Source organism: Exophiala bonariae (assembly GCF_035927105.1).
Source record: "Exophiala bonariae strain CCFEE 5792 chromosome Unknown scaffold_2, whole genome shotgun sequence".
NCBI lineage: Eukaryota > Fungi > Ascomycota > Eurotiomycetes > Chaetothyriales > Herpotrichiellaceae > Exophiala > Exophiala bonariae.
In genome coordinates, this window is record NW_027042477.1 from 1,953,769 (window position 1) to 2,175,945 (window position 222,177).

A 222,177-nucleotide genomic window follows, 5' to 3' on the forward strand; every position below is an offset into this window, starting at 1 on the left:
AATGTTGTGAGACGCTCTCTGGATATTGAACTACCTAAGAGTCGATCCACTGCCTAAAATTGAGGGCCAGGATCAAGAGACTACCAGACAACTACTATGTCCACTTGGAATGCCACCAAGGCCACTTTCATATTGCACATCAATGAGCGAGCCTTGCGAAGACTTCGTGGTACTCCGTACAAATCCATCATCAGGGGTATTTCGTTCGTCAATAATGATAAGATTTTATTTCATGCAACGACTAACAGGAACTCCATCATAAGCGAGTGTATCCATTGCTGTACAAGGTGGGCGGAACGAGAGGATTGACTCCATTCGTAAGTTTAGGTGGTGATGAAGAAGGAAACCCGTTCGTTTGAGGTGAATGGGCAGTTGGGGTGTATGATCCAATCGTCCTCAAACTTATGGCTTGTTTCTTGAGGCTCAATGAGTTCAGATGAGGATGCCGGAAGAGTTGATCGTTGAAGTCAGAAAGCTAATCACGTTAGTAAACCATAGAAAAATTCTCCTGGAAAATTATCATACCTTCACCCAGAAGAGTTCCTCCATGGCAAAAAACTTGGGTCTCTCTTCCTCCTCCTTCTGGTTCGCTTGTTTGATCGTCGTGTTCAGAGAGTTAGTATCGTAGTCGTATGAGAGCATATTCCTTGATACTCTCCATAAGCTCTGCCGTTGTGCAGGCGTCACAGGCCTCTTGTCGAGTGATGTGTAGTTACGCAAATTGAGATCTTTGGTTGCCAGCAATCCGGCAACTTGAAAGTTGGGTACCCACAGGCTATCATGTTCCACAACGGATGATTCATTATCAAGCTGGCTCAATTTCGCCGTGAAAAGGGGCAAAAACCTCGAAAGCCAGGGTACGCTCTTCGACGTTGATGGTTCATTGTCGATGAGAAAAGCGGTGCGACACAACAGGGCAGGGAGTGCTTCGCGTCGCCGTCGTTCGATTTCAAGTCGTGCTAATCGAAGCTGTTCCTCTTGACGGCGTTGCCTCTCCTCCAGCTCCCGTCTGATGCGCTCCTGCCGTTCCTCTTCCTCTTTTCTTTTTCGCTCGGCTTCTTCCTCGGCTTTTTTGATGCGTTCTTTCTCCTCTGCAATTCTCTGTTCTTCGGCGGCTTTCTCAGCAGCAAGACGATCTTCTTCTGCTCTTCTGGCTTCGGCAGCTTTACGTTCCTCCTCTTCTCTCTTCAGCTCGAGTTCAGCTTCCGTGGGACCCGTGTCCACAGGCTCCGACTTTACTGGGACTTCCACTTCCTCGGCAAGGGGCTTCGCATGTTTGTCGTTGGATTCTTTGCTAACATCATGGCCATTATCAGCTTGGGAAGTCTCTTCTGGTTTATCAACAAGCATTTCGTCTCTAGATTTGTCGCTTAGAGGAACATTCTGATCGTTTTTTGAAAGCTTCCGGCGCTTTGGTCTTTCATCTTCACTTGGGATGTGTTCGGAGTTTTGTTCAACTGAGGAGCTCAAGGATTGATTGTTCCTCTTCTTCGGACCTGGCCGTGACTCTTCAGGGCTGCTTTCCACCACAGTCCTTCGTTTCTTCGTGATACTCCGACCAGTTCCCTCTTCTTCAGCAACGTCTGCAGGTGGTGAAAAGCTCTCCCTTTGTCGTTTGAGTATGGTGCTCGATCTCGCTTCAGTTTTCACTGCAATGATAGAGTCATCTTCTCCAGAAGCTTCCTCCTCCACTATACTCTTGCGCCGACGATGTTCCTTCCCACTCACAAGACGTCTTCTCCGATGAGCGCTGTCGAGGTCCAACTGGGAAGCCTGTGGCAAGTCACTCTGACTCCTTCTCTTAACATGACTTTTTCTGGGTGCGGCGACCGTTTGATCTTGATCTGAAGAAACAGCCACTGCCGGATCACCAATTTCTCGTCGTGCGGGTAGATGCTTACGTCGATTACCACCATCGGTTGAGCCAGACTCACGGTCCCGACCTTTCTGCGAGGATTGTGGCGATTTATTGGGCAGCGATTTATGTGTCAGAGTGGGACTGGAAGAGGTGGAATTGCGCAATTTGCTGGAAATCGGAGACTGCGAACGGCGAACTGGCCGGCTTTTCTGCTTGTCAGAATCCCGAGTCATTCTTGGAGACGCTCCCTTCCTGGATCTTCCAGTGGCATGTTTATCGTACGCAGATTTCAGAATATCAACTTCCTTCTGCCACTGCTCACCCTTTCTCTCTGATGCGATCTCGTAGTAGGACTTCCCTTTAAGAATCCTTTTTGTCGGATCAAAGCCTGACTGCTCGACAAGCAATTTTACTACCTCGGGATGCCCGCGTCCGATTGCTGCCAATACCGGTGTATTGTATCCCGCCTTGAGATGGCGAAGCGGATCTGGGTCGGTCTCTGGGTCGCCCATGCCAAGCAAGTATTGAAGGACTTCTTCATGTCCAGCTTTGGCAGCAGCAATCAGCGACTCTGTTTCTGCCTTTTGCAGAATGTTGAGGATATTCGCCACACCCTGAACATCACCCTTTGCGGCCAGGCGAGTCAGATTCTCCTGTGTATTTGCTTGCCAGAGGAGATCATTACGCGTTGATTCGCTTCGTCCAGTTCTTCGTCGTTGAGTTGGATTCGGTGGGCTACGAGGGCCGTTGATCGGAGGAGAATCTCGTGGGCTGGCTGCTGAGGCCGCTCTGGAGGAGTTTCGGTCTTGCGCGATTTCAACCTGGTCACTGGATTTCCGTCGGTTGGTGTTGTTCTCCCGTGCATCAGCGAGGAGCCTTCTAAGCTCTGCGTGGTTCGGGTCGTCCAGAGGAACAAGCTCATATGGTTCATCGCCCTTAGCGTTGCCCAATCGAGGATTTGCTCCATGCTGAAGCAGGAGCCGAACCACCTCAAGGTGCCCATTTTCCACCGCGTCGATAAGTGGTGTTTCCTTGTCGATATTTCGTGTATCCACATCTGCATTGCTTTCCAATAGAAACTTAACGATATCCTCAAATCCCATCAGAGATGCGATTTGTAGGGGTGTGTTTCCCGCATTGTCAGCTAGATTCAGATCTTGCGGTCGTTCTGCAAACTTTGCTTGTGCAGAGGCAAGATCGTTGGCGTTGCAAGCCCTTGAAAGCGCAGTACGACCGTTTTTGTCCCGAATTTTGCGGGGACCTGAGGCTTTTGCGGGAGACATGGCGTCATGGTCTGCAGAAGACAATTTATTGAGGGGTGGTCTAGTTTGAGGAGAGTCGGAATCAGAGTCAGATGGAGAAGGCACGCGATCTGCAGAGCCGCTTCTTTTGGTATTGATTGCTGGTGGCCGTCCTCGCTTCTTCCGCTCGACATCGCCAAGAGTTAATTGAGTAGATACGCCACGCCTGTGTTCTCTTCGAACTGGTGGTCTGGGTGATGGCGACCGTTCGTTGGATGAATGGCGGGGATAGGTAGCAGACCTGGTTTCTCGCCGTTCAGAAGAACCAGGATCTGGGCCAGAATTATGAGTTTTGTTGCGATGTTTGCTAATGGGGGGTAATAGGTCGCTGGGGCGGCGTCTGCGGGTTTGGATCTGGACTGATTTGTCCTCGGCATCATCGGAATCAGCCGCAGGATCACTTGGACGTCTCTGCAGGCCTGATCTGGGGTGGTGTAATTCAATGCGACTGGATAAATCTGAATCACTATCTGGAGAATGGGTCGGAGCCCTGGGCGATGATAAAGGTGAGCTATGGCGGCTGGACGAGAGAGAGTTTTCGTCGTCTTTGTGGTCGATCAGACTCCGCTTGCGCTTTCTCGATCGGTTGTCCGAGTCGGTCGCGGTTGCTCTGCTTGGAGAATCATCTTCCTTGGCTCGCTCACGCTCGGTATGTTGAGACCCAGCAACGGAAGTGGTGTCGGCGTTGGTTCGCTGCTTCTCAGGGGATTGGATCAGAGTTTCAGCTTCTGAATCCCCGTCAGCTTCGGCCGCTGCAGCTGCAGCTGCAGCTGCCACCCCATTTTCATTACCAGCAGTATCGATCGTGGCGACTTTGTCCATAATTCGATCTTCAGGTGAACCTACAGCTGCAGGTTCGGACGTGGGTTCTGTTGGATTCGTGTTCGATGGTGTGTGAGAGGGGCTCTTGCTAGCGGACTGAGCAGGTTCGGAGTTTTTGTCGACAGCAACATTCTGAGGCCCTGCAGCAGCGCCGACACCGTTCATGACTGTGTCGACTTCTTCCTCATTCTTTGCCTGATCATTATCGTCGGCCGTTTTGAGGACGGTTTGTGTTGAGAAAGCGGATGGAAAGGGCAGGGAGATCAGAACTCCACCTGCAAGCAAAGCGGTGAAAGTAGTGATCTGACAGGTCGAAATCAGTGGATCGAATTGGTCAAATGGGAGAAGAGAAGAATTCTCAGATGGAAAATGATCGTTAGAGGTCGAATAGTGGGCGGCGCAAGTGGAATGTTGATTGCTGAATTGATGGCTCGAGGGGATGGAAATGGTGGACAGCCAACTTCGAACTCGACTCAGATGAACAGACGAGAGACTCCAGACACAGACACAGACTCGACTTGGACTGGCACTGGCTTGTCAGGCTTGTCGGACTTGGCCACAGCCTACTTCAGGTTAGTGCTGGTTAGTCACCCACCTTCCTAGATTCAGTTGAAGCTGTCACGTGAATCCCAGGCCTCCAAGTTCTTTGGACTCGTACTTCGTAAGCCAGCCTCCAATCTTTGCTGGGCGCCCACATCCTGGCTACCAGCCCCTAAAGTTGCCTTGTCCAGATACCTAGTGCCAGCCTAACTAGGCTGCCCAATGCTCAATAATATTTGATGCCTAACACCGAGCGCCCGTTAACGAGTCTTAGTTGGTGGGTACCCACCAATAAAGGCGGTCAAAGCGGTCATAAGGGGCGCCCCGCTCCAGGTGGCCTTTATCCGAAGGTACTTCATACTTCGTAGCTTCTGAAGTACCCGCAAGGCCCCAGCCCAAATCTCTGTGTGAGCGGTCGGTTCAGCATATTGCTCTGATCGGCATCCAATTTCGTTCTTCTCATCAAACAAGATTTCGCCTCACTCTGTTCCTTTTTTACTCATGCCCGGTACCTCCACTTTCTTGCTTCCTTCGTAAATTGACAGTGCAAGAATCTCACGAAGAACGCACACCATGGACCTCTGAGCATCCCGATTTCCCACCGCCCTCAGCATTATTAGATCTGGCCTTTCCACTACATTGGTGGTCCAAGCACGCCGTGTGACTGGACTTGCACATGTCTTCGTAACAAGCTTTATCGACTCAGGCTAAAAAGGAGATCGAAGATTCGCGGTCCTGGCTGATGGCTACTCTCAATTCGGATTCGCTGGATTCGTTCCCCAGCAATCTGGGCTCTCTCCTCGCTCACAAGCCTGTCTTCGATTTAGTCTCCTGGGGCATCAAAGCATTCTATCTTCTGAGCGCATTCGCAATTCTTCTAGTTCGCTTCACGCCAGATCTCAGGCGACGCTTCCTAGACTATGGCGCTCGTGCTCAAAATGCTTCCGAGACGTCAGAAAGTCCCAAGGGCGACCGCAGACGAACAATTGAAAGGTCTTCGGCCGCTTCGCAGCTTCTCGACTCCTTGGCCAAGCTGACTGTTCCGCACACTTGGTTTACTCACTTCTACATTCTATCTGTGCTCTGTTCAAGTTTGCAATTTCACCATCAGATCAGAATCCACATGTCTCAACGTGCCCGCGTCGCTTCATTCTGCTTGCTGCTTCAAAGTTCTAGAAGGCTGGTCGAATGCCTGACCTACAACCGAAAGAGCAAGTCTCGAATGTGGATCGGTCATTATTTCATCGGCATAGCTTTCTATCTTTTCACCAACATAACTCTCCTCCTTGATGGAGTTGGTTGGGCCGATTGGAATCACCCGGATATCGGTGAGCGATTCAATTCGATGGGAGCAACGGAGTGGGCATTTGCCGCTTTTATTTCGCAAGCATTTATCAGTCAGGCAAAATCACATTACTACCTATTTACACTCGAGAAATACACTTTGCCCGATGAGCTCGGCTTCAAACATTGGATCGCTCCTCATTACATGGCAGAATGCACATTCTATGGGTCACTTAGTGTCATTGCGGCTCCGCCCGATCGCATCCTGAATTGGAACCTATTCTGCGCATTCATCTTTGTGGTGGTAAATCTTAGTGTCACTGCTGAGGGGACCAAGCGGTGGATGCTGTCAAAGTTCCCTGATCGCAGACATGAAATACAATCAAGACGGAATGTATACATCCTGCGGTAAAGCGAACTGCCAAGCTGCACATATGTGCTCTACATTCCCATTCGACAAATCGAAGACTGCCTACGCACAGCAAGGAAGTACTCGACGTAGAAACATGATGGTATTTTGGGGGGGCTATCCTCAGCCATAGCTTGAGGAAGCCATGCCAGACCTTGAATGTCTCTCTAGTAAGTTTGCTGTCCAGCGCGATAGGTTGATCAATCAACTGGGATTTGTGATTTCCCGTAGGGGCAGCCTCGTGATGGTCACGTATCACTAACCTTGATCGTGCCATAAGCGGGTGCCTCAATATGGCTACACTCAATCAGAAATACAGCTGGCGATCGGAAGTATATATATCATCCACAGTAGCTCACTATCCTGTCATAGTGAACCAGTCCATCCTGACAGCTCTCATGGAGGAAAATGAAGAGCCACAAAACGGAGATGTAGGTGGACATTCGCCCTGCTTGCTTACGACGATTCCCAGTCACTGAATTCAACGTGATTCGTGAATTGAGTTCTCTCATGATTCAAACACAATCAATTTTTGGGCGCTTGAGAATTAAAAAGTTGATTGTGGCATGACTTTGCCGCTCCTGTGGATTCTGGCCGTCCAAATCGAGCCTTATAACGGGCCGTTTCATTCAAGAATTGGATGGCAAAATAGGAACCGGATCCCACTACGGCAACTTCCTTGGACATTGTGAACGAGGACGATTTTGGGCACTCTATTCCATCGCAAGACTGAGTGAAGCGCTGGAGTGATGTACTCATAATAATATTGCACCAGCGCATAAGGGCAACGGGTTGTGCTGGTGATCGACACGAGTAAGAAGACTCCATCACCAAAATGAAGTCTTCTAAGACGAAAGCACATCTCACAATGAATCTAACCAGGGGACTTTCCCGCATATCTCTTGAAGGCTCGAGACATTGCCAAAGTTCTGACTAGACAGAATCTGTATCATACCCTCCATGGAGGGTTCCGTGGCGGGATCTTTCCCCGTTCATTTTTATTCGTCCAGCCTCCCTAGTCAAGCTACAACGATCGTCGCAAATGATTAGTTTCTTCCTCAACTCATCCCAGCAACAATAACTTGCTGAACCCTTATAGCCAGTCAGATCATGCAGGACTGCTGCAAGACTCAAGCCCGCATCTCAGGTGCTTTGAATCTAGACCAGCCGACCTGAAGAAGAACAGCACCAGTTACCAGATCCCCGCAATTGCCTCCGATATTGGATGGCGGGGCAGTGGCTTCTGTGACTTGGCTCGTCTGCTAAGCAGCAACTTGCAAACCTTCCTCTAATCTCCTTCTGCATCTTGCCAACTTGCCGTTGCCTACAGTTGGTCTCGCCAGTCATGGTACAATTCGCTGGCGTTTTGTTCAACGGTGCGCTAAAAGTCAAATGCTCTCTTCACTTGCTCAAATGTCATTTTCAGCTGCGCCAGATAGCGCTCTCCCGATATTCAATTGCTCAATCTAGGTCATCTGCACTCTCTTTCTAGTCTTTTTCACTGGCACACAAGCGTTATCCTTCTGCAGCCTCGCCTAGAATACGAGGCCTAAGCCGCAGCAGCAGTCCGAGATGATCGCGACATTGACATACTCAGTTTTCCAGCAAGGTCCTTGTCTTCCTTCCCACCCCGATACTTTCTGTGCGGAAGTGTTACCTCAGTGCTCGGGCTTGTTCTCCATCATCGTTCCGTTGACGAAACCATCTGCTTGACTTATGTTCTCCTGATGCGTAGTCTTTGAGCTGATGAGCCTGTTTGCGACAAGTGACTTTATTAAGCAACATGACTTCGACATTTCGATTCGACCTAGCTTTTGCTCCTGGTGATTCCCTATGTTGTGACTTTTATGACCCAAGACGGCATTTGGATGCCGACTGTAACAAGCTACCTAGCGATTTGACGAGGCTTCTGAAGCACTGGGTAGCCGAGCGAAAGTTACAAAATGATCCTTCGACCACGTCCCAGGCTCTTCCAGCACCATCTGAGCTAAGTGACGAAACGTCTTCTTGGAGCGAAGAATCAGATTGGGATGGTAAAAGTCCAGCTTCAGTACCGAACGGTGTAAGCCAAGAACCTCCACTTGAAGATGCGACAGCAAACACGGGGAGGAAAAGAACCTCAGCTCAGGAAGCCGCGACATCGACGGGCTCTTCGAGTTACCCCAGAATCCATGGCCTTTCTTTCGGATCCAGGCCCAATGAGTCTGCCATCATCTTCAAAGCGGGCAAGGAATGGTCTATAGGCAAGATTGCTTTTCGTTTCTGTGTGCATATCTAAGCAAAAGCTTTCTAGGCGGCCGGGTCTTCGAAAGGCTCTCAAATTTGAGAGACTGGATAGTCCGCCCTTCCTCGACCTTCACAAGCGAGTCGAGGACAGACACGGGGACATTTACAGTAGATCCATTACGTGCACCTCATTTGAAAATATTCTTGGGACCTGAGAACACCTACTTTGCTGTCAATGGTAAATCCTCCTATTCCTGTGATCTTCTAGGCTAATTTGAGCTGCTCAGTAAGTCTTATCCGGCTGTACATCAATCGATGGAGCTGAAAACCTGAGGCAAACGCTGCTCTCATTGCTTATCTTCTTGTTTTGTTGCTGGCAATATATCATAACTTGTACATCCGTATAGCTCGGAAGGCTACTGACTCCTTTTTAGACCGAAAGAGGAGATTACATCACCAATATTGAAGGAGTTCCAGGCTTCCAAGCCTGGGTCAATCAAACTGCAAAGTCTGAAGCGACCGATGCGCCGGACAACGAAGGGAGGCGTAATGATATAATTCAACCAGAATTCATGCCACACAGTCTAGCACTAGGACCAGACGATATGTTCTGCTGGATATCTAAATCTCAATTTTGTTTTAATGATCCCTTCAAAGCAGCTTTTCCAGAATTACAGAGAACCTTAGCCAAGGAACAAGAAAGGAAGAGGTTGGGTGAAGTTGTCAGTCTCTCCGATACGGCAATGTCCTGATGCTAATCCGATTTGCAGAGGCTTGTGACCAGCACTTATCGACCGCCTGGATCATCACAGCCATACTTTGCTCTAGCCACTGCTGATGGTGTCTGCATCGCATCCGTTCCTCCAGCAACCAGCGACAAATTCTCCCGGTATGCGTTCCACATTGGTGCGGTCTTGCGAGCGAAGTGGACAAAGAGAATGGTAAGTTGGGCCTGGTCCTCGACCGAGAACCACGCTAAAGACTTCAGAGCGATTTGCAAACATCCTATGATGATCTCACGAGGGAGGCTGAAGCAGCCATTCAGGTCGTTATCTCTCCGCAGCAAACAGAAACGCGGGAACCGAATTCTTCTGCAGAGCAAGAACCAGCACCACAACGATCGAGTAAAGTGACAGGGACGGCCACAGGTGAATTGAGCTCATCAATTACTGCACTGAAGCATATGCGGCGAACGGTACAGGCACTTTTGGCAATCAAGGAACATTGTGAGTTGAACATTGTTCTTAGCATGCATAAAGACCAGATGAAAAGCAAAGACCTCGATAGCAGAGTGGACGCACTATTGGAAGAATCCAGGACATGGGCCGAAGATCTGCAAATCACGGCAAATAATCTCAAAGTCATCACCACGAACCAGAATAATTTCATCGATGGTATCTTAGGACTTATAAGAGCTTTTCAGCCTGTGAAGCCAATTGCCAAGCCCGAGGCCAATCCTTCCGCAGAAGTTACCGGCCAGCCCAATGTCGAGGCCTCGGAACCATTGAAGCCGGCGGTCATCACTGTTGAGACCAAGGAAGAGGAAGGAGCGGGACAGTCGACAACTAAGAGTGCCAAAGCGGAATCAGCAGAGCAGCCGCCGGTTGAAAACCAGGTAGTGGAGAGTCCAAAGGAGCCTACCCCCATAGTTCAGGAGGGGCAGACACAGCCAGCTACCACCGTCGACCCGAAGATACAAAAAAGCAACAAGCTGGACGGTGTTATGGAAGAACTTCGAGCTCTTCTCCAACACCTAAAAGATGCTCAATCGGCCTTTCTCAAAGAGCTAACGGAGACCATCCAAAACGCTCTTGAAAAGCCGATTTCTGCCGGTGTGGGTGAAATGAAAACTACGCAACAGGAGCTCAATTCACTTGTGAAGTTACTTGGAAGCATGCGGAGTGAAGTCATCGCTGCCAAAAAGAACTTAACAGCTTTCGACATCGTATGTGACGAGAAATTACCAATCGGAGAAGGCGTCAATATGCTTGGCCAACGGTATCAAGAGAAAGTCGTAGCACTAAATGCGGCGGCTGAAACTCTGGTAGAATACATCAAAGACTACGACAGTACGAAGACACCACTTAGTGATGGAATAAAGAAGCTCTTGGACGAGCTGAGCACTGCAAAGGAGGACCTGAAAAGTGCTGCAGGTATCCTGAGGAATACCCTGACAGAGGTGAACACAAAGTTGGAAACCAGTGCGGAAGACGCCTTTGATGTGGCCACGTCCCTGCCATCTGGGATTAGCAAGCTTGGTGAGGCACTCATCAGCAAGGACACTCAATTAAAAAGAGCAAAGACCGAAACGAGCGACTCCCAAGCGGCATTGAATAGTGCAAAGGCTACACTGACGGCCGCGGCCAGTGGGACCTACAACCCAGAGACAAGCTCGCTCGAGACAGGAATCACAGCACTTGGGGAAGCACTGCGGACCGCGACCGCCGAGAAGACGCGATTGACAGGAGAACTCGAAAAGCTGCGGAACGCCACTGGACCTGTGACCCCATCTGGGGATTCCAAGCCACCACTGCCACCAGCGGTCTCGGCCGCGATATCCGTCTGGAGAAGCAGGGTATTCGTCAACGAGACCGGAAGGGACGCGGCGTTGGCATTTCACGCCGACTTCGAAGAGGTGAAGCGATTCAACCCCAACATACCCGATGCCACGTGGACCGACAGCAAGAGGCAGTTCGATTTCTACTTCCCTAACAAAATCCAAGAAAAGGACGTCGTCACCATCAAGAGGATCCTCAAGCTTCCGAATTCCGACGGCTCTGCGGCCGCGAAGAGATCGGCTGAATCTGTCGCGGCTTACTTCCATCTCGACATGTCGCGCTTCGTCGGTGACAACGGGACCTGGGTCCGCAAGACAGATGATCTGTCCGGCCATGTCCTCGCTATCTCTGCCTTCGGGCCGTATAAGTGGCCACAACCTCCGTTGCCGTTGTGACGGGACTGCTTGCAGGTGTCTTTCGCAAAAAGGGGATGAAGGAGGTCACGATGATTAAATGCCTCTCAGTTGCCCATGAATTGATGAACCTAATAATGAGTTGACGAATTCCAACGAGCTTTGGTTTAGTAACAGCAACATGATGAACGAATATGATTATGGATTTCTTTTGAGACCAAGGGGGGTTAAAAACTCTTCCTCATCTTTCGAAATGCTACAGTAGCATCCTTGCCCTATCCAACAGTAAATGCTCATTTCTCCAAGCTTCCATGCTGCCTAGCACCTTTTGTATCTGATTGGCATAATTCCCAATTTTCATATCAACTGATCACTCAATGTCCACCGGTCAAGCCATTCTATACGCAGCTGATCCTCCCCATCAGAGAGTATATCTAAACTGTGGGTTCTTCATGTCGGTCAAATCATCTTCATAGGCATGTTCATAATCCTCGAGTACGCCCGTCTTGTCTCTCTTCTTATTCTCCCACGAGCAGATCATTCTGTAGACTATGGCGAGCACCGCAGCGACGATCGAAGTCACAATCGTCGTGATCCAGCCTGTATTGTACTTTGGAGCCTGTTCGGTCTTGAACACGAGAGGACCGAGGAAATTCCCTGAGAGGATTCTCGTGTCAGCAGGATACTATGCTTTGATTGAAGGATAGGATTCGAAGGTGAGCTGAATAGAGCTTACCAAGACAATAGCCGACGAACATGCCGGACGAGCCAACGGAACGTTTCGTGTAGCCGGCCGTGTTGGCGATCTGCATGCTCATGAGGACGGCATAGCCGCCGCCATAGGACGCGAGGATGTAGACGCCAAACAGTCTCGCGCCGGTCTGTGATTGCGGGAGCAGCCACAGCAGGAACGAGCCGACGATGGTACCGCAGACGGTGATGGTAACGAGGTATGCTCTCCAGCCTGGGAATTTATATGCGAGGTACGGGGCCGTCAGCTCGATCGTGCCGATGATAAAACCGGCGGGCATGATCAATAAGAGAGAGTTCAAGCCGCTGAACCCGAGCTGGTTGATTATAATGGGGATAAATGTTGAGACAGGCCCGTTGGCGACTAGAATGCAGAAGGCCATGATGAATACCAGCCAGAAGCGGATGTCCAGCAGGAGTTCGAAGAGCTGCTGTTTCTTGAAATGTGTGTTGCGCACCCCGGAGTTGTTCATCCGCATGCGAGCTACCGCGATGTAGCGTTCTCGATCGGTGAAGCGTCGTGCACGGATCGGGTCCGGTGGCATCAGGAACAGAATCACAAACGACCAGAGTATAGTAATGGATCCCGCGACTATGTACATGTACCGCCAGGGGGAGAGAGAGCCTTTGATGTGTCCCAGTCCATAGTTGATAAGCGGAGATACCATGGAAACGTATCCCGTGCTACTATACCATGCCCTATTGCAAAATGTCAATGAATTTCCTGAGCTGAGCAAGTCCAAGATCGTCTTCTTACCCCATGCGCAAGGCTTGCTCCTGCTTCTTGTACCATCTGCGTATAAAGATGTCAATGACACAAAACTTTCCAACGATCAAAAGTGAACTTACCCTCCGACAACCAGCATCCAAGCTGGAGATACCCCTGACTCCAGCGCACCGAGAAAAAACCTCTGTGCATAGAGGCTCTGATAGTTGTGACAAGCCGCCGTGCACGTCAGACAGATTCCCCACAGCAGCACGATGCCGAAGACCACACGCTCGATGGGATAGCGCTGTGCCAGAACAATTGCCGGGTATGCGCCGACTATGAAGCCCAAGTAGAAGATCGAGGCAGACATTGAGTACCGAATACCGACGTTGAGGTCAAGGTCGGTCCGGAGACCGAATAGGGCCTATGTCTTATGTTAGAAACGTGCAACTCCATGAGTACTGCGTTGCCTACCGCTTGTGAGAGCATGGCCTTGTCGTAATACTAGATCAAGTCACAGAGTTAGCATTTGTTCGATGGGGTGAGAGGAAGAGAATGAACTTGGGAGTGGCGTCTACCTGGAGGCCATATGTCAAGCAAAGGATAGACAACAATCTGCGATCAATCTTCCGCACCAGCTTCTTCTCTTCCTCCTCTGTCCACTCTTCGTCCCCAACATAGTTGGCAAGAACCTTCATAGCCTCGTCATTGTGGATGGTATCGATCGTGATCGTTTTCCTCAGTTGTTCGATATTCTCAGGACCCCTCGCACCCTCAGTTTGCATCTCTCGTATCTTTCCATCTTCTTCAGACATTCTTGCTCACGCAAACAGCCACGCGTTAAGATGTATTGCAAATGAAGAGGCGCCCCTATGGTTGCGTTTGGAAAGGAAACGGCTACCGAGAGAAAGAAGAACTTGAGGCGCACTGGGCAAGAGCTTATTTTATGCATCACCCACCTCGAGTCCGTCATGGCGTATCCTAAGACTTATTCTAAGCATCACTGGGCACTCGGCTCGTACACGGCTATGACCCGACTTTGCCAAGTATACGAATTGGCAATTTACCGAGGGAGAACGTTGGATTTGGTTGTGAATGGAGAAAGTTGATATGTGAGATGAGGAGAAAAGACGGGGTCGTCTTGCGGAGAGAGGAGACAAATATGGAGTCGATGAAGTCACAGCATCTGTGACATGGATGTGATCGCCGAACCACGAGGGGATATTAGTGTAAAATATGTCGCTTTTGATCGGGTACAACTCCGATATACCCTGGGTTGTTCATTTGGTTGTTTGAGTGTGGTATGATCCCCATTTTTTTCATGCAAGGCCTATCTTCCTCGGTAATCAATTCAGCTGCGGAGGAAGCCACACCTAGAGGTAGGCAGGAAGTAAATGAATGGTATTGGGTACCTAAAAGAATTATCCATCATCTCATCTTCCATAAACATCTCATTGACGTTATAGTTTTGGTTGTTGGGATTTCAGCTCTGGTCCAGGCCAAGCACCCGGGACCTCTCTCAGTATCCATTCCGCAACACCAGCATTGGTTTCTTCAGGGCGCTCCAGCAACCCCCAGTGGCCCGCTTGAATGGTGAACTCGCTGAGATTCTCAGTCGTGGCCCGCATCTCTTCGGTCAGCTTCGGATTGTACACAGTCTGGCAGACAGCGTCATATTCGGTATGTATGAACAAGACAGGCATCTTGAGTTTGCCTCCATTGACACTTTTTTCCCGGGTATACTTTTCATTCGCAGCGTGGTTTAGGTACCACGACGATGCACCAAAGAATCCAGTCTTTGTCAACGCGGAAGTCAGCTCCTGAAATAAGTTCTCGTCCAACACGGTGTAGTTTAGAGGCAGCTGGGGTATGGTAGCATTGGGTCCACCAAACCACCCGTGATCTTTCGTGACGTTGGACGTTCGTGCAATTTCCTGACCAGTTTGAGCATTGCCCTTAGAGAAAAATAATTTGATATAAGTGGACGGCTGGGTCTCGAATTGTTTGTCACCAGATCTTGTTTCAGCATCCTGTTCGTAGAACACCTGATAATCCCATTGGCCGGCTGGATAGACATCTTTGGGGTACAAATCACGATCCACGGTGGAAACCAAGGTGTTCAGCCCGAGCTCAAGAGTGCGATAGGGTACCGACATCCCAATGATAGCAGTGCACACCTCAGGGTGATGGCTCGCAATAGCCCAGAGCGGACCACATCCCCAGTCATGGCCAAACCAGATGGCCTCTTTTCTTCCCAGATGTTGCAGAAGCTCGAGACACTGCGGCACGAGCTTCTCCAGAGCAAAATCGCTAGAATTGTTCGAGGTCCACGTTTGACCATAGCCTGGCATATCTGGTGCGACGACAAAAAACCCTAGTTCTGAAAACGCTTGTATCTGACGTTGCCAGGTGAGAGCGATACCTGGCCAGCCGTGTAGCAAAACCATCAGCGGTCCATCTGATGGTCCCGCGGACAGGTAGAACATTTCCCTTCCATTGCTCGGGATGGTAAAGACATTGGAGGAGAGATTCTGTGCCATGATGAGGCTGAATAATGTTGATGCTTGAATGGCAAGTGAACGAATATACATGGCGAATGTCGAACTTGTTATACCATTAATCTATTAGTACTAGGGGGCGTGCTGCCTACTGGAAATGTCAATAACCTCGGCTTGTGGTCGATATAAACTCCAGCTGACTCGATCTTGAACCTACACGTTTTATACTGAAGGAGCGCATGGCGTATAAGATTAGTCAACAATCATTGTAAATCTGGCTGTGAACCGTTGAACAATCAATAATCTCGATCGGGATAACGTAAGTATCTTAAATTAGGATGCCAGTGTTGTGGTATCCCGAAGTCTGGGATTCCAAGTCCGTAGGGAGCAGGGCGTATGATATTTGTAAGTGTTTCAGCCCCATCCAATCAGCAATGTAGCCTTGCAGAGGAAGTTAAGATGCCGATCTCGTTAGGCTTCCAGCGCAGGAGAAACAGTGTTTTCTGTGATTACAAAAATATAGCCTGATCTGGCAGCATGGCCTTATTGGGGAAGATTTGCGGAATGTCGGAGTTCCGATGGAGAACACAGCGGACCACGACATATCAAAGTCTTTCTCTTAAGCTATTGATTCGCCGTCGCGTGATTCGTCGTCGCGTAATGAGATAATGATAATCTCAATTGAGTCATCTGCTGTCCAGTATCGAGGCTCAGGTCCTGACAGTACCGTCTGGAACGGTGCCCTGGTTCAAAGGAAAGACTTTCCAAACTCAGCGCCGATATCCGACTGAGATTGAGTGAACGATCGGCTTCCCCGCGTTTGTGTCCGAATAACCTTTCTGATCTGAAAGGCATAAAGATTGGGAGATCTGATCATTGCGCTGGGTTCCGCTTGAGAAACCCCAAAGAAACGTGCAAACGATCTGTCGCAATCAACAAGAATTCGAACTACGCCTAGGACGAAGATATATACGTATCATGATGGTAGAAGTGAAGAAGTACCATCTGCCTCCGACGGCTTTGATACCGAACTCGCCTCTTGCGCTCCTCCACTATCCGGGCATCTTATCCGCTGAGTCAGATTGTGTACCTGGCAAAATTCACGAGCTGTTCTCCAAGAACGGATGGGAAACACAATGGATCTTTCGATATGGCGAAACTCAGGATTCCCACTATCATTCAGAAGTGCATGAGTGTATGGCCGTGTTGTCAGGATCTGCGACCATACGGTTCGGCGTTGCAGATACGTCTGCTGATTTGGAGGAGAGCACACACGGGTCTGCGAAGGAGGACGGCGGCATCGAATTACAGGCGCGGGCGGGCGATGTTTTCATTCTTCCGGCGGGGACTGCACATAAGACTTTTGATACGACCCCAAGAGCTGAGTTTGTTTTGTTGACGCCTGGTGATGGACATAAGGTTGCCGCAGGGGATGTGAAGGCTGCACTGGATAGCATTGAACTTTCCGGCTTTACTATGATTGGCGCTTATCCAAAAGGTGGTGGAAAGTGGAATTTTGCGAAAGGAGGAGAGGATTCTGGAGAATATGAAAAGGTCTGGTCGGTTCCTAAGCCTGAGAATGACCCTGTGCTGGGAAAGGCCGAAGAAGGTCTTTACGGACAGTGGTAATCGCATTATCGCAAGATCTTGTCCTCAATAACAATTTCTTTGCCAATTTCATCCAAGTTGCTTGTAAGGTGTAGCCATTCAATCTTCCAGTCCTGAGACGGTCTTGGATAATCCTTGGTCTGCCGTGGAATTGCCTTTTAGGGAGAAGGGTTGGCAAACACGAGGTACAGCTGCATATTCGACAAGGTCGGACCACGGATGAACCTAGCAATTTTCCAATGATAAGTAGCAGTACCCATAAGAGCAGGTGTTCTCGTGAGCTTCATCAGCTTGCTCGGACTCTGAGCTGGTTGTGAGTAGGGATGTATCTCATACCAAGCAAGAGCTGGTCCATTATTCGTAAAATCGAAACTTGGCAGGTAGTTCTTTCAGCCCAAGTCTGATCTGAGATCTCAAGCTCCACTGCAGCATCAGATCGCATTGCCAGAAAAGCAATAGTCGCAGCATAGTAAAATGCAAAGAACGTACGGAGAGCCCTTGCGCTACGTGTGAGGGTACGTGGCGTGCGAAAGGGGCGGTGGAGAGCTTAATCCCAAAGAGGAAGTATCTCGTTCTGGTGAGAAGTGTTGGTCATTGCCTAGTGTCTTCAGCATGTACTCAGTATGTCTCGAGGCAGGGATTAATGGCATCATCCATCTTATGCTCGAGAATATCAGACCCACGCACTGGCATTTTCCGTACCTCGAGTGGTGGCGAGCGGACACGACGCCCTCACCTGTCGTTCATCGATTGTTCCACATGACCATGCCATGCTTGTCACACACTACATCGATCCATCCAAAGAGCTGCAAGACTTCTTTCATGCCTGTATAGTCCGAGATCCCGAGCTTGGCTGCAGCCAATGACAGGTGATAGAGGAACCACTGTTCAGTGTTTTCTCCATCCTTTCTCGTGTCGGCACTTGAAGCAATTGCAGCCACCATGCATGCCCATGCAATGAGCTGCATCGCGGATTCACTATGGCCTCCATCACCATTCATGATGTCCGAAATCTGTTCCATGATCTTGGGTAAGAGTATTCGTCGAACATCTGCTGTGCGAGGCCCTGGAAATATGACGTGGAGACTATATAGTTGTGTGGCTGATCGTGCGCAGTGATACAGTGTCAAAGCAAAAGTAGCTTCTTCATTATTTTGGATCATTGAAGTCTGCACCATGATGTTTTCCGTTGATGTGGGAAGGGACAGTATTCTATACACGAGGTGGCTTCGACTGTCAAGTAGTGGAGTCGTAACTTTATGATCAAGTGAGCCGGCAAACCCCCTTTCAAGTGCTTGCGAGAATTCGCTGACATCCAAGAGAGTTTGAATAATCTCTGGCCTGATGTTCATATATTGAAAGGCGTGAAACCCTCCCTGGAGCGATCTGTGGTGCCAGGGAGGATCAAAGATGAGAAGAAGTCTCATAGGGCTTTGATAGCTATACAAATCACCGTACATATCAACCGGTGGGAAGTTCGGCGCTTTCACATCTTCTGCTGCCCCCATGAGACTCGCACTATGAAGTCTCAGTATCACAGCATGGCGGTTATAAAATGAAGTTGAATCCATGTAGAACTTACAAGAAAACAAGCCAGCCGAGACTGTAAGTGCGGAGCTTAGTGATACCACCGGCAAGACGCACCAATGCCAGAACGGCATTGAAGTGTGTTGGGTCGAACTCGATGCGTCCATAAAGCAAGAGCCACTGTGACTCTAGGGGGAGCGGCTCGAAATTCGTTGGGTCAGGCAGGCGGGGAGTAGAAGTTGCAGCATTTTCAGTTGACGAAAGACATAGAATGGCATATATCATTTCATCTATTTTATCGGGCATGATCTCTCGCGTGAACTCTTCCCGAAGTGTTTTTATCGCACTGCCTTTGAGTTGCAAGTGACGTTTGATGTGCTTCGAAGTCACGACTGACCAGCCCATGTTAATTCTCAGATGGCGATGTGCCGATGCGGAAAACATGATTGCAGCCATGACAACAGCATTCTGTGCTGCAAGTGCGAACCAACATTGGGAGAATTCTGCAGCATAATTGGCATGTGGTCGGAAACCAGGCCAAAGCTCGTTTACGCCTACAGATCCATAGTAGTCAGCAGGGAAGTGCGCTTCGATCTATTAGGCGGTACCTTACAGTAGTCGAGGATGCCTTGATTGAACTGATCATGTGGTTCAAGCCCAAAGCATCGGAAGGGGTCAGACCTGGAAGAGCTAAGATGAGATATCGGAGATATTATCGGGCTAGACCTGTGAGCTACCACACCTATTGCATCATCTGGAGGCTCAAGGCAGGGAATCTCCTGCATGGCTGTCTTCTCGAGGAGAGTTTGCTGAGCATCGCTGCCGATTCCTGCCACGGACCCAGCGACAAGCCGGGTGTGACGCGATTTCTGGGAAGCCCACGACCTCTTAATGATATCGGAGCGTATCTTTCGCCTTTTGTCGCGGTCTTTGATAGTCTTGATGGAGTCGCCATCAACAAAAACGAGTTTTGGGGGCATGCTGACTCTCAAGCCCAGTCAACTCCTTTTGTCGGTAATCCTATCTCCGACGCTCCAAAAAGGAGCCGCAAGTTGGCAGACTAGCACAAACTGCGCACGCTTCTGCGCTGCAAGCGAACAACCTGCGACCTCGAGTTCACAGAGTCAATATGCAACCAGCCACTGCAGGAATTGCTTGTGGAGAAAGTATTGAAATGCTAGTCGTCACAACGGCGGAAGATCTCCCATCATACTCCAAGTCAACCACAAAATGTGTTTACCTACGAGTTCAAATTAGTGATTAGTCAGAGGTATTTGCTCTTTCTGACCACGCTAAGTACAAGTTAGAGACCAAAAGTATACGCTAGGCTGCAGCTAACTCATTTGGGCGGTATAACACACGCCCAGACAAGTGGCAACTAAGTGTTGTTCCAATATCAATGCAAGTAAGATGAAACTTGAGCTGTGTTGAGTTTCAACGAAGCAACAGCCACTAACAGGCACAAGAAGGTCAGATGGTCACTGCTCAAAATATTGCAAGGCTTCCAGTATCAATAATCGTGTTGATCCATCCAGGACTAGCGCCGAGCGGCCTCGAGCGGACGTGGATCTTACGAGTCACTCATTGCGGATCCCCCTGGCTATATTGATTTATCAGGGGTGGACGAAAAGTACGGATGAGTCGCCATCTCGCCAAATGGTCGCAACGAACATCTGATGATGCATCTGGAACCAATGGACACCATGGAGTCGCCGTGTTACAATTTGGCCCTGGGCATGGTATTGCTAATCAACGTCGAAGCTATTTCGCTATAAAACCCCCCGAGGTAGCGACAAACAACCATGATCAGACACGCGGAGTATGCAAATCCAAAGAATGTCTTCCAAATTGATTGTTGTGATTGGGGCGACAGGTACACAAGGTGGCTCGGTCGTTGAAACTTTCCGCAACGACCCATCCTGGACAGTTCGAGCAGTTACTCGAAGTACATCATCCGAGAAGGCCAGGGCTTTGCGGGCACAAGGAGTTTCAACGGTGGCTGCCGACCTAGGTGATCCATCATCATTGGATGCTGCTTTCGAGGGTGCCAGTGTCATCTTCAGTGTCACCAATTTCTGGGGTATCCATTTTGATCCAGAGCACCAAGCAAAGGCGAAGACAGGACAGAGGTTGATTGATCTGTCGTATGAAGTGGAAGTCCAACAGGGAAAGAATGTCTTCGATGCAGCAGCGAAAGTAAAGACACTTGACAGACTCATCTTCTCCGGTCTCTCGCACGCAGCTAAATGGTCCAAGGGAAAATACAAGCACGTCCTGCATTACGACTCCAAGGCTGTTGCTGCTGAGTATGGGCAAGAAACATACCCAGAGCTTTGGAACAAGACCAGTGTCATCCAGATCGGGTTTTACCTCGAGAATTTTCTCAAGAGTCCTGTCCAATTCAACCGGAGAGACAAGGACGGTGTGGTTAAGTTCCTTGGGTTCCTCGGGGGCGAGACTCTGCTCCCCTTGATAGCTACCAGCAAGGACACTGGTCCGTTGACGAAAGCACTTGTGGAAGCAGAAAGTGGGAAGAATCTGATAGCCTACCGCGGGTTGATCACTTACGATGAATTCATCGGACTTTGGAGTCGAACCCTGGATATTCCAGCTGAGAGAGATACCCAACCCGACATTTCGGATCTACCCCCGTTCCTTCCGATAGAAGAGCTGCTGGAAGGCTTCGGCTACATGGCAGATTTTGGCTATGAGGCATGGGAAGATACCACGGTGGTCCACCCCAAAAATGTAAGTCTGAGGCCCCTATTCAAAGTTTGAATCACTGATGAATCTAGCTTGGGGTACCCATTGAGCTCGGAAGCGTTGAGGATTGGATCAAGCAACAGGATTGGTCTTTCTTGAAATAGATTGCTTGATTAGGAGAGATGAGGCTTCTCAGAGATCGTGGAGCAATATCGGGCCAGAGACATTACTTCATTTCTAGCATACCTGTCTCGCTTGATCGCGAGGGGCACACCTAAGCCAGGGTGCTTTTAAAAATCGAAATGATCGAGAGACGTGCTTCGATTCTTGAATATTGTCAAATGTTATGGTCCGAGGCATAATGAGTTGATCGTATCTCGTATGTGCCCATCGCGGAACTGAGGCTGAGCAATCTTGGAAGTTGGTGATGAACCACCCTTAGCGAGACAGACCTTTACTTGTTTTGAACGATGCCCCGAGCCAATCTGCGGGGCAGACGTGTCAGTCAAGCCTCGGCAGGCGGGGCAACGGCGGGCAGTTGCTACCGGTGCCCTTGCCAGTCGGTGGGCAGCTCTTGCCGCCAGTTGTAACATGCCACCAAACACGCTGTGGTCCCGTTTCAACGCCGCTTACAGCACTGCACGCCTGCGCGTCCAACAGACTGCCACCATCCTAACTTCACATGTCTGTGGTCGCTGGCAAGTACAAATACTCTGACGAGCGACCTCCTTGAACACCGAGGCATCTGAATCTGTCACCTTTGCTTGCCCATCGTCACAAGAATGGCGGCCCCTCCAGAAGTGACGACGAAAAACCTGTCGGGGAAATGGGTCATGGTAAATGGGAGGCTCCGATATCATGAAAATGGAGGCTAACACAGCTAGAACAAAAGCCTCTCCGATGATGTGGACGCAATGTTAGCCCTACAAGGACTCAGCTGGTTTACTCGCAAAGCAATCAGTCTTGCGACCGTGGTGGTCAGTGGCATTGCAAATTCAAGCACATGTATGAGGAGATACTGATGGTGGTGCAGCTCACGATCAAAGAGTACGAGAAGGAATCCTTCTACCATGTCGACATTACCTCGGTCGCAAGTGGGCTCTCAACCACGCAGGAGGATCGTACAATTGACTGGACAGAGCGAGACCATGCAGATCGGATCTTTGGGAATGTCAAAGGGAAATCCCGCTGGTGGAAAACAGGATCATTCGAGAAGATAACCCCCGGGGGTGAGGAGTTGGCAGTCTTTCTGCGGGCAGAGAAATTAAAGGATGGGAAGACAGACTCCAAGTTTCTAGATGACGAACACATACAAAGCTGGGCTAAGAACGTGGACAGTGGTGGCGGGTGGTCTGCAGAACAGAACTGGGGGTTCGAGGAGATTGATGGAAAGAGATACTATACTCGGCGGATTGTGGTTGAGAAAGGTGGCAAGGTCCAGATGGCTAGACTGGTGTACAACTACACTGGTAAGCTCGATGACAAAAAGGAAGAAGATGATCAAGATCTGGCGTATGGTGAGGAATAAGGTACGGCAAAAAAGTGATGGCTTCAGATTGCCAATAATTGATAAAGGACGAGATACCACGGAAACAGATAAATCTCCCTTCTCCGTCTAATCGCAGGCTTCGCAGCGTGTTCGGCGTGATTCAAGTTGGCTCTGTGGGGTGGAACGACACGTGGGGTAGAAACTGTTCGCCGCACCTGCCTCCGTTTGACATCTATCGGAGACTAATGACTTAGTGTTCCACTAGAACTAGATTCTCCAGGCTTAAATCGGGCACTAACACCGCCTAACCGTTACTAACCGTGGCAACGGGCTTCTCCCCCTCACCAACCTTGAACACTCAAGTAGGTGGCGTCTACCTCGGGCGGGAATTTCTCGATCTCCGCAGGGTCAAGACCACGAATCGCGGTCAACGCTCACGCTCACGGTCAAAGCAGCTTGGGTTCAAGTTCAAGTCCAACTCCAAGTCGCCGTCTTGATTTGAAAAAAGAAATCTATCCCTGAGAAGAGAACTCGAACCTCTCTTTACTACTTGCAGTTTCATCCTTCCTTTCATTCCCTGGTGGTCCTCGCTGCACATCCGATCACATCGACACACTTCCGTCCTTCCATCCTCTCCCCTCACCTCACTTCCATATAATGGCCGCGCGCCGCTCTTTACTTAGAGCTGTCCCTGCCTTGTCAGCCAGACGATCTCCCCATATTCTCTCCTCTGCTACCTCCCTCAGAATGGCTCCCAACCACCAAATTGCAAAGCGGAGACTGCATGCTACAACCCAGCATCTTGCTGCCACAAGCGCTGCTGTAGCCGACTATCCTACATCGCACGAACAGATCAAAAATGTCGTCAACACCCACAATTTCATTGATAACAAGTTCGTCCCTTCACAAGCCACCACCTGGATTGATCTCCACGACCCAGCTACCAATAATCTCGTTACCCGGGTCCCTCAATCTACCGATGCTGAGCTCAAAGCTGCCACCGAATCTGCTCAAAAGGCCTTCCCAGCATGGAGGGCCACAAGCATCATGACCCGACAACAAATCATCTTCCGATTGACCCATCTGATCCGTGAGAACATGGATCGATTGGCAGCCTCAATTACCCTGGAGCAAGGCAAAACATTTGCTGATGCAAAGGGTGACGTCCTCCGCGGTCTTCAAGTCTGTGAGACCGCTTGCGGTATCACCACCCAACTAGTTGGCGAGGTCATTGAAGTCGCAAAAGATATGGAGACACGTTCCTACCGCGAACCTCTTGGTGTCGTTGCAGCTATTTGCCCTTTCAACTTCCCCGCTATGATTCCGCTCTGGAGTGTTCCCCTGGCTACCGTCACTGGCAACACTCTGATCCTCAAGCCCAGTGAACGCGATCCCGGTGCAGCTATGATTATCGCAGAATTGTGCCAGAAAGCAGGCTTCCCTGATGGCGTTGTCAACATTGTACACGGTGCTGCTAAAACTGTCGACTACATCATCGATGAACCTCTCATCAAAGCTATCAGTTTTGTCGGCTCCAACCGTGCCGGCGAGTATATCTACACTCGTGGGTCCGCCAACGGTAAGCGAGTCCAGGCAAACCTTGGAGCTAAAAATCATGCCGCCGTGTTGCCTGACTGCAACAAGAATCACGCCCTAAATGCCATCGCTGGTGCTGCTTTCGGTGCCGCCGGTCAGCGGTGTATGGCTCTCAGCACCCTCGTAATGGTTGGTGAGAGCAAGGAGTGGCTTCCTGAACTTGCAGAGCGTGCTAAGGGCCTCACCATTAACGGAGGTTTTGAAGAAGGTGCTGATCTTGGTCCTCTGATCAGCCCACAGAGCAAGAAGCGAGTGGAGGATTTGATCAAGAGTGCCGAAGATGAGGGTGCTACCATCCTCCTTGACGGTAGAGGTCAAAAGCCACCCAAGTACCCCAATGGAAACTGGGTAAGTGAACCGGTTGTGAAACTTTGCCATCTTTGTTTCTGCTCCTTTCTCCAAGCATATAACTAACACCGATTCAACTCCAGGTCGGCCCAACCATCATCACCAACGTCAAGCCCCACATGAAATGCTACACAGAAGAGATCTTCGGACCCGTATTGGTCTGCCTAGAAGTCGACACCACCCAAGACGCCATCGACCTGATTAATGCCAACCCCTATGGCAACGGCGCCGCAGTCTTCACGCAATCCGGCCCCACGGCATCATTATTCCAAAAGGACCTTGAAGCCGGCCAGATCGGTATCAATGTACCCATCCCCGTCCCCTTGCCCATGTTCAGCTTCACCGGCAACAAGGCCAGCGTCGCCGGAACCGGTGCCGCAAACTTCTATGGCAAGGACGGCCTGAGATTCTATACACAGTGGAAGACCGTCACCAGCCTGTGGAGAGCCGAGGACGCAATCGCCACTGAGAAACAAGTCGCCATGCCTACTCACTCATGATTCATATACCTACCTAGCTATGACCGGAGAAATTGATACGGTTATTGTATTGCCCAAAAACGTCAAGTAGGGTGTAAAATCCAAAAGGAGGAGCCATGTCAAATTGAAGCTGTTTCTTTTATAACTCAATTAGTGTGTTGGAGTTAGCGAGGAACTGGAAACAAGCGAACGTCCGAGGCGAATCAGAATGGCAAACGCTTTTTTCTCCACGGGCAAAAAAAGTTGCGTTCATTGTACACACAGATAGGCACAGATATTCTCTATCGAGTGGATTCAAACCCTACCCCCCAGAAAGAGAAACAAACAAGAAACCCTAAACCCTCTCTGTGTGTTTAATGGACCAACTACGCATCTTCTTTTCCCTCGTAACGCCTGCTGAGCAAACATCATGCATTGTATGTTGTATGTTGTATGGTGTTAGGCACGCAGGTAGCTAAGACTAGAATCACTCGCTGATCTGATTGGATACACAGTACTTCGTACATGGGACGGGAAGTTTGTGGTTCATGGTTTTTGATTGCATTTGTTTTGATCCCCTTTTAAAACCCCTTCCCTGAACTAGCGCTCCACAACTCCGGCCCATCCCCAGAGATCACCGCGTGTATCATGACATGAGACCAAGCCCGTTCATTGGACTGACTTTTTGAGTCCCTTAGGGAAAATGAGTAGCTCCTCCACAGCACATCGAGGAAGAAGAGCATTGCTAACTAGGCAAATATCATGGGCTTCCTTCGCAATCAAAGTGTCACCTTTACCCACTATTCGCTCGAGAAACGGTCCCTTCTTTCCCCGTAGGTAGATGATCACTCTGTTGAATGTGAGACGATTACTGCTTTCTCTCTTGTTTCCCTGAGGAGTGAAATATCTGACAGAGAAATCTATTCAGCGCTACCACTCGAACGGGTAGTACGCTTGTTAACTTCCGACTTGACTGCGTCGGCGCCGCTGGCGGTGGCTTCGGCGACCTTGTCCTTGGCGTCAACAGCAGCTTCCTTGGCCTTTTGTGCTGTCTTCTTGATATCTTCCTTGCTGGGAGCTGATGAGCCGCCGAGGCTGAAAAGCCCGACCAGGATAGCAATAAGAAGAGCTGCTGCACCTCCAATCCCGCCAGCAACCTCAGGCATAAGCTGGATGGCCTGAACGGGGTCCTTTTGGACAAGAGCGATGAATAGTTGAAGTTTCTCCTTGACAAAGTTGACGGGGTCTTCTGCGAAAGTTCCGCTGGGTGTGGTAGACTCGGGCAGATCGGATGGCTTGGGCTTGCTCTTGGCGTCCTCAGCCTCCTCAACAGGTCGCTTGATAAGATATGTTTCGGCGGTCAGGGCAGCAGCATCTTCGACTGAATGGCCAATGTAGATGTTGTCGAAGGTGATGTCGGACTGCATAGTCCATATCTCAAATCCGATCTAAGAAACGAATTAGTCAAGGCAACAATGGAGAGAGGTGTCAACTCACAGCGCCAATTGGTTCCAAATTGGAAGGAGTCTTGTCCTCAAAGTAATTTGGGTTAGCAATCTTGCGAGGGGCCCAAACGCCTTTGTATGCCGGATTGTCAATGTAAGGAGCGGTCCATTTGCCCTTGTAATTGGGGTTCTTCTTGTTTGGTCGTTCCCATGGGCCACATCCAGAAGCTTCTTCGCATTTGGGGTTGGGGACCTGAGGAGGAATCCAGTCTCCATCCTCTTCATCATCCCAATCCTCGGGTTTCTCAGCTTCTGGGTCTGGAACGGTGAGGGGTTCATTCTCAAGCCAGTCCTCGGGTTTCTCGGCTTCCTCATCTGGAAGCTCATATGGCTCATCCTCATCCCAATCTTCAGGCTTAGTGGCTTCAGGGTCCGCAATTCGGGCAAGCTCAACCCAATCCTCAGGCTTCTCGTCTTTGGGGTCATCAATCTCCTTGTCTGGGTTGACGGCAGGGCTGAAGTCTTCGAGCAGACTGCCGTTCTTGGACGATTTATTGTCGATAAGGATCTCGAAGGTGTTGTCTGGTTTGACAATCAGGGTGTAGAGGGTGGTGAGTTTGTTGATCTTAGCTTGAGGAGGACTCTTGAGATGCTTCTCTTCGTACTCGCCAGTCTTGGGGTTTTTGTGTTGGAAGATGAAGTGAACCTATCTACGTTAGAGACTCACAGCAGAACGGTACTTGTAGAATGAAACATACCTTGTTGGTAGCACCGCATTTGTCAGGGCCAAACATGATCACGTAAGGAGAGCTATTCGAGAATTCGTCTGCATGGAGAGCTTTGTTGTCTCGGAGCAACTTAAGGTAAGCACCACCACACTCGAGCCCATTCTGAAGCTTGACTTCGTATTGCACGACCAAAGTCTTGCCTTTGTTGTCCACCGCCTTGGGGAATTTTGCGGAGATGGCATGATGGGCGGCAGCATTCTTGACAACCAAACCCTTGTCACCAACAAGGCCGGGCAGTACGGTGGGTTCCTCAACAGACCATTCGCCGACATAGGCCCAATCCTCGTCACTCTTGGAATCCTCCTTCTTTGCATGAGAAGGTGTCCATCGTGTCTCCCAATCGTCGGTGAACTGTTCTAGGAAGGGGGCTTTGAGAGTGGTAGGCTGGGAGGTTAGTGGTGAGACATGGGATTCCACAGACCGACAAGGCTTACTGTGAAAGTCGGTCGTTCGACAGCGGCAGTGGAGGAAGGTTCTGGGTCTTCCTGTGCAAGCGCATTACCAGCGAGGAAGGCGGAGGCACACAGAGCCGGGGCGATTGCAGAATTGAACCGCATGGTGGCAACGGTGGAAGGAAAAGAAAAGAAGAGGATGAAGGGAGTCGACAAGAAGGTCGAGTCGTTATTACGGAGGAGAAAAGAGGAAAACGACAATCCACAGTGAGGATGATATATTTGAATATTCCCGTTTCAAAGCAAGGTGTCCTTTACTCCAATATTGTACTAAGGCTCATCCGCAGCAATGGCAGTGAACTGCAGGGAGGGTGGGACAGTCAAAATGCCACTCTAGCAATTCTGGAGTTTAGGGGCTAAAGGCTTCACCGCCTTCCTAACTAGTCATAGCATGGCGGGACTTTCCAATCAGGCATGTATGGCGACTGGACATTCAAAGCTATCGTTGGCAGGAGCGACCCTGTCACGTAATTGCCCCCTGCCATTCCAGCACGTGGGGCCATAGTTTTACTTTTCTGTCGCGAAATATATCTTGATCTGATCCCAGGATTTTATCTTAATTGTGCCTGCCAGCAGTGCACATCCAAAGCAATGGCTTCTCCTACAAACAATGAGCACCTCGTGCAATCGGAAGATCCTGACCACCCAGCAAATCTGATCCCCAGATTATGCAGACAGTTCTACACTCTCGGTAAGACGTGTTACGGGTAGGCGATTGTGACTGAAGAGCCAGACGAACTGACTCCAAATCCAAGGTTGGGTCACCGGAACTGGAGGCGGCACTAGTATTCGAAAGGATGAACACATATATATTGCTCCTTCGGGTGTCCAGAAAGAACTGATCAAGCCGGAGAACATGTTCGTCCTCTCTTGGCCCACACCCAAATATCCCCCGGAGGCACGGAAATACATCCACAAACCTCTGAAATTGAAGCCCTCTGCCTGCACACCGCTGTTCCTGGCAGCGTTTGAGCGCGGTGCTCTCTGCTCCATACACACTCATTCACAGTGGGCTGTGTTGGTGACGTTATTGGTCGAGAAGCTTCACGGCAAGGATGCTTGTTTTGAGATCAGCAATATCGAGCAGATTAAAGGTATTCCAAAGGGTCCAGGCAAGGGAATGCTAGGCTTCCATGACACGCTTCGAATTCCAATCATCGAGAACACCCCATTCGAAGAAGATCTCACTGAGTGGCTGGAGAAGGCCATGAATCAATATCCTGATACTTATGCAGTGCTCGTGAGGCGACATGGAATGTAAGTGTAGTGTCGATAATGCCGGTGAGGTACAAGCTAACACAATTTTGAAGTTATGTTTGGGGTGACACCCCAGCCAAAGCTAAAACGCAGTGTGAAAGCTTAGACTATCTCTTCCAGTTGGCGGTCGAGATGCATAGACTCGGACTGCCGTGGACGTAGTGGTACTATCCAGAGGGAGGAGCAAAAACAAGCAATTTCATAGACTGTCCTTGAAGAAGTCCTATCACTTATTCCGCTTCATGCGCTAATCAGAAGTCGCTGGGAATCTGGTGATTCTTCTGTACATCCCAACTCTGAAATAATATGAATACCGTAATAACCCAATTGCCATCTTTCCAATTGCCCGATATGGCTTGACCAACAACGCCTACTCCCCGGTCCACCAACAGCATACCCAATATGGAACATCTACCAAGAACTCCGAACTTCCGAACAGTGCAATAGACTTTAAGCCAAGCATGGCTGTAGTCCCCAATGCCTAGATCCGATACATCTTACTTGAAAGGGACAAACGAAGTATGCCATTAGATCATCTGACAAGCCCTCTCCCCCGTCATTGGAAAGCTCACTCTGGCCATAGTCTCCGTGGATAGAGTTCCTCAGATATTCTTGGCATGTCCAGCGTGATCGAGGGCGCCTCATCACTGAGCTTCGACCAAGTCGAGTCCCGTCTTGACGACACCCTGTTCAGGCGTGAGCTACTCCCAGCAGAAGAATGCAAGCTACGAGGGCTCGGCATCCACGAACGGCCCTTCAAGCTCTCCGTCCAGGCTCTGCGCTCCGAGAATTCCATCGCGTAGGTCGCAGATTCGAAGTCCGCAAGCCGTGTCGCTCGGCGTGGGAGGGGCGGGACTTGAGATTTGCGCGTGCTACTTGCTATGGACTGGTAGTCTATCGACGAGCGTGGTGACTGCTGTGGTGAAGACTTTGTGTTGCCAGCTGCGTTGTTCTCGTCGTCGCCGAGGGCGTGCAATACCCAGTCGAGCTTTGTTTGTGGAACGCGGCTGGCGTCGTGGTGGATCAGGAAGAAGGAACACCATGTTGAGGCTGCGAGGATGGATGTGATGACCAGGAAGAGCATGATCGTCAGCAATGCGACTGACAACTGCGGGACATCTTCGACAATGGTGAGTGACCGCATCACTGGCTGCCGGAATTGTGTGTCTTTTGATATCATGTATACTTGGTAGAAGCGGATAAGGTCGTCAGGTTGGATCTCAGTGATGGTGCGGTTTGTTCCTGCCTCCATCATAAACCGAGCTTGGAAGTTCTGGTTGAGTGCAGAGGCGATATTGCTCTGTTCCGTGGAGTCCGGGTAGGGCACAAAGCCTTCATCCTTGACGTCCCGTTGGCGCTCCAATTGACAATCTGTCCGGATCCAAGATGCTGCATCAACTGGACGTGCAGCATAGATGCAATTGTTTGGCTTTGTGAGGTTTTGGTAGATGTTGTGGAAATGTACCGTGGCCATGGAAATATTCATGCCGTACACGATGTCAGTTGTGTTGTCGATATCCGTGATGGAGCTTGCATAAGCAAACCACAGCATGTCTTGCACCGGGTTGACGTTTGATAGCCAAAACCCAGACCACTCAATACCATATGTGTCATAGCTGGTGATATTGATGACGTCCCACAGCTGGGGAAATGCTTGATAAGTAGTGGAAAAGCTGGGATCAGAGCAGTTCCCAGTTCCGGCAATTTCAATAGGGGTGCGCTCCACAGAATTGCATTGCATCGACCATGTTTTAGTCCATTCACTTGGCACAAACATCCACTCTGTGTTCGTGTCTGGTAGGAAGTCAAGTAACCGATCACGAGGGAATTCTGCTGTTTCGAGGCTGCGCGTAATATTTGTCCAGTAGTCGTTGGCATATGCGATGATGTCGAAGGTCTTCATTGTTGGGAAGATAGATGTGTTCCTCGTCGTGGTCTGAGGATGCATGCGAGTGGAAAATCGTGAGATTGGCCCAGATATCAACGTGGTTGTCACGAAGACAAGGACAAGGAGGCTTTGTACCAGTAGCAGAGCATGCCGAGGAGAGAATATTCGCAAGCCTAAGAGAGTGATGAGGTCGTATGCTTCACCGATCGTGTTGACTGTCAACAAAGACGTCAATGTCGTGCGTCCGGCGGTCTTCACCCGCTTCGTACCGGCCCACCAACAGAAACGAATACAACAGAAAGTAGTAAGAGCACTGATGGCGCAGACAATGACGTTTAGTGCAGCTTGGATATTTTGTAGTTGCCATCTTTGTGGGAGTGATACCCAAGATGGTGCCATGTTGTAGCAGCGTGAATTATCAGTGGAAGGTTCAATGAATATGGGCTTGAGGTCAATGAGCACAGATATAAATCATTGAGTCCAAACACAGTTTCCCCAACATTGTACGCAGCTGCAAAGGCCCTTTAATGAATAGCCTCCACCTATTTAGCCCTACCTTGACACCAAGTGGAGGACGACGAAAATCCTATAACGTCGATATAAGCACTTCAAAGATTGGAATATTACCTGGCGGAGTGGCGCAGAATAGCCCAGAGGTGGCTGTCAAAAGCACACCGACTAATGTCGCGATGGAAGCCATGAGCAAGGTTCGGATGGCAAAGGCAGCCATCGCCAGCTAATTGGGTCAGCATCGAAGGATTCGACTGTGAACGTGATACTATGCTCCAGATGAATGGCAGAGCTGTTCAAGTTCAGGAAGACAATGCGGGAAGAATGCACAGGGCAGGCTGGAGCGGCAGCACTGATAGGTCAAGGCTGGCGGCACAATGTTTAGGGTCATGTTGCATGAACGAGTCTTGGCCTCGGTTCCTTGGTCAGCGATCTCGGTCCTTGGATATGACCAACAGCCATGGCCTTTTAATGTGGGCCGCGTTCAAATGTACCTAACTTGCAGATATCCAGAGTGGCTCGGTAGTAGGTTGACGGGCGAGGGGACTGCCATGATCGAGACTGTATCTTTGACAGAGCGCAATACTGTCTAGGTATTCCAAGTCTGCAGACAGGGTCGAGCAAGAGTACTTGGGGCAGTCCAGTTACGTGTCTCGTGGTCAGCTTGAAGATTTATCGTCCAAGCCAACTTCGCCACGCAAGAACGAAGCATGGCCTAGATTTGAAAGGGGCCAAAAGAAAAGTGGTAAGGCTGAAGCTTCTGCCAAGGTATTTACTTCAAATTACCTTACCATACTGGACCTAAAAAACACCAATGATGCCAGCTCACCTGTTACCACCATTTCGGCCCCAGCCTTTCCATGTTCTACACCTTCATGACTTTGTAAGACGGAACTCAAGCCAATCTCGTGAAGGCTTCACATGGTGCTACAGCATTGCTAGTGCCGGGCGTGCTTCTGACTGAGGCGCTCAATAATTGGTGAGCGGCCGGTCGTGCCGATTCCAAGTCAGGCCCTGGGACTGTTTTCCAATCCGAGTCTTCACAACCTGACCACGTCAGGAAAGCAGTTTTGAGAAAATTCGCAAGTCTGATAACTCGACATGTCCAACTCTTCACAAGCAGGCGTCGCATCGTCCGCGCAACAAGATACGGCAGCATCGTCAGCTCAACGTACAAAGGAAGCAAGAGATGCTTTCACAGCCTCGTTGAAATCGGAGGGTGCTATAATCGATGCTGAATTGCAAGCACGAGCGAAGAACATCCATGCCAACTCCAAGGCACTAACGAAACAGGAAGAGGACTTACGGAAACAGACCAAGGCTTTGTCGAAAGAGAGCGATTCCCTTCAGAAATTGGTTGACAAGACGAAGAAGGAATTTGAAGGTCTCGGTGATCTGGATGCTTTGATGGCAGACCTGGATGCTGACCTTGCTATGATTGAGGAGACGATTCGAATAGCTGAAAACAGCGACGAAGAGGAGGAAGGTGAGGGTCAGCAGCCTGAAGTTCTTGCTACCTCCAACACTCCACGATCTGGAACATGATCTGTCAATCAATATGGAGGAGTATAGTATTTTTGCCAGCCTTGGGATGCTTTAAGATGCCATGGTTTCCACTTCAGTCGTGCAAGAGGTCTGCTAGCAGCACGGGTTCTCCAGTGGCTGAGGGCGAGCAGCATGGCTTGCTACTTGACTGTCCTCGGTGCGTGATTGCTCTAGCAGCGAATTGGTTTTGGGCGTTTATCCTCGTATATCTTGGTCTAAGACCTCTACATTCATCTTCGGTACTTATTCTAATAAATTCTAGCTTCTGGTCCAATATCGATTGCCTTTAGTCATTCGTCCTGAATAGCCAAGCACGTGACTTTCGACTGTGACGTACTTCGTAGTTCTGCACAAGGCTGTCGTCTTCCAATCGGTGCTCCGCACGAGGCTACCATTAACACTGCTCCCTCGACCATCACACTCGACGCTGCTCAGGACTGCGAAACACTATGTCAACATCAGAGTCAAGTGTCATGCTGTATACATGATGCTTTGCATCGAACATCGCCCCAAATGTTGTCGGCATTCACCGCACAGCCCATTGTTGAGCTGAGGCAGCGAGACAAGTCCAAGATCGAGTCCATTCTCTCCCACAGTGACCAGCTCCTCGTTGGTTTGAACACAGGCTCCCTTCGTATATATCGCGTCACCAATCCTCCCTCTCGATCCTCCGAAACCGAAGAGTCCATCGCGGACCAAGCCTCCACGAATGATGCAAGCACCAAACCTCCTCCGCCCAAGGCATCGGAACTCCTTCGTGAGTATGAGAAGTTCTCGCGGTACAAGGTTGACCAGCTTGCTGTGTTCCGTGAAGCAAATATATTGATATCTTTGAGCAATGGTCTTGTCTCAATTCATGACCTGGGAACTTACGAGCTGAATGAACAGTTGACAAAGACAAAAGGAGCCAGCAGTTTTGCTGCAACGAGTAATATTGTCAAGGATACCACTACAGGCGTGCCCACTCTTGTCAGCCGACTGGCCGTTGCTGTCAAGCGCAGGATTCTGCTTTGGTCATGGCACGATGGCGAACTTGACGGGGATGCCGCCGAGTTCGCGCTCTCTAACAGTGTTAAATCCTTGACATGGGCAACAGGAACAAAGATTGTTGCGGGATTGAACGCTAATTATGTCATGGTCGACATTGAATCCCAGGAAGTTAAGGCCATTGTGGGTCCTGGAAGTATCGGAGGTGCTGCTGGTCAGGAGACGAGTAGGTTAGGCGGCACCATGAGCTATATCGGTATGGGTGGAATGGTCCCCACGCCCCTGGCAACCGGTCTGGGAGAGAATGAAATGCTTCTGGCCAAGGATGTCAATACCTTGTTCATCGACAGAAATGGCGAGGCCATTGATCGACGTCAAATACCATGGCGTATTCCCCCTCAAGCCGTGGGCTACTCCTACCCATATCTGTTGGCGTTACAGGAGCCCACGAAAGGTGTCCTAGAAGTCCGAAACCCTCAAACATTGACATTGCTCCAATCAATTGAACTTGCTGGGGCAGTTCTTCTCCAAGTACCCAATCCAAATATAAGCCTGGCACACCAGGGTAAAGGTTTCCTGGTTGCCAGTGAACGAAGCATTTGGCGCATGCAGGGACTCAACTATGACGTCCAGATCGATGAATTGGTCCAGGGTGGTCATCTCGATGAAGCGATCAGCCTCCTGGATATGATCGAAGAAACCTTGGTCAATAACAAAATTGGACGACTTCGTGAAATCAAAATGCAGAAAGCGCAGAGGCTCTTCGACGAGAAGAAATTTCGGGAATCGCTTGATCTCTTCGGAGAGGTGTCTGCACCTCCAGAACGAGTCATCAAGCTGTATCCGGAAATCATCACGGGTGAGGTGGCTGCCGAGAAGATTGTAGAGGAGCCTGAGCCCACAGAAGCACTCAAGAGTCAAGAGTCACCCAAAAAGAAGGGACATAAAAAAAGCGACTCACTGACGAGTCCAGTATCAAAGGTCAAGAGTGGTGCATCAGATGTAGACACCAACAGCATAAAAAGCAATAAAACCGCTGAGAATGCTGGCTCGAAATCGAACGGTCTGAACGAAAAGGAGCTCAAGTTTGCCGTCCGTGAACTACAAGCATTTCTCGCTGATACACGTCGAAGGTTGCAGCGGTTCTTCGACAGCGATCAGTCTGTGTTGGCTCTTTCAGACGTACAATTGGGATCCCAGTCGGAAGATATCAGGCAAAGTACGGAGTATCTCTTGGACTTGGCTTCTCTAGACGATGTCAATTTGTCTGACAAATTGATTGCTGTGGCCCGACTTGTGGACACAACGCTGTTCCGGGCGCATATGTATGCGACACCATCGTTGGCAACTTCTCTCTTCCGAATCTCTAATTTCTGTGACCCAGAAGTTGTGATGACCAAATTGGAGGAAACAGAACGATACAACGAGCTTATAGAGTTCCTCTACGGGAAAAGACTGCATCGACAGGCACTGGAAAGACTGCAGAAATTTGGCCAGGCCGACAAGACCGAGGACATCGACTCCCAGCTGCACGGACCGGAGCGCACAATCGCATACCTCCAGAACTTAGGCCCTGAATTGATCGACATGATACTCGAGTTTGCACAGTGGCCACTGGAAACGCAGCCTAATCGGGCGATGGAAATCTTTCTGGGAGACACAGAGAATGCAGAATCGCTGCCGCGGCACAGAGTATTGGCATTCCTGGAGTCGATTAACAAAGCCTTGGCCCAGAGGTTCCTCGAGCACGTGGTGGATGAACTCGATGATCAGACTCCGGATTTACATCAACGGCTTGTAACAATCTACCTGGAAAGCTTGAAAGATGACACGCCGAGCGATGAAGACGAAGTCTTGAATAAGTTCTTGACGCTACTGCGAACTTCAGAACACTACTCTCCAGCGAAGACACTCGGACTACTTCCTCGAGATGACCCAACCTTCTACGAGGCTAGGGCAATCGTCTTTAGCAAAATGGGCAACCATAAACAGGCATTGGAGATATATGTTTTCAAGCTACATGACACAAAGAAGGCTGAAGAATACTGCAACCAGACTCATTTGGAAGAGACGATCAACGGTGATAATAAACAGAAATTCCGTCGCAAGTCCACCACGGATCCGGTGGATGAGCAAGCGACCATTTATCACATACTTCTCAACCTTTATCTGAATCCACCTAAAGGGGAGAAGGCAATGTGGGAGCCAGCTATTGAGTTGATGGCACGTCATGGATCTCGACTGCCTGCCAGCTCGACGTTGGATCTGATTCCCGAGGACTTAGTGGTCAAAGAGCTCGAATTTTACTTCCGCGGACGCATGCGCAATGCCACGAGTATCATGAACGAGTCAATGATTACGTCGGGGCTGAGAAAGGTCGAGGCTGTGCGTGTTCAAGCAGCGCTATTGCTGGGCGAGGGCACGCCATCAAGTGGTCGGAATCGGAAAGTCCGAGTGGATGAGGACCGAGTCTGTGGTGTGTGTTATAAAAGACTTGGAAGCAGCGTTATCAGTGTGTTTCCCGAGTAAGTAGCCCGAAACCTCCCCATGCGAGTGAAGCCTTGACTGACTGATGGTAACAGTAATTCGGTAGTCCATCTCGGATGTGCAGTTCGTAAACAGAACGAAATAGCTGGGAAAGCATAGAGGCATAGTGTTTGTTGGTTCCTCCAGATACCCCCATGTAGCGATTCAACCCGTATCGTCATCGTCGACCACCTCTTCACCATAATTCTCTTCTTCAAGTTCTTCTTTCGTCTTGGACTTTGTAGCACTACTATCTAGGGTGTATTTCTTGTCCTCGTCCATTTTCCGGGTCAGAAAGTCGTTGATATCATCCTGGAGGTTCTTTGTCGAGGCGCGAAGCAGCCCAAAGTAAGCCGTCTGCGACTTCTTGTCGAGTTGATTATTAGTTTCGCTTGTTGCAATTCCGGAGGTGTCAATCGCGTAGTGGAATTGTTTGGTGTCCGTGGGAGATTTGTAGGACGCGGAGAGGCCGGCCTGTTGGGTATCTGATGGAGCAGGCATTTTGCTATCGGTCGTCTGTTACTTGAATCTTGCTGATGGTGATTGAAGCAATCCCCATGAAATTTCATGGGAAGGAACGAGGGGCCCGAGGCTGAGGGGTGCGCCTTCCCAAGTTCCGTCGGGTCCACTTTGCGCGTGGGCGGCTGTGAGTCTGCGACCAACACTTCAACATCTCTCCCTCGTCCTCAAGACCACTCCATGCTCAACGATCAAATCCCAGACAACACTTCTCACCATTCTGCTCTTGAAGAGCCACCCACCTATTCCCTCAGATGCTGGCCTTGTTCATCTCCTCTTCGCCTAGATCTCTTAGTTTCCAACATTATGTTCAATCACCTCCATCAGCAGCCGGCCTGCTCTTCCCCTTCAATTCTATAAGAATAGTGTCGGTTTACTCACTGTCACAACATGGAACCTCCTGCGCAACGTCGAGGAGGTCTGCGATCTCCTGTTCCGTCCTCTTCAGCCGCATCTGTCTCACCCAATCCCTCCCGTGCCGGTTCTAAACAAAGCATGCGTCCTGGTTCTAGTGGTAGTGACACATCTGCTTCCTCCAATCTCTCCGTTGTCAAAAGATCTCCCTACAATCAACAGCTACCAACCTTCTCATCGCATACGAATCACAGCAATGCCGCCACCGCTGGTCATCAACGGCCGTCCGCGCCCTACATGCCTCGAGATGACCACGGAAAACCCTTAGGTGGTCCCCCTCCTCCCGAACTCCAGAAACACCGTCCGCGACAGCATTCCCAAGGCTATTTTGAGCCATCCATGCCCTCGGCTTCTCTTGCTAGCCAATCTAATTTACACGATCATGCCACAATGTCAGGCCTCACTCCTTCTCAGATCGCCGCCCAGGCTGCAATGCAGCATCTCAACGCTACCAACCACAACCGGAAACGTTCACAAACCGTCCCATTTCCGCAGGAACAAACTCAGCAAGAAGGCCGTCGGAGTAGTAGAGGCTCTACAGGTTCCCATGAAGGACTAACACCATCTCATCCTGCTCCTGACCAGCAATATCGAAATGGTCTCATTGGCAACAATGCCGCGGCTACAGCGGCCAGCGTAGTCTTCCCGCGTGGCGTAACTCCTTCAGCCCAAGTCGTATCCGTGGAAGAGGAGAAATCAAAGAAAGGATTGAAACGCTTCAGACCTAAGCACATGGTACTGTCACGAGACAAGGACAAGGATATCAAGGATAAGCCATTGCCTTCACCAAATAGACTGGCACCCAGTGGACTATCCAAGGTTTTGAATGCCTCTACATCCAGCCTGACCGAGTCCTTGTCTTCCAACAACTCTTCCCTTTATCAACTTCAAAACCCGTCCTCTTCCACAATAATTCCCATTCCTGAAGCAAAGGACAAGCCACATAAACATCATGGATTGCGCCAGAAACTAAAGTTGAAAGACAAAGACGAGTCTTACACTTTACCACTATCCTCTGCAAATTCCAATTCACGGCCCGTGGATATAAACAACCCGCAATCTCTCTACTCATTTGCTCCCTCTTCCCCAAATCCAACTTCCTCCTTCTCCAAGTCAGTGTCCGGTCTGGATCTGCGACACGGAGGACGGGCGTTAAGGGAGAAGAAGAAAGAGGAGAAAGAAAAAGCACAGGCTCTTGCGGGTCTGGAGCCGGTTTACAGTCGCGGTGAGACTGACACCTCAGAATGGCCTTCCCTGGGTACCAGTTTCACCAACCAGTCTTTGACCAATTTCAACCCCCATGCCGAAGTCAAAGATGCTTCCGCCAACTTCGGACTCAACAATATGTCAGCCGATGATGCGTGGGATCTTCTTCGCGCCAAGATACTTGTGGCCTTTGAGGGTGAAGAGGTTCGCATTGCCGTAGAGAACCTCAATAAACTAGTCACAATTCACGTACAGAGATGTGTTCAGAAACGAGATCCAAGTATCATCATAGGTGACCTCGAGGACCTCTTGAGAACCGGCTTCCTCAGCCTCAATCATACGTTGCGTATGATCTCGGACGATAGACTTGTCCCTCATTTGGTCAGCATGTGGATGCAGGTTTTCGGCACCGTGCTTCCTTTCATGCAGGCTGTCTTCCTTCCTCTTGATCAGGAGTTCAAAGGCAGAGGCAGCATTTTGACGAGTCCTAAAATGGCAGGCGAATTCTGGGGAGCACTTCCTAGTGCTGACAGTGGAAGTAAATTATCATCATCTCCAGCGGCTGGGGATGGTGTTGATTTCGTTGTGGCAGCAGGAGAAGAGCTTGAGGTTCGACGAATTCTATTGATTGCTTACCGTGACGTTATCATATTACCTCGTTTTGAACATCTCAAGGCAACATTTTCACGCCTTAGCTTGGAGAGCATCAATGTTGCGTTGTCTTCTTTCGAAAGTGCGAATAGACATCGTGGCAACAGCGGTGCTAGTGACAGGCCAGGTACTGCGACGGGTCTCGAACCTATGTACGCCAGCTACAATTCTCAAACCAGCACCTTGCTGGGAAGTTCAACGTCTGGAGGTGGTAGATCACGAGCTACATCCAACCTGTCGATTTCTAGCAATCCCGCCCAGGATGTGGCGTTTCAATCCTTCAGCTCGCCTCCTGCTGCGAGACCATCTGATAGCTCATCAGCACAGGTGACTGAGACTGTAGCCCGGATGCTGCAATGTTTGTCAGTTCTATGTTCGGTGCAATCAGGAGATGATGCCCAAGCCAAGATGGAAGAACTCAGCAGGCAGCTCAAGTTGAACTGGCTGGGTCGAGGTCGTACAGGCCGCAATCGAAAGGGATTTGTCGGCAGTCGAGTCAGACCTGCAGCAAGCGTAGGCTCTACTATACGGGGATTGAACCGAGATGGAAGTCCCACACCCACACCCACAAGGCAGGGTACTGTCAGTAGGCAAGGAGACGATTCGTCGAGATTTTGACAGGAATGTGGATTACGATATGATTTTGGCCTTTGCCATGTTGCCAGCAATGCTAGATACTTTATCATCTTCCAGTGAGCAGTAGGTTGTGTCTCCACGAGAAATTCTATTTCGTAATCACGATCATGGTTCCAAAGCGAAGTGTACTTTACCACCGTAGCAGCTCTGCCATCTAACGTTATGCACATCATCCATACTGAGTATTGCGGTTTGTGCCCATAACGTTTTGATTCCCGAATTACTTCGATTTCTTCCAAATCAATGGCATAAAAGAGTTGCAACAACGCCACACCACTTGAGGATTCGTAGGGACTTAAAGAGACTTCACAACCAAAACTTCCTACCTCTATACAACCTTTTAAAACATTCAACTCTTCGAGCAGCTGAGATTCCAATTTCCTCTGATTCATCACCTCATCTCTAGAATCTCGATCAAGCCAACCAGTCCCGAAACAGGAAACAAGCGAAAAATGCCCTATTTCCAATCCACGACGGACGGTGCACGCCTGCACTACGTCGAGTACAACCCGTCACCAACACCAGCACCAACCGGCGAGAAAGCTGTCGGCACAGCAGCACCAGTACCAGCACCAGCACCACGCTTTGCGATCTCCCCAACCCGCGACCTCAGCGGTCTCGCAAGCGGCGACCCCAACGGCCAAGTGACGCTCGTCTTCATCCACGGCTGGCCGATGTCGCACCGGATGTTCGAGCACATGCTGTTGCGGCTGAGCGAGACACACGGCGTGCGGTGCGTGGCAAGCGACCGGCGCGGGTTCGGGGACAGCGAGTGGACCGGATGCGTGGGCAAGGGCGAAACCATCACGTACGACACGTTCGCGCGCGACACGGTCGACTTCCTCAGTGCCGTGCAGCGCGGCAGTCGCGGGCTCGGCGCGTTCTACTTCGTCGCCGCGAGCATGGGCTGCGGCGAGACGGCGCTGGCGTACCGCTTGCTGCTCAACGCAGTGGATGATCCCGCGGCGCTGGACTTGAAGAGCCGCTGTCGTGGCTTCGTCTGGCTGGGGCCCAGTCTGCCGTTTCCGTTGCGCACGGAGCGGAACCCCTCTGCGCCGCCGCGCGAGCTGTGGGATGCCATTCTACAGGGATTTCGAGACGATCGAGTTGGGTTTGTCCGGGCAGCCATCCCGGGGGTTTTTGGCGAGGGGTTTGGTATTGGGGTTGAACTTGCGCCAACCGTCAAGGAACGGTTCGAACGGATTGTTGAGCGTGCCGATGCGTTGGCTATAGAGAGGTGTGTGCAGATTATCGCGGGGACGGATTTGACGGATGTTGTTAGGGGTTTGGATTGTCAAGATGGTGGTGGTGATGGACACGGGGTGAGGTTGTTGGTTGTCCATGGGGATAGTGATCAGAGTGAGTATTTCTGGGTGGTGTTTCCTTTCTTTGGTCTGTCGCGCCATGTTGTCCATCGCATGGCCGGACAGAGGTTCGGAGGGTCCCCTATATGCTGACTTACCTACTTCATTTTACTTTGTTTTCCTTTAGCTATCTCAGAGTGGCTAGCTGACAACCATCCATCAACAGGTATGCCAGCCGAAAGTAGCGCGAACATCATCCCGACACTTGTCACACAGGCACAGGTGAAGATCTACAAGAATGCCGCACATGGCTTATACCTCACTCATGCGGACGAGTTGCTGGACGATATCTTGACCTTCGTATTCGGGAAGTGATGAAGTTGAGGGAGGGTCATTCAGTCCAACGTGCCAAGCGGTCGTTCGTATTCAATAAATGACGATCACCTGGCTTATTTACGAACCCCCGCCCGGCCGGCCACAGCATAACGTTATGTTTTTCTTGGGGGCCGGATGGCTTTGGCTACTTGTAAATATTGTCGCTTGCTGCCTGGGAATGTCGAATGATGGTTATTATTGGATCTGATACTTGATCGGATGGAAATAGGTTCTTCCAAGTCTCATACAAAATACTTCTTTGGAAAGCTTTCGGTTTGGACACTTGATCAGTTGGAGAGTCTACCGTTCGCTGTGATTACATTTGGTCTGGGGTGCTCAGCCCTTTCCTAACCATTCTCTAAGAACGAGCTCGCCATATCAACTCATAGTAGGAATCTTACATTACACAATGTCTTCAACCAAGTCACTACCAAAACGAAAGGCAGATGACATCGATTTGCCCGTTCGTGGGCAAGACCCTGCAGAACGGAAAAGAGTTCTCAACGTACTAGCTCAGAGGAGATATCGCCAACGGAAGAAGGAACATATAGAGAAACTTGAAGCGCATGTCAAGCCTGTTGATTTCGCTGTACCAAACGACAAGCAAAGCTCGAGGAGAACCAAGGCCTTGTCATCAGATACTCAACCAGTGGCATCACGGTCAAGCCAACAGGTCCGTGGAGGGACTGCACAGGTCGATCCCACATCGATCATAACTGAACTACCCATCATTGTGAGTGAGATATGTGACGACAATCCATTGGATCCAGCATTGTGCTTCTTGTCATCATCACCCACTCAAGTGCAGAAGCCACCCATGACCCAAGCAGTCGAGGCCACTTCAGATCCGTTTCTCATGGACCCCTTTGTAGCCTATGATACAACCCGGACATCAATTCTTGATGGCCAGTCTTTTTGGGCCACACCAATAGCACTCCCATCAATTTCCAATAGCCCCGAATCCTCCACGACGGGTTCATCGTCAAGAGAGAGTGTTAGTTGGTCCTTACCGTTATTTCCGTTGGTAGACGAGGAGGAAGACCACACGACAGCCACCACAATGGGCCAGAGCAACCAAATATCTGCCAGGTCGCCAACAAACGACTTGCAATACTGTTTTCCCGACGAAGCCCACCTGGAAGTTCTCGAGCTGACACTTCTCCGTGGTTGTATGATGATTGCCACCCGACTAAATGTGAGCGATATCATCTGGTCGCTTACAGCGCAGTCACCATTCACAGAGCCTTTCATGGCGTTCGCGCAATACAGACACTTACCAGCCAATCTGCAACCTACCATGGTTCAAATGACGGTACCCCATCACCCGATCATAGATCTTCTCCCATGGCCAAGGGTGCGGGATAGGATGATCACGATTCTCTCGCAACCACCAGAAATGCGACCCCCACAGGCTGCCTCGCAGACCGCACTGCTAGATTTCGTGTACGATATTGAGGACAGTTCAGAAGGCATGCGACTTTCGGGTAGTGATCCATACTCGGCCAATAATTGGGAAGTTGGAGAGAAGGTCTTTAGTTCTTGGTGGTGGATATTCGATCGCGACATATTGAGGCGAAGTAATGAGTTGAGACAGTCAAGAGGTGCTCCGTTGCTGGGCAGTCAGCCTGGAACTGTCTTGGGTGAGGTAGCCTAAGAGGAATTCTCGGTGTGATCACGAATATTTTGGAACTCGTGAAGGTCATCTCTGCTGACGATTCTGAGCAGCTACTATACGACTGAACGTAGTGGGAGTAGTGCATATGTAAATAATACAATCTCGATAAAGTTGAGCGGCGTGGGCTGAAGTTTGCTGTCAAGAGTTTTGGCTCAAGTCATTATTACGAGGTAAACTCTTCTAGAATCCAGACGCGTTGCCCAACGTGGTCAAGTCCTTCAGCTGTGTCATCAAGTGCTATTTGTGAATCTAGACCTTAAGCATGGGGTATCATGATTTATCAATTGGACTCCGCCCTCTCAGGCTCCTTCAAAGACTGTCAAACTTCGTGCCTTACCAAACGTGGGCACCTAAGGCGGTCATTCCGGGTATTTTGCATAACCACTGGCATCTCAACATAGATGACACGAAAGAGTTGACACGGAATCAAGGTAGGTCCTGTTCTCATCACCAAGACGACAAAAGGATTCTAGACCCAGATCCTTTCGTTTTCATATTTCGAAATCATCTCCTGCAGGCTACGCACCTGGATCAAAGCTGACAACGAAGGAGCTGAAGCAAGGGAATGAGAATCCGTGTTTGTGGATGAGAGGCGTTTGCTGGCAATTTGTTCCTGCAGATATTGTAATTTCCAAGCCTCGCTAGCCCCAGCTAATGGCGTTCCATGAGCGACACCATTGGCTCATGCGGCTAATAAGCAAAACTACGGCTTAGCAGCCGTCTACTAGCGTGTCAATCTTTCGACTCGGGGCTAACCGAGACTTGCGACTTCAACTTCCACGAGTTCAAGTTTCTTTGGAGGATTGAAGCTACCGAGTGCTCTAGTTACGGAGTAGTCTTCTCGTCTTGCTTGCCTTGCTTTTGCTTCGCTGGCCCTTTCTCCCGAGGCTGACTTGAGCCTGGCAGAGACGATTTTTGCCTCATCTTGCGCCAGTCGCTGATGCTAAGACACTCTGTCTCTACGCATTCAACTGTCTTCCTTACGCGGACTTTCGTTTCTACCATTCTTGACTGTCGCTGGGGCAAACGGTCAGCAGCAAGGACAAGTCAAAATGTATGAATACCCCATTCTCACGATGCGTCCGGATGTCCATCAGCCAAGCAACGCTTGAATGTCACCGAAATCCGATCCCACCTAGCGCTGATGCCCCCTTCTCTCTTAATACTGCCAATTCGGGATTTTAAGCCCTTGTCCAACCTAAACAGTCTGGCCCGGATGATAGCCTTGCACTCCTGCCCGCTAGGGATCCCCTGGTGATGCCGTGTATCTATTTCAGCCAACACCAGCACCGCCTTCATGTGCCGTCGGGCAGTGAGTGGCCTTGCCAATGAGGCAACCTTCAAGCTAGGTCTTTTTGGTACCTCGTACTGGGTTTGATGTTTCCATCTCTTTTTGAGACCCTGTCTCCCCTCTCTTTCTTCTTCTAACTTCTGTTCCTCGTGTCGTCGTCGCTCACGGGCTTAAACCACCAGTCACTCGTTCTTTTACTAATTTTGCTTTCCTATTGTCTTTCGTTTCTATCGGGTCTCTGTTTAATCAATACACGACAACATGAGGTGGTCAGTTACTTGCCTATTGGGCATCGCTGCATTGGCGGCCAGTCAAGAGAGTACCTCGGAGGCTGCTACCACTATCACAGCATCAGCAGAGAGTGCGGCACCAAGCAGCACCGAAGCTTCAGCGACATCCAGCGCACCAATTACGCATACAATCGGTGTAGCAAAGGTGCGATCGCACACAACAGTGGTTTAACCTCACGCTAATGAAGCACAGGGTGGACATACATTCGAACCAGATGTCACACAAGCCAGGGTGGGCGATACCATCAAATTCGAATTTTATCCTACCAATCATTCGGTAGTTCGAGCAGAGTACGGCTATCCTTGTATTCCATATGAATATACAGGCGTCGACAAGATTGGATTCTACTCTGGATTCAGGCCCGTCGACGCTATACTGGACGACCCACCAGCATACTATCTCACAATCAACGACACCGACCCGATATTCTTCTACTGCGGTGCCCCAGGATCATGTATCAACTTTCAAATGGTTGGGACTATAAATCCCAACGCTACGACATCGCTCCAGACTCAAAAGCAGCTCGCTAAGGATTCTACTTTTATGTTGACGCCAGGCCAGCCATGGCCTGATGAGCAAGAAGATCCTTTCACCACAACGAGCTCTTCACCAACGACGACGCCGACTGCAAGCAGCACGACCGCACCAGCAGCTGGAGCCTCGACAAGCGACAGTACATCAACGTCGCATCACTCAAGTCTTTCGACCGGTGCAATTGCGGGAATCGCCATTGGTGCAGCTGCTGTGGCGCTTGCCGGAGCTGTTCTTCTATACCTTTGTGGTCGCCAGTCACGTCGCCATACGCCAGTCAATCAACTTGAAGAGAGACCGGGCACAGGTCATGCTACTGTGCACTCAATGGCATACAATCCCCACGGCCATATGACGGGCCAATACATGGATCCCATGAAACACATGTCGATGCATAGCAACGCCATGCCCCTCAGTCCTGCTCTGCCAGGATATGCACCAGCATATGATGCAAATATGTCTCCTGCTATGCACCAAGCCTATCCCATGAGCGACTCTCTGAAACCCGGGTTCGGTAGTGACATTTCCACCCTCCATAGCACGTCACCAAGTCCAATGTATTCCACGCCCGCCTATCCAAATGGAGTGCCGCACAACATGTAAGTTCCCAATCATAATGCGCCTTTTTTCCAGCTCTAACATTGTCGCCAGGACTCCGCTTCCATACGGCGCCCCACAATCACCATATCAACCACAAATCCACGAGATGGCAGACTCTGATGCGAATGCGGCTCAAGGACATATGCGACGGTCCAGCACCCACAAATCAAATGGGGTCGAGAGATACAGCTGAAGAAGTCTATTCAGCTGATGTTTGATTATGTCTTTTGGGAAATATTTATATCGAGCAATGGAGCAAAGGGAGAATCTTACTCAACCAACTAGTCGTCTTCTGGGTTTGGCTATAGGAGCGCACGCATACTAGGTTTTATTGCCATGATTATTCACACCGACTTCCAAAGGACGCGTATATACATATCTCAATATCAGACAGGGGAGTGCAAGCTTCCTGCATCTCACGTTACAATGTTTGTTTCCGTACATACTTATTTCGACATGAAGGGCCGCATAGCGCTCTCAAGATTGTTACAAGCCATTCTCTAACGGGTCACACTTGGATCAATTGCTCACCTGTCCCATTGTCCATGCTCATTGGGATTTGAGCGAGTCGCTTACAACAGCAAAATTGATCATTCCCCACGTCAAACCCTTCGGAAACCGAAGTGTCTACCAAAATGCCAGCATTCGCAGTGAAGCGCAAAATGCAAACGGAGTCCGGGACAGTCAAAGCCGAAGAACGAAAGAAACGGCGACAGGTTTCACCAGGGCCCGTCTCAACAGTCGTGGTTCGTATCAATTTAAGGCGACTGTCACTCCTTCCATAGTTGCCCAAGAAGAGGTCACTCACATCTAGTTCAAACCAATGAGCGTGAAGAGGCCAAAAGGTCTCTGAACCATTCTCGACATCTGCTCGCTGTTCTTTGGAGCTGTTTTGAGTTTCCTTCAATCTCCACATGCGGGACAATACCTCGGATACTCGAACATCGCCATGGTCTTACCCCACAGATTATGAAGGCGATCGAGACCCGAGAGCTTATCTTACTGCATCTCTCCAAGGCAAGCTGACGAACCAAAAGTGTCGCTCGGAGAATCGGCATTGGAGATATGTACCTCCACGTCTGAACATGACGATGAAGAACGTGTATGGGATGAGGAGGTTGTTCGTGGGCAGTTCAAATAGGGGTCTCATCATCTAACGGTTGAGTGTTCATTGCCATCTCTCTCATAGCAAAACAAGTTGAGAGATTCAGGACAAGCACGAAGATATGCCTACACTACTGCGAGACATGGGCGATTGCCACAACGATGTCAAGCTTACCAATGGGATTGGCCATACACAGAATGGTCATCATGATGGAAATGAACCCGAGGAACTACTTGACGTAGTAGTGGTAGGAGCCGGCTTTGCAGGCTGTTATCTGCTCTACAAATTACGACAACAGGGCTTCAAGACGAAGATTGTCGACGCAGCATCAGACCTCGGAGGTATTTGGCACTGGAATACTTATCCTGGAGCCCGTGTGGACAGCCAATATCCGATTTATGCCCTGTCGCTACCCGAGGTATACGAAGACTGGAACTGGAGCTCACACTATCCAGACCATGTCGAGCTTAGACAATATTTCGCGCACGTGGACAAAAAGCTGCAGATCAAGAAGGACACGGTCTTTAACTCGAAAGTCATCTCGGCCGATTTCGACGAGACTCGAAACCAATGGTTACTGACTTGCGACACGGGCAGGAAATTCCGCGCGACGCATTTCATCGCGTCGCTAGGGTTTGCGGCGAAGAGATACTTTGGGGAATGGGAAGGACTCGATTCGTTCAAGGGCGTCATTCACCACAGTTCATTCTGGCCACACGAAGGGGTTCACGTCAAGGGTAAGAGGTGTGCGGTGATCGGCACCGGGGCAACAGGGGTACAGATCACGCAAGAGTGGGCTAGGGAAATCGGCGACGAAGGCGACCTGAAGATGTTTCAGCGGACGCCCAATCTGGCATGTCCCATGAGACAGGTGTTCCTGACGGCAGAGGAGCAAGAAAAGGACAAGAAGAACTATCCGGAGTTGTTCAACCAAAGATGGGTAAATTACAATGGATTCTTATACCAGTTTCGAGCCGAGAAGATGTTCGACGCCAGCCCTGAGGAGCGGCAGGAGATGTTCAACATGTTGTGGAATATGGTAAGCCTTGTTCTGTTTGTCTTTCTCTCATGCGTCTGTGCCTCTTTCCGCAAAATGTTTTCACCTTCGGCTAACGCGACTCCCTCCAAAAACAGGGCGGCTTCCGCTTCCTCATGAACAACTACTACGACATGACACGCGAACTTAGCGCCAACCGCGAAGCGTACAACTTCTGGCGGGACAAAGTGCGGGAGCGGGTGCACGACACCAAGAAAGCGGCACTCCTGGCACCGTGGGACCCACCGCACCCATTCGGCGCGAAGCGGCTGAGTCTGGAGCAAGACTTCTACGACCACTTCAACAAGGCCAACGTGCACGTGGTGGATATGAAGAGCAACCCGATCGCACGCTTCACTAGCGAGGGGATCGTGCAGACGGACGGGACGGAGCACGCGCTCGACGTGATCGCGCTCGCGACCGGCTTCGACTCCATCACCGGCGGCATCAAGGACATTGCGATCCGTGGGCGAGACGGCGCCCTGCTTACCGAGAAATGGAAGACCGGGACCTGGGCGTACCTCGGCCTGACGACGGCCGGGTTTCCGAACTTCTGGTTCACGTATGGCCCGCACGCGCCGACGGCGTTCAGTAACGGGCCTTCTTGCGTCGAGTTGCAAGGTGACTGGCTGGTGGATTTGTTCGTCGCCATGCGTGACAAGGGTTATACGCGTGCCGATGCCGATGTCGCTGCCGAGAATGACTGGCGCGCCCTGGTCAAGGAGTTGAGTCTCAAGGGCGTCAGGGGCCATACTGATTCCTGGTATAATGGTGCCAACATCCCGGGGAAACCGAGGGAGCCGTTGAATTATGCGGGTGGGATCCCCATGTATATCAAGACGTTGGAGGAGTGTAAATCGGAGGGTTATAAGGGTTTCATCATGCAGTAATTATGCGATAATCATGCGAGCAAGATGTCCTTTTGATGTTAAATTGCGTTGTTGTGGATAAATATATTCATGTCTTGTTGCCTGACTATGGGATTTTCTCGACGAGTGTGGTCCAAGCCACTCCCAATTCCTACGTTTCATCGAGCATCTCTACGGAGAGCCTACCCGACTTCTATCCCACAAGTCTGAGTATTCCGGTATTTTCATGTTAATAAATAAGCACAGCTCGCAGAACGCAAATTATCCCAGGACATGCCATCCCCGCCAAGACTCAGCCTCGTCATGCCTCGCTGTGTGAGGGCTCGCGGCTCAGTCTTCGAAGGCTCTCCTCAACAGTGTCACTCGGATCTTTCTGTTGATCCCGAGTAATTTTGATTTGGCGGACGCCTTCTCAACGTACCAGGTCGACTTTCCGGTAAGCCGACCTGCGATGGTTGTGAGAGAGGTCTTTTGTCCGCGCTTCAACGGCGACTGGCCAAGTATCGTGCATCACATTGGTATCAAGCCTCTAATTCCTCTCCGATCAATTCACTCTTGTTCATTTCGTCGGTTCATGGATAGATGTTGCTCCCCAATCTCTGCCGTCACATGTTGGCGGGCTGCATGTGATGGTCGCGAATGCGAGTTGAATATCTTGTGGTTTTCTCGTTTCGCTGTGGTCGAACTCGCTCACAAAACTCCATGGTTTTCGTGTACAGTGACATAGCGGTTGACGTTGACGAGATGACCCTGGCTCCAGGAAGGTCACGTTGATCGTTGATCAGGAATCCGAACTCATCTGACAAATCAGTGATTCGAAAGCACATATCACATCACGCCTTCCTACCACCACCACCAGCAGGAGATAGCCCAGCAACCGCCTTCCCAACCCTCTCAAGAAAAACCCAACTCGCCCGCTCGTCCTCAAATGCCAGGTATCCGTCGAAACGCCTGAACTTGGTGCATTTGAGGACCTTAGCCGCAATCTCCTGCACCGCGAGCATTTCCAGCGGATTTTCAAAGTAAGTCGAACCGCCCTGGCTTCCCTCGTCGTCGTCATCCATGCCGCTCATCCCACCATATTCCATCGGGATTTCACACGGGACAGGGAGAATTCGCAGCCCGCTTCCCGGCGCCTTGGAAAGACGGCCCAGGTCGCACATCCGCTCGCAGACGATATGGGATTGGGGTACGAGGAGAACTAGTTGCGTCTGTGGTGTGAGGAGCAGTGTCGAGACGATTTCTCTCATTTGGGTGCAGTATACACGGTCGGCGCGTGGGATCGACAGGAGATATGTTCTCTGTGAGGCCGAGGCATCCTGGCTGTCCCGGCTGTGGTGCTTGGATTTCGAGTTGGAGTGAGCCTTGGTCTTGAATCTCGATCTCAAGCTGCTGGATTTGCCAGCATCAGGGCAAACTTGCACCGTTGCTGATGTTGTGGCCGACGCAGGGTGGAGACTATTCACGATGATGCTGGAGATGGATTTCTTAGACTCGCTTGGTTGCTGTTTGCGATGCGTGGCTGTTCTGGAGTTTAGCTCGGGCTCTTGCGTCGTGAACGTATTCCACAGAGTGGCCTTCCCAGTTGCCATCCCATAGGAGCCTGTAGAGTAGGCGAAGTCCCAGACTGCGGTTGTAGCATTGCGATCTTCTGCCATCTCAAAAAAAAAAAGGTAATCGTCTGTGGGTTGAAGGTCAACTCCAAGGGTTCGACGAAGAACCGAGGTTAAATGATTGACTACCTGAAGTCGTGAAATTTTCCTTCGTCCGTTCCGCAGAGGGGCTGAAGAATTGAAAGTGCGTTGGTCACAACAAATTCCTAGTCCTTATCTACTTACAGGCCTCTCTGCCCTGTGGGAGGTCGGCTACAGCAAGTTCGCACTATCTCGACAAACTGACGAGGCCTAGCGAGTTGAGTTCGCAATGGATATCAATCTGACATGAGTAAGGCACCCCGGGATTGTACAACCAAGATGATCGAAAATAGTTCAGCAGAACAAGACCGGTGACATCTGCATGGCTGCGTGTGGTCCGACTCAAAGTACAACAGTATTGAGTTAGTGGAGGTGGCAAGATTATGTAGGCAAGTACTTCTGTCGACTTTGGGACGGCGGAGTCAGGTCAGAGGATTATGTAAGGTCAGAGCTGAGATACGAGTATGACACGGGCTCTCACCCATCAGGAAAATGCAGGCGTGAGAAGTTGGATGGCTGGGCGATCCATATATATACAGAGCGAGAGGGCGAGAGTTATTTAACGAGCCGCATATGCGGTAAAGCTATGTAGTGTGTTGGTCTCGTGGCTCAGGGCCGCTGGCAGCCGGGAAGGAAGAAAAGAAAAGAAAGTCCCTATCAGTGCCGATGGCATTATCGTTCGCTTGTCAGGTGGCCGGTTAAGAACGAAGAAACGAACACGGGACGTCAAATTGTGAGAGAAAGCCACACCGACCGACAATATCCAAATGGAGATACTGGTTGGATTAGGTGATATGAATGCAGAAACCGAGGTGGGATTTGACGCTTATCGAAGTCCTCAAGATAGGTAGGTACTTCAGGTGTTGAAATTGAGTCCACCCTCGGCCATCTTCATCCGCAAATCAGAAAAATAACGCTCTCAATCCTACGTAGTTGACTAGTCAGAGATGATCAGCGGCCGCACTCTGCCGCCCGAGAAATCACCGGGGATGGAAATCCTGGGGTACAGGACGACCCTGTGATCGTTGAGCACGGCGGTAGGAAACTGATGATGCTAATTTTTGATTGTCTATTCTTTTCTAATTTTATCTTTTCTATTTAATACTACTATAGTTATTGCTTTGCAGGAAGCCGCCAGTGATATCGATAGCCGACCATAATAACGAGAATATAAGGATAAAGATAGCAACTTAGGGACGGCGGCCGCCACCCACCCATTAGAGAGGCGCGCAGGTGAAAGGTTTGCGATCGGCACCATGGCTGACCATGCTCTTGATGCTGGCGTACAGGCCAGCGACACAGAGGATCGCACCCATAGCGATCAGGAGCACGTTGATGAATATGAGGACCAGCTTTGTCTTGGTCCAGGTGGGCGACGCGACCTCATCGTTTGACACGTTCTCAGGGTCAACGACAGGCCTAGTGCGAAGACGAGGGATGAGAGGATGCCACCAGTTGTTGGCACGAGACCTGCCGAAGAGAGGTTTGTTCATGTGAAACCAAAACATGCCACTGAGACCGAAGGTAAACCAGCTGGCGAAGAGAGCTGATGTGATGGCTAGCATGTCGTTGAAGACGGGAACGACTTCGGCAATCAACCAAGCCAGGAACCAAGACATGCAACCCAGTCCAATCCAATACCAGCGTGATTTCCATGTGCGTTGGTGCAAAAGGTCATCCTTGCGATTGCGGAGAAGACGCACGTAGATGTATTTGACGCAGACATGACCGTTGACAACGCCGGCAATGATGATGGTGGGTATGGCGACCCCCCATGCTACCTTGGAGACGGTTTCACCGGCGCTGTTGAGGGCTGGACTGGCTACTGAGTCGCCCGCGAAGTAGTAGATGACGACCGTGGCAATGAGATACATGGAGATGTCGCTGACCTGGAGAAATGCCAGGGCCTTGGGAAAGTCGTTGGGATCCTTGAGCTCCGAGATAAAGGTGAAGAAAGCCGGATGTCCGGCGTAAGCGAAGACCATGTTTGATACAGCGAGGAATCCGGGCACGAAAGCCAAGTCGTCTTTCGGCCAGAGACGGAAGACGACTTCCTGGCCTGCCGCTGCTGCTTCTTGCAACGCTGGCTTGGAGATGCCGACTGAGATCATCGTGATCATCACGGCACCAATGATGCTGATGAATGAGGCAACCGAGTAGAACGACAGATTCTTCAGAGTGCGAGGAAGAGTGCATAGCAAGCTGAGCATCATGCCAATCACCATCCAGACAATTGTGCAGACGAATTTTCCTGTGAGCTTGTTCATGCAGATGGCGAAGGTGAGGATATGACTGCCCATCACGAAGATGTAGAACAAGTACTATCAAGTATGTTAGTTGAGATGCAGTCAAGGATGAGTTAGGGACCGGTTTACCTGGCCAGTACCGATGACTCTGGCACCCCATTTACCGAAGAGAACCTTACCAGCACACTCCATTGAGTGGATGTGAGGGTATCGAAGTTTGAATTGACCGATGACAATACCAGAGTATGATGCAAAAGCACCAAGACCAAGAAGTAGAATGAGACCTGGGATGACCCCAACCGTTGACATTGCCTGTGGCAATGACAAGATTCCCAGGGAGATGGTTTCGGCCACCATCACCATGCCGGCTTGCCACCACTTCATGCTTTGATACTCAACACCACCAGCATTTTGAACCGCCATCGGGTCGAGCTTATCGCGCTCGACGGATGGAATTGGCTTGTCGGATAGGTGATTGACACCTTGGTTTGCAGCTAGGGCGGTGTCCAGACTCAAATGAGGCACACCCATCCTTGAGGCTGGGCGTGCGCCTGGACTCCAAACTGGGGTCCGTGGAGGCTTTGGAGGTGCATGTGCTGGGATGTCAGCGCTGGTGGATGGTTCTTGGTGAGACATTGTAGCCACCAAGGTGAAAAGTATTGATATGGATGGAAGAGAGAAGGGAATCAAACATCTTATGTGGCCTGGGTGCTCTCCAGCAGGTGTGCAGAGCGTGAGAGGAAAGGGGGTGGGGTGGTCAACAGAAAAACATGAAGCAAGGCAACCGCTCCACTTTATGGTGTGCAATATCGGAAAATAAACTATCTTTGTGATGTGCAACGAATTAGGTAGTAGTCGTAGAGGATATATCATACTCTTTGGTTCGCGAATGAGAAACGCGTTTGAGGACCATTTTGCTTTCCATCCTTTCCGCAGATGCACTGGCGATCGCGCAAGAGCCACCCATCCCAAGTGCGCAATTCCAGACAATGCACCGCTATGTTCAACCGTAAACAGAGAAATGGCCGTGAAAAGTTATGTTCTATCAGCGATTTGCTGGGGAGTTCTGGCCCAATACTGGGTTTTGGCCAGGCGTCAGCTTTGAATCGCTCTCGAGTGTGTCCGCAGGACCATCTGTGTTATTGTAGTTAGCCAAAAGGGTGGGGATGAATGTAGATCGGGGACGGAAATTACCGTATCTGGAGTATAGCTTCCTCTCATATTCGTCCGTGAAGCCAGCCTTTCCGCTCTCTACGTCTTTCCTCGAAACTCCGAGTTTGCTCTTGGGCAGACCCATAGATGCCAAGAAGGTGACACTCTCTTTCCATTCAACTTCTCTCCTCTTGTTGTCCCACTTCAGCTCCTCAGCCATCAGATCGATCACCATAGGCAATGCTTCTAAAGCAGCTTGAGCGTTGAGGAAAGCTAGTCTCGTCCGTCGTGCAATAACATCCACTGCACGCTGGGCGAATTCATGACGGACGGCGTATCGGACTTCACCATCCACGAATGGGTACAGGGCAGATATTCGTATTCCTCGGACTGGAAATCTTTCATTGGTGGGGCTTGATAACGCAGCCACAGTCCAAGCCCGATCCCCATATGCATCAGCCAAGTGTTTTGCCACTTCAGTTTCTATGCCAAAATGCTGAACCAAGTTTATAAAGAGAGTTTTGGAGAAACCATGTGCACCTACTAGGCGAACCTGATGTGTTTGGCAAGATCCGTCGAGTGGTGCGGCATCGTCGATCGCCTCGGTCCCACTTACTCTTGTGGGCGAGGTGAGGGGCTTTGTTTGCAAACTGAATTGTTTAATGGCCTCGTCGACCGCGTCTTCAGACATTTGACGGTACGTCGTCCACTTACCACCTGCACATGTCAGAAGTCCTGACTCTGATACGGTGACAAGGTGGTTTCGGACGAGAGACTGTGTGTTTTTGGCTTTAGGATCCTTAACAAGAGGCCTAATGCCCGACCAGGCGGCCAACACATCTCCGCGTCGGACATTGATATCGGGTGATAGATAGCCTTTGATCTCGTTCAAGATCCAGCCTATTTCGTCTTCTCCCGCAATCGGTTGCTGGGTGATATCACAGGGAGCATCTGTAGTTCCCGCAATAGTGTTTCCTTGCCAAGGGAGGAAGAAGATAACGCGACCATCCGAGGTTGCCGGGTCGATAAGACCCATAGAGTTCTTTTGAGGACTGTAGTAGCCGGGAAGGACGACATGTACACCCGAGCTAGGTGCAACTATTTCCTGGACGGTTTGATCGTCCATCTTGCGAATAGAATCACAGAATGGCCCAGTGGCATTGATGACTCCCCGTGCTTTGATGGTGATGGGTGGAGATGATTTCCCGTTCTTTTCTGCAATTACGTCCTTCACCACCGCTCCATTAAGTCTGCCAGATGCGTCTTTGGTTAAGCCCGTGACTTCCATGTGATTTACGACAGTTGCACCGTATAGAGCGGCCGTTGCAGCGATTGAGATGTTCATTCTGCTGTCATTGTGCGCTCCGTCGTAGTACACTAGAGCACCAACCAGATTGTCTTTTTTGAGCATGGGAAATGCGTCTAGGGCCTTGCTTTTAGTCAGAAAGTAACTGGTCTCGATACCCTCGCTACCAGCCAAGAAATCGTAGAACTTTGTCCCGGCCCAGAAATAAGGCGCCTGCCACCATTTCTGTAAAGGAATCATTATCGGCAACCACATGGACAGATGGGGCGCAGTGTCGAGGAAATACTTCCTCTCGCGCAGGGCCTCCTTGACCAAAGCATATTGGTTATAGTCCAGTTCCCAGACTGCCTTTTCCAAGTATCGCACACCGCCGTGGACGAGCTTGGTACTTTTACTGCTGGTTCCAGCGGCGAAATCATCGCGTTCAACGAGCGCGACCTTCAGTCCTCGAGTAGCAGCATCGAGGGCAATGCCTGAACCTGTGGCTCCTCCGCCAATGACCAAGAGGTCATAGGGCTCTCCGGCTCTCTGGTCCGCAGGTAGATCTCGGTCTGGATTGTCACTGACTGCACCTTTTAAACGGTCCAGGCTGTTCCGCAATTGCTGTGTGATTGAGGTATCTGAAGCTGCGGCACCAACCAGGCCAGCGCTCTTCCTCAGCTCTGAGATCTGCTCCGCTCGACATTTTATCAGAGGAAACTTGGGTGGAATGATGGTTCCATCATGGGTGCGGGGGATTGGGACGATGGCCCCTTGCGAACCAGGAACATTGATCGGACGGTAGGAGACATATATGAGGGTTCCGGTCACGCCAGCCAGAGCACCAGCGGAGTAGAGGAGAGGTCTGAGGAATCGCCGGGCGGAGGAAGGACGACCAGCAGCGGCCATGGGGATGGAGATCGAGATCGAGATCGGGGTTGATGGTTACACTCAAACCAGGGGACTTGGGTCGAGGCTGGCCGTTGAAGGAGTTGAATATGGTGGCTTGAGGAGTGTTTCAGTTGCGACTTGACGAAGAAGTGACTTATTCCACTAGAATCTCCATGCTCGACGCCAGAAGGTGCAGTCGGTGGAAACGGGTAGAGAGACAGCTTTGTGTAGCGTCACAGTGTGGACCAGCAGGGTGCTTGGTGGACTCGAACTGCGTCAGGGCGACGGAATTAGGAATGGCAGGGTAGCATATGAATGATGTATGTCAGAGAAGCAGAGTCCGGGGTCCCGGGGTGGCATATAAGAATCCGACGGGCGGGAATGGGGTCGTGGGTGGGAGCTGGTATTGGTGAATGTGTGGGTGCGGAGAGGGACAGCGACTTCAACGTCGAGTAAGGATAGACAGGTATGTAGACGGATGGCACGGACACGAGACCACGAGACGTGGTTGTAGAATACAGACAGCCAGATGAAGGGACGGGGGTCGTATTGTCCATCCAGACCTGGAATTTGGGGGAGGAAGAAGCTGGTCAAAGTGAACAGCTGAAGCATCTCCCCATGGTTCAGGCATGAGGGATGCAAGAACGTCGTCATGCATCTGCACCTCGGGTTATCAGCACCGACTAGGTGGGTTTCGTCGTCGGCATACTCTAATTAATTGGTCGCCTCCGTTTCTGGGCAGACACGGTGGCTCGCTTAAATTAAAGTGATTATCCTAACCGTGCAAGTCACTCGACCTACTCCCAACGCGTCGGTGGCCCAGCCGGTCCATCTGGAGATTTCAAACACATGTCAACAATTAAAACACGATGCTATCCGAGGTTCATCCACGTCTATAGACAAGTTCCAACGGGAGTGACTTGCATGTGCTTCGAGAAAGGACCAGGAAGGAGAACCTCATGTCGCGGAGTATCAACTTTTTGCTGCATTGCATCATGAAATGTCATATCTGCTTTTCAACTGATTTTCCTGCCTCGACTCTGCCAGGCCGACCACAATGCAAATTTCCCCTGTGTCCATGCCGGAATGACAAATGTTTCAATTTATGAAGCCGTCGAGTGGCATCCTCTTCCCCTGAGTTCATCCTATTTATGGCCATTGATTTGTTCAGCCTTTTGCTCCAACAATCCAATATCAATCTTCGCCGCTGGGACACTGCTTGGATGTGAGTCCATATTTATTTGAGATGGCGTCCGAACGGCCCTCAAAGGACTGATCGGGCTTTCTGAGCCATTAAGATTCAGGCGCTCAAGAGCTTCCAGCTCGGCTTCTGAAAACTGTCGGAGATGTTTGGGTTTGAATGGGTTAGGAGTCGAGACTCGTGATGATAGGAACTACGATAAGATGGTTAGTCATGGGTCAGCTCTTCTGACGATCTCCAGATAATTCCCATACCGAACTTGCAGCGCTCAACAACGCAATCAAAGACGCTTGGACCACGTCTTCGTGAATTCCGACACCCCAGACTTTTTCATGTGAATTCGTGGCCGTACATTCTATGTACGTAGCTGCCTTGACCTCCCGGCCGCCTCCAATGGCATGCTCCTTGTAATCTGCCACATCGAGATCGATACCCAAGGAATGAAGAGCATTGGCAAGAGAAGAGATGGCACCATTGCCTACTCCCACAATTGGATGTTGCACTCCGTCAATTGCGATCACACCTGCAAATTGACGTTTGGCTGTTGACGTGTTCTGTGCGGGCGTTTTTGTCTTTTCCTGAGTGGCGGTTGCAGTTTTGGAGGGTGGAGCGGGCGAGCTCGTCCTTACCGCCGTAATGTTGTAGTCGACCAGAGTAAATCTTGGATTGCTCTTGAGATGATATGATTCCTCGAACAGAGCTTGGATCTCTCGTGGAAGCAATTCCCTGTTTTTGGCATCGGCCTCCTTCTGCACGATCTTGCTAAAGGCGATCTGCAACCCACGAGGAAGGTCGAGTTCGAGGCTTCTCAGAATGACCCAAGCAACACCACCCTTACCAGATTGTGAGTTGACACGAATAATGGCTTCGTAGGTCCGTCCAATGTCCTGAGGGTCAAGTGGGAGATACGGTACCTCCCACCGGTCCTCGGCTCCCACTCCGTTCTTCGAACGGACTTGGAATCCTTTCTTGATGGCGTCTTGATGAGATCCACTGAACGCGCAAACCACAAGCTGTCCGCCGTATGGCCATCGTTCATTGACAGGGATCTTTGTCGATTCCTCACAAACCCGAATGACTTTGTTGATATCACTGAAATCAATGCCCGGCCAAACTCCCTGTGTGTAGAGATTGAGGGCTAGAGTGACTAGATCGACATTGCCCGTTCGTTCACCATTCCCAAACAGAGTGCCCTCTACTCGGTCAGCACCAGCCATCTGTGCCAATTCTGCCGCAGCAACTGCGCAACCTCGATCATTGTGGGGATGGACGGACACACAGAACTTCTCACGTTCGGTCATGTGCGTGCAGAAGTATTCCACTTGATCAGCAAAGATATTAGGCGTCGCCATCTCGACCGTAGCTGGAAGGTTGAAGATGAGTTTGGCGTCCTCCGTTGGTTCCCATGCAGCCTTGACGGCCTCGCAGATCCGGACAGCAAATTCCGGCGAGGTGTCTGAAAACGTCTCGGGACTGAACTCGTACAGCCATTCTGTGCCTGCGTGACTTGGGTCATCCTTGGTGATGGAGCGGGCAAATTGTGTACACTTGACTGCCAGAGCGATACTCTCTTCCTGCGTCATGCCGAAAACAATCCTTTGGAAGCATTCACTGGTGGCCAGATATATGTGGAGGATGGCTTTCTTCGCGCCTCTTAAGGACTCGACCGTGCGGCGGATGAAGTCTTCCCTGCACGGAGAAAGGACCTGTAGCCATACATCATCGGGAACCACGCCAGGAGTCTCGACCAAGGATCTTGTAAAGTCATAGTCGGTCTGAGAGGCCGAGGGAAAGGATACTTCGATTTCTCTGTAGCCCAGCTCTACGAGCATTTTGAAGAAGCGCAGTTTCTGGACTCCGTCCTGCCTAAGTATCAGTATCCGACGGGAGTTCTTTCATCTCCAGCCCCACATACCATGGGATCGACTAAACTCTGGTTTCCATCTCTCAAATCCGTCGCGAGCCATCGTGGCGGTGCATCGTTTGTCTTAGAGGGCCACTGACGATTTGGTAGGTCAAGAGGTTTAAATTTCCGGTATTTTTTCCATGGCTCCCGTAGCCTGTAGTAGACTTGTAAGCAACGCTTCGCCGAGTTCTATGCGGGCCAGTCTCGACTCACATAGGCATTATTGCGGAGGATTGACTCGGTGACCAAAGGGACTCTGTGTAGGAGATGAAATGCTGGCAGCGGGGTAAAAGGGATAACTCGGTACTGCCTTCGAGTGTGTAACGTCGGTGCGAAAGTAAACGACCGGAGCGAGATGGAACAAGATTATGGGATACCTCAAAACGTATCGTGTGGTTTGCCCCTGGGTAGGAAGAACTTTTTGAATGAAAATACCACAAATGAGTCAATGGTCAATGGTGCTCTCCACCCGTACATAACCGACAAGTTTTTGTGACGTGGGGTAAAGGCCCTGCCAGCCCTGCATGCCCAGGTGCGTACCTAAACTGACGGCTTAGCTGTATTGTCATTTCATCAAATCTGGGGTCAACCCTAGCCCTGTGCGACAACTTTCGCGGTGCTAGGTAATCTTGCTGTAGAGCCACATGAGGGACTTAGACCCTTAGTAAAGCATCTGGGCAAGCAAGACCACTTGGTCCTCGATCCTATTTGGCACTCTTCGTGGAAATTGGCCGGAGAACAGACTACTCCCCGGAATAACCGAATCGTGTATCAATTATACTTGTCTAGTTTCCTGTTGCACAGAAATAACTAGGTACTCGGAATCAACAATGTAGGGATCTCCATTTCTCAACCAGGTCTTCTGTACCGCCTCATTACAACCTATTGATGCCTTTCATCTCTTCGTCCATGATCAATGTTACTGGAATGCGTTTGTAACAGAACCGGCAACCATCCCGTCCAGCCCGTGTTAAGGCCCCCCTTTCAACCTTCAGCCTTGCCTTTCCGCCCAGACAGCCGTCTTGCCTGCTGTCGTTCAAAATACTCATGCTGTCAAAAGATGCAGCTCAAGTATCCCTAGCTCCTCAGTTAGTATCGATAGCAACTCTGCCGCTCACTGTTGCTATCTCGCAAATCGCAGTTCCGTGACTGCCAGACTTTGAGGGCGAAGATCGTTCCACTTCCTCTTCCTCATTCCCTTCTTCATCCGTCTTATCAGTCACTGCTGAGTTGGAAATCCACTTGCGTTTTGTCGTGCTTGACTGCAATCTATGAACACTGCCTCCGGACACCGCCAATTGATGCTCAGTGTTTCGTGCAATCAGAACAGTTTCTGTTTGGCCATTGGCACTGGAGGTGGCACAAGTTCTCATCTCAGCCTCGTTCCCAGACTTCTTCGAATGGCAAGACAGGTCGTTGATCGGCCAAGGAGAATTGGCATTAGATCCGACCTTTTTGCCCAGACTGTCACGAATCTTATCAATTGCTAGTGTTGCCTGCTTGAGTCCGGACAGAGACCGCGGTGTGTTGGACGGAGCATGTGTTCCCTGTGCCGGTGTGTCAACTGCCTTGAGTTCCTTCATGAGTTGTGCTTGCTGGGCTGGGCTGAGCGCCTGCACAATTTCTCGGGGGTTGGCCTCTTCCATATGCTTCAGGAAGTCTGCTCTCTGATAATTGACCCCAGACATTGAAGTGTGAGTTCGACTGAATTCTCTTCTGCTGGATGTGTAGTCAGGCATTGATATATCATGGCTGGAAGATCTCAACTGTGCTCGCCACGCTCGGCTTGCAATTGACTGTGGCCCAACAAAAGGATCCTCGGCATCACCCGTGAGGTCCACAACCGCTGAACGCTTGTAAGAATCCAGTCCCCCGGTAGGAGTTTCGTTCATCTTTCCAGGAGGATCAGACTGTAGATCGGAGAAAGTCTCGGCATTCAACAATCTTTGGAAGTTGTCATACCCGTTCGATGCTTGCTTGGTGGCTCGACCACTGATAGGTATTCTGTTGGGCGAGTGGGAGTGCATGTCATGGTCAGCCACCGTGAGAGACAATCTGGATCCGATAACTCCTGGTCGTACCGCTGGTTTTGCTAGTCTTCCAAACATTCTTGGATTTGGCCAAGCAATACTGGAATATTCAAGGACATCTTGTAGCTTATGTCAGCATCTTAGCTACCATGGAGTGGTGGTGGACAAACCTTGAGATGCATGTTGAAATGCAAAGGTCACCACATCCCGGAGTCGATCAAAGGTGAGACGAGGATCAGGTTGAGGACTGTCCAGGCGGACCACCCCTTCCGCGATGACCACGCTGATACGGCCAATAACATCTCCGGGCTCCCAGTGGGTTTGATAGAGAATGTCTTTGTGGAAGACGGGGAACAAGAGCGGTTGACCATCGCCAGTACGTGTTTCTTCTTCAATCACTTCCGGCCATGCACTGTTGTCGTCGAAAGAATGTTGGCTGGGACAAGGGGTCAGTCTGCAGTGTTCTTCGTAGATGGATTGAACATACGCTTGGAGAACCCCATCAATGTAGATGCGTGCTTCAAACATGACTCTTTCATCACGGGTTTTGTAGCTTTGTAGTATACCGGAAGCGGTGGGCTTTTTCCAGCTATGAATCGAGATTCTAAATGGAGTCCGGGGTTCGAGGCTGGTGATGAAAGAGGTCACCGTGGGGATGATCGTCATGGACTCAAAATTCTCGATTTCTGAAGCCGATGGTACGTGCTGTGGTGCAAGGCGAGAGCCTGCCAAGGTCAGAGTTGTATCAAATGGCATAGATGTTACACCTACCTGGATTAAGGGCAAAGCATTTTGTGTCAAACTCTTGAAGGGGAACCCTCGAATCCGCCGGAAAGAGAAGAACATCCCAGTTCTGATACCTCATACTGAGAAATCTAAACGACCAGGAGGTCAAACAACTCTAGTGGGCCGTGGTATGGTCGAGTTTTCTCGTAGCAATGAGGGTTAACGAGAGTCAGCATGATAGTGAGCTTTCACCCCGGGCCGTCGAAAGATATCAAGAAGTTCACAAAGGGTGGCGCTTACCATAAAATCCAACTCTCCTTCCGACGTTTACGGCCAGAGGGCAGGAAGGCAGGAAGTCAAGGAGTTGACAAGTGAGGAAACTGCTGTCTAGGATATCAAGTCACCGAAAGCCCTGGAACTGTTTGCAGGTAAAGATCTGAAATTCACTAAAGGAAAGCAGTGAATCTCTTGAAGCCCCATCAGCTTTTGGTTTCGAGGGTAATAAGTAAGACTACACAAACGGTCAATAGTGAATGATGACAAAAATCAGATTGTTGCGCCTTCCCATGTCCTCCTCCGCTCCCCTTACTTGCACCACCATATCGACCTGTCGAGGTATGTCCATGTCAATAAAATCATTTTCGTCTGAGCAGCGGGTATTGTCAACAAGAAAAAGTATTCAGAATCAACATGTCCAAGAAACTATGCACGCGTCCACCAATGCGTCCCGTGCTCTCGTCAAGCGCAACGCCGAGGTTATTAAATGTTACACAGCTTTATAATCAAGAGTGCCAGTCTGTCCAGTCGAAACTGAAACGGACATCCACTATTCGCCCGTCCCATCTAGGCCAAAGTCGCCCCCAACACCGATGCCTGTATCAAAATTGAATGTGTCGTCGTTGGTCGTGTTGAGGAAGCTGTCAAAGTCGAAATTCTCCAAAACGTCGCTATTCTCTAATGTGCTGAAATCCAGGTTGAAATTTTGATCAGGGTTCCCAAAGTCCGTGAAGGAGTTTTGGGAAAGATCCGGTTGATGCATTGGTTGACTGGGAGGCATGACCTGAGATTGTGGTGGTACTTGGTTGGCATTGGCCACCCCTCCAGCCCCAGCTTTACCACCTGAGTTAAATCCGGGTCCAGGATGTACAGGAGTGATTGGCGTGGATGGAGTCGGGGTTGCAGGAGGCTCATTGTCTGCACTGGCCGCGTTGGCAGTGGACGCCTTCTTTGTGGGACGTTTCTTGCTGTCATCCTTCGCCTTCTTTGACTTGGGCGCAGGCTTGTTAGTTGTCGAGGGCGTTGGTGGCGCATTCCCACTTTGAGGAGAGCCTGGTTGATTTCGTTGCCCATTGTTGCCTGCGGGCGCTTGAGGAGGTGGCATCTCATTCCGCTGGCCAGGTGTACCCATGGGTTGTGGTTGTCCTTGAGAAGCTTGTTGGATCATGGGTTGCCCGCCTTGGAATTGGTTGGCCATACGGTTGTTTTGCTGCTGTTGACGAGCCATGTTGACATCCATAGACGTTGGCGGTCGCATGTTTACACCACCAGGTCCCACCATGGGTTGGCCGTCTTTCATGAACATCGCTGGGTTGAAGTCGGGTGTTGGCATACCATTCATGAAGTTCATGCCAGCCGGAGATCGTCCTGCCATATCGCCAGCAGATGGCGAGCCAGGCAGACCACCCATCTGAGGAGTCCGTTTCATTTGATCAACTGGGTTGGGAGAGTTGCCAGTGCGGCCACTCCCTGAAGGTGACATGCCTCCAGGCATTCCCAAGGGCTGACCATCTCGGTTGACCGCGTTATCCTGCTCTTGTCTGGCCATCATCAGGCGTTTCTTGTTCTGTTGTTCCAGAAGCATCAATTGCATTTGGTAATCTTGCAAGGCATGATTACCACTCTGACCTCCACCGGGGGCGCCTTGCATCTGTTGGCCGGCCATTCGCTGATTGTACATCTCGAGTTGCATGCCGTCGGCGAATTGTGCAGGATTCATTCCTTGCATCATAGGAGATCCGGCATTGCCCATATTCATCATGCCATTAGCCATTCCAGCCTGGAAGTGATCAGCGGGTTGTGATAAGTATGCTGTGCCACGACTTACCTGCATGGGCTTTTGTGGCATTGCGCCATTCTGTCGGAACTGGGCACTGTTCATGTTCGGGTTGAAAGCATTTTGAATCATCATTCCTTGGGGTGCCACTCCACCAGGCATTCCTGGACGACCATTCGGCATCATGGCTCCATTGAATTGTTGACCCTCTAATCGTGGTCTCTTGGATGGGGAACCTCCATTTTCTCCTTCTGCGGGTGAGGAGGCGCGGCCGTTCATGTCCATCTCGCCTTGTTCGCGATTGATTTGCGACTGTTGTTGTAGCATCTGGGCTTGCTTGTTGAATTGTTGCAATTGTTGAGGGGTCCTAAGATGTGTCAGTGAGTCTCATATAAGAGCGTCCCATACGGATCTTACATTTTGTTTGCATTGGGCATGTTGCCGTTCATCATTCCATTCCGCGCTGCCATGTTGGCACGCATCGCGAATTGATTTGGATTCATCATCCCAGGTCTAGCGAGATTCTGATTTTGTTGGTTCTCTCTCATGCGTTGCATGTTCTGCGCATCAAGTCAGTAATCGTGGGTCAGCCAAATGTAATGTCTGGCTTACTTGATGTTGCATCAAATACTGAGCGGCGGGACCCATGCTTCCAGCAGGACCTTTCCCACCTCTATGTGCAGAGAAAAGATCCGAGAAGATGCTAAACCATTCGAAAAGGAAGCCGATACCGGGTGTGCTTGTTTCTCCCAAATGACCAGGTCGAGGTAGGTCATCGGGAATGTCGTCCTTTAGGTCTGTATCCATCGCATCTCCATCGACACCGTTGACTTCGCCGTCCTTGCGACGGCCAGGACTTTGCTTGACTGGTGGTTTTGTGTGGATGGCGAGGTTTTTGTCGTTGAGAATACTTCGAGCAATGTCATAATGACCGAGCTTGAGGAAATATTCGTAGATGTAGGTGTTGAGCTGGGATTTGACGTGCTCTGGTTGCATACCATTACTGCTGCCACTATTACCAGGCATTGCTGGACTGCCACTGTTCATCATGACCATTCCACCACCGACCGGGCCTCCAGCCACTCCTGCAGCGTTCATTTGTGTCATGTTCATCATAGCCAAAAACACCTGCGAAAGTGATGCCGACAAGTGTTGCTAGTTCCGAATGGAGTAGAGGTCAGATGTGAGTAATCTAGACCTCAAGCGATGGGTGTAGGAGGTTCGTTAAATGAACTAGCCGAGAGATGGTTGATCAGGGACGTGCGGAGAGTCGGTCGCGCAAACCGACAGCGACTTCAGAGGTGGCAGGCAAGTTTCATTTCCAAGGGATTGAGAATATAGAAAGATTGAGGAGGCAGTATGAGTGAGTGAGTGCTTCAGACTGAGAGTAGTTGTAACTGTCGAAGAAGATGGAAAGATATCCAGACGAGGTTGCTCTGAAACGAAACGCGGCCGCCACAAAAGCGGACGGGCTGGTAAGTCGGCTAATTTTTGGAGGCGCCGACAGTCTGGGCACTCAAAATTCACAAATTTGGCGATACTGTAGGTAGTTGCTGTTCGGTCGGAATTACTAGAGGGAACTTCGGTATGGAAGAGATACAAAGAGTGATGCAGCTATTGAGGGAAGACAAAGTGCCGGGACTGAAGAGTGAGAATCTAATATCGCAGTGCTGGCAAAGATAAAATGGGGTGACAGATGGGTAACGGAGTGGTGCTGCGAGCCCTGAGCACAGGTGAGGGAAGTTGGCTGGTGTTTGAGTCACTCGCAGGCAGAAGGCACCACACGGGTTGCCTGTGGAATAATCGTTTGGTTGCATTCCACGGGAAAGGATGGGGACAAAATGCCTCTGTTCTGGCTGAGAAGCGCCCACGACTGTCCGGCTTTGGGGCCAGTAAAAGCCCTAGCACGCCTAGAATTGGGGTTCCCTCGTGCCTGGAAAGCACCTGAAAGACCGTTGGAGATGGTCAGAGGGCGAAAAAAAGTTCAGAGGCTGAGAGAGAAACCCAGATCTCTCAAGGTCGAGGGTGCAGCTTCCCACGACTCAGAGCACGTCCTTTCCCAGCCCAGATGCAATATGCCCCGCGTAGAGTGCAGCACGCTAGACTATATTTGGGGGGTTCTATGGCGGGGTGCTTGGCATCAAGTCCAAAACCTCTGCACCTCACGCTTTCACCACTATAGTCGAAATAATTAAAAAATCCCCTCTACGAACCAAGTTCCCTACTGGAAACGACTCTTTCGCTCTCATTTGCCACAAGTAAAGATCCGGTTGCTCCATCTGTGCCCAAACGCAGGGTAGAAAGGATCACAGCAAGATTACCCCTTCCCCTCGCAGTCTTGCTGAAACCGCGTCAGGGGCATCATCATCCTTTGTTATACTGGAAAAGGGGTTCCGGTCACGTGAAATTTCGACTTTGCCCCCCATTGCGCTGTAAAAGCACTCCGTGCCCAACTTGATAGAGGGACTCCGGCAAGCAGAAGCTGATTGGCAAAATGTTGTCATTATTCGTCATCCGGTGGCATTTCGTCTTCGATATAGCGTATCAAAGTCACCCGCATTTCAGTAACATCATTTCCACGTAGCACATCACTGACGAACCGGGCCTCGATGGACATTTGCACCTATCATGTCTGGTTAGCCAAGGACTCTCCTGGAAGAAAGACCAAGTACCATTTCCAGCGCTCCACGCAAGACACCGCAGAATATGTTGGAAAACCACAATTCATCTTGTGCCCTCCCATCGTCTGGAAGTTCGACAAAATCGGCCAAAGGATTTTCGTCAAATAGTAGAGAAAATTGTTTGTTGTCCGCGGTCCAGTTCGTTACGGTGGGAGTGATATTGAGGAATATCTTGAAGCCGACCTGATCCGTCGTTAATGTCCGTATCATTGGGCATTTTACACATCCATACCTTTGAGATCATCTCAGCTGTATCTCTGAAATTGCCACAGCGACCGGTGTTGGACTTTGCAAGAAAGTCTTCAATTAGACGCATTCCGATGTTGTAGCCCATTTTATCGAGTTGTTGATTGACTTGAGCATAATCATTGTCATAGTCTGCACACAGTTGAGATACAATTGTACCATATGTGAGCGTCACAAGTTCAGCGTTGACTTTATCAACCCTTGTCCTATTGTTTGTAAGAGAAATGAACAAACAATCGAACCCAAGCTGCTTACTTCCAGACCCTATTAGTTTTGCTTTAGTAAAGTGTTCAGAATGTTGGCTCAGTCTGCTTTGCTTACTCTTCGCCCAATCGGGCTGCTTTCTGGCTCGTTGCCATGAGAGCTGATGCAATTATTATCTCCGGACAGTCATTTCAGAGCGCTGGGAGAATATGCAATTAACTGACAAGGCTGGAAAATTGACCGGGCAGCTGATCGATGATGGTGTTGTCCAAGCGAAGAACAGATATGTGACGCCTGAGCCTGAGCCTTGCATGACGCCAAGTCCGAGCCTGCTCTTCCGGCTCTACCTCGGCAGTCGCAATGTGGGCTGTAGACTGCGTTCAAGTTTCTCAAAAGTTCTGGTGTCGAAAAAGTGACAGAAAGGCCAATATCACCTCTATTACCACGCACCACGACCTGTTCCCAATCAAAGGCCCCTCTGACACACTAGAAGTCAACTTCACACGTGATCATGATGCCGTCTATCAAAAGACAGGCGTCCGACAGCTTCTCCAAGCCGCAAGCCCTGGTCAAGCGACAGAAATCCAACTCAGACCTTCGGGATGGAAAAGCGGTCGCCCTGGCAGGCAAGGATTCAGATGGCGCTCTCATATCCTCGGTAGGTGGGCCATAGACTTCAACATACAGGAAGCGTACTAACAGCGTCTAGGCTCTGCGGACGAGTGGTCTCACGGCACCGATCATGGAGTTGACAGGTACTGTTGTTACTCAAACGGCCAATTTCGAAATCTATTGACTAATGCAAGGCAGGCCATGCAGGTGAAATCTTCGCGGCTAGGTTCGATCCAACCGGACAGCATATTGCCTCTGGCTCAATGGACAGATCCATATGTATTTAAATCACCCCTCATACCTCCACGATTTCTAACAGACTTACCAGTGCTGTGGAATACCTATGGACAAGCTGAAAACTACGGTACATTAACCGGTCACAAGGGTGCTGTTCTAGATCTTCAGTGGTCACGCGACTCGAGGACGATCTACTCGGCTTCGGCAGATATGACCGTCGCTAACTGGGATCTGGAAACGGGATTACGAGTCCGCAAACATGTTGGACACGAGGAGGTCATAAACTGTCTTGACCTCAGCAGACGTGGCCAAGACCTGCTTCTCAGTGGCAGTGATGATGGTTGTATTGGAATATGGGATCCGCGGCAGAAGGCAGCCGTGGACTATATTGAAACAGATTTTCCCATAACAGCCGTTGCGCTTGCAGAGCAGGGCCATGAAATCTACTCTGGTGGGATTGACAATGATATCAAAGTCTGGGATGCTCGAACTCTGAGAGTGACCTATACTTTGGTTGGGCACACGGATACCATTACGTCCTTGGAAATCTCTCCAGATTCTCAAACTCTGCTTTCAAATTCCCACGACTCGACAGTCCGGACGTGGGATGTTCGACCCTTTGCTCCTGTGGATCGCGCTGTACAGACCTATGATGGAGCTCCATCTGGCTTCGAGAAGAATCTGATACGTGCAAGCTGGAGTACCAAAGGAGACAAAATTGCTGCAGGTTCTGGAGATCGTACAGTGGTCGTGTGGGATACCCGTTCGGCAAGACTATTGTACAAACTACCAGGCCACAAAGGCACCGTCAATGATGTACGGTTCTCCCCCTCGGAGGATCCGATCAGTAAGTTATGCTGTTTGATGCACAGAGGGTTTTTGACTAACGTGATGTAGTTGTTTCTGGCTCAACAGATCGCAATATTCTTTTGGGAGAGCTCGGAAGGTGAAAAGAGCTCCTCCTAATCATCTCGATACACTGTTTCTACCCCTACGGTTGATCCAGTGTAGAGAAACCCAACACAGATTTACCTGGCAGCACCTGGCAGCACATCGACTGAGGAGAATCTCGAGACGTGGAGGCCCGTCCTCTGTAGCAAGAGAACGAGGTCAAGTCAAATTTGTCATCCAATGTCGCAGTCTCTGCTGTCAGCCACAAATTTAATGGCCTGGAGAATGGCAAGAAAGCTGCGACAGTATATCCGTTCACAAGACTGTCACAGTGATGCCCTCACAGAGCTAGTCATATGGGGCACGCCGGGTCCGCCAAAGCCACTTCGACCCGTTTAGCTCGAGTACAATCACCGCGCAATGGACGCGACGAACATGCCAGCCATAGTAACGTGAATAGGCATCAGCGTTGGTCAATGATGAGCTGGCCTTGATCGGACTGTGAGTCTGAGGGAAGGGGAGAGTCGACGAATTACTCGGACGAGCTTCAAGTTGCTATGCAGACAAGGGACCTAATTTAGATGATTACCTTGATCTACAAATACACCATTACTTCATAGGTCGACAAGACTCTGACACGAACATTTTGTAGACAGACGATTCAAAGCGCGAATTAGGACAGCCTGAGGCACCGGCTGCAATGATACTGATCCTTTTCCCGCTTCGATGAACAGCCTTGGAAAACTAGCCATAACAGGAGTCCCACCTTCGGATTTCGGGTATCGCACAAGACAAAGATCCCGATCGGAATAAATCGGCCCGAATGATTCACAGGATATATATTCAATCCACACAATTTTGCCCATGAAACCACCCTTATCCGTGAGTCCATCTCTAGAGCCCTTTAACTCTACGAAATTCTAACTGTAATTCAGTCGATGGTGTATCGGTAACATACCTGGTTTTCAATAGAAGACTTCAAGTGATCTATATCACCCAGGCGCGCCGGGTTCGATTCCCGGTCGGGGAACTGATCTTTTTTTTTCTTCTTTTTTCGCCTATCTTTAAAGGTAGGCACTGTCTCTTTTGGAATACATATTCAAGCACGTGGAAGTCTCTACCGACAACTGATCATATTTCAGCTCCTTTCGGCTTGCTCATCTGCCTCCTGAACATTCCGTGTCAATACACACCATAAAATCTAGATTGCTCGTGAAATGTAAATCATTGTACAATCTTCAAAGGCATGCTTGGCCTGGAAACGAATCCAGAAAACAGCTTCGCAGACCATGGGTCTCTTCTTGAACCAATTTCGCAACACGGGATACCACACTATCATGCTCATTCTGCTCATATTGCACATATCACTGCTCGCAGTTCAATTCCAGGAGCAGATATCTGATGATAGAGGTCCAGCTCTCAATTAGTGTGCGAGTAGCCCTTCTTGCGTCACTTGCATAGTGGCAACCAAATGGAACTGATGCAGAAGCCGTATGTTTGTGGTCGATGCAATGTCCCAGACGAATTGAAGAGCTCTGAGGAGAGGATGTGGTATGCAAAGGCGTATTGAAGGAATGGCCACTAAAGCAGCGAATATGCTGCTCCCAGGGTATCTCGGAAATCAAAAGTTCACTCGCCGCCCTAAACTAATGCCAAGCGAAAAAGGGGCGAGGTTGACATCCAGTCGAAATGACAAGAGCGCGCTTTTCCGATGTCCATGTTTCAGAACGCGTTCTTCAACACGAGCACCTGCTGTCGAGATGCTCGATAGCACTTTTCGAGCTAGCAGCTATCGACGTTCATATGTCGAAGGCGAGAGCGTTGCTGCCCAAACTAGATTGGCTTGACAGCCTATCAAAACGTCCATCCATCCTTCACCTGGATCCCTCGTAGTGTCTCAGTGTCATTACCGAAGTGCATTCCTATGCCTGTGATCTCTCCCCTTGCGCGCCATCTTTGGAGCAATAAACAAAGATCAAGAAGCCTACTGTCGCAGCTGCTGGTCGCAAATGTGGCCATCTCGACTTTCACAGGCCTGGCCATGTGATATCGCTGTTTCTCGATGTTTTGTTTCGATCTTCCAATAGCCATGCTTACTGTGCCAGCCTCATTGACGCGATTTCCGTGCATAACCTACAAAGCTTTCTGCTAATAAGGGCGCTGAACCCTCGTTGATGTGCAGCATTAACTTAGCAGCACTGCAAACGCACGCCCACGAAAATATTCCTCATGAACCATGGAGCTAGCATCCCGACGACCAACGGGACAATTCCTCGCTCCGCCTCGAGCTGAAGAGGCACGTAACAGTATCATAAGCAACATGTCGCGATTCTGGAGGTCCAGACCGGCACCAGTGAGCTCTGCCGCGTCACAAGGCCGCCCGACGAAGACCTTTGTGGTTCCTCTGTTCATGTCTGCATCTCGGTCATCTGGGAGAAACAATTTATTTGCAAGAGGGGCATTACCGGCAGTTACGAGGACGAGGTCGAGGTCTTCCACACGCTCGGTCAACGAGATCGAGGCTTCTAGATCGGTCATCGCCGAGCCGATTCATGTCCACAGATCACGGCAAAGAGAACGATCGGATTTATACGCCAGCAGTGTACAAGTGGACACGGCCGTGAGCTCCATCGATGCTCCAGCGTCAGTAACGGAGACTGCGAGTGGTCTAAACATGTCCTCGAGATCTGGAAGTACACGAATTACAACAAGTTCGCGGAACGGTAGTCATCGTTCCCAGAATTCGAGGAGGAGCGCGCGGAGTCGCCAGATTTTTTCGAAAAGAGCATATCGCGATCCCCAGGTCAATTCCAAGGCAAAGATATGTTTTGCATTCGGACTGACACTGATTGTCGCCGTCATTATCTGTGAGTATCGATCTACAAAGCCACCACTCGCTATGGCTCTGGCTAACAAGGGCAGATCTTGTACTTGCCTTTACTGGAGTTGCTCGCAATACCATGTTCCACGTCCTATCAATCCTATTGATCATCACGCTGACTGGAATATTTTGTCACCAACTGATTCGCATGTTCATGTTGATTAAATCTCCCAGAAGGCCACGAAGGAGGATTGCGCATGGACGACGGCATGCAACCTCTCATCGGGGGAAAAGACACGGTGGCGGAGCTGCGGATGACATGCCACCGGAGAAGCCCATTCAGATCCACATGTCGAGTGATGATGGATTCGATCCAGACGTGGAGATGATGGGCGACTCAGACGCCATGCCCGTGCCAGCTGTGCAACATCCACCACCCGTCTACGGGAATTTCCGAACCAGCACCGTGAGTTTGTTCCTGCCCATTCTTCCACGTCCAACCCCTCTAACGCTGTTTTTTTCCAACGCACAGAGAATGAACCCGGACCTGGTGCACTGGAAACACGTGCCTCCTTCACCGTTGACACCGACCTATGACGAGGCCTTGAGCGGCGTCCCCGTGACATTGACCGCGGCGGCATATCGACCACCGAGTTACCTGTCCGAGAGTGGAATGACGCAGGTGCTGGAAAGTCAAGGCCGGGAGGTGGACGCCGCCCTCGACAATATTCACCCTTTGGAGAGAGAACGGATGAGGAATTTGGCTGCTGATGCTCTGGAAGGCCGGGGGCCGAATTGACCTCGTTCAGAGCTAGAGTCAGAGCCAGAGCCGCGGCTGTCGGTGTTGTGGGAGTGACCGAGTTGTCCAAGGCACAAAAATCGGCCAGGCAAAACGCCCCACAAAATCGTGCTGGTTGCCGTGCCGCGTGTGAGTGATGCCGATCTCGATCGACACATGGGGCGGGGTTCTGAAGAATAGATAGCTCTTCACCCCTCTCCCCCTGCACAGTTTTTCTGTTATGTGAGACGCGTTGCAGACCAAGACACTGTCTACTATTACTACTATTAAGACGAAGCAAAGGGAAGAATTGAGAATTATTGGCAAGTCATTGATATTCCACTATGAACCTGCATGCAATGCATTGGTGTTATTTGGTAATACGTTCATAATTCCTGTGGGTAATTATCGGGGTATAGTGATTTCTCATCTGCTCCTCCGTGATAACTCCATCCGTTCAATCGTACATGCGTTGGGTTGTTGTCATCTCATTCCGTTGACAAAATGAGTGATGAACCGTCTAGTGCTTGGAGGCCTCCTTGTGGACATCGGCCTTGCGGTTGTGTGTCTGCTCGTCGACCTTGTCTCCGATGGCATCGCCGGCAGCTTGGGCACGGGTGCTTAGAGAGGCATTGCTGTCCTTGGCAACGTTCTTGTTGGCCTCCTTGGATGCGGTGGCTCCGGCACCCTGGACAGACTCAGCGACGTAGTTGGCGGCGTTCCTGGATGGGTTGTTAGTGAGGTGTTGCTGAGGTTCGGGGAATGATTCAGGCGACTCACTTGATGGTATCCATTGCGGTAGTTGGTGTTTGTTTTTGACTGAAGAGTCTTGAGATTGTTTGAATTGATTTTGAGGATTTGGATTGATTGATTGTGCTTTGTTGGATTGAGGAAAAGAGTTCCTGGTGAGGACAGAATCAATGTTTATATACACGAATTCAGCATCGAGGGGCAACTCTCTGCAGGTCAGCTGGTGCTTTCCAGATTGAACTCTGAAGCCTTTGATCAAACATAACAACGTCATCACGGAGAGGAAGAGTTTGGGGATGACGTATGAACCACCGAATCAGAGAGGCCGAGGTCACGTGGGCAGAGATTTTCAGGTACCGGGCAAATCTGCTTGCGGCACCCAAAGTCCAAATGACGTCGTTCGCGTTGTGCCATCTGCTCCATCAGCTCCATCAGCTCCATCTGTGGCCGTCTCACGCATTCTCACCCAATCTCTTTTCTTGTGGCTGGAATGGCAATCTGCCGATCCGCACGATTCTCGATCTTCGAATGTCGATGTTCGGGATCCTGAAGCAAATAAGATGTGGCACTGGCCACAACAGCTGAGCCACTGGCACGTCGGTTTGCATCAAACGACTGGTGGCACAACCAGGTTTTTGTGGTTCACCAGTTCCACCCCATCGATCGATTCGTCTGGTTGAGGTTCTGGCCATGCTAGCCGTTGCTTGATTGAGCCTGTTGCCAGTTGCTTCCCTTGATCGTTCTGAATAATTCACAAATGGTATAGAAGTTCCTAGTCTGCCCGTGAGGAGGTGTCGTCATCGTTCCCTGTTGGACAGAGGACACGAATTCATTCCGAATTGATTCAATTCCCTGTTTGCCATCCTACCTGGTAACATCACCCGATCTCGGTCGACTCTGTCTGGAAACTTCTAGTGACCGCGAGTATGAACATGGGAAGGAGGATCCCGAGTGCGGAATGAACAGTTTTTCATAACAACCTCGGTCTGAAGAGCAATGGTGGTTGCTCCACCCACGTGTTCATCTCCAACCACTCCTTCGTACAAATCATCTCCTTTCCGGTCTGAGAAAAGTGCTTATTTCTCCAGGCCTTAAGCCAACCCAGTGACATTTCGATTGGATGGGTATGGGGCCACTACTTCGCAGGCTGCAACAGTACGACTTGGAAAAGAAGCAATGTCTTCTGCTGCTCAGACATTGAACTTCTTGCTTTACCTTCCATCAAATGCTGCTAATTAGTCCATGTGCCATAACCTCTGGATGTTGCTACCCTCATGCTAACTTGGTAGCAAAAGCAATAGCCACTATAGTGTGAGCCAGCAGATACCCTGGAGCTTTTCGTGCATATCAAAGGCATTTCACGAATCACATCAATCTTAACATCCACGTGTTTGCATCCTCCTGTATAACCTCATCCGACCACAACTTCCGCAATCTTTTCACCCAACGTTAAAAAGGTCCAGAGGAGCTTTCCGTTCTGAACCATGGAATCCAATCGCTTCTCTCTATTCTTTGGTGCTCTGTCATTCGTTTTAGTGAGGCTGCAGAAGTTTCAGGGAGTACCAGAACTTTGAAATTTACTCCCGTGGGCCAAACTCATACTTACCATTAGCCAATCACCATGCTTGTCGGCAGTATCATTGCCACCTTGTTGGTTAGCCTTGCAGCTTCTTCACCTGCTCCACGAGCATCCACCAATGCCGTGAACACCACTGTGATTAACGGCAAATCCTTCGTGTATGAAGCTCTCGCAGGCTATGGCTTCACCCCTGGCAATGCACGAGACAAATTCGGAGATTCGGCTGGTGGCATTGGTAGTAGTGCTGCAATCGATCTCAAATCTTGGAAACTAGACCGCAAGACGGGCATCTATTCCGGCATCATCTGGGCTTTACCAGACAGAGGTTGGAACACTGAAGGGACATTGAACTTCCAGCCTCGTGTCCACAAATTCGCAATCACCTTTACCCCGAACTTTACTGCCACGGTCGCCAAACCTAGCCCACCCAACCTGGAACTACAATATCTCGACACCGTTGTCTTCACAGATCCCAAAGGCAACCCTGTCACAGGCTTGGATCCCGATGCTCATGGTCCTTATCTCACATTTCAGGGATTCCCTGATCTACCATCAGCGACTTACCAGGGAGATGGGTTTGGCGGTGCTGGCTCTGGCGGGCGCCGCGTGTCTCTTGATTCAGAAGGTCTGGTCATTGCATCCGATGGTTCTTTCTGGGTATCGGATGAATACGGAGCGTACATCTATCGTTTTGCTTCATCTGGCCGTATGCTTTCTGCCATTCGACCACCGTCTGCAATAATCCCACAGCGCAATAAGACTGATTCATTCTCGGCAAACAGCCCTCCACGATACAACCCAGATCTTAAAATCACTCCAGCATCCAACCCCACTGGACGGGCAAACAACCAAGGTCTTGAAGGACTCACAGCTTCTCCCGATGGTAACACTCTTTACGCCCTTGTACAATCTGCCCTCGACCAGGACGGTGGTCTCAACGCTTCTACACGCCGTTACGCCCGTCTCCTGGAGTATGATATCACTGAACCTTTCAAGCCGGTATATCAGGCGGAGTACGTCGTGCCTCTACCCTTGATCACCAACAATACGCGTGTCGCGGCCCAGTCAGAAATTCATTATCTCAGCGATACGCAATTCTTGGTCCTTGCGAGGGACTCTGGCCGTGGGCACGGTCAGGACAACTCAAATTCTGCATACCGCCATGTTGATGTCTTTGATATTTCCAAAGCTACAAACATCAAGGGTCCGAAGTATGACTCTACCAACAGCTCGGCTGCTCCCAATGGTGTCCTCGATACAGCCATCACACCTGCCACTTATTACACCTGGCTCGACTTCAATGTGAACTCGCAGCTCAATCGCTTCGGCGTGCATAATGGAGGTGCACAAGACGCCGGGCTCCTGAACGAGAAATGGGAGAGCTTGGCTCTTGTGCCCATCAATCCCAAGTCTAGTTGGTCCGACTGGACTACAGGATTGGACAGTGCTGATGGAGAGTACTTTCTCTTCAGTCTCAGCGACAATGACTTCATAACTCAAAATGGGTTCATGAATGGTGGAAAACTGCCTTACGCCGATGAAAGTGGCTTCAATTTGGACAATCAGGCCCTGGTGTTCAAGGTCTCTATCCCTAAATAGACAGATCTAGCACTGTTTATGATGGTCATGAGTGTCCTACAAAATCATTCGATAATATTGTAATATGATTATCTATCTCAATTCTCCAATAGCTTAAGAGTCCCCACAAGTTTGATGTAATTCCTGTACTATCAATCACAGGCTGATATGACAGCCGTACAGAAATATATTCTAGATCGTTGCGTAGAATTCGCATTTGCCTCGCAAGAATATGCACTCGGTACAAGCCACACAGGGCTCCGGCAATAGGGGCTCTGCCGCGCCCCCAAGGGATGTTATCTATGCCTTAGCCCGCAGCTCATTGAAGCAAGGACTTGGGCATGCCCATTTACCAGATTTCATCATCCGACTTGTATCATGGAAGCAAGTCAACTCTTATACCCATTTCGCTTCGAACCTTTCCTGTTAAGACTTGTGGCTCTTTGCATGGCTGTGCTCCTTCAACAATAAAGCATGCGGAGATTCGGATCGTCAGAGCTTCCACTTCCCCTGGCCCCATGACAAATTCTTGCGGACGATCACCGCGAGACACACCCGCAAATCAATATTAACCCTAACAGATACAATTGAGCTATTACGTGGATATCGATTCCACGGAGCTCTTTATTATGCAATCCACTGTTCGTACCTACCTGAAGCCCGAAAACTCGGGGTCCCGAGCGCGACCGCTTGTGACCGGACGAGTCATTCTGATATGTGAGCCGAAGACATGGCCTCTTGTACGTCAGCCTCACCTTTGACGGACAGCTGGTGTCAAGTCAAATTCGGCAGATGGCTACAATAGTGGTGGTTCTGTCTAGCACGAGGCGTTCGTTTCATGCGCTCATTCTGAATATAAGGACAGCTTCTTCCGCACTGTGAAGAACCAGTTCGACTTGTCCAGTTTTGATACCGAAATCAATAGTTCAAGCTCAAGTTTGACAGAGGCACTAGACTCCAAATCTACATAACACAAGGGACGAGAGATCTGGAAGAATGGCTACCACACTTCCCTCGTATACAAAAACATGGCATAACGACGTTTACCCTTCCATCCACTCCTCTCGGCCCGAACTGGCACAAAAAGGCAAGAGAGTGGTCATCACCGGAGGAGCTGGGGGCATCGGGGCAGCGACAGCAGAAGCTTTTGCAATCGCAGGGGCATCCGAAGTCATAATCCTAGGACGGACTCAAGCGACCCTGGAAAAGACAAAAGTCACCATCGAGAAGAAGCATCCTGATGCAAAAATCACCGCCCTAGTGACCGACGTGTCGATTCCATCGAGTATAGCAGAAGCCTTCGAAACCATCGCCAAAGGAGGTCCCATCGATGTCTTCATTAACAACGCCGCCGCATTGGCGGACATTGGGCCCATCAGTGCCGCAGACCCCCTAGACTTCTGGAGCTCGTTCGAAGTCAATGTTCGTGGGCCGTTGTACGCCGTGCAAGCCGTGTTGAAGAATATATCCAAGAATGGAGTGATCATCAACAACAGCTCAGCGATCGCCCATGTACCCCCTGTGGCTGGTCATGCGGGCTATGCAGTTGGAAAACTCGCAACAGTCAAGCTGTTCGAATATCTCCAACAGGAACATCCCGACCTCGCTTTCTTCAACCTCCAGCCCGGAATCATTGAGTCCACTGGTGTGGCGACCAAAGCAGCAACGCAGAGTGGCAATTCATGGCCGCAGCAAGATACTGGTAAGTCTGAATTCACATCCTCCCCTAGAGCAAGGCATACATGGGCTGAGCTGACCATCTTGTTCATAGTTGAGCTACCTGGACATTTCATGGTCTGGCTATCATCCCCCGAAGCGAGTTTTCTAAAGGGCCGATTTGTGTGGGCAAATTGGGATGTCGAGGAACTGAGGCAAAAGAGCAAGACCTTCCAGGAGAACCCGGCGTTGCTCACAACTGGGCTACTGGGCTGGCCTCAGTGATGTTGAGAAACACCTGGCCGTGATTCTGAAAATGAACAGATATCTCTTGTTCGTCTCTATGCTCACTCATTCATCTATCTGGATATAAACTTCGCAAGGGGAATACATAGAATTTGTGCATTCGTTTTGTTACCAATGTCCTACTCTTGTAAGCGCTGGTTAGATTCTCCAGATGAAACTCGGCAAAGAAAGCCGTGTATGTGCAGGTCGCATCAGTCTATGCTAGACATTGAGCCGAGTAAGTCTTTCTTCAGTCTTCGACGGTCCCTTCAGTACGGCTCAAGGCTGTATCAAAGCATCATCAGGACCCGTGTGAACATGCTCCTTCTTCAGCTTATGCTCCCACTTCTTATTCTCATCACCATGAACAGCATGTTCTTTCGCCCGACTAACGAGCTCCTTCCGACTAGGGTCTGCAGCTCCCGAAGCGCTGAAATGCCCGCTTAGGATCTGTCTGAGGACATCCACAACAGCGTCACCAACCTCCTTGGTCGTGGATTTCCCTCCAAGATCACCAGTCCGTATCTCCAATCCACCAATATCCTTCCCGTCAAGAACCTTCTCCACCGCTTGCTCGACAGCAAGTGCCTCCTCGCCCATGTTGAAGCTATATCTCAACATCATCGCCGCAGAGAGGATCTGAGCCGTGGGGTTGACAAGCCCTTTTCCAGAAATATCCGGCGCGGAGCCATGGGTCGGCTCATAGATACCATTACACTTACTTCCGTCAGGAACACCACACAGTGAAGCACTAGGCAACACGCCCAACGTCCCAACAACCCCACCGGCCTGATCCGACAACATATCTCCAAAGGTATTATCCGTATGAATAATCCCATTAAACATCCTTGGGTTTTTGCACATCAACATCGACAGCGAATCCGCCAACTGATGCTTCAACTCGATATGCGGAAACTCCTTGGCGAACACCTCGGACGTGACTCTCCTCCACAGCCGCCCACTCGCCAGCACATTGGCCTTGTCGCTCGACCACACGGTGGCGGGACCCTGAGGACATTTCCCCGTGCCCAGACCATCCTTACCCATCTTCTCGGCCAGCGCGGCCGCGACGCGCGACGACCGCTCGATCTCCGAGCGCTTGTACGCCCACGAGTCGCTGGCGTAGTCGTCCTGCTCGACTTTCTCGCCGAAATACGCCCCACCGCAGTTCTCGCGCAGAATGATAAAGTTCGTGCCTTCGGCGATCGAGGACTTCAACGGTGAGAGTGGGATCAACGAACGTGAGTAGAATGTGCATGGCCGGATGTTGGCGAATGCGTCGAGATGTCTTCGCAGCCGGAGAAGTCCTGATTCCGGGTTTGGATATGTTGTGCCCCTGTTCCCACAAGAGTATATGGTCAGCATCGTACATGCATCCGTCCATCCTTCCCTTCCCCAAGACTCCACCAAAGATTATTCAGTCAATGCAAAGTGCCACAACTTGAAAACACTCCGACAATTTGAACCACAATGAAGCAAAAGTCGACAAAGCAAACCAAAAGAACGGAACGGATTAGAACAGAACTCACCACTCCGGCCCACCGACACTACCAAAAAGCACGGCATCGCTCTCCTCCCGGGCGAGACGCAACACCTCGTCCGTGATGGGCGTGCCGTGTTTGTCAATACTGCACCCGCCGGCGATCTGATGGTTATACTCGAAGCGGACCTTGCCGTTGGAGCGCTCCTGGACCACGTCCAGCACGCGCAGCGCCTCGGCCATGACTTCGGGTCCGACGTGGTCGCCTGGCAGGACCAGGATGCGGAATGTCTGCGTTCCGCCATTCTCGCCGCCGCCGCCGTTCGTGCTGAGGATCGGTGCGGCCATTCTTTGGGAGGGTTTGTGTCTCTTGTTTGGTCGGATTGGATGGGATGGGATCGCCGCTGGGGGTTGGATTGGGTGTGTCTCTGATATATAACTACCTAATCATCTATGGAGGAGTGGGTTTCAAGGTCACAGTCCTTCGAGGTGAGTGACGTCAAGGCTTCGCTATTGGGGGGTTTATTTCTCTGCTCTGCGTGACGAAACTCCTTTCTCTGCCTTGAACGTTGAATATGACGCTGTTCGACAAAATTGTAGTCGTGGTGTTGAAAGTCCTTTGAAAGAAAACGTCCGTCAAATTTATCGCCCGTGTACTGGTTCAATGTTTTCGAGGTACCAATGTTTTCGGGGTACATATATTTCCATCGTCCACAGACGCCCCTCCATTTCTCCTCAGGGTCGGATATATAGCGAACTAGCGACGAAATACAGCACCAGTAAAGCAACGACCGACCGACTCCGATAACGGCGCCCGTGATGGGCCATACAACGTACGTCGTATGATTCTTGGAAAGGATAAAACTCTCTGGAATGGGCTCTCCAAACATACCTAAGTCCCGAGTGACTCAACACTCAACTTGAAGGGACCCCCGCATTTGCGGATCTCGACGCGTTGGTGCGGAGAACGCGAGTTGGAAAAGCTCCGCCGATGGGAAATATCTGTGTTTTGAGTGGTCAGTACAGAGGATTTCCGACTTCCGTGGTGAGCGATAACGGAGGTGGAAACTCCCTTTGGCCTTTGGAAGTATCGGTGATTGTCGGCGTTGTGACCGACGAGTGTATCACCTCACGTGTGGGTATGTTCAAGAGCATCATGTGTGGCCAATCTTGACGAACGATACGGGTGACGAGGAGTCTAGTACAGATGGAATGATGGTATGCAGTGATCTTAAATCCTTGGTTTATGTCATTCTCAATCGTTGGTCTCGTGAAAATAAAAAGAGAACCGCTTCCTCACCCCTGCTGCCTTATAGGGGCCTAACAAGGATGATAACCTGTTCCCTACTCCCGAGCAACACCTATCTCGTCTATTTTTGAAGAGGGTAATGCACAATCATTGCAAGTGGTCATCTCACATTACTATGCAATCGCGGTCCTGTCTATTGACAGGACGAGAGGGACCTGGCTGACCCATACCTTGGGCAACATTCATCCCATACATTCGCTGAGGTGAATTGTAATATTGACCTTGGACTTGTTCATTGTACGCACTCATTCTTCGTCCAGGTTGCCTTCTTCCCATGGCCACGTTAGGGCCTGGTGGGTGACTGTCAAGGCCTGAAGTGGCTGAGTTGTTGCTGATCGTACCGACCAACTGCGCATTCGAGTTCATTGGGCTTGGATCTGATTGTGGATGTAGTGGACTACCCATTGGGGGTATATAGGGTCGTCCTTTGGCCGCCTCTTCATAGGCTGGCGGTGCATCATCTGCATCCGCATCAGACGGTCGATTTACCGCCGGGTTCGGATTCCTAGAAGTACGTGGTGGGATTGATGGCCGTGCTTCTTGTGGTCGACTTGGCAGAGGGATTGGGATGTTTCCACCAGGTCTTCGATTATTGTTGTTGGGGTTGCTGTTGTTATTGTTGTTACCATTGCTGTTATTAGGATTGGAGTTTCCAGCTTGGTTTTGACCACTTCTTCGTCGATTCCTCTCAGCTCGTTGCCTCTGCTCTTCTTCCTCTTGGAGTTGCAAAGCCATCGCAAAATCGGCATCATGCTGTTCCTGCTGTTCTTGAGGTGACAACGGAGCGTTGGCATTCGAAGGTGTGTTGACTGATAAGAGCATCGAGGATCGACGGGCAGGATGAGTATTGGACTCATCTGCTGGTGCGTTGTGGCTGACAGGCATAAAATCTCCTGAGAAGAATTCAGTATGCTTTCCATTGATATCGACCAAGCTCTCCCATATTATCTCGTCTCTATCAGCATAACCTGCATCTGTGATAAGCGTGAAAAGTTGTCCTGACTCAGGATGCTTATATATCGTGCTGAAATGATCATTTCGGAACATTATGGCAAAGGAGCCTGACGGGATGGAATCTTGTACCGCTTCGAGACCTGTTGGAGTGAGTTGCGTGGGATAAGTCTTGAAGAAATTCTTGATTGAACTGATATCTTGCCACATATTCTGTTCGTCTGGTGTCAAAGAAGAGTTTCTCAATTTGTACTCTAATTCCTCTTCGCCAAATTGCAGAGCTTGGGCGTCCTCATATGTTTGAGCGGATCTTGAGAATGCCTTGGCAGCATCTGAACCTGGCTCTGGGAGCCAGCCATGAATTAGGGGCACTGAGAAAGCGCCGTACAATTTCATATCAGTAGTGGCTTCGAATGTGCCAGATTTATAATATGCTCGTTGTTGCTGAGGAACATTTAACATCGAGTCATCAGCATCCATAAGATTAGGTGGAGGGATATTTGGTGCCACAAAACGAGGATTGGCATTCATACCCGTGCGTAATCGCAATAAGAAGGCGTTCAATTCGTCAACGTCGGGCAATGTTTCTCCAGCATTCTCAAATCCTCTTGAGAGTAGTTCATCCATGAGGGTCTCGATAATGAGACCCAAAGTGACTTGTTCTCTTGCACGCAGGGCGTCATCCAATGTTGGTTGAGACTCGTCCCCAGCACCTAGGATCAAAGCATTCACCAGTGCGAGAAGGGGACATGGGCCATTTCTGTTCTGGGTCAACATCGAAGACGCTCGAAGCCTGCGAGAACTGTGGTCAAACCAATTGAAATGTTTCACTTGATATGTCTCATTTCTTTGTTCAAGAAGCTTTGCAATTTCCTGCTCTGAAGGGGCAGTCGTTCGTAATGTTGGTCGTGGAGGTTTTGCTGGGGGCGGTCCTTCGGGAGGTTCAAAATATTCCGTTTCTGCACGCTGTACCGGGCGGACAGGTAAAGGAGGACCCGGTTCTTCATCATCTTCTAAAAGGGAGTGTTCAGTTTGAGCTGGTTTGATTGGTTCAACAGCATTTGGGAGAGTGGAAAGCTCGTCCCTCAATGACACGATACCAGTTTGCATGCCACGGTCGAGCAAATCATTGTTGTACGTCGACTCCGACTTTTGTGAGAGCGGAAAGGGAATTGGAGAGGGCGTTGCACCGCCAGCTCGCGCAGGAGTGGCCCAAGGATTGTCTGAGGCACCCGTCCGTTGCGGCTCCATGGGTATTAGGGGGGCTTGCTTGCTGAACGGCGATAAAGGTTCTGCGGCGGGGGCCGGTGGTGGCGGTGGGGGAGCGTTTTGTGGCATGGGTGGAAGTGATTGTGGTTGGCTTCCCCATGCTTCAGAATCAGTTTGACCATGCTGGTAGCTGCTATAGGAGGGCAAACTGGGGACGGTGCTGCCCTGCACCTGCGATCCTGGAAACTCATATGGTGACGGATGGTTCGATAGCTCGGCATTGTCTCTGACGGGTGCTTTACCCTTGGCTGTTGTGTTCCCTTCATGGGCCCAGTCTGGCGCGATTGCTCCCTCTGATGGACGTCTGAAAGGATTGTTGGAGGCTAGTCCCGCTGGTGCGGTCAGATCGGGTTTGGAAGTTTGGGGCGATACCGCCACGGGTTTCCTCTTGATTCCAGGTGACTTTGTAGGCGGGTCGACCGAAACCCAAGGATCATCTTTGGAGAGGTCGATCTGCCCTGTTTTGGGCTTCTTGGGACTTTGTTTGGGGCTCTTCTTCAAAGCCTTCTTGTCCGCGTCATTAGCATCATCCGAGTCATCCCAGAAGTCCTTTGATCTCTGACTATCGAGAGAGGACCTGGGTGTATCTTCACCCGCATGACCGGCTCGAAGGATGTTAGGGATGTTTGCGAAAGAAGTGGAGGAAGCGTTGTCTGGAGTACGAGCACCAGGCTTGAGGAAATCAGGCAGTGGACGATCAGACCTTAGCTCATTCTGTGGAGCATCAGACCATGGGTTGTCCGTATTATCGAATGAAGTATTGGGTTGGAATTGAGGGGACCTTCGGGCGGGTTGCAGGACGGGAGGGACATCGGCTGAATCGGGGATGAGGTTACTCTCATGGCTGGGGTTGTGATTTGTATAAACTGGTTGATCAGGAGGACTATTGAAGTATGGGAGGGAGGTCTTGCGAGAGACCATGGCTGCGTTGTTAGGCGCCAACTTGAACTTGATACGGCTCAGAAGAAGAGGATGGAATTTCAGCAGCCTGGAGGTGTGGTTTTACATGGCACGTGGAATTGGGAAGGAAGATAGAAGACTGGGCTGGGCGGTGGTGAGGTCGAAGACTGAAAGACCACGTCAGCGGGTACAGATAGTGGATGGAGCGGGCAAGAGTAGAAGGCCTCAATAATGATAAAGAACGAGGGTTTCGACAAGTACCTGGGTATTCGTGTCGAGTTTTAACAACAATGGCCTCGACTTACGACGACTATGAGATGCGAGCGCAAGGCCTCAGCATCAGACACTGCAGCGCCCAGCGCCCGCTAACCATCAAACAGACCGAGTGACGTTGTGTGGCGCTGATGCTCCGGCTCAGCCACAGTTCCCCGCCTCACATAAATGCTTTACTATTCGTACAAGCTGACCTCCGCGGGTCTCTGGGCTAAGCTGCCTGCACGGCCGTTAAGAGTTCGTGGAACATACCTAACTAGGTAGACTCGCCACGGCTCAAGACTTCTTCTGCTCTTAGATCTTAGAACTACAGTCTGTGGTGTTCCAATGTAGATTTGAACCGCCCCTGGTAAATCAAGGAGTAGACTCGGACAAGTACTCATAATTGGTTTGAGACTTGAGTTAACACGGCTGTCAACCCTATTATTCACTCCAGTTGGAAGTAATTACACTCTATCCGCAAAAGTAGATGTTAATCTCTGTCGGCGTATTTCAATTTTCACATAACGGTGCTATACACTAGTTTGTTAAACGCTCAGCTAAGCATCGGTCAGGCTGAAAACTCCGGAGTGTAAAACCCAGCGACTCAGCTACAGCTGGGGTTGAGGTCAGACTTGAATAGGCTCCAACACCACTATGAAAAAGAATGGCGAATGAAATTCATTGTAGATGATTTCGAAGCAGGAGCAGCCGGTTACAGAAGTGTGCGCGTAATTCCACCGTCAGGGTGAAAGGCTACGATGGGGATAACCAGTGGATTAAAAGGGGTGAAGTTAATGTATCGTGAGTCTCCTTTTCTGCAAGCCTCCCCTCGCCTTGACGATCAGGTTCCGCGCTGCACGAGGGTACGGTAGCGTGCATGATCACGCGTGCTTTTACGCAAAGCGAAGCTCCTGATAATTTTCAAACGTATTGCAAAGTTCGCTCAATGATTGCCAAAGCTCTGTCTCAGCCTCACACCAGGGTTTGCGGATGTTATGAAATTGGGCGGAAACTGCCAAACACCCAAGCACCCTCCGGGGATCTGAAAAACCCAATGCGCGGTCCCGGCTCGCCATGGCTTTCCTCGAACATGTCTTCGACCTTCTCCACCGGAGAGCGCGTTCTCACTTCTTCGAATTGAGACGCAACAAGTGCAGCAATGCTCAATCGCGCCTGAATTTCACCTGTCTCGCGGCTGGAAGACAGGAATGCGACTACAGTCAATGCAATTCCCAGCAATACCAGCAAGAGGTTGGCAGCTAGCAAGCACGCCAACGGCAACTTAGGCACACGTGCGACAAGCATGTCCTCCCGTGACTGCAACTCGAGTGCTGGCCGCGGCTGGAAGGCCCCTACAGCCACAGCAAGCGCGGTTTGGCTGTAGGACAGTGCGAATTGATCCGAGATGGCTTGAGCAGAGTTTCCGAGACCGGCAACACTTGCGGCCTGAACGAGATTTGCATCGCCAGCATCCGTGAGTCTCTGGGAACCTTGGAGAATGTTTGTCGTGGAGCTGTTGCTTAGGTTTACGGCGAAACGGGTGACACTGCCGTTCACAGACGTGTACTCAAGGTCGTAGATCGTCGAATTACAAAACAACGCAATGATGGTGGAGCCTCCGTGTCCGCCCTTGATGATCTCTGGATCGCTCATTAAAGCTTGAGAGACACCATTCCGCATGTTCACGACTGCTACAGCAGCATGGTAATAGGGGTTGCCTATGTGATTCGTGTTGGTATTGTTGTTGGCCCCCGAAGAATCGGTAAAGTAGGCCATGGTGACTGAGTTCAAAGAGCCCACGCTTGTATCCGCCATCCCTTGGAAGGCAAAGGGGCAATGGTAGAATGTGCCCACGCCAGCAACATCATCAGTACTCATGCAACTGCTCGTGACAGGTTTGCATTGAGATTGCACAGCATATGACTTAGCACTATAGTCGATGGATGCCAGCCGAGAGAGCTGTGCATTTGTCAGGTAGGCGAATTGGTCGCTTCCAATGGTATGTGTTTGAATTAGCATGCTATCCGAGATATTGGAAAGGACTTCGATCGGAGTGGAGCTCATGAGAACCGCACCTGAGGCAGGATTATCCATATTGCAACCAAAGGAATAGGTCTGGGAGACATCAGTGCAGTTATCGTAGACGCCAAAACTTAGGTCGAAGGCATCTGAGGTGGGTGTAACCTGCGAGAAGTTGACCGTTTTCGTGGTGAAGTGCAGCCAAGTATCGGTGGCAAAGACAAAAGTGCTATTGACTTGGATTAGAGATCCAACAGCCAGCTAAGGAGGGAAACTATCAAGCGAGGATGGGCAAGGGATGTGCAAACCTCAAGATGATGCCAAGAGTAAGTATACTCGTCAGAGTCTTTACTGATCTGCCCTGAGGTTCTCTTCGGGCCTTCCAGCCAAAGGCGTACTGTAACCAGCTCCACAACGCTGATACAGATCCTCCTGAAAGCATCTTCAGCAACAAAGAAAACTGGTATGGAGTGGGTAACTGGGCTGCTTCCTGTTTGATGGACGCAGTGAGTATTCCGCTGGCGACAGGATACGAGACCAGAGTGACGGGAAACCCGACTAAGATTGGAGCTGTAGTACTTGACCATGAAGCAATGGTGATGAGGGTGGTCGCACTGATCTTGACGAACACGACGCTCGAGACATCTTGTCCAGCGTCAAATGCCAGGTCGTCGGACACAAAAGGATTCTGAACGACCCGATAGTGGAAGATCAGGCCAAGCAGAAGTGCAGAGAAGATGGTCATTGGTATGGTCATGACTGCAAAAGCAATCATGATTTCCTTCACTCGCCCATGAATTCGTGTTGTCGGCTGGTCATGACTGGCCATTGGTGCCACGGCCGAATATACCATGGTTGGTGCCATATTGAAGGTTAGCAGACCTCAAAGGAACAGATTGTGAAAATCATCGTTGAAATGGCCAGAGAGCGAACTGAGACCGCACAATGCGGCTGAGAACACCACATCACCAGATCTCCTTTTCCCACAAGCCTGAGTACTGAGAAGCTTTGGTGGCGTTTTGTTGTCATGGCCACTAATTGGCAACTGCAAGCAGGACTGGGTAAACGAAATGCGGAGAGTGTGCACCGAGGCTCTCGTGTCCTCACGACGCAGACTTCACGAGGTCCACGCACAAACCACCAATCAAAACTTGAGGGTCGTTGGATGAGCATCGTCAGATCACCAGTCTCTTCGCACGGTGGCTGTTGAAAGATCGATCTGGCCGTGCCCTATCCGAGAATCAGTCGCCTCCTTCCGTAACATGACCCAGGGAGATATCTACCAATGTATTAATCATCGTAACGATTAATTGGCGCCTCTCTCCGTCTTAAGTTCGGTCTGTTCGAGAGGCATGGGGAGGAAGGGAGGGGTAATCACATGCGAGCAACGAAATGACCGAAAATTGGTATACTCGCTAGTCGCACCTGCCTTCCTCTCGGTGCCTGTTCCTTCTTCCTTTACGACGAATACGACCACTTTGATGAGGCAGTCACGTACGGATAGAGGTTCCCCACCGGAGAAATTGTTCCACAGCTACGACTACGACGACCCGGAACAGCCTTCCTCGGAGAAATGCTTCCGTCATGTCAACCAGAACCTTCCCGCCTGAACAAGTGGCAGCTTTAGTATATTGCGTATCTAACCTAGTATCAACTACTAAATTCAACGGTCCAAATCTTGTTTTCTCCTTCTGTGTCCGTGCCGATCAGCTAAGAATTGGCGTCATTTCTCAGCCTTGTGATCCATCTTCTCAACGTGATGCAGCGGATGTTATTCCCGCCATCGGCGATTCTTCACCCAACAGGTCCCATGGAGCCCTGCATTCCCACCAGCTTGCCCAACTTGAAGTTCTAGCAGTTTCGCTTCATCTTCAATTGGTCGAGATGCAACCACGAGTGGACTGGTCTCTTCTTCTACGACAAACTCTCACCGGGCTGTGCATGGCCACGGCCGGTCCACAAAACCCTTGTCCAGTCCCGACTTTGGTTCATCACCGACGTCTCGTTCTGTTCAACTTACGGATATCTTCCATCAAGTTCATGGCACCCACCTGGATAGTTCCGTGTCCCCACAACGCTCGAGACTCTGACATCATCTTCAAGAAATATGTTGCACCGTTTCCCTATATCACTGTGGACGTATGCCACGTAGCAGAAAGATATAGAAAACGTCACATTGTCCCCTATCCTCAACCCCTATCCTCAACCCCTAGACACTCCATCCAACTTGTCATCTGAACATGGACACAAACTTCGAGGGCCGTGTCATTGTCGTTGCAAATCGCTTACCTATAACTATAACCCCCAAGCCAGATGGCAATTTCGATTATAGCATGTCCTCAGGCGGACTCGTATCCGGTCTGAGAAGTTTGGCCAAGGTCGTGGATTTCAAGTGGTTTGGTTGGCCTGGTATCGATGTGCATCGCAATGATAAGGACACCGTTCGCCGTGAACTTCAGGATCAATTCGGTGCTGTTCCAGTGTTTCTCAACAGTGACCTGGCCGAGAGACATTACAATGGATTTTCCAGTAAGTCATTTATGGATTCAACCATGTCCAATTCCTTGGCAGGCGATTGAAGTAATATCCAGATTCCGTTCTATGGCCTCTAATGCACCGGATGCCTGACAAGGTATTTTCGGAAAAGACATGGGCAGCCGCTTACCAGGAAGTCAACGAGGTGTTTGCCGACAATATCCTTCCCATCGTTGAAGATGGTGATATCATCTGGGTACACGACTATCACCTGCTACTTCTGCCTGGAATTCTACGACAACGAATGACAAAGAAGAAAAACCTCCGCATCGGCTTCTTCTTACACACCCCATTCCCCAGCGAGGACTTCTTCTCGATATTGCCGTTCCGCGAGGCGATATGCCAGAGCCTACTCAGTTGCGACGTGGTAGGGTTTCACACAAATGGCTACGCTAAGGATTTCGTGGAGAGTGCCTGTACCGTGTTGGAGTAAGTCTCGAACGGGGGGCCACTTCATTTTTAGCGTCGCTGACCAATAAATCCAGAGGTGTTAGTGTGTCACCAAATGATTTACATTACGAAGGAAGAAAAGTCATTGTCCATGGCTTTCCCATCGGCATCCAGCCTCAAGAATTTAAGGACAGATTAGGCGCAGAAGAGACTCAAGAAGAACTGGAAAGGCTAAGAAATGACTTCCGCGGACAAAAGGTCATTGTGGGAGTCGATCGATTGGACTACATCAAGGGCATCCCACAAAAGTTGAAGGCGTTCGATCGATTTCTGACTGAGAATCCCGACTGGCTAGGCAAGGTCGCTCTGATTCAACTGGCTATTCCTACCCGCGCAGACGTGAGTACCTACCAGAAACTGAGGGACGAAGTCGAACGCCTGATAGGATATATCAATGGAAAACACAGTCAGTTCCCCAGCTCAGGCAACTCTTGAATCAGTGGCGGTCTCCAAGATCATTGACCCAAGCATAGGTACATTCTCTCACACACCCATCCACTATCTCTACCGATCGGTGAAGCCCGAACATCTCTGCGCTTTATACGCTGTCGCCGACGTATGCATCATATCATCCCTCCAGGACGGTCTGAACATGGTCAGCTACGAATTCTCCGCCTGCCAAGCAGAGAATAAAACCAAAGGCATCCTCGTCATGTCTCAGTACGCCGGAGCCGCCAAAACCCTGCCCGCATGTGTGGTCGTGAACCCCTGGGACACCCCTCGCTTCGCCGAGCACATCCGCAACACCTTGACCATGCCGGACCACGAACGAGAAGACCGGTACCGACAGAACGAGAAAATCGTAGATGAATGGACAAGGTAAGCAAGCAAGCAAGCAACCCAACACCCTGCACCCAACAAACCCTTCCCTTTCCCCATTCCAAGACACCTGTCCGTTAGAAACCACCCAGCCAGAAACTAACCGTCCACAGCGTGAAATGGGGCATATCATTCCTCAACACCGTGATCCGGATGCAGCTGCCCAAAGCCGAAGAATCCAACTCGACCAGCGCCGACGCGTCGCTGAACCAGGACATCGAGTCCAAGAACCGGCCGCACCTGGACGGCGACCTCGAGCACATGGACGACCACGATGCCCGCTTCGCCCTGCCGGACGACTGGTCCAAGGGGTAACTTAGTATGTCGGAGTTGTATAATAGGCTAGCAAAGTAGTCAATTATTTTGAGCGGACGATGCCACGAAGCCAGCATGTGTAAGAGGTCTGCATCTGCATCTGTGTCTGTGTCTTTGTCTGTGTCGACTTGGCAGCACGGCATACCGGGGAACATTCAAAGGCCATGGAATGGATGGAACCTCGAGAGATGAAAAAAGCGGACAATACAACTAACTGCCATGTCACTATCTCCTGCTATGTGTTCCTTCTTCTGCTCTGTTCTATTCTTCAATTCTCATCCAAAGTTCTTAGTAATAGTAATTTGGGTAGGTCTGGTCGCTGGTTCTTGCTCGTTGCCCACATATGAATGCATGGATACCTGTCCTTCCCTCCCCCCGAACCATCCATACACGTACATTTCGTTGCTCCTGTTACCTTTCCCTTCCTTTATGCCACACATTTGGAGGGTTTTTTTATACACAAAACACAAAGTGGTAAAAACATTGATACAATAGAATATGAACCCGACAATGGTAAAGCTGGTTCTCCTGGTAACCACAGCTTCCACTCGAATCACCGCCGTTCCTCGCGTCTAGGCTCTCCACCTTGACTCAGACCTCTGTAATGCACAGGTGTTCCTGGATGTAGAATAGGATGTGATTGTGGCGGTGGTTGACGTTGCGGCTGTGGTGCGTGAAGGCGATGATGCATCTGATGCTGAGGTGGAGGTGGTTGGGATTGCTGGCTTGGAGGTCCCTGATTTTGAGTCAGAGGAGCGCTCTGTTGGTGCTGATGCGGGTGGTTCAGTGCATGTGCGACATTATTAGGCCCACCATAGGGATTATGATGATGCTGCTGCTGCTGTTGTTGGGGAGGCGTGAATGTTCGCGGTATGTCACGTTGTGCGAACGACATATGGCTCTGGTTTCCCACCCCGCCAAGTTGGGTCTGACGACCTATTCCACCCGAGGTGTGAGGATCAATACCAAAAATGTCTCGTCTCAAATGTTGCTGTTGCTGTTGCTGTTGCTGTTGCTGTTGCTGTTGCTGCTGCTGCGGAGGCGGCGGTTGCGATGACGGTTGCTGCTGCTGCGGTTGGTGATGTTGTTGTTGCTGGTGGTGGTGGAGTTGGTGAATATCCCGCTCACGTTCACGTTCGCGTTCGCGTTCGCGATCCCTATCTCGTTGCTGGGCTACCTCAACTTCTCGTTGGCGTTGAATCTGTCTGTCATGCTCACGTTGAAGTTCCTGTTGCTTCTGAGCCATGTGCTGTTGGATAGTCAACCGTGGTTGAAAATCATGCAATGACGGTCCACGCTGATGAAGACTGGAAACGGGAGTGGAGCCTGCAGACTGTGGGAGAGTTGTTGGTTGAAGACCAAGAGCACCAGCTTGAGCTGCACTCTGACCTTGAGCATAGCCAATCGATGACACCCGAGAGTGATGAGAGCTCCCAGACATACTTCGATAGGGCTGATTCGGTGGTGCAGTTTGTTGTGGCGGAGGAGAGGGAGCATGAGGCATTTGGCCGATGTTGCTGAGTAGTGAGCGTCGATGGTCCATAGGGCTACGTTCCAATCCTCTAGGAGTCTCCGCTCGCAAAGAATGAATTGGGGGAACACTATTCGACTGTGTTGATGGAGGGATTACCGAATAATGGCTTGGACCGGGTGAATGATGTGGATTTCGTTGCTCGCTGAGACCACTCTGAGGCCTGGGATCAAAGCGGTCCATCCATGTTTCATTGCTGGGTGGTGCTGGCTGGAGACTATTCATAGCGTTTTGATAATCTCCCAGAGAGTGGCCAGACCCGCTTCCAATGGGGTTCCCGCTAGGATTGTATGATCCTCGACCTAACCGGCCAAGACTAGAGTCCTCTGGCGGTCCCTGACGATGTTGTTGTTGCTGTTGTTGCTGTTGCAAATGACTATGGCCGACTCCTTCCGGTCCTGGCTGAGGTGAGAGTAAGCTTGGTCGTTTGGCTGCCTCGAGTGAAGGACGCTTCGGCGGCGGCTCTGGAGGGTCATCATTCAACAGGCCGAAGACGTTTGAACGTTTAGTTGGTGGCTTTGGTGGATCGACTGGCGGCGGAATAGAGGAAGCTGAAGGTGGGTTTCCGTGGACAGACATTTCATTCTTGATAGGTGGAGCGATAGGAGGCGTTGACACTTGCATCTGCGACGGGTTGGGTACCAGACTATACGTGGCATTTCTAGGCTTGCTTTCGGCCAGACGGAGTGAGGTCAGATCCTGAGCTTGTTCTAGGAGGGAATGACTCGGTGGCGCAGTGGAACTATTGGTTCGACTGTGACTATGTCGGAAAATATTGCTCGGCGGTGGTTGACCGTATTTCTCGCCTTGTGAGCGTGAAGCTTGTACATTTTGCACAGGTGGGGGTTGAGAGCGTTGCTGGACCTGTTGAATAGGGTCTCTCGGCTGATTAAGGAGTGCTTGTGAATAAGCAGAGAGTTGTGGCTGTAGTGAAATATCAGCACGAGTGATTTCAGGAAGGCGTTGTGCATGTTGGTGAGGCGAGTGATCTTGGGGTGGCATGCGCAAGGGTTGCCGATTTGGCGGAAATCCGACATGATCTTCTTGGAAAACTCCAGGTCGTGGACCATGCGAGGGTTTGGCTCCATATAGTGTGGTGCGATCCAGTTTCGCAACCTCCTCGACTTTTGGTTGGGATTGTATTGGTAAGGGTGGAATATCTCGTGGAATCGCCTGGGGTTTGGCAATCACGTTACCTAGCGCATTCCTCTCCACGATGTTTTGCGGAAATTCATCGATGACACTTTGCTTTACCATTGGTGCTAAAGAATCGGCCTGCGTAGATACTTGATCGATCTGGACGGGAACGTGGCGAGGGACAGCCATTGACGGTGTCGCTTCGTACCTACGCTTTGGTGGCGCGATTGGGCTAGGCGGTTGTCCAGGTTTCTTCCCTGCCGCGCGTGCTTGCTCCCCCATTTGAGCGAACTTCTCAAATTCCTCCTTGCCATCGTTGACTTGTCGAATATAGTAATTTTTGATCTACCACAGGTTAGCTCATGATAAATTTCGGAATAGGTGATGGCACAATGCTTACCATAGTCATGCTCTTTGTCTTCATGAATTCAGCAATGGCAGCGAAATCCCGACCAAAATAGGCCAGTAGTTGCGGGAATTTGCTTTGTTCCGGCACCGACCAGTAACTGGTTACCTGAGATGCTACAGGATGGTGAGCCGCAATGGGGTCTACGGAGCCGTCGGCTACAGGATATTGTGGTGGCACAGTATCAATTGGTTGTTGAGGAGGCTGTGGAACGGGTGGTGGCTCAGCTCGAATTGGAACATTCTCTGCGCGTAGAAGGGTTCGGCCTCGGTCCGCCTTTGTACCATTGATTGCCTTGGAAGGGAAAGACTCGGACGCATTCAAGAGTGCTTGTGCTTGCTTATCCGCTTCAATTTGAGCTTTGGTCCTTCTTGTCTTGGTCGCTATACCCGCCTTTCGACCTCTGGGTGCTTTGGGAGTTGGCTCTGCACTGCCGTCCTTTAGAGTAGTGGTCAGTTTCTTTGATTGCGGCACTGGTGTGGAAGGATCATTCTCGCTGGCGGGATCCCCAAAAGTTGGCGCGGCAGCTCTTCTGGGTCTGCCGCTGTCGGTAACGGCAACAGGGCCCGCTTCACCATCGTCACCGTAAACAAGCTCAGACATCAAGGCTGTCGAACGAGGCTTAGTGGCGGCTCTACCACGCCTCTTCTTTGGCTGCGATCTTCTCCAGATATCCTTGTAGTGCGCTCGGGTCTTTGTCAAGTAATAATGGGCAATGCATTCTTGATATGAACGCCCAGGAATAGACTCTGCAATCTTGCCCCACTTCTTGGGGGTTTGACAATACGCATTGATGAATAAGGACTGTTCCTCGCTTGTAAAATCGTCAACTGGTGGTAGATACGCATAGATATCAATAATTAGATCATCCGCAATCAAGCGATTGGTGTCCTCGAAATAACAGGATTCGATCTCTGCTGGTCTCAACATTGGGGGAATGACTGCTTCCGTCTCATAGTTAGGAACAGAGCTGGAGGCCGCTTCTCGTTCTCGTCTTTCTTCTTCTTCTTTTGCCGACTGTTGTGACATCAGAATTGCAGCCTGCAAATCCGCCTCAGTTGTATTTCGTGCTCCTCTTGTTCGTTCATGAGTCAACGAAGGTGTGACTGATGGAGCGACAGATGGAGCTGGAGACGCAGGAGCGGGACTGGCTTGCAAATCACGACGATCATGTTCCAGATGAGCAATCTCTTGTCGCCATACATGGTATTTTCGCTTGAAATCTGCCTCTGTGTCTCCCATCTCGGAGCGCCATTCCCAGGCGGTATCTTCAAACTCTTGCTGGAGCAATGTATTGACTGCTTCATGCTCGACTTCATTATCTGATTCATCAAACAGTATTCTGTGTGGGCAAATCTTTTCGAGATAGGGTAAATCCTCAATGGGTGGGGTGGGAATGGGGTTGACAGGTGCTTGTTTCAATGGTCGACCTTTGGGATAAGCCTCTTCAGGGTCTGACTTGGTACTGGCCTCGTTTGAAGTTTGTGTAGGGGATGGAAGACTGGTAGCCACGTTCGACGTGGCAAGTATATCCTGCCTTGAGTCTTCGGCCGGCGCAAGGACCGTTTGTGGTATGCTATCCTGCAGTAGCATCTCAAGGAATTGCAACTTGATCAAGAGCGGCACGATGGTCCCATCTTGTAACAAGGGTGGGGGCTTCCGAGCTTCCAAAAGACCCATTTCTTGCTTGAACCGCTCTTCTGACAGCAAATAGTATTCTTCATCAAATGCATCATCATCCCCTTCGTCCTCGTCCTCGCTAGTAGCCGGCATCGACATCTCAACATCATCAGGAGTGTGGACTTCCTCAATCGGCTGTCTGGGAATGAGTGTAATTTTTCCTTCTGGAATCCTTGGGCTAGTAGCAGATAGCGATTTTGGGCCTGTGGGTGCAGCTGGAACGGATGTGATGGAACTCTGTAAGGGCCGGCCTTTGTCCACGAGTCCATGGAAAGACGAAGCCTGTCTTGGACCTGTGGGAATGAATACTGCTCGCTCTCGTGGCTCTGGTTGATATGGCTTGTTCAATTGATTCATGATAGAGGGCTTCGGTTTGTATTCAGGAGCAACCCATGATTTCGAACTGGTTCCCGGCAAATTCGGCCGAGAACCATCTCTATGCGTCAACTCTCTATCAAGTCTAGGTCCTGTTGGGATTGCAGAAGGTTTGCTATCTGGCGCGGTGGGTTTGGACTGCTCACGCAACGCCGTGGGAGAAGTTGTAGCACTTACAGGCTCCACCGAAGCTATCCTTGGCTTGAAGTTCGAAGTTGTGGGGCCTAATCTTGGCCCAGAAGGAACATTTGGTGGCATTGTTCTATCGAGTGCCGGAGACTGAGCTGTACGGGACTCGGTTGAAGATTCGTCCTTCTTTGAGCTTGCTTCGACTGATATGCTACTAGAAGTAGGCACAATGCTTGTGCGCAGCGGCCGTGAATGCGGCTCACTGCGAGGCCAAGTGTCATTTGGTTGGGACGCTTTTGGGCCTTGAGGTGCGTTTGGCGTAGAGGGAGTGCGGACAGCTTTTGGTCCACTGGGAGGCTGAAAAGATGATTGTATGGCTACCACGGGTTCAATCTTTGGAGGGGGCGCCTTTGATACTGGCGGCTTCTCGGAGGCCGGGGTAGTGACTGGTGCGACCGAGGGTGGAGGTCCGTAGTCCAGGCCAACGGCTGAGGCTGGTTGTGGAGCAGCTTGTGCAGGGTCACGCCTAACAGGATCCGTTCTAGAAGGTCCAAAGTAATCTGATTGATCGCCATCTCTGCGCAGATCACGAATCGAAACAGTAGGAGTTGCAACCACAGACGGTTTCCTAGAGGAATCATGTTCAGGCTTTGTTGCACGATCAATCGCAAGGGTGGATGGTGTGGCGACCGAGCCCAGCGCGTGCCCTCCTGTGCTTCTCGCTGGTGAGTGATCTCTTTGCCGAATATCTTGCCCTCTGATATCACGTTCTCTACTACCGCGATCAAAATCCCTGCGGTCGTAACGATCCGGTCGATCGGATTCGGGGGGAATTTGCCGACCACGGTCAAAGTCACGATCCCGCCAGCTTTCTCGTGAGCGACTTCGGTTGTGGAAAAGATCTCTATCTCGTTCGCCCACAAAGGAGTTCCGACCCCGGCTTCGTTCCCAGTCACCTCTACCACGGCCTCGGGTCAGCCCACCTCGCGAAGCTGGAGCGTAGTAAGAGGTGTTGTCGGCGGGGCGACTATACGTTGATGGAATGCTTTCTCGTGAATCCCTCCGCGCTCGGATCGGAGAAGCAGAGCGGTCTCGAGCTCCAACATATGGCCGGCTGTCTCTGACCACGGTACCACCTCTGTCTCCCGTTCCAAATTCACGATCTCGCCGCGGCCAATCCGGCCTGTCATCGTCTCTTGTACGATAAGATTGTGGAGCAGGTCGAGCCTCCCTGTCACGATCGCGGTCACGGTCACGATCCCATGTGTCACTAGAGCGTGGGAAGCCTCCCCGACCTCGCGCGGCAAAACTAGAGCCTCGAAAATCAGCCTTGGGCCCTCGAGGAGGAGCACGATCCGATGGAGGCCCCGGATCTGCGGCTCCTCTGTATGAAGAACCTAACGAACTGTAGGTGCCAGAGGGTCTGCGATCGAATCGTGGAGGTGGAGATCGTTCACGATTGTTGTTGGGGTTGGGATACCTCGAGGACATGGATTATGTCAGCCGCCCTGGCGGAAAGCAGGACGAGCTAGTGCTAGATATGGGATAGCCCGTCGCAGGAAGGACATCACGTGGTGGAGGTGGAGATGAGTCAACTCGGTTTCAGCCACGCTCTTGGCTTATTGGAGCTTGGAGCAATCGAGGTGTTCTTTTTCGAACTTGGAAGGCGAGGGGGGAGGAGACGGCTCCCGCTGCGCGAGTTCGTGGTAGAGCCTGTTACCGCCGGTCACAAGCCACTTTTGATTGATGAGGGCGAGTTACCGGTCGAAAGTTTAACAATGGCCAGCAGTCGTACAAATCAATTCCTGAATTCGTAGCCGTCGATGCAGGTCTGTGTCAAGCCCCGACGAGGTCTGTTGCTGCACTGGTTGCACGGGGGTTTGTTGCCGAGCCCGGGATTTCGAATTGCAGGGTTGATCGGACGGAGTTCCAACGGATTTGTTAAGAAGCTGATGAATTCGTGTTACCGGCCAGCGAGCCAACTTGATACAAGAAGAAGGACTTGAGCGAAATACGGGCGTTGTAGTGGACGACCAGGACTGGTTATGCCGATGTTGTATGTGTCAACGTGGTGCTTCAGTTGAAATCCGAATCGTGGAAAAGCGTTGGACTGATTCTGTGGACAGCGCGCCAGACGTGCGGGTTAGTCGAACCAGGGACTGGGTAATTATGTGGAAACGGCGCGATGGATGCGCGAATATGTGTTTGATTGAATCTCCAAACCTGTGATGGGGTGATAATGTGATGTTTGGATTGGTTTTCGTGAAGAAGAGATGGAAAAGCCAGGAGAAAGAAGACGAAAGAGATGGGGCTGACACAAACGAGGCAACCACGACGCGCTTGAAAGTTAGCCGCCGATCCGCTCAGATACTAGTATATCCGCATTAATTATTATTACCGAGACCGAGAAGCTGCAACCTTGAACTTGACTTCCAGGTTGCCTCCCGATCACCTGCACACCCCAAAAGTTCTAACGACAACCTCGAGCTCGGGGGACTTTGTGATGGTTATTACAAAACTTTACGGCTACGGGCGGGGATCAATTCTCCACCTGGGCGGGCATTGGCTGGCAATGGTCCCAAAGGTTTCCACGTCCGAGAGTTTAAATCAATGAAAAGACGGCAGGAGTTACAGTAATATGTGTCTTGGCGGAACACACGGCCGCACTCAAGTCCCAGACTGGGCACCCGACTGTTTATCTACTCGGTACTCGCGTACTTGAAGTTTTTACTACGAGTAATTATAGGTGGGTGCCCATCTCCAGCTACTACTCCGATCACTCCAGTTTGACGTTGGTTTATTTTGGCGTGAACTTTCTAGCATTTCCCAACGCGGAAAGTTCCATTTAATTCCCATTCCCAAAAACCCGCAAATTTTTGATGTTTTGATACATGGTGGTGCCTAGAACAAAAATACCCAAACAACTAACCCCAGCAATGAATTCCGCACCACCTGCCAAAGCCACGGATGCAGTCCTTGTGGCCTCAGATCCAGTTCCTGATGATGTTCAACAAGTCAAAGGCATCGATTGGGCTGCGTTGCCCGCAGAACAACGCACAATCATCTCGAACTTTGTTCTTCAGATGACTGGTCAAGGCTTCCAATCTAGTGCTCTGGCGGACGCCATCCGCATCGTGAATGATATGGTTGGTTTCTTCCGACCATCGACACTCGACGAGGCGGTTTCTGACTGAATGCAGAGAGCATGGAGAGATCCAGAGACGGGCGACAAAACCACCATATTCCTCGGTTACACATCCAATATGATCTCGTCGGGTTTACGCGAGACCTTTCGCTGGCTCGTGCAGCACCGCCACGTGTCGGCGATTGTTACGACGGCGGGTGGAATCGAGGAAGACTTCATCAAATGCCTGGCACCGACATATCTAGGATCATTCTCAACACCAGGGGCCGCATTGCGCGCTAAAGGGCTCAATCGAATTGGCAACCTGGTGGTTCCAAACAACAATTACTGTGCGTTTGAGGACTGGGTCGTCCCCGTCCTTGATCAGATGTTGAAGGAGCAGGAAGACGAATTTGCTCAAAGTGGACAACGATTTATGTGGACTCCCAGCAAGATCATCCACCGACTCGGCAAAGAAATCAACAACGAGTCCTCGGTCTACTACTGGGCTTACCGAAACGATATTCCAGTCTTCTGTCCTGCGTTGACGGACGGTAGTCTCGGTGACATGATCTATTTCCATTCGTTCAAGGCATCTCCACTCCAACTCGGCGTCGATATCGCCCAGGACATTCGAAAGATCAACACGATTGCGGTCCGGGCCAAACGTGCGGGAATGATCATCCTGGGTGGTGGCGTTGTCAAACACCATATTGCTAATGCATGCCTGATGCGGAATGGTGCCGAAAGTGCGGTGTACATCAATACAGGACAAGAATTCGATGGCAGTGATGCTGGAGCCAGGCCAGATGAAGCAGTGAGTTGGGGGAAAATCAAAACCGATGGTGACAGCGTCAAGGTGAGCATGCAGTATCATCGACCACACACGGAAGATTTACTCACCCAATCCAGGTCTATGTCGAGGCCACAATCGCCTTCCCTCTCCTTGTAGCCTCAACTTTTGCTCGACCGGAATCTGAGCTGGAGAATCGGTGATTGCGGGGACCGCCATTTGGATGGCCACAAGCCTCAAACTAGCCAAAATCTGGCAAGGTACCAAGGTACCTAAAGCTAGGTACGAATATTTAGTTGATGGACCATCCAGGGCGATTTGACAAGCCATCCCCAAAGGCGGTGGAGTCGAGTGATGTGGAGAAAGAGCTTTCCAGATTCAAGACATGATGAGTCGAAATGAATCCCCAGAGTCTGAAAAGTTCGTCATCGCAGATGGCCACTCTCCAATAAACAAAATTCTTGACCCACGGTTGGTGCCTGAATCCAAAGGGAGGAATTGGGCTTAACCGGTGGCAGGCGTTTCTTTGTTTTCTGGACTGAGCCTCACCTGTTGGAGGTGGCAGTTAGGCGTGGGGGGCATCATTAGCCACCAAGTAGATACTCACTAAAGCCCGAGGCGGCCCATGGCCCTGGGGAGCTTGGTGTCAACTAGCCCTAGAGGAGAATGGTCTCTCGGTCCCTCCCCATTGAGCCTATCCGATGACCATCGATAAGCCCAGGTCTGGCTGTTGACATGCGCGGACAAGGCGAACTTGTCACCCAGTCAGAGCTGAACAACTGCGCCTGTAATCCACTGCGTGCACTGCCAGTGCTTTTCATCTGCCCTGCCTGCAGGTGGATCCGGAGACCCTGGGATCCCGTCTTAGCACATCGTTGCCTGACGTGCCACGCCAGCCAGTGCGAGCAGTGATTCTTGTTCCTTAGCCAGAGCCTGACAGTGCAAGTGACAACGACCGGTCAACTTCGACTCACTCAGGCTATCCGTACACCACCATCACCACCACCACCACCACCACCACCACTACTGGCGATGCCTGCCTAACTGCTAGCACTCTTCCTGAAGCCCTGCCTGCTCCTGCTCATGCCTCATGCACAGGCTGCAGCTGCAAGAACCCCATCGGACTGACTTCACTAACCCCAATCGATCCTCTCTACTGCACACCCCATTTACTCATCCTCGTTGCCGCTGTCATTTTTTGTTCTGGCTATATCACTTTGATGCTGCTACTCAGCCTGTCATCCTCATCCTCACCCGTCCATCTTTCCATCACTATCGCTTTGCTACTACATACTGACGACTTGATCTCAATTTTGACCTGCTTGTTGACCATGTAAACGAATACCATCCTTCACTCACTGGCACTGCACTGCTCATCACACCCATAGACCCTGACAGTCTCAACGTGACTCACTCTCCGTCGACCCATCACCATGGCTAGCTCTCAAAATTCACCCGTGCTTGTTCAGCACGCCTCACCTCCCCATACGTTAAGTCCTACCATGCCAGTTGTCTCCATCTCCGCCTTCGAACCACCTCCTCTACCTGAATCAATGTTTAGTCCGACAAGGACAATTCCTCCATTTGATCAAGATACCGCGACTGTGTCTGTACAAGAGGCAGATACAGAGATGGCCAATACACAGGCTCCTATTCCTGTTCCTGTGCAAGAACCTTCCCCGGTGGTTGAAACTCCACCGCCACCTCGAGAAGAGTTGACATCTATCCCAGAACCCGAGGCAGCCACAATAGATCACCTGGCTGAAGATCCTACCACACACACCCAACAGCCTTCGCCCGAACAAGATGGACTGCCTCCTACCCCTCCTGCGGCAGCGGAGCCCGGTCCTGAAGTTCCCGAGTGGGCTACTTGGGAGGATGACAACTCTACTCCAAATGAGGAGGAAATGACACAGATTAATGCCCGCGACTTTGAGTTGAGTGCTCTGGATGTCCCCAGCGTGGAGAAGAGGATATATTACGACGTTGATGACCCTGACCAGCGACCGATCAAGAAGCTTCGTCTCAGCTGGGTCATCAAGAACCTACGGGGAACAAGGAACAAACCCAATCCTTCCCGGGTCATGATCTCCCCGCCAGCAGAGGTCGACGGCAACTACTGGCAGATCAAACTCTACCCCCGTGGTAACAAATGCTCTTCTCTCAGTGCCTACATCAGATGCACCCCAGTTCCGCCGAAGCTAGAGCCAGACACAACGGATAGCACATTTGCCTTCTACGAAGGTGCTCCAGAGGCAGATTTGGGGAATGACGCTGTCCCAACTCAAACTCTGACGATTGAAGCCACAAGCAAGCCAGAGATTAAAATTACTCCAGCACAAAGCCCGGATGGCCAGGAACCACAGAAGCAAGAGAGCTCACAGGAAGGTACGCAAGAGAGTTCGCAGGAGACCGACAGTCAAGATTCAGAAGCTGTCACAACCGACAACACTTCGTCAACAGATGCATTGAAGCAGGACAAACCTGTTGACTTGACATGGAGGGTCGCAGCACAACTGGGCATGATCATGTACAACCCGGCCGAACCTCGCACCTGTACTTACATGTCTTCCGAACATCAATTCTCTTGTGCCAACGATGATTGGGGATGGACCAATTTCCATGGCTCCTGGAGAGAAATTCATCGTCGACAACATGCACAGAGAACTGCCTTGCTCCAAAATGATACTATAGCCATCGACGCATACATTCGAATCTTCGATGACCCAACCCAAGCATTGTGGTGGCATTCATCGGAGTCTGAGGCCCAGTGGGATTCCAAAGCCTTGGCTGGCTACTTTCCAATGGGCACACCTCCGTTGTATCACAGCCCTGCGGTGGCAGGAATCACTGCTTGGCTACTTCTGGCTCCCTTTCGTAAGGCTCTGCAGGCTGCGGATGCTGGTGAGTGGAGAATAAAATCCCAAAGCCGACCAAGACCTCTGCTCGAGCATCTTCAGAAGATCATTTTCTTGATGAAATGGTTGGACAAGGCTTCAGAGCCATATGTCGATCTTAACGATGCGATTGTACACCTCACTCGCTCAGGAGAGTCCTTCACCGACGTAATGACCTTTTGGGAGGTCCTCCGTAGAGGCATGGAGCTCGAACTCGCAGATGACTCAAATTTTATGCAGGCCATGGCAAAGATTTTTGACTCGTCCAAAGGCCCTATCTGTATACCCCCACTGCCAGTCGAGGGTGTCAGCGACATCCAACAAGGCCTTGACAAAGTTCTCCCCGCCGCAAATATCAAGAGTCGCCTTCCCGATCTTCTCTCGCTCCCACTCGCACGAGAAAAGTTTGACAAGAAAACGCGTGAGTGGAAACTGATGTATGATCGTATCATGCTGAATGATCAAGTCATGGCACTTGATCAGTCTGAGGAAGGGAGCCGCGCGAGTTACACACTATATGGATTCATGGTACAAGTTGGGGAACGAAATTCAGGAAAGTTTTACACTGTCTTGCGGCCGAATGGACCTGGTACCAAATGGCTTGCTTTTGAAGACGGCGATGGGAACAAGATATTCTCCTACACCAGGAAGCGAATCAATGAATATGAAGGACTCGAAGGCCAAGCACTCAAAGACCTCACTTCCACCAGACAAACCGCCTATCTTGCCATGTATATCAGGACGAGCTGTGTTTCTGAATATCTCACAGGCACTTTAGAGGAGTTCAAACTCCCACAGTGGATGAAGACTTCGGATTTTACGTATGTCCCAGCTGACGGTCAATTCACTGAGCCAACAGTGGCAGAGAAGACGGATCAAGTTCGTGTGGAATGCTACTCTGATGATTGTTTACGCGGTAGAGAAGGTCTTCTGGATACAACCAAAATCAGAACTCAGGCAGAACACAAGGGTCAATATCAATGCCTTGTTGTCCCTAACACGACGACTTACCAAGAGATCCGAGCACAACTTTCTCGAAAATTGAACATTAAGGATCCAAGCTTGATACAACTGTTCAAATTGCGCCATAAAGACGCAAGAGAGCACACCTGGGGTTCACCAGCACAGCTCAAACCAGTGAAACCGAGAAAACTCATTTCAAGTGGTTTGTTGGAAGGCCAATCTTTGTGTCTCTGGTATTTTGAGACTACGGAAGACGTTGATCGCTGGGGAGACTCCGTCGATTCTCGGATTGTTACAGAGACAGCTGACATTGACCACGAACCACTGGGAGGCAACGCTGTCCCGTTCGAACCTGTCGCCGAACCCGAAGAGCCAACTCAGCCAGTGATGGCGGCTCCTGATGCTGAGCAGGCTTCAGTGCAGGAGGCTGTCGTTGCAGATTTGGTAAGAGCTGCCGTCGTTCACGAAACGGTTCCACTCCCATCAGAAGACACTGGTGAGGGCGTAGATACAACGATGCACACTCTCGAAGACACGACTGTAACAGCAGAAGATAACATGCTAGGTGCTGTCCCACATGGTCATCTCGTTGACGCGGCCAACCACGATACAGATCCTGCAGCACCCTCCACGCTTATGGCTGAGGAGCCAACCGAAAGCCCAGAGAACCCGGCACCTCTGACTAGCGCGGAAGAACAAATAGTTGCGGCGATTGTTACACAAGACGCTGAAATGATGGACTTCACAATGCAAAACACTGTGGAAGAGGAAGTCCCACAGCATCCTCCTGAGTACGAGTCCTCCGATTCATCGGAGAGTGAATCTTCGATATCTGCCGGCTCCTACATTTATGGCATCATCCAGGTCCTCGATCTAGACAAGCAGAATTTCAGCGTGTTTGGCACATTCTTTGCCAAGACCGATGCCAACATCAAGGATTTCCTCAGAACCCGGATGGGATACATCGCAGCCGATAAAGATTTCAATGTCTGGCGCCGAATCTCGGAAGTCGGCGGGCGCAAGATTGGAGCCGACAAAACTTTCAGTCGTGAGAAAGGGATCGATCATGGCGCAAACTTCATTGTCGGTGAAGTCCTTTCCGAGGCCGAACTCAAGGAATATGAGCAACAGGGCAAGTTTACCGATCCTTGGACCTTATCGACGTACCTCCGCATGGTGGAACGAAAGCACCCCGTCAAATCCCTGACGACTGATGACGCCGTTGAAGTCGCAGTCTTTGGGGCGGATTACTTCAAAGGGCCACTGGTGAATGGACGGGGACATGGTCAAAAATGCCTTTGTATCACTGGCACAGGTAACGTCTACGAAGGACCACTTGTCTGTGACAAAAAAAGTGGTAAGGGAGGTAAGATGACCTACCAGAATGGTGACACTTATGAAGGAGAATGGGAGGCCGACGAGCGACACGGCCAAGGTACATTTATTGAGAATCGCACCGGAAACAAATATGTTGGCGGATTCGAATACGGAAAGCGGTGGGGAATGGGCACGACTTACTGGCAAGTGGCAGATGAACAGGCAGACTTGTGCCAGATCTGTTACGGAGAAGAGATTGACGCTCTATTCTTCGACTGCGGGCATGTCTGCGCTTGTGTGGAATGTGCTCGCCAGTGTGACATCTGCCCTATTTGCCGAAAGAGCGTCAAGCAGGTGGTGAAGATGTTCCGAGCATGAGCATGAGTGGTGCACATAAAACGAGATCTTGGCGTTGTGTGTCTTGTGATTTTGGGCTTGATGACAGCGAGCGGAGCGCCTTGTTCTGGATTGGCTCCCAGAGTTCTTTGAGCGACACGACAACCATTTGGGTTTGTAGATTGCAAGCATTTATGACGTCTGGGAAGGAAGACCTTACCCACGAACAAAACGATGGCGTATGGGGTTTTGCGGGGTGCAGACGATCGTCGATAACCCTGAAGCAGACCGGGAGGAGTTGTCTCATTAATTAGCTTTGGCTTGAGAAATTGCAAGTAGACGAATTGCTTTCCCCCACTCAATCTTTTATCCTCATCCATTACGGGCTCGTCCTGCTACTTGCTCTGTTAGTATCGCTGTTGATCGTGGCTCGACACACGACCAGTATCGACGGAAGCATTTCCAAGTTGCTAAGCGATGTAGCATTCCGTGCAATACTACCCTTGAACCTCGGGACCTTCCCCTTCCCCTACCCCACGGGATTTTTGATACTTGTCGTGGGGAGCAGTCAGTGTCAGAGCCCTTTCTTGGTTTGGAGAACCGACAAAGTCGAAATCTTCAGCACAGTAACGTCTCATCCAAGCAGCTAGTCCATCAAGGCTGCCACGACGACCTTTTTCCAGAATGAAGCGATGTCTCCTCTCCCAGATGTTCTATTTAAAGATCAAGCTGATAAACAAGCACGAGACATATGCTTCCTAACCCCACCAGGCAAACTCGCTTGCCCACGTGGGGATTGTTCAAAGATATTCAAGGTATCATTCGGAATGTCGGATCCTCGAAGGAAGTGCTCAGCATCGTACACAATACAGGAACGGATAGAAATCGCGAGGATGGATACTCGGCAGATCTCTGTAAACGAAATATGCATAACGATGTCGGTACCCATGACAGCTACCCATGACAGCTTTGGCGAAAGCAGTCAGGCCTTTAGAGAGATATTTCTCGTATCAGAGCCAATTAGATCTTACGATGAGACTCAGGCTGGCAGAACAATGAACGGCCAAATGCCTCGATATGGAACGAGCTGATTCTCCTGGATTTGTGAATTCGATCTCGCTGTAGCTAGACTCAAGTGCTCTTTCTTTTTTGCGGGTGAAGATCTGAATGTAACATTGCCAACTTGAGTACGCCATCTGGCTAGGAGCTGGGAAGATGTCATTTGCACGGCCATTAGACATTGAGTGGATATACTATATTCAATTTAAGTCTGGGATGAATCAGAATCAATACATGCAAAATCCGACCCAGACATTGAGGTTGCCCTGGAGAAAGTCTTGCAAGTCATAAATAACGTTGACTTGAGTGCAACGCTCTAAGTGGGAAGCTGCCCGATGATCTCCATGAAGAGGGCATCCAGGTTCAGAGGATAGAGGTCCATCATAAACCCAGAACCTGCCCACCTATCAGACACCACCCCACACTCTTATCTTTCCATCTTAAGCATCTACCATGGCGTACCAAGCCTTGTTAGCCTCACCCCACCAATAGCCATGGTAAAGAAGAGGAAGATCACCGGGTGGGGAGTGACGCACCGTTCATCCTACCTCCCTAGACATCCAAAGTGACAACACTTACCTAACTGATGCGGGAACGCTTCCAGGATGACCTAGAGGCGACGTAGCAGTGGCATGAGCCTGCATCTATCATACTGTCCATACTGCATATCATCCCTGATGGCCAAGGCAGACCAGAGGTATGATCTCGGACAACTCCTCTCGTTTAGATGGTACTTCAGCCTCCTCTTATCTGGACCATGGCAGGCCGCCATCGGACGAGATCCATAGTGAGAGTACAGTGACTTAATACTGTATATCGGTCTTATAAGCAGCGCTGTTTCTCGTCTCCTTTTCTTACTCCCCCCCCTTCCCCCATCAAGGAACATCACAGTTTCAGCTTCATTGGCAGACTTTCTACAAGTTGGAAGAGCTTTCCTACTGCCGCTGACTCACTACCGCTGAGCAACCAGAGCCACCGACTTGTGATACATCTATCGTGGCCAGTGAGCATACCTCTTTCGGGTCCAAGTACAACCATATCGCCGACAGCCAGGCCAACATGGAATCTCAGTCGAGCACCAACAGCGGCCATAACGTCATGCTAGGAGACGACAAGAAAGTCCTTGTTGAAGATGGTGTCGTGCAGACCACTTTGTCTGGCGAAGTACATATATCCGCCAGCACGGCATTAGATCCCGCCGCGGAGAGGAGATTGCTCTGGAAATTCGACCTTCGCATTCTTCCATGCCTGGCCATTATGTACTTCTTCAATGCGTTGGTGAGCGTCGCCCCGACATTTCATCATGGTCTCCTCGCCTGAAGCTCACAACGACTTACTCGTGATATCATATATATAGGACAAAGGAAACCTCGGCAATGCAAAGACAGCAGGTCTGGAGAAAGACCTCAAGCTCAAGGACGGACAGTACAATCTCATCCTGTCAATCTTCTTCATCCCTTATGTCTTGACCGCGCCGTTCCTTGGTCTGGCCGGTAAGAAGTTTGGGCCGAGTCGAGTGCTGCCGGCGATGATGATGACTTTTGGGTTCGCGACGCTGGTGAGTGCGACATCCTCGGGGAGACCAGAGACACACGCAACGTCAGGCTGGAATATATCTTGTCTCGTGCTGACCAGTGCGGCAAACCACCTCTAGATGGGAGTTGCTGTCAAGAACTTCGGTGGCCTCATGGCAACTCGTTGGTTTCTCGGCATGGCCGAGTCTGCCTTCTTCCCACTGGTATGTATCAAGTTCGATCTTGTCGTTCTCCTTGACCTACCATCTGGGAAGCCTATGCCAACTCAAAAACCCTTTCACTAGGTGATTTACTACCAAACGACATTCTACCGACGAGGTGAGCTCGCGCGGCGCCTAGCGATCTTCTATGCCGCCTCCTCGATCGCGAATGCATTCGGAGGTCTCTTATCGTTCGCCGTGTTCCACATCCACACGGGCGCGCTGGAGAACTGGCGATACCTGTTCGTGATCGAGGGGGCGTGCTCGATGCTCTTCGCGTGCTTCGCCTTCTGGTTCCTGCCGTACGACGCGCAGTCGGCACGATTCCTCACCAAAGAAGAGAAAGAACTGGCCTTCTACCGCATCCAGGTCGACTCGTCGTCGGTCGTCAGCGAGAGCCTCAACATCCGGTCCGCACTCGCCATCTTCAAACACCCGACCAGCTGGGTCATCCTGGCCATCGAAATGTGTCTCGGCGTGCCGCTCCAGTCCGTCTCGCTCTTCCTCCCCGTCATCGTCAAGCAGCTCGGCTACTCGACCGTCAAGTCGAACCTGTACGTCGTCGCACCCAACATCACGGGCGCCGTCATGCTGCTACTCCTAGGCTTCGCGTCCGACTTTACCCGATGGAGATTCCCCTTCGTCGCGCTCGGCTTCGCCTTTACCTGTATCGGCTTCATCATCTTCGCCGCCGTCGACCACTCGAACCTCACCGTCTCGTATTTCGCCTGCTTCATGATGACCTGGGGCACGAGTGCGCCCAGCGTGATCCTCGACGTCTGGTACAACAACAACATCGCCGACGAGAACAAGCGCATGATGTTGACGACCGTGGGCGTTCCGGTCGCGAACCTCATGGGCGTCGTCAGGTGAGTCTTCCCACACGCCCTTTCCCCGCCCCGATTTGTCATTTTCAAAGTCTCACACCCCTTTCTCAACAAAACAGCTCCAACATCTTCCAAAACAAAGACGCCCCGAAATACCTGCCGGCGCTGATCACGACGGCCGTCTTCGGCGCCACGGGCTGCCTGCTGACGCTGCTGCTCGGCGCCTGGATGATGTTCGACAATAAACGCCGCAACATGCGTGCCGGCAAGACCATTCGCGCCAAGGACGTGCCTTCGGAGCGCCTCAGGGACGGGCCTGATGCCGTCGAGTATCGCTGGTTCTACTGAGATGGCATGTTTTCGCGTGTGCTGGGCTGGGCGTCAGCGTGGTGATTGGGAAAGAAGAGGGGAGGAGCGATTCTAGTTAGGGGCTGGCGAAATCATGTGGAGAGCCGGGCATGTTGCGGGATGTATGTATGGATGTTTGTCACTGTGTTAGTTGGTGACCCCCGTGGTCTTGACGTCTGGGACCTTGTAACGGCATGACATACCTATAATGTGCTGTAGATTGCCGAGGTGGTATTTCACATATCCCTTGGCCCTCCCTGATTCCTCTGTCGCTATATAGCCTTACAGTGATAGGCTCTGAAACATTGGTCGGCAGTCATATATAGAGAAAATTGATGGCTGTGATAAGAGGTGTGGCGCCATGATAATGCTGGCGAGTGATACTGAGGAGACCAGGCACAAAGCCGCTGCATGTGTTCATCGTCAGTATGAAAGAACCAATGCATAGCATACCATTCTCCTTGGATAGAAATCTGCTCTGGATAAACCAACCAGTGAATCAACAACGATGAGCGATACGAGATTCACGAACAAAAAGCACTTGAGGACATGGTTACTGTAAGTAATTCTATTTTCTCATTCTCTGTCAAGAAAAGAAGGGAAGCGGTAATTGTGTCGGAGGAGAACGCTGAATGAATAGCTACAAAGGTAGCGGCTTGCGATGGCGCGGCAGAACAGGATGTCGCAAAACTGGTGTAAGGGAAAGAAGGGGGTATTTTGTCGAGTAGTAAAAGCTGTGCTGGATAACGAGGATGCAATGCGGGCTTTGATTTGCAACGACTGCATACAACTGTAAAAGCTTTCATCTGCCATGACGGCGAAGGATCCATCCACGTTGGAGGTCAAGCGCAGCTCGGTCCTCAATCTTGCTGGATGGATCCATGTTGACGAACTGGGGCAAAGCTCCAGTCGATACTGTGGAAGTAGTAGGTGCTCTGCTTCTGCCTGCGGTGTTTTTGATGTTGTTGAAGAAGGGGGAAGGATGAGATATTCCTCAAGAATTTGTTGTTGTGGGGGTCATGACTCGTGTTGATTTGTGGAAACCAAAGATGATGGTCAACACCACAAAGGGGCAAAACCCTGCAGGCTTATAACCAAACCAATGCAAGGGGGAACAAGCAAGGATAAAAAACAGCACATACTCCAAGAGTCTTCTTTTCAAGCCCTGGAGTCCAAATCACAATCTCCTCCCAGACCAATCCGGTCTTTCATTCATTTCCATGCCATACCACTGACGAGCGCGAACGGGGACAATGCTTTCTAGTTTTTGATCTCTCTTTTCGATTCTTGAATCAACTTTTCTCGAGGAGAATGGTTTTACAGGCGGCATGTCGATAGGCGATCACCGAGCTCGATTTGGAAGTGAGATCGGTATACTGTTTTGCTTCCTTGGTCCAGAGGGTAGACCACCACCATTTGACTGTGGAACCCCACGTCTATTGAGTCGGTTTGTTCGCCAACGTTCGTAAAACTATTGAATTGTAAGTGGGAGGGGAACACAATTTCAAGATCGAGGTACTCACTACTTCACGACAAGCCTCACGCAATTCTGATCTCCATTCACCAAAGACAGCCTCTTTGACCTTGACGAAATCACAATGTTCGGGACTGTGGGGATCAGCGAAACCCCAAGGAAATTGTCTGCCCACTGGACCATCCTTGGACTCGAGGGAATACTTGTCCGGACTGATGATGGACCAAGGCTCAAACCCACTTGGAAAACTGGTGTCTGTCACAGACAAGTTCGACTGTTGGCGACGGTGACTGTGACGCTTGCCATTGGATTTGGGTGGACCGGCGTCAGAACCCTCGCTCTTTGAGCCCGCCTCGCTTCCGGTGTCGGCGTTGCTGCTGAGCTCATCTTCTTGACGCTCATCGAATCCGCCATCGTCGGAATCATCAACTGCGAAATTGAGAGCCTCCAAAGGATCCAGTCCGGCCTTCTTCAAGCTCTTGCTAACCTTCTGTTTCAAGAAAGCCATGTGTGCAGTCGTAATTGTGTCAGCCTTGCTTATGACGGGTATGACAGTGGTCTGTTTGGAGAGAGTCTTCAGAATCTGGATGTCGAAATCCTCGTCGAGTGCTCCAACAATACGAGTGGGTTTGGAAATGCGGCCTCCTTCTGAGGAAGTGTTCTGGGCCTCGGCCAAATTGATGTTCTCGTCAAGTCTCGAAGGATCGAGAATAAGGAAGACGCAATGGATATGCGAATCCACGACCCCTGGAGAGCGGACGACCTTCATCTCCTCAACGAAGGTGTCGTCAAACTTGCTTTCAACGAAATTGGACATGTCGCGCAATTGAAGATCAACCACCCCTTTGTCCAGGCCCTGTGAGTCCCAAAGAGTCAATCCTATTCGCTCGTGGTCGACTTCGAACTCCTGATAGTGATGGGTATAGTTCGGGTTGATGCGCGCGGAGGGGGGTGGGGAATCGATCTCAGGTGCTTTTCCCGGCTGCTTTCTCGGAGGGAGTGCGAGAGATCGCTTCAGGAAGTTGAGGAAGGAGGTCTTGCCGGAGTTCCGGGCACCAATGATGAGAATGTTGTACGGAGTGGGATCTTTCCGACGACGAACTCTTCGAGGAGAGTTAATGGTGGAGACAATCGAGGTTGCGTAGGAGTATCGACCACCTGCGAGAGCACCAGGTTAGACAGATATCAAGATTCACTAACGGGTGATGGGAGCGGACAACTTACGATGGGTCATGCTCTCAGTCCTTGCATATGGATCAACGGCATCTTTTTCCAGGTGACTCGGTAGAGGAGGAACTGGTGGAGCATTCCTGGCACCGTTTGTGTACTCTCGATGAGAATTCTCACCACCGAATGTCTGGATGCCCAAGGGCTGTGGGGTGTAGCCAGGTAGTCGCGGAGGGGACTGGGTGACCTTTGCCTGTTCCTCCATATCGCCGTGTTTCTTCTTGAGACGACTTGATGAACCTTTGCGGTCGCCCAGGGCTTCACCACTTTTTGAGCGAAAGAGACGCGAGCCGAGACTTGTACTACGACGACTGGAGGCCTGCGACTCATTGCGAGCAAGAGAAGCGGGCGAAGTCATGATGGCTCTCGTATATGGGAAAGGGGCTGACGTGAGAGGGTTGTAGTTGGCAGTGCTGGTGCGTTGGTTGAGATGGTCGTTGGATGCAGGTGATTATTGAACGAGAAGAAGTGGCTAGGGGCTATCGGACTTGTTGTAGCTCGTCAGGTAAGTGATGAACTTGAAAGGCGACCAGCGCAGATGTGGTTTCCGAGAGAGGGTGGTTGAAAGGAATGACGAGGTGAAGGACACGATTAGTTGAGGTTAATGTCGAGAGGATGGGGTCGACAGCGATAGGATGCGCAGTGCAGTGCGCGTCCGAGGGAATTAAAGAGAGGGCGAATCCAAGAGGCAGTCGCGGTCGCAGTTGCAAGAATTGCAGCTGAGGAGAGTTCCGTGGCACAGTCATACGGACATGCAAAGGAAAGTATCGAGAAGCAAGAGTGGTCCGGGGTACAGCAGGCTTGAGAGTTTAGGGGCTCCAGAGGCAAGGAGACCCTGAAATGATCACCATGACGGGCTCTTCAGGCCGAGCCTTGGGCTTAGACTGCCCACAATGGGCCTTGATTATGCACACTAGGCAGCTCCCTAGGTCACTAATGAATCCAAGTCCGTCACTAAACCGTCGGTGGTGGGCAAAGCCGCCAATCTAACTCGTCCCAACGGCCATTGATTGGCTTGAGCCCTGGATTTCATGGAGTTCAAGTGACAGTATTCAGCTACCGAGTCAATCCTGTCAACCACGTTTACGGAGAATTATTGGGAAGCAGAAGACCTTGGGAATCGAGTCTGGTGTTCAGGTACAAGTGTTGTCTGCCCGTCTGCCTTGTGTTACCAAGATGTTGCTTCAGGACGGATCATCAGCCTGTATCCCATCATTGTTCAATTTCTTCTCGACCAAGAAAGTGCTCCATGTTCAGACTTCAGGGGCTCGACTTTCTTGGATCTGGCTGCTTCACGACTGGCTGCTCATCAACGGCCGCACGTTTCAGGAACAAGTGGTCACATTAGCGTGGCTTCTGGTGTACGAGGTACTCCTATCTGCTGCTACTTCGTACCTAGTCCGGGCAAATACTGCTAGTGGCAGACCCCTGCCCCTCCTTCAACCTCAAAGTTGGAAAAGAATTTCCATCCACGAGCGAGAACAATAATGGATCTTTTCCACCAATATCTTCTTTGCTTGCCCATGTCAGAATCAATACCACAGCACACAGGTTCACTCTCCACGTCATTTTAAGAATATCCATCTCCGCCTCACGTGAAGTCATACTCGTATCAAGCATGCCGCCACCCAGCGGACGCCAGAATTCGTGGATCACCCAACTCGGTCTTTCAGCTAATAATCTACCGCGTAATCGTTGAGCACGGCGGACGATAGGGTAGGAAATAGCGTTCGTGATCCACGAGTTTTGTCAGGCACGGGGTGCCCGCCATCATCATTTTCGTGCTTGTAGAAACACTGTCACCTTCACTTCACAAGATTTCTCTTTGTCCTCGGCCGTTTCCGTCCATGTCGGTGCTGTCTTGACCTCTCCCACTAATTTGAGGAAACTATCCGTCATTCCAGGTCGGATGAGGATGTTTGATTCCTTGCTCAGCCAAGGAAAGGATGCTATCGCATGCGAAAACACCTTCCCCTCGAACTTCCAATCCCAGTTGTCGATCATTCTGTCAATCAGCTGGTCGATGTTTTCAACTTTGCTGAGCCCTACGGGTGCAGCGCCGTGCGGAAATCCATCCAGCCAAATCTGTATCGTGGTTTTTTCGAGAACATCAATGGGGCGCACAGAGCTCGTTACGGAAATCAACGAGTCAGAACGGCCTCTCTTGGGCTCACCAGTCTGTTCCCTCTTGCTCTTGCTCTTTTTGTTTGCCTTGTCAGCTTTGTTGCCGCCAGGGCGCCGCCCCGAGCTTCTACGAGCCTTGGGCTTTTGCTTGGGAGTTGAATCGATCATTTCTTCGATGTCCTCTGAGTTTGCAGCAACACCCGTTGCCTTTTCCAGATTATATTGAATTCTCTCGAACTGGTATGGATGGGTTTGCTGGATCGTTTTCTTGCGCAGCGTCCGGCCACTGGCTGGCGTCGGATCTTGTTTTGTTGCTTCTTCGATGCTCTCATAATTGACCGGCTCTGGAGTTACAGCGTCGGCATCACCATCTTCGATGTCCTGTAGCCTAGGGCGCTTGACTCGAATTTTCTCCGAGCGAGGCGAAGAGCTCAACATGGGAGAGGTGTTTTGTTCGTGATCTTGCGCTTTGCGATGACGTTTGGCACTGGCGCTTGCAGAAGATGTAGCTTTAGATTGTTGGGAACTGGAAAATCGCTTTTTCTTTGCAGCAATTGGTTTCTGGGCTTTTTGGGCAGTGGTAGGTCCTTCGTCATCAGAGAATTCATCTGAATTGTATGCATCGTTGTGAGGGTCCTCATCGGAAGCGACTTCACGAAAGTGTGGAAACTCGTGGGGTTCATCTTGAAGTTCATGTTCGGTTGGAGAGACATAAACCGTACCCCCAGAGCTACTCCCCGAAGCTACCCGGCGAGGGCGAAACCAAGTGGTGTTCATTTCGTCTCTTTCTGAGAGTGTATTGGCTTCGCATTGAGTGGTTGGGTGAGTTTGAAGAGCAGAAAGGCTATCATCGAATTCTGTAAGATAGATGTCGGAAAGAGGGGCCGAACTCGCTAGACGAGGCATGGCCGCGGTGGCGGTGACAGTGACGGGAAAGTGGTCTTCCTGTGAATCAGAGGCAGTCGACGACATGAGGTGAGACGACCGCTGGGCTTGCGGAGATCGAGCTTTGCGAAACGGGTCATGAACGATCAGCAAAAACAAAGTAGCCTGCGATGTCTCATTGTGCGGGTAGAAAAGCGCCAAACAAAACCCCCCAGCGGCAGGAGGTGGTCGTGACCTGCTGCACAGGCAGTCGCTCCTCCCAAAAAAGAGTTGTGGAAACCGCACACCTGACCTCCCAGAATCCATCACTACTGCCCTGATGCTTCTTTACTCTCCTTGTCTTTCTTGTCAGCCATGGCTTTCAAGATGCCCAAGTCGAGCGGGACGCGTTCACCCAGCCAAGTGGCTCTTTGACTGTGGTTTCTTAACTCATCCTCATCGTCTGTGTTGGGGTGGACCAGGGCAGACAATGGACCTCTGTTGATCACCAGCCAGGGTATGAAAGCCCCAAACTGTGCTGGCGTGAACAGATTGACCTCGAACATAGGCAGCGTGTGAGGCCCAATTGGCTTGTCCCAGAATCGGTAGACTCTACATGTATAAAATCGCTGTCAGTACACCCACAACCAAGCGTTCAGAGTATTGTCTCTGCTAAACCTCGGGTCATCCTCACCTCAATTCCGGAAATTCCCGTCGTATCCTCTCCCTCAACTCCCTCGCATATTGGGCGTGTTCTGCATTCCCGCCGTGATGGTAGATGTGGACATCAAATCCTCCCCGACGCCCATTCGTAAGGCCACTATTGAACTTCTCATATGCTTCACTGAGAACACCGGTTTCCGGATTCTTGAGTGATTTGCCATCCTCGGCCAGTTCTTCGCCCAGAGATTCAAGTCCCTCGAAACCTTTGAGCGGAGATTCATAGGTATACCAAAACGTATCCGACATCGTGCTTGTTGTTGGGGCGATGCAAGGAAGAGATCAAGTGCAGAAGGTTGAATTATATCAGCCCCCTTTTGTTGTCTTGGTTTCACGAAGCTTGATATTTGTAGTTTCTTGTTGATCCAAAGACTGAGTGATGAATGTTTACGAAAGAGAAGAGGGACGAATGATATCATTCATGCTTAGATGATGCCGACCACCTGGCGCGGAATAAGTTCCGGATGCTTACAAGATATGTATCGTTGCTGTTTTCAATCCTGGCCAACCTCACCCGAAATATAGTTTTCTTTGAACACTGGGTCCCTGGGAGCCAGGGCGAAGCACTCGGTGAGATAGCTGAAGCACTCTATTTTAGGGAGACGAACATGACCAAAATGAGATGGTCATCATAATGGCATGGGTCTCCGTTGGAGACAAAATCTTCTCTCAAAGGTCACAAGGAGGGTACCATGAAGAGCCTCGTCTACTCTCCTCGGCCCCAGACTCTAACCGAGCCATCGCCTTTGACCTGATAAAGCCATTCAGCATCCACCATATCTTCCTCTTTTTCACCACCGCCCTGAGCGCCCCCTCGACTGACCCTGACCACACCAGAGACATCCTCCGCTGTGCCTGTGTCGAGACCCCTCAACTGAAAGAGCCATTGAGACTGATGTGCCATGCTGGTAACCAGCAGCGCGTGATCCGCTTCCAGTGGCGTCGTAGATGTAGAGACCCCGTCATGGTTGTGGAGGAGTGGCCCATCGGCACTGCATGTCACGATCAGTGACTGTGATTTTGTGCGCAGTGTAGCGAGTGTGGACTGAAGCGAAAGCACGGAGATCGATGGCTGTTGGCATGCGAGGACGAAGTCGATTCCGTCGATCACCACGACTGGCATGCCGGCCGCTGGCGAAGGTGTTGTCGACCCTGCTGGCATACGAGCACTGGCGGCATTTGTCCTGGCCGGAGTTCTCGAGCCGACCATGGATTGTGCGGATATGGGGTGGTTCGTAAGAAGTCTCACGGCATCTTTGAATTTATGCTCGATCTCTTCGAGCCCCAGAGATTTGAGTCGAAAGGAAGACGATCCCACTGGGTTGTCCGTACCAGGTTCCCCTGCGTCAGCGTTGCCATATGAAGTCAGGCCATCAACATATACTATTCTCCCCTTCTTCACTAGCAAGAGAATGTCAAGACCCTATATTGATGAAAATCCGTTAGCGGACAAGACCCTCTAATCTCACTCTCTCGTTTTTGTGTCTTTCGAAGCATATCAAAGATTGTCAAGACAATCAGATACGGGAACGATAGATGAAAAGCCAGAATGGACAAACATTACCAATTTCTTTCCAATCTCTACCCAAAGTGTCAGTGGCCTGAGTAGACTTATAAAAATCACTGGGCGTTCATTATTCGACGGTTCCAAGTCCTCCACGGGCCCTTGAGAAATTCCATGGGCACTGGAAATGCCATCATCTCCGATTCCGTAAATCGCGGCATAGATGAAGCGTAATGTCAGCCATGGTGACGGTGTACTTAATGTTGACGTGACGAGTGTTGCGCTATGATTGTTACTGGATGTGAGGCATGCTGAGACATATGATGCTAGTGGTGGTGGGATGGGGTTGGGCATATTTTGGTGTAGAGGAAACTTCGAGGTTAAAGTGGTCAATACCTAGGTAGTTTTTTATGTATATTGTTCTCGTAGCGGGACTCGTGGATTATGGAGAAGGAAAGAAATTCTTTTGTTCATGGGGTTACGATGGCCATATTTGCATCGAATCGATACTACTATGATGGAAAAGCCGCGAGGCAAACTTTCTGGGTTTCTGCAAGTCTTTGAATGAATTTTTGCTTTCATGCTTATTCTGCGCCAGTTACACAATAAAAGCAGGATTGGCCTTATGAAACCCTCAACTCGGGAAAAGCAGCGTTTCTATGCCATAGCGGGTCGCTTTGCGATTCCACGACTTTTAGAAAATGATCATCCGAGCGATTCTCCCCACTCGCAGTTTCGATGTCTGTCACCACCGCCTGATATCGTAAAATGAATCGATGTTGGTCGGCCGTCATGGTATGACCATCATGGTTTGGCACCAACACTTCATGAAAACCCCCATGCACATCTGTTCTCCTCGCAACTCAAAAAGACAGTCCGATGTTTAAGCCTTCTGAGGTCCTCGGGAGCCCTTGGGTACGCCGGATTGGAAGCCGTTCTTGAATTTGCTGTGTTTCATCGCGATTAGCCAAGTCTCCTCAGTGCTGATATTCAATCCTCTGTCCATGATTGAAATTCCACATTCGACCGAGAAAGGATTGGTGCTCGCAACCAACTCTTTTCTTGCCATGTCTTTCGAAGTTTCCATCATTTTCAAGGAGGGTGTCTTACCGAGCAACAGTCTTCAGTGATCTCAGACGACCGGTACCAGTGGTCTTGCGTCTCTTGGCCTTCTCACTCCATTCATACTTTCGCACCTTAGCAGCGGGGTACTAGAAAAGGGAAAAGACTTCAAGTTAGTTGTTTTGTGCTAATAGGTGATTCGAGGAGGAGGAAAAGTTCGAGGGCATGCAGGTTTCGTACTCCGCAGTTTGCGCAGGTGTGCTTCTGAATATGTAGACTTCGGCGACCGCATCTGAATGGAATTGTAAGAACATTGCGTATATACCGAGACCTTGGAACCAATTACGAACCTCCGGCAGAGAGTGTGCGTCTTGTTATGTCCTGTGAGAAGATCCGGTCAGAACCCATCCCCCATCATCAATCATTTTCTGGTGAGAGTCCTTACGTTTACCGAAAGAACTCGTTCCCTTCGTCATCTTGACTGATTATCGGTCGAAACTTTCTGTGCTCTTGTTAGAGTCTGCGATGTAACAGTCGAAGGAAGGGTTCGTACGGGAGTCGTGATGTGCGTGGCGGAGGGACTGGTTTGAGGTCTTTCTCTTCGTCCTGCAAAGGCAAGGTCCCAGGGTGTGGCATGTGTGGGTGCCAAGAGTTACGAAATTCCTTGGCATTCTACGTCACGTGAAACCTCAGCCTTGCAGATTCTTTGCTTAAAGTCAACGTCAGCTAATTGGCGGACTTGAGTACCTAGGTAGCCTTGCCCCCGTTCAGCCTGCGCTTGAGTGCGTTTCATTTCCTAACACCTCCTGAATGCTTTTCTAATGCCACCATGAAATACAGTCCTATAAAAGGCCACCCGCCTTTTCCAATAAAGTGTCACCACCTTGGCCTCTCCCACCTCAGGATCGATCGTTTCCGCGACGAAGCTGCCCCTGAGGTTGCGATCTTGGTCACAATCCCACTCGCGTTGACATAGTTAGTAATCAAGCACCTACACGCACTACTGACTCTGCTTGCGTTGCCCTGACATCCGCTGTAGTACGTTGGTATCACTAGGGGTGTAGTGGAAGTTGTGTTCAAGTAATTTGTGCAAAAAGCATAGCCCGAGCTGGATCCGAGATATCTGTTGTCCAGCACGTTGCGCATACAATTATCCTCATTGCACTTCAAGGTAGTTGTTGTCGCATTTGGCGCCACAGTCGGCTGAACGATGTTTGCTTGAGATGTGGTAGAGCTTCCATACGCAAAAGTGCCGCTCGTGGTTGAAGGTGCGCTTGATGGGGAGGAGCTAGGACTTGCTGTTGATGATGTTGTAGTGCTTCCCGTACCTGCCCCACGTGTAGTTGTTGAAGCTTGATCACTAGAAGAAGCGAAACCTTGCGAGCTCGAAGAACTTCTGCTAGAGCTACCACTGCCACTCGAGGACAGGGACGACGACCCAGAAGTAGACCCAATCGTACTTGTGGGGGATCTGGAGGTGCTAGAGCTTCCGCTTTTGGTGGATGACACAACGCTTGTCGAAGTGGAGCGAGAAGTTGATGGCACGTTCAACGTTTGTCCTATGTTCAGCTTGTCCCAGTCCAATCCAGGATTTGCCATTTTCAGGGCATCGAAAGAACAACCGAGTTTCTGAGCAATAGCATAACCATAATCACCGGCGGTCACCTTGTACTGTGAGCTTGTGGAGGCCTGTGCACTAGAAGTAGCGGTAGCATTCATCGAGGCCCCTGCGCTAGTGCTCGTGCTCGCACTGCTTGTGGTAGTTGGTGCCTTGGAGCTAGAGGTGGTAGACTGCGAGCTAGGAGTCATGGAGAAACTCGATGATGTGCTCGAAAATGTCGTTGTCTTAGATAGCGAACTTGATGATGTGTGAGTTGAAGAAATTGAAGGCGTACTATTTGAAGATGTTCTCATGAATGTGGGGCTTGTAGCCAATGAGCTTTGAGACGAGGCAGGAGAAGAGCTCGTATATGAATTTGTGCTGGAAAGGCTGGCGGAAGTGGTGGAAGAGGAGCCCATGTAAGGGTTCGAGCTAGAAGAGCTCGAAAATGTGGCGGAAGAGGAGGTTATCAAGCTGTTTGGCAGACTCATGGATGTGCTGCTGGTAAAGGAGGTTGTTGATGAAGTGGAACAAACGCCTCCAGGCACCTTCAATACTTGGCCCAAAAGGAGTTTATCCCAGTCCACGCCGGGGTTACCAACCTTTAGAGTATCGAAATTGAGCGTCAAGTTCTTTGCGATTTTGTACCCGTCATCACCCGCCACCACAGTATATGTGCAAGGGAGAGATATGGTTTCATTCGTGCATTGAACGGATTTGTAAATGCCATCGAAACGATTCGGGTATTTCCAGCTTGAACAAGGATTCGGAGTGGTAATCTTGACCGACTTCACGAAGGCACTGTAGGGAAGTTTACTGAAGTCAGTGAGGCCACCACCCCAGCCAACTGTGCCGCCACTATTGGTTTCGGGATCCCCTGAACACCAGAGACCGAGGTGTAGCCGTGAAGGGGTTTGTGGATATTGCCATTCTCCAGAAGTTTCATGGTTATTATTGAGGGTGCGCACATTCTTGCCATCGATGGACCATGTCAAAGACTCGGGTGTCCAGTCCAGGGCATAGGAATGGAATTGGTCTTGTGGAGAATCGACAGGTGGCGCTGTACCACGACCATAGTTGCCAGCAATGCCTTTGCCAAAGAAATTCGTCTGAACTTGACCTTTGTTCTGAGCAAAGTTATTGCCCGACCATTCCCAGTCAATCTCATCAAGATCGTCAGACATCATTACCGCGCCAGTGATGATTCCTGCACCAGGAGCCGCTTTGAGAACGACCTCAATGCGCCCAAACAATACGTAGAAACGAGTCCATTTGTAGGGGGCGTCCTTCCGCTTGCCGAAGGTGAAGTTGGCTCCGTTGGGAGCTCCATAAGTCACGGTGGCGTGATCAGCGAGGATCCAATCGCCAGTTGTTTCAGTTTGTTGTGTAAAGTCAATTGAGTAAGAATTGCTTGGTAGACCCGGTATGGGCATGCAAGAGCCGAGTAATGGGTTGCAGGGGTCAGCCGTCACCAGGTGACTGATTGTGACCAACACAGCCAACAAACTCGCAAAGAGTAGATAGAAAGCCATATTTACTGGATATGTTCATAAGACTGAAGGAACTTCAGAGATAGTCGCTCTCAGAAGTTCTTAGATATTGGAATGGGTTTTGGAACAAACCCCCCAAATGTGTAGGAAGACGGATACGACCGCAAGCAGACAATGAAAATCCCACGTACCTGATCACCATCGCATGGCTAGTACAACACAAAGCAGTTATGAACAATGGCAAAGCCGCATCTGCGATATGATGGGAACAAACCACGCAGTTTACATTGGCGCACCCCACTGCATCCTTTTGTGACTGTCGAAATTGGTGGGCGCCAGCCACAAATTGTGGAAAATTGTGACATACACAGCCTCGGCAGGCTTAGGATGGACGACATCATAATGTCCATCAAGGCTTGAACGCTACCAATATATGAATACTATGAAAGGAGGATGAGGTTTGGAACGCAACGCAGGAGGACGGTTTTGGGTTTGAAATTCCCGGTTAAGCGAAACTCTCCTGTAAACTTTCAAAGCCTAAAAGTACCTGCTAGTGGCGATCATGGCCTGCTAGGCATTTACCTAGGTAGTTTATTTTGTGTACCGAGTACTCCTTCTATGATTGACCTGCTTGTAACAAGGCTTGCCATCTATTTTCTTTCTCAAAGGTATAAAGCTCTTGCATTGAAATCATCTAGAAACGACTGCGTGACTTCCTGCTCCATCACCCGCGTCTCGTGAAACCAAAAATCAGCGCTACCAGGAGTCGTGATTGGAACTAATATGACTATTCTCCTGGCAGCGCCGGTAAAAATACACCTGAACGATCTAAATCTTCAAGCATGATCCCGTGGCCGTCACATCTGCTGTCACGCTGGTTGCGAGGATCAATTCTGAGCATATCCCTGGCGAGCATGAAATTTCAGTTCGACTCCCAATAAGAGAAAGTGTACGTGTGGATCGGGCACAGGGAGTGGTCGTAGGCGCGCAGAGCTCTATAATCTGTATTCTGTATTCTGTGAAAAGTACCAAGTTTTTAGAAGTCGCCTGAATTGAGTCCACTAGAACTCCACCAGAAGTGCTTGTCGACTCAAGTGTCGAAACGGGCTGCGAAATTGTTGCACTTGAAGTTGTTATTGGTGTAACTGGTCGAGATCCACCATCGGTCAAATATAGAGAAGTCACAGTTCTTGTGGTGGGCCGTATCTGGAGATTGGTGGATGCTGGAAGGACCGTTGAAGGCGTTGATGAATCTCCCATGCAGACTCCGGGATCACAATGTGATACGTATACTGGGACAATCGACGTCGTCGTTACTGTCAGATCTGTAAAAATGGTTGGCAAAGTAGAAGTTATTGTGGCTATATCGATGGTTGAGGTAACAGAACCAGTTGTGCTTGTAGGCAACGGATCAAGGGTCACTGGTGGCTGCGTAGGTGCTCCTGAGAATGAGGGATCGGCCTGAGGTGTAGCATAAGCCTCTCCATTAGGCCCGAATATGAGGAGAGCAGAGTCTTGTACATCTATATGGTCATATTGTCAGCCCTGATTCTTGACCCTATCCTGCCCTCTGGGAAATTTTAGAACACTAGGACAGTCCTTGGCCCGTGAGCTCTGGGTGTGTAGCTCAACATTTAGGAATGCTTACTTCCTTCTTCAGATGCCAGGAGGACGTTGAATATGTCAGACCATAGAGTGCACAATCCCACAGCTCCGATGTTTGGACCATTGAATGTTACCGCCAAACACGTCCCCCGTGCAGTAATCCCGTTATAGTCGGCGCATGCACCGATGCACTGGCTGTAGTTGGAAGTATCCTCTTGGGAAATGATATTTCCTTCATAATTCGTCGTACATTGTAATTGCCAGATGTAGTTCGCTGGCGTTATATAGAAGTATCCATCATACTCGTCGCATTGAGGGACTGTCGTGATGGGAGGAGCGTCTCGTCGGGTTAACTAGCCATGTTAGTTGCGCCAACAGCGTAGTTTTCCGCAAATTTACCTCTATTCCATGGGGTTCAATAACTTGGACTCGACTGCGCAGCACAGTGGTTTCCTGTCTGGCGGTTGTAAGATCGTGAGATTGACTTGAGCCAGTGGTGAAAAATATTGAAGCCACCCAAGGCACCAGTACTAGGACGCCTTGATAGCCAACGGCATACATCTTCTTTGCATTTGAGAATACGATATTGAAGGATAATGGCAGGACACAGTTGACATGTTGGTAAAGGAGTTGTTGATGTTTTCTTCTGCACGGCCCTATGCATTCGTGGTCAGCACTGGAATGTAAACAGCATTATTACTTTGTGTGCGTTGAAACAACGAAAGCAGTGGCACTGAGGGGTTACAAACCATACTTGCGATATAAAGGTTTCTGTTAGAGTTATGGGCGAGTAGCAGTAATGGTTGAAATGTGTTTGACCAGACGTGTCTCTCCTGGAAAAGTCGCAGCAACAAGTACACAAGTGCCTGGCTAGTGTGTTGACGAGCGGTTGTCTCCTTTGGTGAACAAAAAGGTTAAGAGGCTTCGGCTATGCTAGTAATAATGAGAATGTACCACAGAAAGCCATGGTCAGCAGACCATGTGGCCCTCGAAGGCCATGCAAACTTAAGCCAACTGCTATAGTACATGAAAGCTTGGAAGAGAAGCGCAGGGAGATGCTCACTTATTTATGTGAGTAATTAGCGAAAAGAGGCACTCGTATTAGAGGTCCTCGATGTTTAGCGACGGGAGAGGGCTTGCCTGCTGGGTTGGTTGATATCCACTTCCCCAGGTCACCAAGCATTTTTTGGGCGACGTGTCACCCTGCATTCATATCATAACCTCTGCTTCTGGCCAAACCTTTGTCAGTAAGTTGTCCGTCCACTCTGAGGATCATTAATCTGTCATGTGGCGCAATATTGCTGGGTTCGCCGGTGAATCATGGGAGAAGTTGTGCTGACGGAATCTGCCACCAAGGTCGATACCTCGTGATCTGAGGCCAAAAAAGGAGTGCTTGAGAAGCCCATGCCGAAACTCCGCTCTCTAATTATGATTAACTAAGACCCTTTGGACCTGACCTGACAGCGCATTTCGTAAGTCGAGTCTGACCAATGATAAGAGACTGGTCTTCGTACCCCATTGTTGGCGCTCTGGCTGCTCCAGTAGCGTTCTACTGCCTTGCGAGCGATTTCATTCTGGAACTCTGGCCGTGCTCTATAGCGGTTGAACACCGCAAACTGGAGTTGACTCATTGTAAACGAATTCGGACGGGCCTGTATCTCGCTCCAAATCTTTGCGAGCCCTTCCTCCAAAACTCCTGCGATGCGGGAATCAAGGTCCCCACTCTCGTTGCGTTGAGCTATGTTGAGAGCGTCTCGAAGACTGACCGGCACCGTACTAGGCATGGTCCTGTTCGTATGAGTGACCAACAACTTGAGGCGATGACGATGACGATGGCGCTTGGTGATTATCTAGAGCCCCGTCGATCAGGGTGGTAATGGTTTAAGAAATACAGGGTGGTCAAGCTCAAGTCCATAGCCAGGCTTTTCTAAATGGTCTCGGAGCCTCGCAAGAAAAGATGACCCGAAACTCGTGGGACATGGAAGATAGAGATAGTTCTCACAGATAATCTTGATTTGCCTGGTGATGCAACTGCTCCACGAACCTAAACGCTGCACGCACGACCTGTCGAATGCCCCACCAATTTGGTGGTGCAACTATATAAGCGAGGACGCAAAAGAGCGTTTCTGTTGCAAAGAGCATTAAGGTTGACGTCTCGGCCCATAGAGGTGCACGGAAGAGGTGCATCCATGTCAGTGGAAAAGCAGATCCTAATCCTACACTCCAGTTTCTTGCTGATTGAGAATATGCTTTGTGGCGCATTCAAATGATGCTCCTTGGTCAAGAAGACGGGTCCGAGCATTTGTAGATGAGAAGGACACTTGCACGTCTCGTTCAAAATGGGTTCGTGGCCGCAACGGGGAGTGTGACATCGGGGCGGGACTCTTGGTCATGTCGGTTTGATCTCTCCCAAATTGCAATTCTGTGCGCGTGGGACACGTGTTAATCCGTCCCGAGTACCAGACAGTTCAGCACTTTCGCCGTGGACGGGTCTCATACATCTGGCACAAACTAGATGGGTCCTCGGAGCCGGTGGACGAAACAAGGTTTTTCTTACTTTCTGAGTTTTGAAGCACAGGCGGTGGATGATTCATGGTGCGATTGTTGCCCGGAGTTAGTCGCTATGATACACGACGATGTCCGATTTGTCCTTTAAATGGCCCCTGTCCCCAGCAGCGAACTCTCGGGACCAGCGTACCCGGTCATGTCCTCCCCAGGGACAAACAAGGTAAGGATAAGTACTGAGGTACCAGAATAATCCCCCCAGGGCCTTGACCTGGCTCTTTCTGAGGAGGTTCACCCAGGTTTGTCTCTGTCGCGTTGTGTTAGTGTTCCAATGAGGAGCAAGTTGATGCCTGAAAGCCTGAAAGGTTGTGAGTGGACCACGGGCATGATAAGCTGCACACAGCAAAAACTACCTTAGCAGCCCGCATGAAAGCCAAAGATTCCGACCTTTAGCGGGAACTTTACAGGTGGTTGTATGCGAAAATTCAGTGGTCTGATCCAGCTGCCAAGGCGTAAGGATGGACCTCCGAAGGACAAAGAAACCCCAACCCCAACTCTCTCAGCCAGTCAAGTTGCGAGTACAATTACTCGGTTTTCGTCGTGGATGGGTCATGGTCCCCTGCACAAACCTTCAGAAGTAAGCTTGATCAGTTGGTGGCTTCTCCTTCCTCCCAATGGGAGAAAAGTGAGCTGCTCAAGCTTGAACCTTGCTGTACATTTGCGCTCTCGCTAGAATTGGCCACGATACTGCAGGGTCTGTCGAATCCTTTTCGACATATGGAGTCCTCATATGATACCTCATTCAATGCTCTTGGAGAGCTGGGTTACTCCATTGAGTGCACTGCTACGATCAGGCCCAGTGTACAGGTAGTCCACGTCGATCAGTGGTCACTCCGTTCTGTTTCTTCGTTTGAGGGATGTCGCCGCTCACCATATGCCGGCCTGTCACAATGCTGAAGGAATGAGTGGCATGCCTCAGCGACGGGGGCAAAATTGATGCCGGTGATCTTGACCTGTCAATCTGGCCAGCACACGACTGGCAGCAAACGGACCAGGAGCGGCCCGGCTAGTTAACCCATCAGTCGAGCCCTGAACTCGAATTACCCATCAAAATCTTTATCTGGCCCTATTGGACCAGGCACAACTATCAACTAGACCGTCTGGAGCTTTCCACACCAGGAACTATGGCAGACAGGGTTTCTTGTTTCAAACACAGGCAAGTCATTACGGCTCACTACTATTTGTTACAGGGTTATCAAGTTCACAAGAGTCAAGAGACGCCGAGGCGTTCCTATTTATGAGTACACAAAGGCTTTGAACGTTCACTTGTACCACTGCGGACGAAACAACCTACATTTCTCGACTTGCGAGAAATGAATCATAATTCCGCGCTTCTGGGCGATCCCGGCCACGTCGCCTGCTCCTAGCGCTCCCAATGGGCGGATTGTTGGATGAGATTGTGACCAGGATTTCTGGGCAAACGTGGGGGAGCTTGTGGTTGGTTAAACCGTCAAAAGGTGATGAGTCGTGACGGCCTCAAAGAACTCTCAGTGACCACTGGAAAAGGTCAACAACAAGGGACACGAGGGCAATGGTTGTTGACCGAGAATAATCTATTCGCCGTTCTCTTGTTTTTGCTTCTTCCAACGTTGCAGTGGAGGGCATGAAGTTGGACTTCCTGGCGCAACGTGGAAGTTGAGACTCGTGATGCCTCCACGAATGGGCGTTGTTTCCACAAACAGTCCCACCCCCAACCCTGCTTAGTAGCGACTTTGCTGCAGCTCTTGCGGTAGGCCAATGCAATGTGAAACGGATATCTCCTCAATTGCCAGCCAATTCCAGTGTCTAGATCGTGTGAACACGAACTGCAAATAGTGGTCGACTGTACGAGGTAACACACTCACAACCTAGATACTAGGACAGAAATCCATCCTCTAGCTAGAAGCTGCTACCTTCCTCAAAGGTTCCTGCAGTAATGACTCTGTTCCAGAGTAGCCACAGCGATCTAGAATCTCTCCTGTTTTGTGATCTTGAACAGCACAGTCTTACACGAGTATATCATTCTAAAGGCGTCTATTACTGAGCAAGGTAGTTGGTGCCATCGCGGCTGTTCCCAATACAGACGCCACATGACGTGAGGATGCGTTTGTTCACGGCTCCGTGCTGCAGCCTGTCAAGACAGCTGGTGAAGACATTGGCGAGGCCTTACAGGACCATGTACTCCATACTCTTTCGGATCTTGGACAAGGGATGAACCTCATCCACTCATTGAGAGACCAGCTGCCTCAAATACGGGAGTCCCAAGCTGTCACTTCAACGGCTGATATGCAGCTTTGCCGCTCTTGCGGCTCATGAAAGGCCTCTCAGAGACGACACTATCTCATCAGTGAATTGTTCTCAGACCCCCCACATGCGCTAGTACTGCCGCGCTAGTGATGGGTTCTTTTCAGCTTGTGTCAATCGGGTTGGTCTTGAGTCCGTATCGACAACGACAGGCCGCAGAGTTTACGAAATACCTAACGAGGCGATTGAGTATACCGGAACACAGCCAGCATTGCCGGGCGGACCGCCTCGGTCCAAATTACGGAGACTTCGTCCTCGTCCTCGTTTTGATACACGAATATGGACCAGAATATGGTGGACATTGATGTATCGTGATGTGAGCCACAAAGAGTTTCAGTCACGGACTCAATTTTGGTGCACACCGGGATTGGACATGAGGTTGTGAGCACGATTCATGTCGTGGGTTCTGTCGGCTGAACAGGCTCAAACTTAACAGCAACCTTCCATGTGGAGTGGTGCCACTAACTAGCAGCCCTGTGATAGTGAGCTGCATGCATAATTGCATGAGACAGGTGCGGACTTCTGGCAACCAGTGCGAACAGCTTGGTGATGATTGTGCTCTCAACCTACGAGTATGCCAAGTCGAGAACCATTGAACGACAATATGCCGGATCCTAGTCCTCCATGTTCGTGGCTGCTGCTCCCATTTCTCCTAAGGATTCTGACATGTCTTCGATCGGCTTCATTTTAGCTTCCTCCCCGGCTCGCGACTGATGATCGGGCCCGGATTATGACAGAGCCGTTTTCACGGCGCGCTTTGTTTCCGCATGAAGTTTTTGTCGACCAAGACTCTGTCTGGTATCGACCTCTGACTCTGTCTTTTTTCCTCCAGAGCCTCGTCTTGAATTACTTGCAACCCAACGATTGTTTAGACTGGGCATAGTTTTCGCATGATCACTCAATTCTCCGGCTGGTCGTCTAAATACGCAATGGCGATCGCTTTCAAGAACGCACCTTTCCCATTGGTCGCCTAACAATCCCAGCCGAGCACCGAAGTTTATCAAACTCTAATCATGTGTCCAGTTCGAGACAAAAGTCTTCAGAGGTTGGGCATCAAGTTCATCCATATTTTGTCTACTTCGTACGACCAAAATTGAGTTGGCGTTGTCTCCATTGTTGTGGAACAAGTGCGGCCTGACCGGAGTTCCGTTCCCATGACTAGAATTGGTGCCAGTGGTCAGGCTTAGGCTTTGCGGTTCTCGACTACCTGCATTTCAAGTGATGCCATCTGTTGGCATAGTTGACTCTACACTACGAATGCGGTAGCTCGATGCTTTCCACAACCTATGGCTGCCAATTGCGCCAGTGATCAGATCATCCGGTTCAGAAGAGCAACACTTTGAAATAATCTACGTTCGGTCAACCCGTATCTAGCAGTTACCTCAAGACCCAAGTTCCATCACCAAGCCACTATGATGGTGGATGGGTAGGGGCATGTAGAAGACCACTAGACAGGGGATCGTGAGATCGGCTTCCGCCCTGGACACCTCAGCCGTTTACGAATCACGATCAGTGTTACAGTCGACAAATCAACCCTCGAGAGTTGAAGCCTGATATGGTCGTCGTGGAAAGTTAATTTGGCTGGCCCGTGCAGTGGTCTATGAAACCGAGCATTACACAACCGCTTCTCTCTGGGAGAACACATGCCAGACCTCGTGGTAAGTTGTAAAACACATGGCTCTTTTTCCCGTCTATTTCTTGACATTGTGAGATGGATCTGGTTGATGATGAGCGCTAATTACCAAGATCCGATCCAGCCCCGTCCAGCCCCATCCAGCCTGACCTTTTATTTGCCCACTGGAACATTTATTCTTGTGAACTCGCTACGCATTTGAGGGTATTGTACCCGATGCATCAATCTGGCTAACGGTACTTTCCGTAATAGAAACTTTGGCAATTATCATGTCGGAAAGCTTTTGTGTAACTCCTTCATTGTGATTTTACGAAAGGTATCTCCGCGAGCCGACAAATAGACAGGTTGAGCAGACCCATCTCCGGTGATCCTTGACTCTTACCTATTTAGTCATTAGTCTAGAGCTAGTCGAAACTAGGTCTAAAGGGATCCACTTTGGGTGATCGCTGGTTGTTGCAGCTTGCTCAACCTGTCTAATAATGATTCGTGCTACGCTGTTCACCTGTCGCCTTTCCCCGCTTCCCTTCTCCCATTTCCCCAATTCTCCAAGTCAGAGCCCGTCCGTGGGCTTCAAAAATACCAAGACCGATGACGAATATTAACTTTCGCTTCCGATGCAGCCTTCTTATTGCCAAGGTAGGTAGTCCAGTCGTCTGACAAGTTATTCCCACGAAACGAGACTGATTGATCCAGGTAGGTCTGTTCTTTGAGATGTCAAAAACCTTGAATGCCGAAGTCCCGTTCTTCTATCGAACCCGAACGATCGCGGTTGAAGGATAACCGCATACGACCAGTAGTGACAGATCTACACGGAGCTTCCTGACTCTCGTAGTTTCTTTCAGCCTGTAAGTGGCGGTCAGGAAGCCGTCAGTCAGCCCTTGCCCATTGGAGTTTACCCAAGAGTCAGGTGGGGCCACGATGCTTGAGTCGATGATCACCGTAAGTTGTTGACCTCATCAACGAGGCTGAACATCCCAGTCCGGATTGGCTGCTGCTGCCGATCTACATTCTTGAACTAGGAACTTGGAATCTGATCTTAATTGCAAGGACAAGGTTATTGGTTGTTTTGGGTCAAGAGTCAATCCTGTCCAGCGACTGCAAAGGCTACTGCTGGCAGTTATCCGCACATCTTACTGCCGATATCCAATGTCATAGAAATACCCGAGCTCTCCTTCCCTCACGCAGTGGACGAGGCCTGTGAACCTGGCCCTGTCTTTGCTGGAGGGAAAGCGATCACTGATTTGAGCAATGAGCTGTGGGTTTTCCCGATCGCAAAGTATGTGAACTGCCGCTCAAGATCCTTCTTTTGGCAATCGTGAATCTGAAAACCTCACCGCTACTGAAGCTTGTGAACATCCCTTTCCTACTGATTATCAGCATCTGCAGCCAGGGTTATTCAAAGTGGTGTTGAAACTTCCCAAAGCTAGGCTATCGACACGGTCCTCGTGAAAAGAACAAATCGCATCTCGCAGAAGCACTTTGGCGGATCAACGGATCGGAAAAAATCACAGCGATTACGCCCTAGCCTGCCTCTCCACAACGTGGTGAGGGAATGCTAAGAAAGGACCGCCTACCCGAAGCATTGCGCGAGAATTCGTTGGTTCTAGATCTTTGACGCCCAGGATTCTTTGGGCTGGATGCAAGCACCCAGATGAACAGTGGGTGTATGGCCTGACGTTTCCACCTGCCCAGCGGCGAAAGAAGTCTTGGGCGCCATGAACACATGCTAGGCCTGAGTCTAGGCGCCGGAACAAACAAGCTGCTACTGAACACGGCACGGATCAAGTACGGTCATCTGTCCTCTAACTTGAGAGATCACTTATTCACACTACGCTAAGAAGTTCGACTCCATCGAGGAACCTTCTAGTCGGTCTTGGCCGCGAATATCACCACAGACAATACAGTTAAGGCAGCGAAGAAATCCCTTCGCAATCGACCATAGGATGTGGAAAACAGTGCTTCCCGTTCGCTCAGCTATACTTAAGCCACATGCCGGTCAGCAAGTAGTCACGTCGGTGATGAGTCGCGAAACCTGGCTGTTGATTGTTTTTGTTACGGGGGTTTGGTTTTTAGTCCCTCTGATTTGATACGGACATGGTCTAAATCTTCGTGAGGATGCGCACGAGAACGCGGCGACGCGAGTCATGGATCAGACTTTCCATCATCATATGACAGTGTCGGAGCAGATACTCCGAGCTGCTCGAGACGAGGCTCTCGCTTACCCAAGATACCTGCAGGGAGGTGCTCTAGATCCCTGCAGGCATAAACGGCACCAACGGCGCCATGGGCATTGGCGTTATCACGGTCAGGGTTATCATAAGTCTGCTGACGGCGCGGCGACAAGCGGAAAGAGCGCTTCAGATTTACAGTTTCTCAGAGGAAACTGCGAGTGACAGGTTAGACGACGGCGATGGCCCACAGAGGACGGTGTGACCAGACGCGATACGAGCTTATGGAGCCGCGGGGTTTATGAATTTATCGATCCATTTGTTGCTAGTCGTATCTCTGAACTACCATTCGACCCCTCAAGTTCTTGTCCTGAGCGGAATGTCTTTACCATAGCAGCAGTTAGCGACTAAGTGGATATCTTGGTAGAAACAGACTTTTTCAAACGGATGGGGCGCTGGATTGAATTTAACCTTAATAATAAAAATGGTGCAACTGAAGAATGTTGCGAAAGGATGTTGCTGATCCACGGTCAAAGTCTCCTGACATGGAGTCAATTTCTTTCAAGTTTCTGCCCGTTTCTCCTCGGGTCAGGCACGTGGTTCGGGTGGTAGGTTGCTTTGTGCTCTGTGATTGACCGGAGCGAGATTGCGCGGAATTCGGCGGATCACAAGCACTCATTTCCCACACCGTGAATTTTGGCCCTGCAACGAGCAGGGACTCGGAGACAGCCACCACTGATGGCCAAAGACTCGAGACACACGTCCGGATAGCACTTGGAGGTTTGGAGGGTCTAGGCCTCTAACCCTCGAATCTGCAAGGCTAGCTACTCAATTGATCACCATTTCACGACTGAGCAAGACCAAGCAAGTCGAGAACATTCCTACCTGAGAGCTGCCAAGGTGCGAGATGGTTTACTACTTCAAATCCACGGCGGTTGAGCCTGCCGCGTTCATCTACGTTGGAAAAGACAAAGTGGAAAGTGCGTCAAACATGTCACCGGAATGTGTCGTGCGGGTGATGGAATTGACCATGGATGACAGACGAAGATCTCATCAAGTTCGGTTGGGATGAGGATGTGTGGTGAGAGCAAGTTTGTTGATACTAAAGCACAGACGTAGGCTGAGATTTTGATTTCCAACTTAGGGTACTGCTGCCGGACTGTTCGTCTTGACGTTGGACTATTTGTTGCTGACTGGAGATGAAGTTCCACGTCGACAATCTGTCGAGTGCTCACGTCTATGTCCGACTTCAACCTGGTGAGAGTTGGACCTCAATCCAGCCCGGCCTGTTGGAAGACTGTGCGCAACTTACCAAGGCCAATTCTATTGAAGGTAGGTCATGCGGTCCCAAATGAATGGATGTAACCGGGAAAGTGACAGCACAATGTTTTCAGGCAACAAAAAGGACAACGTGACCATCATTTACACGCCATGGTCGAACTTGAGGAAGGATGCATCCATGGCCACGGGCCAAGTGTCATTCCATGACCAGAAGATGGTCAAGAAGATACATGTCGCCACACGCCAGAATCCCATCGTCAACCGGCTGAACAAGACGCGCGAGGAGAACTTTCCGGATCTACGAGCCGAGAGAGAAGCGGACCAAAAGGAGAAGCGCAAGGTCGAGAGGCTTGCACGGGAGCAGCAGAAGGCGGCGGATCGAGAAGAGAAGAAGAACCGAGAAGCTCTTCGATATCAAAAGGATCATGCCTATGATGACCTGATGCGAGAGGAGAATATGGTGAGCAACCAGGATCAGGATAGCAACTTTTATGATGATGATTTTATGTAAAAGACTTATCTGCGGTCTGGATGTGACGGGGCAAAAGGTAGATACTATCATTCATCCCCTTAATATGAGTTTCTCGAGAGCAGAAATTGCTCGAGTTCACGGTTGCTCTCCTGAAATTAAAGGACGATATCCTCGAGCTCCAACACGGGTGGCTTTCTAGGCGCGGAAGGCTGAAATAGAGGAGCCCAAGCCCTGAAGGTGAACCTGAAGGCTGAGGATTCAAGTTGTGGGTGAAACCTGGAGCAGCCACGTGGGTGTGACTTTGAGGAGAAGGAGCTACCGAGTACCTCGCACTTGCTACTCGTCCCCAACGCATAATAATGTACTTGGTACCTATCCTCCACCAACTCAACTCGAACCATCCCTCAATCCATCAGTCCAGTATTTTCAACTTCGGAACCTCCAGTCGGTCTCCAGACCACGCGGTACACGTACACTCGTTCTACTTCTCTCAATCGCCCACCCATTCAACTGTACCCGTGTTATTAAACACCCCATCCACGCACCCAACCCTTTCTGACCCGACTGCGCCTCGCCCTATTTCTACTTTCTCGTCATCGCCAACAACGTCACCACTACAATCAAGCAACACGCGTTCACTCCCACCTATCTCAGATCAATCAAATGGCTTCTACAGAGGTTTCCCAACGCCCTCATGGTGACTGCACTCCCCCTCTGCCTCGAATTCTCTAGCTAACCACCATGTTCCTAGACCGCCATGACCGTCGCCGTCCTTTTGCGGCTTGGATGCGCCGCCTTGCCAGTCTCAAAGCCCTGCATGTCGACTCCAACGATGCTGCTGAAGGCTCCCGTCGATCCAACATGAATATGAATAGCAAGTCTAAGAAGGGCAACGCTACGAAGAACAACCCTTATTCTCTCTCATCGCGTCCAGACCCTGCCAACAATCCCCACGTTTCCCTCTCGACTCCCCTCTCCTCCCAACGATCTCGACAAAGTTCATTATCCCAGAATCAGCACTCGATCTCAGTGTCCCATGATGGCCAGATCCAACCCAAGTCGAGGGCCCCAACTCTTGCTACAAACGCCGAAACTATCATGTCTGACGTCGCACCTTCAGGCGTGGGCACCAGCGCAACTGCTGCAAGAACAGAAGGCGGTCGGGACAGTACTTTCTCATCGCCAGCTCCTTCAGTGCGCTCTTTCGCCACTACTTTGACCACAGTACAATCTATTGCTCCACCGCATCACAATCCCGCCGCGCAAGCTACTTCCCATACCTCGAACACAAGCCATCCTACTTCGTTTCATCTCCAACCTGCTACTGCCGTACCCGCTCATCTTGCTCCTCATGGTCAACCCACTACATACCAGTCTGCCACAGCAAACAACGTCCTGACCGACGATGCCTCCATTCTTACACTTGCTTCTTCATCAAAGCGCCGCCGGCGGAATTCAGTGGATACAAATGCTTCCATGAAAGCTCTAGCCCCGGCATCCATGTTCGGTGGAAGTCGAGAATCCCTTCCTTTGTCTGTCTTGTCAGGCACCATCATCTCTCCAGGAGGCGATAACGTCTCATTGCGTGAACCAGGGACCTCAACTTACCCACGCTCAATGCTCAATGCAGAGCGCGCGTCTCTAATTTCCACCTCCGGAATTACTGCTCCGGCGTTGACTAGTGAACGAAATAGTTACATTGGCAGCAAATATGGCGATGCTGCGAGTATTCGAAGTGGACTACTGGGTGCCCATGGTCGTACCGACAGCATTAGTGGTAGCATCGGGGGAGGAAAGGAACCTCGCGAGAAGGAAAAGGACAAAGATCGTGATGGTGTAATGGTCACGGCTCCAACTAGCCCTTTACTCGACGGTCCAGGAACAGGTTCAAATTATGTTACAGCCTTGGGGGATGTGTCCGAGGCTTTGGACAGTGAGAAGAAGAGAATGGAAGAATGACCGATGGTAAGTTCTAGCCGCAAGAGGTAGATGAATGATGAGACGTTGCTCATGGACGAGAAATGCACGAGTAGAGGCATATGAGACATTGACGGAAGAGAAAAGATGATACCCCCATTTTGTAACTGGACATATGCATTGGGCTGCACTGGAGTAGATAATGGTATTGATACTGCGTATTCCATCTGATTGACATCGTCCCCTGCCTCCATATCTCGATCCCCTTCCCTTACTACAACTCTCTTCACCACATCAGGCTAAAGAGAAACACCCGTCCACGAGTACCTTCACTCTATCATGAGTCTACACCTACACGACAGGGATAGGCAGCCCAAGCCTGGTCTCTACCAAACATGAAAACCAGACGAGGTGTCGATCCGGTCCCGCGGGATCCAGCTCGTCGAGCCACTCTGGGTACAGTGACTCGCGAAGCCATTAACATTTACTAGAGAGAGGAGAGAGTTCTGCGTGGACGGTATGCTATAGCTAATGGAAGGCCTCTCGTGACGCGATGGGTCACGGTCAGTGAGAAGTAGGCGAGCGATAGGAGCTTGTGCTGCTTGTGTTTTGTTTTCGCCGACGGTCAGGGGGGTCGGGAGAGAAACGAGACAGGACATGCAAAGGGACGGGTTCAACACCTTGGCAAAGACAAGAACGGACCTTCGTGGAAGCATAGGGATAGCGAGGTGTGTATAATAGTGGCATAGCCGAGAGGAGGGGCAATGGGCACGTGCTGGGGAGAAGGGCCGTAGAGGGCGTGAAGACCAGAGCAGTGGATCGCCTTCGTCGGTGCGAGCCTTGGGAAGGCAGGTTATCGTCCTGATACACGACGGGTCGCTGACGTTGCCACTCAGGGGAGCTCCAATGTGGAGACTTAGCCAGGACCGAGAAGGAGAAGTGCAACAAAAACCCAGAGGGGCCAGACGTGGAGCTTGGGGGTGGCTTCTGTACCAGCAGTCAGATAGGGAGCTATCGGTCTATGGTGGTGTTGTCTTCGAAGGGGGGATGTTTGTCGAATGTCAGCTGCTCTTCTGCCTCATGGCAGGACTCGGGGCAGTCGTCGTCTCTCGGAGGTGTTCGCAGTATTTCTTCTGACGAAATCCCTGTGGATTTACCTGTACGAAATTGGGGATCAGAATCAGGGATCATCAAACCATGATGGTCGGAATGTCACAAGATATAACTGCCACCAATGCACTGGGCTTTCACTCTGGGAGTTGGTATCTCCTCACAACCCGTATCACTTCGCTGCTTCTGGTGCAATCGCAAGACTGAATGCCGAAAGGCTGTCCAACCTCAGCGTGTGCGGCTTGTCTCCTCAAGGAGTCAACACCCGTGAGTTTGTTCTTTGACGTCAATCAAGGATGGATTCATGCATTCTGACTGGTGATCGACGTTGAGTCTGAGGCACATCTCTCAGAAGGAAAAAATAAAGCAAGAGATGAAAAGGGAGGAAGTACTTTCAACAATCAGCATTCGAGTCACAAGGTATGTACTCTGTTTGTATTTCGAGTTTTTTCGCTTTAAACATCACCTTGTGTTGACGTCCACCAGCGCATCAAAGTCACAACTTATCATTCTTCGAGATCTTGCTGTCTCGGCCAAAATGGCGCTCCACCTCTGGCAAGGTTTTACTCCCATCGCTGAAGCTCATGTTGTCGATGACCACCTTTGCCTGCTCAAAGAAGCTCATTTGAATCATGTTCTGGATTGACGATCGGATGATGATCATTTCCACTCCCTTCCATTTGCTCGATCGCATTGCGGCTTGGGTCAAGGCCGCGCTGGTGGCAGATGAGGTTGATGGGCCCTTCGTCGTCTTTGTCGCTGCGGAGTTCCCGGTCGCTACCAGATTGTTTTGTGCACGGGTCTTCATCGTGTCTAACGGGTATGTCTGTTGCGAACAGTGTTAGTAAGAGGTTTATTGAAAATGATGTTAGACTTACCACTACCCAAGCGCCAATGCCACAGATTGCCCCAGCAATAGCAATGGCACCAGGCGTGTTTGCTTTCTCCGCACCATAATATGAATTCAACGACTGCTTGGTCGTCTCGTACACACCGAAATAGATACCACTACCAATGACGTCTCGAAGCAAATGCAATCGGAAACCTGTCCAAAGTCCAAAAAATCCCCGTCTTTGAATGATACGTTTCGTTGATTGCCATGAACTGACACGTCCGTAGTTCTTAGCCAACGGAGCTGCCGTGCCTGAAGTGGGTTTGGGGGTGGCGGTAGTTGAGGAGGAGGATGCCATGAGCACGGAGGATTGGGTAGCGTTCTTGATCAACTCGATGGGAGTCAGTGCGAGTGCCATGACACCTCCAGATATCATGCCTGCTCCAGTAAAGCAAAGTAATGTCGCTGGATTGGGGTATGTGCCTGGTTTGTTGACATGTTGAAGCGGAGACGAGCCTGTACCAGCTTCGATCCAACTGTCGAGAGTGTATTTCGCCTTTCTGTAGATCGAAAAGCCTAGGGCTCGGCTTGTGGTGATTGAGACGAGTGGAGAAAAAGTGCCGGCCCAGAAGCCTCGAATGCCTTCAGTTTGAAAAGTGTGCTTTGTGGCTTGATATGCATTGGGGAAGTAGCGGCTGATAGGATTGTTAGTTGTTAAGAAGAACCTGTTGGGATACACTTCTTCATCACTTACGATTGCATTCGGACTTTGACATTCTCGAGAGGAGCCTTTGTTGAGTTAGTCGTGGTTTCTTCTGCGAAATAGTATTAAATTGGACAAACTCACACCAGCGATCACAGCCAGAGCACAAGCAGGTGCGGATGCAAGTGTCTGCCTGTACTTTTTGGCATAGTATATTCGAGTATCTGGAGAATTCCAATCCGTGTCGACCTTTGGTTTGCGAGACATTTTTAAGGGTGGTTGAGAAGACTTGGACGGTAGTTTTGATGTTGAATCATGGTTCAGAGGAAGGTGGCGAGTGTCGTCGTCCTTAGTAGCATGGATCATCGTGGGTGACTATGATCTTTTGTAGAATCCCTCGGCGTAAACCAAGTTATCCAAGTCACCTCGCAATATCCCCTACTCCTCGCTTTCTTGATATTTGGTTTGGGCTGCGGAACCCGATGGAACGCAAGAAGATCTCTCAATCAAATGAGCAGATCTCTACGCGTTCCACAATCCATCGATTGCCGCCTTATAAGCGATTCTCTTTCTTGTCAGAAGCCACAGAGGACAACTGAAGATCGAAGCACAAGACCACTGAAGTGTCCTTAGGCGGCTCCGAAGCGTATAAAAAAGAATGGTATCGTGTGGATACAATGTAAAGGAGTTGCCTGTGTCTGTGGTATGTTCCAGGTATGTTCTGGCTCGTTCACGACTGTGAGTCGAATGGACAATAGCTTGGCCTGAAGCTTTTGAGTTGGTAGGTACCAGTCTCGTCGGATCGAGAGCAGTAGCAACAAAATGTTGGGCGTTGTCAAGTCTGGACGAGAAAGAATCGGAACGGTGCAGGACAGGTTGGCACGAGCATTGAAGCTATAACGAATCTCCCAGTCAATGACTCGCACAAAGAGAGAAGTGAAAAGGTCAGTCTGATACTGCTGAAGTGTAGACCGAGGAGTACAGCAACAATGGAATGTGCATGTGCCTCGCAAGGGTGTCTGTGGTCATATTGCTCTTCTCAGACAGACATTTGGACAAAGCAAGAGACAGTTGCTGGTTGGTTTGGAGCAAATTGTGGGGGGTGGGCTGGATGCCAATCACCCAATGGCACCTTCAGGAGATAAGAGGGGCATTGTGCAGACAAAGCAATGATGACTGTTGTGCCAGAGGAAACATCCTGATTTCTGACGTCGGTGCCCAAAGCCTTGAGGACAAGCCTGAGAAGGCATGCGTTAGGGCTGCTAGGGATCCCTGGACCCCAGGACCACCCCTATTGGCACCGGTAGGCACTCAATCCGCACCCATGGACACTCGTGATTTCTGGTTGGTTTGACCCCACAACGGCTCTTGGACGGCTGTCCTCTCCGCAATGGTGAGCCACTCACAGACATTTGGAGGTGTACAGTCAACACTTCCCAATAGCTAATCATTGTGTCATGCAGGATTGGGAGTGTTTCAATGATGATCATTGGCGGTCAAGCATCCTCGTGGGGACCAAAGCGCCATTTGAATATCGTGGAGGAATAGTGTCAGTGACGGGAGGACTGGTGTTGAACCAGAATCACACTATGCGACACCGTAGAATTCTACGGCAAGTCATCAGGCCCAGGACGAATAATATACGGTGAGCCTCAACAGCTTTAATGCACTCGTGGACGACTCAGAGGCCCAGACTGAGGCTGACAGCATTTCGGTTTGACTTGGGGGGCCTCGGCTGACAGAAGCTCCCCCGCAACGCTTATGCTCCAGAATGAACTTGTCCACTGGCCGCTGTCCGAACATTTTTGGGAGCACCGAGAAGCCGAGGAAGTCGGACTTGCGAGGCACTAATCAAATAAATAGATACATAACCGCACTCGCATGACTGCGAACGGTTGATTTTATCTGTGAACCATTACTTGCGAATCTCGAGTACATTCCCATCTCCTCTGTACATTGTCAATTCAGGCTGCCATCAAGTAATCAATAACACCGCACCTCCTACCGATTCCCCCACCCCCATCATGCCTCGCAAAGCCGCCCCAGCCTACGTCCTCGGCGTGGGCATGACAAAGTTCATCAAGCCTCGAGGAAAGGTCGACTACCATGAGGTTGGCTTCGAAGCCGGTGTCAAAGCCATGCTCGATGCCCAGATCAATTATGATGACGTTGATCAAGGTATTGCCTGTTACTGCTATGGCGATTCTACTTGCGGACAGCGAGTTTTCTATCAATTCGGAATGACCCAGATTCCTATCTACAATGTCAATAACAACTGCTCAACCGGCAGCACTGGGCTGAACATGGCACGACAAGCTATCGCATATGGCGCCGCTGATTGTGTTCTTGTCGTTGGCTTCGAGAAGATGTCTCCTGGTAGCCTACAGAACTACTTCAACGATCGCGAGCCACCTACCAGCACGACGAACAAGATTATGCTAGAAACAAGAGGTGTAACTAATGCTCCGGGAGCCGCTCAGCTATTCGGCAATGCTGGCCGTGAGTACATGGAGAAATATGATGCAAAGGCTGAAGATTTTGCCGAGATCGCAAGAGTCAACCACGAACATAGCAAGCGAAACCCTTACTCTCAATTTCAGCAAGAATATACTCTGGAAGAAATCCTCAAGTCACCCATGATCTTCTCCCCTCTCACTAAACTCCAGTGCTGTCCGACGTCAGATGGTGCAGCTGCAACGGTCGTGGTTTCGCAAGAGTTCCTCGACAAGCGACCGCACCTCAAGTCTCAGGCTGTCCTTATTGCAGGTCAACAGCTCGCCACTGACTCCCCAAATCTCTTCAATAAATCATCAATTGAGCTAGTCGGCTACAGCATGTCTGAATTTGCTGGAAAGGAGGCTCTCAAGCAGGCTGGCATCACTCCCAACGATGTTAGTGTCGTAGAGGTTCACGATTGCTTTAGCGCCAATGAATTAGTGACGATTGATGCTCTTGGGCTGTCTCCCAAGGGTAAAGCACACGAATTAGTACGCGCCGGTGGTATCACGTATGGAGGAAAATATGTCATCAACCCCTCCGGTGGATTGATCTCCAAGGGTCATCCTCTCGGTAAGTCATTATTCATTACACCACTCATCCACCCGTCGACAGATTCTAACAAATCAAATAGGAGCTACCGGTCTAGCACAGTGCGCCGAACTCGTATGGCATCTACGAGGCTGGGCCAACAACCGCTTGGTCAAGGATACCAAATATTGCCTACAACACAATCTTGGCCTAGGAGGCGCTGTTGTATGCACCGTCTACAAGCGTGCCGACGGACAGGCCGCAAAACCAGTATCAGACGAGGAAGTTGCTAAGATCACCGGTCTTGGTTACAACCCTGCAACTCAGGCCAAGGGATTCACGCCCGCACAAGCCAAACAGGCCGTATCTCAGAAACAATTCTCCGACTGGGCCCTACAGGACGTGGGAACAAAGGTTCAATCGAGGTTTTGAAACCTTGTCTCCTAGCATGATCTATGTATGAGCAGCGGTATATAGGCATATTCATGAATAAATGGACATATTTACGGGCATGACCTGATCTCAGTCGACACCATCGCAAGAACAGTTCCTAGCCAGAGGATGAGTCTCACAAACAATACAATTCCCAAGACGTCTTACGCCTGCAATTCAACTTGCTCACGTCATGTCCTTGCTTACTCGTTTGCCGTGCCCATTGCTGATCGGAGCCGAGTATATACGTATCACGCATGCCATCGCAAGTGGACCTTTTCCTTAGGCTTTCCCGTGCCTTTTTGCACCCTTACTTGGGCAAGTATTGCACCGTGACCTCCTTCGGTATCAATCACAGAATACGATATAAGACTACCTTAACTATTTAGATGAGGCCCCACCCACTCATGTGCTAACTCTGATCTCGCAAATCTCGCAAATCTCGCCAGGATTTCTCCTTTGCCTGTCCTGGGGCTTCTCGCCCAGCAAAGTAAACAAAACTCATGATTTACATCGAGTCTGTTACCGAAAAAAAAACATGTATATCTAGTATTTCAAGCTCTGTACACATTATCCACGAGGGGCAAAAACAATCAACAGCCAGAATTCGCAACTCGTCACCGACGTCACTACTACCTGGCCGGCATGTGGTTTGAGGACGGCTGAGCGGACGGGAAGCCCTATTTTCCACATCCTGTGGTCGATTGCGAAAGGGATTCTGAGAAATTGTGCTATGTACTACCTGTTTCTCCTAATTAGTACTGCACACTAACTGTAGGTGTAACTTCATGGGACATGGACTTACATCAGCTCAATTCAACTAACTGTTGAATGAGCCTGTAAATACTCTTTCTATGAAGCTTCAGGTGAGTTGCATTGATTCGTTCGTAGTATATGCTTTTTAGTCGAGAATGGATTTGGATGGAAATTTGACTCGGTCTTGAGGTCCAGATTTCAGCGAGGTGAAGCACGAAGGCACCTCTAAACCGGACCCTTGTGGCCGTTTCTTCTGAGTAGCTTTCATTGAATGATCTTGAATCAGCATATGGATAGAGGCGTGTGGTCAAAGAGCCCTGCTAGCATTGGCTGCAGTGTCTGGAGCTAGAGCGGTCGTGGCCCTTTAGACCAATAAAATCGTGTTCAGCTCTTCCATCGGGAGACGTCTGACGATTATTCCAACTGTATCATGGCGTTCCCGGATGCAGTTGAATTTGACCCAACAGTTGTGTGAGCTTCAGCAGGGAAAGAATCGATATCAACCAGTTTGCTCCGGTCGGTACGTAGGAACATATCACCTGTCGTTTCCATTTGGGGCGGCTAACTTGTAAGTCGCAAAAGCTAAACGGTGGGATCAAAGTTTTCAAACTTTCGGTGTGGTCTTTTCAGCTTCCTTTACCTTTGTCGCTTCGTTCTCCAGAACTAAAAGACTGCCGGAAACAGCGATGGCAATACAAGTGACAGCCATGAGAGTCACCCCACCGGTATTGGGTCTGAATTTCCCTTCCTGTAGCAGTCTTAGTGTGCTGAAGTACCTTTGAGTGCCATGTGCAACACAGAGACTGCCACTTCCAACAAGGATACCAGCGGCGACTTTGGTCCTTGAGTCCGATAAATGAAGCAAGGTCGGAGAAATGGCTGCGAAGGCTTCCACTTTCTCTAGTGCTACACCCAATGCGATAAACCCGAGACCACTTCTAGCCCATGCGAGGAATGTCCTTTCCGAGGCAAGTAGATCTCTGGCCACGGATCCTGTGTTGGGGATAGGAGCTGCCCTGATGTATCGTAGGATTCGAGGTAACATACTTTGACTGTCTTAGAACATGATAGATGGATTGAATAGACAACGTTTTGAGTAATGGTTCAACGAGACATCTTAATCATTCATATGTAAACTGGAGCGCTCCACTCCCTCGTCGTTCAAGAGAGCTCTGTAGAGCCGTCGAAACACTAGTCACTTCATGATATTTAGGCGAGAAGGGGAAGGTCTGCCGAGGCACATTCCGAAGAAAGCACCATGTCAACTAGACGAAACGAATTCCTTCCTCTTCAAGGTAAGTCTTGCTTTTCACTTCGGACGCTAGGTCTGGTGTTGACCAAACCAGGGATTCCATGCCGAACCTACGATGTCAAACAAAGGTGATTTCAATGATGACGAGTACGTCGCTAAATTGCTGGCTGAGGACGCCCGCAAAAGTTCGATCCGATATTCTTCGATGGGCATGTCCGCTTTGAGAGCACAAAGGTAAGGAGTCAGCATCTCCGCCCCGACACCCGTGTCTCTAATCTGCATGTTTCCGCAGGCCAGGTAATTCCGTCCCAAAGCCCAATACACGATTCTTGAAGAACCTTGTTCGAGAAGCCGATTCTCACAATGCCGCGCTTAAGAAAAAGGAAGAATTGGAGGCGCGGATACGATTGAGGAATATTCGAGAGAAGGACTCAGGATTTGGAGACGGCCTTGTGTCTGAAAGACCTTCGAAAAAGCGGCGTGTGAGCGATGAAAACGATCATTCAAGGTTAAACAACCAACACCATCGGAGAGACGAACCACGACGAGAACGACGACATGGGAAATCAAGGTCCAATCGATCGAGAAGTCCAGAGTCTAGACACCGCGACGGAAGGAGACGTCATGATGGTGACCCTGAAGATGATGACCGTCGTCACAAAAACGACAGAGCCACGTCTCATAGGCACCGGTCGAGGTCGCATGAGAGAAGAAGTCAGAACGAGGGCCGGTCGAAACACATTGACACGAATCGACAAAGGAAACGACGCGATTCTCATAGCGATAGCGGCCAAGACCAATACTCGGAAAGATCGCGACATCGAAGGACAGAACACAAGCACACGCGCCATCGATCAGCATCTACCTCATCAAGCACAACTTCAGACCCGTTAGCTACGATCATCGGGCCCCTTCCACCCAAAAACGATTCATCTACAATATCCCCTCCCCGTCGAAGAGGCCGCGGCTTCCACAAACCGAATGGTGCAACATCAAACATCGACCACCACTTCTCCACAGCATACAACCCATTGAATGACACACCTCTCGGTTACGATGCATCCGACGGAGACGACTGGGACAACGCGCTGGAAGCCCTGCGCGACCGTCGGGCCTGGCAGAACAAACAAGCTGATCGTATGCGCGAAGCCGGATTCGGAGACCAGGAGATCGAGCGCTGGGAGAAGAGCGCCTTGACGAAGAGAAACTTGCTTGGCGACGGCGCTGCTGATGATGACAGAGATATCCGAGACGTGAAGTGGCGGAAACGAGGCGAGGGGAAGGAATGGGACGAGGGTAAGATTAGCCTCGCGGACCAAGACCACGATAATCATAACGATAATCATAATCACAACGATATAAAGGCTTCGCCTGGCCGACTTTCTAATGCCGACCCTTCCACGTCAACCACCGCGCGATCACGTATGGAAACCAAAGCTGGCGCCAGTGGAAGAAGCGATGCAAGTCAGAAACGAAGAGACGACGTATGGCAGCGCAAAGACAGCGGATTCGTCAAACAATTCCGCAAAGCTCTTGGATGAACGCATGATGGAAACAACATATTGCCCAGGACCCTATCGAAGAATCATTGGATATTAGTTATCACCGATGTGATTTCTAGAGAAGATGTCCCATGAGATGCACTTACATCCAGCCGAGGATTTTGAGGAGCATTTGGGGCGTCATATTCTTGCACACAGTTGGCAGTAGCATCTTAGCATAGTTGGGGTGAACAGGCGATGCAAATCTTCTGGAGCTAAGGTTTCAAGTTCTTGATGTGGGTTTCGCGGACCCGATCCTTCTTATCTTCGTACCTCAACTCAGCGCTCCACAATGAACTGGGATTTCCAGCAGGACAGAGAGCAGCGCATGAATTGGAAGTATCAAGTACTCAATCAGCAGCACCTTCGTGCACAGATAAGATAAAGCATCTTTCTAAGACGGCCACTGGAAAATCCATGCCGGCAATGATTTACACCGGGTTCCCATCCAAGCAAGTCGATGGAATCTTCAAGCAAGCTTAAATAAAGTCTTTGGCATATGTATGTATATGGGAACAAAGAAATCGAACCAGGAGAGTCGCAACAGTAGCTCATGCCGTCAATCTTGTGGGGTTGCTCATCAGCGTCAACTCTCGGGATGATTAAGATCAAGCTTTGTTTCACGATCAAGCTTCAAAGTGGCAAGACTCGTACTGTATAAGTTTAGATATAAGTAATTCTGTCTGTCTGTCTTCATGCCTGCCTGCTTGCCTCCTTTTGGGGTTTTTGTTTGGCTTGGTCTGGTTTTGGTTCGGTTTCTGTTCAAACATAGCCAGCCTTAGCCTGAAGCACCACGCCATGCCGTGTAGGGTGCTTGCTTATGCAGTGCCGGCAATATACCATAGTGTGATCACCAACACACCACCACCAGCCCAGATTAAACTCGTGCTTTGTTGTCCCTTTACTTTCCCTTTAACATGGCCACAGAAATATAAAACACAAGGTGGCGTCGAGTAGGTGAGAGCCGTGGCCATACATAATAACGCTGCAATCAAACAAACATGAAAATCCACCGACATGATTTCGTCCGTTTTCCCAAACAATACTTCTTTTCAAAGTCCCTTTCATCGTCCGCCACTTCCTTGGCTGTCCGGTCGATCATCAACTCCCACACTCTTTTCGCTTTTGTTTCGCTTCCAAAAGGCAAGTCCCAATTTTAGCTTGCTCCGCCGCCGACCAACAGATCGGGTGCTTGCTTTTCGATCCCGGCTAGCAGCCTCGTCAACTTCGCCATTACTGAGTATTGTGGCATGAACATCGAGTTTGCTGCTCTCGCGACTGGTGGCGCTGTTGCTACCTAGACTGAAACTAGGCCTCATGATTGGGCTCCCAGGCGACAATGGTGCACTCGCAGCACGATTCCGCATTGCCTGAAAGCTGCTTTTGATTCGTGAATATTCCTCACTCCTTTCTGAAGCATAACTTGAAGCTTCGGTGCTCTGGATGGGTGTTAGAGCGTCGTTTGTGCCTCCACCTCTCTGCGCCACATTGGTCACTGCTTCATTCACTTGACTCTGAGCCTGCCTCGCATCATCAGCACCAACTAATTTAGGGTTCTGGTGCTCCGTATTACCTGTCGGAGCGCTGGCTCTCGTATCGGCGTGTGGCGCATCATAAACTTGTTGTGGATCAAAAGTTCGTATTGGCTCATCCTCCTCTGACGTCGCAAAATTGAATTTGGACAGTGCCTGTGCTGAATCTTCTCTGCTCTTTTCATCCTGCAATACAGATTCGGGCAATGTCTCTGTGCCAGCTCGCATAGAGACTGTATTGTCCCTCCTGGTATCATTGAGACTTTGTTCAGACTCATCTGACATGTCCAGTTTTGTGGTCGTCACCTTTGGCGTGCTTGAAGATTCAGCTCCATCAAACGAAGATAGTTTCGAAATATGCTCGCCGTTAACGAGACCCGATTTTCTTCGGCTTTCTGTATTTGGATTGGCCTTTGCTGAAGGTGATCTGCCACTGGCGGACATGGTGGTATCTCCTGACACCGGGATAGCGGCAGCTGCTGCTAATGATGAACCCCTAGATTTATCTGGAGGTGTGCGTGTTCCAGTCTCACGACCTCTGCTGGATTCAACTTGATCTAGACTCCTTCCATTCTCTGGGGTGTTTGCACGCTCTCGCAAAGGGGATGAAGGGAAGATGGTATGATCGGGTGTCGACTTGCGACCTGCGGGACTCTGGGTTCTGGGACTAACAGCACCACTGTCGCTTAAGCCCCCACCCTGCTTGTGCAAGACCTGTTTTCTTTTCTCATGCTCTGCCCTGGTGAACCAGACCCCTTTGTTGGTCAAGATCTCATCCGCAGCAAAGCGCATGGCTGGAATGATGTCGGCCACATTTGCAAAGAGTGGATGGGCAAAAATTGTCATAAACCCAATCTGGCCATTCGCCAACTTGAGCATGTTCCCAATTTCCGGTGGACCACCAAATAATGTTGTCTCCATACCAACAGCTGATTCCATCTGCCCTTGATGTGCGAATTCCTCCTGCAGTAAGTGTGTCCACTGTTCGGCCACTGCCCATGGTCGTGCCTGAGTAGGTTAGTCTTTCAGATCTTCAGCAATATAGGCATACATCACTTACAACGTTGCTAATATCGGCACATTTTATCAGCAAGCCACATGTCAACGTCCTGGCCCATTCAAGATCTTTAGGTGCCCAGCCGTCAGTGGAACCACTTGAATGTATCTTCTCCTGTAGATTACCCAGCTTGCCCATGTAATCAGCATGAACACCCATATCGGTGGCCAAGATGGTATCGATCATGAGTTTACGGAGGACCTTGTGTTGAAAAGCGGCGGGCCAGTGTCGTCTCAAAATCTGTGAATAGGCGGCACAATGGAATGCCTCGAGTACTGATTGATCGTTGTAGAGCTGGGCCAATGGGGCGTTCAATTTAACCAAGAACATGTTATTGACACCTGGATGGCCTACATCGTGACCGATAGCAGAGATCAAGAGGCTGAGAGCTTCGAACGGACCAACAAGGCGCGCAATCGGAGACTTTTGACTGGCATAAGGGGGCGCTGGGGCGCCTTCGGGATATGGCGGGAGTGCGCCTATGGCCACGAGGAAATAAAAGACGGATTGAAGGACGTCAACAGCGTGCCTGAAATTGTGGTATAGCACGAAGGAGTTGTAAGCAACTCGGCAACCTTGCATAAAATGAAGCAAGTCCGCTAAGCAAAAATATCAGTGACTATGCTCATCCGGAAGCGAGAATGACTGGTGTTTACCTTGAGGCATTCGCCAATGCTCTGCGGCATCCATCTTGAGGGCGTGGTTGAGAATGTAATAGCCAGCATAGACCAGTTCGTCTTCGTTGAAGTCGTGCCCACAAAAATCCCAGCGGCCAATTGCTTTGGCGACCACATCTTTTCGATGCTCTTGAATGTAGAGGTTGCGATGCTGGTAATCTTCAATGATGTTTTGTGGTTCGCAGATGCCTTTGAGCAGTTTCTTAACCATGGCTTCTCGGAGATACGCATAAGGCTTTTCCTCCTCAACGCCTACCCAGGATTGTTTGCGACCTCTGCGAGACATTGCCATGAAGCCCGCCTGCTCCTTCTTGGCACTTTTGTAGATACGATATGCATGCACTGTTAGACCCATGATCCCCGCTTTATCTAGCGGGCTCTTGACAACATCGAGAGCACCGGCATCGAGGCATTGTAGCATTAACTGGGCATCGATAATATCTGAGTGGTCGCTGATCTCAACGGGCGTGGCCTCGCGACCTAGTGGGGCTCTCGTGACGCTACTCGGACGAAGATGGTCAAGAATCTGGTCGTGGGAATCTTTTCTCCGGGGCTGTACGATCGCAACGGGTATAATGAGCTTGACACCTTCCTCGACCTGAAGATCTGAAGCTATTCTCGATAGTAATTGCAGGCCGTGGGATTCGTCAGACTCGGAGGAAAAGGTGATGGCTCGACTGAGCAGGTTGGGTGACGGTAGTGGAGAGTCAGAGACTGGAGAGAACTTTGTACGCGATGAGCGCAGGAATTCGACTTTTGACTCGGAGCCTATGTCAAAACAGGCGAGGATTGGGGTACAGTCCAGCTTGACCTGGTCATGAAGCTCGGACAGCTTGGTGGAGAAAGCTCGACCGGAGGAACAAACGTAAACTGAAAGTTAGTTCACATGTCAGCTTTTCTGTCACCATAAATTGTCGCCGACGATTGAATGTTGGCCTACCTTGGTTGAAAACGCTTAGAAAGGCGTTGACATTGGTCTGCAAGTCGGGAGGGAGGTCGGAGAATTCTCCATGCGAGCCGCTTCTTTGCGGTGTGCTGGGAGACAACCCGTCCCTCGAGATCCATCGTTCACCATTGAACCGCTCATCGATATAGATGACTCGGCAAGCGCTGGGGTCCATGGTCGAATGTATGCTGAGGATGTAAGAGACGAGGCACTCTTGTTTCTCCCAGGGCCCTATTGGCCCATTATGTTACTTGGGAAAGATCGTGTGGCCTAGTGCTGAAGAGTAATATCTGTAAACGAGCTTGGTCCCTGTCGATGGAAGGCTGCGTTAGGCGAAAAGGTCGGCTGATCAAGGGCTGTTATGGCAGAAGCATAGCGCGCGTTTGCGCGGCGATGGCGGAGTTTCGCAAACAACAAGAGGTATATAGAAGGCGCGAGGGTGCGCAGGCTTGAACAGCTCAGCGACAAACAGTGGCTGTCAAGGCCAATGTGGTTGTATAGCGAAGCGAACGGGCAAGAGATGCCGGTGTCGCAGAATGAATGGAGGAAGTTGAGGAATGGAGAAGGGCGGATTTGGGTGGTGGAAAGACAGGTGTCAAAAGGTTGTCGAGTCGTCGGGTGGCCGCAGGTGTCGACGAAGGAGGAGGTGGGTGGTAATGGCGATGGCGATGGAGGTTACAAGCTTGCAGGGTTGGTGAAGCACAGCAGAAATCAAAGCGGCTGAAGAGGAAGGAGCAATCGACTGTTGTTGTACCACCAAATCCCACTTTCCTGGAAGGGACCAAGGCTCGTACTATTACGGACCTTTTCTGTATAGAAGAATTGAGTTCAGACAGTCAAGAGAGTTGATAGAGCGATGTGTGGAGTGAGGAACAGGAGTAGGAGTGGAAGGAATCGACCAGAGGCAGCTTCAAACACATTCCAACATAGCACCTGAGAGAGGGCAGGTAGGTAGTGAGCAGTGAGCAGTGAGCAGGTACGAAAAGTATGTAATAGTATCCGCAAGTGGCAGTGGAACTACAGGGCTCAGATGTCCAAGACGAACAAGAGTCTGGAAGAGGGCTCGTTAGGCCGAGCAGGAGCGGGCAATGGTCTGCGTTTCTTTTGTCTATGTGGCTCTGAGCGAAGCAGTGTACTCGGGAGTAGCTACTGGCAGGCTGGGGGGTGGAGGGTATTGGTTTTAGTGGCACTACACGCACTCGTAGTCTCGTCGACTGCCCTTGGAGGCGTTCGAATGCGGAGCAATGGCCAATGACAAGCACTGTCTAGCAGTCCAAGGCCCCAAGTGCACGGCAAGTCCTTCTTGATCAGTTCAAGTGCGGGTTTTGTCAAGCTGGGATGCCTGCAGCCTGAAGCCTGGAGACTCGGAGTCGGAGAGTCGACCCAGACCCAGCTGGCGAAGCTCTCCAGGGAACAGTCGTCGAACAACTTTAGCCCTTCTTTCTATCGCTTCCCGCCTACGGCCACTAACTCTACTGGCAGTCTTACGGAGGAGGGGCCCTAAAAGGCTGCAGCCCGCTTCCACCCACTGCAGTGACCCAGCCATTAGTATGAGTACGGAGTACTCGTGCGCCAGTTGTCAATGGTCACTGCAGTGTTGCTCACTTCCCCACCAACTCTGAACTACGAGTACGAGCCTTCCGTCATCCCTTCCATGACTCCCGGTCTCCAGATCACCCCCCAGTTCCAGTCGTGCCCAGGCGCCCATCGTGCCCATCGTGCCCATCGTGCCCATCGTGCCCATCACCTCCAAGGTTCAAGTTTCCATAGCCCTTCTAGAAGCCTCAACTCAGCTGCCAGCCTGCCACTCGATGGGCTCCACGCACACCACATGTTTGACCTTGTCCCATTCATCCAAAACCTGTGCTGATGATTTACATGACGACGGTACGCATCCCATGTCATTCAGTCCAGCGAGTCACTACTACTGGTTGGGTACTTTCTGCTCGCGTCAAGACTCACTCAAAGCCAGCAGGCTGATGTTTCCATTATCACATGAATGCTTGTCTCCTCCGTTGCATCCGAACAATTTAGCGGTGGCCAGGTGACCAACATCATGCAATTTTTCAAAACCCTATCAGACCGTCCTGGATGTTGCTGCAAATCATACTCTGCTTCGGGCCATGCACAAGACCAATCTAGGCAGGGAATGGTGTTGTGCCTCTATCTGTGACAGTCTCCGTATCTCGCTACTTGTCGATCAAGAGCCCATCCCACTGAATCCCGTACACTGTCGATCTTGGAATCAGGGGTCCCAATTCCACCTCTCGACTTGGGCGCAGATCTTTATCAGAGTCCTGGCCAAACATCGACTGAGCCCTGTCTCTGACCCCAAACCTTGTCCTGACTTCTGTTTCAATTGCTCTGCTCTGCTCTTCAGCTCCACATCTGGAACGTTTTCCGTGAGCTCTAGCAGGCTCACATGTTCACACACGCAGGCCATCTCCATGGTTATTGCAATAGAGCACCGCCCGTCACTGCCCTTTCCACTGCATGCATAGTCCCTGTGTGCTACGCCAGAAGGGTTCCTTGCCATGGCCCCTAAGCCGAGCATGAAATCGTCATCGTCCTCGGTTGCACTTTCATGGTGGTATCGTCACTCTTCACTCCAATGACCTCCACCTTTAGCGTTCAAGACTAGCCGCCTGTTTGAATCTCTTAGCCAGGCCTTCTGATGGGCTCTCAGGATTGGAATGTTCGCTGTCTGTTTCTAACGACCAAGCACGCTTCAAGGGCCGCTCACCATATGAATCGAGTATTGCCATCAACGTTCCCCAACCATCTGTCTCGGTCAGATGAGCTGCGTCTATTTGGTCGCCCGTGGTGGCCACTTTGCAAAGTAGTTTCTCCTCATCCTGAACAAAACCAAGTTAGAAGAATTTCACAAAGAATCACGAGACTTACCTCGGCGAACACTCCCATGCCGTGGAGAAAACACAGCAAATGGAAATCTGAAACTGCATCCAACTTCTTTGTGCTAAACTGCTTCGCCACATCTCTTGGATCTTGCCCCTCTGCCACTGCTTCTCGATTCTCCACAGGGAAACGACTGTTTTTGAACAATGGTGATGGTTCAATGGGCATCCCTGCCGTCAGTGACACAAGTAGGTACTCGACTGGGAAACTCGGCTTCGCATTTTCTTGCACATTAGCACCGTACTCGTTGATGCGTCGATAAAACACTTCAGGAATGTATCGTGTGCGAGATCCACCTATCTGATCATCTTCTGATTGAACCAGCATTACAGTCGGGTCTGCTGAAGGTTCCACAATATCGGCTCGTACCATTTCCACGGCTGTGTTTGATGCCTGGTATGCTTTGATAGTGATACTTTCGTCTTCATCTCCAGTAACCACACAAGTGACAAAACGAGATCCGAATCGACCTGTCTCGCTCCATTTTGAAGGTGTGGGATACTGGCCTTGAAGTCTCGCAGCAAATGCAATTTCTAACGACGGTAAGAAGTAGGAATCAATGTGACGCCGGCATAGAGCTTGTCCAGTCTCATTCTCCGGAGGCATGAGATCAGTGTATATGACTCCCACGCGCTCAAGACCACATGCTCTGGCCACGGTATCAACGTCCTTCTCGTTTGTCCACTCCAGTAGCGTCAAGCCATCAACCTCGGATAACTGTGGTGGTTCGTAGATAGCTTCCACCACAGCCTTGGTTCCAAGAGGCACTTCGGGGTACGTCTCATAACGGCCATAAAGAAACCCGAGTCGCTGACTCCCAGACTTTCGCCAGTAGTCGATCAGCTTATCTACCATGTGAGGCGAGGCAAACTCGACGTGATCGACCATTCGGAACTCTTGTGGCTGGAGCGTGATAGCACTAGGTTGGCACTTTGAGCAAATCCCATCAGGCCAAGGTGGGTGTCCTGATGGACAATCTTTCTTCACCCGATAGTATGGCTCCGAGAGCGGTGGCATGTATGAGCTCTTGAGTTCAGGCTTGTTCGTAGCCGAATTGATCTTCCGAAGGTATCCATGGAAAGAGAGATGCTTGATCTTCCTCTCGGCCAAATAGCCTTTATCGTAAGGTTCCAGTGGCTGGCAGTAGTCACACATGCCTTTGGGGCCATGCCGACACATCTTCTGGTCCCGTGGTCTGGAAATCTTGCCATCAAGTTTATCCAATCGATCATCGAGAGGAGACTGCTTGATGACTTCCCAAGGATTCTTGATCAATGTGGGAGATGTCACGTTGGGGAGAGGTAAAGGTGTTGAGGAGTCAGGGAGGGCAATGGTGCCATTGAGCCTGCGTGCTGGCTGGGGGGTGTCGCCATTGGCATGACCTGCGTGGCCGTTTGAGAGCTTCTCTATCGCGGAGTATCCTAGATATAGCTTATCTCCATGCCTTTTGTTAAATGTCAGTTTCCATTTCTATAATGTCATAATCCTGAAGCGCACTTTAGATTGACTTGTTGCAATTCAACTCCAGGGAGATCTTTCAAGCGTCGTTCACGGTCGGGGTCGGGTTTCGAGCTGACTGGTTTGTTGCTCAGAACTATGGTGGCGGCATCGGTATCGGGGGGTAGGTGATCGAGAATCTGTGGCAGGTTTTGAGCGTTTCGATCTGTTGTAGAATAGGTAGACTTACCAGAGAAGTCAAGGACGAGAAATGTGCGGTGGGCTCGACGTTCAGCCGAAACTGGCCCCATTTAGATTCAAATCTCAATAACATGGCGGTCGTAAGATAGTCGATAAGGTGGGTAAGGTGGGAAGTAGTTTGGAAGAGAACCCCGGGGTAGATTGGTGCTGGGCCTGTGAGAATAATGTTGGTTGGTTTGGAACTCTTCAAACCGCGGTCATCAGTCGCGAGGTGGGCTGGAAAGGAAGAGAAGATGATGGTGAATCATGGAGATGGAAGGCAAACATCCAGATTCCCCTAGGGTGCCTCGTGTGTGGATATGGGACGAATGGCACTCTGCTTGCAACGGTGCCTGTGAAATGGCTGTAGCAAATCCACTTGGTAGTAGTGAATGTAGTGGGTGTAGCCTCTCCGTACCTGCAGTACTCAAAAGTGGTAGTTTGCGCCTTCTCCAACCGCGCCCACTGTGTCGCCGATGCCTCCAGGCCGACGTTCTTGCGTCATACTTCTTTTGCCTCACGCTCAACCTTCCGCATTAGACCAAAGGATGCCAGTCGGCAGGCAGTGGGCACCGAGGCACTGAGAAGCATGTTGGAGATGATATTCAATCACTACCTATTGGCTATGGGGCAAGAAACTTCCTCAAATTATGATTTCTCATGGAAACACCTGTTAACGACGATTAAATGTACGTAAAGAGACCCATCAGCTGTTTTCATTCTGTGGTCATTCCCTCGAGCTGATTATGTTCGTTACTGTTCGCAAACCGATACCAGCCCTGGCCCAACACCTGCGCTCGTATGCGTGATGTTATGCTGCATATTGTGATGCCCACTGACATTTCAATCCGTCCACAACTCACCACCATCATGAGGCCTTGTACAGCTGCCCCAGTCTCTTCTCAAGCAAGGTGCGGCCCTCCAAGGTCCTCCAGACCTCCTCTCTTGGGCCCCTTTTCACGATATCCCACGAAAGTAATTTGTCCGTGACTTTCGTCAAATCCTCTTGCTTTCGCTCCCAATCCTTGTCTTGTCGCACGTGCACTCCAGAAGTCACCACAACCAGCGGCACCTTTGGATCTTGGATGTTTCTGGCGCTGGAAACCTCATTCTTGGTCAAGGAATCAGCGACCAGGTTTTCTTGCAGCTTGTTCTTGATAAACTTCCCGCCCTGGTAAGATGACTTGCCGAACACTCGATCCTCCTTTGTGCGTCCTTTGAATAAGGCACCTGCCAGTCGGTCAAGGCCAAGTGGAGAAATGATTCCGCGACCCCAAAGGACGAATCCCCGACCTGGACTGGACACCTTGTAGAGAAGATCCTCGTGTAGCCCATCGATGAACATCATGCCGCTAATGGCACGTGGATGACGAGCAGAGAATACTCGGCTATACACACTGCCAATTCCTGCGGAAACCAAGATCCACGGTCCATCTTCGCCCGCGATGGCGAGAGCCTCGGAAATGGCATCAGCAGACATACCGGCAGAATGGGGCGATGGCGCGTTGTCCGACCATGCCAAACCCGGTCGATCCCAATAGCAATACCGAGGAATAGTGCCATTCTTGTAGGCATCATACACCCACTCCTCAAAAGAGTCCTCGACTGGCATATATCCGCCCTCCAGTAGTACAGTCGGGTTGGGCTTGCCCTTTGGAGTAAAGGTCTGGTTGCCAACACATGCAAAATGAACTTGATACTTGTCACCGTCCACGAGATATCGTTGGCCGGGTGCAGCCAGCGTAGCATCGCGAGAGCGCAGGACCAAGGTAGCAGTCAACAAGACTGTGATGAGAACGTAGATGACCATGAAGAAGGTGGCGGTGAACACCGCACACCATTCTCGAAGTGACCGTTTTGTCTCGTGTCGGCCAGTCAGGCGCTCTTCCTCCTCAGCCTTGCCCCATTTCACAGTCCTGTTGGTGACAATATTGTAGAAACCAATGAGCGCAGCCCAAACCACCGAGGCAATGCCAATCCAGCCTTCTTCGACGCGGATGCGAGCCACGGCCAGAATGATGATCATGTCAATGAGCAAGATGACCGATATTGCCATGCTAAGGATACTCATGGCTGTTGAAGGCACGGCAAAGAACAAGAGAGCGATCAGGATGTTACCGATAGTAAGGGTAGTGTAGGCGACGTCAAAAAACCCTGACCCTCTCGAATGCATACTCGGAGGGCTGACGAAGATAGATATGAAGAGGAGAACCCACCATAGGCAGGTGATGACAAGGAAAAGGACTTCGAACCATCTTAGAGCTCGAACACTCCATAGGTTGTATGGCGATACCTGTTAAAGAAGAAAAGATTGGCATCAGCTTCCTGGAAAATTGCGGTCATACCTAGGGTATTGAGGGACACTCACAGCAGGATCATCCGGACTCAAGTATGCTTGACTTTGGTCATGGCGAGGCAACAGTCTCGTCCGTTCGTTTGCATCTTCTGAGCGTCGAGTGGGTTGGCTGTGTGATGAGCTTGCTCGAGGTCCTTCTTGTTGCAGCTGCTCCTCATCACGGTCCTCGTGGTCTTCGCCATTCTGCTTGGTTCCCCACAGAGTTCCCATAGCCGCTGAGGTACTCAATAAATGTGTGTATGGTAGACTGGGAAAGGAGTAATCGTTACCACGTCACTAGTGGACAAAAATATAGCAAACAACTTCAATTCAATGATGGATTTGACAAGCCTTGCCAAAGATCGTCTTCTTGAATCCACAGCCCGAGCTCAGATGAAAAGAAAAAGGTGGCCGGGTTTGCAAACACAATCTCTGGGAGTGCAACCAAAAGCTCAGCTTGATGATGTCGTGGACTAAAAGAGAGCAGTTGTCAAACGATCCGACGTCATCAACTGCATCGTGGTGGATCGCAGCATCCCGATTTATGGGCTTGTCAAAGTCAATTACGAGCCATGGGAATTCTAAAAATCGTCAGTGGCCAGGCGTTTCTACCAGAAATCGACGGTCTGTTGTGATCGGCATCCTGCCCCCTCGTCAGAAAGGCCCAGATTCGTCTTTCGACGAGTAGCTTCATCTCTTCCATACCAAGTACTGATTGTGCTGTGGAATTTAGGAGTGGAATGGGTCCCAGTGATCGTCAACTTACCCTCGAGCCTCTAGGCTAATAATCGTGGACTCACGAACAGCAAATCGATCTGGATAAGTCATGAGCCCCTTCTCGGCTGGCTTTAGCTAGCCGTGGCTAGAGAACAAGCTTGGAGCATCCCTGTGCTGATCGCCCTAGGCCCCCTCCAGTTGTCCCGCCGCTCAGGCTGATTGCTTGGGCCATCTTGTGCTGAGGGTTCTAAAACTAGAGTTGCTCATCACCACTTGGAGAGTCATTGTCCAGCTCACGTCTTCAATGGTTTAGCTCTATTGCAGTACAAGGGGCTTATCTGATAGTGCATTGGCTTAGATTTATACAGCCGGTTGTCTGCCTAGGTAGTCATTCTAGAGAAGTCTGGTAAAGTGGCAACGAAAATTCAACCCATTGCGAATGGACTTACCAAAAAGGCTTTTGGTATCTGTCCCAGAAAATGCACATCCACACACCGAAAGGATGAAAGCTGAAAAACAGAATCTGAGTTTAATGCCAATCTAAGTCGCCATCAAGGCTGCCTGACTATCGTCCCTAGACGACGCGAAATAGATAAGCCGCGGTGGTCAATTCCCATACTTCCGGGTAGGGTATTGCTCCAAAAGGTCTGGTCTGACAATTGTCAAATTGCACCGGTGTGGATTGAAATGAAGTTTATAGGACCATAAATGCAGTATATCCATCAATGCTTGAATCATCTCATCGAAATTTTCTGCCTCGACGCCTCACAATCCCAGAACTATCACCATCTAAGCCAAATAAGAGTAAGTTCAACCCTTCCATCGAGATTGGAACGAGCGGCCAAGGTGAGAAACACCTAAACTTTCTATCTCTGTAAGGTGTTGTTAGCTGGTGGATCAATGAATGTCAAGGTGCAAGACTTACCCTCCGTCCGCGACCACCCGAATGGACGGTTTGCATTGGGGGAGAAAAATAGAACTGCTGTTGAGGGTAGTTATACATATTGCTGGGCATGTTTTGCTGAGCAAAGTTGGTCTGAGGAAATGCCGCCGAACTAACTACCGGGCTCATTTGGGCCGAGTATGACAGGGGTGAGGATGATGCATTTTGAAGACCTCTGAATGGGTCTACTGCCGATGACGGCGTACTATATCCGCCAAAGCCGTTGGACATGTATGCACTGCTAGACCGTTGAGAGGATCCTCCAAAGTTTTGATACTGCGCTTGCTGTTGCAATTGTTGGTACGGGAGCTGAGAATATGATTGCTGCCCTTGATAACCATTAACAGCGTATGGTGCAAAGCCAAACGAATCCGCCGAACCGGTTCGAATGGGGCTCATACCATTCTCAAAGGGCGAAGCATTCACATTGGGAACATAGCCTCCGTTAAATTGACGTGGGTAGGATTGTCCTTGAACACCATTGGGGGTGACCTGCTGAGATTGTGACATCGGCCGAATCTGGGTATTGACCGTCGGGTGAGCGTGACCACTGTACTGCTGCATGGCTGGCTGATTTGGGCGTGATGAAAGACCGACCTCATCCATAATCCTCTTGTAACCTTGATTCGGCTGGGCCTTGATCTTGGTTAATACTCGCGATACATTTTGAACAACATCGGGCCTCATTGCATCGTCCAAGAAGGGTGTGGTCAAGATCTTGAAGATCAAAGTGACACCAGATGCTTGATCAGAAAGGATTTGTTCCAATACATTGTCATCGAGGCTGAAGAATAATGCTTTCAAAATCAGATCTCGAGCCTCAGGCTCGTTACGCTGGTTTATGATCTTCAGCACTGTGAGGTAAGCAACTTTATGGGTGCAAAGTTGAACAAGATGAGGCACAAGCCTCGGTGCGAGGACAGATCGTCGGCGAGGGAAAGTACAAGTGTCGAGTAACCAGGTGAGCAACAAAGCTCCATTTGCATTTTGTGCCAGTTGAACGCTGTTGAGAGCGATAGCTGCTGCCATCATACGCTGCTGGTTCTTGGTTGCGTGGTGGGCTTCTAGACACGCTCGCATAGCTCTCGCACCGAAGCGTCCCTGAGCAATTTCCCAAAGCTGCGACAGCATTGTCTCAAAGATGTAGTCATTATAAGGAGGTCCAAAGCGTAAGCAGCATTGAAGAACGTAATTGCCGTACTGATCAAGGAACAATGGGACGGTATATGGCCGTAAGTGAGACACAATCATTCCAGTCTGTGACTCGGTCTTGCAAACCTCGATGATCTTCTGTGCAGCCCAGGTACCATTCTTGTGCACACCGATTTCAGCAAGATGAGGGGCGATGCAAGCCAACATCTGTTCCTTGGTCACTTCGGAACAGAACTCGAACAGCTTCTGGACGACAGTATTGCCCAAGTAGTCAGAGGACAACTCTGCTATCTCTGGTAGCATGTCAACAGCAATCTGTTCAATCTCTTGCAATCCACAAGCACCATTGTCGATACGCTTTCGGATATCACGAAGCCTGGGAGCATCAAACATTCGAGCAGCACTCGATTCTGGGATCGGAGGGATTTCCTTTGACAGCTGGGTGTATCGAATGGCACTTTCTATGTTTGCCGCGACGATTGGGACATCTGATTGTTGAGCACCAAAGTCAAGGACAATTTGTAGGATGTCAGGCTGCAGCTCAGCGAGGCGGTCGCCCGCTGGAATGTTCCTGTTATGGCCAGTCACCGGAAGGCTAGGACTTCCATCACCAGCAATCAGCTGTGAAGGGAAGGCATCGTCCCTGCTTCCATTGGCAGCAGCTGGTGGAGGAGTGGCGTTGGGAACTGGTGTGAGTGAAGTGGAAGCAGTTGGAGCTTTTGCAAACCCAATTCTGACCGGGCCAGCGCCTGGGAAGATCTCTTTGCCATTCAGAATTTGGCGAGCACGAACTGCATGTTCGGTGCTCTCGAAATTCACGAAGCCACAGTTTTTGTGGGTGAGCACTCTTGTAGATTCAATGTTTCCATATCGGCTAAAAATGGCGTCCAGAGATGACATAGTGGTCGAGTTGGGGATGGATCCAATCCACAAGGACCTTGATACCTGTATGTCAGATTCATCTAGTCCTTCGAATCCGCCCTGACCACCTTCGGCGAGATGTAGATTGTGCAAGGCGTCTGCGAGTGTTTGCTCACTAATGCCATTTGCGGCTTGCAATTCCAAGACCAGGTTGGATGCATCGGTGGACGATTGAACCAGATTTCGCAGAGTAGTGCGTTGAGGTGTCTCGACCAGGCCTGCAGTACGGGCTCGTGGCCGTGCAGCACTCGCATTGACCGCGAAAGCCTGAACAGCTTGATTGTGGAGACGGACTTTTTCCTGAACCATCTCGTACTCTGCTTCGAGGGCAGCGGCCGCCGATGGAGTAAGGGTACCGGTTGGGTAAGAGGAATAGCCCGAGGGATCTTGAGCGTCGGAACCGAACTTGGGTTGGGTATTGACAGAGAAGGACCGAAATCTACTTGCGTTCCTCAAACCCAGGTTGTTCAGGACATCAGACAAACCCGCATCCTGGGCGTGTGACATGTCGGATCGAGACTGTTGCTGAGGCTCGGCTAGACCGAGATAATCAAGAGTACGGACGCCAGAATCCGACATACCATCTTTTGAGAACGAAGATTGCTGAGGCGATGTCGGATCTTCAGCAGAACTAATGCTAGTCAAAGTAGCAGCACGAGCTCGCCCTGTACCCCAGCTAGAACCGAATGGAGTTTGAGCAAATGGACTAGATGAACCCAAGAGACTGGCGCGTTGCGGCATGCTTCCAGCACGCAGGCGGGACAGCAAACTAGCATTGGAGGCAACATTGACGCTTGACCCTGGAGCAGTGGAATAGAAAGCGCTTTCTGCTGCTGAAGTGGAACTGGGACGGAAAGGGCTTGTGGAGGGAGTCGGACGCGACGTCTTGGAGGTAACACTGACGCCATTTATAGTACCAACGGGTGAGATTCTTGAGGGAAGAGTGCCGGCTCTGCCCCGTCTGGCAGGACTGTTGATACCGGTCTCTGTCAGAGGAATCAGGTCAGGAAACCCGTCTTGAGAGGGCGATTCGGGAATTTCAAACAAGGGTGTAGAGGTTCCACTGGTCGGTGGGCCCCATATGTTTGGGGAGAGAGAGGTCTGAGACTGAAGTTCACGGGTCCGCTTGGGAAACAATCGCGAGGCTTGTTCGTGGAGAGGAGAACCGGCTCCAACTCGTGCACTAGCGAGGCCTGCCAGACCCGCGGAGGCTTTCGGACCACCGAACGGAGATTTTGATGTAGGAATAGAGGAAGGTTCGGTGAGAGGAGGCAAGCCAGAAAGATTAATATTGAGTTGACCGTCTGATCGGTTGGTGGAAGCCATGGTTGTTGCAGATTCACGAAGGAGTGAGCTGTATCGTGTAGGGAAGACTCGGAAGGGTCTTGAAGGTCAAGGCACAAAGAGTGAGAGATCGGTCTCTGTCGTCTATCTCTAGGAGATGGCAATTCAAGTCGAGAAATGTGTAACTCGAACGGTACAGCCCATCTAATTTTTCTCTCTTGGCTCTGTTTTCGCAGCTTATGGGCTGGAACACCTCTTTTCACAATCTCGACGGTTGTCGGGTTTGTGTGCAAACGACCAGCGGTAGGCGAATCGGCGAATGACAGTCAGGACAGTCGCAGGACAGGTAAGATATTACTTTATGAGATATGAGGTCGTCGGTAGATAATGCCCAGTGATGGGTGGCCGGGGACTAATAAGACAAGTTGTGTGTAAGGAAGGAATCGAAGGCAGCACTCCAGGGCTGAATAAGATATTAGGTGGAGGATGAAATAAAGCGAAAGGCAGTTGGAAAAGATGTGTATGAGGAGGTAAGGAAGGCGAAGGTGAAGGTGAGGGAGAGGACGATGATGGAAGGAAGTGGGAATAATGTGATTAGGGGCCACGGAGGAGGTTGAGGTTGATTCAGTTGGAGTGAAAGACTGGTTTAGCAGGTAACCTGGAAGGCACCTGGGCAGGTAATAATGGATACCCCGTACCTTACTCCGTAGCGAGTACAGTGGACGTGGATGGATGTTGCTGCCAGTGCAGGCCAAGGCACTGGGTGCCAGTTAGCATCAGTTTTAGTACACGTAGCCACTGCAAATTCAGTCAGACTAGGTGACTTAGGCTGATGCTAGACGAGTACTACCCGCTCCTTCCTCTAGGTATTTTCAGGGAGGACGTTACGGATAGCGGTACCTGAGGCACGGCTACGGAGTAGGGGTCTCATAGTCCAGGGTCAATGCCTACCAAAAAGACCGGCGGAGTCGGTACCTACCTAGGTCCTAGTTATATGGACATCTTCCTCTGGGTGCCTGGGCTTGATCGTGGGAGTACGTGGTGCGTATACTTTCGAGTCCAAAGGTGGGTTTATACCTATTGAACCCAGTATATGGGACAGTAGAGATTGTCCAACTTCCCATCATCTCGATTGTTCTTTCTTCCACCAAGTTCCTTTTGGCTATCATCTATGAGGTACTCCACTGCTAATGCCAACAGTCTGCACCTATTTACCCCGTGGACAAATACCCCCCAGTACTTGAAGCGAAGTATCCCGTCCCCCGTCCTCCAGGCATAGGGTTCAGCCAAAGAAACTCGAGGAATGGTCAGTATTTGTGTACCCAAATGCAAGTTCACCCGGGCATCCTTGGATATCTTCCTTTCTCGTCTCGGACTACCATAGACTAAATGGATGCGGATTGCGGCATACTTCGTACAGTAAGACCTGGCCAGAGAAAACAGTCCAAACCTAGGTGCCTTGCAAGTTGCCAGGCTCTCCACCGTAACCATGGTCCGATGATCGACCCCATAAAATCGAGAGTTCCTTGTCGAGGAGTGGCTTCTGGAGTTTCCCGAACCTTGCTCACTCTGTAACCGTGTGTTCTTCTCCACGTTCAAACACCCAACTCCCAGCCATGAAACACATCTTGTTTGCTCACCATGTATGCCCAATTTAACATGATCATCCTGATTTCCTAGTTTTGAGGACCCAATTGATACTCGAGCACCAGTCGACATTCCGAGGGGTCTTTCCGAAGTGTTTGCAGTTAGAACTTGAGGTTTGTTAGCGGTTCAGAAATCCATCGTGTTCGAACTCTGGCAGCTTATTTTCCCTGACAGAAACTTGAAACACTGGCGTCCGGCTGATGGGAACCAATCCACACGCCAGGACCAACCAAGCATCCACCCTCCTGCGGGGACGCAGCGGTGCGTGCCCAGCCTGAGTTCCCCTGATCGCATTCGGTACCTGATGGTTTTTCTTGCCCTCTCTTCATCACTGGGGATTCTGCACCCTGCCCTTAGGGGCGCGTCGAATGATGGCTCTCCATTCCCACTGCCGACCTTGACACCGATTCTATTCCTGGCCATATCACGCATGATGCGCCCATCAGTTCATCTGGGCATACTCTGGCCACAAGTCTTGGGTCCTCTTGACTCGATGTATGGAGTCAGCCTCAGTCCTTAATCGAACTATTCATAGCTGGACATCACGTGTGTCTGGCCGTGATCATTTGATTTGGCACTGGCCTGTATTGGCCCGTGCTGTGAGATGGACACCAAAGCGCCTGTAGCAGTCGTAATCGTGCAAGTCGAGGACCACCTGGGTAGCTCATGGCTAATGGTAGTACAGATCCACAAATTGCAAGCTTGGGTGCTTAGTCGTAGGTCACCGGTAGCCTCCTAAGCTCGCCATTCTTATTGCTTGAACTGCCGATAGGAAGAGCTTCGCCGGCTTGCATATGTGTACGAAGTACATGGTACATGGTTGGGATGCCAGGATTGAGTTTGGGTACCTGGGCGACTGGTAGCTCTTAGCTTTGAGTCCTTGCCTCCGTCAACAATTCGTTCAATCTAGTAATTTGCTCAGCGGCATAAGGTGTGGATTTGTACTCGTAGACTGAATTGTCATTTAGCCATCTGCCAGGGGGCCTCATTCCCGGAGCCTCGGAAACCAAAACCAAACCCACATGTGCCCTATTTGTTGAGTAAGATAGTAGACTTGGAAGCTGGAACCCATCGGAATGGCAGACAATTGATATACTCACCGACCTCGGTAACAGATCAATAGACCGAGGGTGACGGTGCATCATATGCTCAAAGATGGGAGTTCAATACCAAGGTCCTCTAGCAAAGGTTTAGGGGGTCCTTGGTGCCTCCCTTAGCTATCCAGAGAGGGTACTTTTGAGAGCTTGAGAAGAGGGTGTGGTACCTGAGCAATCTGCCGCAGCCACCGCGACCGCGGCCCACGAGGCTCAAACAGCCCAAAGTCCCCACGGATCTCTGTTATCGATAACCAGGTACGCAATAATAGGCGAGGATTTGGGGCTTAGATGATTCCCTTAGTTTTTCGCGTTCCGTGGACGGCGTCGACGGAACCGAACGCTGGTGCACTTGACATGAAATAAAGTCTTGAAGTTAATGCGTATCAAGGCACATGTTACAAGGCACAAAGTCAACTTGAGCATCAGCGCATGATACTGGATCAACATTCCACCCAGAGAAACTCTCATTCCATCTAGACTCGACCCAGGTGGTCACTGAGGACGCAGGGAGGATGCTTTCGGCGAGTTTCCTGCCAAGACCCTCTCCTTAGCGGATCTGATCTTCTCGTATTCCAGCCTGCATCAATTATCTCCCACTCCTCCTCGGACGGATAGTACACAATACCGATGGCAATTGTCGTCACCCACCTTCACTCAACTACCAGGAACCACTTAGTGGTAAGCACGAGACACCACTCTTCTAGACCGTCAGTCGGGACTTGCCTCCAGCCTTCCGCCACTGCATCATCCATGGTCTGGCCAAACGCAGTTCGTAGCAATCACCACCTCTGCACGACCTTCTCTTAGACTTGCCACGGCCACCCACTCATACACTTACTCGCAATCCCTTGGACTACTACTCCCGACTTTCGATCCTTCTCCCTCGTATCTCGTCCTTCCTCTTGAGGACCACTGCACCCCATCGTGCCTCCTCTTACCGATGACTGCTCTACTATTCGCTTTGCAATGACCTGCGCCAACCATGAACGGCATCAGCCAGCCATTACCTGGCCTCCTTGATACCTTTCAATTCCAGATCCCTGATCTACCCGCTCTTACTGATTTCCAGATCGCCCCTCTTCGAGATCCTGCGCCAACCCGACCTGCAAACGTCCCGCTCCCTCTTGAACCGCTAGCCAGCAACCTATTGAACAACTCCCGACAACGGGACGATGATCGTGTGAAGAGACGGGCTCCCAAGATCACTCCAAATGATGTCTTGCTCGCCCGCGAAGCAAAGAAACCACATCTTGCCATCAGTGAATTACTAGAAGGCAATGATGGCCAGGATATCCTCCCAACCCAGTTACCATCCTTTATCAGTCTATCTGTTGTTGAGAAATCTCCCATTCAAGCTCCGACTTCATTGGAATACGCTCAAACCGCTGCCCAGAAACGTTTGAGACTTGATACCGATCCCGACCATGTTTCCCTGGATTCTATCCGTCGATTACCCCGTCCGGCCCAGAAGGATGAGAGGCAATCGCGGCGAGCTCCTCTTTTGCCCGCAATGGTTACTGGCCTTCACGAACCACCACCTTCTGCAGCACTGCTCCCCTCTATTGATGTCGCCTCCCGTCCTCGGGTTGTTCGTACGGTTACTAGTTCCAAGATGCATGTGAAAGACATGCTCACACAATCCGATCCAAGTGCTTCCCCGCCTCCGTCAGTTCCAGTGCCTTCTGCTTCATCTCAGGAGCTGGTGACAGCCAAGCAGCCTAGCAGCTCAGTCAATACTCCTTCTCACGAAGCTGGGTTTGCTGTTTTAGACTTGCAACATACCACTTCTTACCGCGATAACAAACCACGGAGAGCACGAAGGAAATGGTCTGAGGAGGAAACAAGAGGCCTACTCGCCGGCGTTCAGAAGTATGGTATTGGCAAGTGGAAGCAGATTCTTGATGATGCAGCATTCAGCTTTTGTGAACGGAGTTCGGTTGATTTAAAGGACCGCTACAGAGTCTGTGCTAACAACGACTCATTTCCCAAAGAGCCACCTCCGAGCCGGACGCCCTCAAATGATGATCTGACCAACACTGCTCAATTTGTTCCCTCCCAACCCAGCTCAGTCCCAGGTGATGATCTCGCCCCAAAGTCCCCCACCGACTCTTCTCAAGCACCCAAACAACGTCGAAAGCGCCGGGCCTGGACGACATCCGAGGATGAGAATCTGATCCGAGGCGTGGCGAAACATGGATTTCAGTGGACTGCCATTCATGATGATCCGAAACTAGATCTACAGCATCGTCGAGCAACTGATCTGAGGGATCGCATCAGAAACAGGTTTCCAGACGGCTACAAACATGCGGAATCTGCCCCACTAAGGTCCGAAGTAAGGAAATCAGAAAAATCCCTTATTCCGTCACCAATAGGCCATGATGACGCTGATATGCCGCCACAATATCCAAGCGGGTCTAAATCACAACAGACCCCCGTTGCATTGGTATCAGCAAATATTGACGCAGGCGGTAAAACTGTCAACGGACAGAACAGATCAACGGCCGCGGCAGTGACCATGTTGATACACAACACCGATCACGAGCCCGAGTCATATAATCCAAAGTTGGATAAGGAAAAAGACAAGGATCAACTTCCAGGTGTTACACTACCGAGTTTTACACTGGATGTGGATGATGATATGGACTGGGAGGATAACAGACTTCCTCCGCTTCATGAGTGGGATGATATTGGGCTTTAAAAGTGATGGAGGACACACACATAATGTCAATTACATCGACCTCAAAATGGAGGCTGAATATCCCACCAAATCACAGTGGGAAGGCCTAGTTAATCGCTAATCTTACACGAGTTGAACGAGGGGTCAATACAAACAAGCCGCCACACGGCATTGTTAAATCTGGCCACCTATCTACTTGAAGGACATCTATTGTGTTCTCGCTATCCTTTGGGCCTGGCCCTCACTACATGGGGTGTCATTCTTTACACCAACTGTTGCTTTTTTCGTTTTTTATTTTTAACATTCAGAAGACAACTTTGAGTTTTCATCAAATTTATGATACCCCTTAGTACACAGAGAAAGAGGTCCACACACAGCGTGGGCAATTCTCTCGCATTTTTACACTTTTTTGGTCCTGAGGGAGGTTGGAGGCAGGGTAACAGGAAGGTTTGGGAACAAGGGACAAAGATAAAAAGCAATCATTTTTGACAACAGGGATGAGGGGATCAAAGGGTGGACCGGGACGACAATCAAAAAGGCTAAAAGTTCCCTTGTTTTCTTTTGCGCAGGGCTACCTGCGATCCCGGTCGAAGCCTTGAAAGCCAAAGGTCAAATCACCATGGAATTTCTAGAACTCTTCTCTGCTCTAGGTCGGACCAGACCTGGATTGGATGATATTGGGTTGGGTCGGATTTGGGACACCTTATACACGCCACGGCGATGCCATCGAGATGGAATGTCACACATTACACGTTGATCAAAATAAGTAGTCAGCTTAACTTTGTAGTAGGTAGTAAAAGAGAATTTCAGCACACCAAAACACCACAATGACGCTGAGAAACACCTGTCGTCCGAAAAGACTGGCTAAAAGGAGAAAGGGCAAGTCGGAGGAGAGTGAGAATTGTAGATCAACGAAATGTCAAGGGGAGTACGCGTGGAGCATACGACATGGACGTGGATTTCAGGTAACTTGATTGCGCGATAGGATGGCCTTTGTCTCGCCTAGCGGTTGAAGAGATGTTCATTTCAGAAGCATGGTCTGGAAGCATGGAAAAATAAATGGTCATGATCGTCAGAAACTCCGAGAAGAAAAAAGAATGCCGCTCCACAGACTCCATACTGACTGGCCCATTTCTCACGCTGAGGAAGCATCGTTTTTGGTTATCGTGGCATCGTCTCGATTTCGACTATTCTGGTTGGCGATTGGCTCGTGATCTTCGTGATTCGCTTACGACTGAATACAAGCTCGTAAGATCTGGTCGGAGTTAGTGTTCTCGTGCGCTCGGCTTCAATCACCATGCGTTGCGATCCCAGTTAGGGTCTAGATGATTCACCAGTTAATTGTCCCAGGCTTCCATTCCTCAAGAAATTTACTCTCTTACCTTGTATAAATGCCCCAAGAACCTTGCTACCTGTTTGTAGAAGGGGATGACCTACAACGATCTGCAGGAACCGCTGAAGGCCCTCTCTTCTGTGCTCGATCACGTCATCCGAGAAGCGGTTGGTGAAGACCTTTCCAGGTAATGGTGGAATGGTAACCCTCGCGCTCTCGCGCTCCAGGATGTCACGGAAATATTCAAAGTCTGAATAACGACGACGAACAACAGAGTGACGCAGCTTGAATGCAGGAATGTTGGTTCGCGTATGGATCTCATATGAGGTGTACATGTTCCTCGGTGAAGAGCCATGAGTCTGGGGATTCTTGACCTGTAGAAACCATCTCATCAGCCTAGCCGCCTAATGTGTTTGGAGCCCTCAATTCAAACTGACTTCAATCTCAAGGAAGTTCTCTGGAGGACCGTAAATCTCTTCGAACGTCTGTTGACGCGAGTCGGGTAAGGCTTGCATGGCTGTGAATGATGGTGGGGTGTAGAGAGGATGATGAGAATAGTGATGGGAGCCACGTGCAAGGAGCACTTATGGACAGAGGTGGTATGGATTGAAATAAGAACTGAAGACTCAGAGGCTTTTGAAAGGTTGAACTTTGTAGGAGGCGGATAGATGGTAGAGTGTACAAACGAGAGATCCAACAAATGCTGGTGTCGATAGCAGTTCAACTTGGCCGCATGCCACTCTTGCTGTTGGAACGTCCCTTCACCTCTGCCGATCCTGATTTGGCTTTAGGTTACTTTAGGTCACTTCAGTGGTGCTTGTGGTGGCACTTTGGCAGTTGCGGTTGGCATTTGAGCAACCGCCTGTGCACCTGTGCCTTCTCCTTGCGCCTGCACCCCGCGTTCAGTCTTGGCACCCGAGCCTTCGGAAAAATTATGCCAAGCAATCCTATCAAAAACATTTTTCGGATTCAAGTGAGCTCCAATTGATTTCCCCAGGCTCGTCACAAATCTACACTGGCAACAAAGACCATGTCGAAGAAACGGAAGAGAGAAGTCGATGTTGAACTTGTGCAGGTTTATGAGGGGTTGGCCGATGAGGACGAGTCTGTGCGTCTCAAGGCTGCTCTGACCTTGGTTACGACTATCTTCGTTCCAGGTGTTACTACCGAAGAACAAACAAAGTCTATTCTCATACGACTCTTTCGTGGCCTATGCAGTGGCCGCAAGGCAGCCAGGCTGGGCTTCTCTGTTGCTTTGACCGAGCTGCTAGCTGAAGTTTCCATATCGTCAGACGCAACCCCAACCACAACAGTACCTGCCTCCCACGTGGTCGATATTCTTGAAGGACAAACTGTCTCCGAAGGTGGTACATCTGGCCAAGATGAGAGAGATCACTATTTTGGGAGGGTCTTCGGCGCGGAGGCGGTCCTCAAATCTGGTATCTTATTCAAGACTTCGGATCCTGCTCAATGGAGACGTCTGCTTGACATAATTTGTACTGTTGCCCTCAGGAAACCATGGCTCAGACAAGCATGTGGTCGAGCACTATTCACTTGTATCGCATCCAATGAACCCAAACTTGTCCCCGAGGCTTTTGCCATCGATACAATTTCGGCCTTCTCTACTCACAAACTCATCCGCTCTCCCGAAGGCGTCGCGATCTGGATTGCAGCTACTCGCGCATTTCCAGATGCGCAATTTCCAAATTTGATTTGGAAGTACGATGATCCTTTGGCAAGCAAGGATATCAGCTCGCTTACTGCCATTCTGAAGGATGCTAGGACCCAGTCCGATGGCTCGGACGAATCTTTTGAAGCTCAAGGATCTGCGGGATGGTCTGCAAATTTACATTTCGCATGGGACGTAGTCTTGAGTGAGTTATATCACGAGGTTCCAAACAGAGAACAAAATCAACCTCGGTTTGCTGGACGAGCATCCTTCGATTTGTTCTGGCAAGTTGTCGTTGATAATGGCCTGTTTGCGGATTCAAGCAGTACAGAGCGCAAAGCATGGGGTTTCAGTCTCTGGAGAAAGACGTTTGAAACGGCGCCCCAGTCCGTTCTCCAATATACATTCTCGCAGCAAGCTCTACGCTGTCTGGTCAATTCTCTCAAGGCTCCAGAAAGATATCTACAGAAATCTGCACAGCGGGTTACTCAGATCTTTGCCACCCGTCTCTCCGGGTCTGGTATGGCTTCCACCGATCAAACCCTCATTGGCGTCTGTGTCAAGTCACTACTGGAGAGTGTGTCGTTCGGAGACTTTGATCAAATCACCAAGACAAAAGCCATCCACAACATTCTTGAACTGGAGCAACATCCAGTCCAAGAGGCCATTTTCATCGCTCTTGAGACCCTACTCAATGACACGTTCATCGTAGACGATGAAAAGACGCGATCTGTTCAACAAAAATGTATTATAGCTCTTCAAGGTAAACTTTTGGCAGCCTCGTTACGGCACTCCGAACACCAGGTAGCAACGAAGGAGGTGAATGCCTCTCACTTGGCTCTCTGTCTATTGATCCTCAAGTGTTGGGTGAGGAGAGTCTACGTCACAGCTCACGGAAACCCGACACATGGCATGCCTCGGGGAAGTCTGACCGACCAAGCTCGTGGTCTTCTCAGAGATCGTCTTGCTTCAGGGTTTGAGCAAACGCTTAAAACTGAAGCCCCGGGTATTGGGCTGGTACGAGAGGTCATGATGAGTCTGCTGCAATTGGAGAAAGAAGGTGCTCCAATGGATATCGAGTTTGAAGATGCTATCAGCAAGGAAGTCCAGAAAGCCTGGAAGAGGTTGGCCAAGCTCAAAATCTCAAATGGAGAGCCAGTGAACGGTGCAACTTCAAAGGGCAACAAGGTTTCATTCCATGATGGTCTTGCGCTTTTGTATTGTTTGGTACTTTTCCAGGTCTACAACGGAGAGGCAGAGGCAGTTGAGATTTTGCAGGAAGTTAATGCCCTGGATGACCAGTGGAAGCAGAACACGAAGGCGAAATCGGCCCCAGTAGGCGACGATGTTCCAATTGTTCAGATTTTGCTTGGCTTTGCGTCTCGCCCTTCCAAATTCATGAGACGTGTCACTGTTCAAATTTTCGAGTCTTTTGCACCACTACTCAGCCGCCATGGTCTCGAATCGTTGTGTGAGGTTCTCGACGCCAAAGAAAATGCTCAGGGTCAACAGGAGATGTTCGAAGCGACAGACATCGAGGTGAATGAGGATGACGCAGATCGCATTGACTCCGATGTGGAGGAAGTATCTTCAGATGTTGAGATTGTGGATGCTTCAGACGAATCGGATGGTGACACTAGTACTGATTCTGAGGCTGAGGATTCAGACTCGAACTCAGAAAAAGAGCAGGGTGAAGACGAAGATAGTGAAGACGAGAAGGACGAAGACCTTGCGGCGTTCGATGCGGCTCTGGCCTCAGCGCTCGGAACTCGAAGTCTGAATCAAACTGATGGAGACGCGACATCAGATTCTGACTCTGATTCTGATGCCGATATGGATGACGATGAAATGATGGAACTGGATTCGAAATTGGTTGAAGTCTTCCGCGCGCGTGAAGAGGAACAAGCCAAAAAGAAACAACGGTCAGGGAAAGAGGCAAAAGAGAATATCATCAATTTCAAGAATCGCGTACTCGACCTCATCGATTTATATCTGAAACAACAACACCAGAATGCACTGGCAATTGATCTTATCATCCCACTACTGAGATTGGTCCGGACTACCCAGGCTAAGCAAATAGCGATCAGGGCAGGCGATATTCTTCGAGGCTTGTCTTCCAGATGCAAAGGACAAATCATACCCAATCTAAAAGATGCGACTGGCCTTGAGCATGCAGCAGCAGTCCTGACGCAGATCCATGAGGAAGCATGTTTGCAATCGTCCAATGCACACTCAACCTTGGCGAGTCTCGGCAGTCTTCTTCTGGTGAAGGCAATTACCAAAAAGGATCGTGAAAGCATTCGAGTCGTAGTCGACATTTATGCGGATACCCGGCTCAGGCAGTTGACCGATAAGTCTTGCTACATAGCACCCAGCTTTTTCTCGGACTGGAATAACTGGTGCCAGAGCATTGAGAAGAGGCTAGCTCAGTAAGAGCTAGGGAAGATTCATTTCGGATAGATGAGGCACAGAGATATCTGGACTCGAATACCGCAGCCCTTGTACAATGCCTAGGCCCTGTCTCTTTTCTACTTGACTTGCATATACCAGCCACGAACCCTCCGTCACAAATAAAAGGAACCCATGACTTTTGGCGTGGGACTGCAAAGTTTAGGCTCCTGACTCTTTAATATATGCAACGCGTACAACATTGTCGAAGGCAACTCCGTGGAGAAATGTGCACAGGGGTTTGTGATAGGTTCCCAAATCCACCTACCCCAAAAGTCCTGCCTCACATTGGTTAGCACCAGAATTGCACCATCGTTGATCGGCTTGACGGCAATCATACAATTTGTCAAGAAGTCATCATTGCTGGCTTTATAAGACCTTCATAGCCATGTCGTTGCGTATTGGCATATAATTACAAGTTGATCAGCTCATTGACCAATACGCTGATCCATTCCACTTATCCTTGACCATGGCGGCCGCCACAGTTGCAGTTGCTCTGCCACCTGGACCATTGGGTCAACCAGACATCAGTTATGCTCCAGATCTTGTGAAGTTCGCCGCAAGGACTCGTCGCCGCCATGAAACAGAACAGCTTGAGAAAGCACTCCCGGCTGGCTTTCCCAAGAAGCTTGTCTCGGATCTCGTTTGGGAAGGCCGAGACCTCGTTGACAAATATGACTGGACCTACGAATTGACCACCGAGGAAGTGGAGGAGATCGAGGCAGGCCTCAGCCATTTTCAAGGTGTGCTTCACTAGTTACAGCATCCTTGATATTATGGCTAAATAACAACTTTGCAAGCCCTGAATCAGCCCTTGGGTTTCATTAGCCAAGACACTTTCCCATTACCGAAACTTCATTCAACATTGCGAAAAATCTCTTTTGAGCTCCACCATGGTCATGGTTTCAAAGTTCTGAGAGGCTTACCAGTCACTAAACACAGTCGGGAAGAAAATCTCATCATATACGCTGGGGTGTCTTCGCATATTGCTTCCATCAGAGGTCGCCAAGACAACCAGTTTGAAGGTAAACCTGCAGATGTGGTGCTCAACCATATCAAAGATCTAAGCTCGACAGCTGACAAGGACAAAATTGGAGCTCCTGCTTACACCACTGATAAACAAGTCTTTCACACCGACTCGGGTGACATTGTATCATTGTTCGCACTGAGTACAGCTGCGGAAGGTGGAGTGAGTCGACTTGCAAGCACATGGCGTGTGTACAACGAACTAGCCGAAACAAGACCAGACCTGATCCGCACCCTTGCAGAACCGTGGCCTGCTGACAAGTACGTGGCTAAAGTTTGCTCCTTCCTTTTATGTAGATCTTAGCTGACATTTGCTGCAGTTTTGGCAACAAAGAGACGCCATTCGAAAGCAGACCTCTGTTGTACCATGAGCCCGCGAGTGGCAGTAATCCCGAGCGAGTGCTACTCCAGTATGCTCGGCGAAGCTTCACTGGCTTCGGGGCACTACCTCGATCTGCGAATATCCCTGCAATCACAGAAGCCCAGGCCGAGGCCTTAGACGCGCTTCATTTCTTGGGCGAGCGATTCAATGTCGGTCTTGACTTTCGCCAAGGTGATGTTCAGTATGTGAACAACTTGGCTGTCTTTCATGCCAGGGATGCATTCAAAGACACCTCAACCCAACAGTAAGTCATTTCAGCTCCTGTACCATGAGTTACGTTATGGCTACGAAAACCTCCGTATGGCGTCGCTAACGCGGGAGAAGGCGCCATCTGGTAAGGCTTTGGTTGCGAGATCCTGAGCATGCGTGGCCCACGCCGGCCCCGTTGACCCAGAGGTGGCGGAGAGTTTACGAGGGAGTTCGACCCGAAAATGAGATTTTCCCGCTCGAGCCTCGCATCAGGAGCGCTAGTGCAGGAATTGTGCCAGCAAAGGTGTGACAGGGAAGCTGGAGCTGGACAAAATCCCACGTCGATCCCACCTGATGTTGGGCTTGGGGCTTAATCACAGTTAGCTACTAACTAATGGTATTAGATCCACCAGATATATTAACAAGCGTAGCTACAAGATTGGACACCAAGCTTTGGCTAGATGTAGCTGGATTGGTAGCCAGCTCACCAATCGATGCTTTCATCTTTGCTGAAACCAGTGCTTCACTAAACAAGGAAGATCCTAACCCATCTCAAAATTCGTGCTAGTGCTGTATATCGCAGCAAACATTAAACCTGGGCGTACAGGGGGGGTCCAATCGCGCCATCGACGTTACAGAGCACGTTCGCACCAAGACTCCTCCTAGGCACGGAACGCTGGGCATACTGCATTCCCTGGAACCTTGTGCATTAGCATCATCAAGTGACGGCGACGTCTTGAAATCTTGTGCAGGAAGGTGGTCCCCTCGCCACCGTATGTTATCTCCTACTCGAATGGTGCAATCTCAAATAGCGATGAGGACATTGGTATGGTTCGATCGATGTTGCAAAGACAACATCGATCAGCTAATCAGGGTGGTACAAAAGGAAAAGCATGTACTCTGATGCTGTTCAAGAACGAGACTGCTCATTAAGATCCTTCTGCTGCAACTTGGCTTTGGAAGGCTGCAGCTCTGAATCCGCGCAACCATGGTCCTCTTCGACAGATTCCGTCGCTCTGAAAAGCAAGGCGGCGAGGCACAGGTCGCTGCTACCGGCACAGATGCCCATCAAGGCTTCATCGGGGATGGAGACTTGAAATACGCAATCGAAGAGAGTGGTAATGGCTCAGGGCCGACATATCAGGAAGTTTCCGGTGCCCCGGTGGAGACCAGCTCACCACTGGGATACTATGTCGGACCTGTGACCATCATTTTCTTGAACATCAGCAAGATGATCGGAACTGGTGTCTACTCTACTCGTGAGCTCAAGTCCTTTTTTTCAAAAGAGATAACCACTGACGAACAATTGTAGCTGCTGCCGTCTTGACTGGCACCGGCGCTGTCGGGCTCGCTATGATATATTGGGTCCTAGGTTTCCTAATCGCTATAAGCTCGCTCTCGGTTTACCTCGAATACGCCTCGTACTTCTCGAATCGGTCCGGTTCGGAGGTTGTGTACCTGGAGCAAGCCTATCCGAGACCGCGATATCTTTTCCCTACTGCATTTGCGGTTCAATCGGTGATCTTGTCCTTCAGCTCAGGCAACGCAATCGTCCTTGCGAACTACCTCTTCAGGATCAACGGACATGTCCCAACGCCTTGGGAGTTGAAGGGTGTTGCTGTAGCTGGCTATACCGTTGCTGTGCTCCTGCTAGCCTTTAACACACGTTTCGGCTACTTACTGTCTAATGGCATCGGCATTGTCAAGCTTTTGACCTTGATCTTTGTTGCTATTACTGGCTTGGTCGTCCTTGGGGGACATACAAGAGTGGAAAACGCTACATCCCACTTCGACAACTCCTTCGAAGGAATCTCGAATCAGCCTTATGGCCTTACAAATGCTCTAGTCAAGATTATCTTTTCGTATGCTGGATATGAGAACGCCTTCAATGTCGTCAACGAGGTCAAGGTGAGTTTCAAGCTCAATCAATCTCTATGTCTAATGATCTACTGACCATATCCGCTAGAACCCCGTACGCACGATCCGAAATAATGCCTCGATATCCCTTCTCATCGTCGCAATCTTGTATATCCTCGCCAATGTCGCATACATCGCTGCAGTACCCATAGCGGAGCTCAAAGCCTCCAAGCAAATCGCCGCCAGTCTCTTCTTTGAGAAGGTCTTTGGCTCAAGCGGTGCCGTAAAAGGCCTCAACTTCCTCATCGCACTCAGTTCCTTCGGAAACTTGCTTGCGGTACTGATCGGACAGTCTCGACTGATTCGCGAATGTGGAAGACAAGGAGTTCTACCCTTCCCACGTTTTTGGGCGTCTACCAGACCATTTGGAACTCCTCTTGGTCCCTATGCGGTCAAATGGGGCCTCACGGTCATAATGATCCTAGCGCCACCAGCTGGTGACGCGTTCAACTTCAGTAAGTCTCTAATACCCAACTTCGTGAAGAAGCCGACTAATCGCTGTTCAGTCGTCGACCTCCAGTCGTATCCTTCAGCCGCATTCAACCTCGCCATGGCCGCAGGTATCTACTTCGTCAGAATACGCCGAGCAAAAGTCAATCTTCCTCGCGGCCAGTTCAAGGCCTGGGACGCCGTCGTGGTGTTCAACATTCTCGCCAATCTCTACCTGCTCATCATGCCCTGGTACCCACCAGCCAAAGGCCGCAACGGCGGCGATGTCAGCTTCTGGTATGCAACTTACGTCGTCGTGGGCATTGCGATGTAAGTACCCAATCAGCACCCACCAATTTGGTCTCCCCCACATTCATACTAACACTCGATTCCCACAGCCTCGTCGTCTGCGCCATCTACTACTGGCTATGGATCTATGTGATCCCCCAATGGCGCGGATACCGCATCCGACAGGAAGCACTGCAGCTCGACAATGGTGCCAACGCTCATAGACTGGTCAAGGTTCCTGTTGACCGGCTCGATCATTGGGATACCACCCATGACCCGCTTGGAAGGCAGATTTCGGACTCGCACGGCCTCCATGACAGCGCGAGTGGTAGTGATGAGGGCGAGCATATTAAGAATATTAGCAATGAACCCAAGGTGTAGATGATGTAGATGTCTTGGACGACACCAGATTACAATTGATCCTATTGGAGTCTAATTGGTAAGCCATAGTGAGGTTGCCGCGGAGATACCATATTCTGAGGAGATATGGTTTGAATGATGAAGAACTTACTCTGAATGGCGTGCTTTTAATCTCAAATTTGTAGCTACGAGTGGTTGAGCGAGACGCCTCGTCTCGGGACATAACACCAAATCCGTAGTTGTGGTTGTTGACATAGTTTGTACGATGAAAGATCAAAGGGTTTAGCTATCCGAGTAGTTAGTTACGAGTAGTTACTAATGACTGCTCTCCGGGTGGTCCACATTGCCCAGCGGCAAAAGATTCCACCCGGAGCTTCGGTGTGAGCCGAGGCATAGCCCGGTTTCGGGAGAAAAGGGGACGCAGCCTTGCGTTTCTCTACGCTGCTGCATTCCAGTTTGACGATGCGTCGCGACGCCGCTGGCTGCCGTGCCATCGCGCCCGGGTGTTTTGATTTGGCTGCAGGTATTCGAAGCATGATCAACCTAGTGCGTGACCGGGTGCGCATTCCGCTCATGTTGAGACACCTTGGCGGCGAGGCGTTGATCGAGGTGGGCCAGGAGCGTGTGAAGTATATGCTTGATATGCGGAACAATGAGATTGCAATTACTACTAGCAGGGGACCGGATGATGTTGGTAGTGATGGTGCTGCTGGTGAGACGGGCATGGATGGAGAACCTAGAGATGATAAGGGTGATCACGATCATGAGTCCGATGATGAGGATGACGTTGACGATGACGGCCTGTATGGATAGTACCCGTGACAAATTGGCGACCTTGTAGATATCACGGGAATAAGATTGACGGGTGTAGATATTCCAGTGGATCAGGCACAATGAGAATGGCTATTCGACTACGTGAGGTCTCACGTTTCATGCCCGCGAAAAGAAAGAACCCAGATCAAATTGTCTCCCATAGATGTAGAGTCTCTAAAAAGCAAAGCGTCGAACATGATCGCATCGCCGGCTATTAGACACTTAGTTTCTTTGGCTACGGCGAGGGAGGATTATATGGCGGACGAGAACATGATACTCGAAATTCGGACTTTAGGCGTCCTTCGCCGTACTTGGTTTACACTACGGTCTACAATGGCGGGAAAGAAGATCAACCATGGAAGGTCGACCTACCTGAGAACTATACTTCTTGGGCGTGGGACAATGGGGAAACGAGGTTTGATGGGCAGATACATACCTTTGATTAAGACTATTATTAGTGACAGAAACCTGCTGTCACTTCGAGTGCGAAATTACAGAAACATGAACTTCCAATGGGATAATTTCCATAGAGGAGGGGAGACAATAGCAACAGTGTAGATGCTGGAATGAAAGCGTGTCAAAATCTCCTCGCAGGATTGCGGACACAACGTGAGAGGGAAATACTGACTTCGCCCCAAAGTACCTACCTTTCGACTTGAAAAAAGTATGCGGAACAAATCGTAGTGTAGAGACTTACCTTGTAGACTTGCCTTTGTGGACTTACCTTTTCGCTGATTGAATAAAAGGATGATTTCTCATGGTAGATGTTGATGCCAGTCTGGAGTCGTGGGAGACAAGGGGGATCCGAGGTCCATTGCTCCATCATCGTCCTCTTCGTACTCGCCATCATCATCAGTTTCATAATCTGGCAAGCCAGAGAGTTCAGGGACAGGTCGAGGAAGAAGGATGCCGAAGGTGAAGGGAAAGGTACCATCATCGCCTATATCGGTTTCGGGCGAGCCACCTGAGCCTACACCGTCATCATCGGCGGTCGCCATTGGATCGTCCCAGAGATCAAGATCCATGGTATCCAACGTAGGTGTAGTGTGCATGTGGACATTTGTACACTCGAACGCGCTTTGCATGGCCAAGTGGAAGACGTCGCGGCGGTGCTGTCCCATATCACTTGGGCGATTGGGAGGCTGGTCTGTGTCATCTGGGGGCACGGGTGTGCCGAAGACGCCTTGGGTCCAGTGGAAGCCGGAGGGTCGGATAAAGCCTGCCTCCAGGTCGAACGCGTCTTCCAGAGTCCAAGGGTGAACGCCGGGTGGAAAGTGTGGGAACGCGGGCTCTCGAACAATATGGCATGAGTCCAGGGTGAGCAGAACCGTGTTGAATTTGAATCGGATGTCCAAGAGGATGGTAGGTATAGGGCGAGGTCCGACATTGACGCGCGCGTGAAGAGCTTCCAGATGCTCCCTCATAGGAGTCCAGACTGGGCCTCGGCGCAGTCCGTCCCAGCAGTCGAGGACATATTCCAAGTCTTGCACAATATGGCGGTGTAAGACGATAGGCCGGGCTTCGAAAGGTCGAGGTGGTAAATGCATCATTCGGAGCTGGCCATGTGTCAGCAAATAATATTCAGAGCTCACCTCATTCGCGTCTCGTCGCAGACACTCACTCCATTTCGCGAGCCAATTGATAAAGCGAGACTCCCAGTGAAGGATACCGTCCCCATTCACCGAGTACATTCGAGCAAAGGTAGCCACCTCGAGATCAGTCAATAGTTCTTCGATAGTATGGCCCAAGGACCAGAGACGTGGTTTGTAAGTTTTATATGCCTCGAGATCAGCGATTTCTGCCTCATACTCTAGCAACTTGTCAGCGATTACGTCTCCGGCATCTCTATTCTCGGGGATGTCAGTTAGAAGCGTCAACCAGTCAGAGAGGCGGTAAAAAATGCGTTGATGACGGGCAACCCGTGCTGAAGGCAGAGAGCTGTTAGTGAAGTTCACACCGCGTTCAGCAGATTGCAGACGTCTCGATCCATCGCGTGCGCTAATAGCTTCTGGATCTTGATCCTCCTCGGGCTCAGGTGAGTCTCTTGCGGGAGTAGCGTCGCCAGAGTCCTGCATACCCACATCGCCATTTTCTTGGACACTGTTGACAGCCGAAAAGCTCAACGGGCCGGCAGATGGTCGATGGGGGTATTGCATTGTGTCATCGACTGTACCGTCCAAACCCATAGAGTTCCCACCTGGATTAGCAGTCCCACTACCGAGAAGTGAACCCAGATGATCATCTGTACCGTCCAAATCCATAGAGTGGCCACCTGGATTAGTAGTCCCACTACCAAGAAGCGAGCCCAGATCATCATGTTCTTCGGCAGTGAGTTGTCCACCCAGCATGCGCATGGCAACTTGTACAAGAAGAGTTGACAGTTTTGAAAATTTCCATGGGAAATCCTCTTCGTATACTCTCAGCATTTCCAAAATGGCAGGGTTGCCTGACCACTGAAGCAATTCCAAAACGCTCGACATTAGGAATTTCGTGTTGTCTTCCCAAAAGTGCAATCGCTCGAACCCTCGGTGAACTCGCAAATGATTCACAAGTTCACGAACGTTAGTCGAGGGTGGAAGTTTAGAGTCGTAAAGAATCTTTACCGCTCCATGGGCCAGGTTGTTCTGCAAGATGTCGAACAGAAGCTCCACCGTAGAGTGAAAACACGCGTCAATTTCCGCCCACGGTGTGGGATCTTGTGTGTCAATCTGTTTGAATATGAGAGTATTTGATCGATTGACAGAATCTTTTCGGGCATGGGCAGCCGCCATCAGGTAATCACGAACCCGACCAGTTGTAACAACAAGAGCTTCTGGAATTGGTGGGCGTGTGAATTGAAGAGGCTCCTCATCTGGGCCATTGCCATAGATGAGAGTTCCGTCCGGAAGGTTCCCATAGATGTATTCGACAATGTCATCCCTTGTATAGCGGAACGGCAAGACTGGCGGACAGCAAGGCCAATTTGGATGCTTCTGCGCCGAGACTGGTGGAGGTCGTCGTATAAACTCACAGCTGCTTGATGCCGCACGCCCTCGTCGTCCTGTAGACAAGAAGTCTTGTACCAGATTGATTGGGGAAGCATCCTGTGCGCCAGCTTCAATTGATTCAAAATTTGGTGGCAACGCTCCAGCAGAATAATCTGGTGGGCTTACCACATCCTGTGACAGCGCAGCAAAAGGTGGGATGTTCAAATCCGCTGTTCCATTCGTATCTGATCCTCCAATCTCGCGAGGGTGCCGGAATGTCTTACCACCCCAGGTCGGTCTTGGTGAATACAGAGGTGGGGGAATGTCAAACTCTTCTCTTTTGTCTATAGCTTCAGTCACCTCGGTTCCAAGCTCTTCGAGGCGTCTTCCAGGATGGACTGGGCGTGGATCACCAGTTGGCTCAATGGGAAGACCGTCTTCATTCCTGGGGAGCTCATCGAGCCACTCGTCGATCATTTCCTCAATTGTTGTTTCATCAATATCGAATGACCAGCGCTCCATGCATAGATTGGACAGAACGGCAGGGTGTTCTTGACGTGATTCAATAAGTTGCCAATAGATGCCAGAAGGAATCACAGTGCCGCACACAAACTCTGGATGGGTGATAGCTGGGGATTCAGACCAGACGACGTGCTCTCCATGAGTGAGAGGAAGATCGGTGGGTATAAAGTCTTGTTTGAGGATAGCCTCAACTGTGTCACCGTCAATCTCTCGGTGGAATTCATCGTAAAAGATGGTAGCAACGTTGTCGTAGGTCCATTCCGGTAGAGCGACCAAATCCACCATACGCTTTACCATCGCAATGGATAGAATCTCAGAGTTGACCAAGATACGAGGGAATTTGAGGTCGTGCATTACTTCTCTGGCGATGATAGGCTCGTCCACGAAATGCTTTGGAAGGTCTACTACCGACAAGTCCATGGTGGTGTCCATGGTGGTGTCGAGTTGATTTGTTGCCTTTGGGGTTGTTTTTCTGGTTGTAGTTGCAGTCGGCTTCGCTGTTGTGGTAGTTTAAGCAGTTGTTGTTATTGACTTGTAAGTGCTTTGGGTTCTTGGACAGTAACGTTTCGATCAGCTATCAGAAAAATCCTGAACGAGGTCAAGACTGTTCCGTTAGTAGACTCTCAGCGATACTATTTGAGAAACCTGTGCAAAATATGGGTGCCAGAAACAAACCTTCAGCTACCGCGAGTCTCGATAGCTCTTACCTATATAGACGTGGGGCTTCTCGAGCGTTAAACAATACCCGTCCTTTGGGGTTCCTTGTGTGGGGGTTGAATGAACAGAACAGATTCATTGTCGGTTTGGTTCATGAGAGAAAGGCTCTTGGTACAAAAGAACATTTCCTTCGTTGTACAATGAAGCTTGGTTCTGGCAAGTCCTTTACCTCGTTCAGTGGATAACATGAGAAGCGATTGGGGGCATCATCAGAACTCCGAAACGACAGCGCCACGTCAAGCAGAGTCAGATCCCGGCTTCGCAAGACCAACGATGATACCAGCATCTACTCCATCTTGACAAGAAAATAAGGATGGCTCGTGCTCTCCGGCAGATGCCATGCACGTGTGTTGTGAACTATGGGCTTGACCTCGTCGTAACGCAATTGCTGTAGTCCTGCGAATGAATGCAATGTACTCAAAGCCATTGGTACGGCTATGGGGCATAGGTTCAATGAGATCTCAGCGTTGCAGACCGAACATAAGAGCAGTGATCACGCATAACCGGTGATCAGAAAGATTGCTTAATCTAGATTAAGGGGAAGAGGTGCAATAATACTCGAGCACGAAAACATCGCGCTCCGCGTTTACGATTAGTCATATGCCAAGGTATTGTTACCTAGCATAACCATTACGGCCACGCAAAAGACTAAGCTTTTGTCAAAACGCGTATCTCCCCGTAGTCCTGTTATTTCCATCCCCAACGCCCTCAACGTCGCCGACCCTCGAACTTTCAGAGCAAAGAAAGACTGCATCAAGCAGACGTCCCTTTCTGCACACATGTCAACCTCCTCGCATACTCCATCTGCGTCTCGATCTCGGCGTAACGGTGCAGCGACTTATTGATATCATGGTCAATGGCGGCGATCGTCCTCCTTCTCTCGTCCTTACTGATCTTCTTTGACCCGGAGCTGGCCTCCTCCAGCATCTCTTTGCGGCGCGCCAGTGCCCGTGCCGTATCAAGTTGCTTTTGCTTTTCCTGTGCCTCGAGTTCCGGCCCCACGTCCTCAATCTCATGGTGAGCTTCGAGGCGCGAGGACTCCCGGTAAGTGCTGACGCGCTTGGCCCGCTTGGAAAGGAGCGCGCTCAATCTGTTACTGGCTTTGGGCTTCTCGTTGACGATTATGGGAATTGCGGGGATCGGAGATGCAGACTCGATTTGTCGGAGGTTCTTGGAGATGGCGCTCACAATGTCGTCCACTGAGCGCTGGGATTTGACACCAGTTTGATTCACGATGGTTCGGACAATTTGCTCTTCCCCGATACCTTCGGCGAGGAGTTCCGCTATGCGCCAGTAAACTGGAAGCGGCACTTCGTGGCTGCATACATTTATGGTGGGTACGCCTTTGTAATTGGGGAGTGGTGCGAAGAGCACTTGGTGCGTCCCCGAGTTCGCAGGCATCACGATCAGTTACACGGTAGATAGCACATTGACAGCGGACTATACATTGAAGGCCGACTTAGGCGCCGCGCATATTCGTGCCCATCTCTTGAGCACTGGTGATTCTCCATTAAATGTTCCTGTCCATGCTCTTTGTTGTTTCCAAGACGATTTGCGACCACCGGATCCGGGAACAACATTCTTTACCGCAAACAAAGGTCACAGCGTACAAAACTGGCCACGATTGTCATCAAGCACGGAAAGTTGACCCATTCTCTAGAAACTGGACGTTAAGATTGTCAATCACAACGCAGCCTTGTACGGCAGTCGTGTTGAGTCAGTCATACCTAACCCTACTCTTGCTCGAGCCATTTCCCGGCATTCACCCGAGAATATGGCGTCAGCCATAGTTGAGCCCAATATTGGGTGAATGCGTACCTCCCTACAGTTGCTAACTACCCAGATACCTGCAGCATCACCCAACTCAGCTGGTTCGGCGTGTATGACGAGGAACCTGCACTGAAATATGTAGCTGTTGATCTACCGTTTAGCATTTTTGTGCTGCAAAGTGAGCGTTCGACCATGAAAGTTGCGGACAATTTGATTTGGAATTGTCATCATGAGAGTGTCATTGTTTCTCATCATCGTCGCCTCATTAGCGTCAATTTATGCCTTACATTATGTGCTTCACAAGACAACCTTGGCATTACCACTCGCAAGGTACCTATCCTGAGCAGGGTTTTTCGTCTCCTGTTCCCTCTCAATGACCACAACCTTTTGCATCCCTGTCTTCCATGTTCTCCGACTGGTCGATGATACTTGCAGACCAACAGTATCGTGAAGAGTAATAAAGTGCAAACGAATCAGGGGTATCGTAATCGAAAATTGCGCCATGGGATGCGCCGCGGATTCGGACTGGTCCCGAAAATTGAAGAGACACGCCATCCCGTGCTTCTAAACCATGTATTCAGTGTCAGACCACATCACGAGCAGGTGGCTTCCTCGGAGTGCTCGATTGCGACGACATCAGGCAAAGGAGCATGTGGAAGCCCGGTGGCTTTCTCGACATTTTTGCGTTGTATGAGTGCTTGCGTCTGCCATCTTGCCTCTAGCCTGCTTCTCTTTTCTGTGAGAATCAAGATCGCATTTGTTTGTTGGTTTGTATACTGTTGTTCGACAGCAGAAAGTTCTCTTTCCAGCTCCTGTTCCAGTTTACTGATTTCTCGATCTCTCTTGTCGATGAGGTTTTCCACCGCTTTCTTCTGCTTCCCTCTCAAAACATTAATTTTGGACATGTGCAGTGTATCCATTGCATCACGCTCACGATATTGTTGTGCTAGGCTATGATAGTCTTTTTCTGTAACCTTGCGTTCTGGCATGGAGTCAGTCGATGGTCGTCCCGAGGCTACCTCAACAGGGGTTGGAGGTGGTGTAGGATTCCGACAATAAGCTTCCATATGACGGAGTCGTGTCATGACCGCCCGCTTTTCTGTTTCGTGCTCCTTGAGAATTTTCAATTCCGCTTCAAGTTGACGGGCTTCAAGTTCTTCAACGGCCTTCTCTTTCTGACATGTGTTAGTTGAGCTAGAATCGGAAGAAGCCATCAACTCACCTTCTCGATCTGATCAGTCATAATCTTGTCCCAGTCTTTCCTCTTCTGGGCTTTGATCCGATCACATTGTACTTTCGAGTCCGATATGACACCCGATTGAAACTGAAGAAAGCGCTCCTTCTCTTCCAGCTGTATCGTCCGCAACATGAGCATCGCCTTACAATTTCTGCTTCTTTCGATTGCGTCAGAGTCGTACAAGTCTTGATGGTCATAACTTGATTTAGTGGCCGACAATGGGTGTGACCATGAGCTCTGGGTGGACTTGATTGACACTGGACTTTTCAAGTCACTCTTGATGGAAAGCTCACTGTCGGGATCATTGACGCCAGCATCGCTGCTGATACTTGACAAAGAGGAAGAGGCTAAAGTGGTAGACCTGCGCTTGCGAAAGCCAGTCACTCTTCGGAAGCCCCGCCGAAAGGGAGAGCCAGGCTTTTTCGGAAGAGAGGAACTTGTCGGATTCTCGGATGCTGCAGAGGGTTTTTCCAGCATGGGCGATGGTTGAATTGCATGAGAATACTCGCTCGATGCACAAGAAGTAGGCGCAGTTGAATATGATTGAATAGATCCCTGGTTGAAAGAGTTGGAGCGAATTGTGGCTGTTGATCTCGAAGGAATGACACTCTCAACATCCGAGGCAGGCCGTATAGGCAGTAACCCGAGACCTTTAGCCTCGAGTGCAACGCGATCATCTAGCTCGTCCTCCGTTACTGGAGGATTGAGTTGTAGAACTGCGACGTTGTAAAGGTCCAGGTCGACCAAGTTATAGGAACCTTTCCAGGCATCGTCATCAAAGCCGGCATGCTTCCAGTCTGAGCCAACGAGTAAAGGTGAAGAGCCAGGAAGAGAGGGCGAAGTCCGCTCGGTTGCTGTCATCTTGAGCACAAGAGACGGTGGGTGAGTTTGCCAGAATAACAGCGGGTGGTTACTTGGCCATGGTGTCACGCCGGGGTGCCCACCAGATTGCGCTTCGAGGGTTGAGGTAGGACCAAAGTGATTGTGTGTGTAACCGCGAATCGACAGGGTCTCAAAAGCGCTTGCGACAATATTGACGGGTGTGTGGAAGTCGGTAGGCAAAATGGTGAAACACAGGTCCCAGTTTTCTAGAACACCTTGTCAGTTTGGACGTATGACACCAAGAGAGTGTGACTTGCAGGTAATTTGGAGGGTGAAAACGAGTGTGAGGTTTGAGAGTGAAGTGTCTGTGAAGGATATTGATCACTGCGGTTGCGTTGAGTCGAGAAAGCCACGGATGAGATGCTGTGAATGTCGTAGGTGGAAGTGGTGTTGCAAGGATACCCAGCTAACCAGTCCCTACCAAGGTACTTGTACTGGTAGTGGCGGGTTGGTGGGTGGGTAGCGAGGAACGGCGGCGGCAGCTTCTTCGGGACGGGTGTGGGGACGTTCTGGGATGCAGGTTGTGGACCTCTTTGAACTGAACAGGGTTGGACCCGTCGAAGGGCAATGAAGGTTCTGGTGATTGGCGCCGCGGTGAGGTGGTAAGTGAGGGGGTGAAGGAGGTGGAAAAGAGCCAGAGAGACGATGATGGACCACAACAAAGTAGATATTATTGACAAGGTATGGTCCGAGTAGTGAGAGTGGGAACGGGTTGATGTTGGAACAGCAGAAGGCAGTGCTGGTGGTACGTTCAAGTTGAGGCAGAGGTGGAAGAGTCGGGTTCAAGTTAGGTAGGGATGACCGCCGTGACGGAGTGCCACTGCCTAAACTACTCTGGAATGATTCAATGCAAGTCCAGTGCTCGTACTTCAAGTCCAGCATCAGACGCTGGCAGGGAAGCAGCCACGTCAAAAGAATCACATTTGACGAGTCGAATTGCCGTGACTTGCTTGTTTGGCTGCCGTCCGACGAATCACCACGACTGGAGAGACAAGCGCCTGCCTGGTCTCCTCCTTCAGCCGTGTCCGCCGTGTCCTATTCTGTAAGATCGCCCTTTTGCAGTTCACTGGCATGGGAATTGGGAAGCTTCCAGACATGGAGGTGCATGATTTAGGTTTTCAAGATTTCCCTGGTGGCGCCAATGGTCCGTGCTCACTCCTCTTCAGTCTTCAGTCTTCACGACCTGACCAGCTCCTCATACCGAGTAATGCCTGTGCACTTCTGGAAACCTTCAGTGTCAAGCTGTCATTGGGCCTCCTTCCTGTTGAATCACTGCATTGCCGTCGGTGGTAGTCTACTCAGGCCATCACTTTGAACAGTTGAGTAGTATTATCAGTATCAAGTATATCGGGGCTCTCACCAAAGATCTCTTGGGTGGCTTGAGCTATCCACAAGATCTGACGGGAGTCCGATCGAAACTCGATTTAGGGGTGCGAAGCGAGGTTCGGGACTGGTGAATGAACTAGCTTGGTCAGTTGAGATTGTAGATCTTTAGGCCTCTTTAGTGACGGACTTTTGACACTCTGAGGGCGCCCTAGAGCCACCAAAGAGGAATGACCTTAGTTACCTAGGTAGGTACCTATGCCCTATCCGTAGCGATGTCGGTGCCTAATTAACTCGGTGCTTTCCACTTAGCCTTGGGCCTCTCAACCTTAGCCTGACTTGAGATATAAATGACTGCTGTCAAACGTTGACTTTGCACACATCAGTTGGTCACTGGCAACCGCCCTATCTCCAACAGTTCGCGTCGGAAGCCGCCTGCCAGGACTGTTGGACGCTGGGCGCTGATTGACCGCTTCCTCCGGCATTATAGCTACCTTTGACGCTTTGATCATTGAAAACTTCGAGAAACCCACATCCTTGGTCCCGGCGTCGCCCTCTCACCGTGTTCAGAGTTCTAGTTGACTTTTCGTTTCCAGTTGCACAAACACTGGCAGCCAGCACCGATGACGTCTTTCAGCCCTCGCAACTCGCTTACAGCCGAAGAGTCTAATTCTTTCGGGTATTCTCAGATGCACATCATCTCAACCCATCCAGCTTCCACATCCCGCACAGCATCCACAAACGGTAATTACCAAGGGTTGTAGGCCAAAAGCAGACAAACTAACAATTGTAACCACAACTTTGCAAGATCCGTACTATTGGGATCTTCATCCTTATTTCCTCCGCACTAATCTGTCAAATACCTCACCAGACTTCGAATTTTTCATAGCTTGCCATGAGATCGATTGCCGGGAACCTGCCAATGATGCTGGAAAGGTGGCCCGCTTGACCCCAAAAGAGATGATTCCAAATACATCTTGCACGCCACGATAGTGGAAGAGCGAAATCATGAACTCCTTCGACCCGAACATGGAAATTACCCAGTTGGCAAGGGGTGATGCTATGGGCGCAAAGTACCTTAGCTAGGTATTCTAGATATGTACCCAAAGTCGTTTCCGCAATCGTGGCTATTGATCGTCCTTTGTTATCCCCAACTTAACTTCACTACTGTACCTCATCCGTGCACTCAAGTTTGCTTTTCAACCATCTTAGTATGCATGTCCGCCAATTCAGGGATGATTAGGCTCTCAATCTCCAACCCTTCGGTTACGGTCCCGCCTTCAAGATCTATGGGATGTTGCTCGTGCTTGCGTTCAGCCAATCCAATCATCTTCTCGATTCCGGAAAAACTTTTGGATCTCCGAGTCTTGGGAACCCTCACCCAGTGCTCTCCACCGTCGCGGGTGATGAAGACCACTTCCCATTTTCGTGTGGTCAACAGATTACCAATGACAACGTCGTGATGGTAACGCTCAAGGGCTTGCTCCGCCTTGGCAACCAGAAGATCCGGATTGGTTTCCAGCTTGAAGCTCACAATCATACTCCCCTTAGGTGCCCATGACTGTACCAACGTGTTGAGGAACTTCGGAACCGGATCAAGGTTGATAACCAGCTGTCTGCTAGCTCCAGAGCCCTGGCCACCGGTCTCACCATCCGCCCCGTTGTCACGGGATTGGATCTTGTGCTCGTCCATGCGCTCGCGAGGAATGAAGAAGTCCGAAACTGCGGCTGCGAGGTAGAACATGGCGCGGCTACCAATTGGGTGCATCAATGTTGCAAGGGCCCGAAGTTCGAAGAGATAATCAGTAACTGTGACGAAAGGCAGGAGGAGTAGAAGCCGGTTCTGCTTGGCATAATGGTATTCTTCAAGAACTCGCCGCATCTTTTCTTGATACTCTTTCCGTACTACGACTCCCCCTTCATCGTCTTGGTGTTCATCCATGAAATCGAGGAAACAGTTGGTACTGTGACTGTAGTGTCTCGAATATGGCAACAGGCTGAATTGCCTATGGAGGAAGATGACTGCATAGCCCTGCTTCAAGAAGTATTCTGCGGATGTTGCTCCGCGAGTCCCGGCTGAAAAATTATCAATGAATCGAACAGTCTGGTTCTCAAGTGGAACAGTAGTCCCGCCTGAAGTAACCAGCACGATCCGCCGATCCGGCGAAGTCTCCGCGTGGTATTGTATGAATTCACGGGCAAGGGCTTGATGGCTGTTCAACGCCTTTGGCGAAGGGTTCTTCTCAAAGTATTCAGCGGCGGCGTCCTTGGACGACTCCGTCGTCTTGTGAGGCGACATGGCAACCGGTTTTCTTCTGACCGCGATGCAATCTGTGCTGGGATCACGACTGGGTACTTCGATGCCAAGCACAGTGCGGAATGTGCTGATATGATGCTGCAATCTTCAACTCTGGAACCAATGTGTGGAAGGTGTCGAGCTCATGTGAACGCGTACTGGACAGAACATCAAATTAAGGAAGAAATGATGAGTCTTCCCGTTGACCGAAAACCGAAGCTGATCGACCTGGAGGATGAAAAGTGCAGCGCAGAGTCCATCATATGCCTAACGATCGCGAAATCACTTATTGTAAGCCGGTTTGAACCTCACAAATGGCCATATTAAGATGTCTCCCGGAAAGGAGGATTATCTATATCGACGACAAACTACGAATATCAACCGCGGTAAAGATGTACTCGTGGTGGATGAACGCTGTTCGAAAAGATACTGGTGGGTCTGGGAACGTTCGATGAGCCGAGGTTGAACCCATCGACGAATATTGACGTCATAGTAATGCTGGTCACGTGTCGCTTCACGTGCCATAAGCCACCATCGACCTTGGAAGTTTTCGAGCCAAGGCATTTTGCAAGGCTGACTTCTTTCCAACCACTATGGCGTCGTGTTCGAATTCGCGATCGTATTCGGGTTTACGTTCCTGTTAAACACACTCACAAAAAAGGTCCAGCAACGGTGATTCGTCCACACAATCCATAAACCACGTGTTCCTCGTCTGGATCTGTCTTAATGGAGATAGATAGGAACTCCTTGACAAGGCACTCATCAGGCTGTCTCAGGCATCACCATTTCGAAGGCCCAGAATAGCTCTGCTGGTTCTTCTGTTGCGTCTGCCAGCGAGCTAGCGGCGAAGCGTGCTTCCTTAATTGGCGATTCGATTCTCGCGAGTATGAACGCACTTGTCCACTGATGATCCCTAACAGTTTCTTGCAAGTTGTCTCGCCGGGACTTCTATGCTCATCGTATTTTGTACCCTTCCGATACGTCCCTTCTTTCGATAGGCGTTTCTGTGGGCTCTCCTGAAATCCATTGCGATCAATGTGGAGCTTCATTTTGTTGCCGCTAAAGTTTGATATGCTTCTTTCGAATATGTGCACGAGCTTCAGAGAGAAGCCGTTGGTGACCGATCATGCTAGGAAACTATAGATACTCCATGCCAATCGCAACGAGATCGAAAATGACAACACTCCTCTTGAATCTTCCCATCTAATAGAAAGTCACAGTGTTACACGAATACAAGATGGCTGTCTTCCCAAGCGATATTTCGTTTTACCGCTACGCACCCACAAAGGGGCTCTCGGCCGCGTTTGCAGCGCTGTTCGCCATTTCCGGAGCTCTGCACATCTGGCAGAACAACCTCAAGTACAAATCATGGCGGATTGGCTTTCTGCTCCCCTGGGCGGCGACGCTTTTCGTCGTTGGGCTTTCGATGCGCGAGTATAACGCCCACCACTCTGGCAACCTTGGACTCTTCATTTCAAGCTCGGTACTTCTCTTCATTGCTCCGCCAGTCTACCAAGGCGCCAATTACTTCATCTTCGGTCGGATCCTCTACTATCTGCCCTACCACTCGGTGTTACATCCAGGCCGAGTCTGGACAACATTCGTCGCGTTGGACATGGTCGATGGCGTCCTCGCCGGGATCGGCGCCTCCTATGCTTCCAATCCCACCCACACTCCAGGAGAAATCAAGATGGGTGTAATTCTGGTCAAGGCATCACTGTTCCTCCTTCTCGCCATGTTTCTCGCCTTTGTCTACCTAGTTTTCCTCTTCCATCGCCGCTGTCGCGCAGGAGGTGCATTGAACTACAAAGCAACAGTTATCATCTACGAACTTTACCTGTCGAGCTTCCTCATCCTTGTCCGCAACTGCTTCCGAACAGCGGCCTTCTTCTACCCTCCCACTGCGCCCGCCAACGGCAAAGAATGGCCTTTCTGGGTCTTTGAGATCGTCCCCATGCTGCTCAACAGTGTTCTCTTGAACATCTATCCTCCGGCGAAGTACCTGCCTAGGAACTACAAGATATATCTTGCTGTGGATGGCAAGACGGAGATCGAGGGCCCTGGCATGGTTGATAAGAGACCTTTCATAATGACCTTGTTTGATCCGTTTGACATCGCGGGCTTGGTAGCTGGGAGGGACAACAAGAATAGGTTCTGGATGAAAGATGGCATTGGTGGACCTCTCGAGGCGGGAGGCGCTGAGCTGCAAGAGTCTGTCGTGGCCCAGCAATCGGCTAGGAAGCCTGAATGAAATTTCTAAGGGTATGAAGGACGCAGAAGCGCATGCACCATCACTATTGGCGAGAGTACGATTGGCTCTGAAACGTCAGAGTAGGAGAGATTACGATGGCCCCCAAAGGTTGGTCCTGTCACTTGGAGGTCTTGGAGTAGATGAGGGTTCATTCTGTTCAATTTCAATTTTATGTCAAGGCTGTATTTCTTGTTTTCACGAACGGTTTATCGGCGTCTTGAGGTAGTTCTAGACTGAATCATCGACAATCTCTAGGTTCCAATTAGTAGTCAAGATAGCTCAGGTCCCTTAATTTTGGCGCGATAGAATGTCGTCGTGTCGTGGACACGAAGGTCGGATTGCTTTTGGCGAAGCAAGCCATTGGTGCTCTGCTTGCACGCCTCCGGGCTCCAAATAAAGTATTAAGCTTAGAAGAGTGTGCGAAGCTGGGCGTCAATGGGCGTGCACCCCCCAAATAACAGATCCTCGCCCGGGTGGCTCTGAGGCATTTCTGGCTCTCGGGATACCTGCCTTCAGTGGTAGCTATGCCTAATCATAACTACTGTAGGTGTGGAGGATGTCGTCACTTGAGGTTCTCTCTCTCCATTTCACTGCAACTCCTGTCGATCATCCAGTGATCATAGATAGGACCGGTTTTCTCATAGCGAAGACACGTCATACGCTGTCGTCATGTTGTTGAGAGCAGTTTGTACGATTCCAGCATTGAAAGGCTTTCGCCTGCGCTCTGGATGTTTCCCAACGTCTTTTACCGCCCGTGCAGCGATCATCATCACATAATTTGACAGAACCCATACCGCACTAATATCCAGTGTCGCGAAGATGGCAGATCAAACACAAAAACAGACGCATGGTGTTTTGGGTGATGTGAAGTCTGCACTGAAAGGTGTTAAGGGTGCTGGCGATACAATCCGTGGCACCTTCAATGAGTCGGTTGATACTGCTTTCCATGAGAGAGAGGGAGAGGCCAAGAACAAAGCAATCAAGGAGAAAGGCATTGCCGACATGGAAGGTACAGATGCACACTTCAGCAAACATAAAGGGACTGCACATACGACGGCCACCACAAATCAACCATACAACGGAACAACAAGCAGTGTGCCTGTTGATCAACATCCTGCTGCCGACCCGCGCACCGTCCCACAGACTGGGGCAGTGACTGGTGGTCTCGCACGCAATACTCAGCTCTCAGATGGCACGTCGACTGGGGCTGGCGCTCATTCAGGAGCTGTAGGAAGCTTGGAGAGCCGCGTTCCCCAGGAAAGGCTCGGCGGCGAGCCCACCCACTCAAATGATAGATACTAAGTCCGGTTGTCAGGCCGGTTGTGTTTGTGGCATAACAATCACTGCTTACCATCTTTGGTTTGCGAAATTCCATGGTCAAAGACTCTCAACAAAAGATCTGTGAGACTGCATCCTGCATTGCTGCCCTGAAAAACTCTCACAAGGGTCGTCCATGCCTCCTTAAGGAGTTGTTCTTGCCTCAAGCGGTCGCTCCCTTCATCGCACTCTCACCTTCCAGTACACATTTCGCTACTGCCTCATCTTCTCTTTCCCTCCAGCCATTCCTTCCCTTCAAGCCCTGGAAGGTACCGCTCTCTTTCCTTCCCTTTTCACTCGTCTCACCTGTCCGATGAAATGAAGGACACTCCTCCCGAGAAGCAACCCTCGCCGCAAACCTCACTCAATCAAGGCTCAAATCCAATTGAAGCACTTGTCGCTTCTTTCACTCAGTCACTCTTCATACGTGCTAAAGCCCGGTCGGGAGCGCCTGAGATGTCCGGCAATCCTTTCATCCCATCTTCATCGATTCCACCCTCATCAACCCCATCTTCTTCGACTCAATCTTCATCAATCCCGTCTTCTTCAATCACCTTCCAACAAGCACGCCTGCTTGTTCCGGGGAAGTCAGATAATATGGGACAAGTCCACAGCAAACCACCCACCCCAAAAGAAACACGCTCGTATCCAGAGTTCGGCAAGAGCAATTTCACGGGCTCGACTTTCTCTCCTGTTTCAACAGGACCCATGGTCAAAGAAGAATCCGCAGACAGTTTCTTGCTTAGGACCTCTGACTTTGACCCACCAATGTCTGGCTTTCGCCCAGCCATAGATACTCCACGTGCAACACCATTCTCAACCTTCCCCACAGATGCGAGAACTCAGGGGTTTCTTCGGCTTGTGAAGAGCTCTTCGGCTGATGATGATTTCAATTTCGCGAGTACTCTGGAGCACAAAGAAAAGCTCGGGGACATCAGAGCAGCACCCTTGTTTTCGAATCGTGTAAGACTTGCCCTAGACTCGGGCTATATGAGACGGATGGGAGCCGTCGATCCTATCGCATTTCCCCAGTATGGTCTACTTGGCACCTGCCAGCAATTCTACGGCAACGAGCGACTCAAGTCAGAAGTTCTCCCTGTTGAAGACAACTTTCTCATGGTGAATATGAACACCCCATGGTCTGCTTTTGTTTGCGGATCTCAGGGTAGTGGTAAAAGCCACACCCTATCTTACATCCTTGAGTCAGCTCTCCTGACTTCCTCATCGGCTGGTGAAAATCCGGAGCCCCTTGCAGGATTGGTCTTTCATTATGATCATTTCACGAGCCAGGAAAGTGCACAGTTATGTGAAGCCGCATATCTGTGCTCTTCCGGTGTTCCTGTTCGAGTCCTTGTGTCGCCTTCGAATTATGCTGCTATGCACCATTTGTATAGTAATCTACCAGGCTTGCCAGAAACTTCTCCCAAGCCACAAGTGGTGCCGCTTTACATCAAGGAGGAACATTTGAATGTCAGCCGGATGATGACGCTCATGAATATGAACAACGTTGAGAATCCCCCGCTCTACATGGAAGTCCTCTATCAAATTTTGCGTGATATGGCTATGGACAACAACGGCAGCCCTGGTGTTGACTACGCTGACTTCTCAGCGCGGTTAGACAAGCAAGGGTTTAATGAGATGCAGAATGGTCCGCTGAACCTTCGCCTGCAGCTTTTGGAAGCCTTTCTCGCTCATCGTGACCAGTCTACCGAATCCTCAGCGTTGCTAGATGATTATTTCAAATCGGCACAAGGAACTTTAACGATCGTTGATCTGAGCTGTCCCTTTGTCAATGAGAACGATGCCTGTGCGCTTTTTACCATTTGTCTGTCCATATTCATGGAGCATCGTTCTGAGTGCGGGAGAATTATAGCTATCGACGAGGCACACAAAGTAAGTTTCAAAGCCTCCTTACGGCGACCAATAACTGACATACATAGTTCCTGACAAAGACCGGCGAAGCCAAGAGACTGACCGAGCAGTTGGTGTCTCTCATCCGACAGCAACGTCATCTGAGCACTCGTGTGGTAATTGCCACTCAAGAACCTACGTTGTCCTCTCAACTCATTGACCTATGTAACATCTGTATCGTCCACAGATTCAACTCTCCTGCGTGGTTCAGCGTCCTGAGAGACCATCTCGCAGGCGCGAACGCCAGTTCTGGTGGTGGCAAAGCAGAAGCTCCGCAATTATTTGTTGATATTGTTGCTCTTCGCACAGGTGAAGCTTTCGTGTTCTGTCCCACTGCTCTGATGGACGTGGTCGAAGGCCAAATGGTCAACCTACAAAATGGTTTCATCAGAGTCAAAATCCGACCGCGCTGTTCCGTGGATGGGGGTCGAAGCATTCTCGCTTCAGATCGAGCTTCCCTCATCAACATTCAGCCTCGTCGGGTCTCAGATATTGTTCGTCCTTACCCCCGACGCGAGAACGTCAGAACCAAACGTTCACGAGGTGAGAGAGGTGGTAGTTCCACCACAACCGCAATGTTGGACACTTCGATCCCGGAAGTGGTCTACAGCACGCCGCCCGTTTCTACTCCTCCTGCACCAGTCAATCCACCCGCAGTGCAGCGGCCAGTCGTATCTGCAGCAAGTCAACTATTTCAGACGAAAGCTGAGAAGAAGATCATTCTTAACGCACTGCGTGACGAGACCATAGCTTTTTTACGAGCACATCCACATAGTCTGACATATCACGAAGTGAGACGAAGTGTCGCTGCAAGTCTCAATCTCCCCAACGGGTTTTTCAACGAGTTGACCTGGGTCCAACTTAGCAAGAACGTTGTGAAAGAACAAGCGGTATGTTGTTTTTGAGGAATCTGATGCTTGAATTGCATGCTAACGCGATTGACTTATAGATCAAATACTCGAAAGCTCACAATCTTCCACGCGCGATTCTTAACTGAATACTCAAAACCAGAGTCGAGATTTGGAATCTCTGGAATGTTTGAGCAACCATGGATTCCGCTGCGACATAAAGTTTTTGGAGACTGCCCATGCCACTGTGGTTTTAAGGGAGGTTTCGGAGCTCCGATGTGCAAGTGTGAGCATCCCGAACAATGTGGGAGGTATGAATGTGTTTTCCTACATGAAAACAGAACCTGCTCTGCCACAGCTGTTGATGTATTCGCCGTTTCGGTTACACACAACCAGACTGCGGAGGAGAGAAGCAGCTGCTGGTCCCAACAAGTCCCTACGTGCAGCTTTCATCATAATCTCGTGGGCAATACCATCGGAGGACGGTTGAATGAAACTTGTGTTGGCATGTCTACTAACAAAGATATGCTGATTGCGGATTCAGGAACCCATGTGCCGTGTTAGTCAGCCAATGGAGTAGCGAACCCTGGTAGCCTTAGCTCAAATTGCTCCTCCAATATGGTCCTCCCATCCTCTCGTGTACAACTCTCGCTGACTTGCACAGATGATAATAAATAAATCTGCTAGTTTCCGCGCGGGTTGATGTGCTTCTCAAGCTCGACGTCAACCGATCAGGACTTTTGCACGAATTCTCCATGCCCCACGATAGATCCAATGACGAACAAATAATTTTGTTCCCACTAGCAATGGATATTCATCTTGAGAACAAAAGGCTCGTCGTCGCGCATTTCTCGAGGGCGAATTCTTCCACCTTCGCTCATTTCCTCTTTGCTCTTTCGCTCGAGTCCAACGGGTTGGCTCTCAACCCCTCGAGCGCTCCAACGATATGAGAGTTCTCAATCTCCAGCTTGAGATAATATATCCCCTCATCGAAAAACACGATACTATCACTTTGCCTCGCCTGGTCAAACATCTGCCTCGCTTGCCCTGACACGCCAAACTCCGAGCCGCCCACCCTGGCTCTAACGGCGGCACCGCCCCTGTAAGTTTGGCCTCGAAGGCTGGAATGTCCATTTTGAAGTCGTGGTTTCCGGCGATGATGAGTTCCAGGGGCCCATTGGTTCTCCAGGGGATGTAGATTGTGGTGCGGGATCCCAAGAGATTGGAACAGTCGGTCAGATCGGGGTGTGAAGGGCTCCATCCGCGACTCTTCATGCTGGGGAGGGAGAGAGGCGTTTTTGGCCCAGAGGTGGTGATGAAGGGTAAATGCTGAAGCTCATACCTACACAGTAGTACTGCTACCGAGATATCGCTGAGACTGGGAAGGTTCGTCTTTGGAGACCATGGCAAAATGTATCAAATACACCTCCTCAACACATAGATCTGTTTTGAGAGCCGATGTATTCAGGTTAAACACTACCTAGGTACTTACTAGAGTTCGCCTGTCTTTGGCTCACCTTGTACGAAAGTCACAGCGTCTCAGCACGGTCGGAGACCATCCCCATGGTTAGTTTAGAGTTGATAACCAACACTTCCAAGGTTCTTGAGCAGTTAGAAGGCTCGATTCTCATCCTAAATCCAGTTCACCATTCTTAGACAGATTATCGCAACCATGTCCGTGAAAGACATGGCTGTGTACGTCAGAGACCTTGGTATCCCCGGCCATGCAAGGAAGATGAGATTAGTATCAAGATATGCGATCCTGTTGTCGTCACCTTTTGCATCTGGCCAGCACCAAGGAGAATGGCTCGGACTTCATGGCTTTGAGTCGGTCGAATAGTAAACCAGCAAAGTCACGAACTACGGAGAGTGCTATTGAGCACGATACCTCGTAGCTCGGCTTTCGTATCGATGGCTGATATCGCTTGACATCATGAACACCACCGAAGTACGAGGGAGTTAATTCTTGGAGTGATATGCGGAGTAAGAGACTGGAAACAGTTCAAGACGTTGTGAGTGGATTTGATGGTTCAGTGGCCAATAACGGTAAAGAGACTGGCTTGCCGTGAACTGTGACAAAACCATCCTAGCGGAAAGGCTCAAACGCAGCCTTGTTGCTTGCAACAATTACGGTCATTGGTGCGCACTCGAGGTTGCGTATGATTGCATCTACAAACGTGCAGGTCGCAATTCGTGGTGAAGGGGTCCATCGAGATTACATTGCCCTGCTGGTCTCGAGGCTATCACTGCTTAAAGGTGACTTAGCGCCTCTGGTGTAGCATCGAGCCAGACCGACTCCCAGAAAGTCTAGATCACGCCACAAATCCAATCTTGCACAAGATTGTGGCAGGAGGCTCTTGCACACGAGAGCCTCGGCCTTCATGATGGAAATACGAGGTGATGGTATGGGCGCTGGAAGAATCCGGTGGCATTTCGAAAGGATCAGCCACAGCAATTTGCTCGAGTGGACATCCATCAACAAGCGTGCCACTGCATCGGTACGGCCAGTTATCTAACTTTACCGGCAGCTTTGGTGGGTTTAGGTGCCACTGTCACACCAGCAGTCAACAAGCATATGGACGCATTTGTCGCGTTGTTTACCTTGCCCTGATGGCTGAAATCCCAAGTTTCAAGTTGCGCCATACGACTCACGCGATATTTCAGGACCAGTTCACAAGTATCATTCGGCATGAAGATTTTCTGACTTCGTACGAATATGCGTACCGAATCTATTGAAGTGCAGGTTTGAACTCGACGTAGAAGCACCAGTTTCCTTGCACTGCGAGCCCAAGTCCTTTTCACCAAATGCATCTTGTTTCTTCGAATGTCCATTCAGCAGAAGAACCACCAAAGGATCTACTAAACGAAAGTTGTCACTGGCGTGCAAGCCGCAACCAGTGAAGTGGCAGCGCTTCGTCCTTCGACCTCTAATTGTCGGAGGAGTAAATTATATAGTCGGTAAACATCAAAGGTAGCGTGATGTCTATTGAAAACCGGTTCAAAAGGAAGGTCCAATCCCCGCGCCAGGAAAGGCTGCAAGCGTTCAATCGAGGCCACGCCTAAAGCTCGGTGCAATTACACTAAAAAGCTAGGGCCGCCGGTTGGTCGCGAATTTGGGAGCATGGAAAGATCTAAACAGCGTCCACCCCGGGCCGAGTGCTGCTGGGCGGGGGTAAGGGCCAGGAGCATTGTAGATCTGGCCGGGATATTCCTGGTTCAAGTTCGAAGGGGGCCCGCTAACACCAAAGGTCCAATTGTGCAACACCTACCAAGCGAGCGCCTAAACAACTTGATGAAAGGTCCGCGCTCGCCAAAGCAGGGGGAAATTGCACTCACGTGAAAGACTATTTGGCGGCCCATTGCGAACGTGAACAAATGATAACAACATCAAGCTTAAAGACGACTATCAACAGTAGTCACGGGGCAATGTTGATGGAGACACGAACTTCACTACTCGATACTCAAATGAACGCGGATTCATTTTCCTGCGGAGTAGAAACAAGAAACCGACCCCAATTCTCCCTTGCCCATACTTTCAGACCTCGAATCTCAATGTTCAGGCATACGGTGGCCAAGAATAGCGAGACGTCAATCCTCGCTGAGACAGCCTTGGATAATCTCAGACTTGTGGACTGCTTCAATATCCTCTTGTGGCCCGTGGGTATGTCAGCAGATAGGTTAGATAGATCGCCAAGCGGTCGTTCATGATTACGATTTCTTCGAGAAATGGTGGAAACCTGTGTGCGTGTTTTGGTCAGAGAGACGAGATCAATAATGCGTCGCTTGACTGTGGACCTCGCAACTCGATAAACGAGCTGTTGCCCATGATCCCCGAGTCGGGCCTGATGGTCAGCTCTGCTAAGGCGTTAAGGCACACCGTACACCTCAGGTGTTGGCGTGCACGAATGGTCTCTTGTACCTTGGCCTAATACCTAGAAGGAAGACACCCGAAGGATATGATGATGGCGTACGAGGTGTCGAGTAAGCAGTAATAATGTGTACTTTCTGTAGTAGCTGATAGTGCGAGGGCCGTTACCCCCATCAGATGACACTACAGGGCACAGGTCAGGTTTAGGTCGGAATCATTCTATCTCTATGGTCTGTAAACGAATGCATCTAGGGACTCATTGGCACGGTGGTACCAGAACTTCCAGGCTCTGCATTACGGAATATTGCTGCAGCCATTGAAGCTTGTCTCCGGTCCGAGTCTCGTGGCACATTCGAGGCCGAAAAGACCCAAAGTGCAAGATTTGAGCCATTACGTGAGTAACTAGCATGACAACAAAGGAGCACACAGCACACCCTCTTCACCATGCTGATGATGCATCATATTCAGCACTTGCTCGTTACAAAGAGTGATGTTTAGGGTCTATGGATATGGAAGGGGCGAAACATAGGTCTGACGTGTCAAGAAGGACGAAGTCAAGCAAGGGAAACCTCCATTGTTCCTAGATATCTGGGCAAACCATCTTGGCTGCAGAGGCGATGGACTTTCCCCTGGAGCGTCAGACGAGCGGTTGGGAGTGAGACTGACGTCCTCGAGACTCTCGGCGTGTAACGCAAGATCTCAGTAGGGTAACAATGCGTCCTCCAGGCTGTCGCGTACTCTACAGTAATGGGGTGGATGGGATAGTGGAGGTGCTGGTCGTCGTGAACGTTATTCCGAGTAGCGAAGAAACGTACGATGGGAAACATATCATAAAGTCGGGTTTTTGATTTATGTTCATTTTTCTTGTCCAAATCTGGTAGACTGTCGTGCATAACTGTCATCTAAGGTACAAACTGTGGCATATATATGAGAAGAATTGAATATGGATTAAAGGAGTAAGTTGTTATACCACTGGTCGAGATGGCATAAGAGAGAATGTTCTTTTCTGAATCCTCCAGATGAGTAAATTTCCGATTGTCGGAGAATGTGTCAACATGAGGCTGGTGGTAAGGGGTAATAAGTAAAAAAAAAGTAGATCAACGCCCGTCATTATCTATGCGATCACCTCCCATAGTTGCTCAGTATGCAAGACAGTGAAAATGATCTGTCACCTGATTTTGTGGTATCAAAAAGTCCCGTGTAACCCATAAACAATTGCAATTATAGTGATGCGTGCTAATCATGAAATTATGCGATGGGGTGGAGCTTGCCCTTCTTCTTGAGCTTGCTGGTCTCCAGTCCGTTACCACCGTTGGCGTAGGCGGCTGGAACCTCTGGCCAGTCATCGACACCATCAAGGAATGCAACGGCCATGCCGCCTGCAACGTGGGTCTGGACGTGACAATGGAACAAGAATGGGCCAGGGTTGACAACCTCATAACGAAGCACCATCCAGGTATTGTTTTGCTCGTTGGGGATAGTAGTGTACTAAGAAACATGTTAGTGACCAAGTTCAGTTAAAGTGAGAAAATAGAATAGCTTACTCCATCGCGAAGGGGAGGGTTAACAAAGTTGAAGGTGTTTGCTGGTAGAGCAGCAGCGGCCTCGCTGACGGTTGCCCAGGTCCAGTTTCCTTGACCCTTTCCAAGGACGTAGGCCTTGTTGGAGTGCTTGTGCATTGGGTGAGGTTGAGCAAGAGGTCCTTGAGTCTTGATGATGAGATCGACCCATTGTCCAGTCGTGGTCTTGTAGATAAGGTCGCTGGTGGAGATCTCGGTGGGGTCGAGATCGATCAGAGGATGTTGGTCTTCGAGACTGGCGTTGAAAGCAGTAACACCGCTGAGGGTCCAGTCGTAGGCACCGAATGGCTGTCCTAGTTTCTTGATGTTCATGGTGAAGGTAACATCAGCACTTGGTGCGGGTGCGGCAGCAGGGAAGGGAGCAGCCTTGTTGTCGTTGAAGGCGACCAGAGTTGTCAAGTTTCCACCTGCAAAGTTCATGCCGGCCAATGCATTGGGATCAGAGGTAGCTGGGCCAGATGATCCCTTGTAGCTCAGAACACCGAAACCACTGATAACCTGGTTAAGGCCGTTGTTGGCAACACGGATGGCGTAGTCAGCGGGAGCCTGGTTCAATTGAACGAGAACGGAATATCGATCACCGTTGTTGACAACGACCTGGTCAACGAGTTGAGGAACAACATATTGACCATCAACTGCATAGACCCACAGCTTGTGACCGTCAATGGTGAATTTCAGAAGCTCGTATCCACCGGGGTTGATGAAGCTCAACGCAGCCCAACCCTTGGAGGCATCGACGGTGATAACTTCGGCCTCGCCGTCACTGGGAGTGCAGGTTGAGTAGAGAGTAGAGGGCAGAGAGGCAATGTTGAATGTGAAGTTTCCTTGCGTCGCAACCAAATTGGGTGGCAAGCAACCCTTGTCAGTGATTTGAGGTGGGTTTACGGCAGCCAAGAGAGCAGCAACCTTAGGGTTGGTGTATGCAGTGAGCTCATCACGGGTCAAGCAGTACTGCGAGCCTTTTCCGTTGAGGATGATAGCATCGGCACAGGCGACATCAACGTTGGCATTGACCTGAGCATCGTGGAACTCCTTGGATGTCAAGCTGTTGTAGTCGGAAATGAAGATTGGCTGAAGGCTCAAGTCGGCTGCCTCGAGCTGCTTAACAACTGCACTGTCGTTGCTGATCAAGGAGAATGGCTTTGGGGCGTCAGAAGCAGCATCGATGATAATAGCACCATAGAGACCATCCATAATCTGCGATCTGAAGTGAGAGTGGTAGAAGTATGTTCCTGAGGCATCGGCTGTCCACTTGTATAGGTAGGACTCGCCAGCTGGAATAGGCTCCTGGGTGAGGCCGGGTACACCGTCAGCCCAAGGAGTGCCTTGCTGTACGATACCGTGGAAGTGGATTGTTGTAGCATCTGGAAGTTCGTTGTGAACGAGGAACTCGACATCGTCGCCAACTGTGGCTTTCAAGGCTGGTCCAGGGAATGTGCCATTGACCAGGATTGTCTTACGAAGGGTACCTCCGATGGGCGAATAATCTTTGGATGTTAACGTGACCTCGAACTTAACGGTCTTGCCTGCGCGTTTATTAAATGATGAAGGTGCGGCATGTGAGAAGAGAGCGAGTGAGAGGACGGTGACTGCGGTGATGAGCCTTGAGAAACCCATCGTGCCGACTAATATGTCTGTAGATAAAGAAAGAAAAAAAGATGGAACAACGAGTGAGCCCTTGAATCCAAGGGAAAAGCTGGAGAAATAAGAATAATAATATAGTAACTGGACAAACGAAAAGGTATACTTGAGGGGGAGAAGAGGTTGGGGCAGATATTATAATACGAAGAACTATAGTTCATACTTGATTGGGACAGGCTAACCGTGGTCCTTGCGGCTGTAGTCCTCCAGAATCTAAATGAGACCCAGGCCTGTCGACCAGGATCAAGAGGCAGGGGTCGCGCAACGCCACGATACAGCTTCTTTTTGACCCTACCCTAGCTTTGGTCGAGATCCCTGCAAGTGCAGTAGCATCCCGCCCCAGCCTAACAGTCTTTCTGAATCGCGTGGTTTTCAAGAGCCAATGGTGGCGGCAGCCGGCAGAGACCAAAGACGGAATGGCCGTGGTCAGCAACCTCACCCAAATGGTCCAAGGCTGAGCAGATCTATTTTGATTTGTGCCGTCAGATGTCAGAAGAGAGGCTGGCTGGGAAGGCCAAGGGCAATGAAGGCAGTTCCAAGGCTGGATGATGGTGTTCAGCAGATTGCTCATCAATGATCATCTCTCAAAACAATCAATCAATATGTAAACAAAAAATTGATGTCAGAGCGTCGGTCAATGATGAAATTGTTGGTTGAACGATTTCTGCGTGGGAGGACCACCGCCACAGAGCACAGGGCCCTGAGTTCTGTAGGACAGGTTGTTTGTGTGCCGGGAGAGTGTCAGGGGCAGGGGGTGGAGCCATGCCAAGGCCGAAGAAGATGATAGCGTTTGCGACAAGGAGGCTGGCGGGGTCACTAGCGAGCCGTTTGCATGACCGGTTGTGGGCAAAACTTGGTGGACTGATTGGCATGACCTGATGAGCTGGGGCCTTACCAGTCAAAGGACGAAGGAGCATTTTGCGACCTGGCTAAGCACACGCCAGAATTTCCCAAGTGTGCACAACCTGGTATCGCAATCTCGTCATAAAGAATCGTCCAATCTGCTAAAATCGAGCGATTCCCTTGATTGTTCTAGCTAGCGATACCCGTAGCGACATTGAACACTCCATATTCTGGAGGCATCAGGTTCCGATTCTTCTGGGGCAGCAATGTGTCCGAAGTAGGTACTCGATCACATGCCGCTCGTTCCTTGGAAAAGGTTGTCGAGTGGTCAACCCAAGGTCTGATGGGGCAGACCGCCCAGGGCCTAGAGGATAGTTCACAATGGGGAATAGTCCAAGATGCTGGTAAGAATAGTAACGTTTGGTTGGAAGGAGGGTTGAACCGATCTGACAGATCCAAAAAGCAGTCTTGCCTGACGCGAGTAAGTTGGAACCCCCTACCTGGGAGGAGGCCCCCTCGGTCCAAGATGTGAGGACCTGCAGCTAGAGCCACACCGTCAGACAATACTATCAGTTCACCTGTCAGGTGGTTGTAGTGCCTATCTTGGGCCTTGACACCTCTGCAGGAACATATGCTTAGTGGATTTTGGGTGGCGATGTTCGGGGCTGAGCCAAGGAAACCAAAACTCTTCGAAGCTGATGGTGACCGACATGTTGGCTTGACCAACAACAACGAGATCTGGACGCTTCCACGGCAGCCACCCATCTGGATCTACACTACTACTCACTATCGATAGTCGTCACAAGTACTCGGTACTGACCGCCGTAGACGCATGCGCATCATCAGCACTTGAGGCAATGAGGACGGGACACTCGATGTGGGCTGTGATTTTTTCAAAGCGTGAGATGCAGCTGCTGTGAACATCATTTGATCCTCCTTCCCATAGGGCGTGACACTATTCGTTGACAACACCTTCCCTTTACTCAACTAGGCTGCCGAAGAACAATCGAAATCGTAAAGTCTGACAGGGCTCGGTAATATGTGAACACTACTCGCAGATTCAAGGCAACCGACTAAGAAAGGATACGATCAGATCAATCCTCGAGGCAGTATGCTGATATGCTCGCATCAAGGCTTACTCTCACCCGATCAATACGTTGAGGCAGCCACAGAATGTCTTCTCACTTCTCAACAAGGATTCAAGACATGTCACTTGACTCCTCTTGACTGGAACTGTTAGGCCAAGACACATCCGCTTTGCCTTCAAGCAAGGCAAATTCTCCGTTGCGAGGGAAAGTTATGATTCGCCCGAGAAAACCCGCCCCACGGTTCAGAAAGCCAGAAGTCAGTGTCTATTTTGGGCATACCTGCATCTCGGCTCCCTCCACGGTGAAATCTTTATCTTGGCTACATTTCGATTGCATGATTCATTCTTGCGAGTCATAACGCGTACGAACAAACCTCTGTGCCTTGATCTCGGGACGACAAAGTTGCATGGAGGCAAAATATCAGGCCAAAAACCCGGTCTATCAGGTTCTCCGCAATGCTTAGCATGTCGAGGCTACTCTATCACGCGAAGACAATTGAACGATCTTCATCGCAGCTTCCCTCAATATTACTTGCCACCACACTTGTGAACATGGTTTGCTCCTCCTGCATCTGGCTTCGCTTAGAACACGGAATCTGAACCTCTTTGTGTCCTCGGCATGCATGTGGTCATCTTTTTGATATGCTTTCGGATCGAACACTGAAAATCCGGAGGCAAATGCTTTACGCATCCGTGCTCTTGGACTACATTGGCGGGCATCCTGTGAAAACCATGAGTTTGATGATAAACTGGTTCAGGGACATTAGGCAAGCTTGACGAAAGATAGAGCCAGCATCAATCCTTCGTCTACTCTGAATTTTGGGTAGTGAGGCGCGAGTAGTCCTCGCACAATTATTGCAGCCGGCTCAGTATCCTCGACTCTCCCACAAGATTCACACGTGTGGATCATGATCTGTCCAATGGATCGGTCTACCTGCTACATAAAAAATTCTTCGAACGAAAAATTATGGAACAGATGCAGAGTAAGCTCTTGGCGTCACTCGCTCTGGTTCTGCCTTGCAGATGTTTTACTCATCACAGTAGAATTTGGCAGTGCTTCGGCAGCAAGCTGTTGACAATCACAAACCTTTACGCCCACTACAAGCACCCGGGAACATGGTAAGAAGTAAACCGATCCGGGCTGGGATTGTATCAGCCTCTGCGCAGTAAACCAGTCCATTGAAGGCCATCCAGTAAGTATTAACCATGAAAGGCTATGATAGTGCAGGATTCTAGAGCTCTGTCTCTTCGAAGAACGCTATGTGTTCTGGAATTTCGACCATTCTCCTGGCGATTACCATGCCACTGGGACGTGCGGTACAAAGATACAGTCTTTGAATTCTTCACTCGCCGCGCTCTAGATACTCTGTCCTTCGAGTACTCAATCCCCAGTTTGATTCACTTTCTGAGAAGCCATTCTCGAGCTGCCTCCGGGGACTAGTTTTCAGATTCATCAGAGGCTCCCGCCGCCTCTTCCAGCGATGTTGCTGTCGTTGTTTGATTCGTCTCTAACAGTCCGGACCTAGCCATGCATTATGCTTATTTTGCATATGGTGAACGGCATGTTAGTGAACGGAGCCTTGGATATGCGCTTAGCTCGTAAGCCGGATCTCCATCGCCAGCCTGCACTTTTGAAAAAGAGCTGCGCACCCGTAGTCGCGAATCCTGTGACGAATAAGAGCGATTTAAGGTGCTGAGTTGTCTACTGGATAGGTAGGAGTTGTGCTGGGTGCCTGCACCACGCCCAACGCGGGGCAATAAGTCGGAAGGAGGGGGCAAAAATAATTGTGGGACACTGCATGGGCAGCGCTGGGCGGAGTGCCTGCAGGCGGCGAAGGGAACAACAACTTCCCCTCGGTTGCATGCATGATTGACTCCAGCCCCCCTTCAACCGCCATGCCTGCCTCCGGAAAATTCATTTGAGAAAGTGCTTCAGGTCTCCTGCAGGCGGCTTGGATGTTAGTTTAGATGACATACGAGGTAGGATAGGTCAAGCCCGGAGAGGATTTCTATACAAGCGGTGTGATGCAATCTGAAGATGGACGATGCACAATCACACCTTGCCAATTACTAACTACGAGTACCTAGGTAGCTGTTTCTCGAGCAAGGCGACCTCCAGAGGCTCCGCCAGCCTCGGCCCTCAACCCCTGTCAAGTGCTTCGAGATGACTAGAGAAAAGAAAAATGAGTTCTCTTACAAATGCCAAGCATCAAAAGCATTCTGGTTACTGCAGTACCCCATAGACAGTGAGCAATTCTGTCGCAAGCTATGCCAAGCCGTACAAATCACCCATCCCACGAGGAAGCTGGGTCACTGTTAGCCAACACTTGACTCGGGCTTTCTCCAGACCCAGTGGAGCGGCCGTACTGAATTCATACCGACTCAAGGTAGGCCAACTGCGCTCTCTGTGCCTCAAATTGTGATAGAAGTCTGTACTAAGCAGATACGGACTCCTGTACCTCATGATACACTCTACCAGTTGTTTCATGTTGTGGAAGAGGCAGAAGATTATGCATCCCAGCTCGATCTCAGGAAAGTCATTACAAATGATTGTGCAGATTCCTTGGGCTTGCCAACCGACAGGTGTACTACATCAACAGCTATGGGCAACGGAAGTATGAAGATAAGCTGGATCACAGTAAGCTTACTTCGATTCTCGAAGAACTACAGGTGGATTCGAAGGCAAATGTTCGCTCATGCCACAAAATCGAACCTCCTTCGAAGGTCGCACATGCACACCCGTTTATGCCAACCTTCTTGTGGGATGCCCAAGGGCAATACCATCCCGACCACTTTTTGTACGCTCGTACGACAGGCGTTTACCCTGCCTTGTGTCACGATGGGCAGGGAAGTCGCTTTGTAAGAGCTTGTTCGGGTTTACAATGCATATGTGAAGAATTCTGTACGACAAAGGTGTGGAAGGTCAGATGCAAGCCCGATTAACAATCGGTAAGGGAGACAACTGACAGCGAAACCAAAGACGATATCCTCTTCTTTCTCAACGCGATCGACAGCCGGACCAGAGACGCAAGTCATGGCAATAGCATTCGCGCCTCATGTGTACGGGACGGTCATTTACAGGATCACATCACCACAGTCATGATGATCTGGTGTTACTTCATCGAAGGCAATGTGTGGCCTCCAGATCTGACCTATTGAAGCATGACGTATTACGAAAAAGAGATGCGCTGTTCTACACGACATTTTCCGAGGATATATCACCCTCACAGGACTTGCAGGGGAATGCATCACATCCCACGAGCTTCACTCTGCTAATGCTCATTCGCTTTGTTGCACCCTTTCTAAGGCGAGTGTCGAAGAAAGGGCCTGCAATCTGAGGCAGAAGATACATGCATCAGTACTTCTTGTCAAGGTTACAAGGGCCATGATAACCGGCTTTCTAACAACCAAACTGCAGGAATACTCTAGGTTCGTGTCACCACAGCAGCCCATCAATGCTGAGAAGACCTGCAGAGAGAGCCTGTTCCGAATCGTTTCAAGTAAACATTTATAGTTCGGCGGTCAGATAAGCTCATACGGCGCTTAATCTTACTAGAAGCGTCTGACAAATGAATCTCATCATAGCCTGCCACAGCTACTGCAGGTACACATAGAGAAGCGGATGAAAACGACTAAGAGTCAAGTTGTACTAGGAAGGCTCGATGCACTAACACTGCAAGTGAAACACCTTGGAGTTCCGACTGCAATCGACTTTGCTGCCTCGGCAACATTACTTTATTCTCCGTTACAGTTTCACAGACGCAGGCTCATGCAGAACCATTTGCAAAGCAGAAACGAAAAATACGGCGGAGGACACATGTATTACGGAAAAACACAGACCTTCGTGACCGCTACGAACAGAACCTGAGTATAGAATACACTAGAAGTGTTGTCGCCAGCTCGGGCGACCTGTCTTGATAAGGCTACGGGATTGAGGGGTCAGCCAGCACTACTTTTCGTACAATCACAACATCTGATGACCTGTTGTGGGAGAATGATGCAATTTGGGACGGACCACTCTTGTTAATCTTTTTCTTTTCGATCACGACGACGAGCTGATTTGTGCAAGATCTATCTACAACCAAACTTCTCGTATGAAACCGGAGGAGCCAGAGTCATCAATCGTCGAGGCTTTCAAAGAACCCGGAAGTATGTGCTTTTCCCTTCCAGACAAAATCCAAAGCCCAGCGGGCTCCAAGAGGGAGCAGACCATGTTGTTTATGCGCCAATTGAACCAGCTTGCACCCTTCAGGTACATCATATTTTCCACGCCATTTGTGATTTCCTCCCGTTCCATCAATTGCGCATAACCCGTTGTTTTTTCGGTACCGCTAACTTAACCTGATCTCCTGGCCTTCTCCGAGAATCTCAACCGTTCTTCCATTCTCATCCAAACTCCTCCGACCCGCTTCCAGGATGGCCGTTGTGTAGACAGTGTTCGCCAGAGTGGGAAGTCCTCGTTTATCTAAATCTACCAGGCTGATTTTGCCCTCATTCAAACCGGTCACGGCATCGATGAATTTCTCAAAGCTCACGTAGCCGTATCCCGACTGCCCATTGAAGTTGCCTTCCTCGTCCGGCGCATATCGCATGTAGAAGGGGTTGTACCATTTCAGGGCACTTCCGGATTTGTCGTTCTCGTCCACGACATCATAGCCTCGCTTGGCCTGGTTGATGTTGACTTCACCCTTGGACGCGATGTAGTGGAAATGCTGCTGTGAGTGGACACCGGCATTCATCGGGGCGGTCCAGCTGGCGGTGTAGATTCCGGTGGCGCGCTTGTCATCGGTGCTTCGCGTCCAGTCCACGAGCAGAGTGATGGTGTCCTCGGTGCCCTTGACACAGCCCACGGCTTCGGAGATGCCCACGCTGGCGCTCGCCCGCACCGTCGCAGGCCGCCATGCCGCGTCTCGCACCAGCCACTCGCAGATATCGACGTGGTGTGAGTTCAAGTAGTAGGAGATGTCAGACTCCTTGCCAGCCCACGCTTTGAACGTCTCCAATTGAGATTTCGGCTGTGACATGTAGCTGTAGAAGTAGTTGAAATCACCGAGATTGCGAGATCGGAACTTGGCGTCTTGATATGCCGGGTCGAATCGTTTGTGATGCTCGATGTAGACGAGCACCTGATGCTTCTTAGCCAATTGAATCAGTTCGACGTGGTGCGATAGCAATTTCGTGGCCGGCTTGGTGATCATGACGTGAATTCCACGTTCAATAGCGTACTTGGCGATATCAAAGTGGGTGGAGTCGGGGGTGAATATGGTGATTGCTGAGCCTCGCGGAAGAGCGTCTATGGCGGTCCGGAAGGCTTCTGGGTCTGTCTGATCGTCTGATGGGAACGATTTGAAAGAGACGTCAAGACCATTGTAGGCGTCGGAGATGTTCTTCTGCAGGTGCTCTCGTATGGCTGGGAACTTCTTGCCCGAGACACCCACCATAGACAGATCTGACACCTTGCCACGGCGGCGGAGGTCGAATACTAGTGATTGAAGCCTACTTAGTCTCGTGTTCACAACAGTGCGGTAGGTAGGTCACAGGCCGAGCCCCTTGTACTGTTTTCCATAGCGTCCATTGCCCATTTCCACTTTCATCTGATGGCACTGGGGTGTTGATCGGAACTTGATGAAAATAATTTCATTTACTTACATGTCAATCCAACCACGCCAACCTTCTTGTCAGATGTCGAGGCAGCACCTGATACGAAACCTGTCGTATACTCACCGGTCCCGATCATCAGAACAGCTGGTGGCGCCATAGTGTCCTCGGGTATCAAGTGCAGCTTCTAAGTCGATGTTGGTTGCAAGTTATTGAAGTGCAGCATCTAAAGCGATGGCAGCCTTTGGAGACAGACAAGAATGGAGGCTTGATGATTGATCGAACAACAGGAGGTTAGGAATTATATGAAGCGAAAGTGACACAAAGTTGCAATATCTGCAAAGACTTTGTTTGTCAAGTGAATATTTTCCTTCAATAACCAAAGGGAGGCCCCCACGGCAGGTGATGAAAGATGTATTGTTCTTTGACGCCGAGCATTTGAATTGAGTGGATATCTCGTATTCCGGAGACTTCACCTGAGCTATGATCTATCTATCTACCTAACCAGGCAGATTTCGTTTTGTACCATCTACTCACCATGGCCTGGAGACACCTGAAAGTATTGTGGTCGTCCCGAAGTCATTCCCCCACCCAGTATTGACCCCCAAATCGCCCAGCAGCGGGGGGCAGAACGGCCAAGCCAATTTGGAGGTCGCCAACTATTCCGTCATCGAATTTGGTGTTGGAGATCGGACCTCGTCGCCGAAAATCTTGTCACCAGTTCCCCATGAATTCTTCTCCATTCAATGAATTGTTGCCGACGAACACATGCAACTGCCAAAGGCTGAGTATGCAATCGACGCTATATAGCAGGTACTTAGTTGCTCAGTCTTGCTCCCCATGTGTGGTTTACCAGGTAAAACGAGCTGAAGACGTCCGCGACGCGAAGATGAGATGTCAGGCTTAGTTTTTCTCCCACTTGTCTCCTCGAACTTCCATCATAGCTGACTCTTAGTTGTGGTATGGCTTTCGTGGAGAGACTTACTCGCCTGGCTGATTGATTCCAGCAATATGGATCAATCGTCAGAATTCTCTCCGAGTTCCATGGCTGGCGCCTGCTGGCGCCTGCCTGTGTTTGCGGCCTGCTCCAAAATGGGTGACTTGGGTATTTCTTTCTCGAGGAACCATTTCTGTGGCAGAGCCACTGCCATTTCGATACAAATCAGGATGTTCGTACGCTTGTCTCAACAAGTTAAACCTGTCAACCGAGGCGACTTGAAACTTTCCTAATGCCTTTCTGCAGTCAATGTTATATTGACACGGTTACATTCCCACATAGCCTCGCCAGCTGGCGAGACTTTAAATGGAATGGTGTGCGAGCGTTAACCGCCACAATTCGGTTGGAGGAATCCCAATGTACATGTGAATAAGGTTCACAGGGCTCAGTCGCCAGTAGCCCTACATGTACGAGGCCTCGTTCCTGGAAAACAAATGTACAAAGATATACGGTCGAGTATAAGAGAATCTCGTGTCTATCAGCGACGCCTCCTTTGGTCCCATTGGTTTTGACAACCAGCGAACCGACTGGCCAGCCGAGTTACCTTGCAGTTGGCTCAATGCGCCCATGTCGGCTTGTCTACGGAGTACATTCTGTTGGGGGATCTTGAATACCGACATTTCAGGCTATACCAAGAGTGGTTCGAGGTTCGATGCCCGGCCACGCACAACAGGATGAAGCCTCCGCCGGATGCATCAGGTCTTAGCGAGTATACAGCATTACCCATTAAACCGACTCCCGAATATCTTTGCCCGGCTCCAGGACTGTGCCCGGAGCATGTGTTGGTCTAAATAAAGTGCTCTTTACTAAGCGGATAGGGTTCAGGCATTCTCTGGTCCATATTCGCTCAGTGTTCGATTGCCTTTGAGTATCGATGCACCAGTCGTTGGCCACTTGGCATCGACTTGCTCAATATGTTCGAATGCTGGTACCACCTGCCGCCTTGAGGTGATTGGAGTTATCTCTTGTGGAGAGATGCTTGATTGCACTCCATGACGCAGTCTTTAACGATGGTGACTTCCATGTTTAACCATCCCTTCTTGTAGCAAGAGGGCATGATTCAATCGAAAATTATGGACGTTAGTCCCAAGGCCGTCTTCAATCGACTCAGTCTCTGGCATCCCAGTCTTGCAGGCATGGTCTCCTCGAGGCGGACTGCATTGCAAGGCTGAGTTTGTATGCGCTTGACGACTAGAGGGCAACCGAGGTGAGCTGAGGAAAATGACCAATGGAAGTAAAATGTTCCTGGTGAATGCGGATTCTCGGGCAAAATACCTTAGACGCCGAGAATATACCATTCCAACTGGGAACGATTCCACCGTTTCAACTTGTTTTTTGTTAGCCTTGAGCCTCCCATCACTGCAACTCCGTCGCGAAAGCGATGCTACTAAAGGTTAACCTATGTAAGCACTCGGGGTCGCCGTTCGGTGTACACCTTAAAAGCAGCACCACTTCTTCACCTACTGGTCGTGAAGAGTAAATTCCCGACCGCAACTGCTACACTTCCAGGATATGGATCATATTCGGCCAATTTGCTCGAGAGAGACCTGGGGCTGAAAATACGATTGTGTCCGATGTCTGCTCCGTAACGCCGCCTCCTACGGGGTATCGTGATTAGCTGGGTCCGAGACACGTTTCATGAAGATCGCCCCCACCACAACGGACCATTCACAGCGCCGTTTAGTTTTCTCGAATATGGTTAATGGTATACAACAATCATTGGGGCTGACTGCACGCAAGGCGATCTGGAGTACGAGCAGTAATATTGCCCCTTATTACTAACTGCCGAGGTATCAGTCTTAGATCAGCAAGTAGTTATGGACATTGTTTCCTGTTACTGCCGTGGTCGAAGGTCAAGAAATTTGGTGGTTCGGCCCCAAGCGGGGCGTCAATTTGTACAATGTGATCAGGCGTGTTTTCTTTATGCTTCCAAAGGGCCCACAGGTAGATTCCAGAGACCTATGTCATGAGGAGCATTCTAGAATGGCCGCGGAGACATGCCAGCATATATGGCACAAATATCAGGTATGGCCAAGGATATGCAGGGATTCGATGAGGGTGATCACATATTTGCCCATGCATGCGAGCTGGAGTTACAACTGGCTGCTTTATCAATTGTCAATCTGTACAGAAAGATGCCAAAAGACTCGAAAATTGCAAGGTGAACTAGACTTGCGGGATGTCCCTCCGCCGCTCTGCTGAATTCGCGCTCGGGAGACGGCAAAGATGGTGGAGTGACCTGCCTTTGTTACGGACGATTGAGGTGGTATGGCCATCTAGCAGATCGTGAAACGGGGCCGAGCCCTCAACTGGTTGGGCCTGGTAAAATAAATCTAGTACTTGGTACTCGTTACAAGGGTAGTAAGTACGTACGAGTAGTAGTGGAAGAGTTGTCGTCCTGGGAGGATACACAGCTCTTACACAGTGGCCAATTGTAGCTTTCTGCAAGTCAGACCCCAGCAAGCTCTTCAAAGTAGCGGCCTCGGAGCTGACACTCGTTGGTGCGGTTAGGGCTCCAGGAACGCCACAAATGGCTGCTTTCGTACTGCGGCGAATCAGAGGGGATTACCGTTTGCCGTTCTAGTCATAGTGCGACCGCGATATGCTTAGATAATGGGACATGAATACATTTCATGTTGTGACCGACACCAAGAGGCATGGCACCTTAGGTGAGGTTGATTCCTATCGAATGAAAGCGCTCGAAAACATGGAATTGGGTCTCTTCTCGGTTTGTGTAAGACCGCGTTGATTCAGATAGGACACAATTTCCATAGGGCATTGTACAGACTGGGTTAAGCTCAATGAAACCAAACTGCCGGCCAGATTATACTCCCTAGAAATGCCACAGGCTGCGAATTGTGGAGCCTTTATATGACTCCTGTTAGTAAGATGACCATTCATCTTAAATGTTCATAAAGCCACAAATGCAAAGGTCTTTTTGATTTCAGAAACTGCCAAATCGACATTGACTCCATGAATCAGAACAGCGTTGTATTAGAGTGCGGACAAAGAAAAAACAATCAACCAAGAATGACAATAGGAAGACCAAGATTGCCGGGGACAGAGGCAGAGCGAGCCGAGGCGAGACGAGCAAAGGTTCGAGCCAATGTCCAGGCATTTCGAAAACGCCAAAAAGACAAGAAGCTATCAGAGGAAAGTGCAAGCCCTGAATCTGGCAACGACTCATGCACATCGGGACAGGCTTTAACTTCTCGTCTCCAGTCCTCATCGCCTTTGCCTCCTCTGGACAGACTATCACTGAAAGAGAGCAATCGCCAAGAATCACCAGAGTCTAGCGATGGGGAAGTCTCCATGGACTCGGGATCATGGCTTTGGGCCATTCAATCTGAGATGGGTCTCAGGATCAGCAGCAAATTCTACCATGAGGCAATTTTGAGTAGCTTGAACGGCAATAGCAAGTGCCAAAATTCACCGTCAACATATGAATCAATACAGTCCGGCTCTAAAGAAAGATTCACCATCTGCTGTTCCAGTTGGATCACATCAGCAACATTGGAAATGGGAAGATGTGAAACGGACGTGCTAATGGAGGCATTAGTCGGTGCATCGTTGGCTATCATGGGAAGGGAGCAGCAGGACTCAGAAATGAGACTTCAGGCCGCCTACGCACAAAGCCGCGCACTGAGGAGGTTGAGGTATTCGATCACGCGGTACGAGGAAGGCGACAACAGCGTGGACACAGTGCTACTGTCCTTGACAGCACTGACATGTGCAATGTCTGAACTGATAGCAAATCAATCATGGGCCAACTTCAATCGCCATCTGCTGGGAGTGGGAGCTCTCATCTTTCATAGCGGTCCTGGAGCGCTTGAGCAGCAGTCAATCAGACAACATTTTTTCGGCTATCGCGCCATGCAGACCCCCTTTCTTTTCATGGATCGCCAGACAGCATTTCTGGCAAGTCCAGAATGGATTGAATTCCCGGAAAAGAGTGCCTGCCGACTGGCTCAGCAGCCGCTGCATACGATGCTGGATATTGCCCTAAAAATTCTCCCAGAAATCGTCAAACAGGAGATGGCAAAGAAGTGGAAGACTTCGACTCTGAAGGAACGTCTGCAGTTTGCATGGAACACTGTCGCAGAGCTAGAGTCCTGGGAGAGGCGTTTGCGGTCAGGGCACAAGGGACCCCTCTACACTAAAAGAAATGCATTGTGGAAGGGAATGGACGAAAACGCATTTGAGTTTACTTCATCATCTTCAGCCATCGCCTTTACCATGTACACAGCCGTCAGGATCCACGTCGCCAGTCTCATCGCAAGCGTCTCAAGTTCGCTTCTCTTACGAGAACCCCACGCGGACGTACGTCCTCACGCGGCTATGCTGGAGGCGTACAGATGGTCTCGGATTGCCTGCCAATGCCTCGAGTTCTTCCACAATGATAAACCTAAAGTTAATGGACGCATCATCACTCTATGGCCATTGGAAACAGCCTGGGAGCTATTTTCTCATCTCCAGGCAGACAAGTGTGTAGACGTATCGAAAGAGATGGCGTGGTGTCAGGGTACCGCAGAAAGACTGTCTTCGATGGGAATACCTCCGTTCCAGTGGAGGTGATAAGACGCCATGGACACCCTTCGATTGGCGGTTTACCCAGGGTTGAACGAGGCTGTGTCGTTTGATACACACTGGGACTGGCTGTATGAGACGGGTGAACCAAGAAACAAACCGCGACAAGGCACAGCCTCCCTCTAAGTTTTCTCGGATGATGGTACCACTTTGCTCATTCCGTGGAAAGCCGAACCACTCGCTGTTGCGAGATGTTGACAGTTTCTCAACAGGACTCGATGATGGTCAGAGGATCGTGAGACAGAGTTGTGTTTCTCGAGGTCGCCAAGCGACAGAGGCAAAATCAATCTAAGTGGCCAAACGGGGAATTAACCTGAAATGGTTGAACACAGCCTCAAAATGAAGAGAGCTCTGCATAAAACTCAACAGTCTCAAGGGGTGATCTCCATAGACTATTGGCATCTATCCGGTTGTCCCCGCATGTTATAGAAGTGGGTGCGGAGCATCTCGCTCGAGAATCGGATGCTCACTATGCACAAAGTGTTTCGTCTAATATGGTTGAGAGCTTGAGAGGGTGATCAGTGGAGTATGATCGAGAGACTTTAACGGAGGTTGGAAAGCTTGATATGCTCAGCCACTGGGTGGTGGCAAGTCGAACTTGGCACCAACGAGATCACGTGGTAAATATGTGGCGTGCAAATATGTGGCGCATAGGAGGTGTGGCTGGTGCCAGCTGGCCAGATGCCCGGCATCACCGTAAAGAACTCGGTTATGCCAAAATCACCAACTCAAATTCTTCCCTCTTCCTCGTGAATACGTACCCTCTTCAGCAAGTGAGGCCTGGCTCGTAGGCTAAGTTTCCTGATCATCGATCTTTCCAAGCTGGACTGACGCTTTCGACTGACAGCAGTACCCTGCCCGATCAGTGAGACTCGAAGCCAGCCCTCGATTATTCCCCAGGGGAACACTGATAACATCAATGACGCAGGTCAAGAGAAACAAGACAAGGCCAAGGATCAATTTGACCGTTGGCCAAGCTGAGCTCCGATCATGAGCGAATCTCACGTCGCCAGAGAAACCAACTGGCTGACATTAGCCCCATTCTGTGAAGAGAAGTTGGAGCTTAATCAAGTTTATCACTGATCATCGAAGCAGACAAGCAAAAAAGAAACAACACATGGGGCTTGGAACTTTGGATACCAGTTGAAGCAACTTGAAGTTGTGGTGAGGATCTCCAGGAGCTGCCAAGCCCACAGCATAGGGGGGGGACAAACTTGACTGTTTTCGGAGACCAGCGAATGTTTTTCCCGCATGGTACATCCCATCACAACTCCATCAAGGGACACGGATGTCTGCGCTGTGCAACCAAATGGCAATGAAACATAATATTCCAAACAACTGGATCTCTCATTTCAGAGAGACTGGGCGTCTTCTCAAACCAACCTGGATCTACCGCCCGGGGACTGTGAAATATGTGCCTTGGAGTGGTCTCATTCGCTGTAGGTCCGTTGCCCAGAAGCTGCCTTCTTGCACAGCCCCCTCAAGTCACACTTGGCTAGAACTCTCCCTGCCTGCCCATGCTCCGTTCAACGCCTCAGAGCTCCGTGAACTGCGGACCTTCTGCAAACTAGAAACGCCCAATTCCTTCATGAAAATCTTATCGAGGCAAACACAAGCATACTCCGTCATCATAACCTCGTATATACTCAGAGCCCGGATTGTATTCAAGTTGCCTTCTCATCCTCAGCCCCATCCCATCTCCTTGAGTGAGCCTCTCCAATATTGGGTTTTTGGAAGTACGATAGAAGGCTGTGGACGGATTATGGTCTAACAACATCATCCAACTTCTCAAAATCTTTCACAGGTCAGGCATCAGCCACTTTCCTACTGAACAAAGCCCACCATGGAGGGCCGTTCATCACCAAATCCGATGGCACCCAAGATTACTCTTGATACTTCAGTAAGTCTGAATGAAACATTGCAACAGTCCCTTCTGGCATCTCTAACAATGGCACAGAACTTGACAGAACAAGCAGAGTCAACGGTTTCACCAATTTCACCATTACACAGGAGGGGCCCTAGCATGTCCACACCGCCTGGAACGGCTATAGATGAAAGCTCATATCTCTCACCGACTACTCCTGAGCGAAAACATGCCTTCGATGGATCAACGCTCAATTCTAGATCCGGGTCGTTACAATCAAACGACCCGACGACTCGATTTCGATCCAACTCGGGCATCTCGGCTACCTCTACTGTCACTGTACATTCGAAAACCAGTCTCGAATACGAGTCGCCAGAGGACGCCTTGCAACCAGACAAAGGTAACGAAAAGGACTTCAATGTTGAGAACAATCCATTCGCGTTCTCGCCCGGTATGCTGAACAAGCTCCTGAATCCAAAGTCTCTATCAGCTTTCAAAGCGTTGGGTGGTCCACGAGGATTAGCCAAAGGGTTGAGGACTAGTCTCACTGCTGGTCTGTCAATGGACGAGACGAGACTCGATGGCCAAGTCACCTTGGAAGATGTTTCAAGGTCAGTATCGGAAAAAGGCAACTTCACAGATGTGCCTCTTTCGCGACACGCATCAAATGCATCGGTGCGCGAAGTAAAAGATCAATTCGAAGATCGACATCGCGTCTTTCGAGACAATCGATTACCAGAGCGGAAACCTGATGGGATTCTGGTCCTGATCTGGAGAGCATACAACGACAAAATCCTCATTTTGTTGACAATTGCCGCGGTCATTTCTCTGGCACTCGGCATCTACGAAAGTGTCGCTGGCGAGTCTGGCGTCGACTGGGTGGAGGGTGTAGCCATTTGTGTCGCCATCATTATCGTCGTTACGGTTGGAGCAGCAAATGACTGGCAGAAAGAACGACAATTTGTCAAGCTCAATAAGCGGGTAAGTAGCTCTATTTTGCTCTACTGGGCCGCCAGAAAATATGCTAACCCATTAACTACAGAAAGATGACCGCGAAGTCAAGGTTATTCGATCAGGGAAATCCGTCATGATGTCGGTTCACGACATCACGGCTGGTGATATTCTTCATCTAGAGCCCGGCGATGCCATTCCAGCGGACGGTATTCTCATCACTGGTCACGGTGTTAAGTGTGACGAGTCATCTGCTACTGGAGAATCCGATCAAATGAAGAAAACTCCTGGTGATGAGGTTTGGAACCGAATCCAGGACGGGACTGCCACAGCCAAACTCGATCCCTTCATCATTAGCGGTTCCAAGGTTCTTGAAGGCGTTGGCACATATCTCGTCACCAGCGTCGGCGTCAACAGCTCTTACGGCAAGATTTTGATGAGTCTCCAAACCGATAACGACCCGACCCCTCTTCAAGTCAAGCTTGGAAAGCTCGCGAACTGGATCGGTGGACTCGGTTCAGGCGCTGCTATCCTTCTGTTCTTCGTTCTCCTGTTCAAATTTCTCGGACATCTGTCGAGCGACACACGACCTGGCCCAGAGAAAGCGCAGGAATTCCTGGACATCCTGATTGTTGCTATTACTGTCATCGTTGTGGCCGTGCCCGAAGGTCTGCCTCTGGCTGTAACTCTGGCACTTGCTTTTGCTACGACTCGAATGCTAAAGGAGAACAACCTGGTGCGCGAGCTTCGTGCTTGTGAAACTATGGGCAATGCTACAACGATTTGCTCCGACAAGACTGGAACTCTTACACAAAACAAGATGACGGTGGTAGCTGGCACCATTGGCTCGACTGAGCAATTCGCTTCTTCACATTCGGGGGAGAAGTCCAAGGCTACGCCATCTGCCACGATGTTTGGAAAGCTCAACGCAGAAGTCAAAGACCTCTTCAAACTCTCCTTCACACTCAACAGTACCGCATTTGCAGGTGAGGAGAAAGGAGTTGCAACATTTATTGGTTCGAAGACCGAAGTTGCACTTCTCACACTTGCGAAGGAGCAACTGGGACTAGATGATCTGGCTGCAGAACGCTCAAGCTACAAGATCAAGCAACTCTTCCCGTTCGACTCCAGCCGAAAATGTATGGGGATTGTGATCAAACAGCACGGTGGTTATCGCCTTTTGGTCAAGGGTGCTGCAGAGATCATGCTTGCAAACGCGACCAAGACAATTTCAAATATTTACGAAAGGCAATTCCAAGTTGATGACTTCACCAGCGAGGAGAAGGAACATGCCGCGGCCATTATCGACGAGTATGCAAAGCAGTCTCTCCGCACTATTGGTATTCTCTACAAGGACTTCCCACAATGGCCACCTGCTGGCGCAAAGACTTTGGAAGAAGATCCAAAGATGGCCGACTTCGGTGATATCTTCCATGAAATGACATGGGTTGGCGTTGTAGGTATCCATGATCCTCTCCGTGATGGAGTCATTGAAGCAGTCTCTCAATGTCGACTCTCTGGTGTTGTGGTCCGCATGGTCACTGGTGATAACATCACAACCGCTCGTGCCATTGCTACCGACTGTGGCATCCTGCGCTCAGATGAAGAAGGCATTGTTATGGAAGGACCCAAGTTCCGCCAACTCTCCAACGAAGAAATGGACAGCATTCTCCCCAAGCTCCGTGTTTTAGCCCGATCATCACCTGAAGACAAGCGGATTTTGGTCGGCAGACTTAAGCATCTTGGCGAGACGGTCGCGGTTACTGGTGACGGTACCAACGATGGCCCAGCTCTAAAGATGGCAGATGTCGGTTTCAGTATGGGTATCGCAGGTACGGAAGTTGCCAAGGAGGCTTCGTCAATCATCCTTCTCGACGACAACTTCTCCTCCACGATCACCGCTCTCATGTGGGGCCGAGCCGTCAACGATGCTGTCAAGAAATTCTTACAGTTCCAGATCACCGTCAACATCACAGCTGTAGTACTGACGTTTGTCTCTGCGGTCTCCAACGACTCCAATCACTCTGTGCTTACCGCCGTTCAGCTTCTCTGGGTCAATCTCATCATGGATACCCTGGCTGCACTTGCACTGGCCACTGATGCCCCCACGAAGAAGATTCTTGATCGTCCACCACAACCCAAATCTGAAGCTCTCATTACCATCAATATGTGGAAGATGATTGTCGGCCAGGCCATTTATCAACTCGTCGTGACCTTCACACTCTACTTCGCGGGCATGCGTATCTTCAGCTATCGACCCGAACAGCAGATTGAATTGAACACAATCGTCTTCAACTCTTTCGTTTGGATGCAGATCTTCAACGAATTCAACAACCGCCGTCTGGACAACAAGTTTAATATCTTCGAGGGTATCCACAAGAATTTCTGGTTCCAGGGCATCAACTGCATCATGGTTGGTGGACAGATTATGATCATCTTCATTGGTGGTCGCGCCTTCAGCATCACCCGTCTCAACGGCACCCAATGGGCAATTTCTCTGCTCTGCGCGCTCCCCTGTCTCTTATGGGCTGTTTTGGTCCGTCTATTCCCAGACGCGATCTTTGCAGTTGGCTTCAATGCCTGTGTCGGCGCAATGTCGTTTGTGCTCCGCCCAATCTGGAAGGTTCTACACATTATCTTCCACCCCGTCGCACAGGTCTTCCGCGCCATGTCTCGCGTCGCCAAGCGCGCCTTTGGTAAGAAGAAGACTGAAGAGGACGAGGCGGAACAGCCAATCGATGAAGAACGCCCATCGACTAGCTATCCCGGATCGCGACCAAAGACTATGGACACAGAGTCTGCTGAGCGCTCTGGACTGACTCCTGCTTCGACTGCCACAGAGGGAAATTTCGTCACCAGCAATGGGATGAATGGAAAAGGCAACTCAACGCCTTTGAACGAGATACCTGTCCCATCCGTGTCCGTCACAACACCGAGATGAAAACTTAAGACAGCTAGCTCAATGGCATGTTTAACAGACTCAGTATACCTCCTGCAACCCCGCGTCCTGAGAGAATACCCGCGTTTCGGGCTCAACATGGCCCTCGAGGGCCGGAGGGAAGCGGCGCACGCCGACACCCACTCCTGGACGAACCAGCTTCCAGCCATGGACATCTGCGCAACGCAATGTAGTGGTATCCCCACTCCAACGCATTGCAAGCAGGCACGCTGCTTTCGGAGAAGAGCCTGTCACACATTGGACTACGCTACCCAGCATGGCCAACGTCCTTGAACATACATCCTCAGACCAACCAGCTACGTCATCAATCGTAACGCGCACGGCGCACCAGCGCTCATGTATCAATTCCAACCCCGGGTCGGAATTCTGCAACCAACAATTTTGTTTTTTTGTTATTCGGGATCTTGAACCATCGTACTTTTAAATCACAGTTACCCACGAAACGGCGTTTTCATGGCGCAAGCAACGCACTCACTCACTTTATGTATTTCTACTATCGAGTCCCACATACGTACGTACATACATACACGACCTGGAATCTATCTCTGGCTCTGGCGTTCAAGAAACCTCTCCGGGCTCGGCGCGTGGGGGACACAAAAAGAACTTTTTTTTTTTTTTTTTTTTTGGCAAAGGGACTTGGGAGGAGGAGCCCGGCAGCACAACCGCAGGGGGGGGAAATTTTTGTTTTT

General features: G+C 50.3%; 73 protein-coding genes and 1 non-coding gene across 74 annotated transcripts; 37 read left to right on the forward strand and 37 right to left on the reverse strand.

The window, feature by feature from the left end:
- Nucleotides 1–256: 256 nt before the first annotated feature.
- Nucleotides 257–5,024, reverse strand: LTR84_005224 (uncharacterized protein; the record flags this gene model as incomplete). The annotated part of the gene is made up of 3 exons (XM_064848796.1): nucleotides 257–475; nucleotides 526–4,256; nucleotides 5,021–5,024. The coding sequence occupies 3 exons, from the start codon at nucleotides 5,022–5,024 to the stop codon at nucleotides 257–259; spliced, it is 3,954 nt and encodes a 1,317-aa protein (XP_064711420.1).
- A 239-nt stretch (nucleotides 5,025–5,263) lies between these two features.
- LTR84_005225 (uncharacterized protein) lies at nucleotides 5,264–6,217 on the forward strand (the record flags this gene model as incomplete). The annotated part of the gene is made up of 1 exon (XM_064848797.1): nucleotides 5,264–6,217. The coding sequence occupies one exon, from the start codon at nucleotides 5,264–5,266 to the stop codon at nucleotides 6,215–6,217; it is 954 nt and encodes a 317-aa protein (XP_064711421.1).
- Nucleotides 6,218–7,997: 1,780 nt separating this feature from the next.
- LTR84_005226 (uncharacterized protein) lies at nucleotides 7,998–11,393 on the forward strand (the record flags this gene model as incomplete). The annotated part of the gene is made up of 4 exons (XM_064848798.1): nucleotides 7,998–8,276; nucleotides 8,875–9,162; nucleotides 9,211–9,381; nucleotides 9,429–11,393. The coding sequence occupies 4 exons, from the start codon at nucleotides 7,998–8,000 to the stop codon at nucleotides 11,391–11,393; spliced, it is 2,703 nt and encodes a 900-aa protein (XP_064711422.1).
- A 379-nt stretch (nucleotides 11,394–11,772) lies between these two features.
- On the reverse strand, nucleotides 11,773–13,625 carry LTR84_005227 (uncharacterized protein; the record flags this gene model as incomplete). Its single annotated transcript, XM_064848799.1, has 6 exons — nucleotides 11,773–12,008; nucleotides 12,088–12,800; nucleotides 12,859–12,894; nucleotides 12,951–13,234; nucleotides 13,285–13,314; nucleotides 13,389–13,625. 6 exons carry the CDS (start codon nucleotides 13,623–13,625, stop codon nucleotides 11,773–11,775), a joined length of 1,536 nt encoding a protein of 511 aa, XP_064711423.1.
- Nucleotides 13,626–14,270: 645 nt separating this feature from the next.
- On the reverse strand, nucleotides 14,271–15,350 carry LTR84_005228 (uncharacterized protein; the record flags this gene model as incomplete). Its single annotated transcript, XM_064848800.1, has 1 exon — nucleotides 14,271–15,350. The coding sequence occupies one exon, from the start codon at nucleotides 15,348–15,350 to the stop codon at nucleotides 14,271–14,273; it is 1,080 nt and encodes a 359-aa protein (XP_064711424.1).
- Nucleotides 15,351–16,286: 936 nt separating this feature from the next.
- On the forward strand, nucleotides 16,287–16,937 carry LTR84_005229 (uncharacterized protein; the record flags this gene model as incomplete). The annotated part of the gene is made up of 1 exon (XM_064848801.1): nucleotides 16,287–16,937. The coding sequence occupies one exon, from the start codon at nucleotides 16,287–16,289 to the stop codon at nucleotides 16,935–16,937; it is 651 nt and encodes a 216-aa protein (XP_064711425.1).
- Nucleotides 16,938–17,659: 722 nt separating this feature from the next.
- LTR84_005230 (uncharacterized protein) lies at nucleotides 17,660–19,423 on the reverse strand (the record flags this gene model as incomplete). Its single annotated transcript, XM_064848802.1, has 3 exons — nucleotides 17,660–18,434; nucleotides 18,499–18,997; nucleotides 19,057–19,423. The coding sequence occupies 3 exons, from the start codon at nucleotides 19,421–19,423 to the stop codon at nucleotides 17,660–17,662; spliced, it is 1,641 nt and encodes a 546-aa protein (XP_064711426.1).
- An 856-nt stretch (nucleotides 19,424–20,279) lies between these two features.
- LTR84_005231 (uncharacterized protein) lies at nucleotides 20,280–21,310 on the forward strand (the record flags this gene model as incomplete). The annotated part of the gene is made up of 2 exons (XM_064848803.1): nucleotides 20,280–21,191; nucleotides 21,239–21,310. 2 exons carry the CDS (start codon nucleotides 20,280–20,282, stop codon nucleotides 21,308–21,310), a joined length of 984 nt encoding a protein of 327 aa, XP_064711427.1.
- Nucleotides 21,311–21,928: 618 nt separating this feature from the next.
- LTR84_005232 (uncharacterized protein) lies at nucleotides 21,929–22,674 on the forward strand (the record flags this gene model as incomplete). Its single annotated transcript, XM_064848804.1, has 3 exons — nucleotides 21,929–21,982; nucleotides 22,031–22,123; nucleotides 22,180–22,674. 3 exons carry the CDS (start codon nucleotides 21,929–21,931, stop codon nucleotides 22,672–22,674), a joined length of 642 nt encoding a protein of 213 aa, XP_064711428.1.
- A 708-nt stretch (nucleotides 22,675–23,382) lies between these two features.
- Nucleotides 23,383–25,079, forward strand: ALDH6A1 (Methylmalonate-semialdehyde dehydrogenase [acylating] mitochondrial; the record flags this gene model as incomplete). Its single annotated transcript, XM_064848805.1, has 2 exons — nucleotides 23,383–24,579; nucleotides 24,663–25,079. 2 exons carry the CDS (start codon nucleotides 23,383–23,385, stop codon nucleotides 25,077–25,079), a joined length of 1,614 nt encoding a protein of 537 aa, XP_064711429.1.
- Nucleotides 25,080–25,957: 878 nt separating this feature from the next.
- LTR84_005234 (uncharacterized protein) lies at nucleotides 25,958–27,827 on the reverse strand (the record flags this gene model as incomplete). The annotated part of the gene is made up of 4 exons (XM_064848806.1): nucleotides 25,958–26,485; nucleotides 26,535–27,188; nucleotides 27,241–27,654; nucleotides 27,705–27,827. 4 exons carry the CDS (start codon nucleotides 27,825–27,827, stop codon nucleotides 25,958–25,960), a joined length of 1,719 nt encoding a protein of 572 aa, XP_064711430.1.
- A 486-nt stretch (nucleotides 27,828–28,313) lies between these two features.
- On the forward strand, nucleotides 28,314–29,141 carry MDE1 (Methylthioribulose-1-phosphate dehydratase; the record flags this gene model as incomplete). Its single annotated transcript, XM_064848807.1, has 3 exons — nucleotides 28,314–28,413; nucleotides 28,478–28,979; nucleotides 29,033–29,141. The coding sequence occupies 3 exons, from the start codon at nucleotides 28,314–28,316 to the stop codon at nucleotides 29,139–29,141; spliced, it is 711 nt and encodes a 236-aa protein (XP_064711431.1).
- Nucleotides 29,142–29,547: 406 nt separating this feature from the next.
- On the reverse strand, nucleotides 29,548–31,266 carry LTR84_005236 (uncharacterized protein; the record flags this gene model as incomplete). The annotated part of the gene is made up of 1 exon (XM_064848808.1): nucleotides 29,548–31,266. The coding sequence occupies one exon, from the start codon at nucleotides 31,264–31,266 to the stop codon at nucleotides 29,548–29,550; it is 1,719 nt and encodes a 572-aa protein (XP_064711432.1).
- Nucleotides 31,267–32,478: 1,212 nt separating this feature from the next.
- Nucleotides 32,479–32,922, forward strand: LTR84_005237 (uncharacterized protein; the record flags this gene model as incomplete). The annotated part of the gene is made up of 1 exon (XM_064848809.1): nucleotides 32,479–32,922. The coding sequence occupies one exon, from the start codon at nucleotides 32,479–32,481 to the stop codon at nucleotides 32,920–32,922; it is 444 nt and encodes a 147-aa protein (XP_064711433.1).
- Nucleotides 32,923–33,435: 513 nt separating this feature from the next.
- On the forward strand, nucleotides 33,436–36,555 carry LTR84_005238 (uncharacterized protein; the record flags this gene model as incomplete). The annotated part of the gene is made up of 2 exons (XM_064848810.1): nucleotides 33,436–36,434; nucleotides 36,492–36,555. The coding sequence occupies 2 exons, from the start codon at nucleotides 33,436–33,438 to the stop codon at nucleotides 36,553–36,555; spliced, it is 3,063 nt and encodes a 1,020-aa protein (XP_064711434.1).
- A 45-nt stretch (nucleotides 36,556–36,600) lies between these two features.
- On the reverse strand, nucleotides 36,601–36,936 carry LTR84_005239 (uncharacterized protein; the record flags this gene model as incomplete). The annotated part of the gene is made up of 1 exon (XM_064848811.1): nucleotides 36,601–36,936. The coding sequence occupies one exon, from the start codon at nucleotides 36,934–36,936 to the stop codon at nucleotides 36,601–36,603; it is 336 nt and encodes a 111-aa protein (XP_064711435.1).
- A 408-nt stretch (nucleotides 36,937–37,344) lies between these two features.
- LTR84_005240 (uncharacterized protein) lies at nucleotides 37,345–39,843 on the forward strand (the record flags this gene model as incomplete). Its single annotated transcript, XM_064848812.1, has 1 exon — nucleotides 37,345–39,843. One exon carries the CDS (start codon nucleotides 37,345–37,347, stop codon nucleotides 39,841–39,843), a length of 2,499 nt encoding a protein of 832 aa, XP_064711436.1.
- A 470-nt stretch (nucleotides 39,844–40,313) lies between these two features.
- On the forward strand, nucleotides 40,314–41,540 carry LTR84_005241 (uncharacterized protein; the record flags this gene model as incomplete). Its single annotated transcript, XM_064848813.1, has 2 exons — nucleotides 40,314–41,220; nucleotides 41,392–41,540. The coding sequence occupies 2 exons, from the start codon at nucleotides 40,314–40,316 to the stop codon at nucleotides 41,538–41,540; spliced, it is 1,056 nt and encodes a 351-aa protein (XP_064711437.1).
- Nucleotides 41,541–41,949: 409 nt separating this feature from the next.
- On the forward strand, nucleotides 41,950–43,194 carry LTR84_005242 (uncharacterized protein; the record flags this gene model as incomplete). The annotated part of the gene is made up of 1 exon (XM_064848814.1): nucleotides 41,950–43,194. The coding sequence occupies one exon, from the start codon at nucleotides 41,950–41,952 to the stop codon at nucleotides 43,192–43,194; it is 1,245 nt and encodes a 414-aa protein (XP_064711438.1).
- A 1,573-nt stretch (nucleotides 43,195–44,767) lies between these two features.
- LTR84_005243 (uncharacterized protein) lies at nucleotides 44,768–46,121 on the forward strand (the record flags this gene model as incomplete). Its single annotated transcript, XM_064848815.1, has 3 exons — nucleotides 44,768–44,941; nucleotides 44,990–45,927; nucleotides 45,980–46,121. The coding sequence occupies 3 exons, from the start codon at nucleotides 44,768–44,770 to the stop codon at nucleotides 46,119–46,121; spliced, it is 1,254 nt and encodes a 417-aa protein (XP_064711439.1).
- Nucleotides 46,122–47,154: 1,033 nt separating this feature from the next.
- LTR84_005244 (uncharacterized protein) lies at nucleotides 47,155–48,959 on the forward strand (the record flags this gene model as incomplete). The annotated part of the gene is made up of 2 exons (XM_064848816.1): nucleotides 47,155–48,072; nucleotides 48,168–48,959. The coding sequence occupies 2 exons, from the start codon at nucleotides 47,155–47,157 to the stop codon at nucleotides 48,957–48,959; spliced, it is 1,710 nt and encodes a 569-aa protein (XP_064711440.1).
- Nucleotides 48,960–49,771: 812 nt separating this feature from the next.
- Nucleotides 49,772–50,596, reverse strand: LTR84_005245 (uncharacterized protein; the record flags this gene model as incomplete). The annotated part of the gene is made up of 1 exon (XM_064848817.1): nucleotides 49,772–50,596. One exon carries the CDS (start codon nucleotides 50,594–50,596, stop codon nucleotides 49,772–49,774), a length of 825 nt encoding a protein of 274 aa, XP_064711441.1.
- A 1,253-nt stretch (nucleotides 50,597–51,849) lies between these two features.
- Nucleotides 51,850–53,514, reverse strand: LTR84_005246 (uncharacterized protein; the record flags this gene model as incomplete). The annotated part of the gene is made up of 2 exons (XM_064848818.1): nucleotides 51,850–52,953; nucleotides 53,008–53,514. The coding sequence occupies 2 exons, from the start codon at nucleotides 53,512–53,514 to the stop codon at nucleotides 51,850–51,852; spliced, it is 1,611 nt and encodes a 536-aa protein (XP_064711442.1).
- A 409-nt stretch (nucleotides 53,515–53,923) lies between these two features.
- Nucleotides 53,924–56,224, reverse strand: LTR84_005247 (uncharacterized protein; the record flags this gene model as incomplete). The annotated part of the gene is made up of 1 exon (XM_064848819.1): nucleotides 53,924–56,224. One exon carries the CDS (start codon nucleotides 56,222–56,224, stop codon nucleotides 53,924–53,926), a length of 2,301 nt encoding a protein of 766 aa, XP_064711443.1.
- Nucleotides 56,225–57,351: 1,127 nt separating this feature from the next.
- LTR84_005248 (uncharacterized protein) lies at nucleotides 57,352–59,534 on the reverse strand (the record flags this gene model as incomplete). Its single annotated transcript, XM_064848820.1, has 4 exons — nucleotides 57,352–57,600; nucleotides 57,662–59,269; nucleotides 59,323–59,467; nucleotides 59,527–59,534. 4 exons carry the CDS (start codon nucleotides 59,532–59,534, stop codon nucleotides 57,352–57,354), a joined length of 2,010 nt encoding a protein of 669 aa, XP_064711444.1.
- Nucleotides 59,535–60,398: 864 nt separating this feature from the next.
- On the reverse strand, nucleotides 60,399–62,208 carry LTR84_005249 (uncharacterized protein; the record flags this gene model as incomplete). Its single annotated transcript, XM_064848821.1, has 4 exons — nucleotides 60,399–61,462; nucleotides 61,514–61,779; nucleotides 61,831–62,068; nucleotides 62,115–62,208. The coding sequence occupies 4 exons, from the start codon at nucleotides 62,206–62,208 to the stop codon at nucleotides 60,399–60,401; spliced, it is 1,662 nt and encodes a 553-aa protein (XP_064711445.1).
- A 687-nt stretch (nucleotides 62,209–62,895) lies between these two features.
- On the reverse strand, nucleotides 62,896–65,229 carry LTR84_005250 (uncharacterized protein; the record flags this gene model as incomplete). Its single annotated transcript, XM_064848822.1, has 4 exons — nucleotides 62,896–64,125; nucleotides 64,174–64,489; nucleotides 64,540–64,682; nucleotides 64,735–65,229. The coding sequence occupies 4 exons, from the start codon at nucleotides 65,227–65,229 to the stop codon at nucleotides 62,896–62,898; spliced, it is 2,184 nt and encodes a 727-aa protein (XP_064711446.1).
- Nucleotides 65,230–66,625: 1,396 nt separating this feature from the next.
- On the reverse strand, nucleotides 66,626–67,408 carry LTR84_005251 (uncharacterized protein; the record flags this gene model as incomplete). Its single annotated transcript, XM_064848823.1, has 5 exons — nucleotides 66,626–66,745; nucleotides 66,795–66,986; nucleotides 67,036–67,255; nucleotides 67,305–67,313; nucleotides 67,371–67,408. 5 exons carry the CDS (start codon nucleotides 67,406–67,408, stop codon nucleotides 66,626–66,628), a joined length of 579 nt encoding a protein of 192 aa, XP_064711447.1.
- A 359-nt stretch (nucleotides 67,409–67,767) lies between these two features.
- LTR84_005252 (uncharacterized protein) lies at nucleotides 67,768–69,052 on the forward strand (the record flags this gene model as incomplete). Its single annotated transcript, XM_064848824.1, has 5 exons — nucleotides 67,768–67,911; nucleotides 67,963–68,008; nucleotides 68,064–68,144; nucleotides 68,194–68,949; nucleotides 69,000–69,052. The coding sequence occupies 5 exons, from the start codon at nucleotides 67,768–67,770 to the stop codon at nucleotides 69,050–69,052; spliced, it is 1,080 nt and encodes a 359-aa protein (XP_064711448.1).
- An 872-nt stretch (nucleotides 69,053–69,924) lies between these two features.
- LTR84_005253 lies at nucleotides 69,925–70,023 on the forward strand. The gene has a single exon. It is a non-coding gene; the product is annotated as a tRNA-Glu (tRNA).
- Nucleotides 70,024–71,229: 1,206 nt separating this feature from the next.
- Nucleotides 71,230–72,613, forward strand: LTR84_005254 (uncharacterized protein; the record flags this gene model as incomplete). The annotated part of the gene is made up of 2 exons (XM_064848825.1): nucleotides 71,230–71,860; nucleotides 71,916–72,613. The coding sequence occupies 2 exons, from the start codon at nucleotides 71,230–71,232 to the stop codon at nucleotides 72,611–72,613; spliced, it is 1,329 nt and encodes a 442-aa protein (XP_064711449.1).
- A 499-nt stretch (nucleotides 72,614–73,112) lies between these two features.
- On the reverse strand, nucleotides 73,113–73,386 carry GRG1 (Glucose-repressible protein; the record flags this gene model as incomplete). The annotated part of the gene is made up of 2 exons (XM_064848826.1): nucleotides 73,113–73,314; nucleotides 73,373–73,386. 2 exons carry the CDS (start codon nucleotides 73,384–73,386, stop codon nucleotides 73,113–73,115), a joined length of 216 nt encoding a protein of 71 aa, XP_064711450.1.
- Nucleotides 73,387–74,963: 1,577 nt separating this feature from the next.
- Nucleotides 74,964–76,520, forward strand: LTR84_005256 (uncharacterized protein; the record flags this gene model as incomplete). Its single annotated transcript, XM_064848827.1, has 1 exon — nucleotides 74,964–76,520. The coding sequence occupies one exon, from the start codon at nucleotides 74,964–74,966 to the stop codon at nucleotides 76,518–76,520; it is 1,557 nt and encodes a 518-aa protein (XP_064711451.1).
- A 975-nt stretch (nucleotides 76,521–77,495) lies between these two features.
- LTR84_005257 (uncharacterized protein) lies at nucleotides 77,496–78,440 on the forward strand (the record flags this gene model as incomplete). Its single annotated transcript, XM_064848828.1, has 2 exons — nucleotides 77,496–78,201; nucleotides 78,271–78,440. The coding sequence occupies 2 exons, from the start codon at nucleotides 77,496–77,498 to the stop codon at nucleotides 78,438–78,440; spliced, it is 876 nt and encodes a 291-aa protein (XP_064711452.1).
- Nucleotides 78,441–78,719: 279 nt separating this feature from the next.
- Nucleotides 78,720–80,268, reverse strand: LEU2_1 (3-isopropylmalate dehydrogenase; the record flags this gene model as incomplete). The annotated part of the gene is made up of 2 exons (XM_064848829.1): nucleotides 78,720–79,776; nucleotides 79,970–80,268. The coding sequence occupies 2 exons, from the start codon at nucleotides 80,266–80,268 to the stop codon at nucleotides 78,720–78,722; spliced, it is 1,356 nt and encodes a 451-aa protein (XP_064711453.1).
- Nucleotides 80,269–81,334: 1,066 nt separating this feature from the next.
- On the reverse strand, nucleotides 81,335–84,370 carry LTR84_005259 (uncharacterized protein; the record flags this gene model as incomplete). The annotated part of the gene is made up of 1 exon (XM_064848830.1): nucleotides 81,335–84,370. One exon carries the CDS (start codon nucleotides 84,368–84,370, stop codon nucleotides 81,335–81,337), a length of 3,036 nt encoding a protein of 1,011 aa, XP_064711454.1.
- A 1,227-nt stretch (nucleotides 84,371–85,597) lies between these two features.
- Nucleotides 85,598–87,488, reverse strand: LTR84_005260 (uncharacterized protein; the record flags this gene model as incomplete). Its single annotated transcript, XM_064848831.1, has 2 exons — nucleotides 85,598–86,852; nucleotides 86,932–87,488. The coding sequence occupies 2 exons, from the start codon at nucleotides 87,486–87,488 to the stop codon at nucleotides 85,598–85,600; spliced, it is 1,812 nt and encodes a 603-aa protein (XP_064711455.1).
- A 1,375-nt stretch (nucleotides 87,489–88,863) lies between these two features.
- LTR84_005261 (uncharacterized protein) lies at nucleotides 88,864–90,742 on the forward strand (the record flags this gene model as incomplete). The annotated part of the gene is made up of 5 exons (XM_064848832.1): nucleotides 88,864–89,152; nucleotides 89,215–89,587; nucleotides 89,644–90,014; nucleotides 90,082–90,427; nucleotides 90,541–90,742. The coding sequence occupies 5 exons, from the start codon at nucleotides 88,864–88,866 to the stop codon at nucleotides 90,740–90,742; spliced, it is 1,581 nt and encodes a 526-aa protein (XP_064711456.1).
- A 553-nt stretch (nucleotides 90,743–91,295) lies between these two features.
- On the reverse strand, nucleotides 91,296–97,491 carry LTR84_005262 (uncharacterized protein; the record flags this gene model as incomplete). Its single annotated transcript, XM_064848833.1, has 2 exons — nucleotides 91,296–93,755; nucleotides 93,811–97,491. The coding sequence occupies 2 exons, from the start codon at nucleotides 97,489–97,491 to the stop codon at nucleotides 91,296–91,298; spliced, it is 6,141 nt and encodes a 2,046-aa protein (XP_064711457.1).
- Nucleotides 97,492–98,936: 1,445 nt separating this feature from the next.
- DYS1 (Deoxyhypusine synthase) lies at nucleotides 98,937–100,076 on the forward strand (the record flags this gene model as incomplete). Its single annotated transcript, XM_064848834.1, has 2 exons — nucleotides 98,937–99,146; nucleotides 99,201–100,076. 2 exons carry the CDS (start codon nucleotides 98,937–98,939, stop codon nucleotides 100,074–100,076), a joined length of 1,086 nt encoding a protein of 361 aa, XP_064711458.1.
- Nucleotides 100,077–101,350: 1,274 nt separating this feature from the next.
- Nucleotides 101,351–105,472, forward strand: LTR84_005264 (uncharacterized protein; the record flags this gene model as incomplete). The annotated part of the gene is made up of 1 exon (XM_064848835.1): nucleotides 101,351–105,472. The coding sequence occupies one exon, from the start codon at nucleotides 101,351–101,353 to the stop codon at nucleotides 105,470–105,472; it is 4,122 nt and encodes a 1,373-aa protein (XP_064711459.1).
- A 2,076-nt stretch (nucleotides 105,473–107,548) lies between these two features.
- LTR84_005265 (uncharacterized protein) lies at nucleotides 107,549–109,399 on the forward strand (the record flags this gene model as incomplete). Its single annotated transcript, XM_064848836.1, has 5 exons — nucleotides 107,549–107,767; nucleotides 107,847–108,047; nucleotides 108,144–108,227; nucleotides 108,309–109,093; nucleotides 109,171–109,399. 5 exons carry the CDS (start codon nucleotides 107,549–107,551, stop codon nucleotides 109,397–109,399), a joined length of 1,518 nt encoding a protein of 505 aa, XP_064711460.1.
- A 1,342-nt stretch (nucleotides 109,400–110,741) lies between these two features.
- On the reverse strand, nucleotides 110,742–112,458 carry LTR84_005266 (uncharacterized protein; the record flags this gene model as incomplete). The annotated part of the gene is made up of 3 exons (XM_064848837.1): nucleotides 110,742–110,870; nucleotides 110,923–112,031; nucleotides 112,098–112,458. The coding sequence occupies 3 exons, from the start codon at nucleotides 112,456–112,458 to the stop codon at nucleotides 110,742–110,744; spliced, it is 1,599 nt and encodes a 532-aa protein (XP_064711461.1).
- Nucleotides 112,459–113,873: 1,415 nt separating this feature from the next.
- Nucleotides 113,874–115,196, reverse strand: LTR84_005267 (uncharacterized protein; the record flags this gene model as incomplete). Its single annotated transcript, XM_064848838.1, has 1 exon — nucleotides 113,874–115,196. One exon carries the CDS (start codon nucleotides 115,194–115,196, stop codon nucleotides 113,874–113,876), a length of 1,323 nt encoding a protein of 440 aa, XP_064711462.1.
- Nucleotides 115,197–115,417: 221 nt separating this feature from the next.
- On the reverse strand, nucleotides 115,418–116,057 carry LTR84_005268 (uncharacterized protein; the record flags this gene model as incomplete). The annotated part of the gene is made up of 2 exons (XM_064848839.1): nucleotides 115,418–115,700; nucleotides 115,783–116,057. The coding sequence occupies 2 exons, from the start codon at nucleotides 116,055–116,057 to the stop codon at nucleotides 115,418–115,420; spliced, it is 558 nt and encodes a 185-aa protein (XP_064711463.1).
- A 457-nt stretch (nucleotides 116,058–116,514) lies between these two features.
- On the reverse strand, nucleotides 116,515–117,369 carry LTR84_005269 (uncharacterized protein; the record flags this gene model as incomplete). Its single annotated transcript, XM_064848840.1, has 2 exons — nucleotides 116,515–117,231; nucleotides 117,364–117,369. 2 exons carry the CDS (start codon nucleotides 117,367–117,369, stop codon nucleotides 116,515–116,517), a joined length of 723 nt encoding a protein of 240 aa, XP_064711464.1.
- A 1,881-nt stretch (nucleotides 117,370–119,250) lies between these two features.
- Nucleotides 119,251–121,506, reverse strand: LTR84_005270 (uncharacterized protein; the record flags this gene model as incomplete). The annotated part of the gene is made up of 1 exon (XM_064848841.1): nucleotides 119,251–121,506. The coding sequence occupies one exon, from the start codon at nucleotides 121,504–121,506 to the stop codon at nucleotides 119,251–119,253; it is 2,256 nt and encodes a 751-aa protein (XP_064711465.1).
- An 11,411-nt stretch (nucleotides 121,507–132,917) lies between these two features.
- LTR84_005271 (uncharacterized protein) lies at nucleotides 132,918–133,510 on the forward strand (the record flags this gene model as incomplete). The annotated part of the gene is made up of 2 exons (XM_064848842.1): nucleotides 132,918–133,050; nucleotides 133,113–133,510. 2 exons carry the CDS (start codon nucleotides 132,918–132,920, stop codon nucleotides 133,508–133,510), a joined length of 531 nt encoding a protein of 176 aa, XP_064711466.1.
- A 702-nt stretch (nucleotides 133,511–134,212) lies between these two features.
- Nucleotides 134,213–135,430, forward strand: LTR84_005272 (uncharacterized protein; the record flags this gene model as incomplete). Its single annotated transcript, XM_064848843.1, has 1 exon — nucleotides 134,213–135,430. One exon carries the CDS (start codon nucleotides 134,213–134,215, stop codon nucleotides 135,428–135,430), a length of 1,218 nt encoding a protein of 405 aa, XP_064711467.1.
- A 1,564-nt stretch (nucleotides 135,431–136,994) lies between these two features.
- Nucleotides 136,995–138,300, reverse strand: LTR84_005273 (uncharacterized protein; the record flags this gene model as incomplete). The annotated part of the gene is made up of 4 exons (XM_064848844.1): nucleotides 136,995–137,324; nucleotides 137,377–138,025; nucleotides 138,085–138,119; nucleotides 138,178–138,300. 4 exons carry the CDS (start codon nucleotides 138,298–138,300, stop codon nucleotides 136,995–136,997), a joined length of 1,137 nt encoding a protein of 378 aa, XP_064711468.1.
- Nucleotides 138,301–140,057: 1,757 nt separating this feature from the next.
- Nucleotides 140,058–141,492, forward strand: LTR84_005274 (uncharacterized protein; the record flags this gene model as incomplete). The annotated part of the gene is made up of 2 exons (XM_064848845.1): nucleotides 140,058–141,102; nucleotides 141,164–141,492. The coding sequence occupies 2 exons, from the start codon at nucleotides 140,058–140,060 to the stop codon at nucleotides 141,490–141,492; spliced, it is 1,374 nt and encodes a 457-aa protein (XP_064711469.1).
- A 1,360-nt stretch (nucleotides 141,493–142,852) lies between these two features.
- Nucleotides 142,853–143,293, reverse strand: LTR84_005275 (uncharacterized protein; the record flags this gene model as incomplete). Its single annotated transcript, XM_064848846.1, has 1 exon — nucleotides 142,853–143,293. The coding sequence occupies one exon, from the start codon at nucleotides 143,291–143,293 to the stop codon at nucleotides 142,853–142,855; it is 441 nt and encodes a 146-aa protein (XP_064711470.1).
- Nucleotides 143,294–143,615: 322 nt separating this feature from the next.
- Nucleotides 143,616–145,041, forward strand: LTR84_005276 (uncharacterized protein; the record flags this gene model as incomplete). The annotated part of the gene is made up of 2 exons (XM_064848847.1): nucleotides 143,616–143,734; nucleotides 143,793–145,041. 2 exons carry the CDS (start codon nucleotides 143,616–143,618, stop codon nucleotides 145,039–145,041), a joined length of 1,368 nt encoding a protein of 455 aa, XP_064711471.1.
- Nucleotides 145,042–146,105: 1,064 nt separating this feature from the next.
- LTR84_005277 (uncharacterized protein) lies at nucleotides 146,106–149,428 on the reverse strand (the record flags this gene model as incomplete). Its single annotated transcript, XM_064848848.1, has 4 exons — nucleotides 146,106–147,581; nucleotides 147,634–148,229; nucleotides 148,287–149,177; nucleotides 149,248–149,428. The coding sequence occupies 4 exons, from the start codon at nucleotides 149,426–149,428 to the stop codon at nucleotides 146,106–146,108; spliced, it is 3,144 nt and encodes a 1,047-aa protein (XP_064711472.1).
- Nucleotides 149,429–151,877: 2,449 nt separating this feature from the next.
- On the reverse strand, nucleotides 151,878–153,940 carry NPL4 (nuclear protein localization protein 4; the record flags this gene model as incomplete). Its single annotated transcript, XM_064848849.1, has 4 exons — nucleotides 151,878–152,108; nucleotides 152,158–153,613; nucleotides 153,667–153,806; nucleotides 153,857–153,940. The coding sequence occupies 4 exons, from the start codon at nucleotides 153,938–153,940 to the stop codon at nucleotides 151,878–151,880; spliced, it is 1,911 nt and encodes a 636-aa protein (XP_064711473.1).
- A 774-nt stretch (nucleotides 153,941–154,714) lies between these two features.
- On the reverse strand, nucleotides 154,715–156,412 carry LTR84_005279 (uncharacterized protein; the record flags this gene model as incomplete). The annotated part of the gene is made up of 2 exons (XM_064848850.1): nucleotides 154,715–156,139; nucleotides 156,215–156,412. The coding sequence occupies 2 exons, from the start codon at nucleotides 156,410–156,412 to the stop codon at nucleotides 154,715–154,717; spliced, it is 1,623 nt and encodes a 540-aa protein (XP_064711474.1).
- Nucleotides 156,413–157,764: 1,352 nt separating this feature from the next.
- LTR84_005280 (uncharacterized protein) lies at nucleotides 157,765–161,240 on the reverse strand (the record flags this gene model as incomplete). Its single annotated transcript, XM_064848851.1, has 2 exons — nucleotides 157,765–157,770; nucleotides 157,824–161,240. 2 exons carry the CDS (start codon nucleotides 161,238–161,240, stop codon nucleotides 157,765–157,767), a joined length of 3,423 nt encoding a protein of 1,140 aa, XP_064711475.1.
- A 3,684-nt stretch (nucleotides 161,241–164,924) lies between these two features.
- Nucleotides 164,925–166,640, forward strand: LTR84_005281 (uncharacterized protein; the record flags this gene model as incomplete). The annotated part of the gene is made up of 1 exon (XM_064848852.1): nucleotides 164,925–166,640. One exon carries the CDS (start codon nucleotides 164,925–164,927, stop codon nucleotides 166,638–166,640), a length of 1,716 nt encoding a protein of 571 aa, XP_064711476.1.
- Nucleotides 166,641–167,911: 1,271 nt separating this feature from the next.
- SNX3 (Sorting nexin-3) lies at nucleotides 167,912–168,467 on the reverse strand (the record flags this gene model as incomplete). The annotated part of the gene is made up of 3 exons (XM_064848853.1): nucleotides 167,912–167,940; nucleotides 168,002–168,326; nucleotides 168,390–168,467. The coding sequence occupies 3 exons, from the start codon at nucleotides 168,465–168,467 to the stop codon at nucleotides 167,912–167,914; spliced, it is 432 nt and encodes a 143-aa protein (XP_064711477.1).
- A 515-nt stretch (nucleotides 168,468–168,982) lies between these two features.
- On the forward strand, nucleotides 168,983–172,054 carry LTR84_005283 (uncharacterized protein; the record flags this gene model as incomplete). Its single annotated transcript, XM_064848854.1, has 1 exon — nucleotides 168,983–172,054. One exon carries the CDS (start codon nucleotides 168,983–168,985, stop codon nucleotides 172,052–172,054), a length of 3,072 nt encoding a protein of 1,023 aa, XP_064711478.1.
- Nucleotides 172,055–172,538: 484 nt separating this feature from the next.
- Nucleotides 172,539–173,725, forward strand: LTR84_005284 (uncharacterized protein; the record flags this gene model as incomplete). The annotated part of the gene is made up of 3 exons (XM_064848855.1): nucleotides 172,539–172,812; nucleotides 172,870–173,356; nucleotides 173,416–173,725. 3 exons carry the CDS (start codon nucleotides 172,539–172,541, stop codon nucleotides 173,723–173,725), a joined length of 1,071 nt encoding a protein of 356 aa, XP_064711479.1.
- Nucleotides 173,726–174,654: 929 nt separating this feature from the next.
- Nucleotides 174,655–176,681, forward strand: LTR84_005285 (uncharacterized protein; the record flags this gene model as incomplete). The annotated part of the gene is made up of 5 exons (XM_064848856.1): nucleotides 174,655–174,925; nucleotides 174,979–175,574; nucleotides 175,633–176,038; nucleotides 176,090–176,342; nucleotides 176,411–176,681. The coding sequence occupies 5 exons, from the start codon at nucleotides 174,655–174,657 to the stop codon at nucleotides 176,679–176,681; spliced, it is 1,797 nt and encodes a 598-aa protein (XP_064711480.1).
- Nucleotides 176,682–177,122: 441 nt separating this feature from the next.
- On the forward strand, nucleotides 177,123–177,473 carry LTR84_005286 (uncharacterized protein; the record flags this gene model as incomplete). Its single annotated transcript, XM_064848857.1, has 1 exon — nucleotides 177,123–177,473. The coding sequence occupies one exon, from the start codon at nucleotides 177,123–177,125 to the stop codon at nucleotides 177,471–177,473; it is 351 nt and encodes a 116-aa protein (XP_064711481.1).
- Nucleotides 177,474–178,228: 755 nt separating this feature from the next.
- LTR84_005287 (uncharacterized protein) lies at nucleotides 178,229–181,393 on the reverse strand (the record flags this gene model as incomplete). The annotated part of the gene is made up of 1 exon (XM_064848858.1): nucleotides 178,229–181,393. One exon carries the CDS (start codon nucleotides 181,391–181,393, stop codon nucleotides 178,229–178,231), a length of 3,165 nt encoding a protein of 1,054 aa, XP_064711482.1.
- A 1,038-nt stretch (nucleotides 181,394–182,431) lies between these two features.
- LTR84_005288 (uncharacterized protein) lies at nucleotides 182,432–183,079 on the reverse strand (the record flags this gene model as incomplete). Its single annotated transcript, XM_064848859.1, has 1 exon — nucleotides 182,432–183,079. The coding sequence occupies one exon, from the start codon at nucleotides 183,077–183,079 to the stop codon at nucleotides 182,432–182,434; it is 648 nt and encodes a 215-aa protein (XP_064711483.1).
- Nucleotides 183,080–184,041: 962 nt separating this feature from the next.
- On the reverse strand, nucleotides 184,042–185,546 carry LTR84_005289 (uncharacterized protein; the record flags this gene model as incomplete). The annotated part of the gene is made up of 2 exons (XM_064848860.1): nucleotides 184,042–184,623; nucleotides 184,671–185,546. 2 exons carry the CDS (start codon nucleotides 185,544–185,546, stop codon nucleotides 184,042–184,044), a joined length of 1,458 nt encoding a protein of 485 aa, XP_064711484.1.
- Nucleotides 185,547–188,076: 2,530 nt separating this feature from the next.
- On the reverse strand, nucleotides 188,077–189,189 carry LTR84_005290 (uncharacterized protein; the record flags this gene model as incomplete). The annotated part of the gene is made up of 1 exon (XM_064848861.1): nucleotides 188,077–189,189. One exon carries the CDS (start codon nucleotides 189,187–189,189, stop codon nucleotides 188,077–188,079), a length of 1,113 nt encoding a protein of 370 aa, XP_064711485.1.
- Nucleotides 189,190–190,423: 1,234 nt separating this feature from the next.
- On the forward strand, nucleotides 190,424–191,437 carry LTR84_005291 (uncharacterized protein; the record flags this gene model as incomplete). The annotated part of the gene is made up of 1 exon (XM_064848862.1): nucleotides 190,424–191,437. The coding sequence occupies one exon, from the start codon at nucleotides 190,424–190,426 to the stop codon at nucleotides 191,435–191,437; it is 1,014 nt and encodes a 337-aa protein (XP_064711486.1).
- An 819-nt stretch (nucleotides 191,438–192,256) lies between these two features.
- LTR84_005292 (uncharacterized protein) lies at nucleotides 192,257–192,739 on the forward strand (the record flags this gene model as incomplete). Its single annotated transcript, XM_064848863.1, has 1 exon — nucleotides 192,257–192,739. One exon carries the CDS (start codon nucleotides 192,257–192,259, stop codon nucleotides 192,737–192,739), a length of 483 nt encoding a protein of 160 aa, XP_064711487.1.
- Nucleotides 192,740–193,462: 723 nt separating this feature from the next.
- Nucleotides 193,463–195,570, forward strand: LTR84_005293 (uncharacterized protein; the record flags this gene model as incomplete). Its single annotated transcript, XM_064848864.1, has 3 exons — nucleotides 193,463–194,561; nucleotides 194,628–194,647; nucleotides 194,695–195,570. The coding sequence occupies 3 exons, from the start codon at nucleotides 193,463–193,465 to the stop codon at nucleotides 195,568–195,570; spliced, it is 1,995 nt and encodes a 664-aa protein (XP_064711488.1).
- A 5,059-nt stretch (nucleotides 195,571–200,629) lies between these two features.
- LTR84_005294 (uncharacterized protein) lies at nucleotides 200,630–202,578 on the reverse strand (the record flags this gene model as incomplete). Its single annotated transcript, XM_064848865.1, has 2 exons — nucleotides 200,630–200,869; nucleotides 200,926–202,578. The coding sequence occupies 2 exons, from the start codon at nucleotides 202,576–202,578 to the stop codon at nucleotides 200,630–200,632; spliced, it is 1,893 nt and encodes a 630-aa protein (XP_064711489.1).
- Nucleotides 202,579–208,863: 6,285 nt separating this feature from the next.
- On the reverse strand, nucleotides 208,864–210,290 carry LTR84_005295 (uncharacterized protein; the record flags this gene model as incomplete). The annotated part of the gene is made up of 2 exons (XM_064848866.1): nucleotides 208,864–210,014; nucleotides 210,182–210,290. 2 exons carry the CDS (start codon nucleotides 210,288–210,290, stop codon nucleotides 208,864–208,866), a joined length of 1,260 nt encoding a protein of 419 aa, XP_064711490.1.
- A 3,867-nt stretch (nucleotides 210,291–214,157) lies between these two features.
- LTR84_005296 (uncharacterized protein) lies at nucleotides 214,158–215,702 on the forward strand (the record flags this gene model as incomplete). Its single annotated transcript, XM_064848867.1, has 1 exon — nucleotides 214,158–215,702. One exon carries the CDS (start codon nucleotides 214,158–214,160, stop codon nucleotides 215,700–215,702), a length of 1,545 nt encoding a protein of 514 aa, XP_064711491.1.
- Nucleotides 215,703–217,557: 1,855 nt separating this feature from the next.
- LTR84_005297 (uncharacterized protein) lies at nucleotides 217,558–221,470 on the forward strand (the record flags this gene model as incomplete). The annotated part of the gene is made up of 3 exons (XM_064848868.1): nucleotides 217,558–217,614; nucleotides 217,672–218,559; nucleotides 218,621–221,470. The coding sequence occupies 3 exons, from the start codon at nucleotides 217,558–217,560 to the stop codon at nucleotides 221,468–221,470; spliced, it is 3,795 nt and encodes a 1,264-aa protein (XP_064711492.1).
- Nucleotides 221,471–222,177: the final 707 nt, after the last annotated feature.